The 229,556-nt window shown below is 30.6% G+C and overlaps 29 protein-coding genes and 2 pseudogenes across 52 annotated transcripts; 16 read left to right on the top strand and 15 right to left on the bottom strand.

The window, feature by feature from the left end:
* The first annotated feature begins 1,630 nt into the window (after nt 1–1,630).
* Nucleotides 1,631–6,384, top strand: LOC113850336 (TMV resistance protein N-like). Of its 2 annotated transcripts, XM_027480840.1 has the most exons (6): nt 1,631–2,180; nt 2,497–3,568; nt 3,662–3,958; nt 4,045–5,270; nt 5,352–5,633; nt 5,988–6,364. In XM_027480840.1, the coding sequence occupies exons 1-5, from the start codon at nt 1,699–1,701 to the stop codon at nt 5,509–5,511; spliced, it is 3,237 nt and encodes a 1,078-aa protein (XP_027336641.1). In that variant the 5' UTR covers nt 1,631–1,698; the 3' UTR covers nt 5,512–5,633; nt 5,988–6,364. The 2 variants fall into 2 exon arrangements, with proteins under 2 accessions (XP_027336641.1, XP_027336640.1); XM_027480839.1 differs by having other exon boundaries at nt 1,655–2,180; nt 4,045–5,633; nt 5,988–6,384.
* Nucleotides 6,385–8,625: 2,241 nt separating this feature from the next.
* LOC113850096 (coatomer subunit zeta-2-like) lies at nt 8,626–11,693 on the bottom strand. The gene is made up of 6 exons (XM_027480462.1): nt 11,516–11,693; nt 10,638–10,797; nt 9,594–9,741; nt 9,421–9,498; nt 9,250–9,334; nt 8,626–9,014 (listed from the first exon to the last, which is right to left on the bottom strand). The coding sequence occupies exons 1-6, from the start codon at nt 11,525–11,527 to the stop codon at nt 8,955–8,957; spliced, it is 543 nt and encodes a 180-aa protein (XP_027336263.1). The 5' UTR covers nt 11,528–11,693; the 3' UTR covers nt 8,626–8,954.
* Nucleotides 11,694–14,069: 2,376 nt separating this feature from the next.
* LOC113851524 (EPIDERMAL PATTERNING FACTOR-like protein 3) lies at nt 14,070–15,248 on the bottom strand. The gene is made up of 3 exons (XM_027482033.1): nt 14,881–15,248; nt 14,540–14,592; nt 14,070–14,433 (listed from the first exon to the last, which is right to left on the bottom strand). Exons 1-3 carry the CDS (start codon nt 14,960–14,962, stop codon nt 14,200–14,202), a joined length of 369 nt encoding a protein of 122 aa, XP_027337834.1. The 5' UTR covers nt 14,963–15,248; the 3' UTR covers nt 14,070–14,199.
* Nucleotides 15,249–17,851: 2,603 nt separating this feature from the next.
* On the bottom strand, nt 17,852–19,125 carry LOC113851348. The gene is made up of 2 exons (XM_027481811.1): nt 18,975–19,125; nt 17,852–18,386 (listed from the first exon to the last, which is right to left on the bottom strand). The coding sequence occupies exons 1-2, from the start codon at nt 19,012–19,014 to the stop codon at nt 18,136–18,138; spliced, it is 291 nt and encodes a 96-aa protein (XP_027337612.1). The 5' UTR covers nt 19,015–19,125; the 3' UTR covers nt 17,852–18,135.
* A 1,281-nt stretch (nt 19,126–20,406) lies between these two features.
* LOC113851029 (IQ domain-containing protein IQM1-like) lies at nt 20,407–26,897 on the top strand. The gene is made up of 9 exons (XM_027481519.1): nt 20,407–20,546; nt 24,018–24,437; nt 24,582–24,696; nt 24,939–25,004; nt 25,086–25,174; nt 25,286–25,373; nt 25,785–26,015; nt 26,248–26,349; nt 26,493–26,897. The coding sequence occupies exons 1-9, from the start codon at nt 20,407–20,409 to the stop codon at nt 26,895–26,897; spliced, it is 1,656 nt and encodes a 551-aa protein (XP_027337320.1).
* Nucleotides 26,898–29,287: 2,390 nt separating this feature from the next.
* Nucleotides 29,288–31,620, top strand: LOC113851027 (protein IQ-DOMAIN 1-like). The gene is made up of 5 exons (XM_027481518.1): nt 29,288–29,353; nt 29,438–29,689; nt 30,244–30,462; nt 30,779–30,892; nt 30,988–31,620. Exons 1-5 carry the CDS (start codon nt 29,288–29,290, stop codon nt 31,618–31,620), a joined length of 1,284 nt encoding a protein of 427 aa, XP_027337319.1.
* Nucleotides 31,621–39,309: 7,689 nt separating this feature from the next.
* On the top strand, nt 39,310–40,636 carry LOC113851026 (transcription factor MYB26). The gene is made up of 3 exons (XM_027481517.1): nt 39,310–39,442; nt 39,581–39,710; nt 39,859–40,636. The coding sequence occupies exons 1-3, from the start codon at nt 39,310–39,312 to the stop codon at nt 40,634–40,636; spliced, it is 1,041 nt and encodes a 346-aa protein (XP_027337318.1).
* Nucleotides 40,637–44,708: 4,072 nt separating this feature from the next.
* On the bottom strand, nt 44,709–46,699 carry LOC113850462. 2 transcript variants are annotated; one of them, XM_027481018.1, is made up of 3 exons: nt 46,458–46,699; nt 45,873–45,972; nt 44,709–45,085 (listed from the first exon to the last, which is right to left on the bottom strand). In XM_027481018.1, exons 1-3 carry the CDS (start codon nt 46,672–46,674, stop codon nt 45,013–45,015), a joined length of 390 nt encoding a protein of 129 aa, XP_027336819.1. In that variant the 5' UTR covers nt 46,675–46,699; the 3' UTR covers nt 44,709–45,012. The 2 variants fall into 2 exon arrangements, with proteins under 2 accessions (XP_027336819.1, XP_027336820.1); XM_027481019.1 differs by lacking the exon at nt 44,709–45,085 and adding an exon at nt 45,099–45,280 and having other exon boundaries at nt 46,458–46,680.
* A 1,050-nt stretch (nt 46,700–47,749) lies between these two features.
* LOC113850376 (5'-nucleotidase SurE-like) lies at nt 47,750–52,043 on the bottom strand. 2 transcript variants are annotated; one of them, XM_027480903.1, is made up of 10 exons: nt 51,620–52,043; nt 51,394–51,488; nt 50,908–50,975; nt 50,769–50,812; nt 50,551–50,628; nt 50,318–50,471; nt 49,420–49,569; nt 49,192–49,302; nt 48,443–48,508; nt 47,750–48,252 (listed from the first exon to the last, which is right to left on the bottom strand). In XM_027480903.1, exons 1-10 carry the CDS (start codon nt 51,949–51,951, stop codon nt 48,154–48,156), a joined length of 1,197 nt encoding a protein of 398 aa, XP_027336704.1. In that variant the 5' UTR covers nt 51,952–52,043; the 3' UTR covers nt 47,750–48,153. The 2 variants fall into 2 exon arrangements, with proteins under 2 accessions (XP_027336704.1, XP_027336705.1); XM_027480904.1 differs by having other exon boundaries at nt 47,853–48,252; nt 51,394–51,510; nt 51,620–51,854.
* A 703-nt stretch (nt 52,044–52,746) lies between these two features.
* LOC113848910 (protein MAIN-LIKE 2-like) lies at nt 52,747–56,335 on the top strand. 3 transcript variants are annotated; one of them, XM_027478323.1, is made up of 7 exons: nt 52,747–52,983; nt 53,527–53,712; nt 53,875–53,982; nt 54,091–54,726; nt 54,824–54,988; nt 55,066–55,458; nt 55,540–56,335. In XM_027478323.1, exons 3-7 carry the CDS (start codon nt 53,893–53,895, stop codon nt 55,747–55,749), a joined length of 1,494 nt encoding a protein of 497 aa, XP_027334124.1. In that variant the 5' UTR covers nt 52,747–52,983; nt 53,527–53,712; nt 53,875–53,892; the 3' UTR covers nt 55,750–56,335. The 3 variants fall into 3 exon arrangements, with proteins under 3 accessions (XP_027334124.1, XP_027334126.1, XP_027334125.1); XM_027478324.1 differs by having other exon boundaries at nt 52,778–52,983; nt 53,509–53,712; XM_027478325.1 differs by lacking the exon at nt 53,527–53,712 and having other exon boundaries at nt 52,748–52,983.
* LOC113848909 lies at nt 55,853–61,610 on the bottom strand (annotated as a pseudogene).
* Nucleotides 61,611–64,025: 2,415 nt separating this feature from the next.
* LOC113851025 (beta-fructofuranosidase, cell wall isozyme-like) lies at nt 64,026–67,635 on the bottom strand. Its single transcript, XM_027481516.1, has 7 exons — nt 67,473–67,635; nt 67,269–67,277; nt 65,995–66,857; nt 65,521–65,679; nt 64,786–65,021; nt 64,605–64,695; nt 64,026–64,211 (listed from the first exon to the last, which is right to left on the bottom strand). The coding sequence occupies exons 1-7, from the start codon at nt 67,633–67,635 to the stop codon at nt 64,026–64,028; spliced, it is 1,707 nt and encodes a 568-aa protein (XP_027337317.1).
* A 1,303-nt stretch (nt 67,636–68,938) lies between these two features.
* Nucleotides 68,939–74,404, bottom strand: LOC113849775 (beta-fructofuranosidase, cell wall isozyme-like). Of its 2 annotated transcripts, XM_027479935.1 has the most exons (7): nt 74,242–74,404; nt 74,041–74,049; nt 72,372–73,234; nt 71,953–72,111; nt 70,235–70,470; nt 70,009–70,099; nt 68,939–69,118 (listed from the first exon to the last, which is right to left on the bottom strand). In XM_027479935.1, the coding sequence occupies exons 1-7, from the start codon at nt 74,402–74,404 to the stop codon at nt 68,939–68,941; spliced, it is 1,701 nt and encodes a 566-aa protein (XP_027335736.1). The 2 variants fall into 2 exon arrangements, with proteins under 2 accessions (XP_027335736.1, XP_027335737.1); XM_027479936.1 differs by lacking the exon at nt 74,041–74,049.
* Nucleotides 74,405–82,177: 7,773 nt separating this feature from the next.
* LOC113849937 (putative F-box/FBD/LRR-repeat protein At4g13965) lies at nt 82,178–86,270 on the top strand. 2 transcript variants are annotated; one of them, XM_027480195.1, is made up of 4 exons: nt 82,178–82,400; nt 82,944–84,160; nt 84,342–84,521; nt 86,015–86,270. In XM_027480195.1, the coding sequence occupies exons 2-3, from the start codon at nt 83,012–83,014 to the stop codon at nt 84,516–84,518; spliced, it is 1,326 nt and encodes a 441-aa protein (XP_027335996.1). In that variant the 5' UTR covers nt 82,178–82,400; nt 82,944–83,011; the 3' UTR covers nt 84,519–84,521; nt 86,015–86,270. The 2 variants fall into 2 exon arrangements, with proteins under 2 accessions (XP_027335996.1, XP_027335997.1); XM_027480196.1 differs by lacking the exon at nt 82,178–82,400 and adding an exon at nt 82,456–82,506.
* Nucleotides 86,271–87,834: 1,564 nt separating this feature from the next.
* LOC113849567 (putative hydrolase C777.06c) lies at nt 87,835–92,414 on the top strand. The gene is made up of 12 exons (XM_027479564.1): nt 87,835–88,054; nt 88,263–88,390; nt 88,524–88,636; nt 89,321–89,362; nt 89,868–89,923; nt 90,047–90,123; nt 90,879–90,998; nt 91,178–91,254; nt 91,353–91,416; nt 91,537–91,587; nt 91,661–91,709; nt 92,055–92,414. The coding sequence occupies exons 1-12, from the start codon at nt 87,916–87,918 to the stop codon at nt 92,171–92,173; spliced, it is 1,035 nt and encodes a 344-aa protein (XP_027335365.1). The 5' UTR covers nt 87,835–87,915; the 3' UTR covers nt 92,174–92,414.
* A 7,135-nt stretch (nt 92,415–99,549) lies between these two features.
* Nucleotides 99,550–102,599, top strand: LOC113849566 (protein indeterminate-domain 11-like). 2 transcript variants are annotated; one of them, XM_027479563.1, is made up of 3 exons: nt 99,550–100,388; nt 100,482–100,878; nt 101,385–102,599. In XM_027479563.1, the coding sequence occupies exons 1-3, from the start codon at nt 100,190–100,192 to the stop codon at nt 102,319–102,321; spliced, it is 1,533 nt and encodes a 510-aa protein (XP_027335364.1). In that variant the 5' UTR covers nt 99,550–100,189; the 3' UTR covers nt 102,322–102,599. The 2 variants fall into 2 exon arrangements, with proteins under 2 accessions (XP_027335364.1, XP_027335363.1); XM_027479562.1 differs by having other exon boundaries at nt 99,631–100,878; nt 101,385–102,481.
* A 5,438-nt stretch (nt 102,600–108,037) lies between these two features.
* On the bottom strand, nt 108,038–111,007 carry LOC113850368. 3 transcript variants are annotated; one of them, XM_027480891.1, is made up of 3 exons: nt 110,795–111,007; nt 110,564–110,611; nt 108,038–108,590 (listed from the first exon to the last, which is right to left on the bottom strand). In XM_027480891.1, exon 3 carries the CDS (start codon nt 108,572–108,574, stop codon nt 108,374–108,376), a length of 201 nt encoding a protein of 66 aa, XP_027336692.1. In that variant the 5' UTR covers nt 108,575–108,590; nt 110,564–110,611; nt 110,795–111,007; the 3' UTR covers nt 108,038–108,373. The 3 variants fall into 3 exon arrangements, with proteins under 3 accessions (XP_027336692.1, XP_027336691.1, XP_027336693.1); XM_027480890.1 differs by lacking the exon at nt 110,564–110,611; XM_027480892.1 differs by lacking the exons at nt 110,564–110,611; nt 110,795–111,007 and adding an exon at nt 110,011–110,401.
* A 3,850-nt stretch (nt 111,008–114,857) lies between these two features.
* LOC113850155 (mediator of RNA polymerase II transcription subunit 9) lies at nt 114,858–117,601 on the top strand. Of its 5 annotated transcripts, none has more exons than XM_027480551.1 (6): nt 114,858–115,321; nt 115,406–115,468; nt 115,580–115,660; nt 116,001–116,059; nt 116,143–116,223; nt 117,098–117,601. In XM_027480551.1, the coding sequence occupies exons 1-5, from the start codon at nt 114,998–115,000 to the stop codon at nt 116,198–116,200; spliced, it is 585 nt and encodes a 194-aa protein (XP_027336352.1). In that variant the 5' UTR covers nt 114,858–114,997; the 3' UTR covers nt 116,201–116,223; nt 117,098–117,601. The 5 variants fall into 5 exon arrangements, 4 of the variants coding, with proteins under 4 accessions (XP_027336352.1, XP_027336353.1, XP_027336351.1 ...); XM_027480552.1 differs by having other exon boundaries at nt 114,921–115,321; nt 117,135–117,576; XR_003502172.1 differs by lacking the exon at nt 117,098–117,601 and having other exon boundaries at nt 114,921–115,321; nt 115,580–115,909; nt 116,143–116,367.
* Nucleotides 117,602–119,858: 2,257 nt separating this feature from the next.
* Nucleotides 119,859–121,086, top strand: LOC113851024 (LOB domain-containing protein 22). Its single transcript, XM_027481515.1, is given in 2 exon segments — nt 119,859–120,625; nt 120,957–121,086. Coding segments are annotated over 2 exon segments (897 nt in total).
* Nucleotides 121,087–127,993: 6,907 nt separating this feature from the next.
* Nucleotides 127,994–134,373, bottom strand: LOC113850097 (chaperonin CPN60-like 2, mitochondrial). The gene is made up of 17 exons (XM_027480464.1): nt 134,233–134,373; nt 134,018–134,149; nt 133,605–133,764; nt 132,953–133,128; nt 132,579–132,674; nt 132,394–132,498; nt 131,791–131,877; nt 131,611–131,700; nt 130,708–130,788; nt 130,471–130,539; nt 130,311–130,388; nt 129,652–129,747; nt 129,464–129,563; nt 129,211–129,314; nt 128,985–129,090; nt 128,586–128,664; nt 127,994–128,413 (listed from the first exon to the last, which is right to left on the bottom strand). The coding sequence occupies exons 1-17, from the start codon at nt 134,293–134,295 to the stop codon at nt 128,308–128,310; spliced, it is 1,728 nt and encodes a 575-aa protein (XP_027336265.1). The 5' UTR covers nt 134,296–134,373; the 3' UTR covers nt 127,994–128,307.
* Nucleotides 134,374–135,977: 1,604 nt separating this feature from the next.
* Nucleotides 135,978–140,848, top strand: LOC113851023 (annotated as a pseudogene).
* Nucleotides 140,849–141,785: 937 nt separating this feature from the next.
* LOC113849878 (NDR1/HIN1-like protein 6) lies at nt 141,786–142,737 on the bottom strand. The gene has a single exon (XM_027480096.1). The coding sequence runs from the start codon at nt 142,662–142,664 to the stop codon at nt 141,909–141,911; it is 756 nt and encodes a 251-aa protein (XP_027335897.1). The 5' UTR covers nt 142,665–142,737; the 3' UTR covers nt 141,786–141,908.
* Nucleotides 142,738–147,329: 4,592 nt separating this feature from the next.
* LOC113849163 (receptor-like serine/threonine-protein kinase ALE2) lies at nt 147,330–154,153 on the top strand. 4 transcript variants are annotated; one of them, XM_027478859.1, is made up of 10 exons: nt 147,352–147,877; nt 149,452–149,751; nt 149,859–149,960; nt 150,063–150,170; nt 150,285–150,656; nt 150,777–151,070; nt 151,815–152,207; nt 152,301–152,544; nt 153,023–153,402; nt 153,439–153,995. In XM_027478859.1, the coding sequence occupies exons 1-10, from the start codon at nt 147,802–147,804 to the stop codon at nt 153,696–153,698; spliced, it is 2,529 nt and encodes an 842-aa protein (XP_027334660.1). In that variant the 5' UTR covers nt 147,352–147,801; the 3' UTR covers nt 153,699–153,995. The 4 variants fall into 4 exon arrangements, with proteins under 4 accessions (XP_027334659.1, XP_027334660.1, XP_027334657.1 ...); XM_027478858.1 differs by having other exon boundaries at nt 147,330–147,877; nt 153,023–154,153; XM_027478856.1 differs by having other exon boundaries at nt 150,096–150,170; nt 151,815–152,544; nt 153,023–153,995.
* Nucleotides 154,154–154,289: 136 nt separating this feature from the next.
* On the bottom strand, nt 154,290–160,744 carry LOC113849164 (protein HOTHEAD-like). The gene is made up of 6 exons (XM_027478860.1): nt 160,471–160,744; nt 159,387–159,759; nt 156,256–156,566; nt 155,511–155,896; nt 154,498–155,066; nt 154,290–154,418 (listed from the first exon to the last, which is right to left on the bottom strand). Exons 1-6 carry the CDS (start codon nt 160,544–160,546, stop codon nt 154,364–154,366), a joined length of 1,770 nt encoding a protein of 589 aa, XP_027334661.1. The 5' UTR covers nt 160,547–160,744; the 3' UTR covers nt 154,290–154,363.
* A 6,412-nt stretch (nt 160,745–167,156) lies between these two features.
* LOC113849003 (protein ROOT HAIR DEFECTIVE 3) lies at nt 167,157–175,833 on the bottom strand. 5 transcript variants are annotated; one of them, XR_003502053.1, is made up of 24 exons: nt 175,679–175,833; nt 174,775–174,924; nt 174,219–174,285; nt 174,034–174,136; nt 173,422–173,492; nt 173,201–173,264; nt 173,045–173,110; nt 172,887–172,934; nt 172,734–172,796; nt 172,569–172,625; nt 172,175–172,333; nt 172,023–172,091; nt 171,845–171,936; nt 171,178–171,256; nt 170,768–170,933; nt 170,424–170,548; nt 169,781–170,043; nt 169,595–169,691; nt 169,352–169,516; nt 168,984–169,088; nt 168,470–168,564; nt 168,106–168,202; nt 167,612–168,008; nt 167,157–167,388 (listed from the first exon to the last, which is right to left on the bottom strand). XR_003502053.1 is itself a non-coding variant. In XM_027478514.1 (23 exons), the coding sequence occupies exons 1-23, from the start codon at nt 175,680–175,682 to the stop codon at nt 167,781–167,783; spliced, it is 2,433 nt and encodes an 810-aa protein (XP_027334315.1). In that variant the 5' UTR covers nt 175,683–175,833; the 3' UTR covers nt 167,220–167,780. The 5 variants fall into 5 exon arrangements, 3 of the variants coding, with proteins under 3 accessions (XP_027334315.1, XP_027334316.1, XP_027334317.1); XR_003502054.1 differs by having other exon boundaries at nt 167,321–167,388; nt 167,607–168,008; nt 175,679–175,809; XM_027478514.1 differs by having other exon boundaries at nt 167,220–168,008.
* Nucleotides 175,834–182,636: 6,803 nt separating this feature from the next.
* LOC113849200 (transmembrane 9 superfamily member 7) lies at nt 182,637–186,523 on the top strand. The gene is made up of 7 exons (XM_027478919.1): nt 182,637–182,917; nt 183,541–183,705; nt 183,819–183,928; nt 184,084–184,192; nt 184,277–184,389; nt 184,825–184,975; nt 185,066–186,523. The coding sequence occupies exons 1-7, from the start codon at nt 182,798–182,800 to the stop codon at nt 186,221–186,223; spliced, it is 1,926 nt and encodes a 641-aa protein (XP_027334720.1). The 5' UTR covers nt 182,637–182,797; the 3' UTR covers nt 186,224–186,523.
* A 201-nt stretch (nt 186,524–186,724) lies between these two features.
* Nucleotides 186,725–190,000, bottom strand: LOC113851022. The gene is made up of 6 exons (XM_027481514.1): nt 189,584–190,000; nt 188,405–188,457; nt 187,836–187,911; nt 187,657–187,752; nt 186,907–187,028; nt 186,725–186,764 (listed from the first exon to the last, which is right to left on the bottom strand). The coding sequence occupies exons 1-6, from the start codon at nt 189,998–190,000 to the stop codon at nt 186,725–186,727; spliced, it is 804 nt and encodes a 267-aa protein (XP_027337315.1).
* Nucleotides 190,001–190,708: 708 nt separating this feature from the next.
* On the bottom strand, nt 190,709–197,713 carry LOC113850270 (beta-galactosidase 1-like). 2 transcript variants are annotated; one of them, XM_027480733.1, is made up of 19 exons: nt 197,317–197,713; nt 197,106–197,201; nt 196,876–196,988; nt 196,702–196,768; nt 196,485–196,577; nt 196,175–196,318; nt 195,517–195,605; nt 195,279–195,384; nt 195,110–195,197; nt 194,876–194,994; nt 194,615–194,779; nt 193,984–194,162; nt 193,744–193,853; nt 193,002–193,111; nt 192,739–192,849; nt 192,542–192,652; nt 191,921–192,126; nt 191,495–191,831; nt 190,709–191,299 (listed from the first exon to the last, which is right to left on the bottom strand). In XM_027480733.1, the coding sequence occupies exons 1-19, from the start codon at nt 197,488–197,490 to the stop codon at nt 191,189–191,191; spliced, it is 2,529 nt and encodes an 842-aa protein (XP_027336534.1). In that variant the 5' UTR covers nt 197,491–197,713; the 3' UTR covers nt 190,709–191,188. The 2 variants fall into 2 exon arrangements, with proteins under 2 accessions (XP_027336534.1, XP_027336535.1); XM_027480734.1 differs by having other exon boundaries at nt 190,747–191,299; nt 191,486–191,831; nt 197,317–197,690.
* Nucleotides 197,714–212,480: 14,767 nt separating this feature from the next.
* Nucleotides 212,481–217,666, top strand: LOC113849605 (DEAD-box ATP-dependent RNA helicase 20-like). Of its 2 annotated transcripts, XM_027479618.1 has the most exons (11): nt 212,540–212,595; nt 212,818–212,819; nt 213,600–213,842; nt 214,353–214,532; nt 214,641–214,802; nt 214,933–215,087; nt 215,255–215,347; nt 215,552–215,637; nt 215,726–215,952; nt 216,384–216,617; nt 217,336–217,660. In XM_027479618.1, the coding sequence occupies exons 1-11, from the start codon at nt 212,540–212,542 to the stop codon at nt 217,392–217,394; spliced, it is 1,497 nt and encodes a 498-aa protein (XP_027335419.1). In that variant the 3' UTR covers nt 217,395–217,660. The 2 variants fall into 2 exon arrangements, with proteins under 2 accessions (XP_027335418.1, XP_027335419.1); XM_027479617.1 differs by lacking the exon at nt 212,818–212,819 and having other exon boundaries at nt 212,481–212,595; nt 213,574–213,842; nt 217,336–217,666.
* A 2,334-nt stretch (nt 217,667–220,000) lies between these two features.
* LOC113850537 lies at nt 220,001–222,555 on the top strand. Its single transcript, XM_027481104.1, has 3 exons — nt 220,001–220,110; nt 220,200–220,361; nt 221,991–222,555. The coding sequence occupies exons 1-3, from the start codon at nt 220,056–220,058 to the stop codon at nt 222,290–222,292; spliced, it is 519 nt and encodes a 172-aa protein (XP_027336905.1). The 5' UTR covers nt 220,001–220,055; the 3' UTR covers nt 222,293–222,555.
* A 2,021-nt stretch (nt 222,556–224,576) lies between these two features.
* On the top strand, nt 224,577–228,805 carry LOC113851021 (3-epi-6-deoxocathasterone 23-monooxygenase CYP90D1-like). The gene is made up of 8 exons (XM_027481513.1): nt 224,577–224,788; nt 225,049–225,373; nt 225,875–226,024; nt 226,112–226,357; nt 226,817–226,906; nt 226,991–227,176; nt 227,276–227,397; nt 228,715–228,805. Exons 1-8 carry the CDS (start codon nt 224,577–224,579, stop codon nt 228,803–228,805), a joined length of 1,422 nt encoding a protein of 473 aa, XP_027337314.1.
* Nucleotides 228,806–229,556: the final 751 nt, after the last annotated feature.

Here is a 229,556-nt window from a genome sequence, read left to right as displayed (position 1 = left end):
ATAAGTAATTATATTTAAATATTATATTTAGTAAAAAAAAATATAAATGACATCACAAATATTATATCTCAAAATAATCATATTCAATAACTCCATAAAATATTATATCTTAAATAATCTAAAAAGGTAACATATCCATATTATGTAATATCAAATATCAAACTAATAATTAAGATATTTATTACGAAAAGAAAATAAAAAATAAGACTAGAACATATAACTCAATAAACACTTATCTGAGCCATTGAATAAGATATCAAATCTTTAACGTGATTACTTCAAGTTATGCATCTACCTTAAATACTCTAATAGTATAATTATAATTATTATATTATTAAAATATAAATATTAAACTATATTATATATTATATTATATATATAATTTTTTTAGATAATTATATTTATATTAAATTATTATAAAATAATATAATTATTTAATTAGCCTGGTTTAATAGGTCTGAAAGATTTTTTTAAAAGTTTAAACTTGTCCTTTTTATTTAAATAAACTTTTTAAAAGATTAAGTCTAAGATTTTTAATAAATAAGCTGAACCAAGTAAAGTTAAGCCTAAAATAGACTAAGCCATGAGCCTTTAACAAGCTTGTTCTTATCCCTATTTGTATTCTTCTTCTGAAATGTAAACGCATTTACTTTACTTACAAGAAGATAATTTCATTGATGACATGACCCACTGCAAGGTAGCAATACCACATTTTGATTGAAGATATTAATTATCAGCTGGACTTGTTGAAAATAAATACAACACGGAGCTCCGTCGTGATTAAAATCACCATATTACTTGTCTCAAATCACCAATAAAACAAATAGGAATAATAGTAATTTAATACACTTGAATTGTCATTATACCAACACTAGTAACCTTAGCCTTAATGTGCAGGCAAAATCATCAACAAATCTAGACCAAAATTAAGATGATTCACCCTCATATTTTTGAGGTGATCTCATTTTTTAGCATCATCTCTGTTCATAACTATGAGCAGAACATTTCCTAGTCATTTCTTTCTTTCATCGATTCCGTTCTGGTCGAAGGAACCCAAAGAAAAACAATTATTTCTCCTAATTCAATGTCAATTTTGACAAAGTATATCTCTTCCCAAACTCTACACGCTTGATTCATATCATTTAGAATTTTTTGTACACCTATGCAATTCCCGACTAAAATACTCTTCAAAATTTTATTTATTTAATTTTAAGAGAATAAATATTTATTTTTAATTAATAAAATTTGTTAAATTGAAAAAAAACCATATATATAGTTATTATTAAATTTTCATTTAAAAATTATTTTAATTTAAGAATAGCAATTCGAAGAACGCGTAAGCTTTTGTTCATGTTCCTGGAAATCTCGTGGCACCTTCCTGCAACCTGGGGGCTATTTTTTTGCATGGAAAAAACATTAAAACACTAAATTATGAAATTTTGAAAAAAAAATTATGAAAATGTGAAAACTTTTCAAAATTTGCAACAATTAGTAAAATTATTTGTTATTGACAATTTTTGCTTTTAGCTATTTCACGTCTCTCAATCTCATGTTATTTTTAAATATTATATATATATATATATATATATATATATATATATATATATATATATATATATAAACCAACTTGGAACTGGGGGGGTTTATTATATATACAAAAGAAGTAGTTCGCGTTGTGCTTTTCTTTGTCGGAACGAAATGATGTGTTCCTCTGCAGGTGTTGGAGGATATCATAGAAGGTACGATGTATTCATTAGCTTCAGAGGAGAAGACACAAGGACCAACTTCATTAGCCATCTCCATAGTGCTCTCATAAACAAAAAGATTCGTGTTTACAGAGACTATGATATTAATAGAGGAGATGATGTTTGGCCTTCACTTGCGAAAGCGATATCGGACTCCCATATATCGCTTGTTGTTTTCTCACAAAACTATGCCTCTTCAAAATGGTGCTTGCAAGAACTGGTGAAGATAATGGAATGCAGAAGAGAACATGGACAAGTTGTTATACCAGTGTTCTACCAAATTGATCCATCACACGTGCGGAAGCAGACAGGGAGCTACGAGAAAGCATTCGCACAACACGATCAAGATCGATCCAACCAACTCACAGGGTGCTGTTGGAGAGATGCTCTCACTCAAGCTGCCAGTATTGCTGGATGGGACTCTCGAACCCAAAAGTATTTATATTTTGAGAATTTAGATCCCCACTTTAGACTATATTGACAAATTCTAAAACTTCCATTATAATAAAATTAAGGCACGAGTGTACTTCTTTTAATATTTAGCCAAACAATGAAAACTAACAAAATATGAGGGGGCTTAAACTTATATGATCTTAGCTTAATTGATATTGCTAGATTATATTTTATGAAGATTAACATATGTTTCATCAAGTGTCATAGATATGTGAATATTTAGAAGATTCTTTAATTGGGTCTGTCCATGTGTCATAAAAATATCTCCTTATGAATCGTTTACTTTTTTTTATGCTAGGGACGATTCTGAAGTCATCCAAAACATTGTCAATGATGTTTTGCAGAAGCTATACCCGCAATACACTATTGAATTGAAAGGCATAGTTGGAATCGAGGAAACATGTAAACACCTTGAATCATTACTGAAAAAGGTTCGGGTAATTGGAATTTGGGGTATAGGTGGGGTAGGTAAGACAACTATTGCTAAAGCTTTATTTGCCAAACTCTTTCTCCAGTATGACAATGCTTGTTTCTTGGAAAATGTAAGAGAAGAATCAAAAAGGGTAGGACTAAAATCCTTACATGATAAGCTTGTTTCTGAGCTACTAAAGGGAGAAAATCCCGTATCTAGTGTTGTAGGATCCACTTTCTTGATGAGCATACTCAGTAGTAAACGAGTGTTCATTGTACTGGATGATGTAGATCATTTTGAGCAATTAGAATATTTGTGTGGAGAACATAGTGGTCTTGGAGAAGGTATCAGACTTATTATAACAACAAGAGATAAGCATTTACTTAGTGGAAGAGTTGATAAGATATATGAGATCAAGGAATGGAAGTACAAAGAATCTCTAGAGCTTTTGTGCTTAAATGCCTTCAAGCAAGGGCATCCTCAAATGGGATATGAAGGTCTCTCAGATAGGGCAGTGCATTATGCAGGGGGCATTCCGTTAGCTTTAAAAGTTTTGGGTTTGCATCTCTACTCTAGAAGCCGAGAATTTTGGGAATGTACATTGAGAAAACTCGAAAAGCATCCCAATGAGGATATTTTGAACGTGTTAAAAGTGAGTTATGATGGATTAGATGATCTAGAAAAGAAAATATTTCTAGACATCTCATTCTTTCTCAATATGAGAGGCAAAAATGAAGTCATAAAGATACTTGATGCTTCTGGTTTCTATGCAGCTAGTGGAATACAAGTCCTTGAAGATAAAGCTCTGATAACTGTTGGACTTGGCAATAGAATACTAATGCATGATTTGTTACAAGATATGGGTTTGGAAATAGTTCGTCAAGAATGTAAGGAAAACCCAGAAAGACGTAGCCGGTTGATGGGTAATGAAGCTTATGATGTGCTTAAAAATAAGAAGGTAAGGAAAAGATTCACCAACCAATTTTCAAACAAACTTTGTTATGAAATTGTATTTAATTTGATACTGTTTACTTATTGGCTGTTTTGGCAGGGAACTGCTGCAGTTGAAGGAATAACATTAGATTGGTTTCCAATAGATTTTCAATTTAGAGCTAACACATTCAACGGGATGACTAAATTGAGATTTCTTCAATTATACACTCCCTCTAGTGAGAGATCCCATACTGTGCATCATCATACCGTTCTTGATGCAGTTTCTGATGAATTGAGGTACCTTGAGTGGATTGGATTTCCTTTTAAGTCTCTTCCACAAACTTTTTGTGCTAAGTTTCTTGTTGAGATCTACATGCCTCACAGCAACGTTGAAGAACTTTGGCATGGAGTGCAAGTAAGGATAATATATATATATGTGTGTGTGTGTGTGTGTGTATGAGAATTTTCCATTCTGATGTTGTCCCATTTAAATTGTTACAGGATCTTGTGAATTTAGAGTTAATTGATCTAAGTGAATGCAAACAGCTGATGAAGCTCCCGGATTTGTCTAGAGCTTCAAAACTTACAACGGTGTATCTCTCCGGTTGTGAAAGTTTGTGCGTTGTTCATTCATCCCTTTTATCTTTGGAAACACTTGTTCATTTGAGGCTGAACAGGTGCAAAAAACTCAAGAGTCTTAAAGTTGAAAAACATTTGGGAATTCTGCAGGATCTCTATGTCAATGGTTGTTCGAGCCTCACAGAATTTTCAGTGTCATCTGAGCTAATGAAATGGTTGGATTTAAGCCAGACAGGAATCAAAATATTGCACTCATCAATCGGTCGTCTAAGCAATCTATTGTCACTAAATCTTGAAGGTTTAAGACTTGAGAATCTTCCGAACGAGTTATCTTGCTTGACTTCTCTTAAGAGGCTTAAGATTTCTAAGAACGGACTAGTAATTAACAAAGAGAAGCTACATGTCCTGTGTGATGGCTTGGTATCTTTAAGAAGACTACAATTGAAGGATTGTTATGCGTTATCTGAACTTCCTGATAACATCATCAACTTATCATTGTTACGAGTACTAATTCTCGATGGAAGCAGCATTGAGAGGTTGCCTTCAAACATCAAACATCTTCTAGAACTACGGATTCTGTCCTTAGAGAATTGTAGGAAGCTTCAGTTTCTACCTGAGCTTCCATCATCCATCCTACAGCTTCATGTCAACAACTGTACCTCATTGGCTATGGTATCCAATTTAAGGACATTTTCAACAGATAAGGAAGATAAGCAGTGGAGCATTTCCTTCAAGAATGGAACAAAATTGAATGAATATTCACTCATCTGCATTATGGAAGACATCCATTTCACAATGGCAATGGCTGCATTTAACAATGAATTACAAAGAAGGTTTGGTAACAATCCTGAGGATTATTTTTACAGTAGTGTTGATGTTTGTTTACCAGGAAGTAATGTCCCAAGGATGTTCACTTATCGATCCACAGAGTCTTCACTTGCCATTGAACTTCCTGGTTATGACAAACGTTCCAACTTAATAGGCTTGTTTTACTCTATGGTTCTTTCTCCATCCGATAACATGGTGCTGCAGCATGGAGCTAAAGTCCAAGGTCAATGCTATCAGGCAAATGGTACAGCTGTTGGATACCCAGTTACATGGTCTCTCAAAGCCATTAGTAAATTGAATTCAGATCATGTTTTTGTACGGTATGATCCATTCCAATCTAACTTCATTCGTGACTGTTCTGAACAAAATCTTTATTTTAAGTTCTATGTTACAACTGCTAGTGGAGAATGTGATGATCTGATCAGTGTCAAAGAGTGTGGACTCCACCTACTGTGTTGTTCAGACTCACAGTTTCACAGTTTATTATCAGAATTAGACACAGAGCAAAACCAACTTGGGAACAGAATGAATGGCAGACTGTTAGATGCATTGAAGTTGTAAGAGTTACTGAGATCGGAGGTTGAATCATCACAAAGCCATTTTAACAGCAATTGAAAAGAGACATTGAAAGAAATCTAATGAATTGATATTCCCTCCCCTTCCCAAGATTGCTTAGTTAAAAGGTACCAAATCACCCTCTCTTTTCATATATATCTCTAAGCCTTCTAATTAAAAGTTTATATAATGTAGATCCTATACTAAATTATCATATCTCTAATTGTTTTATCATAGACTTGGCTCCCTTCTCATGCCTAGAATTGCAACTTTTGACATCTTGAAAAACAATAAAGCATGAGAGAAAATTAAGTTTATTGATGAGTTACTAACTTATCTAGAAAATTAATGATTTTTAGCATATTTCATTGAATTTAAATTATAAGTTAATGCAATTAATTGAGAAATTCAATGGAATGTTGTAAGTGCTGAAAAATAGATGAATCAATTATATTCTGATGGCTGACAGTTTAATTTTGAAGGGAGTTAAAAGAAATTGGCACTTTGGACTTGAGGAGCTGAAGTTGTGTGTTCCAGGACACTTTTGTGGGGGAACACAATGCTGACTGAGCATATAAAAGCAAAAAATTTCTGAAAAAGCAGCATCTTGACATTTTTATCTTTCTTTTTTTAGAACATTCTGGAACGCAGAAACTTAAGTTTTTACATACAGTTTACATAGAATATGGTAGTTAGGATATTGTCTTTACATCTTTGCTTGAAAATTCTTATGAGAACTTGAATTTTATCTCATTTTCTCTGGTTTATGTAATAGAACAATAACTTTTTCATTTCATCCACTTGTTGTAAGCTCTTCTGTAAACATGAATTCAGTATTTGTAATATATTTCAGTTTTATATTATCTCCTTACATTATGTCTAGCTAGATATCTTTGGGTTAAGTGAGGACTAACTTATACCTTTGTCTTTTGCAATGAACTAACATTCGATATAGTTCAAGATACATGCTTTATTCTAACATTTTGATTCTGAACATAGTGTCTGTCTGTTCTACGTGAATGAGGTCGATGAAAAAGAGTTTATTGCTGGAAAGTAGTAAGCTTTCTTGAATAAGGATTAATTTGTTCATTATAAATTATCTAGAAATAAAAATTTATGATGATGTAATTAATGGGTTTAATTCTTAATGCTAAATATTTTTAGTTATATCTAAAGAATTAGGACACTAATTTCATTTTAGAATCAATTATCAAAAAATTGGAGTTGGATATTTTAAAAAATTTGATCATTAGACAAGTTGTGTTTTGAGTTATAAATATATTTGTATGCAAAGAAAAAAGAATAAGAGATTATGAACTCAACCTGTCTTTTAATTGTGTTTAGACCCACTAATTAAGACATTTAAATTCTACAATTATTCTAAATTTACTTTCTGCAGTTATTTTATTTATTGTTTCAAGTTTAATTCTATTTTTACAATTCTACACTTATTTAATTTTCATGTTGCTTATATATATATATATATATATATATATATATATATATATATATATATATATATGTGTGTGTGTGTGTATATATATTTGTGTGTTTAACTGAAAAATTAACTATAACATTAAAGGGTAGAAAACGCTTCCCCATCTCCTCACCTGAAGAGGGTAACTTTAAGGTTCCTAGTCCTTAGTTTCCAATATAATTAAGCTATAATATCATAGTTGGCTTATCTTTTTAACCTTTGAAATATTTCTTTGTACTGTCAATTTTCCATTCACATTTTTTCATTTATCATTATAGGGAACCTTCTATCTTAATGATACGCAGCACTTGTCAGATATGCATCATGCTATGTATATATGTGAGTTGAATTCCTTATTGCCGTCTGATCCCAATTGAACTTTCTTACCCTTTCTGCTTGTAAAAGTAACTTGTTCATGTCAAGAATTCCATTATAAAATTCTTTTCGTTTTGCTATGCTTAATAAACAATTTTAGATTTAGAATTCTTACAGACGTTACATATGTAACATATAACTTTGTTCATTCACCGTTTCTTCTTGCCTCTTCTCCAGTTATCCAGTGATTGGGAATCACATTTCTAATTTGTTGCCGAATTCTCTAAGAAAATTCTTTCTAGATAACCAAGAGATAGCAAATCTCGGATTAGCTATTTTTGCTTCACAAGAAGAGAATTTCATTGCTAACTAATGGCCATATTGACCATTGGGAACATGAATTACAGGAATCAAAAGATAAAATTTACTGGTATACATTATTTTAATTGACGAAGTGGGTTTTCAAAACCAAGAGATAGGACTGTTATAGTGAATCTCTCACATTACACGTGACTTGATGAAGGGTTAACGATATATCAGATTGAGATAATTGTGGACTAAATGGTAGTTTTGTATAGTATGCAAATATATAGAGGTTTTGATACTATATTCGATATTAGTGTTGTTATTATTCAAAAGTTGAACAACGTTGGTCTTTTGGTGTATACTTTTAAACTCGGAGATATTTCAAATATATTTCTCTATATTATTAGTGTCCTTAAATTCTTGTAGTTATTTTGGAAAGTAGAAATCATTTAAATTTGTATAAGGCAACTTCTTGCTGTAGCTGATGACATATTGCTAACTTTTAGCAGATGTTGGACTATATTTGGTAGGTTAGTTTAAGTGCAGCAAATTAGTGTGGAACAACTGATCCAATCACATCCGCTTACCTAATTTACTCGTAAATATATCCTTAATTGTTCCCTTGTATAGACAAATTAACTTTATCTTAATTATTTATTTCTTTATTTTGGCAAATCAGTTAATTAAATCTTTAAGTGGCTAACGTGGGTTAATCCTAGTCGGGAATAGGACTAGATCAAACTTAGCGTTGGTAATTATTACTTAATTCAGTTGTTCCCTCATACTCTGCATCAGCATACGTGGAATGAATCAAGTCTGCACAAAAGTCAGAAGTGTGGTTTTTTAAATAGTATATATAGCTTCTAGCCAAGCAATTACTTAGCTAATAGTTAAGTTGAAAAATTCATACACCATCCGTAAGGAAATTAGGGATAAAGCTCTGATAACTATAACGTACGTAGTATACAAATGCATGATTTGTGTAAAAAAAAAGGTTAAGAATAGTTCGTAAAGAATGTATAACAAATATCCTGGAAGACATATAGCCATTTAAGGGGTAATGGGTTATACAAACTTGATCAGTTAATCCTGGAAACCAAATCTTAACCGTGACACGAATATTACATTATAGAGCTTGCTTTGTTTTTTCCCCCATGCTTGTTTATTTTGGATTAATAACTTCTTCCCTGAATTTCACAAATAATAACTGAGATACAGGAGGAAAAATTGTCAGCAAAATGGTATGGTGCTCATGACTCAATAACTCACAAAGTAGGGGATTAAACAACTCTCATTAACAGACAAAATATATACTCAAATATGAGTAGCTAATTTTCTGTGTATGAAAGCATCATTTTAAAAGGGTTCTTGTCAAATGTTCTCTGGCTGTAGCCCAAGCTTGAGTTAGTGTCTGCAATATCAGAAACTCATTGTCAGGTGCCACTGTTATGCTAAAAATTTAATCCATCAAAAAGTCCAAATTGATTCAAAATAGAGCTTCCAAAAATGGCTTATAAAAATTAATGTTAAGGGATATGTAAGTTTGAGGAATAACCAAGCCACATTTGGTCTATTGCAAGTTATGTGCGTTTGAATAGAAAGCATATATTACTAACGGAAACCAAGCTGAAGTAGAGTTGCATTACCTGCTCCGATAAGGGGGCATCAGCATCAAAGCTATGAGAGGTCACTTTTTCAGCAATAAGAGGTCCATTTGTTTCAAGTATCATCCTGTAAGGTAAAAAATAAATAGCATAAAGCAAATGAACTAAACATTTACAAGAAAGAAAAGTTGTGGCTAAGAAATACATGCATACCCTCCATCAACTATTTCATCAAGACATAAGAGAATGAGATCCAAGTTCTCAAGTGCCTCTCTTTTGTCAACGTTGTTCCTGTAAAAGGCACATAAAGGAATAAGCAAAGCAGATCAAGTCGAATAAAGGCACATCTGCTTTTAAATTCAGATAGTAAATACAGCCAAAAACACCTCAACAGAAGGGTGACTGCATCAAAGAAACCTTGAAGAACTGATGCTAAAATGAGCTCATTTTCATCATCACCACCGGTGACAAAGAAATGCAGGTCTTGTACAAATTTGTAAATGATGACATTGTTGTCAAGTAGTGTTACCTCGGCTGCAGATAATTGTAAACAATGTATCAGTTTCAAAAGAAACAAGATAAACATGAATAATACTGACAATAATAACATACTATCATTAGTATGGTAAGATGAAAAGTGCTTTCGTTGAATTGTCAGTTCCATGTTCCCATTATACATTGGAAATCAGTATAATAAACTCCTGTTACTGTTTACTGCCACTAGTGACAGGGTAATCAACTTCTCAATCTTACTGTTTATCAATTAACATCAAAGGGACAAACCAAAATACTACATGTTCAGTAGCATGGATGACCTGCATTAAAAATTTGATACATTAAAAAAATGGCTTTCTGCAAAGCATTGTTTTAATGGCTAAAATAATAGAAAGGATGTCTAAATTTTATACTTAGAGCACTTGAAATTTCAAGCATTGTCAGAGAGGAATGCACAACTGAGTAAAGAATGGCCCAACCTATTTCTGAACTTGACGTGCAGGAGACAGGAATGCCAACTCATAAGAATGTTAGAAAAGAAATAATTCAATTTTTTAGTATACTGAAGCAGACACAGATTGATGTGACTATGCTGAGACACAATATCCACTTTCATCCATGATACAAAAGGTCACAAAAACTCTTCAATTTATTATTTAGTCGAAGGCCTATGCCTAACGTTATGACTTATATTTTAATGAGGTTAAGAAATTAGCTCTAGTGAGAATAAATGGAATTCTTGGCATAAATGCCAGCAAATAGAAGCTCTTAAAGACCAAACCAAAATGCATAATAAAGTAATCAATAAACAAAATTACAAATCCATTACATCAAGAATCATGGTTAGATTGATAAAGCAAGCCACCGATCCCCAGCATCTAATCCAAAATAAGGTAACTTCACAGATGAAATTATTGTCGAACTCTGCTGCTTACCTTCTGTCCGAGCATTAGTCTTAACAGTCTTACTAAATACAAACTTCTCAAAAGCTAACTTTGCATTGTTTGTTGGCCAGTCATCTGAATAATACTTGACTGCCACACGCTTCCCTTCAGAGTCTAAAAGAAGAATATTTTTTATTGAAGGACACAAACCCTACAAATGTGGCGATATTGCAACAAGTCATTAAGGAGCACTGTATGATATTTATCACAAATAGCACAAATATTGGAAACCTCTCCCCAACCGCCCTAAAAAGTTGGCAAAATTGTTGAACATAAAAGCAAATGCAAGCAGAATGCGTGCAACATGGCTCATTGATTTTAACACACCATTCAAAGAAAAACTTGTAATCAGCATTTTTCTTTTTGTTAGTTCCCACTCCCAACTAAGTTGAAATATCAGCAGAACTGCTGATTATGTCATTTGACATTGGAAAACGCACTAAAAATCCCCCAATTCAAATAACAGGTTTTCAATACAGGTAATCACAGCCAACATATAGTAAAAAGAGTATTTCCTTCATACAGTTAGTTCAAATATGTTTTTCAGCACATTCACTAAACCCATCAACAAAATCATACATTTCTGTCGGAAAGTTTATTAGCGTCACGAACATACACACAGAAGGCAAATGATCTAAACAGATCTGAAATGATATAAAACAAGTATCTCAAATTTAGACATCCATTCGCAGGTATATCATTATTCAAACTCCAGATCACTTGATGATCCAACCAGCAGAAACAAAATAAGATTTTATCCATTTCGTATATCTTCCTGAATCTATCGTTTTTAGCTATTAAATTGTGATATGGGTGCACAACAGGTTGATATTTGACATGAAGATTCTTTAGAAGGAAAAGAGACTTACTTGAGAAGCCATGTCTGAAAAGAGAAGAGTGAAGTTTTTGCCAGCGCTCTGAAGTTCTGAAGATCTGCGATGTGAGGGAGGGAACAAGGAATTATCAACTACTGTTACAGGAGAAGGGCAATTTGGTAAATAACAAATGCTTCCCTTTAACGACAATGGCAGCTATAAAAAGTGGATCAAATATTAACACTCAACACTCTCACGGTTCACAAAACCCGAACTAAAACTAAAACTGATATTTTTAAGGTTTGGATATTGTTGTAATTTTGTAAAACTAATATTTACATTGCATAGTTATATTTTAACGGCTTCAAATAAAGTTTTTGACAGTAAAAAATTATTTTATTTTATTTTTTTAACGTGAGTCTAAAGACATATACGTGTTGGATGTTAAAATTTGAATTTCTTTTGTTAAAAACAAATATTTGTTACTTTAAAATTATAAAAAATTAAAGGCATGTTTTTTTATAATAATTTTAAATATTTAATAAGATATATTTAGTTTTTTTTTAATATGTATTTTTAAGAACACGTTAAAAAAATTATTTTTTAACAAAAAAATTGAAATACTATTATTTTTAAGTTTTGTTAGTATTATGTATTAATTAAGATTAATACTTCATTTTAATAAAATATTTATATTTAATTTTATCTCATACTACTGAATAAATTTTTATTTTTATTGACCGGGAACACAAATAACACTTATATCTTAGTTTTTATAAATAAATGCCCAAAAATGTAGGAACAAGTTACAATGCATGAAAATAGACTGCATTATGCATTATAGTAATGATAGCTAGGAGACCGGATTTTGAAAGGGATCTTACACTTATAGTACCTTTTGTTTATATTTGGATCACATTTTAAGGAACTGACTCAAACATATAACATGTAATTTTTATAATTTTTAATTAATAATAAATTATATTATAAAAACGTGTTACTAATATTACACATAAGCACAGATAATACGAATTTATAAGTTTTTTTAAAAGATAATAAATTTGACATATTAATGATATAAAATGTTATATAAAATTTCATTACTTATTATTGATATTTTTAATGTATATTAAGATATATAGTAATAAATAAATAAATAAATTTTATTGAAAAATATAACATTTAATATTATTAATGAATTTAACAACATGATGTGATTTTTAATAAATAAAAAAACATCTATGACACTTTGAAAAATGATTTTATTATTTACCCAAAAAAGTGTTATGTGTAATATCTAGTGATCACTGTATGCAGGTATCAGTATTAATTACTTGTTGATGTGCAGCTTTTGGTATTCACGCTTCATGGGTTGATAGCTTCGTTTGTTGTGCATGGTTAAGGTGGGAATAGTATTGGACTCTTGGCTATAAACTTGTATTCAAAGCAGAAAGGGTGTGTTAGAGAACAAAAACATAATTATTCTAAACGAATGTGAGAGAGTGAATATTAACCTATGACTAATTTGGTGAATGATGACTCACTTGACACTGTGTTATTGGTTGCCACCTCTGGTTTTGCTCTACATTGTCTCTACTTTAACTGGGCTCATTTTTTTCTAACTAAGGAAACCATAGGACTAGGACTAGGTAAAATTCTAGAATGGCCAATTAATTGTGTGCTTTATTGTAAGAAAAATTGTTATTGTTAGTCTTTAAGACCGAATTATTATTATTATTATTATTATTAAATCAATACTAAAAATTAAAATTAACAAACTTTTTAATGTAATTGTATCTTTTTATAATATACAAGAGAATTAATTTCACATAGTTTTCTTACAATAGAATTAATGTATTAAATTTTTTTTAAAAAATACTAACAAAAATTAGTTTGAGTTTTAAGTGACTCAATATCATTTAAGTAAAATTTTGGAATTAAATTTTTGTATATACAAAATATATTCATTGATAAACTCACTCATCACATTAAAGTATGTAGCCTAGATTGGATCTGAATTAAATTAAATAGAAAACAAAAAAGAAAGTTTAAATTATTTTTTTAACATTATGGATGCTTTATAAATAAATACTTCATTTTTAAAAAATAAGTTAACTAATGGATGGATGAAGACTAAAGAGTGCAAAGATTTTTCCTAAAATGTGAACATCACTCTAAAATTTTATTTAATAATGAATAAAAATTATAATAGATGTATGACATTTTATTAATTTATATAAATAAGTCATATTATATATATATATATATATATATATATATATATTATTTTTTTTCATTACGAGTCTCGTACAAAAATTGAGAGGCTTTGCTTTTAATACTTCATATTATAATTGACGTTAACATTTTTAAAAGTTAAAAAAATAAAAATAGTGATGTGTCCATCCACATGGAAATGAACTCATATCGGGTAAACTGATGAATAAATTATTTTTTAATTAGAAACCTAATAATAAATATTTAACATGCAGAAAAGTGTTGAAGTCATGAACATGTTTGATACCACCAACTTCAAACAACTATATTATGTTTAGATGGTTGGAGCACTTTGTTTTCATTAGATTAGCATATGAGATTTATCTGATGGCATTAATGGTCATCATAATGATGACTTACTAAAATTCTTTCAATATGACATTTTTCACAAACTACAAAGAGATACTAAATATGAACTTGAGGTGGATATCAGAACAACAATATTGAATGGATTTAAACAGTGTTCATGGGCTGTAGAAGGAAGGACCACACTTGCATTTCCAGCTCTCAGGCTCATAATTTGCATACTGGATGCTCAAATGGCTGTGCCTGCTGCTTGTATTGGGCACTTGGATGGCTTCACATGGAACACAACCATAGCACTTGTGCTCACAACTTGGTGGACTAGACCCTATTTTGCTCACTCTATCATGTGCCTCCTGCATTGTCTCTGACCCATCTTGTATGCCCATAAAACCCTTTAACATATAGGGAAAATAAACACAGTACAACAACACATTAGTCACTAGGACACCAATGAGACCCTCCTAGCAGCTCCAAACATGCACATGAATAAACACATACCTTTCTTGATTCTATAGTGTATGGTGGTGAAGATTGTAAAGCCTCTTCTTGGGCTGGAAAGAAGGGTGAGAAGAGTTAACATAGGAACAAAAAAAGGAAGCCTAACAATAGTCTAAGAAAAATGTTCACTGAACTCTCAGGGTAGACAAGGACAAGCACTTAAAATCCCATTTTCCTGTTACAAATGTTTGAAAAGTTTTAGAGGAATGTCACTGCCAATTAAGTAAGTTGAAGGTTGAAGCTGAGGCATGATGAGCCCATAATTGCAAGAAAAAATCTAGCTCTAGCAAGTAATAGAAAGAAGCCAAACTTCAAAATAGTCTTTTTATACTGTAACTAACCTGCGAGAAACGGCCTTCTTGCTGCAGAAACAAGACTCGCTATTTGCAAAGCTAGCAGAAGACAAATGTATCTTCCCTTCATTTTTCTTTCTTCAAAAGCTCAAATGATGAATGTGATGATCTTTTTATGCTTATAGCAATGTTTGTGATGAAGTTTGTTGTTGATGGCAATGTTTGTGAGAGAGGTGGCAGATTTGAATCACTCAGAATAAGTGGCTAGGCATGATTGGTGGAATATATGAAGGGACCAAAGGGGCTTGCAAGCTGCAAATCCCAAAAAGCAGGCCAGGACCTCCAAACATTCTAAGGATACTCTTTAAAACCTTTGAATTGGCCGAGAGATTTTGCTTCACAAGCAAGTGATTCAGGTTTCTTGTCACACAGTTAAAAACCTCAGCAATTTTCAACTTCATTTGACAACTCACTAGAAACTTCAAAGACTAGTCTTTTTTCCACTGTCTTTCCGCCTCTAACCTTGGATAACTTACCTTTCAATACAAGCCAAAGCTTTCTCTCTCAAATCAATCTAAATTGGTAGTACTATATATGATGGTCCACAAATTCAGAATAACAGCACCCTTTTTGGGCCTGATTGTCTGAAGCACCTGCAAGACCCTTATAAATATCAGATATTTTATTGACCAAAAATTTATATGTATATCAGATATTTCAGATTTCATCATTTTCTTTAATAAAAAACTTTGACATATATACCACACACTTACACAGGCTTTCCCTTTTTCTGATGCTTTCTTTGCCATATGGGGAAGAAAGAAATCAACAACAGAATGCCAGTTATATGAAGCATCAGCTTCTGAGCATTCAGTTCTGCAGGAAAGAAAATTTAATGAGTTAGTTAAAGAATTAAATAAGGTACTATTCTCAACTTTCTATAGGTTGGTTGTTGGAGAACATACAAGTCTCATCAGTAACATCCAATCTGGGCTATTCCTTTACTGGTTGGCATTGAATTTGGGTGTCCCTCCTCGCCTGCTGGATATTTACCACATTCAATGAAGAGCATATTCCGGTTACATCATTTATTACAGTTCAAAAGGCACCATGGATAAAAGTGCACCAAACAAGTTATGCACAAACACAAAATTTAGGTGCAGTTTCTTAAGTTTAGTGTTGTTCATTAATTAAATATAAATATTTTATTAAAATAAAACATTTTAATCGGTAAACAATACTAATAGCGCCTACACAAATTTTGTCCTATTCGCAATTATATGAGGTTAGAAAACATAAAGCGTTCAGTGAACTAAATAGATGAAGTATTGCTTATATATTACTCTTCCCTTGTTTCTGCTGACCATATCAGACACTATAAAGTTGCCATTGATATATTCTAATTGACAACAGTCAGTGCAGTTTGTGTGATAATAAGTTAGCAAGCGTTTCACAGAGATAAGCAATATAAGAGATAAGATCGGTGATGTTGTATAAACTGTAAAGGAGTTAGAGTTAAAGCCTCAAATTAGTGCCTCAGATTATTTATGCAGATGATTTTAGTCTTCAAAATTTTTAAAATCCTTCATTGGTCCCTAATTTTGCAAAATAACATTTACTTTAATTTTTAGTGCAAAATGATAGTAAAAAATAAAATAAAAAAGGCTAAAATAAATAAACTTTTATAAAGTCACAAATATTATTCATAAACATTCAATTAGTAACAACCCTCATTTAACATTCTTTATCTCTTTCTTTCTCTCCCTTTCTATTATATCGTGTACTTATTACATCTATTACACCTTTATGTAAAACAAATTATAAAGGGTAGTCAAAATGACATGAATAGATCATCAATCAGATTAAAAGGCAATCAGGGAATGGCACGGCTAAACAACAAATGCAACTATATATACACTTCTCTATAAGGTGGTGTACACTATTGTCTGGTAATTATTACTTGCAGTTGTAGGACAGCTGAGTGATTTGAGTAAAAGGATATTTCATATGTTGATGTGCTATAGTCAAGGAAGCTGATGTTATCAACCTACTAACCTACCAGACAGTTGCCAAGAAAGTTAAAGAAAAAGCCCCTCCCTAGTAATAATATAGAGTTTAGGGTTGCTGAAAGGAGATAAGACTCAAGAAAAAAACAACGAGGGATTAAAAAAAGACAAGTGTTACGGGTTGAGTTGGATCCTGTGCACGAATGTTTGCTATGGTAGTGACTTTAACTGGGAAATGAAATCATAAAGGCAACATTTAAATAGGTTTTAAAGTGTTTAATAAAACATAAACTCTGCTTAGATTTGTGTATAAAGTGTAAAGCTTTTTTTTTCTCTTGTGCTCTATTTCTCCAAAAAAATAAAAAACTTAGGATTGCGCGTGGCAAAAGATTTAGGAACTAAACAAATAAAGCAAAGATTGAGCATATATTCACTTTTGCATCATTCAACGTGGAAATTAGTTCTTGTAAGGATTGCCATATATTTACAAATTTTTTTATGTAGCCTATAGGATGAGCAAAATCTTACCAAATAATGAAGGAACAGCAGCAGTCATTGCATTATCAAGGTGGCCAGTAAGAAGTTTAAGACTGCTGTGTATATAATCATTAAAATAAAAACTCATCTTATGTACCACATCCAAGGCAAAGGCATAACATCCGAAAAGTGGAGAGACCAGTCCATATATTCTTGAAGGTCATGCATAAGAAGAAAACCTTCCTAGGATTAATCAATAACTTGAGCCACTGTATCCCCGACTTAAATGGCATCAAAATACCCCTGCTCCATCAACGATACAAAACTTGAATCGAGAACCATAATCAAGATTTAAATTTGGGGTTGTAAGATTTAAATTTGGATCAGCAAAGATGTAGATTGGCAAGAGTTAACATACACAAAAACACATAGAACTAACCATGCGAATTGAATGTAATTAAACACCAATATTAGAATAATTGAATCCCAAATGAAATTCCATTTACAGGTGACATGAAGATAAACGCGTTGTTCGTACAAAATCAGCCGCCAATAAGTAATAGGAAACATAGTGAAGTTATTGATCACAATCTACCGTAGAACTTTCACATTGATAATGAACAAGTCCAGGGATAGTTTTTCTTTTTCGGAACAAAGGATTTACCATTCAAATATACTATTAAAACAGAAGAAAAATTTACTATTCATATCTAAAGGAAACAACAACACAGGAAAAATCAATAGACAAAGCAAACATGGAAGTTTTAACTCTTCGGCTTCACATTCTTTGTTACAAAATAAATTAGGCACATCCTAGCCATCACTTTGATGGCGTGTCACGAGTGTCAGATTCTTTCTTGGGATGAATGGCCTCAACTACAGCTTCAATCTCCTCCTTCACCCGTTCAAACACACCAGGTGCTTTAACTTCATCAGTTGAAGTTTTCTTATCAATGTCATCACTTCTCCCATGAGTTTCTTTGTGATGGCGAGGCGTTTTGTCATGATGAAACACTGCCTCAATCTCCTCTTTAGCTCGCTCAAAAATGTTTGGTGCTTTTACATTTTTTTCTGTCAAGAAGCAGAGATCAAAGGGTTATAATCCCTTTTTTTAGGCAAAAAATTACATCTTGTTCAAGAAACACGTAAGAAAGATTCATAATAACAAGTTTTCTAACGAATTTGCAAAATAAGACTATATATATAAAGTTTTTATGAAAATTAGAGGATCCAATGAACTGAGAATCATACACTAACATTGAATGTCATAACTTTCAACAAAATCATACTATTTATTGATTTCTTATAGCAGGTTCTTGTGTCTATGTTAAGAAAATCGTAAAAGAAAAATTCGAAGAACCTCTAAATCTTCCCCACAACAATAAAGGAAATAACTTTCATCAATGAGGAAGAGAAGAAACATGTGGGTGATATTGGTAAGTTCTCTAATCTCAAATTTCCCTCTTCCCTCTAAATCTTCTAACTCTAAAACTCAAAGGGTATTCCCGTATTGTAATCAACATTAACAAGAACGTCTAATGGATCAGAAGGCACTTTTTTGAAACTAAGGTCGCAAATGAAATCAGAATTGCAACAGATGAAAGATTTCGTTCCATAATAGTAAAGCTGGAAGCATATGAGAGTTTTGGATGATGATACCTGAAAGCGAGTCTTTAGGCTTAGGTTCCATTTCTGACATTCAAGTGTTTTAGGTACGCTTGAGTTTGAGGCTATAATAAAGTACAACGATTTTATACTTTTAGTAGTTAAACCAGTTTCTTCTATTCTTTTGTTTATCAACTTTGTTGGGGAAGGGTGAATAAAGAATGATCATTATTTTGATATTTTTAAATATTTTTATTATTTTGTAAAATGAGTTTAATTTTACATGAAATTTTAAAGTAATTATTGTAAAAGTTTTTGTTTTTATTTTTATGTTAAGATGAATGTTAAGAATATATTTGTATCGTATTTTTTATTATTAGTTAAAAAATTTAAAAAATAAACAAAAAAATAAAATTAAAAGTGAAATGTATATAATTTTTTATTTTTAATGAGTTTTTATCAATAAAAAAAGTGTTATAAATCATTCGTATATAAATTTATAATCAGTAATGATAATATTAAAAGTTATTATATCATTCAAGTATTTTAATTAAAATTGTATTGTGTATACATCACTAAGTAATATGAATGACTAACAGACTAAGGTGTAAATGAAATTTTACCCTAAAAAAATGGAAAACGTGCCTCAGCATTTTCCAATCTTTTTTCTTTGGTGGTGATAGCATTTTTCCTTGTATATATTATCTTATTAGATTATATCGTGCTGGTCCTATATGTTTACGCATAGAAACCCTTCTTCGTTATGCTTTTGGCACATAATACAATAACAATATTTTTTTATTATAAGCATTTCAATAATATCAATCTTTATTTAGCATTTATTAATATCTTTTAATCTTTTTCATCTTATTAGATTATATCAATACTTATATTTATTATTAAATTTTATTAACTTTAACCTTTAAGACTGAATACAAATACCTAAAAATAGGGTTAAATATTAAAAATAGTATTTTTATTAAAAAAAAATACATTATTACATCCTATCATTTATTTTTCGTATGAAAAATCTATAGCATGCAGATTTGAATTTTCTCAACTGTTGAATGTTAACATTCTTTATTAAATCGGAGATTTAATCAAATTATGTAGAAGCTTCTATACTATCATGTATACCATTGCAATCAAATTAATTTTATAGACTTCAGAATTGACCTTTGGACCTACGTATAATTACTACATTTAATGAAGTAATATCATTGCCGCAGCATTCGCAAAGCTAAAAATCAACTGTGTATAAAAAGACTGTTTTCCATTTCTTTAATTCAATATCGGATACTTTAATACACTCATAAAGTATTGAATATGAATTATATTAAAATCATATATGTACTAATTTTTCAATAAGCTTCATTATTCATTTTACCTGTAGATTACATTGACTGAATACTTGTCCTTGTTACACTTATTTGTTTTTGTCAAGAACACATGTTTGTTCTTCCTCTATATAGTGAGGTTGGGAATAATGTTGGTTAATTCTGAACATGGAAGAACACAGCATGGAACACACGAAATTGTGCATGAAAACGAAAGTGATGATTCACGACAAGGGTCTATAAGAAACTGGGACCGCATGGAGCTGAGTCAAGGTCGAAGTAACGTTTTGTGCGAGCAAAAACAATATATATACATTTATGGCGATGAGTTTCAAAACACGAAGAATGGTTCGTGATGACCATCAAGAGGAACCGCGTTGAAAACAATGAAAAATCATCCACTTATTTTATTAGTTTCATGACTTCGACTAATTAAAATCATGTACCAAAATCGACGTTTGAAATTCAATATGAATATGATGCTGCAGTTTGCGTCTGTCCCAGGAAACACTCGTTTGATGTTTCATGCTCTTTGGATTTTATTGTCTGATTTATATTCCTATGTTTGATTTTCTTGTTCATTCTTCGCCTCTAGTATATAAATTATTAAATGTTAATTATTACTATAATTATCTTTGTTTTTTCTTCCACATGCAAACTAATTTATTATATATTTGATTTAAAACTAAGAATAGCACAGCAAAGTAACTTGATTAAACGAAAAAATCAAAGATGATGAAATTTAGAAAAATCTAAAATTGATTTGATCAAATGTAAGTTTAACTTTATTTTTATAAAAACAAAATAGAAAACCATATGACCATTATATCACATCTTATTGTATTCTCTTATAATATAATATAAAAAAATCTGACTTCCTTTCTGGAAACATATAATTTTTCCACCCCTTGAAATCTCTCTTCGCAAAAGAGATAACCATTAACACTGCAAATGTTGTCAAAAAGGAAAACAAAAGTTCACAGATTCATGCTCTCCTACTCTTATGCCATTATCTATCTTTTCTATTTATTTAAATTTATTAAAAATTATAAGTTTCAATTAATAATACAAATTAAATTTTAAATTTATAATAATTTAGTTAATAATAATTTTTAAAAAAAATATTAATTTTTACCATTTTTTATATATCTTTTTTCCATCTTTTTTCGTGTGTGTGAGCACATCTCAGAGTTCAAATATATTTATTAAAAAATGTAAGATTTGGATCAATAAATCAAAAGTCTAAATAAACTTATGCCTTTTTTCAACTCAAATTAAGAAAAACACATACAAATGTGATTAATGTGAACTGACACACATAAGTCTATTACCGATTATATTATTATTATCATGCAAATTGACTCACGTAAATTAAGTTACACTAAAGTTGTGATTTTAAAAGTTTGTAAAACTTTAAATTTCTTAAACTTAACTCACGTAAACTTATTATCTACATTCAAACGGATCATGTAATCTAAATTAATAGCTTTAATTTATTGTTCTTAAATACTAATATATAACTAACAATTAAGAGAGAAAAATACATAACATAAAATTCCAGTCCTGTCTAAATATTCACTTCTAATCGATATTTTGAGTCGTGTTCTCCTCTTCATTCAAGTCATATATAGCACTATGGTTGTATTATCAGCTCTTACATACTAGTCGTTGGGATATATATTAGGGAACCTAAATTTTTGTCACTTATTCAACTTGTCCATTAATTCCTATTTTATAAGAAAAATTTTACTCACACTAAATACTCTAACATTTAACAAGGTGTTTCAATCTCTTCGTTGATGCACAAGAAAGCTTTATATGAATTATTTTAAATTTTTTATTTAAAAAATTCTTATAAAAAGGATTAAAGAGAATAAAATGAAAGTATTAAAGTTATTTTATATAAGTATAAATTGTTTAAAAGGTTAATATATATATATATATATATATATATAAGATAATTTTTAATAAATTAAATGTTATTTAAAGTAACTTAAACAAACTATCTTTTAAAAATTATATATTTTTTTATTCAACAACTCGACTAACTTATAGATAAAAAAAAATGTCATAAACTCATTAAAAAAAATACTCTCTCGTTAGGGCTAGAGGTTTCAAAAACTTTTTATTAATCCATAACTTTATAAAATAATATTTACTTTAATCATTTTTAATGCAAAGCAATATTAAATATATAATAAAAAAATATTTTTTTATAAAATTAAAGATTAAGAGTATGTTTAATTTCATTTTTAAAAATAATTTTGTTTTTAAAAACAAAATGTGGTATAAATTTGTGTTATATTTTATTTTTAAAAATTATAAACTGTTTTTTAAAATGATATCAAACATATTCTAACAAATGATATTTCAAGTTTTAAAGATTATATACACAACTCATTTAAGTTTAGAAACTAATTAGTGCTTATTAAAAACAAAAAAAATAATAAATTAAGTCTACACTATATGAGATCTAATAAAATTTCACGCAAAATTCTTCCTTTGACTTAATTCCCCTATTTATATGTTATTTATTTATATAATAAAAATATACTACATAAATTAAGAGAAATTTATATAAAATTTTATTAAATCTTACACAAAAGAATCCAATCAACATTTTCGTTTATACATCACGCCCAAATTCTGTTTGCAAAACAAATGCCACTAACAACTCATTTTAATTGGATATACAAGCCAAGCAAAGTTATTATACTATCATTTGTATTTCATATGAAAATGTTGCAATTTTTATGCTATCATTTAAAAATTTGATGAAATGATCAGAAATTAATCCCAGATAAATCAACTCTATCTTGTTTGATTTCACATCTCAAAATAAGAAAAAAAAAACCTATAAATAAGATAAAATATTTTATCTTATTTTAAATTATCTAAATAATAAAAAATAATAGTGTTCCACTTTATTAAGTCAACAAAATTCTTTTAATTATTTTAAAAAACTATCTTAATGTTATTAAAAAATGTTTAATGAAAAAAAATTAGTATTCTAAAAACAAAATTCATTTAATATATTTTTGAAGATTTTTCTATCTTGTATTTAGAGATATTAATTAAAATTAACAATTTTTATTAAAAATATGTTGAAAGTACACTATTAAAAATTATAAATATTATTAAATATTAATTAACCAGACATTTTAAAGGGTGACCGTACTTAAATAGCAAGCTTTTGACTGGTTCTGTTTCTTTCACATCACCGCGTGTAAACTTCAATATACTCATACAACACTTTCAACAAGTCACATCATTCATTTTCCAATTTCTCAATTCAAATTAACCCATTTTATGGGATTCGCAGGTCACGCAAATGTTCTTATTTTCTATTCAAACTAAACGAGTTCATAAATCATAGGTAATTAAAATTCCAAAGGGTCATATTTTTCTGCAATCCCTGCCTCTTACGTAATTGAAAGTGCCAACTGAAAAAGCTTGCACCCTTTTCATGTATTCCAAACTTGTGCCTTATAAAAGAGAAGGGAAGTGCCAAAACTCAAGTGCTATCTTAGCATAAAGTGAAGCTGACTTCATATTTTAAGGTGACACCGTCTTTCTGACACTTATGATTATTCAGTTATCAGTTTTCAGTTGAAAATGCTTATAGTGACTTTTATATGTCACCTTGAAAATGAACATATCCTATGTTTTCAAGGTTGTTGTGTGGTAATATAGTATACTACTTCTTAATTGAAAGTTTTAATTACTTGTGAATAACTCAGTTTTTCTTATTTTGTTGCAGAGTGCAAATGGTAATTGTAAGAGCCGTGGACTATGAATCAAAGGAAAGAGAAATCACATTCAGAACAATGAGCTTCAAGAAGGGAAGAAATTATGATGACTTGTATAAACCTGAAGAATTGGATCATGTTATTACTGAAGAATCTACATGTTCCAAGAGAAGAAAGATGGGAAATTTGAAGCTGCAAACCACATTTTCATTCAAATATCTACTTTCTGATAATTCTGGTTCAAAGAATGAAGGTGAAGGCCTGTTCAATGTACAAAGCCCCACAATTGGGTTAGCAAAACCAGAAATTTGGCTTTCACCAAAGTCCATTGGAGAACTTGATGTAGCTGCAATAAAGCTACAAAAAGTTTACAAGAGCTATAGGACTAGAAGAAATCTAGCAGATTGTGCAGTTGTTTGTGAGGAACTATGGTTGGTTCAATAAATATCTTAAGTTTTTATTTATATTTTTTTATGGCTAAGGAATTTTAAGTTTTATTAGGAATAAGTGATTAGTGCTTAATGTATTTTCCCTAGTGATTGTTTTAATTAATTGTTTTCTATGAAATCTTGCAGGTGGAAGGCTTTAGACTTTGCTGCTCTTAGCAGGTGTTCTATATCACATTTTGACTCTGTTAAATCAGAAACAGCTGTTTCAAAATGGGCAAGGGCTAGAACTATGGCTGCTAAGGTACCTTTTTCGTGTCAAAGGCTAGTAATGTCTTTATATATATATATATATATATATATATATATTGTTTTGGTTTCTAAAAACACGTATTATTTGCTTGAAATATAATTGACTTTACATAATTTGGCTTTTCCAATTATATGTTTGACTGGGACCATAGAGAGGAATTCAAAGTTTTCATTCTCTTTCCGACAAATTTTCTTCTTGAGATTTTGTTATTAATATAACTTTTTGTTTTTTAGGTGGGAAAAGGTTTGTGCAAAGATGATAAAGCGCAGAAATTAGCTTTAAGGCACTGGCTTGAAGCTGTATGCTCATCCATCCATACCTTGACTAATTTTTAAATTTTATTTTTCTGGGCCCCTCCTTGACTGCTTTCTAATTTGCAGATTGATCCTCGTCATCGTTATGGGCACAATTTGCATTTATACTATGATGTTTGGTTTCATAGCCAAAGTTCACAACCTTTCTTCTACTGGTAAAATTACTTATAATGCCCTTAATAGAATACTTATTTTGTAAAAATATTTGAGCACATTTCTGATCGCTATAATTGTATATTCTCATAATTGCATGTCGGTGCGTGAAGGTTGGATGTTGGAGATGGAAAAGAAGTAAATCTAGAAGGGTGCCCAAGAAGTGAATTGCATAGACAGTGCATAAAATATCTTGGACCCGTAAGTAGTTTCATCCCATGACATTGACGATGTCACATAACGTATTATGAGACTTAAATGTTTTTCTTTTTATATATATATATTGATGGAAGTAACGAAAGCCATGTGCTATATATATAAATATTGGTCAATTCTTAAGTGCCAATGTTGTATGGACTTGCCTAGCTTTGTTGACTATAAAGTTAAAATTTAGGCACAAAATCCATTGATTAGTAAACTATCAATAGGGCATTTGTATCAATGCATTCAATGCACTTAAGACTACACCCAAAATGCTTGAGTTTTGTTGCGAATATTAGTTTTGGACAAATTATTCGCTATGCTTTTCAATAGTTTTGACTTTCCACAATATTAGCAGCCACCAATATTCTTTATTTTGAGAGGGGTTCATTTTGTTGCTTGCAAATGCAGAAAGAAAGGGAAGCATATGAAGTGATTGTCAAAGGAGGAAGGCTTATATATAGAAAAAGCCAAAACCTTGTGCATACTGTTGAGGGATCCAAGTGGATTTTCGTTCTTAGTTCATCTAGAATATTGTACATTGGGGAGAAAAAGAAAGGCCAATTTCAACACTCAAGTTTTTTAGCTGGGGGTGCTACTATTGCATCTGGAAGATTGGTTGCCCAAGATGGAGTTCTTAATGTATGTCACATTTTTTATACATTCATACCTTTGATAATTTTTTGACACCACAAAATGAAAATGTTTATTTTTACTAGTACAGCGTTGTAATTTTGTGATAAAGGGAAAGCTCGATTGGTTACAGGACTATAGGAATTCCTCAGCACCGAAAGAGAAACTAAGGAAAAAATTTGAACAGCTTGCATTTTAATTTCCTTTATATTCAAATTAATGTTCATCAATTCTTATTCAGGCAATATGGCCCTACAGCGGTCATTACTGTCCTACAAAGAAGAACTTTATGGAATTCATTGGCTTCTTGATGGAACATAACGTGGACTTGACAAATGTAAAGGTAAATGACTCATTTCAAGGCATTCTTTAATTACTGTTGAAGTTGTTTATTTTGAATCATTTAACCTTGAATTGAGATCACTTAAGCATCAACCCGTTGAAAATATGAATGACCATTCGTAATTTCATGATTCCCTTCTGCAGAAGTATGCAATTGATGAAGATGTCCCACCTTCTATTGATGAGGGGCCACAGTTTGAGTCCACAAAGGCTAATAATGCTAGTTCCACTGCCAAATATTGCAATAAAGATAATATGGGTCACTCTGTGACCAATATGGAAGCTTCACAACTTAAAGAGAACAAGGCATTATCAATAAAATGGACCACTGGTGCTGGTCCTAGGATTGGTTGTGTAAGAGAGTACCCTCCAAAACTCCAAGTTAAGGCACTTGAACAGCTGAATCTGTCACCTAGAGTCAACCATGGAAAAGTTGCTACCAAGGCACCCATTCCTTCACCAAGGCCAAGTCCAAAAATCCACCTATCCCCTAGGCTTGTGCACATGGGAATTCCTAGCCCAAGAGTGCATGTTACTCCCGCAAATTAGTGTACCAAAAATCACTTACCTGCTTAGGTTATGTGTTCAATATTTGAGCTATGTTAAGCATAGGAACTGCTTCAAGCTTTTAATTTAAACCATTAGTATGGAATATGTAGGATAAATGTCACATCACACAACACAACACAACATCTAAGTCTAACCCATGGTTTATTTTTTTTCATTTAGTTTTTTCTTGGCCAATTCTTTTGGTCATTTAGATTCTGATGAATCATTTTTTTTCCTTCTCTCATTTGTTTACCCAATTGTATTTTGGGAGTTGGGTCAATCTTTTCCATTCTTGTAAGTCAAATACTATTTTTTTAATGATACTTTTCTAATTTCTAACAATGTGCTGTTACTCCCTCTTTCTTCCTCACCAAGTATTCTCAGCAATTGACCGGTCATTATGGTGTGGATATGGCATTGCGTCAGTGTTGAGCAAAATCGGTATCATATTCCACATACAGATAATATGGACATACTTAAACCAAACCATGCTACGTTGACATGCCAAATCTTTTTTGAACTGTTAAAGGAGATATCTCCCGTGTTACTTTGTAATTTTGATGTACTTTTTATATGTCTGTATGAAAATAATTTAAAAAAGGTGAAAAATAAAATAATGATATAAATATTATGTATAGTGTTAACAAATACTTTTTAACATATTTTTTTAACACACTTTTAGTTAAAGTAAGAATAAAAAAATAGAATCTATCTAATTTTTCAATTTCAATAAATTTCATTTAATATTTAAATTCTTTAAAAAATATATTATTAATATTTTTTTTATTAATTCTTAATGGTTTAAACAACGATGCAGTCCCTAATGTCATGACTGGTGACAGTATTGTTCATATGCACTTAATTCGGTAGGTGTTTCAAAGTCAAGATATGGGTTGTGTTACCAGAAGAAAAAACAAAAAGATGAAAAGGGTCAAGATTTGATGTGGTTCAAAGACATAAATGTTTCCTAGTCATGAGCCAAATTGACCAAATTTCACTGAGTCGACAACGAATCTAGAGAGTATTTTCTACTATAAAGATTGAAAAATCTTCCATGTCGTGTTTAACTGGTCATAAATTTACTTGGTCCCTTTTCTTTCACCCTACTCCAAGTTTAGGGAAATGAAGCCTAATAAATCAACTAAAATTCATTATGACTTTGTTGACAAAAAAAATCATCAAAACTTTCAACTGGTTTTCGCCCACAGAGAAACTAAATAAAATTCATTGTGATTTTCATGAGTCAGTTCTGTATAGTAAACATGCCAAATCAAAGTTGACTTACCATTGTAGTATGTAATATGCTTTACATATGTTTAAATCCCATTCACTTCATTTTATAATATGCATTGTCTAAGTTTTCATATTAAATCAAATTGATTGTTTTTTCTTTTGAAAGACTATCAAACATGCTGAAAACACTTCTCATCTACTGATCCAATGAAACAAAGAAACACAAAAAGGAAACGCTTAAATAAAAAGCATATGAATTGAAAAGCTTGACGAAGAATCTCTAATCCACTGATCCAATGACATTAAAAATGCTAAAAGAAACACACAAGTGAAGAACCTAATCTACTCGGCATTAGAAGTAAAAAGTTCAGAAAGATGAAATGATTAAATTGTAAAATAACGTCTTTGAAGCATCCAATGCAATTCGTTGAAGAGTAATTACCAATTAGTAATAAATTTAAAATTTGAATTAACAACATAAAAAATAATTCCCAACCTTTTTAATTTTGTGTATATAAAAAAAATTGTTTATTATCATTCTTTAAGTGTCACTCCTAATTAAATAATTTTTGTCTAAATTATATTTCTCTCTCTCTTATAATCATATGAATGATAAAGGTATTTTAAATAAAAATTACTTCCATAAGAGTAACAACAGACACTTATATAAATATGTTATATGTGTGTGTATTTTAATTTATATTTTCAAATGTAATTATTATCATTATTTTTTATCTGCAAATCTAATTATACTGCAGCAGTGCATCCCCAAAACAAAATCGACATTTTGGGCTTTATTCCAATGGGCTTAGATGGGCCTGGAAGACTCTCATCTTGAAATGTGAGCGTTTCTGGCTAGTCAATGGTGGCATTGGTGACAAGTCAACTCTGAGTGTGGGACATGGGAAAATCAGAAAAGCAAAAAAGTCTTAGTATCCGTTATGAACTTTTTCTGTTCATTTCGACTTTTTCTTTTCACAAACATTTCAAATTTCAAAACACTTCTTCTTCTACGCATTCTCTCTTAATTAAGCCAACAAACATTAGCTCCAAGCACACGACAAACACTGCATCAACATCTACTTGCTGTTGCAATCTTTCGCATTCTCAGAATCTGACACTGTCCTTTCCTCTGCAAAAACGTGTTCTTTTCCCAAATGGGTGGTTCAGGAAGATGGCTTAAGTCGCTTATTTCTCTCAGAAAGCCATCCGCAAATGATCAAGTTTGAAAAATTTTTCTGGGATTTTTTTTTGTTGCTTTGTTTTGGTCTGGCGATGTTTATTTAGTATGATTGTGCATTTTTCAGGAGAAGGGTGGTGATAAGAGTAAGAGAAAGTGGAAGTTATGGAGGAGTTCTTCAGAAGGCTATGGGATTGGATCCTCAATGAAGAAGGGACAGGGTGGTAGTGGTGGTTTTGACAAGTCTTCTTTTGTGGTGGCTGATGAAGCATTTGCTGCTGCAGTGGCTGCTGTGGTAAGAACTCCACTCAAAGACTTCGTGGTGATCAAGCAGGAATGGGCTGCTATTCGCATCCAGGCTGTGTTTCGAGGCTTCTTGGTAATTGTGAATCTTTGCCTAATTTCAAATCTTGTGTATGATCATGATGCACCTTCTTCTGCTTTTCAAATTGTTTCTCTCTTCAAGTTTTTTTAGTTATTATGGGTTTCTGTTTCTAATCTTGATCCTTGCAATGAGTTATGGAGTTTTCTTTGGTGCCTATTTGCTTTTTGTTTAGTTTAAAGTTGAGTAAAAATGATTTTGATAAAATTAATTTTGAATCTTTGGATATGACTGAGATAAGTGCATATAATCAGAATTATATATTTTTGTTAGAATGTATATTTTTTTTATTGGGAAGTGTGAGACATGATATTCCATATAAAGTAAAGAAATCCTTACTTTAATAGGGTAGCTTAAGGGAATGCTGAACTATGGGAATATAATTTAGCACATGTTTGGGTTAACTTATTTTGGATAAATAATGATTTACTTTTTTGATAGGTTATGCTTAGGATGTTGAATGTATATTTCTTGTGCTTGCATTTGTTTTGTCTAGTTTTTATTTTCTCTCCTTTCGTAGTTTATTTTGAGACGTCTTGTTTGTGTTGCAGGCAAGACGAGCTTTGAGGGCCCTGAGGGCAGTGGTGAGGCTGCAAGCTATATTTCGTGGTCGGCAAGTGAGGAAGCAAGCAGCAGTTACTCTAAGGTGCATGCAAGCTCTCGTGAGAGTTCAAGCACGTGTCAAGGCTAGGAATGTGAGGAAGTCTCCAGAAGGGAAAGCTGTGGAGAAACTATTGAATGATCATGCTGATCCTGCTAAGCAGGCTGAGGTATCATAAGTTTTTCACAATTTGCCTCAAGATTGTGTGACATTCTGTAATGTTGATGCCTTTTCAAGTTGATTGATGTGTGTTTCGAAACACGTTTGCATCGCTAAAATCACGTTGAATGAATGCCCAACATGTTTGGTTGGTCCGAACCGAATTGATTTTTCCTCTAAACTCATTTGAATAGACATAAATCACATCACTTTAAATTGACTTTAAAGCAAAATCAATTCTACAAAACCAAGTTTACAAACATTCACCTAAACACACATACAAAGAGTTGTTAACTAGTAGCAAAATTTTCCATGTCTATTGTCAGCAAGGATGGTGTGACATTCCGGGAACAGTGGAAGAAGTCAAAGCAAAATTACAAATGAGGCAGGAAGGAGCAATCAAGAGGGATAGAACAATGCAATACTCTATCTCCAAGCAGGTAATGAAGCTTAGAAAAGATGTACTGTATTTGTGGTCTTAGTAATGAAATGATTACTAAAACATATGTGCTTTATAAACTTTGCTTGCTTTCAGAAATCAACAATGAGTGCTAGTCCAAACTCAAGAGGTGCTAAGTCAGTGACTGGATGGAGCATGTTAGAACGCTGGATGGCATCTAAGCCATGGGAAAACAGGTTGATGGAAGAGATGTATTTGGACTCACCTGACATGACTATAGTGACCAGTAAAAGTGATGATCTTGTCGTTCCCTTTAGTTCAAATCAACAAAATGGCTCAGTCAAAGCAAGAAGGAATGGTGTGACAACCAGGATTTCAACTAAATCTCTTACAACCAGTCAATCAACTCCATCATCTTCAGCCATAAGCTCTGAATGCATGTATGATGATAGTCCCGTGTCAACTTCATGCACATCAGGATCACCTACTCTACCATCTACCAACAATGTTATGGTGGAAGCAACTGAGGAAAGAAATGTTGGTAAACCAAGCTACATGAATCTGACAGCATCAACCAAAGCTAAACTGAAAGCCTGTAGGTTTTCTTCTCAGAATTCAAAGAGAATCTTTATGGATGATTGTGTGTCACTAAGTGGAGTTACTAGAAGCAGTTCTGGCTCCTATCCTTCAGCTAATATATGGAAGGATCTATATGCAACACCTCTAAGGGCAAGTTATCAAAAACGATATACATTTGAAGATAAGTAGTTGCCATGACAATGGCTCCAATTTTCTATTTCAGTGAGTCCAACAGCTTGTTGTTCATTGTCACCTAAACTTGGTGAGATGAATGTGTGTGTATGAGAACACATATATAAGTTGTAATTCATAGTGTAGATAACACAAGTGGTTTGGTGTGAAGATGAAAGAGCACATTGTTTCAATTTGTAAGGTGTTTTTACACCAATTTTTAATCAGTATCTCTTTGTTTTTGGGATTATTCATGTTAAACTCTTGGGAGAACATTTATAATGAGTATGATGTTACACTATCAAGAAGTTTGAAGTACGAAATATGAGCTTTAGGATGAAGCTGACTCTTCATCTAAGCTTTTGTATGAATGCATAATGCAGGCTTTTATGTTAAACATTATGGTCAAGCGAGTGATTTGTTTCATTCATATGGTGTTTTTTTAACACTCATTTGTATTGCAAGTACTACTACATCCATGTCTTTGCTATCTAAAATATCTAGAACAGCAAGGATGAGAGTTGGGACATGTTCTTACCCCCTTTTTTTTTTCTGAATTGATTATTAATGGTATTGGTGTGTAGAAACCATGAAACCAAAAACAGTTGGCAGAAAATGGTATTAGAGTATAGTTGCTTGGGTTAAACAGAAGTTACCTTGAACTGTTGGGTATCATTTTTTTAAAATAATAATAATAACGAGTTTAAATATGTTGTACTGTTCAATATCAGAAAATAGCGCTCTTAGAATTCAACCACACTAGTCATTCCCTTCATCTCCAATTAATAAAGTATTTGAGTATCAATTCATGCTATTGATTTAAGAATTCACCAATTCTCTCATTCAATAAAAATTAGATTTATAGTTTCATTCTTATTTCCGCCATGCTTTGGACCTTTACTTTTGGGGTAGATCAGCAATATTGAATCTCCTGCCACAACTTTTCAACTCTACATAAATATTAAATAATCAAGATCAACAGCAAGTTTTGGTTCCAGCTCATACTGTACAACATATTAAAATTGTTAATCTCGAGTTCTCAACCATTAATATCTTCACTTTAATCTATAACGAATAATTCCTTTTATTTCTTTCCAACCTTTTTCTTATTTGTTTTGCTGCTTAAATGGCTCAATTTCTCAGGCCCATCAGCCCAAATTTTATTGGAAATTTTCAAGATTCAACCCAAAAACTGCATGTAGTATATAGTAACTAAAAACTATCAAATATCGATACAATTAATGACTCAAAAAGAATGTCAATATAATGAGAAACATTACAAAAAACATCAAATCATGCAAGGTTAGAATGACTAAGCTTTATTAGACAAGTTCTTATCTCCGCTTAAGCAACAGAGAATAATTAATTGGAAAAATCTTGTGGTCCATGATGAAATGATAATATGTAATGATGCAACAGCCACTATGGCCCATTTGGTCCAGCCATTCATGCTCTAAAAGGACCACAGTTATCACGGTCACCAATACTTCAAAGTATATGTGCGTCATTTAACAGTTGAACATCAAAGAAAGAAGGTTGATGGACACAAATAACACTAATAAAATATTTTTCAGTTCAAAATAGACCAAACGGTGAAATAGTTCACAGGTCAATTTCAGTGCTATGGACAAAAACTGGTAAGGCTTTAAAGACAGTATCTCCAATGCGTTAAAGTTTGACTTGTGTCTACTGCATGGCCTACGTGAGGTTGCTATTGGGTTCACAGGTTTCCCACGTGAGAATATGCGCTAACAATGGCAAGAAATCAGGAAGACACCAAAAGTTGTAATTTTTTTTGAAGGGTTTCTTCTTATGTGTGAGAAGCTTTCTTTAATTTGGAGTAAGTATGCAAACTTCCTTTCGTGGGGTGTTGCCATGAATAGAAGGAAGATGAAGTGGGGTCTTATAGGACTATAGGAGTGCTACTTTCTTGGATATCCCTTTCTCTGTGGGGCAATTCTGGTTTTGTTTCTTTGCCTTACAAAGAATATTACCTCTTTTTTCATTTCCTTTACATTATTTGCACCACCAATACTTTTATGGCCAATATGCCCCTCAAGTTACGTATATCAGTATACCAATTCTTTATTGGTATCATGAAAAGTTGAAATATATTCTTGTTCATTTTCTCCTTTCATATTTAATGGAAAAGTGTGAATGACAATGGGAAACCTTGTTTACCATAGTCTTGTTCCCATCCTGTTGTGCATGCATGTGTGTAAGCAAAGCAAGTGTTCATATGTGAAACAATAGTATGTTGAAGTTCCATGTCATATATGTAGTGATTTATATGAAGTTCACTACTATAAAATATAAATCTTATGACTACTCAGCTATCCAATGAAAAATATCATATATGTAGTGATTTATATAAAGTTCAATGTTAAAATATATACACTAAAGTTTAAGAATAATTATAGTAATTCTGCTAACTAAAATATTTAAATCTATATATATCCTCTAGTTATTTACCAAGGTATCATATGTGACTTGAAGATATGTTTAGGTAAGCCAGAAGCTACCTTATTTTCCTGTTTTGGGTCTTCGTTGTATCTCAAGGGACAATGCATGTTGATATTTCTTTCCTTATATTGGGAAAAATTCTCCACCCTCTCAAGTCAAGAGAGGAAAAAATAGAGAAGAAAAAGAAGAGGAGGAAACAAGTTTTATTTGACTGAAAATGACCCATACCAAAACTAATGTGGATCAGGACAGGACAAAGAATCACATAGCATTCTTGCATGTACTTGATATGATTTCTCCATATGCTTGGAAAAAACAAAACTCACAAAAACTATAGTCCCTTGATGGCTCAACAAATAAAGAAAAAGAGCTTTGTTGTATTAAATGTTGCATGTGCAACAATTAATTACGAATCTTGTTTTGGACTAGCTGTTTCTTCTAACATAAGCATTCTAAGCCCACACTTTTTTCTCTCAGAAGCAACACATTACAGTAGTACTCCTAGATGCTTGGCACCCTCCTTTACCCCAAGACCACTTCCTCTTATCTCATTTTACTAGACACATGTTTTAATTAAGAATGATTCTAATGCCAATACATTTATTCTTTCTACTGATGAAAGATCAAAAAGATTAGTTTCTTTTTCATACTTTGGCATTAACGAATTCGATCAACTTTCTCTAAAGTGTGCATTCAAAATAATGAAAAACAGCGCAGGAGCACGACACCAAATGATGGTAATTAGAGTAGTGAGTAAAACAATAGTATCCACACAAACATATATCCAAAGATTAGGTGATCAATAGAAATGTGAATATGTACGGTTTTGAGGACTTTTTTTTTAAATAGAAAAAATAAAACGACACAATCATGATAAAATAATGAAGGTAAAAAATCTAAAATTAAAAAAATAACCACCATTTTGTAGGGACAACTAAAAAAATACTATATAAAAAATTTATATAATTTTCTTTTTACAGTTACAATTCTGATAGACTTATTTTTAAAGTAAATATCTAAACGTCTCACAATAAATAAAAGTACAAACTTAAAGTATTTTTAATCAATGCAATTTAAAATAAAAAATTTTAGAGATCAACTTTTTTCAATACATGAACAATGTAATACTTAAAGATATTTTATTTCAATCAATTTTAATATTACAAATCATAAAGCATCGATATTTTATGTTGCACTACAATAACGACATTATTTTTAACTTCACTAAATTCGAGTCCGAATATCAAGTGCTGTGTCTCATAATGTACGTCTAGCCTATTATTAACATATTTATTATTAAGAATTTACTTAAAATGAAATTTAATATTATTTAAAAAATAGACATAATAATTAAGTTTATTTATGAAAACAATAATAATTTTAATATTATTGCATTAAAATTTTTATTTTAATATTTTACAAAATTATACCACCTATTTAAGATTTAAGCCGGTTGATTTGCACAAATGCTTTTGTTAACCTACATGGATGCAGATATGTTGTCCTATATGAAAAACTTTACTGCAAAATAAACTTCCACAAAGGTTGTAAAATCCATTGGTTGGCTTAGTTTAATTTAATTTTAGGGGAGAAAAAAATATGAATTAATCAAAATAGATTAGTTCAGATTGGTTTATATATATGATTTTTATTTTGGTCAAACTTGAATCAAATCAACTAGATTAATAATGGGTTCGTTTGATTTAGTTTTTTTTTTTTGAAAAGTATATATATTTTTTTTAAAAAGATAAAGTTTAGGATAATTGATTAGGAGAACCATCACTTTTAATCAAAATCAGGTTATATAAATGCATGAATATTGTTTAAAAACTGGGTTAGTTTGAGAAAAAAGAATTTGTTGCCTAACTTTATAACAGTCCAGTGCCTTGTATTATTATCACCCATGTTATGGCAAAGGTATTCAACAATAATAAGTATAAACAGTAAGGTGCAAGACTTACACTGGGATTTGGTAACCCAGAAAACACAAATTAGAGAAGAAACAAAAACTGGGATGCATGAATTGAAAAATGAGAATTGAGAATTGAGAAATGAGATAATTGAATGACAATGATTAGATGACCCAGTTATGCTTAGCAATATGATAGATGGAATCCCTGAACAGGATTCAAAAGCATACTTTTCTCACTTTGCTTTCCGTCTTATCATAATGAGATATTGTACTGCCTATTAGATTCTTCTTCTTGTCCCCGTTAGCCTACCAATGCCATTGCCTATTCCTATTTCAGATTTTCATTGTTTTTAGCCAAGTCTAATTGGAATTCTCCTCACTCTTATTCTGCTATTTTTTTTAATTTCCAATTAGCTTTTACTCGAATTTTATTTTCCTCCTTTGCCTGAATAATTAGAATGAATTATGTACTTTGATCATTTTCAAAAGATATACTTGCATTTTTGTCCTTTTAGTTCACATTATGTGTAAGTTTAATCCTTCAATTTTTTTAATTTTTTAATTTTTGAAAATTTAATAATCTTTCATTATTTTTTTCTACCTTAAATTCTTACATTCTTATTATTTTTATAAATTAAATTATCTTCAACCAAAATATTAAAAAATTGAAAAATTCTCTCTTAAAATTCTAAACTTGTATTGTATAAAATTCTTTAAATTTTATCAATATTTTAATATCTTTTTTTCTTCTCAGACTTTAAAATTAATTTATATTCTAATTCTATTACAAACTCCCAAAAATTAGGTAAGAAAGTACAAAAATGAGAATTTCAAACATAAAAAATTAATAGGAAATCAAATTTAAATAATTTTAAAAATAGAAAGACTTAAGTCTTATGTAAATCAATTTGTAAAGAAATTCTTATCAAAGAAAAAATTAATATAAAAAATAATAATTTTTTTATAAGATAGAAATAACTTATTATAAAAATTAAATATTAAATTTTATAAAAAAATATAGAAGTATAAGTTGTTTTTAACTTTTAAGAAAATATTTATTATTTTTATATTAATTTTTTCTTTTAAAAAAATATTTATAATTTTACTTAAAATGTGTTTTAATTAAGTAGAAAAAGACTTGAGAGACTAAAATGTGAACAAACTCTAGAGAGATTAAGAATAAAATAATTATTTTAAAAATTAATTATCTACTTTAAGTAATACTAATTTATAATTAAAATATATTAACAATATAATTTTTTATATCGTTATCCAATCATAAATAACTGTATCAACAAAAATTATTAATTTATACACCCATGCAATATTAAAAGCTGTTTCTCAAAATTTAAAAAACAGCACAAAAATTTATCCATTTTCATTATATATAAAACATTTCCAGTATGAATTTAAACTTAATCCTGCATTTTCTTTTATTAAAATGATTATGATTGGACAAGAGACCGGAAGAAGCTAAAGAAAAACGAAGTCAAAATTGAACAACGAGAGACACCAATCAAACAATAGCTGCAGAATATTTCTTGCAACGAGAAAAGCTTGTATAAATAAATCTAATGTACTCAATGATGAAATGTGTTTAATGCTGTTTAACTTTATTAAGAAGTAAACCCAATGTTCCCAATTTCAAATCAGTATATTTATGCAATTATTTTCAGTTGAGCAGACATTCATAGTTCAATGTTTTCTTCTGATGGAATATGATTCAAGATGTTTTACCATAATAAATTTTGAACGTTTGTGCATTATCATGTCACTTCTCAACGAAACATCATTACAAAAGCATATATTCACCTAATACAGAGTCAACCACGTTGTTTTTCTGCACTGAGCCATTATATTAGAAAACAAAACCATTTCAAGTGTCATCTTTTTTTGACATGTCTCGAAATTAAGAGTCGTTTCTCAAAGTTCTCAGATAATATTCATTTAGACATAAGGTAAAAATAAGGTTTTTTCTTTTTATCTTGTTTTTCCCTTTTATTTCTTTAACCATTATCACATAGAGCCATTAATTTTTTTTACATGGCAAGGTAAATTTTGTTCTGCAATATATTTTCAATTAGTATTACTCATGCAAATATGAAGATAGATATGAGTGTTTTTTTTTAAATTAAAGTATATATATATATATATATATATATATATATATATATATAAATACTATAATACTCTATTCAAATTTTATTAATTGTTGTCTCTATCAGTGATAATCCTTTAGCATATACGTCAATATTCATTACATAATATGCATAAATGCACATTTGAATTGTATGAAACGTTTTTTAGCATTAAAAAAAAAACGTGCATTTAAAGTAAAGTGACACAGAAGCAAAGACGTCGTTAAACAATATTAATTGGATAAGGTTTTTGTATAATTAAGGCTAAAAAGTGAAGGAAATATTACTTGTTTTTCATTTAACATATAATATTAAGTATTATGTCAACTATTTAATAATTTAATAATAATACTGATTTTTCACAAAGAAAAACTAGCTTTATAATACTTTTAATTTGATGCAGTACAATAGTTGAAAAGGTCATCTATATCAAATTATTTACAACTTTGATTCATAATCAGTTAAAAGTATCATTACTTATTTAATCATTTATTTTTTTATCTTTTTTTTATATCACATAATCTTATTTTTTATTTTTATATCTAGGGGTAGATACCCCAAACATTTTCCAATCATTTACCCTTCCAAAAACAATCTCAGCCGATCAATTCACATACCTTTTTCAAATTATTACCATTCTCAAAAGGACAAAACTGGCAAGGTAAACAATGAGCAAATTACAAATATAAAGTTTAATTCACTGACTTGTTGGAAACTTTGTTCATCTGCACATATATGTCCAAGGTGGGACCTGCCAACACATAGGGTCCCACCACCTGCATGTGTGACACGTGTACAACCCATTAGCCCAATGGGCAAAATGAAGGATCCTTTATAAGTCCTACAACTCTCACAGGGTGACAATGCAGCCTTTAGCTCTTTCCCACAAACCATACTTAACTGGGCCACCATGGTACAGCTTCCACATTAAATTCACCACCTCGGTGTACATTCACTTCTGCTTCTGCATCATACCATCCATTTCTCTGCTAATTCTGTTCACGCCATTCTTTTCATAATTCAATGCAACCTCTTGTAAGTTTGTGCTAAAGCTAGAGATCACTAGAGCATCCTTTGTCCTCCCTTTCACATTTTCTTTAATGATACCAAACCTGACATTGGTGTCCATTTGATGTATGTGTTAGTAGTACTTTGAGAGTTGAAACTGAGATAGGGAGAAAAAGAAAGAAAAACATGGGACATCACTCTTGCTGCAACAAGCAGAAGGTCAAAAGAGGACTATGGTCACCTGAAGAAGATGAAAAGCTCATCAACTACATCACAACTTATGGACATGGTTGTTGGAGTTCTGTCCCTAAGCTTGCAGGTATATATATAATTAACAACTCTATCACATTATTTCAAAGCCCTTTTACTTCAAAGTTTAGTTCTCATTATCTTTATATATATAGTTTCTTGAAATATTTGTGAGTTTCTTATCATATGTTCATTCATGGTGTGCTAGGCCTGCAGAGATGTGGAAAGAGTTGTAGATTAAGATGGATAAATTATCTAAGACCTGATTTAAAACGTGGAAGTTTCTCTCCTCAAGAAGCAGCCCTGATTATCGAACTTCATAGCATTTTAGGCAACAGGTATAAGCATCGGTAGCCACATGCTTCTTTGTTTACACCCTTTTTTCTTTTTCCACACTGTTCTTTTCATGTGCATCATCACCAACATTATTATCAAAAGGTTGCATTATTTACTTTTTCTCAACAATAGTAAACTTTTTGGGTACAGGTGGGCGCAGATAGCTAAGCACCTACCTGGAAGAACAGATAATGAGGTGAAAAACTTTTGGAATTCAAGCATAAAGAAGAAACTCCTCTCTCATGATGCTGTTCCTCCTTTAGCCACATTTTCTGATATTCACAGCCCCTACAATATTGCTTCTATGGAAAGTTTCTTCCCTTTAACTGCAAACCCTAATATGATCCTAAACTTTCATCATCACCCTGCAGACCAACTCTATCTTCCCTCCCCATCTCCAATCCTACAAGGTTTTGATCACAATAATGATATTAAGTTAGACATTAACAATTATAATGCCAATTTCCTTCACATTCAGAATCCAATACCAGAAACATTACCACCACTTTCCAATCCTTCCTCTTATGATGATACATGGTCATTGGGTTGTGTAGCTCTACATCTTAATCCAAATCAAGAAAATCAAATTTCTAAAAGTGATAGCACCCCACATTATGTTGTTGACAAATTCATCAACCCAACTGCATTGCAGCAATATGAATGTCACTTAGTAGAAACCATTGCGCCAAAAGTGAGTGAGAGCATTGAGGATTATGTTTGTAGCATCCCATACTCATCTACCTCCCAGGATCAACATGAGGCTTCAGCAAAATTTCAAAGTAATCAACAAGATCTAACTGTGGTAGCAAATCAATTGGAGTACATCGATGCCCTCATGTCATCGTTGCCATCTTCAACAACCTCGTCATCAGTATCAAGCAGTCAAATAGTGACAAACCCTATTATTCCTTCAGGATGGGAGACTTGAGCATTGGCATATATTGATTGAAATTTGATTTTATCTATTTATAGTATATTTAATTTAATAATTGGGGTGGAGTTGGGGGATCTCTATCATGGTCAATTAGGTCAATTATTTCTATGCATTTAATTATTTCTTGAACTTTTGCACAAGAATGTAGATCATCTCCTGTTGGAAAACCTGAACCATGCCAAGTTCAGGCGCAGTTTCCATTAAATGATATGCTTGCTAAAGTTCCATAAATATGTCTAGGTTCTTTCACATTGTCACATGTTTATCACTTAAACTCATGTATGAATCCAATTTTGTTATTTGAATATTAATTTAATTATATTAGAGTTTAACGTTGGTGCACTGTAAGTGTAAAAATTTCACTCTGCTATAAATATGATAATGTACTATTATGTAGTAGTGTAAAAAAAATTATACTATTAATATATTTAAATTAAATTCTTTATATTATATATAATATTATATATAATATAATGTATACTGTTATAAAAAGAATTCTTCAAAATTAAAGAAAAAAACACAAAAATTCAAAATGCATCTCTCTCTCACTCTCTCTTTCTGACATTACGGATGATGATGTCGAACAAAGACAAAAGACGTACACACATGATGGTCAACTCGAGGCCAAGGTGTCCTTAAATGTGACCTAGCTAAGACGACATCATGCAAATACTTTATGGTGTGATAAGAACCGTTTAGAGCATCACCAATCTTAACTATACATCTTGTAATCGAAAATAAACTTTTCTTGTTTAAGACTCCTCGATGTTGATTGGTAAAATTATACACTTACTAAGAATTACAAACATTGCATGCAAAGGCCCCAAAAGACTTTGGCATCTTCGTTAATATTACTAATATATTAATAAAAAATTTAAATCTTATTCATTTTCTCTTACATTTATTTTTTATTTATTCTTTATTTTTATTTTTCTCTCTTTTTTCACATCATAAATTAAATTTTAGTTTGAATAAACTTCTAATTATGTACTTATAAAAGAATAAAATAAGCATAAAAATATAAATATAACTTTTTTTGTAAATTAAAAGTAACTTATACTCTAGAAAATATGAAAGTTTACCATAGATAATTTTTTAAAATTAAAAGTAGTTAACGTGAACACAATTTTGAAAATATCTCTGAAAATTAAAATATATTTTTCATGGAAAAAAACTCGGAAAATAAAATCTTTTATAGAACTTAATTAAACAGTCTTTTAGTTTAAGACTTTGTTCGAGTTGAATAAAAATATAATAAGATAAGGATATGCTATATATATATATATATATATATATATATATATATATGTTTATCTTATTTTATATTAATATGTATTAGAATAATAAATTAAATATGTTATGTTGTTTTATTTTATCTATTTCAGATTAAAAAATAAAATTTATGTTAGAAATAAAATATAACAAATCTGTAAAAAATTAAACTTTTGTTGGTTAAATAAACATAAAAATGTAATAGAATATAAAAAATGATTCTATTGAAAAAAATATCTTGTTTATCAAATAAACCTGAAAAGAATTAAGTCAAAGCTAACAATGTTAATACCAAACACGACTCAGACATGCTAAATAGATAAGTAGAGAATAAGACATAGGAAATTTATAAAATAGACTTATCATAAAATAAAATAAAAATTATTTAATTTATTAATTTTATCTATCAAATAGACATTAAAAAAGCAGATTTTATTAACGAGAAATTAGTGCGAATGACAAACGGCTTAGTATTTCTTAAATAATAACTCAAATTTATCTCTAATAGTAGATTTTTCACAGCATTCACATTTAGTGCGCAATTTGAGTACATGCACGAGTTTCAATGCTTCGTTTTTGCATGGAATACCAATTTGTTGCTATTCTCCTCTCTCGTATAAAGGTTGAAATTTAGCGTTCATTCAATTGATTTAACGTTAACAGAAAGATAATTACATTAGTTTTTGACAAAATTCATTGAGTTAGTATATATATGAAATATTTTAACTCTTTAATTGTAAGAGTTATAAACATAGCATGCAGACACCAAAACATTGTTGTGATGATCAAGCAATAGCCTTTACATGACAGCTGATAATTACATTAATTCATTGTTCATTCTTCACGGGAGATTCTGATTATAATATTCCCCCCTATATGTGTACCAGAAAGGAAATATTCCCCCTATAATGTTTAATTACTGTCAATATCATATAGTAGAAAGTGATTTAATTAGAGATTCCATGTGTTAACCAAGCAGAAGACAATTTTAACCACGTTATTTTCTGTGCTTCTCTAAGGTGTTCATGTGAGAGAGAGCATGATTCATGAACATTGTCAAACTACGATGATGTCATAAGATATGGACCTTCTGAAAAGAATCTATTTCAGAACCACATTGCCCCTCTCCACAATAATAAGCTCTTTTTTGGATCAGGGGGTGTGATATCATAATCTTATTTTATGCAGATAATTAAAATTCCATGTTCATTAAAAATAAGAGAAATAAAAGGAAATGTGAGAAAGAGATATATACATAGCTCAATTATTTTAGATATTTTGGAGAATTTCTTCAATTAGAAGATCAATGTTCTCCCTATACACAATAGGATTTAAATCTAGCACATTCATAAAAGTCAACAACATTGCTTTATTTTATCTGTGTTGCTAAATATGTGTAGTTTTCTTTGGCTCTTAATTATCTTTCAATCATTCATCTTTTTTAATAAAACAAAGTAGACAGAAAGTTGAAGAAAGTCCTCGTACTGAGTACTGACAGGCAGCACTGCGTTTGCTCCTTAACTTTCCCTGTAGAGACTCGTGGGTTGCTCTTCTTTTTGGGCCGGGTGGGGTGGGGGGACTCAAGTCAATTTCCATTATCAAGAACATTGAACGTTTATCTTTCTTATGGGACACGTTCAGAGTCATTTTATTTTCCTGCACCTTTTCTTCAAATGGAAGTGAATTATAAAGATGATAATCTTTTTATATTTTTTATCTACTTTTTATTATTGGGTAAAATTGACATCAATTCTATTCTTATTTAATTAGTCTGATTACTTTATGCTACCTAATGAAATTCGCGTGAATTAAAGTATATTAAGGATTAATTCCCAACAAAGGTTAGGTTAGTCAAGTCATGTTCCAGAAGATAAAGAAAAATATATATATCTTGTCTTTTTTTCTTCTCACTAAAGGTAGATATTTTGATTGAAGAATTTTAATCGATTTGATTATAATAATTGAGTTAAATTAAGAATTAAAATATTTTAAGTGTAGGAAGAGTAATGAAAAACTAAATTTGTTAAATTTTGAAAATTGAATACTTGATTTACATAAAAAAAAAAACTAAAAGTAAAATTACACATAAATCTAAACTACAAGTACAAAAAATATATAATTAAACCAAAAAAAAAATCCCTTCCACAAAAAAGTGCCTTCAAAAATTGTGCAAAACAAAATTTGGAAGGGTTATCCAAGATAAAAAAAAACACTCATGTTTAGATGCAAGGAAAAATAGAAAAAATAAAAATAAAAATGAGAAATAAAGTAAAAACTATGAGTAAAAATAAGAAAGGAAAAAATATAAAAATTTTCTATTCTTGATGAATAAAAAATTTAAAAAATAATTTATATTAAAGAGTATTTATAATAATCACAAAAATTTTAAATAAATTAAAACAAATTTTTTAATATCATATCTGTTAATTAAAAAATTTAATATTTTTAAACAAAAGGAAAAAGAAAGGTGACCCTTACTCCCTATTTCTCAGTTTGGGGGTTTCTCATTTTATTTTAGTATGCTCTACATCATTTAAATTTCCTCCCCACTTTTTCCCATAATTCTCTCCCTCCTTAATGTCCTTTGTCCTTAATACAGGCAACCAAACACAACCTTAAGGCCAGTTTGTATACTTAGTCAAGTGAAATTATCACACTTGACAATGCACATTCCCTTGCGATTTGTCTCACATCAACTTCGTTCGCTACGTCATTTTCATTTAATCTATAAAATCCTCATACGCCGATAAATTGAAATAAAAGTTTTACAAGCACAACGCAACAAGTATCTTCACACAAGGTAAATTACATTATTCTGCGGTACTCGACATAAAACTAATACCACAATTACAAATTATTGCAACTATTGACGACAATTTCAAACAGACAAAAAAACAGAATGTTAACATATCCATACACGATAGTTGTCTGAAAAATTAATCATTGTAGACTGTACTCAGAACAACTCCACCCCCACCCCCTCCAAAAAAAAGGAGCTCTTAAAGGTAACAATGTTCAAGTTCACCCTGTATTACTGGGACTTAACATGAAGAGCACTAAGTTACTAAATTGAATCTTTAGCTCCAATGTCAATGATACTAAGCTGTAATCCTTGATCGACCCTTGGCTATTCTTCGAGCAATTACTTTTCTGCCACCTCTGGTTGCCTTCCTGCTCAAATAAAAGAAAATCATGTCATCTACACAGCACATTCTGGTTGAGGATGCAAATTTTCACATCAACCACACAAAAATTTCAGCAATTCTGTCCTATTAGTCACAAAGTGAGAATGCCAAACAATTTCATACTGGTCACTGTGGTCAGGAAGCAGGCCAATCATTTACTCGATAAGGGCCACTGACATTTCTGAAAAAATAAAAACCATTAAGAAAAAGAAGCAATGGTCCTGGGTTGGGCCTACAAGCATGCATTTCGTATGCCACTTTGCCTGGTAATAGTGTAAAATGTGACCTATTTATCCACTTTTTTTCATGCTTGATGCCCACATTATCAACTTATCTAATCTATGCCAAAAACAGAACAACCACAGTCTAGAGACATAGGCAACAGAGGAAAAATGGCACTCAAGTGTATTGTCACATTCAATGAAACAATCTGTATATAATTCAGGCATAGTATAGGCTTTACTTTATATTCATCGAAAAGGTTTTCAAATATTCTCGGTGATTTCCAAGTCATAGAAGGTATGATGAAATTGTATGATGCGTCAAGATTAATTTATAGTCTAATTCCTTCAAATCCTCTGCATAAATTAGGTCTCTTTACATAGTCATAGAGCATGCTGAACAACGGTGACGTCCTCCACAAGAATTTAAAAATTTACTGAGTATGATGCTCATATATAGAAGAAAAGGAACATCCAGGGTTAACTAGTCAACTTTTCCAATTTTTTTACTTATAACAAAATAACATCTAACCAGAAAGATGAGTGACTTACCGTGCGAAAAAACCATGGTTCCTCTTTCGTCGGATAAGGCTAGGTTGGAATGTCCTTTTGGGGAATAAGAGCATTGAATCATCTGATGAAGAAACATCCCCTGCAAAACAAAAATGATAAATTCTAATTAAAAAATTGGTAGGAGGAAGTCAATTGCTTAAAATTTGAATAAAACACCATCTCGTGTTAAAGCATGTACGAGATAAAGATTAATAATTGCACCCCTCTTGTGGTAAAACTTTATTTTCAACATAAACATACTTTATCCTCCTATATATCATTATTTACATTACTCAACTAGAATTAAATTAAGGGGATACAGAAGACGAAACAACAGAGAATGATAAATACATTTGAAGAATGGTGAATGAATGTAACTGAAAATGATTGTTAATAGAGAACCATGTATCACAATTAGTCATCAACCGAGCATTCAAGCAATGAAACACAACAAATGAAAACTGCACAAGGAAACCCAGCATTTGTAATTGGTGAATTGAATAAAACGCAGATCATAACACATGTTTTCATGTTTCAATAATCAATTAAAAAAAGGAGAAATTAGGATAGGAAAAGTAAGAGTACCGTCAGGTAAGAAGAACGGTAGCGAGGGTAAGCCACAAGGGTAGAGGAACCATTGGCACTGAGAGGCAACGAGTTTGTTGGGGGATTCGGCGTCGTTTTCGGGAATGGGGAGCCTACGGAGCGAAGGAAGGAGGTTAGAGTTATTGGATTGGAGAAGCGATTTAGAAAGGCGATTGAAGATGGAAGCTCCACTTCGGAGAAGGTTCGTCGACGCCATTGTTTCTTTTACTCACACTCAGAGCAGCAATTCCTAAACCCTAACATTGCCATATGCACAATCCAAGCCTGGTCCGAATTCAAGTTCGGGTTGGTACTACCCGACCCAACACGTTACTTTTTCTGCTGAAATAGTAAATTTTAATACATGAACAATATGATATTGATTACAGTTAAAAGAATTTAATGAAATTTGCCTTTCAGATTATTACTATTCATCATTTTTAATACTGCAAGATGTGTTTGTATATACACAAATTATTTAAGTGTTTATTCAATAGTTTTTTTCAAACAATAATTTATGCTATAAATTTTATATTAAAATAAGATTAAAGTAGTTTTTTGATAAACTATATCAAAATAAATTGAAAACGGTTTATAAGAATTAAAAATTATTTTTTATAAATTATTTGCCCACAAATTAGTCTTAACTTTTATGGACTTTTTTAAAATCATCTTAGTCCTTTTCAGCTTTTGTAGTACCAAGTTAAAACCCGTGAATTTTATTAACCAAGACAAATTCGTACGCCAATAAATTCATAAACTAAATTCCAAATTATGACTATCTATAAATATTCAATTACTTGCTTAATTTTCTTCTAAATGAGTGTAAGAGGTAATTATTCCACCCTGCCTTTTACAAATTATCAATGTAAGCACTTTCTGAATATTATATTTGTATTTGGACAGAATAATTTAAAACTCTTATATGAAATATATTTGAATAGTAAAAAAATATTTTTAAAATACGGAAAGATTTTTAATTAAATAATTTTCATGTTAAATAAAAAAATCAAATAACTTATTTTTGGAGAAAATTAAAAGTCTATGCTGACTCATGTCATACTTAATATATATTTTTGACTCTAATCTTGATCCCCTTTCTTAAAACCAGCTAATTTTCACCGGTCATGCATTCAATCACTTTTGACAGCATGTGGTGCAATTCCAAACTAATATTAAGCAATCTTTTAACCATTTCATTTAATATTTTAGGAGGTTGAGATCCTTAAAAATATTATGCAATGATCGTGGTCAATATGAAATTAGTTTGAAGAACGAATAGTGTACTGCCACATAAATACACTGCTTCTAGACATTCAACCAGAGACTAAAAAACCATCAAGCCAATCTTCAAACAACAACAAATTACAATTACAAATGCACTAGCGTTTTGCTAGTAGTTTAAGTTACAAACAAGGGAAATGACATTTTTTTAAAAATGCCTAGAAGATTACAAGAAGCAATTAAGCATTTGCTTCATATCAAAAGTAACTAGAGACCAAAAGAAATGAAACAATGAAGAGGGGAATAAAAAATATCGTACACGAAAAAGAACAATACAGATTGATATCAACTATAAAATAGTTGTGACTGCTGCTTCTTCCACCTTTGCTTCTAGGCGGAAAATAAAATAGAAATAGAATCATCATAAATCTCAAATGTACACAACCACGCTTAAGCAGAACTCTGTTTGAATTTATTGTTCACTAGGAAGAACTGATGAAATCCAATCAGAAACTGCCATTTGAATATTCTTCTCAGTATGAGGAGAAAGAGAGAGAGCAGTAACTGCAACCTGTAATCCAAATCAGATGCAAGATTCGTTCAGATGAAGTAAATAAACTTGATTGCATATACAGTAACAGCTCAACGAAGATGCTTGCATGCCGCCCTTAAGATTATGGAAAAGTATTAACTGAAAAAATTAATAACACTTTTCCACATTAGATAAGTATGCTCAAAGATAATTTAGTTCTCCAACTTACAAATCCACTTTCAAGTGCCCCGTAATCCAGATTGTCATCTATATCTTCCCGTTGTTTTTCCAAAAACTGCAGATACTAGTATAGCTAAGTTAACTTCTAGAAACAATTTAAAATCATTTAATTGTTATACAAGTTACAACTACAACATAGAAAAGCACTGAAACCACAAATAACTAACTTGTTTTTAACTAAAACTCACTTTGCAGCAATTGAAAATGTTATTAACTGAAAGCTAGTAGGAATAGGGTTTCAAAAACACTGCCAGATTGAGAAATATTGGCCACTTATTCATGGAGGAGATTGCCATTGTTTTGGATGCTAGGTACAAATTAGACGTTAAACTGTTGAAGTACTTCTTTCCCAAGCACTATGGAACTCATTTCTTTGAAGATTATCAGCTCAATCCATGGGCATAATGGAATGTTCCGCCAAAAAATTCAATGATGAGGGGTTGAATTCAGATATCCTTAATTTTAGCAATACTCATTGGTTATGACTCATTTGTTATTGAATCAACGCATGTAATGAAAGTGTGACTTAGATCACTACTTAAAAGAGAATGTCTTGCCAATATCGTTATTTAATATTCTTGGATGGTGGAAAAAAATGGAATCAGGCAGGGTGAATTGTTTGCCTTCCCATTTCCCAATCCAATAATTTCTAAAACAGACCAACCTGCCTTGCACCTTTTTTGGGCACATCCAGGGCAGGGCAGGGTGGGACAGGTTAACCCATAATGACAGGTTTACCTCTAGTCTGAAATACTTCTTTATCCTGTTGGAATCAGGTTTTCCTGCAGCTCCAATTGATTCAACAATCTCCAAATTCTTTCTCTGTGTAGTTAATTTACGAGCTGCACCCTGAAGTACACCAAGATGTGAAAGATTCTACTATCGGCATTGATAGACGAACAGAAATGACCAATTTACACAGAAACAGAATGCACAAGGGATAATAAGATTTTTTAGGACACTCACAGCAGTAGAGGCATCTCGGCCAATCTGTGCAAACTGAAGACCAAGCCCTTGTTTACTGGCCAAGAAATGACCGGGAGGATAGCGGGTAGTTGAAACTGCTTGCCAGTTTGGAGTGGATCTCCACATACTTTGCTTGGTCAATTTGAAGCCCTATCAACAAAACAATACCCATACCACAGCAGCCATTTCAGAATCTACGGACCAAAAATAGTTCACTAAACTAAAACAGTTAACAATGTGAAAGAAAATATAAGAATGGTGGAGCTAAAATGTATTGCCTAATAAGAAAGGGGACAGGGAGGAAATCGAGGTCAATTACAATGACAAACTTTCAAGTTTCAATATCCTCTTTAAGAGGAAATATCGGAACAAATGGTCCATATATTCATATCGTTAAAGTTTTAAAGATTAATGTTGTCTCATGTACAATTCAATTCAATCTTCATTAAAATGTGAGAATAAACATTCCTATCCTACATACCATGTTTTCTATGCAACTCAACTAACTTCCAGGGGAGAAAAAAAAATGAATAAGAAGAATCACACTTAATTGTGTAAAAGCTGCAAATATTTCACCCCCAGCCCAACAATAAAAAAGTTCATTGAAATCAAAGCCTCCTTTCTGAGGGTTTCTCATTAGTCATTATTTTGTATGTACATACAAGGCCCAACAAATGTATTTCAACTTTCATTATAATAAAAGACACCCCTAAAAAGGGCAACAAAAGGTAAAACCTCAAAAGCAGAACCTAAAAGGAAAGCACTTATGCCCAAAGACCTGAGCAGCCAAGAATCTCATCCATATTCGATTTTCTACAATATATAGCCCAAACCTAGAGCACTCTCATAATGCAGTAAAGTGCTTGATAAAATTATCCAAATTATAAAATTTGTCAACCTTGCTGCTTAAAGGCGATGTAGGAATTTCTATGTTCAAAAAGCAGCTTTTGGGGAAAGTTCCCTTTACAATATCCCTGATAGCAGCATTTATTAATGGTAGACAGAGTACTACTGCATCCTTGAAATCAGTCTCTTGACTTTCATCCTTCTTCCTGCAGCCGGATAAGGTACCAATTCATAATCTCCAGCAATACAGTTCAAACTGGAAATAATAAATAATAATCAACATACCAATTTACTGATATAGACAATGAAGGTACACCGCATAACAATGCCTCCCTTGCTCCAGCAACTACACCTGAGTAGAACCTGGTGAATTTTAAAGCATGAAATGAACTTCAGTTCATGTTTAATACAAAACCATGATAGAATATTCTCTGGGGTAGTTGAAGATTGTGTACTAGTATAGATTTACAATTTTAATCCTATGCATAAAGGGAACAACTTACATGAGATGACCACAGCTTGTTCCCCTGTTAATTCCACTAATAACCTAAAATTAACATCATGTCATCCATAAACCATTAGCATCTTGTTAATGAGAACAAACACACAAATAGTTATCAATTGTCTGATATAAATGCTAACCAGGGTAGGTCTTGACCCTGAAAACAAGGCCCCAGATAATGCTAGTGAAACACAATCTACAGGAGATCCTGAATTAAAAATCAGAAAAGAATAAGAAATATATGCAAGTATCAGCAGCCACAACAACAACAAACGCAAACAAGCATTACCCAACTCTGTATGCATTATATCAGTGATATAACAGCCATAATATGAAAATCAATAGCTATATGTCCTGAATTTCTCTATGAAGAGATTTTTTCCCCTCTACACAACTAGAAGCAGACCACTAAATCCACATCATTCACGAACCAAGTTTACATGAACTTTATACACCGGATCTAACAGGAAAGCGGTGAACACAGAACAGTAAGTAAACCATTAAGTTCAACTCCGTAATAAAAAGGCATAAAAATTCCAAACAACTACGAATCCTTATAAATTTCTTGAAGAAAGGGCAAAAACAGAATAGAAGGATTAACAAAGTTAAGAAAATTGAATACATACCCGAAACTTCAAATGCCGCAGCACCACTAATTTCAGCAGAAGACGCTTCCACGGTTTCTCTAAGAGTCACAGAGTGCCCCGAAACCGATTTGTCCCTAAAGCAACCATTTTTACGAACTAACAAATTACAAAGACATTCGACATTCAATAACAACACAAAAAAATAAAAACAAAACAAAGACCAATTAATCATACAATAAAATGGTTATAGAGAATGGTAACCGACGATTGAGGAACGCAGACATGAATATCGTAGAGGCCTTGACGCAGGAGCGCATCAACGAGGTGGGTGAGACCTGAGGAATCAATGCCATCACTGTTGGTGATTAATACAACTGGCTTGGAGCTACCATCAAGAACAGTGTCCTCAGTAGATGAAGAAGAGGAGAATTGTGAGTGGGAATGCGAATGTGAATGTGAGGGTTCAGCATTGTTCTTCGTTTGATGATTACTCTCTTCTTCTTCTTTGGTAGGGTTTCTGTTGAGAAACACTTGGTGGAGATTGGAAACGAGGGTTGGGGGAATCGCGTTTTTCACGGAACCGGACGACGTCGTCATTGACGGAGGCCGAGAGATTCAAAATCAGGAATACTGCTTCACTGGGATACAGAGTTGTTTCGTTTTACTCATCATTACTCTGCATTTAGTTTAATGAAAGCTTAATTACACTTTCGGTATTGTATGTGATTTTTCTAATTTTAATTGTTGTTATTTTTTTATGTTATAATTTTATTTAATAATTAATAGAATGTAAAATTTGAAATTTAAGTTAAATAAAATACTTAAATTGAAAATAAGAAAGAAGATCCTTCTTCATCTAATATATATATATATATATATATATATATATATATAAGAAAAGTATATAAAAGAATTAAATAACACAAAAAAAAAAAAAATTTATTTTAATATTTTATATTTCATTAATTATTAAATAAAACTTTTAATATAAATAACTTTATTTAAATGATTAAAAATTAAAAAATTGAATATAAATAATTAAAAGTAAAAAGATTAAAATTAAACAAATTAAAATATAACGATAAAAGTATAATTAAACTTTAAATAAATATTTTAATTTCCCTTTTAAGAGAAAAAATTAAAATATTATTTAGATATTATAACTAATTATAAGATATTGTGAAATTTAATATATTAAAAATATTAAATTTGTAATTCTTAATAAAATCTATTATTTAATGATTTTTGTTATTATGTATTATTATAAAAATATAAAATATTAATTAAAATCACATGGTGTTGAGTTCAAAAGTCTAAGATTAGAACAACCAAATAACTTAACAGAGCATCCAAAAACTAGTATATATAAGAAGAAGAAGAAGGGAAAAAAATGGGAAAATGAGGCTAAAGTGCATCCTTGTTCATCTACGCCAGCCACCAGTGCCACCGCTACTTCTACCTTGACGCTCCAACTTTTTGGGTGGCAACGGTGGTAGCTGCTGCCAACAACATCAATCCCCAAAATCGAAATCTATTTTATTGTCGAATATGTTGCACCTTTCACTTCCTTTCCTCGCCCTCTTCGAAACTCGGCGTTATTGCGTGGACTAGAGTCCAACTTTCTCTCAGGTTCTCTCTCTCTCTCTCTCTCTCTCTCTTTCGTGATGGGCTTTTTATTTTGCCTTCAATTTGTTATTGACTGCTATGTATCCATTTTAAGGTTCCAATTAATGAGCAATCGGCACTTGTGGCGATTTTCATTCTTTAGTTTTTGGGGGAAGGGGGGGGGGGATGCCGCTGAGCTGTAAGATGGAATTATGTGAGAATGATTTATGGTAGTGAATTTCGTAATAATCATGGAAAAATGGATCGTTGGGGCTACTATATGGTTCCTCTATAGGTGAAAGGAAAACAATAGTGCCAAAAGGAATTGAATTCATTTTCTTTCCTTTGGTTGGTTCGACCATAAAGTTAAAATAGAAAGAGAAAGATAAATAAATAAAATAAACCTACATAAGACTGCTTTAGTTTTAATCCTGCAAGCATCGTGGTGCATATTTCTAAAGTGTAGGTGTACATGTATGTTTGCAAGCAGATTGTGTCTTTCGTTGCTTAAATTTTTAGTGATAATAGACTTATATCATAATTGTGAAGTTTCTCTTTTTCATCAAGGTGGTGCAAAATTGTGGGATAACTTGGAAGAGATGTCTCTGGGCTGTTAGTTTGTAGAAGCAAGTTTAGCAATTTTAATCATGCTTTGGCTCTAGCTTAAACATGGCTCAACAACAGTATAAGCAAGTTAATGTGATCCAATTTTCAGTTGGCAAAACAAACTTCAACCTGAGACTTTATCTGAAGGTCAGCTCTGAAATAATTAATTGTAATATACTAATATTGATATGCCCTTGTCCTGTGTTGTTTTATCTTTGCTTAATGAAGAGTAGAATGCTATTGCATTTGCATCACAAATTGGGGCTCATTCATAGTTATTTCATTTTGTGATTCTTGGATATTGGACAGTTCTCATTTCTTTCCTAAATGGAGTTCAGTGAAGATCCAGGACCAATTGATAATTATGTACTTTATGATCAAGATAATCATGTTTCTTCAGCAGTTTGGGATGGACAGGTGGGTGGATATTCTTTTACTTATAATTTTTGTTACGTCATGAAATTTTTCTCAATATTCATATTATTATTATTGGATATGATCCTATTGTTCACACCAAATTGACAGGAGCGTGGTGTACTTAGATGCCATGAACACACTTCGATGCTTGATCAGTGGAAGCTCACACCTAAACAGATTAAGTTGGTTGAGAAGGCTGGTTTTGGTTACCTACGATTACTTCCTGCTATAAGTCTTGACAATGCACTGATAGCAGCTTTGGTTGAGCGGTGGAGGAGAGAAACAAATACCTTTCACTTAACTGTTGGAGAATTGACAATAACCCTGGAAGATGTAGCACTATTACTTGGATTAGCTATTGATGGAGAACCTGTCATAGGTCCAATAAGTGCACCAAGTTCAGTTTGTGAAAAATTACTAGGGAGAGTACCTGAGGACCTGAATGGTGGAATGGTGAAGCTTACTTGGCTGAAGGAGTTCTTCTCTGAGTGTCCTAAAGATGCGTTGCTGGAAGAAATTGAGCGCTGTACTCGTGCTTACCTTCTATACCTAGTAGGCAGTACCATATTTTCTACAACAACAGGGAACAAAGTCCCTGTTATGTACCTTTCTTTGTTTGAAGACTTTGACAAGGCTGGGAAGTTTGCTTGGGGTGCAGGAGCATTGGCATTTTTATATAGAGCACTTGGCAATGCTTCTCTTAAATCTCAAAGCACTATCAGTGGCTGTTTAACTCTAGTACAGGTTATAACATTACTTCCCTTAACTCTTTCTTCTACTGCTGATAGTTACAGTCTGAATACTGACCAAATAATATTTTACTATTATTATTATTTTTCAGTGCTGGAGTTATTCTCGCCTCAATGTTGGACAGCCAAAATTTAATCAAGAACCAGATAATAATTGCTTTCCCTTTGTGCTTAAATGGAAAGGAAAAAGTGGTTCTAGAACGAAATGTAATGTAGTGTCCTACAGAAAGGCTTTGGATTCTCTTAATCCATGTGATGTAAGTGTTAATAATGCAGCTTATTTGATGAATTAGTTAGAAGAAAATAGTAAATTTGCTTTAGTGTTAATACGCAGGTCCAGTGGCTACCTTACAAGGATATGGACTGTACAGCCATACCAGAAGATATAAAAGCTAGTCTGATTTTACGTGCATCTAGGACTATGCTACTATGTTTTGACAAGGCAGAAAGGCACCTTTCTGATCGATGCTTAAGGCAATTTGGTATGCATCAAACCATCCCAAAAGATGTGGAACGATGGGAGAGGAAGAGTCGGATAGTGGATCATGGGGTAGACTTGATGGGAAAAATGGACTTGGCTCTCAAAGAGTGGTCAGAACGATGGCATCATTTTATTGAAGGTGGTGACATTGCGGATGAGGGTGAGTACATGCTGTGGTACCAAAAGATTACCCGGAAATATATTGGGAGAGTCACATCATCTCTGGAGTCAGAGTATCAAAGAACAGTATGTCTGTGCTTAGTTAATCTTACTTACCTTTCACTTAAATGTACGTTATGAATACTTGACTGCTACATACTTTTACAGGTTACTGCTATGAGGGAAATTGCAAAGCTTGCAGATATTGTCTCAACAGAAGGGTTGGATTCTTATAACAGAGAGTTACTTGATGAAGTGAAAAATATTGTGCACAAATGTTTAACAGAACAGTTTGAAGAAATACCAAATGAGAAAGTGAAAAAGAAAGGTAGTCGAAAACGTAGGCAAAAGGACCACCTGAGTATGGAATATGAATAGCACCTGCCTAGAGCTGTCTGAAGCTAATTCTGACCTTATCCCACCGATATGTATAACCTATGGTTGGTCGGTATATAATCAAACGGTCAACTACAAGAACATATTATATACAAGAGGATGGCTTACTTATTACTGATTTTAAAAAAAATTGAGACATTTGGATGCAGATAGATTGTAAGTATCTACTGTAAAGCTCCATTTGATCTTTTTTAGGCATTTATTGGATTTTTTGCCCCTTGTTCTTGATGTATGGCCTAGTTTTATGACAGTATGGTGCTGCTCAACCTTTTGCATGTCTTGCAGCATGTTACTGATCTACGTTTGATTGACTACCATTTTCTCACTCAACAGAAACATAGATTGGAAAATTCGTCTTAGATGACAAAGAAAAGCTGCATAATTCTTTTGATAATTTGTTGGGGTTTAAAATTTGATAATTTTTTTCATGGGACATTCTAATAGTTGCTTCACGAGCCCCCGTCCCCGTTAAGTTTTGTATTTTAACCATAATCTTCGTTTACTCTGTTGAGTCTGCAGAATCAGAACATTTGAGTAAGAGAAATCTCTTAAATATGCATAATATTTGCCAGATCGTTGAAGTGCAACTAAGGTGGGATACATTGATAGCTCCTAATTGTTACGAATCGGAAAACGTTCTTTACTGAAAATGGGTTTGCAGGGAGTTAGAGAAATTAATGGAAGATGATAAGTCTATATATTTTTTTGGATGAGGTGATTAGATTATATGTATTTGAATAATAAGGAAAGTATTTTTAGAATAATTCAAAATTTTGATTAGATAATTTTTGTATCAAATAAAAAGAATTTCAAATGATATTTTTTAGCTTGTTTAAAAACTCGTGAGGTATTTTTAATTGTTTATAATTATTATTTATAACTCTTCATTCTTCACTATCTCTTAAATTATTCTTCATTATTGATTTTATATTGTTTTAAGAATTGTTAAATTTTCAATCAGAACATAATTTTAGGTTGTCCTGTGTGCACATATAAGCTCGATGAAATTTTGGCGTGAAAATAATTGACATTAAGAAGGGACTATCAATAATTTAAAATATTTATTTCGAGAAAACTTTATTACAATCTGAAATGCAAATGGATCAAAGATAAATCTTTTTTAGTAGATAAAATGGAGAGAACACATTAATTTAAGAACACCTTAATAAGTTTGTCATCATGCACTTTCTCTGTTCCTTTATAATAGTTTCCATTTATTTGAGCTTTCTTCATGCGCCAAGCACTTAATCTTGTGATGATGACATCGGAAGTTCCATTATTGAAAGCATATAATCGTGCTTTATCATTGATTGCCAGCGTGGGATAAACTCTGGCTGTGATGCAAGCCCTTCCTTTTCCTCCAAAACTCTCTACTACTGAGTGATCAATCTATGAAAGGGAGAAACTCATGCATTAGGAGGGAAAAGGGCAAATATGATGAATGGGGAAAAAACTATTAAATTTGATTTTATTTAACTTATTTTTCTTAATTTATATCAATTTAATTACAATTAAACTAATCAACCATCAATCGATTATTTTACAAATGCAAGGATTGGCACAGTTGTTAAAACATAGTGAATTAGAACATATACCAAGGTTCTCAGAGATAACTTTTGAGGGTCCACGTCCAAAAATGTTCCATAAGTTGTCTTATCATTGTCTTTATTCAACAAAGACCTATCGAAGGTACATTTGTATATAATAAGATTTGGAACTTGTATTAATTTGAAGAGAAGTTGAGTAGGTGGGAATAATTAAAGAGGGTACATTCAAACCTGCTTTGGTCACTGCAATAGAGCACCAAATATTTGTGTTGGTATCTGAATATTCTAAAGAACACTGATGTGTACTCTTCCAATCCCTTTGAAGCAAAAACTAGCAAACCAAACGGTCCCAATGCACTTCTAACGGTTGCATCCTTTCGACTACATAGAATTTGTGGGTCTATCCATTTTTTCAATACCTCAGCATCTTCAAACTTATTCACTTCAAATAACTTCCACGTCAGCCTGCAAAGAACAAAATGATCACACTAATTTAGCAATCATACGCATTTTTATTATAGAGAAAAATACATCTATATTCCATCTTAATTTAAATTTTAATATGATTATCTTTTAGATGATGATCAACTAAATTTCGATATCTATAGAATCTGATAATCAACAGCATAAAAAACATCGAATGAACCACAGAAACATTTTATTAAAGCAGTAAAATTTATAACTATCCATTGAAAAAATTAAAAATGCTATTTAAATTACTTTTGTACCAATAATGTGTGTATCGATCGGTTCTATTCAAATTGTGCCCAAATATAAATACAAGAACTTTGCGGATAACATATAGTTGTATACATATGTTGTATTAACATTACTCTTACTAGATTATAAGTTATAATAAGTGAAACTTACCTGTGTTGCAGTGACACCATTAATTTGAAGCAATTGACCTCCCTTGAGTACTTTGGTGGGCCATTTGACTGGATTTTCACGTAGCTTTTCAATTTCTAACTGTTTGCCAGACTTATGCAACCAGATAGCCCTTGGAATTGCCTGCAAATACATCTGCATTATTGATGAAATTTCACGCCCACTCTTAGTAAAGTGTTTTTGGAAGAACCTAATCAAAATTACTAATAAAGAAATTGACACAAAATTTGCAAAGAACCTGTTATGTACGTGGAAGGATTTATTCTATGCTCAAGTTAATTAATTAAATTCATAATCCATTATTATAAACCATGTCCAATGAACTAATCTAAATTATCAAGTCAAGAGTAATTTGTTTTTTATAATTTCATCGAGACTTGTCTTGAATTCAGAAAATGAGCAAATCAATAACCAATTAATAAATTGCAACAAACTTACATGGATTCCAGACCATCCTTTCTTGATATCATCTGCAACACTTGAGGATTCATTGACCCAACCTAGCAAAATCCTTCTGTTCAGGCATAATATTTTCCATAATCATATCTTAAGACAAATTCATTATGCTTAGGTCCTTTATCCGGAATAAAGATATCCTTGGAAACAATATATGTCCCAATCTGGTAGTAATCATGTTCTTGATCACTCAAGCTAACCTTGAGCACATGCCTAACATCATCACCATTCATAGATGTGTTAACACCCAATGAGCCATTATTCAAAAACTGGAAAGAAATCAGGGCACTCCCACATTCCAGTGCCTTTGGCTGAGTGTAATGGATGTTTGACTTGAATCCAATTGACAAAGTCTTAGCTTTTATACAAAAGTGCAATTCCCATAGTGTTTCTTTGACTCCCAAGAATCACCCTCCATTGCCCATCTTTCCCTAACCAAGCAGTAGTAGGGTCTCTAAATGAAGTTACATTAATCTTATTAGCACTAGTTGGTGACATTATAGGATTTTTAGGTGACTTAACCCATTCCCTAAGACATGGGTCTGATAAATTTTTGGGGTAAGCCAAGTTTTGAACTTGGTGATTCAAAGGGTTAACTCCTGTGTATAAAATGACGGGTTTGCCTCCATGAAACAGTGTGGTTGAACCTGACCAACAACCATTAATATCATATGGTTGAGATGGGTGAATGGCAGGATCTAGTGGGATCCAATTCACAAGATCCTTTGACACAGAATGTCCCCATATAATGTGTTTCCCATACTACACCTTTAGGATTGTATTGATAAAATAGATGATAAAATCCTCCATATCTCATTGGTCCTATGTAGAAGTCATATGTAAAAACATTAATTTTTCAGACAAAAATAATAAGAGATAGAAAATGACTACTTGCAATCTAAATTATTAAAATCAAATTTTAAAATAGAAAAAAAAATCAAAAAATTATATCAACTGTGAAACCCTATTTCAAAACTAATTTAAGCTGATCAAAATCGAATTTATAAGCAGAGTAATAACTATCATGTTACTCATATGTGTAAAGATAGATAATCTTGACATTATTATTTTAATTTATTTTTCTATAATCTTATTATATAAGTTTTCTAATTATCTTAATTTATTATCTCTCGTATAATTTTATTATATAACTTTTGTGTTTTGTTTTATATTTCTGTCAAAATTACAAAATAAATTACAGTAAAACAAATGTAAATTTGTTTGTAACCAAGTGTTGGTTGTGATAGTGTGTAAGTTTGCTATCTGTAGTTTGGATTAAAATAAAATATATTGATTTTAGACGTGTTCTAATTGACATATGTGTTAAAATATCTTACATCCATTAAAAATATGATGAAAATATTTTTCATAAAATTTGAAGTTTTTTTAGTTAACTTTTAAGAGTGAATTAGACATAATTTTCTAACATTATGAGATAAAATATTTAATATTTTTAATCATGTTTTGTTATATCTTTTAAATTATTTTTAGTTATATGAAAATAAAAAATGAAAATTTATTTGCATTAGATTACAATTGATTTGAATTTAATAACAAACCAATTAGCTGGTAAAATAAGATAATTAATTAATTTAGATCAAATGTTATATCTCCTTAAAGATGATCTAAATCAGGAATACTTCTAGAAATGATACATACTAACTTGTAAATTCCTTCAATTATTATCAATTTGAAATCACTCGTTTTCTTCGTATTCTTAAATTATTTTGATTAAAAATTATATATAAACAAAATAAATTGTATATCTTTTAAATTCTATTGAACCTAACAGAATACAAAAAATTATCCTCGTGACTTATTTTAAGTTCTTAACATCTTCATTAATTTATTAAGAATAAATGAGAAAAAAGAATAAATACTTAATTAAAATTATGAAATATCTTATATAAAGACTCTTAAATTTTTTTAGAATGTGCCCATAAAAATGTAAAAAAAAGGTATAACTGATTGTGGGTAAAGGTAATTTTGAGTCTTAAGTATTCATTAATTGAACTAATTACATTAATATATATATATATACAACCATAGCTATATAGCAAATAATTAACCGTTCAAAATTGGCGGTGGCACTTAAATTGCATAACAAACTTAATTAATTGACAACTTTGTAACTGTTAGCATTACCATAGAAATATTTCTCTATAGTTATTTATACTTTGATTTCTATGGTTTTAATTAGAATTGCAATTGAACAAACTTTTTAATTAGTAATCGTCTGGTTAAGATTTTTACCATTGTGGCACCAAGTTCGAAGAGAAAACTGATAGGATTTTTTTACTTAAATTCTTATAATATTTTATCCTTATATTACATTATTTATCTTATTACCCATTTTTTTCTCCACTTTGTAAAAATGTTGCGAAAATTTTCAATGAAAATAATAACATTATTTTAATAATATAATGGATCCATACAAGAGAACCGACACTAACCATTAGGATCTGCAAGTCCACGCACACCCATATGTCCATTTTAGCATAACATGTCAAATGACGAAAACAAGAAGCAAAAGAAGAAACTGTTAGATATATATATGAAATATTTGACTTACTAACGTACACTTAAAAGCAAACTATAAAAATATATCTACAGTAAATTACAGGATGTCACATAAATTAATACATCAACAATAATATTAAATATTAAATAAAAATTGTTGTTTATTAATTTTCTTATTTTGAAAAATAAATGCAAAGAAAAGTAAGGGAGTAAAAATGGGTACTAGAGAAAATCTAAGACAAGTTAAAGAACAGTATATTGCATACCATTTATCCAATTCTTGGGAGATTGAAAGTGATAAGCAGCTCTATAAGGTTGATTGGAGGTATCAGAAGACACACTCTGAATATTTCTGTAAACATGATGGGTAGAAGCTCCACCACCACAAATGGCAGAAAAGAGAGCCAAAAGCCAAATAGTTGAAACAGTCATGGTGGCCATGGCAATGTTGAAGGAAGCAATTGCTATGCAATCTATTTATATAGATAACAAGTTTCAGCATACCAATAGAGGGACTTGTTTTATCGATTACATAAATTATTGAGTGAAAATTCAAAAATCATATGAGAGAAGCAACCAAAAAAATAAGCATTATTACAAGTCAAAGTGCAAAAAATAGTATTCAGCGTAGGATTTAGCAGTCAACTATCTAATAATATAAGCCCTATATCTTAAGACACGGAGAAAAATGGATAGATAAATCTGCTATTATTATTTTAAGTATGGAAAATATTTTTTATTCATTCACTAGGTATATAACTTATAGTATGAGTTAGAAATTAAAAAAAATAAGGTAACAAAATGTATAAATATATAAATATTAATTAATATTTTTTTATCACATCGCTCATCTTATGATATTCGTCTCTCTCATCTCTTTCTACATTCTTCTTATTTATAAAAAATATAAATATATAGTATACAAATATAACTTTTTTAACAATAAGATAATTACATGATCTATTTTGTAACAAATAAAAACCATATTATTGATATAATAGATTGATGATATTTTACTTTTTAACACATCAATTATTTTATATTGCACTTTTCTTTATTTTCATATTATTTTCTCTCTGTATAATATAAAAATTATAAATAATAATTGTATTAATGCAAATTTTCAAACAATAACATCAACATCATTGATGGTCTAGATGGCACTTTCGCCAGATAGCAGCACAGACTGAGGTGTATATATATATATATATATATATATATATATATATATAATCACGCCATATGCAATGTCGTTAACACCTTTTAATCCATTTAGCACTCTAGATCTTAGGAATTCAAGATTAATTCTTATTTTTCTTTATGAAGTTAATTTATTTAATAGAAAGTATAATGTTGGAATCTTTAATCTGACATTAGTCACATTAATTAGACTAAAAAAATACATGTATAGAAAATTATAAATTAACACTCTGAATCAGGCGTTACTTAATTTCTTTTTACCTTTTTTAATTAAAGTGTATGTTAAAAAAATTTAACGTGCATTATAACCTTTTAATTAATTTATTATTTAAAATTAACTAAAATTTTAAAACACAAATTAATACCTGAAATTTGATCATGTACAATATTCAAAAGGTTTAGATTAAAGCCTATGTATGCCTTGAAAATTCAGCTATGACATGCCTATGTATACCTTGATAATTAAAGCCAATATATATACAATTGGGTAATGGTAAAAGATTTAGATAGTTTGTCTACTTGGGAAGCTATAATTCAAATTAATTACGTAGTGCAAACTTCAAAGTAAGAGAAATCTATTAGAATTTTATAAGATTAACCATATCATTTTTTTAATAGGAAGTCATATATTATTATTAACGACTGAATTTGAAAATAATTGTTTAAGTGAGTCTGAAAACTACCTCATCTGAAAAAATAAATTAGTATATCTAAGACAATCTTAGATACCAATTCTAAACACATGGTAAATCACTATATCAAAGCATCAGCCCAAAGTTTTGACTTTCTAAACACATGCATGGTAAATACCAATTCACCTCTTGCATAAGAAAGTCTATAGCATAAGATTAACCATCTCATTTTTAAGAAGTCACTATATTGGGAGACACGGTTGCCCACAAATGGAACAAAGAAAAAGACTCTTGAAAAAATGGTTCTTCAGGGAATTAAAGAAATTAAGGGAATGGTGGGTACAACTATTATGATTAGAGAAAAATGAATCAAATTCTCATTGATGAAATAAGTGGTCTTATATATTCAAGTACTATACATTTGTGGAAACCATTAAACCCTTTAAACAGAATAGTTATGCTGATTCAAGAGGTTAATTTAATTGTCTTGGTATTTGCCAGGTTTTTAAAGAGAACATTTGTTACTGCATGCATGATGACGCACAAAATAGTTGATTAAATTTTGGTAGCACCATAATTGACAGAAAGTATGGTCGATCAATTAATAACTTTAAATATTTATTAACAGAAAACTTAATTATTACAATTACAAAATGCATATGGATCAAAAGAAAATCCTTGCTGGTTATCAGAAAATGAAGAAAAAGAAGAAGCAATTAAACATGCCAAGGCATGGATCATTAATGCTCAATGTGCAGTTGAAGTGGAGAGAATAAATGGGGAATTACGTTGATAGACAAACATATAGACAATGTCACATTATACTAGTATATGGAATCATTCTTAAACAATTGATTATTTTGTTCATCTTGTATCAAATAATGTATACGATGAATGGTATTAGTGGCACATTAATGATATTTCGAGGAGGAACTAATAGAAGAATTAAAATAAATTGTGATCATGAACTTTCCCTATTCTAAATCCAGTGTTCCATCTTTCCTCATCTGCTTAATTAACTTCCATTGATTTGTGCTTTCTTCATGCTCCAAGCGCTCAATTCTGTGATGGTAACATCATTAGTTCCATTAATGAAAGCGTACAATTGTGCTTCATCATTGATTGCCAATGTGGGATAAACCCTGGCTGTCATGCAAGCCTTTCCTTTTCCTCCAAAGGACTCTACGACCGAGTGATCAATCTATGAAAGAGACAAACTCACTACTCATGATATATTCTTAAAAAATCCAAACCTCTTACAACGTGAAAAGTATACAAATATAAAAAATAAAAAAACTCTTAAAATGTGACCAAATAACTCAAACAAAAGTTTTTAGCTATTTTATACAATATAAATTATATAAAAGATCAGAAATAAAAATAAAAAAGTGTTGGTAACTAACTTTTAATACATTGAATGTTACTGGTAATAACATTTTATATGCTATAAGGTATTTATTTATTTTTGTTTTTCAAACAATTTTATTAGGTTATAAAAATAATAATAAACTTGTATTATCAAAAACACTTAATATCTTAAGGAAGTTTTTTACTCAATCTTAATGAATATCTCAATGCTTCAAGTGGAACTTACCAAGCTTCTCAACGACAACTTCTCGTGAAGAGGATTCACGTCCACAAAAGTTCCATAAGTGGTCTTATCATTATCTTCATTCAAAGAAGACCTTTCAAATGTGCATTTGTATATCAGAAAGAGTTGAACTCAGGTTTGAGAGAAGTTCAGTAGACGGAAAAATTATGGGTCACATACATACCTGCTTTGGTCACTACAGAAGAGTACCAAATGTTTGTGTTGGTATCTGAATATTCTAAAGAACACTGATGTGTACTCTTCCAATCCCTTTGAAGCGAAAACTAGCAAACCAAACGGTCCCAATCCAATTCTAACGGCTGAACCCTTTGTACTACACAGAATTTGTGGGTCCGTCCAATAGTTCAATACTTCAGCCTCTCCCAACCTATTCACTTCAAATGAAATTTCAACATCAGCCTGCGAAAGGTCAATTTTTATATTAATAAAGCCAAGTACCCATTTTACTATCGGTCTTATATATTAACATCGCATTAGTATTAATTTTAATTAACTAAAAATAAAAGACTTTTATTAAAAAGAATTATTATATTAAAAATATAAAATAGTTTTTCTTATCTGTTTATAAGAAAGAAATAATTAATTTATAAGAATGAATGAAAATAATTGCATGTTATATACTTACATTTTATTTTAAGAATACCTATTATAACAAATGGCTGAATAAAGAAAGTGTCAGTATTTCGTTAATATAAATTTTACTGAGAAAGATGAATTAACAATTGCTTTTACCTGCAGTTGTGCTTGTATATCGATTCTTTTTTAGTTCATGAATTCTAGAACATGCATTTTGTTATTAAAGTTAAATATAAGCACTCTGGGGATCACTGATAAATAATACACGTATATATAACTGTAAATATTAGTACACTTCTAGATTGTGACATCTAAAACTTACCCGTGTTGCTGTGATTCCATTTATTTGAAGCAGCTCACCTCCCTTGAGATTTTTGCTATGCCATTTGATTGGATGAGAACGTAACTGTTCAATTTCCTTCACTGGCCACTGTACTAATTGTTTACCAGTTTTATGCAGCCATATAACCCTTGGGATTGCCTGCAAATACAAGTACATTGTTCATGAAATTTCACACCCACCGTTTAGCTAGGAAATTGTCTTAGGCCAAACTTTATATTTTAAGGGAAAAAAAAAACGTCGTCTCATTTCCCGTTATTGGTCTGAGCTGGCTCATGTTTTTTTATACCATATTTCATGTATCGTAAACCATGCATACCCAATATACTAATTCAAAGTATTAGTCAGGTCAAGTTTTTTTATATGATTCTTATCTCGATTATAGAAAATAAAAACAAACCAATAACAGTTAAGAAATGTTCCTAAAAAATAGTTAAGAAATTTAAATTTACTCACATGAATTCCAGACCATCCTTTCTTGATATCATCCGCAACACTTGAGGATTCATTCACCCAACCTAACAAAATTCTTCTCTTCTTTCCATCGTCAAAGAACGTTTTTGAGGCATAGTATTTTCCATAATCAAATCTTAAAACAAATTCAATATCCTTAAATTCTTTATCTGGGATAAATATATCCTTGGTAGCATTATAAGTCCCAATGAGATAATAGTCATGCTTTTTGTCATCCAAACTAACCTTGAGTACATGCTTAACATCATCACCATTCACCGATGTGTCAAAACCCGATTTGCTCTTATTCAAAACTGGGAAGAAATCAGGACACTCCCACATTCCAGTGCCTAGGGTTGAATATAATGGATGCTCAGCTTCAACCCAATTAACAAAGTCTTTGCTCTTGTACAAAAGTGCCATTCCTATAGTGTTAATTTTGCTCCCAACAAGCATCCTCCAATACCCATCTTTGCCAAGCCAAGCAGTGGTAGGGTCTCTAAATGAACTTGCATTGATCTTGTTAACATCAGTTGGAACTATAAGAGGATTTTTGGGTGACTTAATCCATTCCCTAAGAAATGGGTCGGACAAATTTTTGGGGTAGACCAAATTTTGAACTTGGTGATGCAAGGAGTCAACTCCTGTGTATAAAATGACGGGTTTGCCTCCGTGAAGCAGTGTGGCTGACCCTGACCAACAACCATTGATATCATACGATTGTGTTCGATCGATGGCAGGATCTAGTGGAGTCCAATTCACAAGATCTTTTGATATAGAATGTGCCCAGATTTTATTTCCCGAAATTGCACCTTTAGGATTGTATTGATAGAACAAATGATAAATTCCCCGGTATCTCATTGGTCCTGCGAAATCGCACATACATTACATTTTTAGTTTGTTTAGCCAAAAATGATAAGGGACATATGGTAACAATTATGTAGTTGTTCAGTTTACATGTCTCTTTTATCGTCGTTTTAATTGAAAAATCACACATGAATATAAAGTATATCTTTTTAAATAATAACAGTCATATATATAATTAATGATTTAGCATTAAATTACTTTTTTTTAATATAACTGTCTAATAAAATTTAAATAATTAGTATTAACTATATTTATATAATGTTTAAAAAATCAAATTTTAGTATAATATATATCATAATCTCTAAATGAACATTTTGAATTTCTATGTGAATATATTCTAAAATCATATTGCTATTTTTGAATGGGGAGACATTCATGAAAACAGGGATTATGAAGAGAACTGAACTAACCATTAGGATCTGCAGCCACACATAGACCAATGTATCCATTTCAGCATAACATGTCAAATGATGAAAATAATAAGCAAAGGAAGAGGCTGTTAGAGATATATAAATTAAAATAAAATAGTTCACCAACAAAAGAAAAGTAAGGAAATATGAAAGGTTAAGAGAGAAAATGTAGGACAACTTGAAGAACATATATATATTATGTACCATTTATCCAATTCTTTGGAGGTTGGAAATGATAAGCAGTTCTATAAGGTTGATCGGAGGAATCAGAAGATACACTCTGAAGATTTCTGTAAACATGGGTAGCTCCACCGCCACAAATGACAGAAAAGAGAGTCAACAGCCAAATAGTAGAGATAGTCATCATAGTGGCGCTATGCACTGTGGAGGGAAACAGGTGCTCAGCTATCTGTCTATATAGAATAAGTCACAGCATACCGAGTGTAATGACTTAATCAATGCATATACAAGATTATAGTGAAAATATTAAGTTTTGAATTTATAAATTTTAAAATTTATAAATTAGTTTTTGTTGCTATTTATTTATTGGTATCATGACATGTATCTAATTTTATCATGTTAACAAACGCTTTAAAATAACATGTGATACATCATCATAAGGTAGTAATCGAAATTATTCATAAAAAGTTTAAAGTTTATGAAAAATAAAACTAACAAAAAATCATAAAATTAAAATTACATTACATCATATTTATAAAAATGAAAAGTATATTTATTGCTTCAAAGAAACATGTCAGAGAGAAGCAACCAAAAAATGTATTATTTTTACACGTCAAATTGCAAATAATATATAGTGTAAGAATTTTGAAGTCAACTATACTAGCTACGTATAGGCCTTAAGAGAAGGAAGTAAATACTAAAGAATATACAATATGCTACTATTTTTATTATTATGTTGGGACTTGCTAGCCGTGACGGATCTAGGGGGAGTGGGTATCAGAAAGGTGATCCTTAAAACTAATTACAAATGCTATTTCACTGATCATTAGATTCTACTTTGTTTCTTTCAATAAAATAAAAGTTCGATTTAAATTATTTTTTATAAAATAATTTTATAATTATATTAATAATAAAGATATTTTAAACAAATTCGTTCCTTTACACAGTGAATCACTTCACTCAGCGTAAGTATGAATTAACCGACCAAGTCTTTGAAATTTTAAAGAGAAAATTTTAAAATGAATACAATTTCTATATTTGTGATAGGATAACATGGCACACCATTTATTGTGCAGCAATTTTTCTTACTTTCTTTTTAAATATTCTTTGAAGACAGTGGCTGATTTTCTTAACAAATATTTAGTCACCTTTTATTGATTTTATTAATCTCAACATTTAAAACTAAACGTAAGCATCTAAAAATATTTACAAAGAAAATTTGTTATATTAAAAGTATAATAATATAATAAATATTTTTAATAAAATTTTATTACTATGAATTATTTAAACACAGTTCTGAGAACTGAAATTAACATGTTTCATCAAATAACGTATAAGTATAAGACGAATGACATGCATTATACATATTACTGTCATGTTAATGATACTTCGAGCAGGCACTAATAGAAGAATTCAAAAATTGTCTTCGTAAACTTTCGCGGTTCTGAATCTACTATAGAGTCCTTCTCTTCCTTTCTGATTAGTTTCCATTAATTTATTTGAGCTCTATTCATGCTCCAAGCACTCAATCTTGAGACGATGACATCAGAAGTTCCATTATTGAATGCGTACAATTGTGCTTTATTATTGATTGCCAATGTGGGATAAACTCTGGCTGTGATACAAGCCCTTCCTTCTCCTCCAAAACTCTCTACGACAGAATGATCAATCTGTGAAATGGAGAAATGCATTAGAAGGGAAAAAGGCAATGAAACGTATAGTCACTATTTATGATCCTAAAAGATTCAAACCTAGGCAAAGAATACATGCAAGTATAAAGAAATTGAATCTGTTCAAGTGCGTGATTATGGAGTCTCTTCAATCCCCCAGAAAAATTTAATTAACAGTGAAAAGGAATCTAAAATTGAGCGACTTTAGATTGTTGATACAATAGGCACTTGAAATGGAAATAAATGTAAAAAAGTAAAAAACAGAAACTAGAGATGAAAATCCCTGTAGCATAAATTTTAACTTAGACACATACATTTTTTTTGTCCCTATCGCTCTGTGTGTTATAATTTTTTCATGTTATCTATTTTATAGTCTTCTAAGAAGTTATATTCACTGTTTTTTTTTTCTTTAAATATGATCATGCACTTGTAAGTTTCATGTGAATGCAACCTTTACGAGCAACTACAACCATAAAATTGACTTTGTACATAGTTGAAGAAAGTTTAATTATATCTTATGGCTTCACGACAAAAATTGGAACCCTTTTTTAATTATTATGATCATGTGCTTGTCGTGATTTCATACTATTGCAACTTTTGCAGGCCAGTGTAATCCTTAGAAAATGACTTTTGTACGTTTGAAAAAGCTTGGCACCATATATTCCTTGGACTATGGCTTCATAAATTGGAACCTTTTTTTTTTAATTAATATGATCATGTGCTTGTCAGTTTCATATTTATTCAACTTTTTGGGGGCCACTACAACCCAGAGAAATTGAATTTCAATATTTGGAGAAAGATATATAGTGCATGTGTTCGCGAAAAAAAAGGAGAAAATAATGTGCATAGTAATATCTCATGGGCCATGGCTTCATCAATTTGGAACTTACCAAGGTTCTTAAGGACAAGTTCTCATGAAGAGGATCCACATCCACATAAGATCCATAAGTGGTCAAATCATTGTTTTTATTCAAGGAAGACCTGTCATAGGTGCATTTGTAATTAGAAAAGTTGGAACTCGTGTTTGGAGAGAATTAAATTGAGTTGATGCAAATAAAAAATGTGAAGTAAAAATTAAATTGGATCGATAAAAATAATTGGAGGGTACAAACAAACCTGCTCTGATCACTACACAAGAACACCAAATATTTTTGCTGGTATTTAAATATTCTGAAGAACACTGATGTGTACTCTTGCAATCCCTCAGAAGCAAATACTAGAAGACCAAAAGGTCCCAATCCACTTCTAATGGATGAACCCTTTTTACTACATAGAATTTGGGGGTCCGTCCAATTGTACAATACTTCAGCTTCTTCCAACTTATTCACTTTAAATGAAATTTCAACGTCAGCCTGCAAAGGACAAATGATAGCTCTAATGTTAAGGCAATCATACCAAAAAAAAATTAAAATAAAAGCAATCATACCCATTTTATTATAGGTAAGCTATTATATGGTGTGGATTTCAAACTATTAAAAGTGAGGAAAAAAATGTTAAAATTAATTATATTAATCATATTAAAAACAAGTATATACAATGAATTTTATTTTTAATTAGATGCGTGCATCAATGATGTTTTATAGTTGACAGCTAAAGATACGCACATGAATGCAATAAATATCATATTTTTTATTTAAATACTTAAACTAAATCTAACAAGTTGATGTTATTGTTTTTGGTAACTTTATTGAATAATGACATTTCAATCATAGAATTGCTGAAAGTGTCGTTCTTAGTAAATAAATGTAAAATGTAACCTAAAACAAAACATTCCTAATGAAAGATTGATTATGTTATCAGAATTGTTTTATTATAGTGAATGACTTATCTATATTCCATCTTAATTTGCACTTTTAATATGACCAATTATTAGATGGTGGTTGAGGGAATTTGATATAGAATCAGGTACAGTAATATTAAAAGCATCTAATCTATCATAGAAGTTAGAAATTTTTTAAACACAAAATTGAGATTACAAACATTATCTCTTTTACTTTTATAATGCAATTATGAAACACGTATACATAAAAAATGAAAAATAAAAAATAACCATAAAAAACATTATATACGACATTAAATTGTTTTCATCGAAATAATAAATCTCTAAGACCAGTTCTTCCTATGTTTAACATTTTAATCGCCACGGCACATTGTCCGAATAGAGAAATAAAAGGTGGGCTTTTTGTTTTTTTGGCACAAATTCAAAACGATTTATACGAAGGAGTAAAACATTTCCCATTATCCAAACTCGTATTTGTAGTAAATAGTGAGCAAATTTTATAGCATATTACCTATTAAAAAATATTATTGTGGAGAATATTTGTGGGGAAAAAAAATATTATCTATTGAAAAATAATAATGCTATTTAAATAACAATAATTCTATTTTCCTTTTCAAGCATCTTGGATAAACTTCTTGTTATTAAGCTTAGAGCCGGCTTCAAATTGTGCCCGAATATAAATATAAGGACCTGAGGGATATTTCATACCAGTTAAAAAGAATTAAGATATGATAACTTTTTAATATAAAATTAAGGTTACTTTTTTTTTAAAATGGGAACATTTTATTAAAGCAGAAAAATTAATAGAATATTATCTATTGAGAAAATAACGCTATTTATTACACCTAATTTGATTCTGTATTTATGTATCCGTTCTATTTACTTAGTCCAGAGAACCTTTAATCAAACTTTCTTGTTATTAAACTTATAGCTGGCTTCAAATTGTGTACAAAATATAAAGGCAAGAACTATGTGGATCACAGTATAATAATATGACTACATTGTGTTATATAGTATTAGTGTATTTCTCTTATTAAGTTGTATTAAATCTTACCTGTGCTGCAGAGACACCATTAATTTGAAGTAGCTCACCTCCCCTAAGCTCTTTGGTGGGCCAGTTCACTGGGTTTGCACGTAGTTTTTCAATTTCAACCACTGGCCACTGTTCCAACACTTTACCAGATTCATGCAACCAGATAGCCCTTGGAATTGCCTGCAAATAAATGTGCATTATTGATGAAATGAAACTTCACACCCACTGTTTCATAGGAAACAGTTTCAGGTCAACTCTAATTTTTTGAGGGAAAAAATAAATTGGAGCCTAACTCTGACGTAATTGTCTTAGCTGGCTCATGTTATTTTAAATTATTATAAGTCAAAAATCAAGACTTTGTGATATGATCAAACCTTGTCTTGATTAATTTTAGAAAATAAAGAAACCAATAAAAAAGTCAGAAAATGCAACCAACTCACATGAATTCCTGACCATCCTTTCTTGATATCATCTGCTACACTAGATGATTCATTGACCCATCCCAATAAAATTCTTCTATTTTTTTCACAATCAAAGAACGTTTTTGAGGCATAGTATTTTCCAAAATCATATCTCAAGACAAATTCATTTCCCTCGAATTCTTTATCAGGGATGAAGATATCTTGGGTAGCATTGTAAGTCCCAATCAAATAGTAATCATGTTTTCTATCATCCAAGCTTGCCTTTAGAACGTGCCTAACATCATCACCATTCACGGATGTGTCAACACCAATCGGGCCCTTATTCAAAACTGGGAAGAAATCAGGGCACTCCCACATTCCAGTACCTTGGGCTGAATGTAATGGGTGTTTGGCTTCAACCCAATTAACGAAGTCTTTGCTCTTGTACAAAAGTGCCATTCCAGTGGTGTTTATTTTGCTCCCAACAAGCACCCTCCAATACCCATCTTTGCCAAGCCAAGCAGTGGTAGGGTCTCTAAATGAACTTCCATTGATCTTATTAGCACTAGTTGGTGCCATTAGAGGATTTTTTGGTGACTTAACCCATTCTCTAAGAAATGGGTCAGACAAATTTTTGGGGTAGGCCAAGTTTTGAACTTGATGATTCAAAGGGTCAATTCCAGTGTATAAAATGGCAGGTTTGTTCCCAGGAAGCAGTGTGGCTGAACCTGACCAACAACCATTGATATCAGACGGCTGAGATGGATAAATGGCAATATCTAGTGGGGTCCAATTCACAAGATCCTTTGATACAGAGTGTGCCCACACAATATTTCCCCAAACAGCACCTTTAGGATTGTATTGATAGAATAGATGATAAAATCCTCCATATGTCATTGGTCCTATGTAAAAGTCAAAAAAAGACATTTTTTTAATTTTCAGCACAAAATAATAATTGATAGTCCACACGTATCAGCTTGTAAATTTTTTATGTACTATCATTGGATTCAAATCAGGGTTTTTCTTTTATGTCTCTTTTATTATTTTAATTAAACAACACAACATAAAAAATTATATCTTTTTGCGTGACAACGTTTCCTCTCTTCATTGTTATTCGTTGATAAAATATTATATTTTATTTAAGTAAATGTCATTTAAACTCTTTATTAAAGATATTATTAATATATATTTATTATATACTTTTAACAATTTTTAATATACAATTATTGTAATTTTTAATAAATGTTCTTTTGTTTTTTTTTTATTAACTAGTACCCTTAATTAGAGAACTGTTAGCAAAATATTTTTAAAATTAGATTAAAAATATGTAACTTTGGTTTCGCTACTCAGCATGCGTCATTGGCGTATATAATAATAGAGAAAAGGGGACCAAATGGAAGAAACTTCATAACCAATTAGATGCTCATTTTCTTTTCCTACGGCCCTACTAATATTGATATTGCCTTAATATATTTACGTCGTGTTTTTTATTTCTACGTACGGCCTTGGAAGTGCCGTTAAACAACCTTTGGTAAACTGAATTTCTGTACACTTCCTGGTTTTATTAAATTACACATTTGAACATTTCAACCATTTTGAATTGCTAGGAAATTATGAAATCATATAGTTATTTTCTGAAATGAGTAGATAATAATTAATATAGATGATGGATTGAAGGTACAAAATGAATAAAAAGAACTGAACTAACCATTGGGATCTGCAAGTTCACATACAGCCACATGTCCATTTCAGCATATATCATGTCAAATGACAAAAACAAGAAGCAAAAGAAGAAACTATTAGACATAAAATATTGCACAAAAATAAATGAAAAGAATAGAAAGAAAGAAATAAAGGTATATTATTTACATATATGAGAGAAATAAGTTGAAGAAAATATATTACATACCATTGATCCAATTCTTGGGAGGTTGGAAGTGATAAGCAGTTCTATAAGGTTGATCAGAGGAATCAGAAGACAGACTCTGAAGATTTCTGTAAACATGATGGGTAGCTCCACCGCCATAAATGACAGAAAAGAAAGCCAATATCCAAATAGTTGATATAGTCATGGTGGCTATGTGGTAATGGTTGTGGAGGGAAGCAAGTGTTCTTTGCTATCTATTTATACATAGATTTATACATATATAGAGATAACACTGCTGGCTATGGTGTAAATTTATGAATGGAAAAGGGCATAAAACACGGCACAACAAGTGATTGGTTTTTCATATATAAAATTGTTGAGAGAAAATTCAAAACTTATGACAGAGAAGCAACCAGGAAAGTAAGTATTAACTTTACACGTCAAAGTGTAACTAATCTGTGGTGTCAAAATTTGGAAGTCAACTATCGAAGTGCATCAGCCCCATGACTTCAAGATACGGAGTACACAAATAGTCAAGTATGTTATATGTTACTATTATTTTTGTTATTACATTGGGACTACCATTGTAGTTAAGTAATAAAAATTGTATGATCAATGAGCAACCACTCTTTGAAGTTTGAACAAGGATATTTTAAAATCAATATACAGTAAGGGATCCTTTATTTGCGATAGAAGAACATGGCACCCCATCTCCAAAATTCATGAATTGGGACCGGCCAGTACTACAAATTAATAAACACATATACCCCTTTCATGAATAAAACCATGTAATTTTATCAACCCCTATCAAATATGAGTGTGAGTCTATGTGAAACTTATTCTAAACCCTACGCATGTGTAAATGTGAGGATCATAAATATTATATATGGTCTATTTTGAAATAAGTGTTTCATTTTTAATCCACAAAATGTCTTATAAATTTATAAATAGCTGTAATAACAAAGAAATCTATAATCTGTCCCAAATTCGAATAAAGAAAAAAAAAGTTATGCTATTCTGCAGGCAACATAAAATTTATTGAAATATATAGATAGATCACTAATGACTAATAAAGAAGTCGTATGAGAGTGTTTTTAAAAAGGTTGAATTAATATATACGTGATAAAGTTAATTAAACTGGCTCTGTATCATCAATTGTACGAATATAATTGTAGTTAATGCAATTTTTAGTGCCAGCTTATGCCCCTTTTCTGATCACATGTGTCTGTTTTTCTATTTTTCTTTCTCTACGTGGTTAGGTTAAACCAAATTCGAATTTGAATAAGAGAACTGTGAAAAGGTTGGGGATCATACGTGTACAGTTGGGGATCAAGAATGAAGAAAAGAACTAGTAAATTGGACTTATCCAGAAAATGTGGCTGCAATGGAGCTAGGCATAATAGAATTAATGGAGTATGGATACCAACGAGAAGTTTCAATAAAAAGGTATAAATGATGAATGGTAGGATCATGAATTAATGCCGTAATCCTTTTCAACAACAAATGCTTTTTGCTGAATAACTTTTAGACATTTGTTTAAGAAATTTGTGGTGAAGTCGGCTAGTGCGTGCAACTCATAGTATATATATATATATCTTGTGCTTATCTATAATATATTATCATCACTATAGTCATATACATGCATGCACAGATTCTGCGGGTCATTTCGTCAACATTTGGTTTCGACCATAAACTTGTCAATTATGTTCTTCCACTATCTCACTTCATGTATATCCGTTTAAGCAAAGTCTATAAGTTTCTCGTGACTTCAGCAGCCAAAAGGAGAAAAGGTTTTAATTTCGTGACTTAACTTCAATTTTGTTTCATTGTTTCGGTGAATTTTAATTGATTTACGTGATCAATTTTATATCTACTATTAATTATTTCAAAGTGTAGCTAACTGTTTTGCTCAGGTATTTTAGGAATGCTAATCTGGTGGAATCATTAGAATTTTCAAAGGGCTAGGTTTTACATATATGTTTTCTTATTCACAATATTCGAACTAAAACCCTGTAAAAGGATAATGAAGTTGAGGAGTTTAATGTGCAACAGTGTTTTTTTCCTTTCTTTTTAGATATTTATTGATGGGATTTTATAATGACATGGATCACCTTATGCTGGACTTAGATATCTATCATCACTTGGTAATATTTAACACTAATTGTCATTTATATAAACTTAAGTCATTTATCAAATAATTTAATTTAATAATTGATACAAATGTAATTGGGAACTCCAACAAATAAAGAGATGGTTGTTTTTGCAATGTTTATTAATCTCAATCTTTAAGATTAATTTTAACTATCTAAAAATAATATTTTTTAATAAAAAAAATTATTAGTATTAATCATTTAAGAATAACCTTTAAAATTGTGGTTAACATTTTTTTTATTTTATTCAACCAATGATTAAAAAAAAATTGTACCTGTCCATGTGGTGACTATGCCATAAAGAAAATGAGTACATATATCCATCTTTATTTGTTCCCCTGTATATCCAATGTCTAATTTATGAACTTCTTCTTGGATTTAGACAGATCAATAAAAAAAGTTGTAGTCCAACCCACACCATTTCCAAAAACTTTGTATTGGGCTTGCTTTTAGATCGCCGCGTAGCTTCTCGTGGTCCTATCTATTCGGACTAACCCATTGTTCTCTGGATTATAATTTATATCCCCTAAACTTTGGTCGATCCTTATTTATAATAAGGGCAGGATTTTTTTACAAGTTAAAAAACTTTTATATTTAATTTAAATTTTTTATGTAACTTAAATCTAACATTCAATAAAATAATAAATTATAATATATTAAATTTAAATTAAATAAAAAATTAAAATTGAATATAAGAGTTTTACATTAGTATAAAAAGATTATTTTCTTTTATAATAATATATTTGATAAAATTATAATCAAAATTATTTTTAAACATTATGTTGAATTTTAAAGTACAGTTTTAGTTGTTTTTATAATTAAATATTCAGAAGTCCGGTACTATATTAAAAAATTAAGTCTAAATTATTTTTAAAAGTTAATTCAATAAAGATTGTTTAATTTATGTAAAAGTATTCTTAATAGAGTTTGGTAAAACTTCAAGTAATACATATTAATGTGATTATATATATATAAGTGGAGAAATTGAAAATATTTTATCTTAAATGCAGACATGGCTACAGTATCTAATTTGATGTTATAAACTTTATCTTTAAACATTTATTTTTATCAATTTTTTTATGAAGATCAGCATTATTTATAAATAAACGTGCAATTATTTAACTAATTTGAACCATGATTTACTTTTAAGTCCTTATAGTAAAGATTTTAAGCCTTGTTTAGAAGTTAAGAAGAAAAAAAATTAAAAAAAAAATAAGAGAAAAAAAATGAATACTGATTAATACATAACTCTCTGAATTGAAGATACTTAAAAATATAAAATTAGAAACATTTTTAAGAGTTTATAAATCATCACTTTTTCATTTAAAAACTTTAAAATAAAATAATTATCACATAAATTTATTTTTTTTCAAAATAAACTTCTAAACAAAATTTTAAAATTTATTTAAAATTTTGAGAATGAGTAAAAGAAAGTGTTTAAAAAATAAAGGAGAAAAAATAAAAGTTAATACAAAATTTTTAAAATTAGGGAAATTTAAGAACGTGAGATTACGAAGGATTTAGAGATTTTATAAACTCTAAAAAAATTAGTAAATTGATATATTTAACGTGATTTTGTATCGGGTTTGTTCCTTTATCTCTTTTTTCTCATTTTGGTTGTTAATTTTTAAAAATATTTTAAATAAGTTGTATTTTCATATTTTGTAAAAAAATTGTTAGCTTTAATAAAAATTATTATTTATCTTCTTTATTTTTATAAACTCTAACAAAAAATATTGTGATAATTAACGTGAGCTAGTATATCATATGACTCATAAGTTAGCAAGATAAACTTTTATAACAGATTTTAAAAGTTATAGTATTTATAATTTAATTTTTAATAAATTTTGTAAAGTTAGAATTTTTAAGTATTGTATATTTAAACAAGTCTTTTAAAAGTGTTTTTCCTTTGAAACAAATATTTTTTAAAATATAATTGTAATATATACGAATTTTTTTTATTTATATAAAATTCAACTTTATTCTCTTAAAATCACTCATTTTCATCTTTGTTTATTAAGTTAGTTTAAGTATTTCTTTTGTGTTTCTAATAACTAATTTTTAATGTGGTTGAATTTTAAAAAGTTTGAAAGAGATTTTCAAAACAAAAGATTGAATGAAATCAAGTGATCCTTGTTTGGAACAGTGTTATAAAAATTATGCTCAATTCCTCTTTATCCTACTCTATTTCTTCCTTATTTTCTCCTCCTAAATAACATGCAAAAATATTTCCTAAATTTAATGACTTAAATATTCATATTTTATTTAACTTGTCACACTTTAAATTATGATATTTGTAAATAAAACTAATTAATTTTGTAAATAACATGTACTCATCTCAATATTTGTAGAAATGAACAATTTGATTAGATTATAATAGGGATAATGACTAAAGATGTATGGTTCTAAAAAATATAGAAAAATTTTTGTTGTTGTAATTTTTGCTTAAATTATATCATATTTGCTTAAGCTAATTTTATATAATGATAAATATACAAATTTTATTGATACTCGTTTAAGTCATAATATTTTGGCTTATGCAAAAATATGATACTCAATCTTGATTTAAATCAAACTTTATTTGCTTAAGCAAATATTAAAATATCTTATAAAAAGTAAGAAAAACATGGCTTAAATGAAATTTATAGAAATTATATGAAGTATATACAACCAATGTACAAGGAGAGCATGAAAAGATCTAAAAAGGTATTGAACAATGTATTAATATGAAAATTTATTTTCATGATGAATTAAGAATATAAAAATTGATGTAAAAGTTTTAATTCTAAAAATTATTAACTTCATACATAGTATTTGTAGAGAATCTTAAAAATTTAAAATGATATTCAATATTTTATTTATTCAAAAGTTTTTTTTATTATAAATTAGAATTACATCAATGCATATAAATGTATATCTTTTTAAAATTATCACCTAGATACATGAATTGAAGTCGAAGATATAAAATAACAGATTTTAAAGGTAAAAAAAAAATTGTAATTTTTTATAGAAAATAAAAAATAAAAAATATATAAAAATTAGTATTAGTAAGCTACAAGTTGAAAATATGAATCATTTATATATTTTAAAATATATCTAATAATTTTAAAATAGTAACTCATCCATAAATTACTTACTTTACTAACTCATGTTAGCTTGAATCTAAAAACATAATATATTTTAGAAAAAAATTTACACCTATTTTTATTTTTTATTTTTTCTTCCTCTTATCCTTTCATCTACAACTTTATGAAATAAAAATATTAGCTTTCTCTTTTTTTTTCTTCTTATCATTCTTATTCTTCCTTTTATTTCTCATTCGTGTTTAAACAATTTATTTCTCTCCCTCTCTTTAAACTTCAATAAAATATTTTTTTTTTAAATTTTTTGGTAATGTTAAAATTGTATAAATAAAAAGAACAAAATAGTTGTGACTAACATAAAAGGAAAAAAGTGTATAAAAGATTAAAAAAAAAAAACTAGAAAGATAAGATTTTGATAGGAGTTCACAAAAAAAAATGTCATAGAAATATAGATAAAGAGTAAGAGAAGGAAAAAATATAATAAAAAATACTCAAAATTTTTTAGAAATAATCACGGAAGTGTGAATGAGAAATAAAATAAAAACAAAAAATAAAAAGTTTTTTTTATTAGAATTCAAATGTGAAGCTAAAGGGCCATAAAATGCTATACGAGGGGTTAAAAAAAAAGAAAAGAGAAGAAAATTAGATAATTAAAAAATATAATATTTTTACAATGTTTAAAAAAAAGGGTGATCAATGTTTTTTTTTTTTAACAAAGCTTACACTTCCTGAAGAAAATTTTTATTTGAAACAAATCTTTAAGTTAAAGAATCAATTTATTAATTTTGTTTGAATAAAAAATAAAGAGAAAAGATAAATAGAAGAGATGTATTAAAAAAAAGATAAAGATAAAAAAAAGGAGGAGAGATGAAAAGTTTCAAAAACAGAAAAAAAGAGTAGAAATTATGAAAGTACTAAAAAAAATTTTCATTCTCATGTCAATTATCGTTAATTGAATGATTAAATGTCTTTAATATTATTGAAATTGTAAAGATTTTTTAAATAGTTATATGTTAATTTAAATTTTGTGTAAAAGTAAGTTTATTCATAAAAATAATAAAAATTATAAACTTCATTTCTTTCTAAAATAAAATTATTTGATACATAATGTTGGTATATTTGTATTATAGTGATTTATCGAGTAATTATGTATTAATTTCAATCCTATACAAGAGTGAATTTATATAAAAAAAAATTCCTTTTCATATGAATTAAATATTTTAATTTTTTTAAAATTATTTCATTTTTTATTTATATTTAATAAATTGATTAATCAGAATATAAATGAAATTCAATAATAATAAATATTGATTGTGATGGTTAATTATAATGGTATTAAATGAAGGTAAAATTATATTTAAAAAATATAAGAAAATTAACTAGCTTTATACATATTTTTTTAACTCATGTAATTTAGTTAAAAATACTTTATAAAAAGAATTAGAGGAAGCACATGGTAACATTCAATAAATTATACAAATTAATAAAAATAGTTAAATTAATTTATTTATTTTTAAAATATCATAATATAATAAATTAACTTTAATTAAGCTTATTAAATTTAATTTTACTGTCCATATTTATCTTTGTTAATTTAAATTTAGAATTTCATCAAATTTAAAAATATTATTTTTTTATTACATAGCATTCATTTTTTTCATTAGATATTATTAATTAATATATATATTTATAGCCACAAAATTAAGAGACATGAATCTTAAAAATAAAATTTAAATTAAAAAAATAAAATAATAAGATCATGTATTTAAATATAATAAAATATACATGTGAGTTCGAATCTTTAAATAAATTTTTAAATTTTATAAAATAAAATATTATAAAATTAATAATGTATGATATTTAACAAATCAAAGCTTAATTTGAATGAGCTTGTGAATAAAATTTTAAATGAAAAAATAATATAAAAATAAATAAAATTTCTCTTGTAAGTAAAAAATAATTTATCTCTTCAAATTGTAAAAAATTCAAATAAAATAAAATTTTCAAAAATAAAAAAGTATAAGTCAATTTTAAGTAATAGAAATAATTTTATTTATTTATTTATTTTTATATTTTTATTTATATTTATTCACATGTTCACTCAAACTAAATCTAAATACTGTGAATTTAATAAATATAATCATAAGTTTTTTTTTTAATTTTAAAAGTTTATATAAGACAATAAAAAAAGTTAACAATTTTTATTTTCAAAATTTAGAATAAAATTAATAAAAATAAAAATAAACATAAACTTAATTATAATAAAAAAAAGTAAATTTACACATTATTTTTAAATAAATTTAATACTAAAAATACATGTGATTACTATTATAAAAGGTAATTCTTATTTTTAAGTGGAATATTTTTATTTATAATATAGATATTTATTTTAACACTTTTAACAAAGATATTTTGGTAAAGTTAATTTATTTTATAAAAAAATATAAAATTATTAATTTTCTTAGGATATGTATATTGAATATCTTGTATTATTTTTATTTACTATATTAATTATCTCATTTATTTATTAATTTATTACAATGAATATTTTATTTATTTTTTATCATCTATTAATTAAGCATTAAATATTTAAAAATAGGATTTAAAGAAAACATTAAATATTCACTAACTTTACAATATAATAATAATAAATAAATAATATAAAATAATTAAAATATTAAAAGTAATATTTTTATTCGTTTCCATTTCTTCTTCAATTGTTTATTTATACAAGGAACGAAGAACGCAAAGGCAAAAAACAAAACATTATTTAGAGAGAGAGTATGGTCTTTGGTACCAAAAAGATGCAATGAACTATTGAATTAGAAGCTGGTAGCAAGCGAGACTAATCCATTTCTCCCTTCTCCACGCCTTCATACAAACTCACAAAAAAGCTCTAATTTCTAATTCACTCTCTTCTCAAAGCGCGTGTCTTTCAACATGATCATCTTCTATGGACTTGAGTCAGGTGCAAAACCCCTTCCTTTTTCATCTGCCCATTAATTTCTTTTTTCATTTTTTTAATTAACAATTTGTTGGGTGTGCCTCTGTGTCACCTTTTCAACCATGGATTGGGAAAGTTGCCTCCTTGATTCTTCCTCAACTCCTGAATTTGTTTACCTTGGAAACTTTACTCCTGGGGTTTGTTTGTTTGTTTTTTTGACTTGGATTTGGGAGTCAAGTTTCAAACTTTTTAGTGTGTTTGAGGAGTGGATTTGTAGAAATGATTTTAGCCTGAGAAATTTTGATGTAGAGGAACTGTGGGTGTATGTTAAGGAGATATTTGATGGGTAGGGCAATAATCAATTATTGAAAGAGCCTCAAGTTGTTATTTGTTTTCATGTTTCAATTATCAGAAGCTGTATCAAAGAGATAAACAGAATTTTGTTGATTTCCACTTCCTCTTCAAGGAAGATTTTTTTCCCTGTGTTTGTTGGATGTGAATAACTTCTCTTTTCTTAATAGACTGGTACTTTTTTCCCATTAATTTTCCATTTTCTGGTTTTGTCAGATTCTACATAGAGGAGCACTGCTGCTGGTCACTGTATAAATTCAAAGTTGGAATGATTTGATGGGAATATGGTTGAAAGCTTCAACCGGACTGATTCAATTGAGTTCTGTGAAGCTGAAATGGGGAAAGGTGGTTTTCAGGAATCTGGTCCTGTGTTGAAGAAGTCGAGAAAACAAATTTTGGCTTCTCAAAATGTGGATAATTGTGAAGAGGAAGACAGCCAGGACAGATTTGGTGACATGCCAGACTGTCTTATTCATCATATTTTGTCATTTATGGAGACAAAGGACGCAATTCGAACTTCCGTTTTGTCAAAAAGGTGGAGGTATATTTGGACTTCAGTTCCATGCCTGAACTTCAGCAGCAAATCATTCACGAGGTTGGTTGATTTCAAGAAGTTTGTGCAATGGGTCCTATCCCATCGTGATTCTTCCCATGTCCAATTACTTGTTTACAATCGGTTTGGGGTAGATTATGCAACAGATCAATATCTATTGAATAAGGTTATTGAATATGCAGCATCACATGGTGTTGAGGAAATCAAGATCAATCTTCGGGCAAAGACCTCTGGCAGTCCTCCTGTTGAAATCCCTTTGTCTCTATTTACTTGCCAATCCTTGAAAAAGCTTGAGTTAAAAGATTGTCATCCTACAAATGTGTCATCCCCTTTAGGTTGCAAATCATTGGACGTTTTGCATCTGGAACATTTCTCAATGTATCCTGCTGCAGCTGATTTTTCAAATCCATTTGCAAGTTTATCCGGACTTTTTGGCTTTATGACATTGACAACTTTGCATCTAATTAGCTTCACTCTATGTTATACAGGAACTGACTGTTTGGATCCATTTGGTAATTGTGTCAATTTAAAGAATTTGCACTTAAGTGAAATGTCGTTTAAGTCAGATTTGAACCCTAAGGCTTTTGTGATATCTGGTCCAAAACTCAATAACTTGAGTCTAATGTGCAACCGCTTTAAATGTAAAATTGTAGTTGCTGCACCACAGCTCACCAATTTCAATTACTTGTATTCTACACCTCGTGCCTTCTTTGAGTTTAGTCTTCCTTCTTTGGATGGCTTGATCATTGATATACATGAACCACATCGATTGGAAAAATCTCATCGAAAGAAAAGGGAGGAGACTTTACATGGTTTGATCAACATGTTGCGCGGACATCATAATGCTGAAGCTGTGAAACTATCCTTCTGTACAGTTGAGGTATAGAGAAAATTCTGTGTTTATATGCATTTGCATGTGACTGCACACACAAGTGCGTGTGTGGTTATGTGTGTGTGTGTGTGTGTGTGTGAGGGAGATTGGGTTTCTGCTGATTGTCAAATGAAATTTAGTTTATTTAACCTAAATTAATTTATAAAAGAAAAATCATTTTCATTTTCAGGTTACTTGTGGGACTGCAGCGTTGTTAAAGCCAGAATGTTTGCCTTCTAGTGAATGGAAGTCATTGAACTTCGGAGTGGGATCAACGTATAAAATCTTCATCAACAAGCTTGACGATATAACTGCCTATTACCGCAATTGCTTTCAGGAATCAGACTTTGAGATTTTGACTGTTTAGAAGGTATTCATAAATTCCCTTCATTCTTAAATAATTTATTTTCCCTTCATCACTATAATATTAATGAATTTTAGGATCATATTTATCTCTAATTTATAAATACCATCCATTTGACATCCCTTGTCTCGCTCTTCTTGTGGCATCACATTTATTAGTTCTCTCTCCTTTATTCTCTTTGGGTGTAGACACCCTTTGGGGTGTTTACCAAACATCTTCCTATTTCTAATGCTAATTATATTCTTTACTTTTTGTTCTAGCTGATGATCATATATCACTCAAATAAAAAAAAAATGGTTCAATGATTGGTTGAAGTTTCTAATTAGTGGATAATAGTGAACTCCATTGACTATTTCAACATTAAGTTTCTACCAAGTCTTACATTTACTTTACTCATATAGTCTTTCCATGACTTGAGCAATTTAGACAACGACTATAATCATTGCCTTCTAATTTCTGTATGTAGTTTGGATCTACTGATTTTCACTTTATTTTAATGAGTGTTTACTATGTTTCATTGGTCTCCATTTGCACCATCTCTCTCTTCATAGGACTTGTTTCTTGGCTAAGATAGGGTAGATAGATAGAATAAAATAAGCTATCCTATCCTATTTTAAATCTATTATTTGGTGAGTCAATAGGGTAAAATAGGATTATCCTATTTAGCTCAGCAACAACAACAAAAGCTTTTAGTTCACTGAAGTCTACTACATGGATCATCCAAAGCCACTCAGTTATAAACTAAATTTTTAGAAATATTGTTTACCATGACATAATTTTAATGATTTCCTTAAAATTTCTTGAACTTTCTTTATCCCTTCTCTTTACTATCTTCAGTGACATTCTTTGCATATGTCCAAATCACTTTAATTGATTTTCTATCATTTTTTCCTTAAGGTATTATTCCAATATTTTACTCGTTAGTTCCAAATATGTGGTGTGGCCTAGATTAGACAAAAGTCGAATAGGATGGTAATCTTTTCCCTAAGTTAATGCATAAGTCGAATAGGCTCTCTCTTCCAGGTATTCTTTTGCATGGGCTGAGGGCAGTAATAATGAATGAAGTGTCAGAATACTGCAGAAAATGAACCAAAAACTTCAGTGTTAGATTATAAGATCAATGCTTGGTTTGCCTCATTTAGATGCTAGGACTTGATAATTTCCCTTTTGAATGAAGGTCTGTAGACTTGCCTATTTTCACTTCTGCAGCATACAAAGATAATAACTATTAGGTTTAAGCCTTTGTTTTACATGTCATTAAACCTTTGTTTAGTACGTCTATGCTGTGCCCAGGGCTATACAATTTTTGAATGGCTGTGTGTTATTATGCTTCTATTTATGCTCTCTTGCATGAACAGTCATATATTTTGGTTAGACTATTGATAATGTTTACTTTAGCATACTTTTTGGGGGCTTATACATTTCATCTTTTAAGAGCTTTCTGAATTTGTTTGCCTGACTTAATTTCTTTGTTCTTGCTTTTGTATTGGATTTTGAAGGATACTTTGCACAGGAGGTTTGGCTTAAGCCAAGGTGGAAGTTAACCCAATACATGGATCCTTACGATCCAAACAAGGATTAGTGCTTGGTATAGTTTGAATGGGAAAGGGATTGGGGTATATTTGTATAAGGGGTTGATTTTTGAATAACAGGCTATAGTGAAATAGAAATTTAAAAATATTTTGCAAATTTGTATCTTGACTCTCATTTTGTAGCAATATATCTTAGAAGAGGAAAAAGAAATCATCTATTTTCACCAAAATCGATTTGTGGGAGAAACATAGCAGATTCCTAGATTATTCTTTGTAGCAAGTTGCAATCATATCTTTGAGGTATCAACCTGTGTGTCTGGTGATTCCAGATTTTTGGTTTATAAATATATGTTAAATAATAAAAAATTTTAATGCGATGATCATGATTGAAAAATATAATTAATACGTTAATTTATTAAAAATACGATTATTCCACTTTGGATAATATTCATTTAAGTGGGAACCTTCATCAGAAAATTACTGATGTAGTACAGAACATGGATCATTACTTCTCAGTTTTAATCACCGGCTCCTACACACAAGATGATAATATTTTACTGGCCAATGGAAGATGTATGTTCAAAGGAAGCTGAGCAAATAATATTTATTAAATAAAAAATTAAACCTTTCAAACTATTAATTGTTTTATTCTTTTAGTTTTGTTTCAAAGATTTAAGGGAGAGGATGGTGGACAAGAAAGAAAGGAAGGGAGAAGAGAAATTATTAAAAAAAAGTTTTCAACTTGAAAGAATTTAAAAACAAAAAATTATGAGAAATGTTGGAAGGTTTACAAAAACTTGGCACATTGAAAAACTTCAAAACCAGAATTTATATTGTCCTAGTTTTAATGATGATTTTTAAAGGTTTATAGAAATTCTTTCTAACATTCAATTTTTTTTAAATAAGTATGGATATTTTTTCTAAAACTTAAAATGTAATATTTTTAAAATTTTTTATTTGGGCGATAAAATAATTTAAAGAAATTTTAAAATTTTGTTTAAAAGTTTGGAAGAGAAAAATAAAATAAAATTGGAAGATAAAGAAAGAAAGGAGAAAAGAGAACTAATAATTAATCCTTCGTATTAAGAGAACTTAAATATATAAAATTAGGAAGCTTTATAAAACATTTTCTTCTTATTTAAAAATTTTAAAATAAAAATTATGATAAAATAAATCGTCTTTTTCTCTTAAAAATCAATTTTCAAATAAAACCAAAATGGTATGAGAGGAAAATTACCAGACAGTTATAATCATTGATCCTTTGATTTTTGTTAATTTTTTTTTGTTTAGATCCATTATTTTACTAGTAAGATGAATTTATTCGTCACATTGAATTCGTGCCTAGCTGTTGGTACTATATAAAGGATCTCAACAGTTTAAAGTGAATAATAGATATTTTTTGGTGTATATTAAGAATATTTTCCTGCCATCAAGACTATTCTATTTAAAATATAATGATCATTAAAGCAAATTTTTTTAAAAAATATTTTTCATACACACAACATAAAATTTATTTAAATAATTTTAAATCCTTTTATATTTTATGTCAACAGATCTTCTTAATTATTAAATTAAAAAATATTAAATGTGCATGAACTTTTTTTTTATATAATACTTAATTTATAAAATAAATTAAAAAAAAGATATAATAAAGCTCAATAAAATATTTCTTTAAATAAATGTATTCGTAAAATAATAAATAAATATTGAATTTAATAAATTAGCTTTGTAGCTATGTTTCCCTTTCCCTTGGTAACTAACCGAGACAGCGGAAAGCGGACGAGGAAAGGGGACGAGGAACAAAACACGTTGGTAATTGTTTATGTGACTGACACAACACACTACTCAGAGTCACACACACTGAATCAATGGTTGTTGCCTCCATTCGGCTTCTTTCTCCTTCTTTTCTCTCTTTCGCCCCTTATCGCTCTCCATTTTCATGGCGATCCCGTCCTTCTTCTTCCATCTCACTCCCCTCCACCAGTGCTTTTTCTTCCATCCATTCATGTAAGCACCTCTTCCTTTCTCTCTTTCTTTTTAACAACGTTTCTATATTGCATCCTTAACCTGTGCTTTCTCCATTCGAGGCATACTTGTCCACTGCAAAAATTGTCTGCTCTTGACCAATATATATTGCACACAGTTTTTTTTAGTTTACATTTCTATGTAATTTTATATATAATTAAATTTGTGTTGACTTTTTGATTGACCACAGCTTCTTCCAATGGAGATGGAGGGTTGGAATTGCCTGCTGATCAAGCAGAAGTTGTATTTTTGGGGACTGGAACTAGTGAAGGGGTTCCGCGTGTTAGCTGCTTGACTAATCCTTTAAACAATTGTTCGGTACAATCAAAATAATCATGTTGTTATAATTGATGATTATAATATTATGGAACTGAATGTTTAGGGTTTGTTGAAATTGAAAATTGTTTGTTAAGATTTTATTTATTTACTTTTGGTGGTATTGTTGTTGTAGGTATGTTCAAAAGCTGCTCAACCAGGTAATAAGAATAGGAGACTAAACACAAGCATTCTTATTCGTCATCCTAGCCCCTCAGGAACACACAATATTCTTATAGATGCTGGAAAGTATGTTCTTAATTGCCCTATGTAATATTCATTGCAATTATGTTAAGTTAAGAATTAGGATGAGCTTTATCTTTGTTTTATTTTAATGTTAGTCTAAGTATGTGATTTTGTGATGGTTTTAGGTTTGACTCAGTTTTGAATTTCTTTTCTTTTTTGAACTTGTCAAAACTTTGCTGGAACATGGACAAATTAAGAGCTAGCAACTGTAGCTTGCCTTGAACATGTTGCAAGGATAATTCATATTGCATACTGTAGTAAACCAAGATCAATTTATTAAGAATTGAAAGATTTTCCACCAATTGTGATCAAAGTTAGTAGAAAATCCTTCAATGACTTGAAGTGATGAGCTGGTAGCATGTATAACATGGATGTGTGCAGTATGCATCTTGGTCATGACAGAATTACAATTGTCAACGAGTTTTTTCTTGTTTCTATAAAAGATAGTCTTGCTTGTGTGGACTGGATTCTATTAAAGACTTCGTTGCTCAGTCATGATGTGATATATACTGCCTATTTAGATATACTGATGTCTGAAGACTATGAACCATGGATATATTTAAGTTTTTAAACTGTAAGATGGGATTTAAGGTTATTTGAGTTCAGTTTCAAGTAAAACCCAGATATGATTCTGTCATATGATTTCTTCATTTTGGTGCTGATAACAAGTTAATTTACTTGTCACAGATTTTTCTATCAAAGTGCTCTTCGGTGGTTTCCAGCATTTGGGTTAGTTTTTACCTGTTCAATTCTTCAGTTGTTATTGATGTTGTTACTTGAGATGGCTTCTTCTTCCATATTTTATTTTGATTTTCTTTTCAGGAAAACATATGAAACAATATTGAAAACAATGGTTAGGAACTGGAAGTAGAGTGAAACATTTGACCAGGACATGTGCAAATTAGGAAAAGATACTTGCACATTTTATGTAAGGTATATGCACAATTTGGAACATAAGGTTATCCAATGGCTTGCATGGGAGTATGTAAGGAGTGCAGGAGTGTAAGCTTGTGCAAGTATCAACACCCATGCAAAATGAATTGGTCGATTTTCCACTGCATTTAGATACTCAACAATTTCAGAGACAATAATCTTAAAAGACTTGTACATCAGTAACATTTCTTGGTCACTGTAATGCTTTTTCTTGAGGAGTATAATTTATGAAGTAGAGTGTTCTTACTTGTTTTTTTCTGCTTTTCTTTTATATCTCTTTAACTTCTTGTGTTTCTGTCAGGCTAAGAACCATTGATGCGGTCATTATTACTCATTCACATGCTGATGCAATTGGAGGTCTCTAAGATTAATACTCTTTAGATAATTGATATCAGCATGACATGTATAGTGCTTGGCTGAAATAATAAGAAATCTGACTGGTCATATAAACTAACTCTGCATCCTTCTTCTTCTCCCCAGGTCTTGATGATCTTAGAGATTGGACAAACAATGTTCAACCTCATATTCCAATATATGTAGCCAAGCGTGACTTTGAGGTCATCTACCATGTGCTTTCCTTCTAAAGTTCAAGTTATCAGTTTTATGTTTTGCTTATTGTGATTTAATGGTGAAAGGTCTACATATCTATGCATCACATTAAAGAAATTAATGCATTTAATGAAAAATTCTGAATTTGTGCATGTGGCATTGATGTTCATTCTTTTTCTGGGATTGCCAAAGGAAGGTTTATAACTGATGTTGTTGAAGTATGTAGTTATAGCTACTTAATGCCAATAAATCTCTGCTCCAACATTTACACCACAGAAATTCATTATGCATTTTAAAAAGATTTATATGGCTAATTGTAGTTAAAGTTTGAGGAGGAATGAATGGTTGATTTAATTATACCTCCCTAAACTAACCTACAAAAAAATTGTTTGTGTTGAAACCTAAAACATAATGGCCATCTGAAGAAATCAAATTTTGCTCTTCTGGTATAGCCTGAAGACCAGACAATTGTGTATCAGAAGATCCTGTCAAATAACTCCAAAGCTTCAATCTTTTCTAATTCGCATGATGAAACAATTTTTCACTCTGAGATTCCAAAATCAAACCTGAGAGGGAGGCTGCCTATGCTGCACTATAGTTATGATTGTCTCTTAATAATCTACTGCACTTTAAGATCAGTGCCATTATTTAGACCACTGTAGTAGAAAAGTGAAGAAGTGTTTAGGGGAAATTTCTTTCTACTTCAATAAGCAACTGTTAAGATTTTTTCTAATGATTCAATCATGTATTCTGAAATATGCAGGTGATGAAGAAGACCCATTATTATTTAGTTGATACTAGTGTTATCTTACCTGGTGCCAAAGTCTCTGAGTTGCAATTTAATATCATATCAGAAGAACCATTTTTTGTACATGGATTGAAGGTAAGTATTATTATTAGTTTTAATAGCTTGAAGTGGAATGTTTAATACTTTTCCCTATTCACTCTATCTATTTTCTCACTTATTGCTCAATCAATTAATTTCTGACATGTTTCTCCTTGTGGATGTTGTGGATGGGGCTTTGGCTCTATATTCTTTTTTCTTTTATTATTGTACTTCAGATTACCCCCTTACCAGTGTGGCATGGCAAGGATTATCGGTCCCTTGGTTTTCGTTTTGGTAATATATGTTACATAAGGTAATGTTTCTAAAAGGGGAAAAGTTCTTGGCTTCTTGCTTGTAATTTAGTTAAGCTCTTTTTATCAATATATGCTGATTTTGTGTCCAACCTTGCAGCGATGTCAGTGAAATTCCTGAAGAAACTTATCCTCTTTTAAAGGACTGTGAAATTCTAATCCTGGTGATTCCCCCTTCTATCTTGCCACAGACATGCCTTGTTTTTACATGAAATAACTTGGAGTACAGTGTATGATCTCTCTCTCTCTCCTCTCTCTCGCTCATATGGTGTATTATTCTACAGGATGCTTTGAGGCCTGATCGTTCTACATCCACACATTTTGGACTTCCTAGGGTAATAATAGTCAGTTTCACATTTGTTAAATTTTTCTTGGAGAAATGAAGTTTATTCTGACCTTCCATTTCAGGCCTTAGAGGAAGTGCGAAAAATTCAACCCAAAAGGACACTTTTTACTGGTAAGTTTAGCTCAAGCCTTGTAGTTAGCATAATGCTTCCTCTACTTTCTTGCCTTGATCTACTTCATTGATTAAGCATTTAGGAAGCATTTAGGAAGGGTGATGGAATTTGATAATTGGTAGATATAAAATCAATCTTGTTAAGATTAACCCTTAGGGATAATTTTTAAAAATTACAAATGGAAATTTTTTGTAATAAACAGAATCATTTACTACATCGGAAAAACAAAAACATTCTATTTTTAATTGCTTAAAAAATCTGGGGAATCCAGAATTACTTTTACCATCAATGTACAATGTTTTAGAAAAATAAAATTTGGTTTTCTCCTTATTGGTAATTTGAAGGTATGATGCATCTGATGGATCATGAAGAAGTGAATGATTACCTTACAAAACTTTTAGAGTCTGAGGGCCTTGATGCACAACTGAGCTACGATGGGCTTCGTATACCAGTCAGACTTTAGCTTGCATACAGTCTCATTCATAAGACGACTATTTTTTTCTCAAAGAGATATCATTGATAAACAAATGATATTACAAGTTCATACATTCTTCAGTTTCCTTCCGCTACTCTACCACCTTCCTATCATCATTGATCATTCTTTCTTTTTCTCCTTGTCTGTTAGTGACAAGAAACACCTAGGATGATACCATACATGTAACAAGATTATTTTCTTGCAATGAAGTATTTAATAACTTTTTTACTATGATTGTACTATGTGGTAGCTAATTGGGTAAAATTCAACTAAATCCACATCTAAATACTGGTTAGTTTTTAAGAAAGTTGTGATTGATGACATTAACTCAAAATGGATGGTCTCAAAAATTATAAGTAGAAAACCATTGGGTTAAACTCATTGGTAGAACTCCTCAAATTGATAAGGTTACCCTGCTTGTTATATGTATGATAAATCTGGCCTAATGTCTAACAATGTCGGACGACAGAATTGTCGTGTTTGAATTTTAGTGATTTGGACAATGAAACAGTCAATAGGTTGGAATCAGTACTTTGACGGTGACAAGTACAATCAGACATTTCAAGATATATATAAGGCCTGGGGAGATGGGAGGGAGTTACATATAGGGTACGTTTGGAAGAGTTTGAGAAATTATGAAAAGAATTTATAAATTCTTTTAGACTTATGTTAATAATTTTCATAGTTTAATGTATGATATAAAATTCTTATGTAATAATTTATTAAATTGATATCGAAAACACTCATGAATTGTTATATATATATATAATAATAATAATAATGTGGAGTTGGCGTGCTATATGATAGTTTGGACGTGGATATTCATGTTGGGTTATGGCCTACCATATTTTCTTCGCAACAAGTCAATCAAAGATTAGCAAATAGCAATACGTTGAGAAAAGCTTGTACTTTTGTTTTCTTTTGGTCACAAATTGGATCACGTAATCCCTGCAGTTTTATGAGGGGGCGATAGAGTTTGCAAAGTTTTGAATAGTGTTGCTGACATGTGTCATTTAAAATAACACTTTGGCGTTTGATTCATTTCTATCTTTAAATGATTTAAGAATTATTAGAATAAATATTATAAGTTTATATATAAAATGATACACTATATTGATAGATAATTTCGTTCATATGAAAAATTGATATAAACTGTTAATATATTAAATATTAGTACAATATTGACGAGGACAGCAAACACTCAAGACATACAATTCCCCACTCACAAGAATATGCCATGAGCAATTAACAAAATATATAGAGAAAAAAAGAAAGCATAAAATGACACCAACATTTTAACGTGAAAAATTCTTTTAATATGTTATGGAAAATTCAAATATCCTCAGACCAATAAACCAATTCTTCTGTGATAAATAATAAAAAGGAAAAAAAAAAGGAATGTTATCAACATCCTCTCTATCATACTCTTCATAACACATTTTCTATAATATAGTTTTATTATTGATTAAAATTTATCTTTATCTTCCCTCACCTATTTCATATTTAAAATAGGACGTAAAAAGAAATTTCTAAAAAAGAAACGATTATTCATAGATTCATTTAATCCCTAACTCTATGATATAAAAAAAAAAGGGTGGGGGTGTAGAGTCATTGTGCAGTGGGGACTACAGGGTGAGAGTTTGAGAGCATGTGAGTTGTAATTGAAAAAACAAGAAAAAAGAAAAGAAATAGATTTTGAAAAGTTGGGTATGACTTGCCTCTTCGTTGCGTCATATCACATCCCACAACTCATCTCTTTCCCTATAAATTTTTAAGGCACAATCATTAAGAATGATAATTCAACTATTTGACGACCACTCCCTAAATTATTCATAATCAATAGAATCTTTATCTTCATTCATTAAATAATTTATGTGTCCCAATAAGTTGCTTTAAAACTGTATGGAACACTCTCTCTATGTATGTGTCTATCTATTTATAATAATATAGTTTTTTAGTATTTTATTTTATATTTTTTAATGTACATTCATAGTGTACTTTAGAGTAATAACTTTTTTTAATAATTATTTATACCTTCTTTATTCGCTCATATACCTCTCATCCAAATCATTATTACTACTAGCTTTGAGTGTAAAACATGGAGAACGATAATAAACTACTTGTCGTTTTCAGGCTTCACGGGTGTGGCCTATGTTATGCATATGATGGAGTATAATAGTATATATAATGTAATAGCCATGTGATTCGCAGATAAACATATCAGGTTCGAACACGTGGCCTTGAGACTTTCGAGTCTTCCAAGAATTAACAATGATCAAATATTGGTTCAGTGGTACTATATATAGTAAAATCTGTCATAAATTTTTAACTAAATCGTTCATTAGCATAATTTTTAAAAATATATAAAGTTTAATATATAAAACTCATGAATTAACTCTTTTGAAGTGCTTGGAAACTACTTGTTTTGACAAATCGACAATGGAGTGGAGAGCACCTGAATCCCTTGATGATTTTTGATTGTGGGGGGCCACTGATTTGATGTGTTCATCACCACTTCTGGACTTGGTACTTGCATTTGCATGAGGTGTGTTTCTGTATTCAGAGAACAGAGTTTTGTTTTGGGTTTCACACTAGCACTAGTTTTACTTTACCTTTTGGACAATTATACTCTCATGTAACACATCTTTTCTGCCCATGCTAAGAATGGTTGTTTATGCTTTTTACATACTTAAGTGGATCACATCACCTAATTAAGAATAAAATCAGAGATAAAAATGTGAATAAAAGTAAAAGTTAAGAGAGAGAGAGAGATGAGTTGAGGTTGCAGCCTTTTCAAACCTATAATGAAGAAATATAGATATATGAAAAAAAAAAAAACCTACCCAATGAATCAACTTGTCCCTACCCTGTTAGTGACTTAATTACCTCAACTTAAGGACGGGTTAGATGGATTGGTAATTAATATAAGGTTTAATGTGATTTAGACTTGAGAAGTTAATGAAGTGATAAATTTAATCATGTCATGTACATATGAACTTTTATAATTATTTTGGTTTGAATTTTAATGTGATAGAAAATATGCCATTAATTAGAGATCCTTGCACTATATTTATAAGCAAATTATTCTTAGTCCTAGTACTTAATTTTATTCGTTACTGATTAGAAGAAAGTGGAATTTATTATTGACTGTTTTTAGATTAATTATTACTAATCCTCTATTCTACAATCATTAATGGAAAATTCTTTAGAAGATTTTACTTGCCGGTGTAATATAATAGCATCTTCGGGTGTACGAAAAAAACTTCAAATATGCATGTTTAAAGATATAAATATGATTTGAAATAAAAAAATTATAAATATATTTTTAATTAAATTAATTATACAAAATTAAGTTAATCCAAAATCAATTATAAACATCCAATCAAACAAATGCTATATGTTTGAAACACAAACTAGTAAGCACAAGATATGCTTATGATTAATGATCCTAGAAGCTAGACTGTCACAAAGTTTGATTAATTTGATATTGGAAACGTATGGTTCATGTGAATATCGTAATTACACAACAACATTAAAGTATTAATTAAACGCCATTGTTTCTACCTTTGAGGATGTACAAGTTAAAGATGAAAAATAGCCAATGTTGATAAAACTATATTCTCACAGAAAAACACTTTTAATTGGTGGGTAGTATTAAATTTATCGTGTATCTATGTTTGTTTAGATCCTTAATTATCCTTAATTCTCTTATTATAAAACTAAAGTTAAGTTTTATAATAAAAAAAAGAACAGACATAAGTTAATTAGATTTGTCATACTTAAAGACAGTTTAATAAAATGTATCGTGTATCTATGTTGTTTAGAACAGTATTTATTATAATTTCACTCTATAAAATATAAATAATGGATACACTTAACGTTAAGTACACATTATTATTGGTTCTGAATAATTTTTATTTGAAAAAAAAAAACACTATGCATAACCTTAATATATGGATTTTTTTAGTGTATATGTTTTATACTATTCATGAAGAATATATTTGCAGACGCAGCAACATGCATCACATATCGACCAGAATATCACAACGCGTGCTTTCAAAGAACTTTTTTGCCCACCAACCACTGACCAAAACTATTAATAATTTGGAGTCGCCATTCCATTATTGATATAAATAATATCTATTAAGCCTAAAATATAGAATGTGACTGGTGTTACGTTTTAACCACTGTGATTAATATATGTATATTATTATTAGGTTCACATTTAAATATAGATTATTTAAATACTGTTAATTTTTAAATTTTTAAGTTGAATTTATATTTATTAATTTATTTTCAAACAAACACCTAATTGATTACTCTTCTACTCTACTTTCATATAGACTCTTGTAAATCTAAGTTGCATTGATTGTACTTAGTAAATGAAATGAAGTGTCTGCATTCATTAACAAACAGTGTTTATTTCAAATATACTATTTAAGCAATTCAAATGTCAAACAAAGAGAAAAAAAGGTGGTGCGAACTGGGAAGTACAATTTCAAACAAAGATGCCAGAAGTGGTGAGTTTTTGGATTAAAAAAAGTGAAGGAAAAACTTTGGAGTAAGAGCAAAACCACAAATTAAGAAGACAGATAGTGTAATAAAATAAAATAAAAATTAGAAATTTTATTAAATGAATAGATTTTTTGTTTGTATAATTTTTTCTCTTTAAATAGATAAGTGAAAATGAAGATAACACTAATTAACAAATTTATTTCTATTTGAGCAAAGATAATTCTGACACAAGTTTATAAAGAATGTGAATCTTTCTGTGTAAGAATTGTTGAGGTATGAGATTTTTCAACCTTTACTCAAACAACTCAAAAATCCATTTCCATGTCCAAGTTATAGAAGTATATTATTGAAAATCAAATTCATAACTTAATTTCCTTGACAAATTAACTCTTTTCTTTAAGTTAAAAATCCTAATTCCTTAAAAATCACAATTAAAGCAAATATTAGGTTTTAAAATCCTTAATATCCCTTATCTGTTGATCTTCAATTCTATATCATCCCCAATTATATTGTATTGCTTCATTTTCAATCCCTAATCCAATCTTTCATGATCACTTGCCATTAGAGATCTAATGTCAACTATAAGTTGTCAAACTCATACAAGCTCATTAAAACTAGAACCGAGCAATCAATAAGAGAAGATAAACCTCCATTACAGACAAAAGTTAGATTACACAAGGTTAGTGTGAGATTCCTCATTAATTCCTGAACCATAAAAATCTATTTATTCATGAGTAAGAAAATTGAAAAAGGAAAAAATAAAAAAACAAAAGAACCATAAGAAAACGATAAACTTGTAACTTAATTCCTTAATAAGGAGATGTTTGATTTTAAAAAAAAATTATTTCTAAAAATTTATATAAAAATAGTAAAAATAATAAAAAATTTATTTTCATAATTTCCCATACAACTAAAGTGTATATTTAATACCTGTCAAGCCACAACCCATACATCCACATCCACATATCATCTCACCATAACTTAGAGGCACAATGAATAGTGTAGCCTAAAAGTGAAGCTACTAAAATTAGAGATTTAGGAGTTGTTTGTTTTTGTTCTGTATTTTAATTTTTAAAAATTAAATTTTAAAAAATAATTTTAAGAAGAAAACGAAAATAAAGCTTTTTTTGTTAGTTTAATTTTCAAAATTATTTTTAAGATAAGAAAAAAATTAAAACACCTTAAAGTCAGAAAAATAATTTTAAAAAACTCATCTTAACAAACAAATTTTATTTTGTTTTTACTTTTAAAAAGAAAAAAGTGTCTTTAAAAACAAAAAACTAACACCAATAATTTTCGATATCTTTCTGCTACTTGAAACTGATTTATATTGATATATGAGTGACAATTGTCCATGGTGGCATTAAAATGGAAAACTTTGCATATATTATAATTTAAAAACATTAGAATAGTCTCCCACACTTTTAATAATTATGCTATTGTATTCACTTCCCGGTTAATTCTAAGTTTCTGCTGAGTCAATACTATTGTAATGGCAGAGATGAGCTGGGTGAGCATATTGAGACCTGCAAAAACTTCATGATTGGAAAATAAAACAAGACCAAGACAAAATAAAAATGATTTTCTAATATCAAAATTTTAAACCCCATTCACGATGCAGGGAACACAACCCATCGAAAAGCTGAACAAACAGACAACAATGTAGTTCTACGAGTACCCACACACACATGTAAATGTAATAAAGCTATGCATTTACAAAATTTTATGTTCAATTTTCTTAGAATTAATGCAAAAGGATTCGAGATCATAAAATTCAATATTCAATCATTGAAAATAACTCTTCTGGCTTACCTCAACTTTAATTTTAATTCTTTTGAATGACTGAAAAAAAACACGCCAAATAAGCTTCAGTCATCATCGATTAACATTCGCAACACATATTTGCTTTAAAAAGAGATTATGAATATTTAACAACTCACAACTAAATCACAAATTTTTGCAACTTTTGACTGATAAGTCAACGTTAGTATAAGTGTCAGTGAAGCAACGTTAATCCTCAACAGGAGTCATCAACTTTATGCTCAAAAGTTGAAATTGATATCACATCATAATTTATAGCATCATTAAATTTTCCCTACTGTCTACTGATAATGACAATTTTGAAAAGAAAATGACTAGGGAGACAAAATTTGTGGCTGTTAAAGATATGATGGCAATAAAAAAAAAAAAAGATGGAGAGAGGGTTTGAATGTTAGCTAGGGATGCTGCTTTGCCTTTCTATATCCATAACCTAACAAGATCTATTTTATTTAATTAATACAAAGAGCCATGCAAAAATTGTCAGAAAATTCAGCTTTTCTATAGTCAATAGCTACAATCATAATGAAATGAACAATGATGAAAAAGAACTAAGGATTAAATACTGATTATTCACTAAAAAGAATTAGGGGGAAAGCTTTTAGCCATGCTTGTTAGCATTTAATCAATGAATCAATCATGCCACTGTAAAAAACTGTAGAATTATAGCCATGATGTTAAATAATAGAATTTGAGCTTCTCTCTCTCTCTCTCACACACACACACACTCACTCTATTTAAGCATGTATATATCTACGTGTATATACAAATGATACTCTCTTTTTTGTGGTTGCTTTTTTTGCCCCTTTTTTGTGCTTACTTTATGAGAGAAGGGAAAGGCACGAAGGGTGTATTTGAACAAAAGTTTTTTTAGCCAAAAAACTTGAACTTTATTTTAAAAGCAAAAAAAACATACAATAAAGAAAGAAATGATTTTTCTGGGGTTGAGAAAGAGAACAGAAGAAAAGACAGAAAGCGTAACGTCAGAGTTAGCCGTAAGGTTCCCCTTGTGTTTGTGGCTTTGGACTAGCTGAGGTACACACAGGGAATCCTCTTCTCATCCACACCTCTCTCTCTCTCTCTCTTTCTGATGAGTTTAAAGTTCAAACAACAGGGTCTATATTTTTGTTCATATTTGTGTGGCTATCCTTGGATTATATATTCATATTTTTGGTAATATATATTATCATATTATATCAAGCATGGTTTTTGAACAATGAAGGATAAATGCTGATTGCGGCTACACCACCTTCTGCTTCAGCTCCACTTCTCTTTGTTTCTTCTCTCTTTCAAAAAAACAAAACTTGTCTCTTGGGTCAGTGCCAAACAAGCAACAAGGTTTCTAGTGTTGGATGATATTGCCTTGCTTGCTTCATAGAGATAGAAAATCTACTCTCTCAACTTTCTTTCTCTTTTGTTTATTTATTTTTTTGCTGAACACTCAGAGATATTCCTGAGCTGAATATCAATTTCCTTTGCCTCTTTAATTTGTTTCTGTTTTGTTCTTTCTCTCTCCACTCTAAGCTTTGTAGACTGTTGTCTAGCTTTTTTTCTTCCTTTTTTCTATTTTGGGTAAGGTTTGTCCTTAGATCTTAGAACCCTTCACAGCATAAGAAAAACCAAGATCTATGGTCTATACCACAGCCTTAGGTTGCTAAAACTTGCAAGTGTATGAAGATGAAGGGTTTGATGTTCCAGCAACAAGTAGTGGAGGAGAACATGTCAAATTTGACTTCTGCATCTGGTGAAGCTAGTGCTTCTTCTGGCAACAGAACTGAAATTGGAACCAGTTACCCTCAACAATACTTGGTTCAACCACAAACTCAGACTCCACCAGCAAAGAAAAAGAGAAACCTTCCTGGCAACCCAGGTTTTGTTTCTCATTTTTCAGTTCAAAGTCTAAACTTCATTTGTTTTGTGTGTTTAATTTTCTTTAATTTTTGTTATTTTTTTAAAAATTCAGACCCTGATGCTGAGGTTATAGCCTTGTCCCCCAAGAGTCTTCTGGCCACCAACAGGTTCATTTGTGAGATCTGTAACAAAGGATTTCAAAGGGATCAGAATCTTCAACTTCATAGAAGAGGGCATAATTTGCCATGGAAGTTGAAGCAGAGAACAAGCAAAGAGGTGAGGAAGAAGGTTTATGTGTGTCCAGAACCCAGTTGTGTGCATCATGACCCATCAAGGGCCCTGGGGGACCTAACTGGAATCAAGAAGCACTTCTGCAGAAAGCACGGTGAGAAGAAGTGGAAATGTGATAAGTGCTCTAAGAAATATGCAGTTCAATCAGATTGGAAAGCTCACTCCAAAACCTGTGGCACAAGGGAGTACAGATGTGACTGTGGAACCCTCTTCTCAAGGTAACTAACCTAAATATATGTCGTGTGAATTATGAGTTCAGTTTAGTTAAGGCACCACACTCAAGGCATCATCCATTTATGAAGGATGGGATTTGAATCCGAGGTTGACTAAGATAAATTTATTTACATAGTAATTTTTTATTGGTACAAATATAGTACTCCAATTCCAATAATACTACTTTCACATATTCTTTATCCTTTCTTACATTGGAGAAAATTATACACCAAAGAGACATTCATTACATTGATATAGCAATCCCTCATAATCCTTATTCCCTCCCTAGAGACTGTGGAAATTCCTAGTATGGAAAATTTTTTAATGCACCACCTAATATTCAGTCTTTAAGTAGTCTCTCACAAAGTTATAAAAAATGTTGAAAAGTAAGAAAGAGAGAGAAAAAGAAAGGGAGTCAATAATTATGCACTGTCATAAGTCATAACATAACAGTTTAGTAACATTTGTTGGTTTTGTATTTTTGTGATTGTGGATTGTTTATGACTTTCAGGAGGGACAGTTTCATAACCCACAGAGCTTTCTGTGATGCATTAGCAGAGGAGAGTGCAAGAGCCATCACAGGCACAACCTCACAACCTTCATCCTCTCATCACCATCACATGAATCTCCAAACACAATTCAACCCTCAAGATCTGCATGGCTTCCCATTGAAAATAGAACAACAACAACAAAGTTTCAATCTTAGGCCAGAAATAGTACCTCCTTGGCTTGGCCCACCCACTGTTGATCTCTCCTCATCCTCATCAATCTTCTCCACAAACCAAGAATTTTCACACCAGGAAAACCCTAACCCTAGCCTTGGTCCCACTCTTGCTACCTACCGAGCAGTCCCTAACCCTTCCCCACACATGTCAGCCACAGCATTGTTGCAGAAAGCAGCTCAGATGGGTGCAACCATGAGCAGAACTGGTTCCTCACCAGCAATGATAAGGCCCCACATGCAGACTCACGTGTCTTCTTCTGCTGATTCTGGTAACATTTCCAGTGGTAATTTTGGTTTGAACTTGTCCTCACGTGAAGACACCAGTACTTCAACAACAGCAACAACTACAACTTCTGCAACTACAGTGTTTGGCCATGGCTTATCACCTTTGGGGAATAAAGCTGCTGTGTCTTCTGCTCCAACCCTTCTTCATGATGTTATCAACTCTTTCTCTAACCCTTCTGCTTTTGAAGGAACCCCTTTTGAGGATCCATTTGGTGGCATTCTCAACTCAAAGAAAGATGATAACTTGCATTTGCATGACACCTTTTCTAAAACAAACACCACCACCCATCTTGCTACTGCTGCTGGTGGAAATGAAGGGTTGACCAGGGATTTCTTGGGTCTTAGGCCTCTCTCTCACACTGATATTCTCAGCATTGCTGGCATTGGAAACTGCATCAATGATCAACAAAACCAATCTCAAAAGCAGTGGCAAGGTTAGCTCCATATATGTTATATATGGATATTTTATTTTTCTTTTAATCTCATCTTTATATAACTTTTTTTTTCTTCCTTTTTTTTGGGTTAACTTTTGTATATGATCTTTTCAAAATTCCCAAAGGGAAGGACCTTCTGAATCGAGATCAACATTTTCATTCCTTATGTATACTTATTACGAATCTCAATATTGTGTTCATAGATGAGTTATATAATATATAAAGGTCAGCCAACCAATGTTTTAGAATATTAATTAAAATATTAATAAATACGTTTTTTTATTAACAATAATATTACAGTATATTAGAAATCAAATTAATTTAACTAAAAAAATTAATTACTGCAGTAGAAAAAAAAAAGCTAGGATAATAATTTAGTCTAAATTTTTTTTTGAAAACGTTTCTTTTGAGTAATTAAGATAAAAAGCAAGAGAAATTATTCAATAGTGTCAAGTTCGTGTTTTTTAAGACAAGTTTAGGAAAAATAATATCTGTTCCTGTATATATTATTAAAGAAAAACTATAAATTCATTTTCGTCAAGATAGCAATTTTAATGCTTATTTTCATATTTTGTGAGTTTATTATACTTACACTCGTTGCCTAAACTTTTTTAAAATAGAAAGTTATTTTATATTTTAATGATAAAAAATCAAATTGATAGATAAAATACTATTTTATAATGCATGCATCAGATCATATACGTATAAAGAAAGTAGCTATACAACTAAGTATTTTATAATATAAAGATTTTTTTTAATAAGTTTAATAGGTTCGATCTTTCTCAATTTTTAAAAAAATTTCTCCTTTATTTATTTTGAAAAACTTATTTACTTTCAAACTTTATTATCACCGTGGATCACCTGAAATAGAAGTTATTCCAGAATACTTGAGGCCTAGACTTAAAAAACTATATTACCATCTATACAACAAAAAATAAAAGATTAAAAAGACAAGTCAAGTTATTAAAAGCAATCCCCCTCCCCCAAATGGAGTTATTTAATTAAATATATAATTGATATAATGGATCGAAGATATATCAGTGTCAGAAATCCATTTAGATCAATTCAGCTAGCTATTTATTTATTTTTTTGGTCTGGAGCTAGCTAGTTTATAATGAATGGATTGTGCATGCATGTTTCTGCTTTCAACCAATAGTTAATTTAATATTATTAAAGCTGATAATAAATGATGGATTACAATTTTAGTTATAAACGGCTCTTGAGCGAAAAATTCAAAATAAAATAAAGCAGCATAATGATTGAAATTTTTAATATTGGTGGTTCTCTCATGCAAAAGTAAATACTATCATGTAATTAACTAGTAATCCTAGATAGAAGGGATGAGACTTCTTTAATGGCCTTGAAAATGGAAAGATTAATAAATTCTATCATTAAAAGAAGTCATAGCACTGCTATAAAAAGAAGTTCATATGAAGAGTTGAAATACTTCAAATTAAAGAAATGGAGTTGTCTAAAAGACAAAATAATGTGACAATAAACGATGTGAGAGAGTCTCTTACGAGAGAAGAGTATTATCATTTGTAACTTCAGAATGGGGAACTTAAGTTGGGTAATACATTACTAGGATATGATGTTTAAGAAGTTTGTTCGGATAATTTGTAACCTTTATTTAAGATAATTAATGTTTTGTTGAAGCCTTTTTGTTAAAGGTAAACCATGTAGATGTATGTTTTTTTTAAGAACAATGCTAATAATACACTCTCTAATATACTATAAATTTTAATCAATAATAAAAAATGTGATATTAACATTTTTTTAATGATACGTTTTGTGTATGTTATACTGTTCTTGATCTTTGGCTAGTGCAATTTTTTTTCTTTTTTTAGAGAGATGGAACTTCGTTTACAAATAAATTTGTGTTAATTTTAATCCATCAACTATCGTTTCCAAAATTTTCAGTGTAGTGTCTACCAATTCATCGAGTACATATGCTGTAATTTGACACCATTTCAAACACTACTATTCTCAAGGTGGAATGTTTTCATGTTATTCATGAAGATTATTTAGGCCGTACGACGCATCCACTAAAATAAGGATTTTTTCAAAAAAATTTATAAACAATTTATAAAAATTAGCTTATGAAAGTCATAAACTCTTTTTAACTTATTTTAATAAGTATTTTGATATAGCTTATTAACATAAAATATTTTAAACTTGTTTTAATAATTTTCATCATTAAATTTATGATATAAGTCATCATTTTAAAAAAAAATATTGAACAAGCGTTTAAATAAGCAATTATCAAGATGCATATTAAATTAATGAACTAATTTTTCATAAATTGAACTGAGTCTAAAATGCCAAAATAAATACATTTTTATAAACTAATTGATCTTATGATGTCTTTGACAAATTGAGAAGGTGGAACACTCGAATACAAGATGAAAACAAAAGCATGACGACAAAACGAGACATAACCTGGCCACGACACATGTTCTCAGCAACAATGCATGTTCTCCAAATAAAGTTTGAAGATTTAAGTTCTTGAAAATGTGTAGTTCATTTAAGAGGAAAGATTGATGTGTTACAATTATCATAAAAAGTAAAACAGTAATTTTAAGTAAATTTACCACCAATTATACATGCAAATATTTTTATTATATTTTTTTCTTCTTAATTAAACAAAATTTTCATGTGCTCCCAGTATAGAGTTTCATTCAAGGGATGGGTCTGCATAAAAAAAAACATCGGATTCTTTGTGAATATGATATATAGGCATCAGTGCATGCATTGCATTGTTTAAATAACAAAAAAATTGATTTGTATGCATTTATAGGGTGTATATGCCTAGATATATGAAAAGAAGAAATTTAAAATAAATGAAAGATATGATACTGATATAACGTGAAAAAAAGGGTAAAATATTATATAAATATATGAAAATTAGAATTAATTTAATTATATGTTGTATTTTTGAGAAATTACAACCTAAAAGATGCCCTTTGATACCTGACGTGCGTACTAGTGGGATTCAATCCCGAGGGACGAAACTTTTCATCCACTGGCCAATTTTTTTCGATTTTCTGTGTGGGATTTGTGTTTGTAGACTTTGTTAATTGATATATTTTACTAATTTTGTATAAGAAATATACTATTAATATTTAAATTTATTAAAAATCATATTTTAGCTAACAAAATATACGTGGGATTTATTATTCAAGATATATCAGCATAATGCATGTTTGAGAAGCAACTTTGGAATATGGGAAATGTGATAAAGATGAATGATCCCTACCCTACATTATTTTTCTTTTGTATATGTTAGGTTAATGCAGTAGAGACAGGAATATTTAAAAGGAATCTTTGAAAGTGGCTATGGCGCCTCTAATTTCTTTGGTTTGTAAAGGTATAACATTGAATAATGTTGTGTATGCCATTGGAGAGGACACCCCTAAGTATTTTTTTAATAATATATGTTTGAGATATGCATATAAAAAAGAATACAAAATAAATGAGAGAGAAAGATACTTGTGCAGCAAAAAGTTTCCATTGAATCATTATGAAATCTCCCGATGAAAAGGAGAGAATAAATAAATTACCTATGCATGAATCTCCTCCCTAGACACAGAATAAAAAATTATACTGAATTTTATTATAAAATTACTATTAAAATTTTATTATGAAGTTTAGTTTAAGTGACGAGTAATTTGATATTATTTAAATAAAATTTTAAATTTAAGTTTTTATATATATAAATTTTTTTATGTATAATAAATTTTTTTACCGTATCTAAATGCGTGATTTAGATAAATTTAAATTACACTGAATAAAAAAATATTATTAAGATAAAAGTTTTTAAAAATCAAATTAATTCAGATTCAAATATATTTGATTTTTTTTTTCTGATGAATGAACGTGATTGTACGCTACGCATGTTCAATCAGTTTTGTTAAGGACAGAATGGTTTCAAAATTTGATCGCTTTGGTTTTCTCCTCTGCATGCTCAATTTTTTTGGAATGATTGTCCTGTCCCTGTCAGTCAGTGTCTTATTGAAATCAATGGAGTTTTCCAAGGTGGAAAAAATGGAGATGAAATTAATCTTCCAAATCAAACATAACTTTAGGACTAGTTAAGTCATATAAAAAACAAGGTTTGAAAAATAAAGAAATCATATGAAAAATACTGATGACATGTCATAGAATATAACTTCTAACCTATTTAGATTACGTTTACAAATATACACTTTATGTGTTTATGTTTATAGCTTTGCAGGAAGGAATTTCTTTAGTTTATTTTATTGTAATTAATGACTATGAAGCTAAATGAGATGGTAAATGGATGTTTGTCATTTTGATGCAAGTACTGAGATTTCTGTGTGTTAGAAAAGGAAGGTGCAAAGACAGATAAACAAGGAAAAAGGAAAGGGTGGTGGGCTAGGTAGCAAGCTAGAGCACGAAGAACAAAAAACACACTCTCCCATGGTCACTCACACACACATATATATATTCCTCTACCGTTAGTGTTTGTATTGGTTGTAGATATGCTTTGTTGGGGTGCTTTTTGTCTGGCAGAAGCAGAAGGCAAAGACAACAATATGTAGTGCTACCTCTAAAGCCTGAGAGAGTTGCCAGAATGATTGAAGAGGTTTTGTTTGTGTTTTTGAGTTTTTTAATGATGGACAAATAAGAGCCATAATCCTAGTTGACTTGTCATTGTAAAAAAAGACCAAAAAGATGCTTTCCCTCCCTTTCCTTTGCCCAAAACAATGCTAACTTTTTAGCATGTTTGACTAATCCCTCATCACTTTCTTCTCTCGTCTATCATCTATGCAACTTCTCGGTTTTATCTCCCAATCCATTAGTTCCCTCCTTCAATTGTAATAAAAAAGAGAGAGAGAAAAAGCAGCTATAATTCTCTTGCCAAAGGTTTTGTTAGAAATCGTATAAGTTGATATAGTTATTTACTTAATATATAGTTTACTTTAATATATGTCAAATAAGTCCTTTAATTTTGACTTTGTCAATTCTTTTTCCTAGTTGAACAGTATTAGTCAAAAAGAATGGAGTGACTTCTAATTGCACCTACTGCTTTCTAACAACTTGTAATACTATTTACTCGAGAAATCTTTATCACAAAAGATTTTACAAATTACGGGTAAAAAGGGAAAGGAAAACAAAGGAGGAAAATGAAATTGGAATTAATTCTATAACATTAACCATACCACACAGCAATGTCTCACACCAGTTTATTTAACCAACATCATCTTATATTAGATTACACATATAAAAAAGAGACAAATAAGTATGCTGTTATATTACATACATAATAAAACGTTTCCCTTTTTGCTGCTGTCATCATAATTTTTTTTGCTACTAATAGTGTTTTATTTTAAAATCAATTTTTATATTTTTACCCTTTAAATTTTATACCCATTAGTATCCGTGGCTTCCACCTAGCAAAACCTTTATATATCTCTATTGAACTGGGCCGCAAGCCCAATAACTAAACCTTTTTTTGTTGGGTTTTATATTTTCAAAATCATTTTTACTTTTACAAAAAGAAAATGATATTTCATTATTATCAGAAACTTCGTATTAGTCCCATTAATAGAAGATAGATCCAAATTAATAGAAGATACAAATTAGCATTCCTCTTAGTCAGAATTAAATCGAATAGATGACCGCAATTGACAAGAATGAACTGAGTGAATTCTTATCCACTTCCTCTTAAAAAAAAGCTACAATAAAATTTACATTTTATATTATTTAAAAAAAAGGGTACAGCCTAATACAAAACCCTTTTCTTCAATGTTCATTAAAAATAAACTTATCAACAGTATTCAAAAACTGTAAATTACTTCACAGCAAGCCCACTTCTACATCAGACTTGCAAAATCCAATTCACAGAGTGGTTAGTCTGTCTCTGAAATCCATAATAGCTTCATCTAAAACTTCAGGAACTCTGAATTCTTATTACAATATAATTCCCATGTGGCCTCTTTCTTCCACTTACACTCGGAATATCCAACTAGGCTACATAAACTTACCAACACACAATGTCAAGAGTTGTAAAAAGCAAAAAGAAGATACAAATGATTATTTTTGAGGTTGTTGAGAAGCATCATTTTGCTCTTGTTTTGACCCTGCCACAGCTGCAGTTGCTGCTGCTGTCATGGCAGCTGCAGCCGCACCCAATTTTGCACCACCTGCAGCTTTCATTGCACCTCCTATTTTAGCAAATGCTGCTATGCCTCCAACAAGAATAGCTCTTAATGCAACCGTTGGTTTTACTGCCATATCTCAGTTGGACTAACTGTAAAACGCAAGTCAAACTAATGTCACCTTTGGAACCAAATAAGTTCTCGAATCATGACCGTACGTAAGATGATATTAGCATGCCTCATCACCATGGTTTCAATCAATCCAGCAGCAAAAACAACAGTCTAAATGGACGCCAAGAACTAATTGTGAACATTCATGATTTGAGATGAGTTAAAACCATCATGCAATTAACAGTTATTTTGGTATTACAAAGGACTGTAAACCAGCTCCCAAGGGCAAAAATGATTGATACACATAGATCATACGAAAAACAAATGGCATGAAATAATATATCAAGTCCATAGAGAGAATTATTGAACTTCATTTTCTGAAAGTATGTATTCTAGCCAAACTTTTTAAATTTGCTCAGATTAAGCTTTTATGGAATGATCTGAACTCTGAAGAATGGAATGCCTAAACCAAAAATGAAAATCACAAAAGACTCTTTTAAAGCCTTTCAGATGTCAATGGTCTCAACACAATACTTGAATGAATATAATAATATCATAATTAAAACACATTCCATCCATTCTGATATGTTGTTTTCTTAAAATTTTGGTTATTGAGAGATCTCAGTGGCATTGATTGGTTCATGTATCTCACTCCACCCAGTGGGGTTTGTTGTCGCATCACATACATTCTAATCAGAGTTCAACCACAAGACTAACACATACTTCACATGAGAGAAGCCTCCATAATTTGATATCCGTAAATTATGATCAAAAGCTGGACTAAAACAGAGAGTATTGATGTTGATTTTCTAAATTCTTTATACTTGTTTTGCAAATAGTTGAACTGTCTGGTACAAACATGACTCTTTTACACTTTAATCCTTTCAAACACCAAAACCTTGTTGATTCTGTATGCATGCCTTCATCTCTAAAAGAAATTTCAGAAATAATGTAATTAACTAGAACCTATACAGTTAAAACACCACCTCATGAAGAAGATCCAAAGCTACCAGTTGACAAGAAATGGTGCCCATTAAGAACTGTAAGACAAATAAAAGGGAATAAAACAAAGGCATCGAGAGGAAAATTTAACTCTCTCCATCACCTAATAGGAATTTACTTTCCATGAAACTATCCAATAATAAAATGGTTTACAAAATAGCTTTGTAAGTAATTTTTAAACCTCAAATACATCCAGATTCGATCTATTTGTGTTGAAGGTAGATCAGAATCTATATCAACTAACAACTATGATCCATGGCGACTTTGATTCTTTGGTGGACAGATAGTTGGTATTTCTGTATTCTTAGACTGAACTGACAGAAGGATCACATATCATAAGCAAAATTGGCTTCAATGCAAAAAATATACATTTTCCTTCATCATTTAAATTTTAAAACAGTTCTCAGCAGTCATCAGTCTAATGAGCTACAAATGTAAACAAATCCTGATAATATTGACCTGTGAAACAAACCCTACAATGCTAGGAGAGCAAAACTTCTTTTTTTTCCCCCACTTTTCCCATTGCTTCAATAAGCATTGCAACTAGACTAGAATTTCAGAAATCCTTGTCCTGCAAGGTTTGGACAGGTTTGCATCATCATGGGTAGGCATTAATGGGTGAGAAAACGAACCATGAAGGGCAAGCCAAATTCACGAACATTACAAGGGATAAAAAAAAAATAACATTGTATAAACACCTTACTTTCTAAACTCATTTTTGACATCCAGTTGATAGAAGCATGTGTAGCTAAAACACCTCCTTTAGATCATTAGCAAGCCAAGGAGAAAAATAACCATTTTCGTTCCTCAAATTGTACGCATGGATGATTGTAGTCTTTGACGTCACGAAAATCTCAGTTTAATCCCCAACCACATTCATTTTACTCTTTTTTTATACAAAGGAAATGATGCAACTGTAGCAGAATAAAAATTAAAATGGGTATTTTTTTAAAAAATAAAGAGATACAATTTGGGAGAGTAATAATGGACACTTACTCTTATGGTGTAATAACTTCTGAAATAACTATCTATCATAAGCCCAAACCAAAACATAATTTTCCTTCCTAAATTCGAATCTCGATAAAAAATTTTATAGGAATTAAATAATTATGATTCCAAGCCTAGAACAGAGCCCATTCTCACAGAAATAAATAAATAAAATTGGATGGCATGAAGAGTTAACAGTTAAAGATGAAGTTAAAGTTGCAACGAAAGAGGGGAGCAAAAGGAACAGCAATCGAACCTGAAATTGAAAAGGGAGGATGCACGCCAGAGATGAAAGCTTTAAAATGAATGTGAAGAGGGAAAGAGAGAGGAAGCAATGACCAATGAATCTAAACCTCACCAATGTTTCCCTTTTACCTCGGACCTATAACTAGAAATATAGTCAGTGTGTGCGTCCTGCAAACGACAACGTCGTTTCTTTCTGCGGCTCTGTTTGGTTTCTACAACAAGAAGTTCAAACCCTGGATTATTACACCAACCGGGCCCATCTATTTTTTAGTAAACGACTAACCCCAAGTCATTTTCAAAAATGTATGTTTGTGTATTTTAGTTCTTTTACGTTTTAAAATTTTTTCAACTTACCCATTTTATATTTAAAAGAATAAAATAAATATTTTATAAAATGAAAACAATACAAAATAATTAACATCTCAAAAATTTAAGTACATTATCTTTACAATCTTGAATATAAAGAGAGTGCATTTAAAGTTTTATTTAGTCCTAACTTTATAAAAAGTTGTGCATGTTAATTTTTTGATATTTTTTATTTTTATTTTACATTACAGAATTTGAAGAAATATTTATTTACAAAATCAAGATAGTATATTAATTTACATGTTTTTAAATTTTCCAAAATCAAGTAAGTTATACTTTAGATTTTGAAAATTTAAAAATATATTATCAATATAGGTTAATGGTACTGTAACCAATAACCAGACTTTTTATTTACAGAACCGACATGGGTTACTTTTCACACCCCTTTTATTTTTCTTTCTAATAAAACCACAAAAATAGGGCTTGTATATATGATATTATTCTAATTTTAATTAAAAAAGAATATTTACAACAGTTAAGATATTCAATCTACATATTTTCCTTTGTGAAAATCTATCAACAAATGAAGAAACAAAATTTATGCATAAGAAAATCAAGATTAGAGAATCTATGAAGCAGGTCTTCTACTGAAACAGGATCACCAATCAAAAATAGGGCTTGTCTCTATCAGACTCTGCGACGGAGAAGGGTTGTTTGAGCCACGCCTTGAATTTCAAGCGAAGAAATGAGCACCATGCATGCAGTCTAGTTGTGGAGACTCTTCAGCTGCAGAATGTCACAGTCGAAGGCGTTTAACACTCCTTGGCCCAATAAAGAGAGTGCGTTCATCAAGCTATAAGAATAATCATTTTAACATTGATAATAATAAGGAACTAAGGAGTTCAACATTTTCTACTTTTTGAAAAACTGCACAGTAACAAAAGTAAAAATAGTGTGTGTATAGACCAATTTAGAAATAGAGAGGAGAAAAGACGAAAACAAGAAACGTGCACAGGGTCAAGACCAAGATCAAAAACAAAATATGAACACAAACGAAAGTAAGAACAAGACCAAGAGTAAGAGCAATAACAAGAAAACGAGACCAAAAACAAGATCAAGAGTAAGGAAATGAGACCAGGAACAAGAGCAAAAAAGATCGAGAACAAGAGCAAGAAAACAAGACTCAGAACAAGAACAATAAAACAAGAGCAATGACAAAAACAAAAAATGAACACAAATGAAAGCAAGAACACAACCAAAAGCAAGATCAAGACTAAGAACAGGAAAAAGAAAACGAGACCAAGAACAAGAAAACAAGGCCAAAAGAAGATCAAGATTGAGAACAAGAAGAGAAAGAGACCAAAAACAAGAGCAAGAAAACGAGACAGAGAAAGAACAAGAAGAGGTTCAAGATTGAGCAAGAGAAACGAGATCAAGATCGAGAACAATAACAAGAGAAAGAATAAGACCTAGAAAACTAGACCAACAGCAAGAACAAGAAAACGAGACAAAGAAAGAACAAGAACAAGAAAAAGGATCAAGACATCGAGACCAAGATCAAGAGCAAGAACAAGAAAACAAGACCAAAAACAAGATTAAGATTGAGAACAAGAAGAGAGAGAGACAAAAAACAATAGCAAGAATATGAGACAGAGAAAGAATAAGAACAAGATAAGGATCAAGATTGAGCAAGAGAAACAGGACCAAGAATAAAGATCAAGAACAAGAGAAAGAATAAGACCAAGCAAACGAGACCAAGATCAAGATCAAGTAAACAAGAACAAGATCAAGAACAAGACCAAGATTAGGACAAAATCCTACCAAGAACACGAACAAAACCAAGACCAAGACCAACAAAACAAGAACAAGATCATGCTAAATACGTGAAATTTCATGCAAAATCAGAACACACATGAACCACAATTGAGCATTAAATTAACAAATCCACCAACTTGGGTCTGAACTCCAAACTATTGCGCTGGGTCTGGAATACAGCTACTGTGACGTAACAAAGGAGAAATGACACGAACCAAAGATAATGCAAAACGTAGGATAACGTGGTATCTTCTATCTGCAACAATACCAACCAAAGATTAAAGGAACACAGTGCAGATTCAAGCACCCTCTGGTTAATTGTTTTACAGTTCTTAGTGGGCACCATTTCTTGTCAACGGGTAGCTTTGGAACTTCTTCATGAGGTGGTTTTTTGACTGTATAGGTTCTGGTTAATTACATTATTTCTGAAATTTCTTTAACATTTGAAGGGTTGCATACATAATCAACAAGATTTTGGTGTTTGAAAGGATTAAAGTGTATAAGAGTCTTGTTTGTACCACACAGTTCAACTATTTGAAAAAGAAGTCTAAAGAATAGAGAAAATCAGCATCAATACTCTCTGCTTTACCCAGCTTTTGATCATAATCTCAAACTATGGAGGCTTCTCTCATGTGAAGTAAATGTTAGTCTTGTTGTGTATGTGATGCAACAACAAACACCACTTGGTGGGGTGAGATACATGGACCAACGAATGCCACTGAGATCTCTCAATAACCCAAATTTTAAGAAAACAATAAATCAGAATGGATAGAATGTGTTTTAATTATGATATTATTATATTAATTCAGGTATTGTGTTGAGACCATTGACATCTGTAAGGCTTTAAAAAAGTCTTCTGTGATTTTCATTTTTTGGTTTAGGCATTCCATTCTTCAGAGTTCAGATCATTCCATAAAAGCTTAATCTGAGCAAATTTAAAAAGTTTGGCTAGAATACATACTTTCAGAAAATGAAGTTCAATAATTCTCTCTATGGACTTGATATATTATTTCATGCCATTTGTTTTTCGTATGATCTGTGTATCATTTTTGCCCTTGGGAGCTGTTTTACAGTCCTTTGTAATACCAAAATAACTGTTAATTGCATAATGGTTTTAACTCATCTCTACTTTCTCAAATCATGAATGTTCACAATTACTTAGTTCTTGGCATGCATTTAGACTCTTGTTGTTTCTGGATTGATTGAAACCATGGCGATGAGGCATGCTAATATGATCTTATGTACGGTCATTATTGAAATCAAGTACTATCATAGTATTTTTATTTTATTTTTGAATTACAGTATTTTTAAAATCTCAAAAACTAAAAGTATACCTTTACATCTTCAAAATGTATGGGTTTTATTATACAACCGGGCCCATTTATTTTTGAGCAATTTCTTAAGTTAATTTTTAATATGATATAAATTATAGTTTTAGCTTAAATTTTAAAATTAATTTATTAGTTTTCGTAAGATCCTTCATTTTAATCTTTTGATTTTTCTAATTTATGTTTAAGAATGCATATTAAAAAGATAAAAAAGAATATTTTTTTATTAAAACTTATAATATTTAACATTGTTAATGCATTAATTATTATTTATTATACATGAATTTTTACTGTATGGTAGTATTAAACACATTAAATTTTTAATCTAGTTTTTTTAACTTTTTTGTAATTGAGTTCTTGATAATGTAATTGTGACAAATATTTACATGAAGAACTTCTAGTGATATCGAGTTTAAATAAAATAAATAAATAAACACATTAATTTGGTACTTCAATATTTACTATCATTTTCTATATAAAAAAAAACTAAAATATAAAGTTAAAAAATATTAAAACATATAATTTTTTTTCATCTCAAAACCTAAAATCAAACACCTTTACATTCCTGAAGACTAATTCGAGGCTTTCTGATTTATTTTGTTTAACCGGAAATTGAAAAGAAATGGAGATGGAAAAGCCCAAATTATTAAAATCCAACGCTCTTTCTGACTGCAGCACAGGAACAAGTATTGATTTATGTGTGGATTCAAATGTATATCCCTTAACAGAAGCAGAATAATCGTAGTGAGAGAAAGACAAAGAAGATGGATCATTACGGTTCTTCTGGAGGAAGCTGGACTATGATCCCAACCCACAACTCCAATCTTCAATCCCAATCCCAATCCAACCAAGACCCTAATCTCTTTCTCCAACAACAACAACAACAATTTCTCCAACAACAACAGCAACAACCTTTTCAGCAATCACTACCACCTCAATCTCAATTCCAACAGCAGCAACAACAACACCTTTATCAGCAACAGCGTCTTCTACAGCAACAGCAGCAGCAGCAACCACAGCAGCAACAGCAACCACAGCAGCAACAAAACCTTCACCAGTCCCTCGCCTCTCACTACCATCTCTTACATGTAATCCTTCAAAACCCTATTTTCATCTTCCCTCTTTCTTTTTTCTTTTTTGATAAAGGGAATTGCTTGTTGTGGCATTCACAGTGGGTCGAGAATTTGGCTGAGGTTATTGAACATGGAACCCCCGATCAGCAATCAGATGCATTGGTTTCAATTTTTCCTCTTTTTACTGTTTTCTTTTACCCCTTTTGATTTTTGCTTATAGGGTTATTAAAATTATGTTTTTTTTTTAAATTTTGTTTATTTCGTTGGTTAAAGATCAATGAATTGAGCAACCATTTTGAGAAGTGCCAACAGCTGTTAAACTCAATCTCTGGCTCCATTAGCACCAAGGCTATGGTAATCTGCATTTCTCTAACTTTACCCTTTCTTTTATATATCTTAATTGTTCAATAACATCAAATTATGAGTTTAAAAAATATGCAGGCACTGAATGCCTTTAATTTGGTTTCTGCCTTTAATCAAATACACTATGAACCCTATGCTCCTTAGTTCTAGCAGCATAGATAATCAGGTTTAAGTTTTTACTTATTGTGTGGTCCGTGCATGATAAACAAAATCCATGTTGCTGATGTTGGAAATCTGCTGGTATAGTTCTCAATATGCTTGTGCTCATAAAGTCTTTAACTAGTAGTTTGAAGCTAGCTTTACTTGAGTGCTTTCTGGATGCTGAATGCAGACGGTTGAGGGACAGAAGAAGAGACTAGAGGAAAGTGAGCAATTGCTAAATCAGCGAAGGCATGTACAAATTGAATGTGATATTTCAATTTTATTAAGTTTCTAGATGCTGAATAAATGTGTTTGTTTTTACTGTGTTACAGAGAATTGATTGCCAATTTCAGAAAATCTGTGGAGGAGCTTGTTAGGTCTGACCCATAAGAGCTTGTTGTGTATTCAGATGGGTGAGAAATCTCAAATGGGGTTTTGTCTGTTAATAGACTGTAGCTTCCATGTTTTACTAGGAGTGAATCACCACTTTTTTACCTTGAAATTAAGATTAGCAGAAATGCTAATAATTATTTATACCTGATAAGTGCTTAAAGATGTATATCTCAGTGTGCGTTCTATTATATGCTGATATTAAAGGATGAATGTGTCTAGCTATAGAGGACTTTTATAGAATGCTACTATGCTCATCCAATTTTGAGTCATACTTGCATATGTATGCTCGGGTTGGATTAGTCACAGGAAGTCTCAAGTCAGAGACTTAAAAGCTATTGATGAGATTAATAAAATCAAGTTCATGATTTCTTTGTTTTCATACCGTCTAATTGATTGGACAATTCTCTCTCTTTTAAGTTCTTCCCTCATATACACCGATGTAATGTATCCATTCAAGAGCTAATAGAAAGAAAGGAACAAAGTTGTTAGGGCCTGTATGATAATTTTCATCAAATTCGAACTCAAAAGATGCAGACTTATTGGCATTCTCGTCAAAATTGTGTGCCACCATCTCAAGATATCCTACTTATTGCTTTCTAGTCTCTCTGGCTGAAACTAATCACCAGCTAAATTCTAAAGAGAAAAATAATTTTCGTATCTCCAACAGTTTGTAAAAAATGTAGTTTTATTTCCCTGTTTGAATAATACGGAAATGTAGCTGTGATTGAGGGCTTCAATTCCAAATTAAACTTAATGCAAGAGTGAGAGTGAGCACACTAAAGATTACTTTCTTCCATTTTTAATTTAGATGCTCTTCATTGGTTTTGATTCAATATTCATATGTCAAAAAAGCTTGAAGCTTTTTGGACCTTAAATTTTGATCTTATATTGCAGATCTCACTGAAGATGTGCACGTCTTTAAATTTTTCAGTTCTCAGAGAACATCTTAGGGCTGTTTTTGTTCAACTATCATGGAGATCTAAGCCTATGCCATGATTTAGAATTCAAGAGATATTGTGCAAGTTACTTGTCATGTTTTGGCTCCTGGAGGTCAAGGTAGGTTTAAATCAACAGCAAAATTTTCTGCTGATATGATCTTACCGTGTGCTTCTGTTGCCTGTATTAGGAGGGAGGCAGGGCATTATTTAGTAAGAGAAAACTTTGGTAATTTGGAGGAATATAATGTAACTGATCGATGATATAAAATGGTTTGCCCCTGCATTGTTCTTCGGGCATTTATCTATAATGTTGGATTAAGTGTCTGCTTATTTTTAATTTTGGTTAATTTTACAGTGTTGAAGGTGATTAGGATGTGTGTTTTAATCAATATCATTACATTGTTCGCATTAAAATGTATGTTGTATGAAATTGATTGAATGGATAATGCCATTCAATTGGCTAACCAAAATTGTTTAAAGAACATTTAACACCGTTGCTAGACCGGAAAGGAAAGAAGTGTAAGATAAAAAATGCAGTTTTGGCAACTGTTGATATATGGGAGTTATCTAATTTTATTTTATTGGTAACCTTTGAATGTTGAATTTTTTTGTGGATTGATAACTAGAGATTAATCCAGAAAATGAATTTCTTAATAATCTAATTCAATATTGTCATGAATTTCTTAATCATTGTTTACATGTCTTTAATCTTGGTAAATACATTAAAATATGGTTTTAGCTTCTCTGATGTTTTTTGTTTAATTTTAGTTTATTCTTTTGAAAGAATAATTTCGGCCTCCGTCATGTAATGATCTTAATATTAAGTTGATTAATTATAATTTAATTCATCATTGTCACATGTATTTTAGTGACAACATAATTGAGCTTATTATCATTCATAAATTTTGCTGGGCTTGTAATTAGGAAAGAAGAAACTGGAACAGTAGAGTATGAAAAAGATGAAGTACATAACAGTGACTTGAATTATACCCACTAAACTTTAACATTTAATAGAAGTCATTTAACAACGGAGTCTAGAATATATAGTTTTTAAATATTAAGGATGTAAACAGAGAACTTTTTTTAAAATTCAATAAAAAATTAGCAACTAAAATTAAATTTACAAATAATTTGCAAAACTAAAAATTTTGTTTGTCTTTATATACCATTCTTTTGCTTTCTTATATATATATATATATATATCTTATGATCATACTAAATCTTCCACCCTTTGAACGTGTCTGTTTTTGTTATTTTCAATAATTTGGGGATCAATGTTGAACACACGTTCATTTTTTCTTCTGTTGAATTTCTATTTTTGGCTATGGTCTCAGAACATTATAATTTGTCATTCGGCTAAAAATTTATAAATAAGAAATAAATAATCAATATTATACGTAAAATATTGATTGAAATTATTATTATTATTATTAGTATTTTTATGAATAATCTGAGTCTCCTGATTAACTAGTTGCGAAATTAATAAATATCTTTTAATTAAAAGTTACGTTAAAAATATTAATAAACACAGTAAAAATATATTAAATTATTAACAACATTTATTAATAAAAAAATTATTTTTGATTTACCGGATAGTCCATAATCTGTTATTTAGGATGAGAACGAACAAATACTAATTAGAATTTTGGTTGTTAACTCACAAGTAACAACAATGTGAATCCAAAAATGAAGGTATGAAACAATGCTAACTCCTTATAAAATAAATAAATAATTTTAATTTTTGTGTTAGATAGTTCACAAATTTTTTAACATGTTTTTAAAACAAACAATCTTTCTTATTCAAATGAAACACTGTATTGTGTTTCAAGCATTTTGTTATATAAAAGGTTGTTAAACGGCAGAAAGTTAAGTATAACAAATTTATATTTCAACGAATTTTTAGTTTTATTCTCTCAAAAAAGAGCTTAATAAATTTTTACTTTTAATTTCTAATGTTTATAGTCATACATAAAACTGACTTCTCAACAAATCACATCAGCATTGAGAATTAAAATAATAATTTATAAAAAAACTAGGAACTAATTTTTTTAAATAAAAAAAATTATCCGAATAAAATTTGTATACGTGCTTGGTGTAAACGTAGGCAATTAATTTATATAATGAGATTGATTTAAGTGAATAGTGAGCCATTAATAAATCTGACAACAAACTCTAACCTTTAATCTTGAAGTTTCTCCGAATGAATCGCTCTTTGTTGTTCAAACGGAAGATAAACACACAACAACAATAATAATTAACAAATATCTATAGCTTTTGACTTAGCTTTCAAAACTGAATTACTATGACTGCTTCCTACAAAAAGCAAAGGAAGAAAAGAAAAAACAACATTAACTAAAATAAAATAAACCAAGATAAACTATTTTAAGTTCCAAGTAGTGCTAATTATGCACATAGATAACTCGAATTGGGTACATGCCAAGTTGGAAAAGAAGGTAAAAAAGAATTCCAAAAATAAAGAATTGATAAAAAAGAATAGGTTAAGGTTAAGATAGATTAGTAATGTATATCTATGATCTGTCTCTCCTCTCATTTCTCTCCATCTCCCATTTCTCAATCCTCAGTTTCATCCTTCGAGAAAATAAGGGACCCAGAAAAAGTCCCTTCCCATCAAAAACTGCACCACCTTCCCCGCCGGAGACGCAGCTGAAATCTCACATTCTTACCCCTTTTTTTCTGTTCCACCTTCCCAAAAAACCATGAACAACAACAACAACACAACAAGAAACGGTAACAGCACCACTCAAGCTTGTGCTGCATGCAAACACCAACGTAGAAAGTGTGCACCTGATTGCATTCTTGCACCTTATTTTCCTCACGATCGCCAACCCCAATTCCTTAATGCCCATAAATTATTTGGTGTCAGCAACATCGTCAAAATCATCAAATTCCTTGATCCCCACGATAAGGACCAAGCCATGCGCACCATCATTTACCAATCTGATATGAGAGCCAACGATCCTGTTGGTGGTTGCTATAGGTACATTCAAGATCTTCAAGCCCAGATTGAATACTATAGGGCTGAACTTGAACTTGTTCTTCAACAACTCGCTATTTTTAGAGCCCAGGCTCATCACCAACAACAACATGGTATGTATGCTCCAACAACAAACAATGTTAATGTCTCTGTCAATGGAGATGGTGAAGTTATAAATGGTGATCCATTGAGCTTGTATAACCAGCCACCTGTTGTTTCTAGTAAGCCTCATTATCAGTATCTGCCACAACAGGAGCAGTATGTTATGATGCATGAAATTGATAATAGTAGCCAAAACAGCAACGCCAACCTTTTGCAGGAGCATATTAATACATGGGCCATGCAGAATTCCATGTCCCTTTCATCTTTGTCATTGCAAGGCCAGAGTAGTAATGTTAGTGATGAGTATGATCACAAGCCAGTGCTTGATTTGCATTCTGATGAAAGGAGTGAATTAGGATTCGACTCTGAAGAATTAGTCCATCGCAGGTAATTATATTTATAAGTTATTTCATGAAACTAATTGTTGTAATATTTGCATGCTTATAGAATCTGATTTAATGCTCTTATTATGTAATATGCACTTGTAGCTCATGTCTAGCTTAAGGCATTTTGCATTGGAATTATTTAATTAGAAATTAATGGGATATGTGATGTAGCTAGGATTTATGAAGGGAAAGAAAGACATCATTAATTCCAACAAAGTGATTAATTAAATATTCATTATGATTGGAGTTATGAATTTATATATGATTTACTTTTGTTTCTCATTGATGCATAACATCTAAAATAATCATACTTTTGTTTAAATAACATGCAGTGATGAAGCAGTCTTGTTTAAGATAGATGACGCAGTAATAAAAGCTGAGGCTGATTGCATCCAACAAGCTCAAGACCATGATCTGAAAGGTGCTGCAACTTTGTTTACTCTCACAAATTGAACTAGCTGATGAGGTGCTGATTAGCATAGATTAATGTAGAAGATGCGTCTGCATCATTTTGTTATCATTAGGACATTTCCACTCGGTTTAGAGGTCAAAATTTTGCAACAATATGTGCTTATTTGCGGCTATAGTTATTTATACCATTTCTTTCATAGGATAGTTTTTCTATTACTAATTTTTCCTTCTAATTAATAAACTTAATGAATGCTATTCCCTCTCCTGCATGTCTGAATAATGAAAGGATTGAACAGATAAGGTTTATGTGACTCTTGCGAGCAATGCATTTAATTTTTTAGTAAAGCCCAGGCTTTGGTTTACAGCTAAAGCCACGGGTAGGTATGCAAGAATTACAACATGGACACCACCATGGATTTTTATGGAGAAAAAAAATATGATGAAATACAAGGAAATTATTGGCAATGCCACATAACCATAACTTTAAGAGACACTGAGATGCTTACTTTAATTTATACACTGGCTCTCATAAACGAGTGTTTGTACATACACAGAGCACAAATTAAGGACACAAATACAACATATGGTTTTGATACATTGACATGTAACAGACGAATTCCACATCAAGGTTATGCCTGGTTGTTAAAACAACGCTGGCAGGATACATAGGCTGAATTGAAAGAGACAACAATCATGTCATCTTCACCTTAAAACTGAAGATTTGATTTGCATGGTGTTTCACCACCAACATCCATAACCGTGTCTCTCACATAGCCTCTACTTCTAGACCTCTCTTGGTAAAATCTCTATAGGTCCTTCCTATAATTAAAGTTCTGTCTTCCATTTTCATTAAAATCTCATCTACTGTAGTAGCCGCTGTCACTTTCATAGCCCCTGCCACTTTCAGTGCCTTTTCATTACTAAGGGAAATCACCTAATCTACATTGTTGTGTATAGGCACTTGTAATAATGACGTGCGTTGGTAACTCACTAACTTGTTTTTCTTTTTTTCTTGTGTTTTCAATATATATAAGAACCTTGATGTGTTTGTAGAAGAGGGTAGCAGTGCAATACCAAAATGCTCAGAATTTCCTTGACTTGTTTCTCAATTTCAAAATGAAATATGCTCACTTGAATATCTGATTGTTTAAGTTGCTCCTGCTCTTTGTTGGTTTTCTATGGCGCAAAAAAATAAAGAAAGAAAAAATGTGCAAAATTGTGAGGAGAACGAATAGAAAAAACTCAATTTTATTAAATAGTAATAGCATATTTATAATAATTAAAAAATAGAAACTAATTATGTAACTAAAAGATTGATAATAAATTTAAATAAAAAATTAAATTATTTTTAAAATGTAAAAATTATTATTAACTATAATACTAATATAATAAAATGAAATAACAAAAAATAACTTAAAGTAGATTTATTGTCAACAAAAAAAAATTATTTAAATTTAAACTGTAAATTATATTTATTTTTTTGCTGTTTAAATTTGTTAATAAAAAGTATATTTGTTGTCAACAAAAATTTTGTGTTTTCTTTTTTACTTCAAATTAGAATTAAATAAAATTTTCTTTTAATACGAAATATGATTCATAGATTCTAAGAAAATTTTCATACAATCAACTGAGTCACTCCAATCATTAGAGAAATCAGTCAACTTGAATTTTACTCTACTCTTGAAATTGATACTTGAGTTGTAAGTGTCTTTAAAATATTTAACCACTATTTTTTATGACCTTAAGATATCTTTCATTTGTACTATGCATGAAAATAGAAAATTTAATTTCAGCACTTAAGATATTATGGTGAAATATTATGATATTTTTTTTTGTATGAGATGTTGTTTGCAAACTTTTTTTTTTTTTTTTTTTACATTTTTACTTTAAAAATATCTTGACCTATTTCATCTTTAATTAAACAATATTTGTCTTAAAATATAACTTCAAATCCTCCTTTAATTAGTTAATCAACACTTAACAAATTTTAGTCAATCTAGGAACTAAAAGAATATCACAAATTAATTTCGTGTCTAAATAGCTTGCTATTGCCATTATCTCATTCCCTTGGTAAGATGAAATCACTATTGCCTATTTTGACTTTGGTGATATTAGTCAAAATCAAATCTCTAAAGAGTTTTTTATTATTGGTCACATGGTTAGTGCTATCACTATTAATTAACCAACCTTCATTTGATTCAAAGTCTGAGAAACAAGTAGCAACAAATAAATAATTTTTCTCTTGATCAACAATCTTAATCTCTTTATCTTGATGTTGATTTTTATTTTTATTTTTGCATATAAATTCTTCATGTCCCAGCCCATTTGGTTGCATTTATTGCGTTATGCATTAGGCATCTTCCAACATTTGAAAGGAGGATGACCAATTTTTTTACAATGATGATATGAAAGATAAGATTTTTTTCTTGTTGTATTTTGTACTTTCATGATGTGTGACATGCAAGACTCCCTCAACAACACATTTTTGTCTCATTGCACACCTTTACTCTTATATTTGCAAGACATTTAAGAGTTCCACCAATGTGATTTTGGACAAGTACTTAATATTTTTTAAGGTGGTGATTATAGTCTCAAATCTTTTAGGTACTATCACAAATTTTTTTTCTACAATTCTAGAATAAAAAAATTCAATACCTAATAATCTTATCTTGTTAGTTATGCTAAGTAACCTGTCTGAGTATGTTTTGATTGTCCCAGACTTATTCATTATTTGAAATTCAAATTCTCTCATCAAATTCAACACTTGCATGCCTTGAATTCTTTCATTTTCATCATATTCTTTTTTAAGATAATCTTAAATTGTCTTTATTGTTTTTAAAGTCATAATTTTGTTGAAGATATAGTTGTTGAAACACCAACAAAAAGACATAATTTTGCCTTTATCTTTCGTGTTTTTCTCTCTTTATGACTTTTTATTTGAGCCATGATAAAATTGTGTAGGAGTGAAAAAATTTTGTAATCCTCTTCAATAGTTTTGTAAAGATCTAAAACTTTTAAGTAAGTCTTCATTTTGATATTTCAAAAGATCATAATTTTTTCTGGAGTAACTTATAAGAAATTTGATTTAGTATCTATTTCTACGTATCCGTATGAAGAGTTGACAACTCTTGATACCAGTTGTTAGTTTTTCATGACACACAAAAATTTAAAAAAAAATGTGTAAAATTATGAAAAGAATGAATAGAAAAAACTCAACTTTATTGAATAGTAATAATATATTCATAAAAATAAAATTAGTTTTATAAATGGAAAACTACAGTCTTATTTTAAAATTGAATAATGAGAAGCCTCTCGCCACATTTCTGGCCGTATTAGAATTTCAAGTTTTACAACTTAGCTTACATAATCAGAAGTTTGGCTATTTTTATTTGCGTGAGTAGTTCCCGCGCACCTTAATTATTGAAAATGAATACATTGGTTAAACATGTTTTTATTTGTCAAAATTTTGATTTTAGTCAATGAAAAGTTCTTTTTGGTTTGTCGCTAAGTCTTTAAAAAAATTAATTTATTTCTTTAATTACTATTAAATGATGACGTAATTAATTCAAATGTTATTACTTGTTACTTTTTTTGCGAAACTATATAGAAACATCAAAAGAAGTTAAATTGAATATAACTTAAGAGATAAAAAAAAATTAAATCTTTAACTGCAAAAAACAAAAATTACACGCTCGCAAATGAGTTTATATACGTGCACATATGAAAATTTTAGATAAACAGCATATAATATAAACTTGTCAAACAAATTTTCTTTTATTAAACCTTCTGATTATTAATATTGAAATTTGCAGATCATTCACGCTAAAAAAAATTGAAGTATTTTATTGTAAAAACAGATGGAATAAATTTAAAGTAAAAAAATTGTTGAATTGAAAAAGCAAAAAAGAATATATAGTTTTGTGTGGTGTCAATGTGGCTGATCTCACCAGGGTGACCTCATCAGTTAAGAACATCCAAAGTCAATTTTTCAACCCATTATTATCGCTCAAAGTTACATTGTTTCAGTTGAGTTTGGTGGTTGAATTACTAAAAATTAATATTATCCATAATTATTTTTTATTTTTATATATATATTCTAAAAAACCAACTCAAGATATAAATTAAAGATACATTTTAAATATTTCCTCTAAATATACAAAGATACATGGGGTAAAATATTTTTAAAAATTATTACCTAAAAATGTATAACATATGAGTTAAAATTTAGTGAAAAATTGTTGGGAGACGGGGAGGAGGCATAGCCCACCCTCATATGCACCTATTAAGGAAGATTATATTTGGTAAAATTATTGGAAAGCTTATACTTTTATAACTTAGTTTAAAGTTTACAATTTGTAATTGACTAATTAGTTGATTGAATTATAACTATTTAATAAAATTAATTTTATAACTTGTTAAAATTTGTTAAATGATTAAAAAAATTAATTTTTTTAAAAAAATTAAGCATCAAAATGAATGAAAATATTTTATTGCTGACTTTCAACAAATTGGATGTTACTTAAAGTAGTTTTTTATAAGTTAACTTAATTTTTTTTATTCACCAAACAATTTACATGTTTATTGACTTGAAAAAAATTATAAGCTCCTAAATAAATAATAACTTGTGTTAATTTATTGCATTCAAAAAAATAAAAAACATAATCAATTATATATATATATATATATGAAGCATCAAATAATTTTTATATTTATAAAAGATTTTATTTAATTTGTATGATAGAAAACTTTAAGCCAACTTGCATTTTAAAAAGCTGTAATACAAAGTTGTTAAATGGTGTGAGAATAATTTAAATTTATGTCCACTATAAGCTGATCTCTTTTTATGTGAAGATAATTATTTTGTAAAAAATACTTGAAGTGTAAAATAAATTATAAAATATAACAAAACAAAATATTTGAAGTGTGTCACAATGCCTATATACATCCAGACACGAGATATAACAATAACAAAACTAATATTTAAAGTGCATGGATGTACATGCATTATTACCAATTTGGATCAGATGCTAAGCTAAAGAAAACCACTAGTTAAAGTTTATGTATCATCAAAGTGGAACCAGATGCAAAATGGCCTTTCATCTTCGATATATATATACATACACATATTCAAAACATTTACTAAGGCATTAAAAGAGTGAATTGATATTGAGGGCAACATTTCATAGTGAGTGAAATTAGAGTAGAATTGAAGCGCCATGGATTGCTATTCAAGTAAAAATCTAGGGAAGCAAATGGCCAAGGGTTGTGTTAATACAAGAGGATTCACATGCGGTCAAAAAAATAACTCCATCTTCCTAAATATGGCTAAGATACCTGAAAAAATTATGGTAAAGGTAGCTTGCTTTATTACAAAACAGGCTTGTGGGTGTTGCTTCCCATGCCCTTCCATGCCTCTCCCTCCATTCTGCCATTCCTCCAAAGCTCGTCGTCGTGGTACTTGCTAGCTAAGGTCCAAATATATAAACCCTACACCATGCACCATTGCACTTCCATCTTATAATAAACCAGAAAATCTTTATTTTATTCTTCCAATTGTAAATACTAATCACTTTAGTATTTCATTTTATAAAAAAAATTGTTTTTAAAATAACTTATTTTAGTCTTTTTTAATATTTTGTTTCTCATCATTGTTTTATATTAAAAAGTTGAAATGAATGTTGTTTTATAAAACTTAATATTAAAGTAGAATTTTTAGAAAGTTATAGACTAAAGTGATTAGAATTTACAATTTGAGAGAATAAAGTGAACATTTATTTAATGCTTCTCTTGGAGTGGACCTTGATTTGAGGGATAATAAACTGTTTTTTTATATATGTATATATAATTAATAATGTTGCATTGTGGTGCATGTTACTCTAGGTTTTTTGTTTTTTGTTGTATTTTGGGGGTTAATACTATGTAACCTAGTAGTAGACTCATCATCATTAGGATTATGTTGATTTTGTACGAATTATATGAAATGGTGAAGCATATGATATGGCCTGTAGTGAAAATGGTAAGTCTACTCTATTTTTTTTTTTAATCTTGTGTTTGTTTAAAGAGTTTCAATGATAGAATTTTACCTTTTGTTATCTTACTTTCTGCCTCCTCAATAAAAAGCATTCCACCATGTTAGCAACATAATCTCAAACGTACAGATTTACCTGAGGAATATATTCCCATACGAGTAAAAAGTGTTGGTACCCTCAAACACCAATCATAATAACGATAGTTGAAAGCATAAATCAATGATTGGAAATTATTTTAATTTAATCAATATTTCTAGTTTATGAGTTTTATCATCTTTATAATATTTATAATAAGCTGAAATTGAAATGAGTTGAACCCTTCAATTCAATATTTTATTTAAATATTAACTAGATGTTAAAATAGCATTATTATAAATCTATTTTAACACTAAATTTAGGTGTATATTCAACATCATATGCAAATTAAAAACCAGTTATGTTATAATTGTATAGAATATTTGGTATAAACTTTTAAATTGAGTGATAAAATAATATTACTATCTATTATAATCACTTTGAATTCTTAAAAATTTATGCAATATACACATATTCTTACAACAAAAAGCAAAACACATTTATATTTATTGACTTAAATAATATATTTAATCTCTCAATTTTATTGACTAAATATTCTAAAGATTAATTAAAGAATTGGTTAGTAAAATACAAATAGACCATAAAAATTGTGAATGGCAAAATCCTTTTGTATTTTTAGTCATAGATATATAAATAAATAAATAAAAAAGGCATATAATTATAAGCCAAACTAGACGGGGTGAATTAAAATAATTTTTGTACATTAAAATTTCAAAAGCCATCATTGAGCTGAAAATATTCATGAAGAATAATAGCAACATGTTCTTAATATTGAAGCAGGTAATAATTAATTAGTGGGTAAAACAAGAACAGAATCCAAAATGAAATTTGGCGACCAAAGCAAATTGCATTACCATTCCAAGGCGAGTTGGAAGAGTTCTTAATATTGTTACATTAATTTTCAGTAATAAATTGGATGAATGACACAATATCTATAGAATAAGACCAGTTTTGTTCTCATCTTATCCTATTCATGAGGATAACATGAATGAGACACGATTTCCTAAAACGTAGTGAATAGAAGGTGGCATAATTTAAACCTCACTCCATAAAATACAAAGATTTTGATCTCAACGATTTCCTTAAAAGGAAGGGCAGAATCTGAATATTGATACACAAAATTGTTTTCATGATTTGGTGAAGCAAGTTAGAGGTCCAAATCATCCATATCAGGCACCCGACTTGGAGGTTTATTTTTATCATTTGGATTATCCACCACAGCTGCCTCGGTTGTTGTCAGTAGTAACGATACACTGCATCAAAACAAAATAGTCAAACTAATAAATATACACCCTAAACCCTAAACCCTAAACTTAAGATACACCCTGTTTTTTACTTGTTCACTTTCAAACAAACTCAATTCAGTGATGCTTTTTTTTTTTAACCAATACTTAATGCAAAGAAATAGCAATGAGATGATATTACCTGGCAGCATCTACCAAAGCTGTTCTAACAACTTTAAGAGGATCTATTATTCCGGCCTTTACCATATCAACATAGACACCTGCTTAAGCAGAATAAGCATCATCATCTTTCAAGCACCACCTAAGTATAACAAAAAACTTAAAAAACAGTCTTCTGTATGGTGCATAATAATTATTCAGAATTTTCTTTTTAAATGTCAGGTGTTATACTGCAAAGTAGTAATAAAGGTTGTAGGCTTGTAGCTAGTAACTATAGAACCAAAATAAGCAATCAAACCAACAGGAAGCTTACTCCATTATCTTGACCAGTAGTCAATGAAACCAAAAATAGTAACAGGAGGCAAATAATAATCATAATGGGATTTCAATGTAATTTTATACACGCAAACTGGTTACAAACCTTTAGCTGCATCAAAACCTAAATTATGATCATCTTGCTCCAACAATTTGCTTTGGACCAAAGCACCATGAAAACCAGCATTTGAAGCTATTGTAGACGTAGGTGCCTAAGATATAACATGCATTGTCAGGAAAGATGAAAAATTACCGAGCACGCAAAGAAGTCAAAATAGAGAAGACTGATGCTTTATGCAACAAAATAAAGTAGGTGCAGCAAATGGTATCACCTTGAGTGCATTCTGAATAATCTGTACTCCTCTTTTCTCATCTTCATTTTGAGTTTGAAGGTTCTCCAAGACTTTGGTAGCATACAAAAGAGCAACTCCACCACCTGATTAAAACAATTACATATTGACTTTAATAGATGAAAGTATTCTAAGAATGTAAACAAGAATACAATACCTCTTCCACTTGCCTCCCTCCGTAGACTATTTATCCCAAATCCCATCAGAATTCAGAAAGGAGAATACAATGAGTTACCTGGAACAATTCCCTCTTCCACAGCTGCTCTAGTGGCATTCAAAGCATCTGTTACTCTATCTTTCCTTTCCCCAACTTCAGTCTCACTAGCCCCCCCAACCTGAAGATTTGGTTCCATCTTTCATGTGAGGTAATTAAAAAATAAATTAATCATCACAGACTACTGTTTTTAAGGGTCAGTGACAAACTTTGAAAACAGCCACACCACCAGATAGTTTTGATAGGCGTTCCTGTGCTTTTTCTTTATCAAACGTGGCAGAACTCTTCTCCATAGTTGTCCTCAGCTACAAAAGATATATGCTTATTAAGCATCACAAAATAACCAAAAATGTTTATATTAATTGAATGCCTTTAGACTATAAGTTACATGAAGGCAATCTAAATTCAATAATGACAATTGGCAAATATTGTCACGATATGTCAACCTTTTAAATGAATGCCAGAATTATGTAATTTAAGGTTTACACAAGAGACATTGCTTGTAAGGATTTACATAGCTGCAAAATTAGAAACATTGCAGTACACGCAAAACACTAAGTGGCATGAACCCACTAAGCACATAATAATTCTTTTGTGAGATCAGTATGGAAAAAAATTACAAGACAAAACATTATTGTGATGTAGTGCTGTATGTACACGGGAATAGGATAAAAAATAGAAAAGAAAGTGCTCCAAATGCAGGTTTAGAATAAGGCCTAAGTTAAGAACCTGGTAATTCTGTTCATTAAAATCATTTAGTTAAGCATGAAAAGGATTTACACAAAATCACAGCTAAATCACTAACACATTTTTTTTTAGAAAAGTACAAGTAAAATTATAATACTTCAAAAATAAATAAATAAGATACCTGCTCACATCTTTCTTCAATGAGCTTCTTATCCCCACCACCATGTAGAATAATAGTGTCATCAATGGTGACAGTAACCTGTTTCATATTAAATTAGATTATATAAAAAAGTTTGAAGAACCAAACAGTACTTATGTTGTACTTGGTTCAAGCCACATACCTTCTTAGCAGTGCCAAGCATTTCTGGTTGGACTTTATCTAGAGTAAAACCACGATCTTCTGTGATGACCTGTTTTCAAATTTGTCATAATCTTTTTCATAATATATAACAAGCTGCAGTTCCAATCGCTAGACCTTGAATATTTGAGTCATTATTAAAATCTTGAAAAGAAAGAGTGCACCCTTAACAAGAACCCAAACGCTGTATCTGACAAATAAAATGTAGATGGAAAATCACCTCCCCTCCAGTAAGAATTGCAAGATCATCCAAATTTGCTCTTCTACTATCCCCAAAACCAGGAGCTTTTATTGCACAAACCTAAAATACAAGAAACTTGAAATAAAGAAAATGGAAAAGAAACATTTAAAAAGTAAAATTCCAAATAGCTTGGCATAATAAGGTCAAACACAGAAGACATTTTACAAATCCATAAAAAATACTTACCTTAAAAAAAAACACACACAAGAAAAAGTAAGCATGCTCCAGATACACACTTTAAAATATTACCAGAAAATTCACTTATGGTAACCAAAATCCTTCTACAGGTGTTAAATTTCACTAAATATTCTGAATAAAAAGGACTGGAGTATCTAATAGTATCCACTACATTATGTATGTGTAGTTATAAAAACCATCTGGTCATTTCTAAAGGTTTTGAAGCAAGACTTTTCTCACCTCCAATTAAATAGTATCAACTAAATAGAATTTAGAATGCAGTTGGAATTCAGTATATTTTTCAAGTGTCTTCGGATGCAAAAAGACAATGCACAGTTCAAACTACGTCCTTTATGGTGTTACTTATAGATGGAGAGTATTGCCTTTATTAAGTTTAGATAGGAAAAAACATCTGTTCACTCATCGTCATTTTTTTGTAGTTTATCTATCTAGGGAACACATCCTCATGTAAACTCAACATAAAATGAACGGAAACAAAACAGAAAAAGCTTAACAGGCAGGAAAACAAGACAAGAAAGCAAATCCAGTTGTTGACAGCATTAAAAATCACCAAATATTAGCAAATAGGCTATCAGTTACAACAAAGAAACAAATTTAAAATCAAAGGAGGCAAGAATCCAGCATTAAGTTTGTTGAATAATAATGTAATAGGAAATATAACTATGGTAAAAGATGTGAAATCACCTTAAGCCCAGCATGATGCTTGTTGAGTATGAGCATAGCCAATGCATCACTCTCAACATCTTCAGCAACAACTAGGAGTGGTCTTTTTTCCTGATTAAAATTAAAATAGTAAAGTTAACAATGAGAAAGTTCAATCAGCAAATGAAAATGAGCACAATGAATCAGGATTCGCTTATCCACCGTTACTGCCAGCTCCAATATTTTCAGCAGTGAATTCATGTCTGAAATCTTCTTGTCGTGGATGAGAATAAAGGGATTCTCCAATTCCTAACATAATCAAAATCACCATTATTAATATCACATACATCTGAACCCTCTTTTCCTTGTAACAAAAAAAAAAATCTGAACCCAAATAATGTTAACTAAATTGAATGAAACTTTTTATTTGCATGATTGTGCATCATGTTTGAATAATTGTCAATACTTTTGTCAAATTGATTTTATAGATTAACATCTAGCCATAAATAACAAATATCAACAAAAATTCGTATTGAAAAATGAAAATAGGCTTCGCAGAAAAGAGCTGGAACTCTTTGTCCTTACCAATGACTACATGATAGTAAGTTAGACAACAACTGGGCCTCTTTTATAGAGGAGAGGCATGAACTTAACAGCAGACAAGGGAGACTTTGTAATACATACTAATATAAGAAAAAGTTTGTTCAAAATACACCATCATTAGATGTTAATCGGAGGTAAATCTATTGTAAGACAACATGTTAGTTCATTTTTTGAGAATGTTTGACATATATGTTAGTTACATAAGAATAACTCTGTGCTTACACATTTCTGGCTCTTCTGATCAGTAATAAAATAAGGAGATATGTAGCCTCTGGTTAACTTCATTCCTTCTACCACTTCCAACTCATTATCCAATGTATTCCCATCCTGAAAGCTTTAAAATTATAGATAACCTCAACTGAAACTGTGAGAAGTAATAAGTTCACAAAATGGACAAAATTGCTTACAGCAACAGTAATGACTCCCTGCTTTCCAACTTTCTCCATTGCCCTTGCTATCAATTCTCCAATATCACGCTCCCCATTTGCAGATATAGTTCCAACCTACTAGTCATATAAAAGAAATTAATACCCAATAACCAAAACGTATATACTGGCACTTAACTTATCTATCAGGAAGATAAGTAGCAGTAGTTTTCTATAAAACAATTTATAAATACTTTTCAGAGAATAAATCAATTGTAAGTAGTGGCGAAAAAACTCCAATGTCTATGCTAAAATTAATATTAGGAAACAGGTCAACAAGCATCATATTGTCGATCAATTTTCTCAACCAAAAAGTTCATTAAGCATAGAAAAGTTTTCAAGAGAAGCCCTTGCACCTGGGTTATCTCTTCAGGTGTGCTTATCATTACTGCTCTGCTTTTCAAGTCAGTAATTACAGCGTCAACTGCCTTATTTATTCCATTACGTAAATCCATAACATTTACGCCAGCAGCAATTGATTTGCATCCTTCAGTGAGTATTGCCTGAGTCAAAACAGTTGCACAAGTTGTACCTGAAATCAGAGAAGAAATATTGACTTGTAAGATATGGAGTTGAAATTTTGTTTTTTTAAAAAAAGCTATAGATAAAGGCACACAAAACTAAGATCATCTCTATGTTTTCCTCTCAACATGTATAATAATTAAAAAATATTAATTTAAGAAATCTAATCACAGAGCGATAGTCACCATTGGACATGATCCTGTTCTTTGTTATAGACTTTTCACATCTGTTTGAAAAGCAATTTCAGATCACTTAACCAAGTAATATACCAAACATGTTCTTTTGTAAGACCATCCTCATGGATTATGAGTCGATGACTACTATATAAACAAGTCTTTATTAATTCCCCTGAGATTGAAGCAACTCCCAATTTTTGGATTCATGTATAGCACTAATAATGAATTAAAATTATCAAAGAAAAAAAAAATCCTAGTGAACCCTGATAGGATGCTTTCAACATAAGAGATTTGAGATGAAAGCAATCACCATCCCCAGCAGCATTGTTGGTGGCTTTGGCGACCTCCTTGACGAGATTTGCACCAACATTTTTGGCCTTGTCTTTAAAATTGATACTTTTGGCTACAGTCACACCATCCTTGGTGACCCTGGGATTTCCATGACTTCTCTCAATTATCACATTGCGACCCTAACTCGATCAAATCAAAATAAAGTAAACAAAAACGTTACGCGGGGTAGTGTCAACTTCCCTTGTCAACATTTTTCATCCAGATTCATCACAATCCACATGAACAAAAAACGAATAATTTGGAACAACAAACTATACTAATATCCATTGAGAGATAACATGAAAGAAATTACCAAAAGAAAAGGTTAATTCAACAACAACAAAAAAGTCATAGCATCAGAATCAGGTGCACTAAATGAACAATATAATATACCTTTGGTCCCATGGTAACTTTGACAGCATCAGCAACCTCAGTAACCCCTTGCAATATAGCAGCACGAGCCCCAATCCCAAAGTTTATATCTTTGCTCACATAATTTCTCCTTGACAATACCCCACCATACACCTGTCCCCATAATTCAAATTCAAAAAACGATCCTGTGACTGTGAATCCATGGAATGAAAATAAAAAAATGAAAATGGTCTTACGAGGTTATTTCTGGAAGATGAAGAAGCAATGGAGGAAGCAACTTTAGAAGCTAATCGATACATTGTAATGGCAGCCACAAGCAAATGAAAAATCAAACTCAGTAAGTAGAAGAAGTAGGGCTTTACTCAGGGTTTAAGCTCTGTGCCTTCGCTACTATTTTAATTATTTATTATTATTATCATTATTATTTGGGTTCTAGAAACCTCCTTTTCTGCTGTCTCGGCCCACGGACATCATGGTCCAACCCAATCAGAAAATTCCAAATTCATAATTGAATAAAGGGTACGTTTGGGATGCTAAGGGTATTTAAAAGAGTTTATGAAAATTACTTATGATTGTTGATAAAAAATAAAATTATTTATAATTATTATAATTTTTTATATAAATTATTAAAATTATATATATATTTATTATTAAATTTTTAATTTTAATTTATATTATAAACACTTTATATAAAACAATTAATAAATACAAATTTAGTTAAGTTGTTATCTAAAATTATTTTTTTAAATATAAGAAAATAAAATAATTTTATAGTAGAGGTTTTTTCAAAAATATAATTTTTAAGGTGTTATTTTAGAGGTATTTTTATTAGAGTTTTTTGTGTGTGTTAGAGTTAGTCTATTATAAAGTTTAAAGAGTTTAATTTTGATACATTTTTAAATCAATTTTATTGATATTTTTTGTTATTTTTGAAATATAATTTAATATTTTCTAAATGGATAAATGTTTTCGATTTATTTTATTTTTTCACATCTCAATACTACATTATTTTTATTATTTTGTTATGTATTTAATTTTTAATTAACTTAATCATCATATGCTAGGATTGAATTTGACTTGATTGAAGTACATCATCAAAGAAGTTTTGGAAAAACTAAAGCTCAAAGATACACTTGAACTTAGAGGCCTTTTTATACCCAATCAAAAGTTTTCACATGTTGAATCATTATTAAGAATTGATTCAAGCGAAAAATGGGTCAAGGATCAGATCGAAATATGAGTACGAAGTTGACCAAAAAACTATATGCTACCACTACTTTTGATTTTCATCAAATAGTAACTTTTTTTTTTTTTTAATATAGTACTTAAACCATTTATGATAAAAAGAAAACAGTTTTCATCGAATTTTTACTCAAACTTTTCAACTATTTAGTGTTAACATTGACTAAAGCACAATATGACAAAATAACAATAACTAACTAAATTTGACTAAAGCCGAAGGAGACAAAACAACAATAACAAAATTCACTAAGGTAAGACAACGTATGCTATTGGGAGCCACAATTTCAACTTTATTGACTGCTTGGGGAAGGCTTTCACCAAATAAGACCATTCTCATTTAAAAAATACGGTAATTTTTTTTATAAAACATTTTTAATTAAATTATTCAAATTAATAAAACAATTATAATTAGTTGTTTTTATAATTTAAAAATATTATAATATAATAATTTTACCTTTATTTAACAGAATTAAACATAATTTCTTTATCAACAATATTAACCTCTCTTAATTTTAATTTTAAGTCTCTACTAACTCCATTTATTAAAGGCAAAATAATTATAATAAATACTGCATAAAAATTATAAAATACTTTATAAAAATCATTAAAAACTTTTACAAGATATTTTACAATAAAAAAATAACATTAAAATAAACATAAATCTATTTTTAAGTCAACATGAATCCAAACATTTGTTACTAGTAACGTGTATCACCGTGCACAGCATATCCTATATTCCATGGCTTCTACTTCTGCAGTTGTTGCCAATGCTTCATCCTCTATCAATGTTACAAGAAAATATGATGTTTTTATAAGCTTTAGAGGTGATGATACGCGTGACAACTTCACAAGCCATCTTCATGCAGCTTTGTGCAGAAACAAAATTGAAACCTACATAGACTACAGGGTCGACAAAGGAGAGGAAGTTTGGGTAGAACTTGTGAAAGCAATTAAAGAGTCGAGTGTTTTTTTGGTTATCTTATCGGAAAACTATGCATCTTCAACGTGGTGCTTGAATGAACTCGTTGAAATTATTGAATGCAAGAAAAATGGAGAACCTTATGTTATTCCTGTGTTCTACAGAATAGACCCATCAAAGGTACGAAAGCAAACCGGGTATTACAAGAGAGCTTTTGGAAAAAACAAGCAGAATGGAGAGAAGATGCACAAGTGGAAGAATGTTCTCTATGAGGTCGCCAACTTTTCTGGCTTTGATTCTCGTTTATACAGGTGTGTTCTTAGACTTCTTATAAATTCTAATGTATATGGATTTGTTCTTCTTCTTTTTTTGTCTTTTTAATTTCAAAACAACTTAGTTTTGTTAGATAATAAATTTTTTATGTTAATAGATTAGCAAAGCAAAAGAGAAGTTTTTAGTCTAAATTATCGTTTTTTCTTTTTCTAAGATTAGATCAGATTTACACTCAAACTCTATATCTGAGGCTCATTTTGATAAATTTTTTACAAAAGTATTTATATTAAATAAATAAATAAATTAGCTAAAATATTTTTCATATGTTAAAATCAACTTATGCTCTTTTATTTTAATTTTCTTTTTCAATTAACTTATCTAAAACATAAAGTATATAAGTGAATTTTAATTTATGAAAAAAAATATTTTTTTCTCTAATAAATACTTAGACTAAATTAGAAGTGCTTTTCACACGCCTAAAATAACACAAACTGTTCTTATATGATACGTTGCCCCTATTTCTACTAAGGATTTTTATCACTAGTTACATATTTAGTGAAAGAAAAAAAAAGATAATGAATTTATATATACTTGTTTTGAGAAATTTTTAAGATTTGAATAAATCGAATAAGAGTGAGATATTCTCTAGTAAGGAAGCATACAAGCAAGATTTGTTTGGATTATAATTTGACTTTTCTCAGTTGTGGACGAAATCATGTTGGGTCGAACCATTTGAAGTTGTGTATGTGATTTGTAGCATGTGAAGGAACTTTGATATTTCTAAATGATTAAAATTGTAGAATAGGATATAGTGTTATCAAATAATATAAATTTGTTTGGATTAATTTGACTTTTCTGGATAGGTTTTTTTTTTTTTTACCAAAAGATAATAATAAAAAGAAATAGTCTTACCCATTAAATTTGAAGTGTGATATTTAATAGATTTTTTAATGCTTTTATATATTTATTATCAATCTAGTGCATATTATTATAATCTTGAGCTAAAGTTCTTTTATTGCATGTAAGCAATGAAGTGAAATGTTATTGAATCTATCTGTTATTTCTTCCAATGAAATTTAAGGGCTTTTAAATGATCAATTTTTCTTGAATTATATTTTATCATCTCAGTATTAATTTATATTCATTTATACTTTTATTGTAATTACTAACTGATATATTATGGATTTATTCTCTTTAATTTAATTTTTGTATGCCAGGGCCGAATCTGACCTGATTGAAGATGTCGTTGCAGCAATTTTGCAAAAACTAAATCAGAAGTACACAAATGAACTTAGAGGCCTTTTTATATTAGATGAAAACTACTCTCACATTGAGTCTTTATTAAAAATTGATTCAAGAGAAGTTCGAATCATTGGAATTTGGGGTATGGGAGGCATAGGTAAAACAACCCTTGCTGCTGCTATTTTTCACAAGGTCTCTTCCCAATATGAAGGTAGTTGCTTTCTAGAAAATGTTGCTGAAGAATCAAAAAGGCATGGACTTAATAACATATATAATAGACTTCTTTCTAAGTTACTGAGGAAAGATCTTCATATTGACACTCCCAAAGTGATATCCTCAATTGTTAAGAGACAACTGATGTGTAAGAAAGTTTTCGTTGTACTAGATGATGTGAATACTTCTGAACTTCTAGTTAATTTGATTGGAGTAGAACGTGATTGGTTAGGACCTGGTAGTAGAGTCATTTTGACTACCAGAGATAAGCATTTGCTAATAAGTGGAGGAGTTGATGAAATTCATGAAGTTAAGGAAATGAACTTTCAAAACTCTCTTAAACTTTTCAGCTTAAATGCTTTTAACAAAACTTATCCAGAAAAGGAATATGAGGAGCTATCAGAAAAAGCAATTGTTTATGCCAAGGGCATTCCTTTAGCTTTGAAAGTTTTGGGATCATTTCTTCGTTTCAAAAGTGAAAATGAATGGGATAGTGCACTAACGAAATTGAAGAAGATTCCAAATGCAGAAATTCAAAAGGTGTTGAGATTGAGTTATGATGGATTAGATGATGAAGAGAAAAACATATTGTTAGACGTAGCTTGTTTTTTTAAAGGACAAGAAAGAGACCGCGTAAGAACAATATTAAATGCATGTGGTCTTTCTACAGACATAGGGATAAGAAACCTTTTAGACAAGGCTCTTATAACTATTACATATAATTGCATAACAATGCATGACTTGATCCAAGAAATGGGTAGGGAAATTGTTCGTGAAGAATCTATTAAAAGCCCTGGTCAACGCAGTAGATTGTGGAATCCTGAGGAAATCTACAACGTATTGACAAATGATAGTGTAAGAGAATGTTCTTTGACTGGCCTTTAAAAAATGTGTATCTATATAGACAACGCAATTTTCTACAAAGTACTAACATTAATTCACTTTTTTTTTTATCAGGGAACTACTGCAGTTGAAGGCATACAATTAGATATGTCTCAAATAAAAGATGTAAATTTAAGCTCCAAAGCTTTCAAAAAGATGTCTAACCTAAGGTTACTTGCTTTTGAAGCTCTCAATGGGGACTTTGATAGAATTAATTCTGTGTACCTTCCAAAGGGTCTTCAATTATTGCCTAAAAACTTGAGATATTTTAGGTGGGATGGATATCCATTAAAGTCTTTATCCTCAAATTTTTGTCCTGAGAAACTTGTTGAGCTATCCATGCCATATAGCAATGTGGAAAAACTTTGGAACGGAGTACAGGTATTATGTTTTAGTTTCTCTTTCTTATAAAAGTTAAGTCTATTTCAATTTTATAAGATAATAAGTTATATTAAAAGAAATGTTCTACTTATGTTTGTTTCATTTATTATGTTATAGAATCTGCCGAATTTAGAGATGATTGACCTTAGCGAGTCACGGTTGAAAGAATGTCCAAATTTATCTGGTGCCTCAAATCTTAAATATGTAACACTCAGTGACTGCAAGAGCTTGTCTCATGTGGATCCATCAATTTTTTCTCTATCGAAGCTTGAAAGTTTAGATGTTGGTGGATGTACGTCACTTAAGAGTCTTTGCAGCAACACTTGTTCAACATCTCTTAGAGGATTGTATGCTTCCCGTTGCTACAATCTCCAGGAATTTTCGGTCGCATTATTGCCTAGTGATTCTTCCACGAAACATTTGTATCTGTGTTTAGGAGGATGGGATTTGAATGAACTTCCATCATCACTTCTGCATATTAGAAATCTTGGAAACTTCACTCTTCATATCGGTGATGGTTATATGGATCTTCCTGGAAACTTTTCTTGTCAAGTTACTTTTACTGACTCATGCAAACATGAAAGGGAGACATTGATCCCCTTACATAAAGTTTTGCATAGCTCTACCTTTCAATATGTGAGACATTTAATTTTCATGAATTGTCACAATTTGTTTCAACTTCCAAACAGCATTTCCTTGTTATCATCATTAGAGTGTTTAAGACTAGTTGGTGGTGATGTCACAAGCTTGCCTGAAAACATAAGGCTCCTTCCTCAACTCAAATACCTTGAAGTTCTTGGTTGTAAAAAGCTTCAATATATACCGGCGATTCCACAGTCCATTGAATGCTTTCATGTCTGGAGTTGTGAATCTCTTAAGCTAATGTTAAGTTCAACTAGTGAACCGTCCAAAAAACCCAAGTGCACTTTTATGTTCCCTAATTGCATGAATTTGGATCATCATTCATATGATGCCATTTTGAAATATGCTATTGTTAGTATTGATCTTGGAGCACATGAAGAAGATAAATCATCAGATCATGATGATAATGATGTTTTTACGGTTAAAAAAGTAAAAAGCGGTAAATTTTCCTACTTTTTTCCTTCCAGAAGCAGCAAAATTCGAGAATGGTTCCATTACCCTTCTACACAAGCATTGGTCAGTGTTGAAGTTCCCCCTAATGTGTTAGGTTTTGTTTTCTACTTGGTTCTTTCTCAAGACCATTCATGCTACTTTGGAAGCCATGGAAGTTTTGGATGTGAATGTCTCTTGGAAACTAGTTGGGGTGAATGATCAATGTAACAAGTTTCTTTGTAGATGAAATCACCTTACTCAATCCTGATCATTTATTTGAAATGATGTCAGATCATGTGTTTTTATGGTATGATGCACAATGTTGTAAGCAAATAATGGAAACATTTAGAGAAAGAAAAGTGATTAATGATCCAAAGCTTACATTGAAATTCTTCGCTCAAACTCTAGATGATGGTGAAATAGTGATAAAAGAGTGTGGGCTTCGTTGGATATACCTTTATCCCTCTGCAGATCAAATTGTGGACGAAGGAGGAGGGAGTAAATGCAAGAGAAGTAGGGAAATTCATGAATCAGAAGCTAATGCAATCAGAAATTTTGAAGGGTCTGAGTCAGATCAGTATGAAGAAACTGTTCCTCCAACAAAGAAATTCAAGCATGTCATTTGAACTCCTTTCAAGACTTGAGGAATCTCGCAAGCACTCGTTACACTGATGGGTATAAAATTTTTACACCTTGTTTATTATTTTATAGCAAAATATGTTGATAAATTTTCTTGAAAATAGTACCGTTTTTGAGCAGGCACTTGTTTGACGAAGTCTTGCATATTAAATTTGGTGGAGACCGCATATAATGAGGTGATCAAATTACGGTACGTACTCATGTTATAGTATTCCTTTGCCTTTGATACACAAGCGTTAAATTTGGTACTGTATATATGATTTTTTGTCATATCAAGCATTAAGTCGGTTTTGCATTGAAGTTGAATGGACTTACATTGAAAATTACTTTTGCTTTGGTCATTGAGATATTGGAGATGATCTTCTTCCACTAGCCTTGAAGTTCGTCTAATATCTTCGCTGTTTATTTATTTCTCATGTAGAAAAAAAATATAAATTTAAGCCCTTTTTCTATTAACAAATTATTGACTTTATTTCTTATTTTCAAATATATTTATATGAAAACTAGTGACAAAGAAACGATATTTTTTAATCTTTTTTTTGCTTCCGAAATTAATTTATCATTTAACTATGATTGAATTTTATATATAAAATTAGTTTAACTTATATGTTAATAAAAATTAATTTAATATATATAAATATTAAGTATCATTACATAAAGTTAAACTTTTAATTTTAAAGTTCTCAAAACTAAGAATAAGTATAATTTGAAAAAAAAAGTAAAAAGAAAAACCTCTTAAAGTATTAAAATAAATCAAATTTAAAACATAACACACATTGCTACTTGCTTGTGAAAAAAACTGCATGCGCGCAAATATAATTATATATCACTGATCAGTGTCTCCTGCTAAAACCCGATTCATGTTTCTTGCCTCGGATCGAGTAGCATTTACAAATTATAAGCATTCAATTAATTACAAACAAATTTCCGAAAATTATAGCCAATGAAAATCAGAATTACAAGAATAAAGTGAAAAATGGAAACACAATTAAGAAGAACAACAACGTACATAACGTGACATGCACACCTTTTATCTCTATTTTATGATCATCCAAGAGTCCATTTCCAGAGCTTGAACCTAACATCAACTTTGCACTGCGTGTTCGCGGTGGACGCCATCGCCGGCTTCTCGCCGGCGGGAAGCGTGACGTCGATGCCATCACACAAAACTCTGAGTCCGACACGTGGCGTCTTGAGGACACCCATCTTGGCCTCAACCTTTGTCTCCAACTCCACCTTCAGCGCCAACCCATTCTTGCTCTTCAGGCTCTGTTTCAGCTCCATCGCCACGTCACTCTCAACCGCTTCATCGATGCTCGCAACAGAAGCTTGAAGCAGCGTGGTGTTCTTCTCGCGGTGCTGAAAGGAGGGGATGGTGCCTTGGGCAACGGCGAGGTCGCCGGAGAGGATGGAAACGGTGGTGGGGTGGTAGAAAAAGATGATTTTGTTGTTGGGGTTGGTGGTGGAGAGAGTGAGGTTGAAGTTGGAGGTGAGGGTGGAGGAAGAGGTGAGGTTGAGAGAGGAGAGGTTGAGGGAGGTGAGGGAGAAGGAAGGTGGGTGGGGGCGGTAGAGGAAGTAGAGGAGAGTGGCGGCGCCGCCGAGGAGCAGGAGGAGGGAGAGGAGGGTGAGGAAGAGGCATAAGCAGAGGCTGCAGCAGAATCCGCGGCTACTGCGGCGGTGGTGCGGTGGGGGGCGGTAGGTGGGGCGGGTGGCGCCGTAAAGTTGGGATTTTGTGGGTGGGTTGGTGGTGGCTCCGCCGCCGTTGGCGGTGGGCTTGGCGGAGGGGTGGACTCTGTCGGTCATGGGGACTGGGTGTAATGAAGAGAGAGAGAGAGAGAGAGAGAGAGAGAGGTTTAAGAGATTTTGTGTTATGGCGTTTGGATTAAAGTTAAAGATGGATGGAATGCAGTTATAGTGAATTTTGGTGAAGAGAGGTGAGATACGAATGCAAAGTGGAAATAGATAGTAACGTTTCAACCTCATGTCTCTACCTCGTCGCCTTCTGTTAACTATACATGTTTAAGGTTGTTGTTAACTAGTAATCACATGCTTTTTAATAAGTTCTTTAATATGGATTACATGAATTTTATTAATAATAGAAAATGTATTAATTAAAAGAATGTTTGATAGAAGCTAGAGGTGTGTTCTTACACGCTTTTAAGGACGTAATGAACCTCTATCATTTTATGAAGATTGTTCTCTAAATGTAAATACGTAGAAGTTATGAATTGTATTCCTAAATATTGTGAATGATAATCCAATTAACATTCTTTTAATCATCTTCTTCTCTCTTTATAAATCCATCACTATTTATAACTTTCTCATTATATTATCATGTCATTCAATTACGACAATGATAATTGCTTGTTAGCCAGCATTCCCCAAAGATTATATACATACTACCTAACTGGAGTAGTGTCTTCACCGAAGGTGATTTTATATGCATGAAATTTCCACTTCAAGACTTGTTTTCTCATCACAATATCGTCATTGGCCAGCCAAGATTCATCACACTTCATTAGAACAGTGGTGTATGATACTTGGTGTCTTCAAAGTTCATTTTGTAGACATGGTAAGAGAATTAAACACAAAAAAAAATAAATCAATTTTATTATTTTTAGTGTTTATTTGATAATAGAATATGATAAATTTGTCTTATAAGTTTATCATATCTTACTCTCAAATATAAATTTAAAATCATGTGAAAGAATTTGAGTAAGAAATACACAAATAGGGTGATTTAATGTATTTTTATTTTTTATAAGCATCAAATGTAAAATAAAATGAGAGATTATGTTGCTATTATCCTATTTTATTCTTATCCAATACTCATTCCTTATTTATCTACTAAATAGAACTTTAATGTATTATCAAATGCTCCCCTCCCTCCTCGAAACAAGGTAAGAAGTCCCACTGAAAAAGAAATTGCACGTTGAAGAGTTGCAACAACTACTTCTTAATATCATATTAATTGAATAACGATGATGAACACACTGAAAGTCAGGTGACAAGTAATGAACCAGCTAATGGCAAAGTGATTCATTACCTTCTAATATATATATATTTTCACTGAAATTGATTTCATACCTTCCATTGCTTATTTTAATTTACCTCTTTACCCATGTTTGTGACATTTTTTCACAATTATAGTTTTTTACCAACACAATTGTTTTGCTACATCTTTTCTTTGAATAAAATGTGTTTTGTAGTTTTGTTCACAACTCAATTTTATGAACGGTATAGATGATCTTTTAAGTTTTCAATCAGCCAGTCAAAATCATCAACTTACAAAATCATTGGGATTTTAGAATCAGCAAACATTATTGGCCTTTCAATCAAATTAAAAACAAAATTTACTCAAAATAGCATTACTTTGTATCAAGTGGATCGATGCGACAGAAATTGGTTAATAACAACAATAAAGAAGGAAGTTCTTGAGTCCATTTCAATTGTTCCATATGAATCAATTGACATTTGTGCTGGATCAAAACTTTCACTTCCATGCTTTGTAGGAGTTGCAAATGTTTCAATTCACAACACTAGTTTGCTGATGAAAAAGTGAAAATATTCTGAACCAAGACTCTTATATTGAGCAATGGTATTAGATTGAGAAAATAAAATAAAATAAAATAAAATAATATTTGATTGCAATTTCCAATATATTTGAGAGAAATTTTTTTATTTTGGGCAGGGAAAGGGAAGAGGGGCATAATTTTTTTTAATTTTAAATTAAAAATTTATATATCATTTATATTGATCAATGCATGATTAATACATTAATTTTATATTAACATGTTAATTTATATTTTTTATTTTAAAAATATATAAATGTTAAATATATTTACTTAAAATAAAAAATTATCCTCATCTTTAAAATCCTTTTTCTCAAATAATCGCTAAAATTTTGCTTGTAATAAAAAAATATCACTCTTTTCATATTTTAAAAATTTTGCCAAACATTGATAATTTGAAAGTTTTTTTTATAAAATAAATTTTATCCTTTCCTTTTTCTAGTCCAAATATGTTTGATTATCGTAATTTGGGCTATATTTAGTAAACGTATCTTGTAGCTTATTTAAGAATTTTTAGTTTATTAACTTGATCAATAAATTTGTAGAGTTATTTGGTAAATACAAGATGAAAGGTATTTGTAATATTTGAAAGCTTTCTTTTTAAAATTATTTAAAGTTAAAAACTAAATATTATTAATATTTTTATTACATTTTTACCTTTTATTTTAAAAAAATAACGTATCCATTGTAAAATTAAAATTTGATGTATAAATGTTAATCTTATTGTCTTTTATTCATTTTACATTTACAATATTATCATTTATTTTTTATTTACTCTCCTATTTCTTCCATCGAAATATATTTTATATTAAAAAAATATGACTTAAAATATTTTATATTCGAATATAACTGAAGAGAAGTTTTTTTATATAATTATTTAATCAATTGATTGTAAATAAATAAAAAAACTGATAATTAATTTTAATATTACATTAACATAATATTTCATATCATTTTAAGCCATTTAATACAAAAAAATATAGCTATGTAGTTAGTTTGTGATATAATTTCAATTCTATAAGCTATTTATATAATTATAAATTCAAAATTTTCAATTAACTTTACTGTTTAAACTTCATATCTTTCAGTTCATTTTATGAGCTCAAAAACATACAATCAACGCACAAATGTCAATTCTTAGCTTTACATTCAAAGATTGAAGGATTAAAATAACAAATCTAATAATATCTTTATTTCTATTAAATTTTTTCCTATTTTATTTATTCATTTCCTCCGAAAAGGAGCCAATTCGGTTCAAGGAAGTGCTCATTAACTTTTTAAAAAAAGGGCTTTTTTTCAACAAATATAAGGGCTTGTTTGGAGCACCTCAGAGGGTCCAAGCCCAAATTTGTATACGGCCCATATTGGCCATTAGGAACGGACCAGCCTCCGCTGCATCATGGGCTGATACATAGTACTCACATATTTGATATATAACGGAATTTTATCACTTGTTCGTATACCCTATTTTATTTTATTTTATTTTAATCCTCACGTTCTTGATTTTATTGTATGCAAAAAAAAAATAAAAAAATCAACACACTTTTTGTAACATATCTCTCCCTATTGATTAAAATTTATTGAAAACTATAAAAATTGTGTTCACTATTTTTCATTTTTAAATTAATGATTTCTTATATACTTCATATATTAAACTAGATTAACTCTATAAGACTATAACCAAAAAAAATAATTAGAGTTAGTTTAGGCATGTCTAAAAATAATAATAATTGAGTTGAAATGATATGTTGTTTACATAGTCTAATGTATTTGGAAAATGATGGGGTGGGTGTGAAGGTTATTTTGAATTATTTAACCCAACATTGAGGCTTTGTCATTTTCCAACTTGGTAGCAAAAATGAATTTTGAACAAATCACCGACAGTTGCGAATTGTGTGTGGCCTTAATGCTTATAGGGTCACAGTCAACAACGTTGTTCACTTCTCTCTCATGGTTATGGAAGTTGATAAAGCAAAAGGTAGACTCCGACATTGCATTCTAAAACATTTAACCAAAACTCCCAGTTGTGTCTCTGGTGGGGACACCATCAAATCCATCATCACCATCTCTTACATTCCTCCATTTTCTTTTGCCTAACTTTCTCAATTCTTTTTGTTGCCCAAATTGCTAAATTGATTATCAGTATTATTTGAAAAGTTATATTCATATCTTTTAGTTATTTTGTTTATTTTTTTACAGAAATTATGTGCTAATAAAACAAAATTAACAAATGTAAAAAAGGTTACATCTTAAACAAATAAGACTGACCATTAACTACCATTCCTCCAACTGGCATTCCTCCAGCTATTTCATATTTACACAGCAAAAACTTACAGCATACTTTATAACAAAGGAGAAAAATAAAAGAAATTGAGATCAAATAAATAACGTAATAAAAAATCATAAAAAATTAAAAACATTATAAGAAATTGTTATTAAAATAACATCATTCGTAAAATAAGTTTTTATTTTTGTCAAAAGATAACAGAAAAAAAGTTATATAAACATTTTAATTCAGTGTGAACCGACTTTTAATCAAAGATTCACTAACTGGTGACACCATGAAATAGCTATGTATCTTATTTTAATATTATTCGGTTTAATTATTGTCAACCATGAATATATGTAATAAAAAACAATACCAAAACATACCTATCCAATTTCTAATTTGATTTTAAAAATATTCCAATAAATTTGTCAAAATGACACTGTAAAACTATAATATACAAAAATATTAAGATTATATCTAATCCCAAAATCTCATCATGTTGTAGGTGAATCATTGCCTAGATAAACTGAAAAGGTCAAGCATTAAGTTATTAACAATTAATTAATTCATTAAGTCTTTTACTTTATAGCCAATATTTATGACTCTCGCTCAATCTCTCTCTCTCTCAATCATACACACACATGTCCAACTTGATCAAACACACACACACATGTCCAACCCCACAAACTCTTATGCAAGAGTTACTGTGCTTTTCCTGCTTAAAGTGTACTGAGGTTGTGCTTTTTGGTTTCATCTGTTGTTAGATTTTTCTGAACAACAATGAAAACAGTGTTGTGTCACAACTCTCATGTCTCAAAACCTTAGCTTTAGTTCTGAAAAAAAATAAAATAAAGGTGGGAACACAAAAACCATTCTTGCGCCATTACAGGGCTCTCTTAATGCTTTGCTTCACATTATTGAGGGTCTGCTTTAATTGCAGACTTTCTCATGTTTGTCCTTTGATGTGACAAGCTAGTTTTGCTTCAGCATGTGCTGTTGCTTCCACCGATTTCTCTTCAATTTTATTATCCATGGATTGTTGGTGAAAGCTGAGAGAGATCTTCAAAATTGATCTAGTTTTCTTTCCTTGAGGAGAAAAATGGGACTGCAGCTGATTTTCCTGTTAATTAAGCTACATTTAGTTGTCAGCACTCAACAACTTCATGAATATGCAGGTATGGGCATAATTCGGGTGTTCTGAGTTAGTTTTTGAACATTGGATGAAAATGAACAGATGAGAAACAGGTCCCAAATTTACTATTTGAGTGTTGTATATGCTTATGCATATAGTTCAAAGGCTGTTACAGTGGACATATTCTATGAATTTGGATGTCTATAATCTTTGCTGGTATGAGTTTCTTTGATGATTCTCTTCTTAAGATTATTAATTGAAGGAAATAAGCTTGAGTTAAATTCCTACCTATGCGGTTCATAAAATTCAAAATTTACCTACCTGTAGCTTACCCATATGCTAGGTTCTCATTAGTTCTCATTCTCAGCTCACTAGTTGAATTGGCAAATGTTTTTAGTGTTAAAATGACGACCAAACCTCTATTTTGTCATCGAGCGACTTAAATAAAATAGCAAGTCAGATACCATCTTTATGTTTTGTTCAGTTTGGCATAAAGCAATGCTATAGCTTTGGACAATCATACTGAATTTATTAAAAGTTTTCATTTACGGTGAAGAAATAATGTTTGAAATGAACTTATCACATGGGATGAAGATCAATATAGTTTATGGGTTTGATCTTTGATGACTATAGATCATTTACCTAATAATAACAGGGATTCAATAATGGTATTTAGTGGTAATAGCCTTTATATTTTATAGTGTTAACGTATTTATCATTTTAGGTACAGACCATCTTTTTTGGTTAGTGTATTTGGTGGTGAGTGAGCAACCATTAGTTGGACAGCAAGCTTCGGATTGCACAAGCACTGGATTGCTCACTTTTGGCAGAGAGAGTGTCAATAATTTAGCAACTTGATGATCAGTGCAAGTAATATGTACAGAAATCAGCAAAGAAATTTGATTTTTTATTCCTTTGAATGTTTTACCTTGGCATAGATCTGTGCCAGTTGCCATATGGGCAAGGCATTGATTGCCATTACAAACAAGATCTCGTCAACAATTTACTTCTACATCAATTTTTGTGTCTTGCTATCTCAAAGATATATGTTGGATTTCCTTATGCTAACCCAAATAATGATTCAAATTTCATGAATTTGATAAATATTATAGAGTAGAAATTAATGCATACAATAGATGTTGCTTCTTACTGCTTTGATTTTGGATACCTGCTGACGTGACATCCAACTTGAACCATAGACTGGAAAACTCAAGTGATAGTATCAACTTAAAAATCAGTGTTTGGTTTTTCTCTAACAAGGTTGATATGAAATCCCAATCAGCCATGGCTGTAACAAAATGCATGAGGAAAAAGAAAGTTTCAGTTAAATTTACCTGTGCAGTTACTCTAAGGAATTTAACTTTCTAAGTAGCTAGCTACACCCTCAGAACAGGTCAAAGATCAGAAATAAGGTATGGACAATTAATGAAATAGATTTTATGGATCTTTTGGAACAAGAAGCACAGGCCCCCACCTCCCCAAAAATCTATAAATCTATCTACAATTAGATCCAGCTATCAAATTTTATATTAACTTATTTTATAGTTGTTAACCTTCTCTATAGGAAAGTTGATGCTCATAATCATCCTAAATTTAAGTTTATCATTGCATTTGTAGCTGCCACGCTGCTCCATTCCAGTGCCAGAAGCCATTTTGGCATTGCAATCCCACCATCAAAGTCATCTTCTGAAATTCCTAGTATTGCACACCCACCTTCAGAGTCAACTTCTGATGTACCTGAAAGTATTGCACTTCCACCTTCCAAGTCAATTTCCAAAGCTCCTACAAAGATAAGGACACATGGTTCTGTTGATTCTCCAATATCACATCATAAACACCACTATTCCAGAAGAAAGTCGCACAACCAAACTCCAGCACCAGCATACCCAATCCAGGCTCCTAGTTACAGTCATCAAGGTTTGATTCTCTGATTGAAAGAGGTTAAGATTTGTACACAGTTTTTTACATTTGTTGACATTAAAATGTCATAACTAATTTCGTTTCTGTAAACTTCTCTTGAATAGGTCCCTCAGTCTTAAAGTCAGATCCTCCTTTCTCTTCACCAAAGAGTGGGGATATTCTTGCACCTGCACCACCACCAGCAATTTGGTTAGGTCCCATGGATGGTACAAATCTTTTCATTTTTCATTGCCTTTACTTGAGTTCATATATTTATCTACCTGATTGTTGATTTTCACCTGACTATTTTTATATCCTTTGTTCATCAGCACCCTCTCCTTCACCTAGAATTTCACCTATAGGTTCATCGTTGAAGAAGATAAAGACTCCACCACCAGCATATGAATTGGTTCTGCCACCTCCACTTCCTAATAAGAGTAATCTAAACTTATCTTGAAACTATATTTAGCTTTGAGGATTGTTTAAATTACACTTGTCTCTTCCCTTTCAATCATCTCAAGAAAGCTATTTGATATTGATCCTACTTGTAGATTGCTTGTCGATAACTTGCTCAGATCCCTTGACATATACACCTCCGGGATCACCTTGTGGTTGTGTATGGCCCCTTCAAGTTAAACTCAGTATCAACGTTCCAATATACAATTTTTTCCCTTTGTTTTCAAAGCTAGCTGAGGAAATTGCAGCAAGTGTTCTGCTGAATCATAGCCAAGTTCGCATTGTGGGAGCTGATGCAGCTAGTCAGCAACTAGAGAAAACCACTGTTCTCATAAACTTGGTACCCAAAGGAGTAAAATTTGATGATACCATGTCATTTTTAATGTATAAGAAATTCTGGAACAAGGAGATTCTAATAGATGCTTCAGTCTTTGGTGCTTATGAAGTACTCTATGTTCATTATCCAGGTTATACATTGATTGCAAATTTTTTAATCTGTTTTTATTGTAAAGTGAATTTCTATAGTATTTTTGGTTTCATTAGTTGATATCTCCCTCTAGATTCATACTTTTGGATAACAAACACAGGTCTTCCACCCTCTCCACCTTCAGCTCCCTCAGATGCTTCTAGTATAGATGATGGGCCAAATCCAGGTTATGACAACAGTGGAACGGCAATAAAACCTTTAGGAGTAGACGTCTCAAAGAACAAAAAAGAAGGGAGTAATGGAAGAATGATTGTTATAATTGTGCTGTCATCAGTTACTGCTTTCGTAGTATTCATCAGTCTTGCTTGGCTTTGTCTCTTGAAATATCATTCTTGTGCCAATGAACGTAAAGAAATTCCAGATGGCTTAATTCGATCCTACTCCAAACAATCAAGTAAGTCAATTACCAACCGTCAAAATTTTGTTGGCAGTTTAAATGCCACACTAAGAAAATTCTTGATTTTCTGTAATTACAACTATAAGTATAATAAAACTGTTCGTCTGTTGGACAACTTGATAGCATACATATTTCCCTTGATTTAAAATACTTTTACCCAGAACTTTCATTTATAGATGAATTCTTTTATGTCCTTGAAATCACAATCACCGTTCATTTTAGTCCCAGAAATCATAAAACAGAAACTTCAGTCTTTAACATTGTTAATTGTTGGTCATTTCAGTCCCTAATGTTGCCACACATCAATTTGATCCCACGCTTTGGGAACAATAAGTCAATTCGGTCCCTAATGTTAGGGACTGAATTCGCGGATGGTTGTCAAAGCCAAGTAATTGACTAATTTGGTAATCATAGGGACCAAATTGACTAATGTTGCCAATTTCAAGGACCAAATTAGTTTATGGTTGTCAAAGACAGGATTGAATTTTCATTTTTGTAATAGCAAGGACCAAATTGACCCATGGTTCCAATTTTCAGGGACTAATGCTTTAATCATGTGACAAACATTGGGTAATAATGCTATTTCAGTCTTTGTTCCAATCTATGACTTTTCTTCTTGATATTTTGCTTTGGAAGTTCTTAGCTATTTATTTTGGAGCCCCCATCCATCAATTTGATTTTCCCTCTTTGGTTGTATGGTGGAGTTCACTATAAATGAATAACTAAGTTTATGCTTTGCAGAGACTGCTAGATCAATTACTCATGGGATCACACCGGGTTCTGGATCACAGTCCTTCAATTCTGGTACAATAACATATACAGGGTCTGCTAAGATTTTTACTTTGAATGACTTGGAGAAAGCAACAAATAATTTCGATTCTTCAAGAATATTAGGAGAAGGTGGCTTTGGCCTAGTTTACAAAGGTATTCTAAATGATGGAAGGGATGTAGCAGTGAAGATTCTCAAAAGAGAGGATCGGCGTGGTGGCCGTGAATTCTTGGCAGAAGTTGAGATGCTTAGCCGCTTACACCATAGAAATTTAGTTAAATTGATAGGTATATGCATAGAAAAACAGACTCGGTGCTTAGTCTATGAGCTTGTCCCTAATGGAAGTGTGGAATCCCACTTACATGGTAAAGCAAAAACACAGTTCATCAATATTTTTGGAAGTCAAAAAGTCACCATTGCTTTTCAGAGACTGCCTTTTGAATACTCTATTTTCACAGGAGCTGACAAGGAAACTGATTCATTGGATTGGAATGCCCGGATGAAGATTGCTCTTGGTGCAGCTCGGGGATTGGCCTATCTGCATGAAGATTCAAATCCATGTGTCATACATCGGGACTTCAAGGCCAGCAACATCTTGTTGGAGTGTGACTTTACACCTAAGGTTTCAGATTTTGGATTGGCTAGAACTGCACTTGATGAGGGAAACAAACACATCTCCACACATGTCATGGGAACATTTGGGTAATAATCCCTTTCTATCCCTTTCATGTTGATGCTTTGATAAATATGATAGCTAAACATGCTTGCAATGTTTTGGCAGACTACTGATTTTTTGTTGTGTATGTACTTTACCTTTTCTATGCTTTGCTCTCATAAACCAAATCTCCCAAAGACTTAAGTTATTGGGTGAAGAAACATAAATAGTTTTATCATAACTCTTCACACACCCTCTTGCAAAAGGCCATTCGCTTGGAGCATGGACGATGCACAGCCCACCCTATCTTTGGTGAAAATTCAATTTTTATTTAGAACAAAGGCAACAAGCATTAAACTCTAGATCACTTGGTCATAAAATATTGATCACAATGTCATAACTCATGAATCAACTCTTGCCAAAGCTTAAATTATTAAGTGAAGGAAGAAGAATGGTTTTGCTACAGCTCTTAACAATTCCTCGAGATGAAAACTGAATTCCTTTCATTGACATGTTATCTCACAGCTACTTAGCTCCTGAATATGCTATGACCGGTCATCTTCTGGTCAAAAGTGATGTTTACAGTTATGGAGTTGTACTACTTGAGCTCCTAACAGGAAGAAAGCCTGTGGATTTTTCACAACCACCAGGTCAAGAAAATCTTGTGACATGGGTTCGTCCACTTCTCACAAGTAAGGAGGGTTTGCAGATGATCATAGACCCATTTGTAAAGCCAAACATTTCTGTTGATACTGTGGTAAAAGTTGCAGCCATTGCATCCATGTGTGTGCAACCAGAAGTCTCACAACGTCCTTTCATGGGTGAAGTTGTTCAGGCCTTGAAGCTGGTATGTAGTGAGTTTGAGGAAACAGACTATGTAAGATCGAGGAGTTTTCAAGAAGAGGGTATTCTAACTGGTATGAAAGGAAAGTTATCTGAAGTTTCAGGTGAAAGAGTGGAATTTTCAAAGTATCAAAACACTCTCTCTGGGTATCAATCTGGTAAAGAAAATGTAGCATTATCAGCATCAGAGTTGCTCAGAACTTCAGGTCAGGAATTTGATTCATTCAGAAGGTATTCTACATCAGGGCCTCTTACTACAGGGAAGAAAAGGCAGTTTTGGCAGAAGCTGAGAAGTTTGTCCAGAGGTAGCACCAGTGAACATGGATTTTCAACTAAACTATGGCCTGGATCCCATTAAACTTTCAATAATCTTGCATTTTGAATACCAAATTTATTGTTCCACGAATTGCATGCCGGATTGACTTGAAAGAAAATCTTGTGATAATGATGTAAAAAGTAACAACCTACAACTATTATCAATATAAACTATGTACCCCTGTTGTTTTCTTGGTAACTTTGTATGAACAATAGGTACTATAGAGAATAATAACATTATAACCTTTAAATCGATAGTTTTGTTGAAAGGAGTTAAGTCACATATAAGCAAATAGATAAAATAGGGAGGGAAAGCAACAACTTCTACACAGATTGTGTTAATTGGACACCATGTTTCTTTCCATCTCTACATTCTTAAAAAAATATTCAAGTTTTTATGCCTATTCTACAATTCAATATCTTCCATATTTTAAAATCCCAAAACGACTTTCTATTTTTCCCTGCATATAGAAAAGGTTAAAACAGGTCACTACAGTAACTTTTTCTTCCCAAAAAGCCATGACTTTCTTGACTAGTAATAATCACTGTTTACTAGAAATTACAACAAGTAAACTACATTCATTTCCAATCCTACCACTACCACTTTTTTTACAGATGTGCAACAGTTCTTTTCTTATCTTCATATTACACATCTTTTTATTTTCTTTTTCTTGGATTTCATATGATCTTCACACAAGACATTCCTCCTTATATACCAGCCAATTTCCCCAACCTATCTTTCAAAATCTTCAGTCCCATGTATCTGTCACAAACATAAATAGATTATTGACGTGCAAATCCAAGCATATGTTTACATAGTGTTATGATCCAAGTGTACATACCTGCCCATCATCATCACAGTGGCTTGAGGATTTGTTCCTGGTGATTCATTAAATGTTGAGCCATCTACCACACGAAGTCTATCAACACCAAGAACCTTATAATCAGGGCTAACCACCTTCCCCACATGGCACCCTCCATGATAGTGCCAAATTGTGATCACAGTGTCTTTGCAGAACTGCTCTATTGACTTTGTGTCATTAGGATGCTTTGGTATGAAGTTGACATTAGCCTTGACAGTGAGGTTAAGCAGTTTCTCGTTGGTTTTCCTGCTACACAAAGTGTAGTTTGTGAAGTGTTCCGATTGGACAACCTTAATTGCTAAACGAATCCCCTTAACACAGCGTTGAAGATCATATGGATGACTGAAGTAGTTGAAGGTAATAGCAGGGTTGTCATCCACATTGGTGTTGATCAATTTGAGCTCACCTACTGACCAAGGATTGGCAACTTTTGACAGAATAAAGCCTCCCCTGAATGCTTCAACGGGTATGTCTCGCTTGTTCTTGATAAAAGCTTGAACAGCTTCTGGTGATCTTTGTTTGGGAGGGATTGTGGACAGTTGCCCAATCTGGTGTATCATGTCAAATATGAAAAATTTCTTCTTATAGTTAGTTGCTAATCTACGACGAAGACCTTATTATATGTCATGTCTAATATGCTAAATGCTATGTGAAACTTGGACACCAATAATATGAGTTGACATATAGCAAAACTCCATCCATTCTGAAATAAGTATCATTTAAGAGTGTTACACAAGGATCAAAGAAATCATAAGACTTTCAGTTTTACCCTTATTTTGGGAATTATGTTATTAATATTTTATTTCAAAAGAAAATTTGTGATTAAGCATTAGGTTAAAGGACAAAGTTGGAAAAAATAACAGATAATTGGAAAAAGAGAAGAAAAAAGAAACTTGATTTCAAAATGAAATGAGGGAGTTATTGTTAGGCATTCCAATGTGTTCCACAGTATTTATTCCAACATTTTGTAAATGTAGAGAAACATTGCATACCTCAGCTGACAAGATACCATGGTGACAGTGAATGCTATCATTAGACTGACTGAACCCGCTGCTAGCCTCAATGTAGACACCCATCTTGGTGATACCCACAGTTTCTATGAGTGATTGATGAATTGGTCTATTAGAAGGAACAAAAATTGTGTTCATTGGATTGTCCACCATTCCCTTCCCAACAAATGGGTTGTCAAGGACCACTGGGATGTTCAATTTTTGGAGTTCTGATTTGGGCCCAATTCCACTAAGCATTAACATGTGAGGAGTCCCAATTGCCCCACTAGACATTATCACTTCACTGTGCCTATCATTTGCCAAAATGGCCTTATGCTGCCTCCCATTTTCATCCTTGAATATAACCCCCACAGCTTTTGGTCTTTTTCCTGCAACAGAAGCATTATCTATTTTAGACATTTAAGTTACTTCCAAAGCCAATAACTTTCATATACAGGAAATTTTCTACATGCACTTCATGAAATAACTAGATAAAATGAATTCAAGTTTTTATAAGTTAAAATTAAGTTATGCAATTTAATTTCTAGAAAAGTTAGAAGATAAATAAAGCTTTTCCGTCTCGATTACAGGTATTTTCCACAGAAAGAGATTATGTTCAAGCCAATATATAAGTTGATTTTAACCTATGAATAAAATTTGATACATTTTACTTCTCTGTTTTCTTCTTCTATAAGTACGGATTAAAAAGTTTATCTAAACTACGCTTAATATGTTATGTTATATGTACCTCTTGTATCAAAAACAATCTTTTGGACAGTAGCATAGATCAAAACAGTGAGTTTGTCACGGTTCCCTGAAGCAAGCAGTTCAGCAGCCGTGTGGCGGCGGCCAAATCTGTCAAAGATGGTTCCACCAACCTTGGTTCCATAGATATGGTCATATGTGAAACCATTAAAAGGTGACACACCAGAATCTAGAAGACTGTCCCTCACTGCTCTTTGATAAGCTGAAAATGTTGGACGGTGAACAATTTGCTTCTCAATCCAAGGGTATGACTCATTTACTAGCTTAGTATCCCACCCCACCTTCTTTATAAATCTGCATTCAATACAAAACTTTGGACAGTGAACATTTTTTGCATGGTTTGAAATAATGAACTCTCAACTAACTACATTCTCTAATCTTTTGCATTTTGTGATCAAGTTCACGTTTTTGACCATTCTCTAATAAATAAGTCAAGCGCTTGAAATGCTGAAGTTCACAATGGTAAGATATATCTTCCTGCAATATTTTCTTCATGGTCCTTTTATTACTTTATATTAAAAAATATTGTATAATAAAATTTTCAATGTAAAAGTAATTGCATTAAATTTCTTAAGAACATAAAATAAATTCAATATATTTTTTCTAAAATAAGTATGAGAATTAGGTGCAGGATGCTTCAGAAAATTTTCGAAGTTTTTATATATTAAAGGATATTTCTTGTGTGCCACACGTGATAAGATAAGAGGATTAAAGAATTAATAAATATAAAGTATTTTTCTTAATAGGTAAGTGTAAGTAATTGAGTAATATTAAATGTTATATCTTTCCAACAAAATATTTCACTTTTAATTATGTAAATAATACTTTAAACAGCATTTCTTTATTTAGAAAATAAGAACATTATTAAATCTAATGATTGAATCTAAATCCCACTAAGCATTAGAAAAATCTAACCATTGCCTATGTTACCAATTAAAGCTAAATCCAATCAAATTAAATAAATGATTAGGTTTAATCAGATTTTTCTTTTTGTATAACCGATCAAATTTAATTCATAAACGATCATAAATTTATCTAATATGTTTTATCCAAATTTGTATAAAATATAATTTTCATATATTTTTTTACACGAAAACATAAATAGTAAACTGAAGATAGAACTTCTATGTAAGAAAGTGAAGATTAGATGCAATGCAACAAATAACCTAAGGGGATTTGGTTGTTGTTCTTCCTAAGATGGACCAGACATCTAAAGAGCACCTTAATGACTTTCACCTAATGGAGGTTTCCTTGTAACTATGAATGTCTTATTTTCTTCCCTCTCATCTGACACTTCTACCTAATCGATTCCATGGCATAAAATAGGGTACAAAGGACCACAAGCAGCATTTAATTGTTGAAAAGAGAATTACATATAAAAAAGATGTGACCATAAATGTTGTGAATATTAGAGGAGGAGGAGGAGGGGGGGTCATGGTCAACTATTTCAAACTTCATAGCCTTAACCAATCATTCCCTTCTGTTAGAATAAAAAATCAAATTCCAATATAAGGATTGTAACATTTCCTTCTTTATGGCAATTTTCTATGAACTTTTTTCTTGGTCTTCTTTCCTACTTTGTGCGTGCTTCTTAATTTGGCACATAACTACTTTGTTAGTCTATGATATTAATTATGTAATATCAACATCTTAATCTCTCATCGAAAGCTATGCATATCTGTTTTGAAGACTAAATAGTAGTAACATCCAACTTATTTTCTTTTTAAAGAAAAATGTATGGATAATAATTTAACAGCAAAAGGCCATTCATGGAGGACAATGGAACAAAGCAAACAAATAGATATTAAAACGTTAGCACTTCATTTTATGGATACAATTGCACGTGATACACACGTGATGGTGTAGCAAGGGGATGTTATAATAACTTTAACCCACCAAACTATTTATTAGGTTGTTATATATTAAAATTGAGAATAAATAATAAAACTATTAGTTTTGTATAAAATTTTTATGTATTACTATATCAATAATTATTCACTACATTATTAATATGATAAAAAAATCAATCATTGTTCTGTATTTCCTACTCTCTCTCGTTTTTCCCGAATATGACATGCAGTGGTGGATTAGTTTAACATATAAGGCATTTAATCGATTTAATGGATGTCGTCAAACAGAGTAAATATTTCTATTTTTTTTTTTTTTACAAATCATTAAAAATATAAACAAAATAAAGAAGTTTCATTTTTATAATTATTTATGAAAATTGAAAATAGAAATAAAACATTTTTAAAATCAAACAAAACCCTAATTACACAAATTAAAAGTCTTTAAAGTGAAGTATAATGACAACATCAAAAGGTAAAATTATACCGAAATCTTCTAATTTTTACACTTTTTTCCTGTGGTCTTTTAATTTAAAAGTTTTAATTTGATTTTTAAAAGTGTTTTAAACAGGTCATTTTTTCATTAAAAAAGTTAACTCTGCTTAAATTTTTTTTTACCACACTTATTTTATTTATCTTCTTTAAAAACAGAGGCGACAACCGAAGAAAAAATAGTTATAATATTAATGGAGCCTAAATAAAAGTATTTTAAAGTTGAAACACGTTTTCATGGATCGTCTCAAAAAACATATCTTTCAGAATAAAAAATATATGTAACAGACATTTTTAGCTAAAATACAAAGTTTAAGCATATACCAACAGAGCAACATTTTTATTTTCTTCTCGCGAAAATTAATTTCTTTTTATTTAACAGACATCCAAGAAGTTGTTGAACTTTATTAACACCCTTCACCTGCAAATTAATTAGTAGTGTACCCACAGGTCCACTTTGATAAATTAAATAATAACAGAGAGTGAAAAGCTTTTAGAAAAATGAAAATATAGTTCATATTTAATAATTAATAAAAATGCAAATTTTGTGTGCGGTGTACTTCTTTATTAAACTTTGAAAAAAAAGACAAATAGTTAATGCATCCAGATCATATCTTATATACCTCAACTATATATGCCATGTATTCCATAAAATAATAATAATAATAATAATAATAATAATAAAATAACAACATATTCTAGAAGAAAGGGAGATTTGAATCCAAACTAAGTTTGCATCATTGAGAAAAAATGATGAATGAAAAATAAAAGTTACCTTGGGTTTGCTCTAGTGTAGAAGCCAGCATTGATAGAACTGCCACCTCCCAAGACTCTTGCCCTTGCATTGTAGACTCCATCAGTTGAAATGAAATATTGAGAAGCTGAAGTTGGTGAAATATCTGCTAAGGTAATGTGGAAATTCTCTAGAAATGAAACATTGGGATTGGTGAAAGGTGCACCCCCTCTTTCAAGCACCAGAACACTGAAGTTCTGTGAAAGGGTTGCAGCCAAAGGACACCCTGCAGTGCCACCTCCCACTATTATGTAGTCATAGGTATTACTAGTGGTGGTAGTTGAAATTGATGGTGATGAGAATGAGCTTGCATTTCTGATAAAAGGGTATCTATTTTCATGCCATTTTTCCTCACCTGCAATGAAATTTGCTGGTCAAATTCTAGTCTCATCTTGACTAGTTCAATTATATTTTTAATTTCAATGTTTTCTCAATGCTATATCCAAAGAGATAAGCCCCTTTTCTACAAAAGATTAAATAAAAGTTGAACAATAAATAGTAGTATTATAGACACAGTTTTTTGGTGAATCAAGTTGACCAATGTTCAGAAAGTCCTTAATTGAAGTAAACACACACACACACACACACACACGAATATTTGTGATCATGATCAACAAAACACATTAAACAGTTCACAATCAAGAACCAGCATACTAAACACTTGTTGGTGATCTAGCCATATATATGCTCTTGAAGTGAAACTTCAAATGAAGGTAGAAGAAATCAGAACCACTGGCAACATATTTCACAAGATTTTTTGACAGGGATAGTTGCCACAAACTAAATTCACAAATTCCCGTCTATGTGGCAACTTGCCAGAAACTTAGATGCCGTGAGCTAATAAAAAATTGAGATGCTAAAGGACATGAAAGAGAGAGAATTTCGCCTGTATTTTAGCCTTGAAAAACTGAAAACTCCTCGAATATATCTTGAAAAGAAAACTTTTCCAGAGAAAGTGATCTTGAAAATACAAGCTGAAGAGGAAGAAAGGAACAAAGATGGAACTGAACAATGTAAGAAAGCATAAAGGCTGAATGAAGATGCAAATTGTGGAAAGATAATAAACCTTGACAAGGAGGTAGAAAGTTCCAGAGCCATAGAGCTAAGCACAAGAAGAATTTGACTGCACCAACTGAAGCCATGGAATCTCCCAGGCCAGAAAAAGCACTCACTCAACTTTGCTTCTTCCCAACCTATAAGTGGCTGCCTCTGGTTGGCCTTGTTTTGTGTGTACATCATATAAATATGTAAAATACAACCTTACCGTGTCAAGATTACCGTGAAATAATCTAATAATTAATATGAGAATTGAAGAACTAAATTTACATTAAAAACATATAATACTGCTAACCACATTACTTTCAGAAACACTTGAACGTATAGCATTTAATGTGGAAATGAATGCCGCGGTTAGAGTCAAGAGTTTCTGGCCGTTGGATTAGACATTGTTTTTTCTTATCACGTTCATGAGTTTATACAAGGACAGCTCACTCACCAGCCTACACAATGAGTAGTAAATTTGCATATTAATTATGCCACCAAAAATTTGTAAATTCTTTTCATTTTTTTCACTTTTTGCTGTATGATTAGATTAGAGCACTGCCTGGATTTTGTCTCTTCAACCAACCCTGGTACTTGACTTGGAAGTCATTAATACTAACATTCATTCTCAGCACCTACAAAAGTACAAAAAAGAAAACAAAATTAAAATAAAAATGTATTTTGAGCAATTAATGGCATAACAAGTAAAAGGAGAAAACCAAGAAATTTTTCTGCCTTGTAATTTTTATTTATTTTCTGAATTGACTAGAACATGATATTCTAAGCATCATTGCTGGTGGTGTTTGATGAATCTATTTATCACATTGATGGGAGAATAAAAGGGACAATGAATGACCCATTAGTTTGGTTTCTCTAATAAGATTATGCATATGAAAATACTAACCTCTTTGATTAGATGTTTAATTTTGATGCCAATGGACCAACCCGAACTTCTACTTATACTGCTACTGCTTCTGCAGAGTGTGGGACAAAAGCATTATTTTTTAAGCAGTGAAGGGGTCCATCCTAACATAGAGGCAGGTCGATAACGGTTTTTTAATGTGTGTCTAAGAGAGCATATTAAAAAATTAAAAGTAGAAATTTTTAACTAAAAATAGAATATTTATTATTTTAAAATTATAAAAAGTATTTAGTATATACTTTTGTTGATAATTTAGAACATTTAATAAAGTATATTTAATATTTCTTAACATATACTTTTAGACACGCATTAGAAAAACCTTATTATTGAGAAAGCCACAATTTCAATATGAAATGTCACACACAACATCAGAGGGAGTATGCAACTCACATCTTAATAAATGTAAGATATAATCATTGTTATGTTATTTTCTTTGCTTCTTTATGACTAAGGTTGTCAACTCTAGGCATGAGTTCAAAATTAACCTCTAAAATATTCAAGACTTCTGATGTTGTCTGATTTATCTATAAATTCGGTGGTGAACAGAAGAATCCAAATATTCATTCATCTGAAGACTCGGGATCTGTTGGCATTATGTCAGCTTCTGAAACAGAACCCGAGTCTTATTTCCCAGCCCACATTAGAAAGTTGAAAAAATATAAAATTAATATGAACAAAATGATGAGGAAAATATGAGATCATAACATAACAGTAGTACACAATGAAAGAATAGGCAATATGTGGCTGAACCCATTTTATATTTAATATTCCAAGCAATAGCTCACTTTGATCTCTTTGACAACTGAGAATCATTAATTTGCACATACAAGCATGTCATGAAATACAGCATATCTTTGTTCTTTGTTTAATTGAAATGTATCAATGATATAAATTATTTTTATATTATCAATTAATCACAAATTATTATATTATTCAAATTCTTTCATTTTTATAATAATTATTTTTAAAAATATACAAATAAAAATTTTGTATATATCAAAATTGAGTCATGGCTAGGCTAAAAATAGAAGTGGAAAAGTAGGCCCCATTGTTACTCTCCTATAAATGACACCTAGGTGACCTGGATTTAGTGCAATTTACACGGAAACTGAACCGTGCATTTAAATAAAATTTTATATTTTTGCTTAAGCAAAAATATGTTGGCTTTAGCAAAAATACAAAATAATATAACTGTATGGCACAGGTATTGCACTAAGTCTAAATCCACACCTAGGTTGAGTGTTCCAGGTCTCCCATGCTAAGTTGTAGTACTGTTTATGCCAGTTTTCCTACTGTAGTATTAATATTATATACTTCTGTTTCAAGCTATCTTGGTAAGTTAGTCAAAAAAATTATTATGAAGCTTTAAATCCCAATGGCAATTGAAATGGTGGGTAAGTACTAGGTAAATGGATAACAATTTTCCCTTTTCTGTAAAAGAATTTCCTTAACTCTTCTTGAAGGTTTATTTATGAATTTAGTTCAACTTTCACATTCATCTATTGAATTTGATTTACTAATAATAATTAATAATATTACAAATTTATTTTATTTTCCTTTTTATTGAACATTATCAATTAAGCTTTATTTTATTAAATAAGATTAATTATTATCAAGCATATAAATCAATTAATTAGCAACAGATTATTTTACCTTAATATGTTGTCTCAAATTTGAGTTTCAATAAATATAGTTCTATTAAACTAATGAAACTTAAAATTTCTAAGATATGATGTAATTGAATGGCACTGGAAATTTTTGAAATTGTTGAAATTATATGTGTGTGTTGGTTGTTTTGTCAAGATTTAAAGCTACTGGGGACCTATCCTGTGGCAAATTGCAAAGGACTTCACCATGTCACAGTTATTATGCATCACAACTTATGTTAGGCAGGTATTCGCCGATTTATGGTAGTTACGATTCGTCCTTGACCGAAGTCAATAACATGTATAAATGTCCATCAAAGGTTCATGAAGTTCAGTAACATTAGATCATACAGATAAGACGTGCATGTCTCCAATACGTTATCAAAACTATGCACTTTTGTTAGAAAGTGATCACACAAGAAAAGTTTATGGCAAAATATGTGTCTATTTGGTTGGATTTATTTTATATTAAAAATTGCTTATAATATCAAAATCATGTTAAAAGGGCTTCTGAAAAATAAATGTGTTAGTGTGCATGTAATTTTTACCTTAAATTTGATCTAAGCCACACACATGAAAGCAAGGTAATATTTCCCTTTAAATTTATCCTAATCCAATTAAATATACTATAAATCTTGCCAAGAGCTTCAGCAAAAATCTGGCACTAGCGTATATATCAAATGCTAATGGTAATCAAATGGATTTTTAATGAAATCAATTGTTCTACTTTAATATTATTAGAATTAATGGTACTCATTTACTGCATAGATCAATTAGTACAGGCTTATGTAAAGTTAGTTAATGATCTTGAATTTGAATTGCTATAGAAAAAATATGTGATTAAGACCCAAAATAAATGCCAGTAGACAATTAGGCATCAAATGAGGCTTATGTCTACTTTTGGGAAGATAAAAACTTGGCCACCTAATTTTCATATTCATATTTTAACTATGCAAACAGTCACTTAGACTTCGTGTGGGAGAAAACTGAGAACTAAAAATGCTAAAAGCGAAAGTGGGAAGAATGAATATGTAATTATTTATTATGAAAAATTGTAGAATGTAAATAAATAAATCCAAGAGCAATATGAAGATTAGATTTTAAGTTCTTTTGAATTTTTTTAAATGTGTTTTAATTAAACTGATTAAATAAATATTGTAAAGTATAAATTTAAGCAAGAATAGTATAACGAAATAAAAATAACATCAATTAAACATAAAAGTTTACAGAAATGTATTAAATAAAGACGTAATTGCAAAAATAAAAAGCATAAAATAACTAGAAACTGAAAATAAATTATAGAAAAGATAAACGTCGATTTTAACAATAAACAATAATAATCGTATGCTTCCTGGTAGCTGGTGTATGACTTGGTATATAATTTCACCCTTTTTTCTTTTACTGCGGGCGCTACCTATAACTGCCTTCTGTGTACTTCTTCTCAACTGCTATCGCTCATTATCCATAATCGTGCATTCTCAAAAACCGTTGTTACCCATAATCGTTTCTTCGTGCCCACGATCTTATGGTTTTTTGTCATGTTTCCTCACTTCTTGAACTCCATCTTGCATTTTAGCCTTAAAATAAATTTCTTGTTATATTTTGACAATTTCAAAGAAACTTAGACTTAGAATAATTTTTCTGTCATCCTATGTTTTCAACCAATTTTTAAAAACAAATTGTAAGCTTATTTAGTTTCATAGACTTAGAATAATTTTATTGTTAGTCCCTATTTTTTTTACCAGTTTTAGCTATTTTCAGACCAAGAGCTTGAAAATCTTCAAAAACTCCTCAAAACTATCCTCTTTTCAACAATGAATAAGCCTTCTCATAACCCTTTAAAAATATTCAAAATATGATCTTCTCGACAAAGGATGAGGTTCTCTTCATGATTCTCCAAAACTTATTAAGATGTAGTCTTTTCAGCATAGAAAAACTCTTTTTTAAATCCTCCAAAATTCTTCGAAAGATAGTTCATCTAACAGAATTTTAAGACTTTGATATTTTTACGAGTCTATGGTTTATCGAAGCATAAAAACCTAGAGTTCTTTGATTTTAATAGGGACCTTTATAACTTCAAAAATTTTCCTTTCTCCAAACAATAACACTTCCTTTTTATTTTACAAAATTCAATTAAAAATCTATTTTTTAATGAAAGATGCATTTAAAGAATAAATTAAAAAATTATAATCATTAATTAAAAACTCGTCCATTAAATTTGTAAAAATTATATATAGCCATGTATAATAAAATATATAGTTGTTAAATTTTGACGTCAAACTTTTCAAACAAAAATTATAACTGTGTCTTATGCTTTAAAGAAGCCAAATTCTTAAATTGAATGCGCTGTAAACAAAAATATAATTTTTCATTGTTTGGGATTAATAAAAATATAATTTTAGTTTCGTTTCTATCAGAGAAAATGACTTCAACTCCTGCAACTAATAAAATCTTTGTACTATTATAGTATTATTCATGTATTTTGTATCCAAATAAGGAAATATTAGAATCCTACATAATCAATAAATCTAAAGAGGCCTCTGTTGTCATGACCAAACTCATCATTTAATGCCAAAGTCTTGCATATTTTCCCTCCCTGCTGTTAATCGTAAAACTCTAATAAAACCCATAACCATGGACCCAAACTCTGCTATAGTTAAATGAGATGGAGATTTTGTGTAATTAAATTGAGAGAGAAAAAGGAGGGTAACACGGGTCGAAGTGTCATAAATCAAAGTGGCCTTGTACAAATTCTGGACCACGAATTTATTCTACTAGTATTTAGCTACATACGTATAAAAATTAAATTTTTCGAAAATCATAAACTATCATAACTATTGAATTATTGCTATCCGTAACCAAACCCCCACCCCCACCAAACAATAAAATTACGCAATATTTTGTGTATTTATCGATTTTAGGTTTTGAATTTTAAAATTAGAATAATTTTTTCATTTAATAAGTTATGGCTTCAAATTTTGCAATTTTTAATTTTTAAATCATAATACCAAATCTTAAATTTAAACTACATAAATCACATCATTCATGTATATGACATGTTTAATAATAGAATAACAATAGACAAGAAAATGATAATAACAACTAGCGGTAATAATACTCACAACGGTGAAAATAATAATAATAATAAAGATGATGATAATGTGGTGATATCAAGATGTCAATGACAATTATTATCAAGGTTGTTATGGGTCTTTTAAAAAATGAAAAATTTAATTTTAAACTTAAAAACCAAAACTTAAGTTATTTTTTTTATTTTTAAAACTAAGATAGAAGTGTTTTATAATTGAATTAAAAAAGAATTCAACTTTTTAAAAGACCCATAAATTAAGAAAAATGAATTTTTTTTATTTCTAAAACTAAGAGAAGTGTTTTATAATTGAATTAAAAAAGAATTCAACTTTATTTTAATCTAACGTGTTTTATTTTAAAATTATATTTAAAAACCAAAAAGTGAAAATTAGGTACCACCCTAAAGCGGTCTTAAGTATAATACAGTAATGAAACCTCTGTTGATTTTTTATAGAAAAAACTATATTTTTTTGACAAATAAATGCATTGAACTTAAATTATATAAATTATTCTAATTAGAAATAAACTTCTTCAACTTTAATTTTGTCTCAATTAATTCTTATGTTTTACTCTCTTTATAAAGCCTCTTCTATTAAGCTGGGTTAAATTATTAACAAAGAAGAAATCATCAACCATTTGTTTACCTTAAATTTCAATTATTCATTAATTCCATTTTATAAATCATTTTACAAACATAAAACATAAAAAAAAATTAGATTTAAAATATTTTTATTTTTATTATTTTTCTTAATTTATTATTTTTATTTTTTATTGCAAAGACTTCTTAATTTAATTTTATTATTTTTCTTAATTTATTTTTTAAAATATTTTTACTATGATTTAATGTTTTAAAAATGAATTATAACATAGAAAAACAAATGAATAATTGAGCTTTAAAATAGATATAGATTAAAACTTCTTTAAGATCAAATAAAATATAATTAAATTTAAAAAACTTGTAACATTAAAATATAATTAGAACACTAATGATCATTGTTCATGCATCAAAACAAACGAGATAATGATTAAGGAATTTTTATTTTTTTTTACTTTCAAATAAAAACGTTTTATTTTTTATTATTTAAGTAGTATAATTGGGGTAATAGTACAAAACTGAAACAAATAATACTGAAATTTCAATTGATTCAACCCATGCATGGCCAAACATTCAAGAACGAGAAACGATCTCCTGTCTTTCAACACCGTGTACCCGTGAATCAATAGTTTCGTTACAAGCAACAAGCACGATCTTACATGAAACTTCCAGAAGCCTTTTTTAGTATATCTTCAAAAAAAAAAAAAATCTAATATAAGAATACATGAGTCCATTTAACAAATTCTCAAAAAAAAGAAAAAAGAACACTCAGAACACCGATAAATTATACAAACAAAATTGATTGCAAAACCAGCATAACCACCAAAGACCATGTAAAATAAACTAACTTTTCCAACTAACTTGAAGCACCTAAACAATAAAAGACAACTATTTTAAGGGGGGACTACCTCACCACAGAACATTGCCCCCTGTATACGGCACTTGCACAATAACCAATGCCTTTGAATGTCTTGAATGCACACAAGTCATGAATTTCATGGACAAGCAAAAAGCCACCATGCGCCAGCAGACACCTTCTTCCAACATAACAAATTGTTCTTCAGTGAGATGAGTTTCATCACCTACTCATCTTTTAATGGACTGGCATATTCAGTTCCATTGTCTAATGAAGTTACGTTAGATGAAGAACTAGATGACACAGAATTAGTAGTAACAGCATTGTAATTGTCTTTTGATGTGCTTCTCTGATGATTGTTAGTTGCTGGGTTCTGTCCCTCCTCTGCTAGTTTTTTTATAAGGTTCATGATAGTTGGAATAAACTTGCTAGACAAGGATATGATTCCCGGAAGCTGAAAGAAAAAAAGGTAAGAAATAAGGCTATGAATAGTAATACAGGGAATCAACAACAAATTATAAAGATCACAAAAGCTAAAAGCTAATACTCACGGCTCCATTGCGAAATTCACCCGAAATGTCAAGCTGCACCCATAGGGCTTTAACGAGAAGAAAACCAACAAAGATGACGCCTAAATACAAGGGATTTCTGTCACAGAAAACTAACTTCGATGAGATCAATGAAATATTACTACAACACTGAGGAGTGTACTTTATACGTTTAACAGTCCTAGGTTATCAAAATGCCCATCAAAAACTAAAATAGTTTATCTCCTACACAAAATATATTCATAATTTACAATTACTATCTTTACACTGTGCAGCTGTTAGAGGAGTGAGATGCAAGTTGAGAGCAAGTGAAAACCAAAAAAGGAAAGCAAGAAATATACAGCAGAGGAGTACAGTTGACATGCACCTTAGAAGAGTCATAAATTCATTAAATCCCAGGATAACCAAAGCAACTATTGCCCATGGGGGTGGTAACCAGTTGTTGTTGCGCTTGTTGGCCTCCTGAAAATAACAAGAATATTACATGAATAACTAAAAACTAGTTTTTCCACCAGAACAAAATTCAAATATCTTGATAACATGCATCCATGATGTTTATCAAACCAACTAAATCAGCTAGTTAGCAAATCATAACGCATTTTTTACACATGGAAGCTAAACATACGGCAAAAGATTGAAATCCTTATGATCATGCCAACAACATTGTAAATACAGGCAACATACGTGAAAACATTTAAGTATAACCATTCTTCAATACAATTAAACTAGATAGCCTTGCAAGTTTAAAATAGATAATATCCAAAGGAAAGGCATAGGATTTGCAATACAATAATATTAACTTGTTCATAATCATAATAGATTTTTCATTTTCCCTATACAAAGAGGAACTTTAAACTCTTAAAAAATGTGAAACATCATGCCTGTGCAGAAATGGCCTGAGAGACACTGTACTCTGTCTCTGTCTTGAATTGCCTCCACAAAGACTTGCACTGGACAGGTGTAATCAATGTTTTAGAGGATGAAACCTGCATAGAAATTTCACACACAACAGATTAGCACCCAAGATACAAAATTTTTCAAAAAATATAAAAGGAACCAAAATATAGCGTTTCGAGCGAAAATATATATCATTCAATTGACAAATCAACACAGCTAGAGATATATTCCTATTCAGTCTAGGGCAATCAGATCATTAATTGATGCCAATCAGACCTTTCATTCATCTACCAAAAAATGAGTACACAATTCAATACTTTATCATATAGAACTAGCAACAATTAAAATGCACCTGTTCCCAGCTGCTAGAAGCTAGTGGATCAACCACTGTGATGCTCCTATTTGTAACGGAACTGGCTGATGAATCCACCAATGCAACTGCTAATATTTTCTCAATATTGTCTGAGTCATCATCATCCAAACGAATTGCAGCCATTACAGATAGCAACTTCAAAGACTGCAAAGGGTTTAATATGGTTAAAAGAATGACAAAATGCAATACAAACTAAAAATGAAATACATAATCATGACATACAGCAGTCCGAGCAGTCTTGGTGATGGCTCGTATATCTTCTTTACCAGTCCAAACACGAGGCATTGAATCAGAATCATGGCTAAACAACATTGTAAACCTGCTTTAAAAGTTAAGGTAAGTGCATCAAAAGAAAAAATATGAAGGAAAAAGTACAAAGTTAACTTTGAAATTGTAGAAGGTTCATACCTGTCCTTCATGCGGATTAGAACTCTTCCAGCTTCTTCCCTAGCCTTGTCTTCTACCAGACCCCTTGCATAATCCTCTAAACTCAAAATCATTTTCTCTCTTGTTTCTTCATCCATATCAAACCCAGTAAGTGCGGCAGAGAACTCTGAAACAGCTGATTTAGTCTCACGGTTAAGAAGGTTCCTTATTGATGGCCATGTATCACAATTAGCTCCATCCAAAAGAGCTTCGACAGGTCCAGACAAAGCTTGTTTAAGTTTTTCCTGCAATGGTACTACTATCAGAAAACTTCCATAGAAGTTAGCTCTACAACTTTAAAAGCAAACCAACTGGCACAACCAAACATAATCTCATGACTACTTGCCTAAACTGCAGTCACTATGCATGATAAGTATCTTATACTTGTGACTTGTCATTATTATTAGAAAAAGTATTGACTAGACACATAGTATCTATCCCTTTCTCTTGGATGACTGTGTTTCTAACTCTTGCATTGTGCTAATCTTATATTACCACTCTAAAAACTTCAAAATTGATTTTTTGGCATAACTATATATATTCTGAAATATTAGTGCCAGTACTTAGCTTGAAAACAATCACTTAAGAGTCATAAGACATGAATGATCAATGCTTAGAGACATACCTCAAATGATGAAGTAAGTTCAGAAATCTTAGTCGCACGTACAGTTGCAACATGTGCATCAATATCACGCCGCAGTTTCTCTCGTACCTTAGATGTATCCCAGTTTGTTTGTTCAATAACAACATCTGCATGATGATATATCAGTTTTGTTTTGTTATTCAGTTAAGTTGCCTCCTTTCAACAAATATTATCAAGTTTACTTATACAACAGTAGACCTGTACATGATCTACTTCCAATTTATCCATATTCTCATTTTTCCCCTTCCAAATGTTCACTATATGCTTTGGCCTTCAACTTCAATTTATTGTTCACTAACAAACAGAACAAAGAAATTTTCTGTTACCTGCACATGCTTCATCAAATTGAGCCATACAAGACTCAATACAATTATTAGCAGCTGCAGAAAACCCCTCCCCTCCATTCAAAGCCTTGTCAAATGCGTCCTTGAATTTATCCAAAATTCCAGATCTTACATGTCCCAGCGCAGAGTGGAATGCTGGTTGGACAAGCTAACCAATTGAAAAGGTGTTAAGCACCATTATAAACCTCACAAATCATCATCACAATTCCACATAAGCTTCTAAAGATAAAAAAGCAAAGGCCAACAATCCAGTATCTAAAATAGTCATTCTTGATTCAAAAGTCATCAATTATTCATTTCTCTTTCAATAATTATCAATTCATTTATATTTACAAAGAAAGAAAAAGGTTGAACAACCATGATTGCACAAGGGCCAAGTTGAGAAGGATTACTTGGAACAATTTTTCTTGAAGTTGCTTTTGTTTGGAAGATCTCACACCTTCATCAAAATAGGTCGCTTCAGCATCATACCTAAATATTGAAGAAAAATGCAATACCTCAATATACCATTACTCCACATCAACTCTCTTGCAGCATGTAAAATTAAGACAGCAAACTTCTAAGACTCAATTTCAAGCTACAATTTAAATGAAGATTACACAACAAATCACTGCAACAAAACTGGCCTTTAATATACAAAATAACATGGTGATATTGGAAGAGAAACCTGAAAAGATTAGATGATATTACAGTGCTGTAATGCATGATGAAACAACCAAAATTGTAGACTATAGTATAAAATAAATAAGAAAAAACTAAGCATGCCATTCCTGTAAAAATTCCATCTAATAAATGAATGCCCATCTTTTTCCTACCACCTTGAACAATCAAAACAGATCACTACACTCATGGCACCTAGTTAAGTAAAACTTCGACATCAAAAAATATTAAAAATCAGGGGGCAGGTGAGTGGGGAATCCTGCTGCTCTACTCAACAGGAAAAATATTGTCAAAAGCTAACAGAGTTAGACAAAAGCTTATAACATAGCATAAGGTAATGTGGCATTCAATAACTAAGCCACTGAAAATCTAGATGTCATATAATTGAACTATACTGACTCTGATAAAGAAGTATTAAGGAGTGAATTGAGCTTTTTCCCAAATCCAGGAATAGGGCCAGATTGCACAGCCTCTTCCAATTGACACCATTCCTGAAAGGTAATAGAATGCAATTTCCAAAGCATAATTAGGAATGTCAAAATATTTTGGAGAATTGTACCAAAATAAATGCCAATACCTCATTTGCAACAAAAGAGGCATATTTCTCATTGGCAATTTCTTCGCACCGTACAGTTGCAACCATAACCTACAAGTGGGTTGTCCCTTTAATGGTTAATAAAATCAATATGTATGAAAATAAAAGCGGCAGCCACATAGTATGTATATTACCTTGTGTGCAGGAAGGTCCAGGTCTTTGTTCTCCTTAATGATTTTCCATATTTGCTGAGAACTAAAAGAAAATCCAGAAGCAGGAACTACTCCACGCCGATCCCCTGCAAGCCCACCAGGAGCAATAGATTGATGGAATCGTTGCCGCAAGCTGGCAACCTACATTCAAAATAAACCAGAATAGAATATATATATGCAAATTAGATGATCAGAGATATTCAATAAACCAAAAAAAAAATGTTTTCCAATACAATAATTATACACATGGATCAAGACACAAGGGCACACAACCACATATGCAGATAAGGAGATGCAAACAACCACAGAAGTCTGATGAATGCTCATTTGATACCATCAGCAAATAAACCTTAGGAAACTGGTGCACAATTCATACCTGCTCCTTAAATTGCTCTTCCTTTTCTTCATAACTAGAAAGAGCAACAACTTCAACCTGGTCATTTGTTGCCAAGTGCAAACAATTACTATAACCTTCCAATAAAATTTTGCTACACACAAAAACTTAGTCTGATTAGCAACATCAATGGAATGAAAAACTTACGTTGAAAAATTCACTTAATGGGGTTTCCTTGTGGGCCTGTGGTTTAGGAACAGAGTCCCATATCTGCAGAGGGAAAAAGTAAAGCAAGAAAGGTTAGTAAAAAGTATACACAAAATTCAATAACATCATATGGAGATGAAAGCACTGCATTACCTTCTGAATATCTTCTCGCAAGACAGGTTCTAAATTTTCAAGTGGTGTCTATAAAAGGAAAAGGTTGATCACATCATCAACAACAAATATAAAAATTAGAATTAAAAATATATAACAAATAATATAAAATAATAATAAACATCTATGTGCTTACACACCCTTGTCTTATCACGTATGACAAACAACAACGTTGTTTTTCGTGGACTAAACAATCTCATCATGACCTGAAAGCAAAATCAAGCATGCAATTAGATAGATTACTAGTTTTGAGATTCAAGATAACTGCTTGTAGTCAATAGGCCAATCACACATACCTGAAAGACAGTTTTCAAAAGTGGCTTATTTGCAGCTTGCTCACGACCAATGTCATGGCACCACCTTTACAAGCATTACAGAGGAGGGAAAAATTAGTTGCACAAAGAAAGAATATTCAACTGGAAAAATATTAGAAAAAGAAACGCAAGCAGCTAGACAAACTTTCTGAAATTAGTCAACATTAAAGATGTCTCAAGAACAAAAAGAAGAAAAAACTCACATGTTTATTAGCACTATATCTGAAACAGCAAGAGCAAATAGAGCACTCTGCTTTTCGAAAGCAGTGTCATCCTGACAGAAAGACAATTTCAGTATCCAAGGAGACAACCAAAAGCAGAACTATCCATTTCTCATTACTTCTTCTAATTTTTGCCAATGGAAGAGATATCATGTTTAAATAATCAAAAGTTCTAATTAAGATTAACTATTCCTAAACCATCATAGTGCTAATACAGATTAAAAATTGTTATGGAACTCTTTCTTCTTGTTGCAATTTAATAACACAAATAAAATTCAAAGAGATTGAGAGGAGAGGGAGAGAAGCTGACAGAGATAACTGAACCTCTCATTTACCACTTTCCATAAAAATTGAACAAGATTAAAAGAACATTATTTTGCAAGTAAAGAAAAAAGAACAAACAGATGTTAAAAGTAAATCCTGAACAACAGGAATTTAGAAACTCCACAAATATTTATAATAAATATCATATGTTCCACAGGGGCTAGAGACACACTGGCATATTGGCAATAGACTCTGAAGCATGATCTCTATTATTATCAAAGTAAACTAATGTATAACAATTTTAAAATGAATTTTAAAAAAAAAAAACACCTCTCCGCGTTCTCTTCCATCTGTACCCTCCAAATCCATTACAAGTGTACAAGGCTCTATGCCACTACATCTAGCCATCCAGATTCCTTTGGTTGTTTGAGACCTGAAAACAAGCACGGACATCAGGCCACCACCCTGTTAGTTGAGCAGGGTTTGTGTGACATGTAAGAATGGCAACAACATACCTTCCCTTAAATGCATCCATCTCTCTAAAATTGGTACCAAACAAATTATTTAACAGTGTGCTCTTGCCTGCACAGAGCAAAGAAAAAAAAAAAACTAGATAATGTAAAGACCTCTTAATTGAGAATAGCACTAATCTTGTTATACTAAGAAATTAAAACAAATGCAAAAGAAAAAAGTAAAATCAAACAGGAGAAATAAATTACAAAAAAAAAAAAGATAAAATTCTCATAATTGGGCTAGTGGTGAGTAATTTGGGTAGTTTGCATAGGGTCATAGGTTCAAACCTTATTGCCACTCATGTACCAACAAAATTTCATAAATTTAAATTAAATTCAACTAGATGGAAGCATTTGTTCTTTACTTCATATGCACAAACTTTGATTTAACCTTTCCCTGAATCTTAAACAACAATCATCTCCACCATTAAGTGTCAAGTAAAATATCTTAATTACACAAAGATCCTCAAGTGCAAAGACTGGTTAAAGCAATCATAAAATCCAATAAGCTTAAGAAGGAAAGGGAAAACAATAAGGTTATGGAGGCAAGAAAGCATACCACTACTTTGTGGACCCATTATAGAAACTACAGCATATGAAAGTCCACATTCAGCCAATTTCACCTCCTTCATGAAGGTTTCAATCCCAGAAACATTGAATGTACCATCTCCATCAATAAGCTGAGTTGAACAACAAGTCTCACTATTTGCTGGAAAAGCAGATAATCAATGTTAGTTGGGGGAAAAAATTGCAGCAAAACACTTGTACAAATCTAAGTATAACATTAATTAAGATCTACAAGCAAAACAGGAATCTTAGGTTTGATAGCATTGTGCCGAGACATCCGAACAGTGAGAAAAACACACTTAATCAGGAAAAAAAAATCTACTAGATCATCCAGGCTCCAGCCGGATGACAACATTGCTTTTCATTCTCAGGACCAAAACAAAAAGCTCTACACTGGTTTGCTGGTACCACACTCCATTCATCAATTTAAACCCAATATTTCCACCTGAGCAAGGATGCTAATCTCCATACCATAGAACAATTAAATTAACCAACCTTCTAATCGGCATTCCCTTATTAACTTTTCTTCTTCCCTTCAACAACAAAACACAAAGCAAAAACCTAAACCTTTTCCGGGATCTAACAATTTAACAATACAAAACACAAATTATGGATCAAATTGTCAAAATCAATCACATCAGAAATCCACATCACTTCGAAACCGATATTCACTGGAAACTGAACACAAAATAAAACGACAATAAATGGAAACAAAACGCATGCAAGTGTAACTGCCAGTTTCCATTAATACCGAGCAACCGAATTCTATAAAAGATTGAAACAATGACGTGAGTTAGAATACGGAAATCAAAAAGTGAAGGAAAAAAGCTTCGATCAGAACGAAACGAAAAGCAAAAAAATCAGATCGATGAATAGAGAAAAGGGAAAAAGCGTACCCATTAGCGTTGGATTGGAAACGATGATTGAGAAATGCTGTAAGGAAGCTGGAGAGAGAGAAACGAAAGAGGCGATCTCAGACTCACAGGAGCATTACCATTGCCATGCCAACACCATAACAACACACACATATACTTGATTCCAAATTATGCTTCCTCTGTTTTTCTTTTTTACTTTTCTCTTATGGGTCGGCACCCTCAATATTGAAATTTTAGAAATTACATTTTTTAATATTAATTTTTTTTATTTTTGCTTTTTAATGGTTTTAATTTAAAAAAATAGATCAGATTGATGGTATGTTTGATTTTGTTTTGAAAAAAGTTTTTTATTTTTAAAAATAATTTTGAATATAAATTTGTATTAAAATTTATTTTTAAAAACAAAAAACTATTTTAAAACAGAAATTAAACATACTCTGAATTTTTCTTTTCCAATTAAGCTATGTTGGCAATTTCTTTCGACAATCGTTTTCGCATTTTCAACTAAAAATATAATCATGTTCTTTTACTTATGAAAGATATTGGAGTTAATGAAAATCAAAGCGTAGGAGGAAAATATTCTAAGTATCTGACCAATCGGTGTGCTTTGCTTGTGTCTCTATTCATGTACAAATTAGCCACAATAATAACATAGTCGTAAAATGTTATTTTTTTAGTTACTTTTAATATTTCTTTAACAAGTCAAATATCATGTTCATTTTTAAAAAACAAATAACTATTTCTAATAGTAAAATTAACATCGGATTTTATACTTTTATTCAAAGAACATTGTCATATTACAAAGATAAATGATTGAAAATTTAGTAAATAATTTTAAAATTCTTATATGAGTGATGAGTTTACACAAGTAAAAATTTAATGTAGGCTTCAATAAACACATATATGATATACTAAATCTGATGATAGTTGATTAAGCCAGAATTTGAAACTTTTGAAAAAATTTAAAATTTAATATTCAAATTCAAATAAATTTATTAACAAAAATAAATTAAGAAATTTTATTTAAAAATATTGTTGAAATTATAAAGTTACATGAAAACAGCCTATATTTGAGCAAAAAATAAAAATAAAAAACAAGCATAGAAAATTATTAGTTGAAAAACGTCTAAATGGCGGTGAAGAATGGGACCCAAGTGCCGCCCATGACTCATTTGTTCTTGCTTTCGGCAAACGTGGAAATGCAACTTTTATATTAGAGCGCGTGTGACTCAACTTCTCATCATTCATCAAATACAATACGTGCGTTGTTCATACACTCGCGCTTGCTGCGTCTGGTCCTCACTCCTCGTATTCTTTGTGGATCCCGCAGATGCTCTGCGCCTATTCACAATTCGAAAATCGAAACTTTCGTTCCTTTCTTTGGTTATTTTATTATTATTCAAAAATCAGAAAAATTTACTAAATAATAATTTATTAAGCTAACCATTAAAAAAAAACAGTTTTTTCATAATTTTATTAAGGATCGATATACTTTGTCACGTTGCTTTATTCTTTGTATATGCTTTGTCAAATTGTTAAAAAGTGGAGAGTTTTAATTTTCACTCTTCATAGTTATTAACACTCATTTTTAACAATTTTTATTTTACTATGTAACACTGTTAAAATATATGAGTTATAATTTGTTAGGATTTGAATTTTTTAATATTATTGAATAATATAATATTATCATGTTAAAAACAAAGAAAAATGCAATTTATTAAATTTAATTAGCTATTCCTATAATCAATTGTGATGAATATTTATATATATATATATATATATATGCTTTTATGTTTTGTTTAAATAAAATAAAATAGAAAGTATATATAAATTATGATGTATTTTTTATTAATTAAAGAGTAAAGCAAAAAGGAGAAAATTACTTCTAAAAATAAAAAATCAAAATTTTTCTTCATTTTTTTTTTCATTTTCTTTCTTCTCAATTAAACAAAGGATTAAGTTATATGGATTTAGAAACAACGGGACTAACAGATTCATTAACTTAACTTGATGATTAAACTAAGTTTAATAACATTAATTATATAATATTACCTTATATCCTCTTAAAGTATGCCAAAGGTTTGTGAAGCGTGTTTAAATCATGTTTCAAATTATAGAATTAATCTTATAGTTGAAAATATATATATTATTGTAAAATAAGAGAAAAGAATGACATTATAACGGGTAAGAGGCTCCAATGGTCCTCAAACATAGTGGAAGTTGGTGGTGATGAATGATGGTTTGATATTGGGACCAAAAGAAATTATGGTACAAAGTTATTCCCAGTAATAATCTCTCCAATCTATGACTGCATACCTTCATCACCATTTGGAGTTAGATCTAATCAATAATTCTGGCAATGCTCTTGTTCCATTTATCATAAATTCTTATTATATGTCTTTACAAGACTATACATGAATCTCTTCAAAGCTGTTAAATAATAGAAGTCTTTAATTAATGTCATAACCATTTATCTATCTGAGTTAACATTATATCTTAAATGAATATATTAATATTTTTATTTTAAAATGTAAAAAATGTAGCTTTACACGCATAATACAACTTTGGCATGAAAAGAAATTGCGACAAGAGTTTCAACTTTATTGTTATATTGGAGGTGGATGTTGTGTAGGGAAAACATATGAACATGGAGCATTGGAAATGGGACTGGTTCCTCCACAAAGTGACAAACGGGAGAGTTAAGGAATATGAGGCATAAGCACGAATTTTTTTAATTTTTAATAAATTTTAATTAAGAATTAAGAGTGTGTTAGAATATGTTCTTAGCATTCTCTTATCCATATGTTTTCAATAGTTGTGATATGCTCTAAACCGAATTTTAAAGTATTTACCCATCCTATGTCTCTTGAGTCGTTTCTCGAGAAAAATACTTATACATGCAAGGGAAGTGATAAAGAAGAAAGGAGAAAGACGTTGGTTGTGCATCTAAGAGGAGTTCCTTTAAAGGAGGTTCTTGCAAACATTGTCAATGAACTTGTCTTGCTTGCTGCTTGTAGAGATACAATCAACTCACAAGTTTATGTTTATTTCACTGTAAAATTTTTACTTATGGTTAATTTTATATTTTCAATGAAGCTTTATATTTATATTGCAAGAGAAGTCTTTTGAATATTTTACTGAGAATAAAGTTAGTTTCGTATAGTTTATTTTCCTTTTAATTTTATATATTTATTGTATTTCACTGACGTTATTTATGATTAATTAGGTCGTGGTGAGAACTAGAATGTTGGGCTTTAACAAGATTTTAACATTTACCTTTATAATTTGTTTTATACTCATCAAATTTGTGTAAATTTTTTTAACTTTTTAATATTATCCTTTATTATTTATCAAGAAGATACAAAAATGATTGAAATTTGATTAAGCTTTAAATATGTTTAAATTGGAGAAAAAGAGTTTGGAGGTTTCTTCTTCTTCTTCTTTTTTTTTTTTTTTGGAGCTTATTGCATATAAGAAGTATGTTGTGTTATTTTTTTTTTCACATTAATTTTTGGAATTAGCCTATCCTACTATTGTTTAAGTTTATTTTCTTTACTATTGCGTCTAGCATGACTTTTTATTTTTTTAATTACTTAAATTAGGAATAATTTTTTTGCAGAGAACTAAGTAAAAATTGAATATTGCGTCACTGATTATTAGGTATAAATATAACATGAATTTATTGAATTTGATCCTTTTTAAAAATTATTTTTTTCTCATGTTTTATTCTTTCTACCTATTAAATATTAAACGTGATTTGTATTTCAAAAATATACACGAGGAACCAATGAGTAATATACTATGTTTTATCGTTGAGCTATAAATGTTTGATCCCAAGTCCAAATTAGTTGACAAAGAGAAAATAGCAAAGAAATCAATAATAATAAAAAAAACATGTGTGACTCATTGAAACCTTTTTTGCTTGGATTGTGTCAAAAACTTTATAGAGACAGAAATTTTCTAGTTTGATATTTTGGAAACCGAACCAACTTTTCTCAATACTATGATTATCATCATTTAATCAACCAAACCAATAAATCAGAGGTTTAAAAGTAACAAAAGGTGTAACATTCAATTTTAAAAATGTAACTTTGACAAATAAAATGCATATAAAAATCATAAAGTGAACAAGTAAAAAAAATGCAGGGAAAGGAAGATGACCTTGATAAAATAAGCTCGGTGGTTTGCATTCTTAGGAAAGTTTCCAAGGCATGATTAAGTTTTTCAAAAAGTAGTTTAATGGATAAATAAACACAAACATTGAGCAAAAAATTGCTTTGATTTATAGCAAAAACATATCATTAAGTCACATGTTGCATGATATGATTAACGGATCATGTAGGAGAATTTTTCAGTAGTAATGAATCAAAATTTTGTCCCCAATATAACATATCAATGTGAAGTGAATTTTAAGAAACTAAAATAGTATTTAAACTTTACTTCTAATATTATCCTGTACAAATTATAAATTAACATTCGGAATCCAGTAACTCTCTAAATTCCTAAATGGGAATTTCGTAAATTACCAAGATCTGAACCGTGGCAAGATAAGCAAAATATTTGCAACAGGGTCTAACCCCATCATGATTCATTGTAGAAGAAGAAGAATGAATGTTTAACTCATAGTGACATATAAGGAAGAAAATTGTGTTTCGTAGTTTGTACTTTATAATCCGCAATTACAACTTGATGAAGACTTTCCTCTTAATCTCTGCTTTCTTAAGCTCGTAACTTGATGAAGACATTGCATCTACTGAACATCTTTTTAGGTCATTTATTATGGTACTCTCTCTAAAAACTAATAGAAATTTCGTTAGAAAATAATGTTAAATAGCATTCATATACTTTCACACACCAGCTTGAACGTTGTGAATAGTTAGATTATGACATAATATTAGAACCTTTAAGATTAAGTAGTTTAGAATTCAATTATTGTTTGGTGCAATTTCCATATTAGAAAAATGAAAAGTAATCTCTTAATGACAGCCATAAAAATAAAAAATATAAGCAATTAAAATTTAATATATATATTATAATGTTCTCTTTTTCATTACATAAAGTGAAAGTAATATTTTTTTAACAAGAAAAGTGAAATTAGAGTGAGCCGTTGATATTTATAGATTTAAATCAGTATTTAATTAGTAAAAAAGTAAAAAAAATATTAGTATTCACAAACTCAAATAAAAAAAATAAAATTGTAAAATTAATGTTACTAACTCAAATAATTATTTTAAATTTTATTATTAGACATTAAAAAATAATATTTTAAATAATAATATGTTAATGAAGAATAAACAGATAAATTTAAAATATTAATTTATGATAGATAGCAACGGTTTATTTTTAAAAAAATGTTACTTAGTTAAGAACTGATGAAGAAAAAACTATGTTAAAAAAGCTACTTTTTATGTTAATTTTTTTATTGAACTAAAAGTAGAAAATATTTTTTATTTTATATATCAATGTAAACTATCATGATGTTTACATTGATATATAAAATAATGCAGTTGTGTCTAACAGGACGTGAAGCGAGATCTAATTTGTATAGGAATGCGTATCTCCATCTTCTTAAATCAAATTTAATTGTTATTTCGATAAGTTTTTGTCCTTAGGCTCTAATGAATAGTTTATGCTGTAAATAAAATTTATTAGAGTAAAAAAATAAATTATTTTCATAAGTTATATAAATAAAGTTATTAAAATAAACTTAAAATAACTTATAAGATAATAAATTATTTTTTATAATTTCTATTTAGCAAGCATTAAATTTATGTCACTTCATTCTTTTTTTTTTATACAATAAAAACTGTTGAAAAGACATTTTTATGAAATCTGTGAAAATAATTTATAATTTTATAAGTTCTTTTAACTTATTTTAAGAATGTTTGGTTTGTATAAGTTTTTAAAAGTTGTAATAAGAGAAATTAATTTTAATTTATAAGAGAAATTTGATTAAGTTATTACCTAATATTTAACTTATATAAACACTTATTTATAAGTTTTTTAAAATTGAAATTAATTTTCTTAACAATAGTTATTGAAATATTTTTAAATTTATTCTATTAATTTTTAATTAAATAAACTTATGATATAAATTATTATTTAAAAATAATTTATTAAATAAATGCTTAAATAAATTATATCTAAACTTTATAATAAAAGTTCATGGGCGAAAAAAAGAAAACTTCAATAATATAAAATCATAAGTTTATTAAAACAATTTTTTATGCATATTTAAAAATATATTAAAAATAAAAAATTAATTTTTTATAAAAAATAAAAATATTATTATTTTAAAATTACTTAAAAAGTTAATATATAATCTTTATTGTAATTAAAAACTTTTAATAAGATATATTAATGTTATTTTAGCAAATATCTTTAAGCACATATTAAAAAAATAATTTCAATATTTTAACATTAAAAAGGTTTTAACATATGTCACTGTACATATTAGTAAAAGGATAAAATTTAAATATAAAATTTTAGATATTATTATTACTTTTTATTAATTAAAATTACATTTTTATATGAATCATATATAATAATATGAAATAAATTTTTTTATCAAAATAAAATTAAAATTTTATTTAATAGAAACTATTAACAACACCTAAAAAATAAGCAAATTTTAACTTCATTAAAATTGTTATTAAATAAAAAAATTATTATCTTAAAATCATAAAAAAATCATCACATACTTTTATAGTAATTTTAAAATAATATTTGATATAGTATATTCAGTTTTGTTGAACATATATTTTTAAAAAAAACTATTAATTTTAACTTATTAAGCTAAATTTAAGCATTTATAAATTAAAAATTTATAAAATAATACATATTTATTATATTAAAATCATAAAGCAAATATTTTTTAGATAAAATTTTTATTTATTATTTGTATTTATATTTTTTAAAAATAAAAAATTTGAAACTTAATAAACGAATAATAAACATGGAGAGGAAAGTTTACTTAACTATTAATGAATACAATTTATTACAGTATCTGGGGCAGTGAGTTGAGTAACAGTAGCACCTCATTTCATTTTGGTTTTATTTATATTTATTTATCCGTCTTTGAGTTCACTCTCTCCCTTTTTCTTCTCTCTCTCACTCTTACCCCGAACAACACTGAGAAGAATGAAGAAGAAGACGATGATTGCTAACACCGCCATCTCCCTCCTCTTCCTCCCTCTCTTCCTCTTCTCCTCCGTTCACTCCTTCTACCTTCCCGGCGTCGCTCCTCGCGATTTCCAAATCGTAAGTCTTCCACTTCTATTCTCTCTCTGTGTGTATTTTCCATTCTTCTTCGAATTTTCATGCGATATGCTGCTTTTGTTTCTCGGCCACCTTTAATTTCTCGTGAAACTGCTCGGATCTAGGGTTTTAGCTTTGATCTGTGTGGTATCACTCTTAATTCGCTTTGCGCTGTGGTTTTGGATAATCGATTTTGTTTTCCTGAAAGAACTGAGTTCCTTTTGGATGATTCCGCGGTTCTGATGTTGTTTGAATTTAGAATGTTATGTTATATAATCGTTAGTTCCGGTGAAGGATAATTGTGTCGCCAGTTCGGAAATGGAATCTCACGAGATCTTCATTTTCAGCTTCGAGTTCTTTCATCAGTGTTTGAATCCCAATCTACACTGATTTAAGGCTCTGCGTCACATGTGATGATTTATGAAACTTGATTATTGTTTGATAGGTGCACGTGGAAACTGTTGTTAGGTTGTGACTTGTGTAGTGTGTCGTTTGCAAATTGGTAACTGTTGGTTTGAGAAATTTGGTTGATATTGAAAAAGCTTTATTTCGATTTGTTGTTTATGCTTAAAGATATTGAGGGTTTTTTTTTTTTTTTTTCTGTGTGTGTGTGTGTGTGGGACCAGGGTCATCCCCTCTCCGTCAAAGTGAACAAATTATCGTCTACAAAGACTCAACTTCCATATGACTACTACTACTTGAACTATTGCAAACCCAAAGATATAGTGAATAATGCAGAAAATTTGGGAGAAGTTCTTCGAGGTGATCGCATCGAGAACTCTGTGTATACGGTGAGCATTTGTGACCTCATTCTTTAACATTTAACGTAATGATGAAATTCAGTAACCATCGATTCGGTGTTTTGTTGCATTAACCTGAGGAATTTGTGTTTTGTTCTTTTCAGTTTCATATGAGGAAGGAACAATCTTGTACTGTTGTTTGTCATGTAACTTTGGATGCTGAATCGGCAAAGAATTTTAAAGAAAAAATTGACGATGAATATCGAGTGAACATGTAAGTGATAAATGTATTGAAGGCAGTGCTTAGTTGTGTAGTATGAGCCGTTAATCACTTCTCTATGATTTATTGGCTTTTTGGGTGCTTGTCAAGAGGCTTCTGATTTGTATTCCCTTGACCTTGACCCTTGATGCTTTGAATTGAACATGCAGGATTTTGGATAATCTTCCAGTTGCTGTTCTTAGACAAAGGAGGGATGGAAGTCAATCAACAACATATGAACATGGTTTTCGTGTTGGGTTCAAAGGAAACTATCAAGGGGTATAACTCAGCTTGAATTTCATTTAAATTTTCAAGTATCATTTTTGTTGCTCCATATCCTTACAAATTGACAATTTCCTACAGAGCAAGGAGGAGAAATATTTTATCAATAATCACTTGAGTTTTAGAGTTATGTTTCACAAGGACCCTGAAACTGGTTCTGCTCGTATTGTTGGTTTTGAGGTCACACCAAACAGGTCTTGTGCTTTTTCTCTCCCATCTCTCTCTCTCACACACACACACACAGAGTTAAGGGGGCATTGCATTCTTATGTTGGCATAACATGGTTGAACTTTACCTGGTTTTATATTTTATATCTGTAATAGGATGCTGTTCATAAGAATGAAAAATGAAACAGATTAGTTGGATAATTATCTAATAGATCTTACCTTCTTCGTGATGTTACTTTTGTTTAAAGACAAATAATCTCTTGTCATAGATATTGTATAAGTGGGCTCTTAGATACTCCCGTCCTCTTTCATGGTTACTGCATGCATTTCTGCTTGTACATGTGTTTAATGTATTTCTCAAAAATAAAGTGCTTCTATGGTTTGATTGCATTCTTCTTAGGTTTCAATTGACTGCTTAATGTGTCTTCTTCTTTCTTATATGAATTCTATAACTGTAAACAGTATAAATCACGAATACAAGGAGTGGAATGACAAGAATCCACAGGTAACAACATGCAATAAAGATACCAAGAATTTAATGCAAGGTAGTACTGTCCCACAGGAAGTTGATACAAACAAGGATATTGTATTCACATATGATGTTTCCTTTAAGGTATTGCTGATTAAAAATCTAGGCTACTCATCAACTTTCATGTCATTCATTATTTGATTCAATAAGCTAAGTTTGCTGGGATTTTTTCAGGAAAGTGAGATCAAATGGGCATCACGGTGGGACACATATCTTCTAATGAATGATGATCAGATCCACTGGTTCTCCATCATTAACTCTCTGATGATTGTACTTTTCCTGTCCGGAATGGTGGCAATGATCATGATGAGAACTCTCTACAGAGACATTGCCAATTATAACCAGCTTGAAACCCAAGATGAAGCTCAAGAAGAAACAGGGTGGAAACTTGTTCATGGAGATGTTTTCAGGCCACCAATCAATTCAAACTTGCTTTGTGTTTATGTTGGTACAGGTGTTCAGATCTTTGGAATGACACTTGTGACAATGATATTTGCTTTGCTAGGGTTCTTGTCTCCATCTAATCGGGGAGGTCTCATGACTGCAATGGTTCTATTGTGGGTTTTCATGGGTTTATTTGCTGGTTACTCTTCAGCACGATTGTACAAGATGTTCAAGGGCACAGAATGGAAGAGGAATACCTTAAAAACTGCATTTATGTTTCCTGGCATTCTTTTTGCCGTCTTCTTTGTGCTTAATGCTTTAATCTGGGGGGAGCAGTCATCCGGGGCAGTCCCTTTTGGAACAATGTTTGCTCTAGTCTGCTTATGGTTTGGCATATCAGTACCCTTGGTCTTTGTGGGAAGTTACTTGGGTTTCAAAAAACCAGCAATTGAAGACCCGGTGAAGACTAATAAAATTCCTAGGCAGGTACCTGAGCAGGCATGGTACATGAAACCTGTCTTCTCAATTCTTATTGGAGGCATTCTTCCATTTGGTGCAGTGTTTATCGAGCTCTTCTTTATCCTGACATCAATATGGCTAAACCAGTTCTATTACATCTTTGGCTTCCTTTTCATAGTGTTTGTTATCCTATTAATCACTTGTGCGGAGATTACGATTGTGCTTTGCTACTTCCAATTGTGCAGTGAGGATTACAATTGGTGGTGGAGATCTTACCTTACTGCTGGGTCCTCAGCTCTGTACCTTTTCCTCTACTCAATTTTCTACTTCTTTACCAAGTTGGAGATTACAAAGCTGGTCTCGGGCATCCTTTACTTTGGATATATGATAATTGTTTCATATGCCTTCTTTGTATTGACGGGAACTATTGGCTTTTATGCTTGCTTCTGGTTTGTCCGCAAGATCTACTCTTCGGTGAAGATTGACTGATTTCAGGCGCCGTATAGTGGATGATTACGACAAGAACCTGAAACCTGAGTGACCGTAGGAATGAGAGGACTCGAGCAAATACTGCTGGGAAGTTACCTTCCCCTCACCCTTGAAAACCCTTTTTGTTTATTTTTAGAGTAGCAGATGGACTGTTAATTTGTTACACTGTTTTCAAATATTATTGTGGTAGTTTCTGAAGTAATGATATATGTCTGCATATTTTCACATGACACAACGAAGTGATGAGATATTCAATCAGCAATGTGGGAATGTTTTCATATTCAATCAGCACTAATTGATACAATTGAAGCTGGGTACTTGTATTACGGAACCTCATATTCGTTTTAACTCAAACAAAACCTCAGAAGTTTTCATATTATATCTAATGTCACATCCATCTATTGTCAATTCACTGACTTCAACCAAAAAAAAAAAAAAATCCTGAAAGAAACTCCAAGGTGTGTCATCTATTCCATAAAACCACCAAAAAAATGGCACGTGTCATTGGCTTGACCCCAGTTTCAATTTCCCTCTTTTCTGCCTGTGCAAGCAAGTACACAAAATATGGTTATTGGTGTGAGCGGTAACCCAACACTCCTCTTTAGTAGAAATGAAAAAACGAGAAAAGGCTGTCATGAACTTAAATTAAAAATAATAATAAGAAGAAACGAAACGTAACTAACCAAAATAAATCCTTCTTTTCTCGTTCTAAAAGTTCTTGAAAAGAAATTTCAGCGGGTTCATCTACTATGTCTTTCAACTCAAATGATTTTGCATTCTCAACGTAAGCTCCAATTTCAAGCATCTTTATGTACAGAGCTTTGAGCAATTAGTATATATTATATCATAGCAAAATGTCGGTTAACAAGTAAGCATTAGTAATCTTTAATAAACAGAGACCAGGTAGCGTACAATACCATCTACAAACCCTTAGTGCCAAACTAGAACAACAAGAAGTGCATGGTTTATATGCATAAATTATAAAAAATTTAAACACCCAAGAATTTGTCAGATATGAATTATATTAAAATTGAGAATTGTATTCAATTATTTCTATTTGTTTTTCTTAATAATTTAAAATAAATAAATAAATAAAATCTGTTACAAAGTTTGTACGAGTTTTCTGCAAGTAACTCTTTTAATCAAACAGTAAACTGATTGATATCATAAAAAAAATTACTCTATTTCTTATTTGCCAAGTGTTAATTATTAGGATTAGAATCATAACATTAGCCAATAAAAGAATTAGAAGTAGGCTCCACAAGCCATAAAATGAACAACTTAACACACTAATCATATGCAAAGCTTTGGTATATATAACATTGCCACTTTCCAAGTATGGAAAAAAGAAAAATGGGAGAGGGAAGAAAATAAAGAGAAACAAGCAAGGAATAAAACATTTGAGAGGGGGCGAATTCAGCAGAGTCGTGTACCTTCTTGAATGCTGGTAATTCTTTAAGCTGCTGTTGAAGCCAGTTATAAACAGAAACATCCTCTTCTAATTGTTTTTGCTCCAATTCAAGCTTGCTCTTCCGAAATGTTGAAAAAACTATTACTCAATGAAAGTATGACACATAATGTTTCCCTTGATACATATTGCAATCAAACTAACCTGACGCAGTTCATAACCTCTGCCTGATGGGAACATTGCCTTTGTTACTGAAAAGGACCCTTCTAGCTCTTCAGCCCTTTTACAATAACAGGGCGTGAAAGCAATCAGAATAGCATTGAACATATTGAAGTACTCAACTTGAGAAGAGTATCAAAATAATTTAGTTCATAAAACAAAAAAATCTGAATTTGCATGTACAAGTCAAGTGAGTTAAATTTTTAAATAATTGGTCAAGTTATAATCACACTCCCTGAAGTTAAATGAAAATTCTCTCAACACCCCTACCTTTTCTACATAACTTGGACCTTTCTTCGTTTTCATTAATGCGTAAAGGAAATTAAAGAAAGATTGTGATGTGGAGAAAAGTATACAATATTATGTTATTATATAAATTAATAAAAGTTTATGTATGATAAACAAAAAAAAAAGGGACATTGTGTGTAATTTTATTAAGCTTCAAGTGATATGGAGAAAAGTAATTTTCTTCATCTACATTTGAAAACAAATGTCAAGAGTACAAAGGAATAAACAAAAAGAAAAAACTATATGAAGATGCTTTTTGGACATACTTGTTCTGTAGCTTATTCCTAACATCAACCAAACAGTCAGCAAACGGTAGAACCTGCATTATGAAATTAAAGAGTGCTTAATTAAATCTGATGCCACTATCTCATTTGAAAAGAGAATAACATTTTATGAAGTTGCAAGTAATAAAAAAAAGAAGAGAAGAACATCTACAATGTTTTTTAAAGCCAAAACCACCTATGATTATGAAGAACATAAAATTAAAAAAAAAGAAACACGATAAAAGCTCCTTGACCTAAGCTTTTCTTAAAGTAAATTATTTCAACCCCTTTTTATTTAACCTTTTTATATAAAATATCTTTTATTTCTAAAACATGCATAAAATTCCTTAAATTTTATAAATATGTTATACTTAAACTCAATCTTTATTTTTGTATAAAATTGATAAAAATGTGTTTAGTATAAATTTTGTCTCATTCATAAACTCTCTATTTATTAAATATTAGACAAAGTTCCTTCTATTTTATAAATACTTTTCAATCAAAATTTCTTTATCATAGTAAAATTTTGAAATTATTAAAGTGGCCAATCCATGACTCTCATAGAGAAAGACAAAGTTATCAACCATATATATATTTTGACCATGTATTCCCCCAAAACACTCGTTCCTATTACATGTACCTTCAAAAAGGCACTGAATTGAAATACCCAGATTTATCTCCCATATACAAATATTTATCATCTATTTTAATTCTTTTTGGTGGTTATAATTATTTTAATTCAAATAAACATTGTATACACACGTCCCATATTACAAAATCATCGTTTTAAAAAGAGTAAAATTCAACAACACCAAAACACCATTAACAGTACCACGTTCTTTATCTTAAAATTATAAAATACAGTAAATGTATATTAAGAAACTTTACATTTCAATTTGTTTGTCCCAGCAACTAAAGTATACAAGTTTTTTCCAAACTCTTAATAAAGCAACCCACATTGAAACTGCCATAAAGATGATCATAGTCTTTTAAAGATTAATACATGTCACATATGCAATTTTCTTTTAAAGATTACAGGAAAAACACATATACTTGTACGTACCCAAAAAAAATTGAATAACAAAAATACCATATAGATGGAAGCTTATCAAAATCATGAAATGATTGGAAATAAATTAAAAATATTAAAAAAGAAAAGAAGAGATATGAAGAAAGAATAACCTGGTCGAGTTTCAAGTCCTTGGACTCGTTGCAATTCACGAGCTTTTCATATTGCTCTTTAATCTTTACAAGACTCATTGAAGAGTTAAACGGGTACAAAGAACCCGGTTCGGATCCAATACCCAAATCCGAATTCTCTATTTCCACGTCATCCTCACGCTTATCACGTGCATCATCTTCCCCCGCTGAGTTCATTTTCTTCTTCTTCTTTTTCTTCTTCTTCTCACTCGGACCCGGCCGGTTTGGATCGGGATTCGGGTCGTCTCCTTTGTCACTAGAAAATGTGACCCATTTGGCGGAATTGGAGGACGAAGGCTCGGTGGTATGTGAATGGGTTGGGCCTTTGCCGGGAGAGAAGAAATGAAATATGAGACAGAATGGTAGGATGAAGAAGAAGATGATGAAAAAAGAGAACATTTTTGTAATTTGTGGGTGAAAAATGATAGTTACAGTGAGGTAAGACTGGTTATTTATAATTGATGCAGTTAGTGTTCTCTGTTTTTTTTTTCTTTTTACCTTTTTGATCTTTTGTTGGCGCCATTTTCTTTATGAGAAGATAAAAGTATTACAATTTTGTTATGTAAATATTAAAGAATGATTGACACCATAATTAGTATTATATAAATTATTATTTTTAAAAAATTTCTTTTTTTTATCTTTATGTATGTCTAAATCTCAAAAATGTTTTCTTGAAATTTAAAAATAATGATAAGAGTTATTTTTTAATTATATATTGAAAAACGGTTTCCTAAATATTAGGGTAGGCTTGTTTCTTCAAAGATATTATAATTTATATTATAATTCTTTATTCAACTCCAAAACAAGTTGTCATTTTTCTTAAAATTACTGTTTAACATCTTGATCAAGTAGTATGGTTAACCCAAGGAACACTAATATGAAAATCAAGCCTACATCAGCAAATTATAATGAAATGGATATTGGCTTAAACCCTTGATCTTAGTTGTAATTACTTTTAAGGGTAATCATATAATAAAACAAATCTTTTGATCTTCTATCCGAAATTTTAAGGGTATAATGATACCATTATATAAGAAAGGGTCTAATGCAAGAACTCAATAGTAACATCATGTGACAATCGAGGCACAAAATCAAGAAACAAGAAAGAAATTAAAATCAAAACATAACTGAATTTAACATGCCTGAACATTATTACATTGGGAAGTTTTCTTACAAGAAAGCATTAAATTGCTCTCTCCATGCTGCTTACAAGGGAAAATTATAATATTAGAGGAAGCAAGAGACTTCCACACAAGATAAAAACCAATTTGCACATGGATTCAATCTATGTCATCTCAATGTGCACCAAGTAACTTTTTCACCTTCTTTCACCTCAGTATAACAAGCTTAACACCAATATATATATATTTATATACACAAATCCACAATCATCCCAGCAATCTCTACAGGCTTTCAACCACATGGTGTGTTGTGTTCATCTGCAACTTCACCTTGGTAAAAGCCAAATAAATGCTTGTGGTGATCTTGAACTGTAAACTTAGCTGACTCAAAAACCCTGTAGTATTCAATTGCAGAAAAATTCAACATGGAACCTTTATTCCATTTATTTTCAGAGGTTGAAAATGATCAGGTGCAAATGGCTTCCACTGAGAGTTTCTTCATTACATTAGGACATGGATCACCTCCAAAAATTTCAGGTGACACTGTCACTGTGCACCAGCTCTGGCCAACACAATTCTGCAACAATATAGTCATTATTAAATTATGTATACAGCTAAAGGGACCTTAAACTTGAATTGATCATTTAGCCTACAGAATATAAGTTTTAAAATTGAAAAAAAAAATGTTTCTTACATGTCAACATTGTTATAACACCCTACCCTACCCACTATATGAAAGATACCATCATAGAAAACATAGAACAAGTAATACCGTTTGGAAAGCATCATATGACTTGTGAGCATGACAACTTCCTTCATGGTAGTTTCCACAAGATCCTACTGGAGTGCCAAAGCTAGCAAATTTAATTGATGAGATTTTTTGTCCAGGACCACATGACAAATGTGCTTTTGCTCTCACTGGTCCATGGACTTTGCCAGAAGCTTGCATCTCATAACTTACAAGATTTGGCTGCCACTCATAGATATCAGCACATACACTATCAATATCCCTTCTAACCAAAAAGATCCCATTTGGATCCCCGCCCAATTCCTCAAACACAACCAATAAATTCCCAGTTGGCTTCAGCCATGAACGAGGAACATGATACCTGAAATTATCAGCCAGTAATTAAATAGTTTGTCAAGTGTGCCTCAAAAGCATTAAACAAAACTACAGAACAAGGGAGATATTTCTCACCATCGTTGAGAAGCCTCGCCACAGTTAATTCCACATTTCTTCTCATTATAAGTTCCTGCATAGTTACAGTAGTCGCACGAACCAGATGCTTTGTAAGCAGGCCAGTAGCGACCAACACTCTGTCCATTTATCCACACTTGACCTTTGCCCATGCTGTCCATGTCTAAAGCTAATGGTGCAACTCCAGCTGGGGCATCAAAAGTAGTCTGTAATAACATAAAACAGATGTTATTTTAAGGCCAGCCATTGAACAAGTGCAGCACAAAAGGGTCTCTTTTCTTGCATTTATACCAGCTTATATATATGTGGTAACCACTTTTCAGTACATTCTCATCAGTTATTTTTCATTTTACCTCAGTTTTGTCAGATAGCACAAATATATTTTATGAAGTCTGCAGCCATCCAACATTCAATGGAAAGAAGAATATGTGTTTTTAAGGATGAAGCCAAGACGTAATTCATATGAGGGTAGGGTGTGGTTAGGAAGGGTTGAAGAATGAAAAGAAAATAAAATAGTAATTTAAGAGTACAATAGAATATAAACAAACTTTAAACCAAGCATAAATACATGCCTTTTGTAACTGTAACTTTTGAAGGTTATAGAGGCGTTATGATACTTACTTTGTACCAAGTCAACGGTTGCCTTCGGGAAACTAAGTAGCCCTGAAGCCACTCAACAGAGGAACTTCCACTGATAGAATGAAGATTCAAGGCTTCACCTTTAAGACCAACCTAAATGAAAAAAACGTTCAGATGAATCTCAAGCAAACTGAAGCAATGATGAGACAGAGAAAGCACAGCGAATCCTTGAAAAGAACCTTGTATGACCACTTCTGCCATGTTAAGTCCCTTCTACCCTCATTAAGACCAGTTAATGTAATTGGGCCAAGAACACCAGCATTCCATCTTTCAAAATGTGGACCAACATTCTGTATGTCAAAAAACAGGCAACAAATGAGTACATATCATAATGTTCATAAGCCAGAGTTCATCTGAAAAAATCAGATTTGCGTGGAAGCACAGGGGTGCATCTGCATGTGCAAGAAAATGTATGCGTCTGCGTAAGAAACAGAGGACAAACCGGAAGCCCAACTGCAACACTCAGAAGGGAGATTTTGTTAACACCAGCTCTGAGTCCCACACTTTCACTAAAGGTTAGTCTTGGAGCATCTAAGCTTCCATATACAGTTCCTGCCACAAGTATATAAATAGTAGGTTAACTAGGTTCCATGTATCTAAGATTATGCTGAAGCTATTTGACAACTACTAGCTTCGTAAGTAAAAAATGTATGCTTGATAGGACCCATGACAGAATAAAAACAAAGACAAAGCAGTTAGAGTTCATTAAGTGTAGTTAGTTACAGAATCATTTAGATGGACAGCTTAAATAGTAGAATAGAATATTATTCTGTTTTATTATCATTTGAGCATAAAGCAATAGCTTTATTGTAGAATGGAGAGACCTCTTGGAAGGCAAATTTTCTCCTTGGGTTCTGTTTGTAAATTGTAATTCAGTAAACACTATCAAATCATTATTTTTCCTTCCGTTCTTTGTTTTTCTCATCTCTTCTTAACCCGTTTCTAGGTTCCTCACAGTACTAGGGCAGTTTTAAAATGAATGGTAAAGGAAAAATGGCAACATGGGTTATGGTATTTGACACCAACTATTTGTAAGGATTCCACCTTATTTTTGGACTTGGACTATTTAAAATAAATACAATGACAGAAATTGTATATTTGTAATATTACTTAAGAAAATGGTTATTTGAATTTGAAATAACTAGTATTATTAAATTTGCATGAACCAATAGCATGCTACTCACCTGACAGCTGATTGTTGATAAAAACATGCAAAGCATGCCCAGCAGATAACACTGTAAGAACAGGATTCTTTCCATTCCATAAAAATGCTTCATTGGAATTGATCACAACACTGATAAGAAAAGGAACAATTATTTAAATCATGGAGAAACAAAAATGTGCAAATATATTAATAATGTTATAACCAGGATTGAAAGAGAGAGAAAACAAGGAGGCAAACTGCAGAGCTATAGGTCACTCACTCTGTGGAGTACCACAAGTAGTCAGATAAATCTCTGGTTGTATTTATCTGCTCCAACAGGCCAGTCACAGTGAAGGAACTATCATCAGTAGTGGTTGTCTCTTCATTAAATGCTTTCCAAAAGAGTCCTCCGTGAATAGGAACACGAGTCATCTTCATCTGTTGGCTCTGGGAACCAACCTGTAAAGAGATTTGAAATTATCATTGTTGCTGAAAACTTTTGGAAAGAAGAATATTCTCTTCAGTGCAAATGAAACTCTAACCAAACAAATGCAAGTGAAGTTACATAAGACTCCAAAAAATATCATTATCTCCTTTTACTATATGTCTGCTTTCATGAAACACAAGAATATTCTCTTCAGTGCAAATGAAACTCTAACCAAACAAATGCAAGTGAAGTTACATAAGACTCCAAAAAATATCATTATCTCCCTTTACTGTATGTCTGCTTTCATGAAACAGAAGAGTTACAAACTACAACTGCATGAAATTAATTATTATAAAGAAATTACTCAATTCAACTAAATAGCATATACTTGACCAAACTTTTATGGTAATAAAATTTCATTGCAAGATATAACTAACATAGCTCTAGTCCTTTGAAATAAGAGTTCGGTTGGCATTTGTCTCACCCTTGCAGTGTTATAAACAGTGTGCTTGCAGTTAGGAAGAATGCTAATAGACCAAGGGGGCAAGTTGTAATGCTGATTTCCAAATGCCACTGTTGCATAAGATTGTGGGTTATAGTTCGCAAGGAATGCCGCACAAGCTCCAGAGTTAGATTTAAAGACATGAGCCTGTACATTTGTATTAAAGTTAAAAAGTTTAGTTAGTTCAGTTACAGAAATTTCAGGTAGCATTGATAATTCTAAGATAACTGAATCAAGTTATACCTCTTGATAGTTTCCAATTCGTGTTACAGTAGGATCTCCAGATACTAAAGCAGGTTCACAGAGTTTTATTGCTCTATGTAAATCCTTCAGATGACCCCACTTTGGCTGCTTAGGAAGTCCTGCATAGAGGAACAAATAATGTATAACTCAAGATCATGCAAGAAAAAAGAAAAGAAAAATGTTATTCACACACACATATACAGGTCATTACGTATTGAAGTGCTTTGTGCATACCATATTCATCAATAGGCGCATCATAATCATAGCTCGTAGCTATAAAGGGACCACCAGCAGTTCGACCAAAATTTGTTCCCCCATGATACTGCGATGAACCAAACAAAAGGGCTTAATTGACTATAAAAGGGCAAATCAAATCCACAAAATGAAATTATATTGAAGTTACCATGTAATAATTGACAAATGATCCTCCTTTCTGTATAAACCTTGCAATCGAAAATGCCAAGTCCTCAGCAGGTCTTTGAGGAACTGGACCTCCAAACTGAGTAAACCTACCAGTTGAAAAACAGGAACACAGGCAATGATCAGCCCGACAAAACCTCTAGCTTGCAGTGTTCTCATTCTTAACGAAACATTAGTAATAAGTTACAAGGCACCAAATACAAGCTACACAACTATTATACCAGCCAGTCCAAGCTTCTGTCCACATCTTTGGTTTGTATGCCTTATTTGGAGAGAAATAATCACAATAGAAGCCATTACATGTGTTAATCTGCAAAATTATATATAGGAATTAGAAGCTGGAATATGACCCTGACTGAAAGACGAACACAATATTATCTGGAACAATTGGACTTGCATGCAAATATAATATTACTTGAGAATATAAAACAATATTTCGTTATCACTAATGAGATGCCAACCAAAAAAAAATAACATTTTGACACGAAGGTAAGAGAAAACGATAGATGTGAACGAAAAGGAAGACAAAGATATGAGGTGAGTGTAAAAATTGAGGCACAAAAAATTCAGCGTTGAATAACTTAAATTTTTACAAGATAGTCAAATATTGAATTTTTGCCACATGAAATGAAAATAATTATTTCTGCAGTTATTATGCTCAATAGCAAGACATGATTATGAGAATTGTAAAGACTAAACAAAGACAGATCTCGACCGTGCATAACGAGGAATAATTATTCATTTCCTCCACTAGCATTCTAGCAATATGGACACAAACTGTCTAGTATCCCCACCGAGGACAAAACTATGAAGATTAGAGAACATGACTGTAAAAGGTAAAAGAAAATTCTTAAAAAGTCACAAATCAGCTAAACTTACAATAGGATCAGGAGCATCATCTTGCTTGCACATGACCCATGGAACCCCGGTACCAAGTCCTACAGCCATTTGTGCTGCCCACTGAGTATAGACTTTACCAGGTTCACCAATTTCGTACTCCATAGGTCCATATTCATTTTCAATCTGCGCAGAATAATGGCACAAAAAGGCAATACTTTCATTATACATCTCCATTTCTACTCAACGTGTAACAAAGTTAAAAAAAAATTTCCAAATTAAAAAAAATACAAGAAATTACAAAAGAAGTGATTGAATTAAGCAGAATGGTAGCTGGATGTGTGTAATCTACCTGTGATAGAATTATTGGACCACCCTGAGACTCATACAACCTTTCTGCTTTCATCATATCCACAATCTTCGTGGTGAATTTTTGCATTTGAAACTTCATCACGATAACATTTAAAAGGAAAAAAGATTATTAGAAGGTAAATTAACGACATAAAAGAAATATGAAAAATAAGAGATTTTAATGATTCTTTAAGATAAAAGAATGACTGTTATCTCACCTTAAACGGTTCATTGTCTGTTCTGAAGCTGATACCTGGAATGTACTTGAGCCAAACAGGGAAACCGCTGAAAAAAAAAATCGTGTAACACTGTTAAGACTTTTCATCATTTCAAATTCACACATGAACAAAGATTTTTGCCTATGTAAATAGAAAATTCAACTCTTTTATTACCCGAAGTTCCACTCAGCACAGACATAAGGACCAATTCTGAGGTGAACATAGAGGCCTGCTTGCTGCACCAGCTTTATGAACCTAACCAAATCATAGTTCCCCCCAAAATAGTACTACAGAAACCAATAAAAAGAAAAAACACTGATTATTTCCATTAGTTAAACTCATACAAAAAAAACAAAAATTTGCATTTTTCAAACACTGCAAGGAAAACCAGTGTTCCTTACTACCTTGCCAGGTGAAGGTTCATGTCCATTCCAAAAAACATAAGTCTGAATCACATCCAAACCTCCTTCCTTGGCCTTCTGAATAAGATCTGGCCACATCTGAAACAACAACCAAGGAAACCACATGCAAAAAAAAAAGGTTCAAACTTTAAAGAACCCCATTTGACAAAAGAGAAAAATGGAAAGAGCCCTGAAGCACATTTCATGAAAATACCTCTGGAGTGCTTCTGGGGTAATGAATGGATCCAGAAAGCAGTATCCTTCTTTGTCCATTGAGGGTGATAGCCTTATAGTCATAGGACACAGAAGCTTCAGCATGACAAAACAATGAACATGCAAACACCACCACCATCAGTGGCACATTCCACAGTTTGAGCTTGAAGCTCATGGTAACAACAAATGATAAAAAAAAAACTTAGTTTGTGTTCCCTCAGGTTGGTAAAGCAGAGTTTTTATTCTATGCTTCAAACAAACGTATGGAGAGAGAAACTAAAGTGTTTTCCTTTTTGGCAGAATGATGGAAGAGAAACTGTGATATTTTTATGTTTTCTCCCTTTTGGAGATTAAGAATTGAGAAAGTTTATGTGAATGAAGGTTCTTTGTTGGAGGAAAATGGAAGTGCTTAGCAGCTGCTTTTATAAACACTCAACAGTGAGGAGTGGATGGTCTTAGGAAAAGAGTGGGACCTACTTCTAAGGAAACTTTGGGACCCATACCTTGTCCTTACTCCATCCACTAAAATTCTTTTTTTTTTTTAGTTAATTTTTAATTGTTTTGTTTATATCTATATTATTGTTATTATTTTGATTAAAGGTTGGATACATTAGATTAAGATAAGATTTTACATTTAATAAGTTTTAAGTTTGAGTTCTTATTATTTTTTATAAATAAATAAATAAATACAAGTGTTTTAATCTGACAACTTTTTTACCTTAAAATGGGATATTCTTTTTTTTCTTTAAAATTATTTCTTAATTATTTAAAAAACATGAATATGAATTTTTTGAGTATTTTAAGAAACTATTAAAATTACTTAATGTATTGAATAAATATTTTTAATAAAAAATATTATTTGTAATATTTTTGAAAAGTTGTAATAATAAATATTAACAAAATAAAATAATTATTTTAAATTGAATCATGTTTATTTTATTGAAAACTATTAATAAAATAGTTAATTTTTATTTGATTAAAAAGGGTTACTTTTATATGATAAATTATGTTAAGTACTGATTATTATATGAACACCATTAAAAATACTCGTATTTATAGTAATTATTCATGTCTATAAGTTTTTAGGAGTATAATAATATAGTGAGTTTTAGATTTTATTCCATTCTTGAATAATAGAACACATTTTATCAAAGACGAAAAGGTTGAATTTTATTACTAAAGAACCCATCTTTTTGAGAAATTTATTAAAAAAAAAAATGTATTTCTTTTGAAAAAAATTATATCCCGGTAAGCAGCCATGGAAACTCAATTTTGTTGAAGGAGTGTTTGGCTGATAGCTGAAAACGCGTTTTTTGTGATATTTTAAACGAAGCAAGCAACGACAAAACGATTATCCGCCTAATTTCTCCCATACGGCGTTAAATGATACTCTTTACAAAATTTCAATTATATTTCCATTTTTCACGCGCATAGCACAACCGACCAACTTATTTTTGTTCTTTTTTCTATTATTGTTTGCAGAATCCATTCATTCAAGAAAAAGCTAACAAGTAACTGCTGAAGAAAAGTACCAAAATTCACCCAAAATTGTGTCTGTTTTTATATTAGCCAATTTCATGAAAAAGGGTTTTTTCAGGTTTTTTTATTAAACAATTTTATATAGTAAATTTTATTTAAAAAACAATTTATAGTATTAATATATGAAAATTTAAAATTTTCATAAAAAATATTATATGTAAATTTTTATCTTATAAAATATTTTATGAACTAAAAAATTATGAAAGTAGTGAAAATAAAATGCTAAAAATTTGTTGTTTGTTTGGTATATAAAAACTTGACAGAGGCACAGCGTGATTGAGAACAGAGGAGTATCATAGATTGGTGATTCACTGCACTTCTGACTACGACTAAACTTGAATATTTATGAGATTTCAAATTTGCAACACCTGTTTGGTTGGGAGTTAGCATGTGCATATTCATATATTAATGTTTCTTTTATTCAAATTTGAACTTTATTAATGAATGTGTTATGGATACTTATTAGTTATTGTTGTTTAAATTTTACATTGTATAGTTAATTCAAATTAAACTCAATTAGCCGAGTTAATCCAAGTACGAGATAAAACATTTTCGGCGTCTGTTTTTTGTTTTCATTGTCGAAGGTTGAATTAAAATTTGTTCTCAAAAGATATTAATTTGTTTTCTTACAAACAATAGTAATTTTCCTCTATGTTATTTATCAAGTCTTCACTTTTCAATAATAATAAGTTTTTTTTTTTTAAAAATACTATTATCTTTATTGAATGATATGACTTTTCTGATCATATTGAGTATTTTATTTTATTTTATTTTATTTATTTCCATTTTAATTTCGTTTTATTTTTAAATGAAAATTATTTTTCCTTTTAATTTTAAATTGCATCCCTTTAATTTATATTTACCTATTAAAATAACACTTATTATTAGTATAAAAATATACATTGTTTTTAACATCTATTTTTATTCATAATCTTGTTTTAATTTAAAAATACTTATGCAACATAAAGAAAAGTAATACTATTTTTTTAACCCTTAATAAAGCATTTTGGACTATCTTTAACAAAAGTATATTAAAATAGTGTAAAAGCTTTTTTTTTTTATCATAAATAGTATTATCCCATTATAATTCCACCTAAAATTTATTAATATGTCAATAACACGCCTAATCACAGTTCAAGTGTAGGTATATGCCACCATTTTTAAAATTTCCTAAAACGAAGAAAAATTGAAGTGTTTACATGTGACTATATTTTATCAAATGCAACAACCTAATTCTTACAAGAAAGAGCAAGAAGCAATCTTTCACTTTCAGAAATCAAAAAGGGATTGATGGGTTTACTTGGCGGAAGGAGAAAGTGAAAGAAAAAAGCAGCAGTAGTGAGGCGCTTTATGAACTATAAGCATCATATGATTGGATTTTCGTTATAACTTCCAATTCCACAAACAAAGCAAAGAAACCCTTAAGATTATGCCATGCACTTCTCTTCCACTCACCCATGCATGATTGCCAACACCAACCTGGCAAGTGCCTTCCCTTCATTTTCATGTTCCTCAACAACTATTTAAATTAAGGTATCAAATAAATTCCCTATATCATTAAATTCATCCAATTCTATTTGAATTTGATGTATGTGTTTCGATGTAGACATCAAAGGGTGTCTTTGTTTAATTTGACTTCTCACCCTCCATCAATTGAGTTTCCTTTCTTTATGTAAATTGTCTTTCAGACACAAAAATAGTTGTTAGTGTGAATATTAGTCTTATAATCATAAGGGTAGCTCTATAATCGAAAAGTAGTTCTATATATGTTCAATGATTGAGAGATACTTTTAATCACAATGTCTTACATTTAAATGTATAAAAAAAATGTACAAGGAAGAGACAATCACAATGCTCTAAATGAATATTAGTTTTATACCTTGAACCAAAAAAGTGCAAAAAGTTTTTTTCCAAAAAACAATTGAGATCAAAATGCTAAGAATATAATGTTGGTTGTTCATGATAAAACAATTTAGCCAAATAAGTGTGGATGAGATTTGCTTCCTTTGAAGGAATACAAACCCTTTGTAGTCTAAATCCAAAAAAGTTGAATCTTGGAAATTATCGAAATATTTCTAAATTATGTGGGAAACTTCCTACTATAACTGTTCTCAAGCAAATCAATATGATATTAGCCTTGAGAAGAATAAATAAAAAAAAATAGTGTAGGTTGTGGAAAAACATTATAAAAGAAGATCATGACCAAAGGAATGGAATTTGTATTATAGATAGAGTACCTACAAAAGATGAGTAAAGCGTGTACAAACAACTCGTTAAAGTGATAAGATCCAAGGATACATATCTTGCAAGGAATTGCTTCGTTTAGTGCCCAATAACTCATCATAGCTTTTAAATGCACCTAACCAAAGGCTTTCCTATTTAGTTAGAGGGACTTGTAATACTCACTCAACACAGTCTAATGTGTCAACAAGATTCAAAAATACTCTTAATTTCTTAAACTGTGTAATAAAAATATCGTTTAAAAAGTTGTCATTTTTTTAAATGTATTTTTAAAATAATAGTTAAAATTTTGAAAAAATATATATAAAAATAACATTTAATATTACCATGACAAGTTCGTAGAACCCAAATTCATGAATGTTTCAAAAATCAAGCGTAGGGAGCTTCCCGCCATAACGTCAACAGGGACAGGTATTGCAGATAAAGCATTCAACGCATTCATAGAGCTACGTGAAGCACACCCACATTCCTTACACTGACACCAGATTTTGAAATTCGCACACTTTAACTTTTCTAAGAACAATTTTCATTTTTTATAAATATTATATATAAAATAAGTCAACATTTAAATACTATTTTTTGAGTGATAATATTTTTAGAGTATTTTTAAATAAAAGTATTTTTAGATATTAATTAATTTATTTTTTAATTTCTTTAATATAATTTAATATTTACTATTGATAATTATTTTTTAAATTAATTTGAAAATAATCATATAATATATTTTAATTATTTATTAAAAAGTTTAATTAATATGAAAATCATAGTTTTGATTTAAAATTATCTGTTTTTAGAATATTTTTATTTTAAAAATTAAATGATCATAAAGAGTATGTAAATAAAAAAAAATTATAAAGATAATAAATGATATACATGCTTGATTGATGGCAATTAATCCAATCTTAAAAAACTAATCAATCATATATATATATATATATATATAGCCACCATTGCCCATGATAGAAACCACCCATGGTCATCAAGCACCATGATTTACCTTGATCTTACTCACCAAAAGAAGGAAGAGAAGTTGTAACATCAGAGATAAAACAAAAGTTACTCACCAATTATTATTAATATTTTCAATTTTGTAATAAAATATAATGTTTAATTATATACTTTTTTACTGCATGTATCTTAAAACATGCATTAAAAAAACTGTAAATTATATTAATTCAAAGTTATCTTCTAGAAAATATAAAAATGCAGATATGACCGGGGCACCATTTATGTGCAAGTTGGATACGAGAGTAATAAATTGGAACAGATGGTTTGGGTACTTTAAGTTTGAGAAACCAAAGAATCAATGTCTGCTGAAATTTCTTAAGGAGTTTTGAGTAATTTAGAAATAACGATTATAGTGCATTTTATGATCCACACTCACACTGAAGCTCCTGTTCATGGAAGATTGCTACAGAAAGTTATTAATTAAATATTCAAAAGTAAAAAATTATTAAAAAATTTAATATAATCCTAAAAAGAATCAAAGTGACGAAGACGTAATTTGAAGAGCATTAATCATTGTCACGTCGTAGATTAAGTGAAAATGATGGAATCAGAGCCATCCAATAAGGAAATTGTGAAAATAAGGGCTCGTGAATTGGGTGGCTTTATTGCATATACAGCATATTACCCTCATAAGAAGGCAATTTCACACCGAAAAATTTAACTACGTTGGTTAGGTAGTTTGGCATAGTAACTATTCTACGGCGTTTATCCCTTTCACGTGTATTGAAAAAGTAGATTTTTTTTTAATTATATTTGATATTTACAAACTTGAAAGAAACAGAAAATTAAAATAAAAATATTAAATTTCAATTTCATCGAGAAAAAAAAAATGTAATTAGGTTTTAAAAATTAGTAACCTGGCACGCACGTTAACTAACTGACTATTAATAAATTTAAAATATGTAGCTGCATCAGAACAGCTCTGACTATAATATTTATCATAATATGATTGTAATCCAACTTTCATTTTAAATTAAATTATTTATCTATACGTAATATTCAATTTTACACATGGAAGAGACAGCGATTTATAATAATTCATAATTTATAGTTTTATTTTATAGCTGTACAAATGATCTTATTAATTAGTAGTATAAAGATATTAGTACAAAATTAATAAATATTTTTATTAAAGTTATATTAAAATACATTAATAATTAAAAAATGAGGGTATTGTTATGTTTTTTAAAATTTTTATTTTTAATTGCATTAGTTAGCATTTTTCTTATACAAATAATTATAAATTATTGAAGAATGTAAAACAACTGTTTTGACATAATAAAAAAGAGACTACACACAGAAAAAAGGTTAACACACACGTACACTAACTAATAACTCATACCATCCTTAATTATTTTATTTTAAATGTATAAATATTTAATTATTTAATATATAATAAAAATATTTAAAACATTAAACTTTTAATTATTTTAACTTAATTTTACAATCAATATACATTAAAATAATAAATATTTAATAAGATTACGATAATCTTAATATATACCTTATTTTAAAATAATAGAAATAATATATTAAGTATTATAAATTTTAAAATTCATATAAAATAAAGTTAAGTAAAATTATTATAATTAGAGAGATTGTAATTATATATTGTTTTCAGAAAAGATATACGTAACAAACTGTAAAAAAAGACCTTAATTTTTTAGAGTATTTTTATCTATAATGTAAAAAATTGATTATTATAATTTTAATGATTAAGATTTCACACTTAGTGATTTAAAATATTTAAGTTTGCTTATTTAACCGAGTGAAATAATGTAACTATATATGTCAAAATATAAATAAAATTAATTTTCATCAGGGATGTTGATCTTGACTCTTATGCAACTGCAAAACTTGACTGAGTCGTACATGAGAATTTGCATGAAATGTAATACTTGATTAGTGCCAAACATTTCATGGTTTTTGCTTGAATTTAAAATCATGATAGAGAAGAAGCAGTGGTAAATATTAGATTGCTAGATTTTCTTGTAAAAAGAAGAGAAAAACCCTATCCAGTTTCTCACATGGGATCATGCAGATGGATCAAAAGTCAAAGCTATTGGGAGGAAAAAGTATCAGATTAGATGCTGTCTTCCACCAATCCTTATTCTTTGTTGGTGCATCCCTTTCAATTGCATGGTGCCACCACAATCGTTATACCATTTACTCTTCTAGTTTCGATCATTAATTCATCATCATAACTTGTTCTTCAACCTTTTCATTTTCACCTCAATCTAACTCAAAGTTAAACAACTCTTAGGTTTGTGCTTTGTTTGGTGACAAGTTAACTAATTACTCACTAATAAGTCTTAAGAGTAGAACAACCCTTACCCTAGTCCATCACCATCAACATTTAGTTGCTCATTAGCTGTGACTCAGTAAGCTTCTAAACAAACGTGGACCCTAACATTGCCTTTTGCTTCCACATTTTCTCACACTCAATAACATTGAAATTTGATATTAATTTAAGTTTTTGATCTCTATATGAATAATATTAACAAATAATGTAAGTTTTTTGTTTTTTTAAACTATTTTAATAAATTTTGTAATTAAATATAATATAATAATTTAAATTATTAAATAAACATTTAATTAAATAATACATCTAAACACATCCTCGATATAGAACAAAAAAGCTATAAATTAATTGAATTAATTAACACATGTATGTGCCATGTCCATTGCTGGTAACCTAATTATTTGATTTTGATAGCATATCCAGGGCACGTTGTGCACGATTTATATTATATGATGGCCATTTAACTTTGTTAGCTACAATCCCTAAAAAATAGGAGCTTAGTACATGGGGGTGTTTGTAATGCCAACATTTTTGTAAGATGAATGTGTGTGTGTTTTATATTTTGTATTTTGTTATTTTGAAAATTATTAAGCAATTAACTATTAGTCTAATAAACACTGTATATATATTTTTTATAATTAACTTAAAAACTGTTAAGCTCGCAATTGTTTTCCAAATTGGTAATTGGGCGTGATTATAAATTTTAAAATTAAAGTTGAAAAAATATGATTGACCGAGCTTTAGAAAATATTTTCTTTGAAAAAATTTTGAAATAAAAAAGCGAAAGTATGGTGATAAACACGTTTTTCTTGATTTTAGATAATGTAAAAATGAAAACAAGTTTTCTATTAAATAAAAAACAATTCTTGAATCGATTATAGTACTTTAGAGTCTATTATGAAATAACTTTTATTTGTGAGGATAGTCCAACAAAAAATAATATTTAGCTGAATATATTTTAAAAGATAAAACTTACATATAGTTAATTAAAATTCTAATATCATAATTGATTATAATTTTAATGCTTATTGAAATACTCATAAATTTTAAAAGATATTCTATATTCTTTCTAAATTAATGGTTGTAATTCTTCTAATATTTTAAAGATTATAGGGTATTAATATCTTTTTCTAACTAAATTACTAATTATATTATCTATTAGTATAAGACTTTAATATGTTTACTACAGTATTCCTAATTTTGAAAGTGTATTCTATATTTTTTTTAAAATTAACTTTTATAGTTTTTTTATCTTAAAAATTAAAAAATATTAATGTTTTCTTAAATTAAACTACTAAATTTACTATATTTATTAATATAAAATATGATTATTTCATATATAAAAAATGCTAACAAACTCTCTCAATTAAAAATGATATAATAGATTTTACTTAAAATTAATAGTGATAATTATTTTGTGTAAAAGAAAGTATCAAAATCTATCAATTATAAAGAGTAGTACATAGATTTTACCTATAATTTTAATTATTAACTTAATAATTATAACTACGTTTTATTTTTTAAAATGCGGACCGTCGTTTAAAGGAATCAAATCTTAAAAATATTGTGCATGCCACGGATGGGCCCTTAATTCATTGTCGTTTATTTATTTTGGTTGAACTTAGTACGTAGGCCTCATTAATTACCCTCTATCTGTTTAAAATTTTAGACCTATAAATTATATTTGAACTAAAAGTGTTAGTACTTAGTTTCTCTTTTTAAAAATATTTTTTTAAGTTAAAAAATAAAATTTATTTATTAAAATGACTTCTTAAAAATTACTTTTAAATTTTTTTAATTTTTAAAAATAAAAAATGGAAATTTTTTTAAGGTCTTTATTTTTTAAAATTTTTTCTCTTAGAAACATTTTTAAAAATAAAAATTAAAAAAAAGTTTTATTTTTATTTTCTTCTTAAAAAAATTTTTAAAAATTATTTTTAAAAGTATTTTGAAATTAAAAAAGCAAAGCAGAAACAAAATAGTCCTAGTATGTTGCATTTCGTCTTATGCCTAAATTTGGAATTTTTTGTACATGAAAAAAAAAGTGTGAAAGAAAGCCTAAATAAAATAATCTATATCAAAGAATCAAACATTAAACAACTTAACCCTTTCTTCGTTTCCTTTGATTTTCGAATCTTTCCCTTAAATATATTACGTACAAGCAATCATTTAAGTATTAGGGTAGGTTAGAGAAAAGAGTGCAAAGGTAAGTGCAACGTTGACATTTTTTTTGTGTGTGGATAATTTGGAAATGAATAATTAAGAGATTATTTTACAATATTTTGTTAGAAAAATAATTAACGAATTTTTTTATCATATTTAGATGAATTTTTTAATTTGTATTTTTTTGTGACCCAATGGTTTGGTGCTGCCTTAGCTTTATTAATTTTTGGGTACACAGAGGCTTAGCTTTAGAACGAAGCGAAGAATATTTTCCCGAACGAAATATAATATTTAATTTCTTGAACATAAAAAGATAAGAGGTAGCCAAGAAAAGGATGATGAGAATGCAAGTACCTGACTGTACTTATCAAAAATCAGAAAAGAGGGCTAACACATCAGCACTACTAGCTGACCCAAAAGCCAACATGGACACCATTCATGTAAGACTTTATATGAAATTAAGTTCCCATATAAAAATAAAACTTAAATTTTTAATTATATATGAGGTGTGTGATACAGTATTTGGTCAATAAATAAACAATTAGACTGTATTTGTACAAGATATTTCAAAAGAGAAGTGATTTCATTTGATAAATGAGAATTGGCAAAGGAAACTAGCTTGCAAAAGGATGAGTTTGCCACACAAACTTCGTATGGGTGTAGCTTAGCCATGGTGGTTCCCTCAGTCACCATCACTGGTCATTGGATTTGGTAGGGCCTAATATTTCATCCAACACAACAGTGGTACAAAAATGTGTGGGTACCAAAGTTCATGGTTGGGACACATGAAGAAGGACCAATAGCAATACTTATCCTTCATTAACTCAATTATTGCCCATCTAATGCGCATTACAAACCAAATTTAGTGTTAAGTATATGAGTTTGATTAGGATTGAAGTTATAATTACCACATCATTTAATCCAATTCCTTAACTTATGGGTTTGAGTTATTTTTATCAATTAATGAATCAGTTTTCATTCTATGTGATTTGAAAACATTCATCCAATTTAAAGATGCTTCTTTCTGTTATTCTCTGTGTAGAAAAATAAAATCCATTTAGTGTCACTTCTTGATTTGCAATAATAGTAGTTTTTGTTAGAGATTATTGAAGTATGAACTGTACTTATGTGACTTATTTTAAAATGATAAAAGTGCTAATCATAGAGATTTATCATCAAAGTACTTGAGGTGTGTTATTAAGTATTATTCTAATAACATGGGAGATTGAGTTGTACACGGCAATCATATATGGTCAATAAACCATAAACATGATGATGTTTGTTACTTTATTATTTAGAAGCATGGAAGACTCATGGTGTCATACATACTAATTGATGACAATTCTTATTAACCGGCATTGTTGTTTAAAGGGGTAGGGGGGTCAACAGGGATCTCCTTTTGTTAAAATGTGCCTATCATGTCTTTCTCTTTCTCTCTAAGTTTTCTTTAAAATATGTGCATGCATGGGTTTTTTTTAATCTTTTTAAATATATGGTGGAGCTTTGAAAGTGTCATCATTCACTTGATTCACATTAATTCAATGAAAAGAACTGAACAACCCCCAACCCCCTTTTTTTTTTTTTCCTTTTAGTTTTCTCTAAAGAGTGTAGAGTAGTTGTGATAAGTTTAGTTAATGCAAGACTATTTAGATTTTCGATGTGTAGTTCATTAAATTAATAAATTGGAATTTATATTGAATTTCGTTTCATAAAGAGGAGAAGGTTTACTTTTAGCAGTGTAGCATCCCATCATACATTTTTCCTAATTGAAAACAAAATATGGGTCATGGTTTTGATTAACTAGTATTGTAGCCACAAACTTTTAACATAATCATCAATTTTGGTTTGGTTATAACGAACATCAAGGGTCCAAGTTTCATAATGTGATGTCTCACCAGTCACTATCTTGTTACCCCCCCTCTTTAAGCACTTGGATATTTGCAACAATCTTCTTCATAAAAAATACCACTAAGAAACAGTTTCCATCCATATTCTTGTGATCATGTATTGGTTATACCATTAATTTATTACAAGGATGCATCTGTCATTACACTATGCATATATGACCTTTAGCTTATCTCTATTATTTTTATAAAATTTTCTAATCATTGGACTAATCTGAGGTCATTAATTGAGCAATACCTAACTTTATTGTCATTTGCGGCAGAAAACATAAGCAGTAAAGAATAATGATTTTTCCTAACTCTTATTCATCATTGAAAGTTGTTTTTCCATAACAACTCTTTTTTTTTTTCTCTATAGTCAGCAAACATAAGATGTACTTGGCTAGAATCCGCAGGTCCACTTTTGGTTAAGCTTGTTGGAGACCAGAAAAAATCTGAAAGTGGTTAGAACAAGTTGGTGTGATGCATAACTTTTGGTTCAACAACCATTGCCTTGAAAAATTAAGTTTTGAAGCTCATAGGGCAAATTATTTGCTTAAACATAACTCAAGGGGATCTATTTATTCCCTGCGACCATTGTTTTGCCATGTATTTTGGAAGTTGTGATGGGGCCAATCCCATGTTCTAAAGTCCAAAAAAAGTTTTGCATTATTTTGTTAAATGTCATTTCACATTGACTCACAAGACAATGCCACTAAGGATCATGTGTCCAATGAACCAAACTAACCGAACATAAAATATAATCTTGCTTTAATCAGAGTTAAGAGTAGTGTGCTTTGTTGTTTACTGCAACAGAATTTATGCTTGTTTTGGTGGGAAAGAGGGCCTGACCATGTTACCATAAGTTCATGGACCACCATCCAATTCCAAATGGCACTAAACACTTTCTTTCACTTTTTTACGAAAAGGTAAAGAGCATGCATTTTGTAGGGGATACTAGAAATATATAGTCTTGGCTTCTTTCATTTCTCTTTGCACAAAATGCATAAATTAACTTAATTAAGCTAATGACTGATTTTAAACAAATATTGGAGGATGAGGATAGAAGACTCTCAATCTTATCTATATTTGGACAAGTCCTACTCCCATCACTATAACTACACAAGGCAACGATTTTCCTTTTATCCATTACAGTCAGCAGCTATCTTAAAAGTAATAAGTATCAAGATAGCTGTTTATACTATTTTGTGATGTATGATAGGCCTATCACCCTATGTGCACAAAATAATTCCACTTTAGATTTGCTTTTCTAACTAAAACTAAATCTTTGATTTCTAAATATGTTACTCTGATGTAGCACAAAGATTGACCGAGTCATCGTATATACACAAAATAATTCCACTTTATAATTTTCTTTTAGCTAAATATGTTACTAAATTTTTAGTGACATGATATAATCTAAATACAGTTCAATTCATTTTTCCCCCCGATTCTATAAACTTGGAATACGCATAAGATGGGAAACATTTCCCAACACTCTCCCTTCCCTAGCATGATTCAAGCTTAATTAGCAATACTGCAAGAAACTTCACTAGCCCAACTGGTTCTTTAATTTTTAGCAGCATACTACTGCTACTTCGTTGAACTTGAAGTTAATTCAATTTAAGGTGGCAAGTGGATTATTGGTCCATTTTTAAGGCTTAACACTGTAAAGAAGTGATTTCTACGTACATTGGATATATATAAATAAGCACTTAACGTTTTTTCAAGAACACAGATTAAGAAACATTAAATATACTTTATTAAATACTTTAAATTACTATAAAAAGTGTGTATTAAATTTATTTTTTTATAAATTTGAGATAATAACAATTTTATTTTTAATAACGGATTTTTATTTTTAACATGTTTTTGGTGACACACGTTAGAAGAAAAAAAGAAGAAGCTTGTGTTAGATATGTACACTTCATGTAATATGTAAGAGTTATCTTATCCCCAGTGTATCCAAGAATCTTTGAATAAGAGGAAACAAACAGATTATCTGCCAATGCCTTATGAGATGGGAATGCCACTCTATTTTTTTGCGAATGAAAGGAATGTCACATATTTGGTAAGGCCCTGAATTGTAACATATCCAAAAAGCTTTGGCAGGTTCATTGTGCTCCCATACCTGATCCAAATGAGCATCCATGCATTTACAACTTCAGCAGATAGCATTGAGGGCTTCTTTTTGGGTCATTATCCAATTGCTTTAGCTTTATCCATGATGTTACAATCACAAATTCTCTTCATAGAACTTTGTGGATAAAACTTAAGAAATCAGATGCATCACGCATGTCATATTGAAATAAAGATAATTTATTTTATTAGCTGTGTCCCTTTAAGTGACTAATTAAGTACACTTTAATTTGCAATACTTTGGTGAGGAGGGGTTATTATTCTGAACTTGTGTTTAAGCTTCTCCCATTATAAATGAAAGCTTTAATTTGGCATGTAGAAGCACTTTTGACCCAGGCAAAAACGAGATAAGAAAAACTAACAAAAAATAAGTTAACTAAAACTAGATGTAGTTTTCCATGTAAATATGAGTTATCACACATTAAATTCGGATTTAACTTTTTGGGAGGAGGGGTTATATTTAAAAAATAAAGTGTAATTATAACGTATAATTTGTTATATACGTGCATGAATTTATTCACTTGATTCAACCTCTCATTTTAAAATGAGTATCTAATTAATTTACATTATTCACCTCATAATTAGAATTAAATGACTTTTTTTCGCAACTTTCTTCAATGACTCGTTCTTATAATCTAATTTTTGGTCAAGATAATAGTTTATAGGTAGTATAGAAACGATATGGAACATGAATACGATACAACAAATTTAAAAAATTATAAGAAATGACATGACTATGGTATATCATATAAAATCGATAAAATAATAATATAAGAACACAAATCTTAAAACAAAAGAGAATTTTATGTTACTTTAGACATGATAAAATGATATTATTTATATGATTATTAATTATTATAGTATTTCATCTCTATTGATATAGATGTTCATATTTTTAAAATATAAATAGAAGTGTATGATATAAATGTATGTTCAACGTAATACAATCACGGATACCGCTATTGTGAAGCATCTGTGTTTTCTAGATTAGTTTTTATTTGTGCATTGGTTTTCTCTAAGATATTTTTCATCACTAAAGGGTTGTTTGAAAATGAGGGTTTTGGAGGGGAGAAAAGAGAAAAAGAGGATATAAATTTATATTTTAAATAAATATATTTAAAATTAATGTTTTTTAAAAATAAAAGATATAAATTAATATATTAACAAAAATTTAATGTATTAATAATATATTTGACATCATAAATAATATATAATTCTTTTAATTTAAAATTAAAAAATATGTTTCCCTCTCTTTCTCTCCAAAAACCTCCTCTCAAATACACCCTAAAGAAAAGATAATAGAGACATTTAATGAATAATAATGAAAATACTTGTGGTGAGGTATGATTGAAAGTGACAAATAAAAAACATATATAACAAAACAAATTAATGCATAACATATAATCTTAAAATTAAACACGTGAATTTATCTAAAATAAAAGAGAAAAAACTAATTAGGAGAGAGCTAATGATGAGTTTATGTCTGCATATTCAATAATATGTTTATAATTATAGTTTATTAAACATCATTAAGTTTATAATGAACTAATTATCAACTTGACCAAATTCGTACATAATGTGATTAGGTGTACATGTGCCATAGAAGAGGAACCTTTACACATGTATGGGCATTACGGGTAACAGCCAAAGTTTTGTTGCATTAAGCTTCTTTTTTGGGTCATTTCGGTCAAGGGGTCATTAAAGTTGGGTTACAATAAAGAAGCCCCAATAAAAAAAGGCCCATAATTTAACATGACAAAAAGGTCGAGACACCAACTCTGTACATTAGCCCAGGCCACTTTGCAATGTAACATGGGCCATATGACCTAACAATTAAAGATGGGCCAGGAAAGAAAAGCCCAATTCATTGCCAGAGAGAGAAACTGAAAACGCTTTGTTCCTCTTTGTGAAAATGCAGCGTTGAGCAAAGTGTGTTTGTGAGAAGCATCATGAGCCGCTACGACAGCCGCTCCGGCGACCCCACTTCGTACCGTGACCGGAGGAGGTAACCACCTGCACCGTTTTATTGTCAATATTAATTTTCTGCACTTTTTCTGGAAATAATTGCAATTATTATTATTTTTAATGCTTAATATTTTTCTACGATGGCTATTTTGCATACCCATTAAGTGAAATTATGAGAAATTCATACCCTTAGCTCTAGTTGACATTGACAACATTACTAATCCCCAAGTATTTTAACCTCCGAGTCAATCTTCTTTTATAGTTGTAATGAAGTGTACATTTTTAGGCTTTATTCATGGGAGAAACATTTACAACTTCTAGTTTCGTTCACCTTAGGTCCAAATCCAATGGTATATTAACTGAATGTTCCAGTGTCACTGTCAACAAACCCATTCCATCAATCATTTGTATTTTAATTTCATTTTCATGGTTGTTTTTAAAGGTTTTTTTTTTTTTTTTCCCTGGATCCAAGTAGAGGCTTGTAGTAGGGCTTGCAAGGGGGAGGGAAAGAGGGGATAAGGGAAAGAGAAAGGGGTGGAGCACATTGCAGGAGATTGAACCTGCACACACAATTCATGCCCTGCTGCTTAATCAATTGAGCTAACTCGAGAGGACCGGGGTTTAATTTAATTTGTTTTGTTCAATGTGGTCATAGCCTGCTATGGGTTTTTGTAAAAAATTTAAAGTTCAGTAAGCATTCGGGAAGAGGTATTAGACTATGTAGAAAATATCTCATCATATCATTGTTGTATACTGAAATATTTTAAAGTATCTTAGATGATTTTTAAGGATTGCATATTTCACTATATTTAATAATTCTTTACTTATTTAATTATGGTTAAGAGTCTAGTATTAGTATAATTGAGGGTTAGTGCATTGTATTTTGTAATGCATTATTGCACGCCATATATTAACAATACATTGTATTATTCAACCAGATATTGATGTTATATTAATATTGTCAACAGTGGTAGTCTTATCTATGTGTGATTAACCATTTTACTGTTTGTTTTGTTAGTGATTCTGGGCTAGGTGCACCTACAGGGTCTGGTGGTTCGGTACAGCATTCTTCATCAGACAGGAGGGATTATGATGATGGTGGGTCACCGAGGAACCTCAATTTGGATGGTTTACCTCATTTTGAGAAAAACTTCTACACTGAGTCACCGGCAGTAAGGGCAATGACAGAGGTTGAGGTTAATGAGTACCGGCAGCAGAGGGAAATAACTGTTGAAGGTCGAGATGTCCCCAAACCTGTTAAGACCTTTCACGATGCCAGTTTTCCAGGTATTTTTGTTCCTTTCATGTTTTTATCTTTTCACTTTTTCTTTTCTCCTTCAGCTCAAAGAACGTGACCCCTCTTCCTTTATTGCTTGCACAAAACTATGTCCAGAGCTGGTTATTTGGAGGGATTGTTGATTATAATAATTCTGATTTCTTGTAGAAGTGGGGTTTCAGATTTAGCTATATTACTTTTATAGTTTTATGGTGAAGTGCGCCTGGGATTCTGTAGGAGTTCAAGGATTAGTTCTATGGGTAAGATTGCCAAGCAAAATAATGTGCTAAAAGTATTTTCTAATGGTTGAGGAATTGCTTGGCTGATCTTATTCAGAAGACTACATGTGATTCATTAAATTGAAGTGGTCTAAACTTCCACTTTGCAGAATATACAGCAAAAGAAAGGAAATAATTTTTTTTGTAATTGATTATGTATGATTTTCTTGCAAATCTTTTTATCAGATTATGCTATGACATGTTTCAAACAGCTACTGATTTTACAGCCTTGATTTATTCCAGAATATGTAATGCAAGAAATTACAAAAGCTGGCTTTTCTGAACCTACACCCATTCAGTCTCAAGGTTGGCCAATGGCTTTGAAGGGGCGTGATCTGATAGGAATTGCAGAAACAGGATCAGGGAAGACTCTTGCTTACTTGTTGCCTGCCATTGTGCATGTCAATGCTCAGCCAATTCTAGGTAAGGAAATAAAGAAAACTGAGACAATTGCATCCATATTTGATGTAAATGTGCCATTTTTTGTCTTTTTACTTTGTTTTGCTGTTCATTCATTACCAATATTTTCAGATCCTGGAGATGGACCAATTGTGTTAGTTTTGGCTCCGACTCGTGAACTTGCTGTCCAAATACAACAAGAGGCGACTAAATTTGGTGCATCATCAAGGATTAAGAGTACATGCATATATGGTGGGGTTCCAAAAGGACCTCAGGTGCGTGATCTCCAGAAAGGTATGTGTTGAAGCAAGTATACAAGCCATGAGCTTGCTTAAATAACTTACTAATTAATTGTTAGCCCTTTGTTTAATTTTTATTTTTCATAATTATTAATTTTATTTTGGCTGTTAATTTTTGCAATTAGGTGTTGAAATTGTAATTGCCACTCCGGGAAGGTTAATTGATATGCTTGAGTCAAATCATACTAACTTGCGGAGGGTCACATACCTTGTACTGGATGAAGCTGATAGGATGTTGGATATGGGGTTTGATCCTCAAATACGGAAAATTGTCTCTCAGGTTTGCTTTATTTTATTCTGTGGCCAACATTTTGAAATAATAAAATTTCAAGAAATGGTGTAACATTGTATTGTGTTTTGTTAGAGAGAACAGATTGCTTAAGCACTTGCAGATTAAAATTTCTTTATTCTCCTACTATCTGATTATTGATTGGTTGTCTACCATAGATTCGTCCGGATCGTCAAACATTGTACTGGAGTGCTACCTGGCCAAAGGAGGTTGAACAGTTGGCAAGGAAGTTCCTTTATAACCCATACAAAGTAAGATATTTTCATATTGCAATATGAATTGTATTTTTTTAAAAAATTTCATTCCAATATGTTGAAATGGTTTTTGATCGGAAATGAATTGTCTTTTAAAAAATATGTATGATTTTGTATGTGTATAGTATTGTATTCTTTGAGTACTTTATATATATATATATATATAGTACAGAATTAACAATTTCTGTAACCATTATGCAGGTAATTATAGGCTCACCAGATTTAAAAGCTAACCATGCAATACGGCAATATGTTGACATTGTTTCGGAAAAGCAGAAATATGATAAGTAGGATGTGTTCTACCTTATGTTCATTCTTGTTGCATTTAACAACTTATTGCCTAGAGCCACTTAGTGGAGTCTTCCTATTTGTCAGATTGGTGAAGTTGCTAGAGGACATCATGGATGGCAGCCGAATACTGATATTCATGGATACCAAGAAAGGATGTGATCAGATTACTAGGCAGCTCCGCATGGATGGCTGGCCTGCACTTTCAATTCATGGAGATAAAAGTCAAGCAGAAAGAGATTGGGTGCTCTCAGAATTTAAATCTGGAAAAAGTCCTATTATGACTGCAACAGATGTTGCAGCCCGTGGTTTAGGTACCGAAGCTTCTGTGTTAATTATTTGGCAGATATTCTTATTTAGTGTATGAAAATGTAGTGTTAAATGTTACTTATGGAAATATTCATTACTTTTATTTATTATGGAAATATTAATATTAAATTACTGTTATCCTAGCTTCCTTTGATCTTTTATATTAAATACTTCTTTACTTATTTTTTCTTTCATCTATTTTTACAGCCTTTGATTACTTGTTAGATTGTTCTTGAATTGTTTGCCTTTTTGAGTTCGAATTGCTCATCTGCTAGCAGTTGATCTCATTATTAGTCAGTCTTAGCTTTGTGTTTTGACAATTAGCAAATGGCTGCCACTTTGACTGATGACTTCCAGTTTAATTTGTCCGCTTTTAAATTTAACCATTAGTTTTGCTTACTTATCTTAATCCTTTCTACTATTTGATTCCTGTCAGATGTGAAGGATGTGAAGTATGTGATAAATTATGACTTCCCAGGATCACTGGAGGACTATGTTCATCGCATTGGGCGGACTGGGAGAGCTGGTGCAAAAGGAACTGCATACACATTCTTCACAGCTGCTAATGCCAGATTTGCAAAGGAACTTATAACCATACTTCATGAAGCTGGACAGAAAGTGAGTCCTGAATTAGCAGCAATGGGGCGTGGTGCACCACCTCTGCCGTCAGGTTAGTTAACTGGACCCAAGTATAACCTGGGCTTACAATGTTCATTTAATTTTTTGGTTCCCTACTTCTCTTAATTTTAGCTATATCTGTGAAAGGTATGCTTTGGTCATACTTGGCTGGCATCACACTTATGCATATAATCTGATACACTCTCCTAGAAGAAACAATGATTACTACTATAAGAATAATGTTCACATACAGTTGTGTTTGATCATTTTGTGAGTGGGGTTTGATTCGTTACTGTTTAGTGTATTTGGTTGGAAAGAAATGCTAGAATTTCCTCTAGGCGGCAATCTTGAGCTCATCTGGGATCCAGTAGCTTTTCTAGCTTCTTTTTTAATGTTCTGCTTATGGCCTTTTTAGGGGAGTGTCATCGATAGATCTTCAGAGAGATTGGCATGCTGTGTTACATGGTTTTTTTCCCGTTTAGTCTTTCTTTTGATGTCTTTTTTTCCCTTGAGGATTTCTTATCCTCTACTCTTGTATCTTTCTCTTATGAAAGAAGAGAAGTTTTTTCCTTACAATAAATTGATTAATCATTCATGTAAAACTATGGCCAATGTTTATCTTGTCATTTTTATCCAAAGGGATTATTGTGTCCTTGGCCTCTGGGACCTGTTCAAAATTACAACATGCTGCAATTATACTAGTTTGCTACGTTTATTGCACACTTTTGGTTTCTGAAGTTTTCATTCATTCTTGTACAACAATCAATCAGGTTCCCGAGGTTTCCAAGACCGTGGGAGGGGTTATGGCGGTTCTCGTCCTTGGAGCTGATTGATGAAGGTGTAGACCAACTTGATTGACAAAGGAAACTATCATGTCATTCGTGTTTGCTCTTAACGTGTTATGCTGTCCTAATTGCTAATGAATGTAAACTTGTAAGAGTAGCATAGGAATTCAGTATTCTTGTTCCACAATTAACTTCGTACAAATGTCCATAGAACATGTACCATCAAACAATTGTTTATAAGTCATAGTTCATAGCATAACAAATCATTTTGCAGGAAACAAGGATCACATTTATTAGTTCACCTTATTGTTTATCCTTCTCATGTTTCACGGTTGATTTGCTGACCAAAATCTACTAATTTTTCCTTCTCTTTTTGGATTACTGCATTGCAAGTGAAGAGAATTACCCAAAATTTACGATCAAATTTTTTTGAAAAAGCATTTTCTATTTTCGTTCTTTAATTGAAAAAATAACTATCATTAAAGTATTTGAAAAGAAAAAAAAAAGAAATATCATTTTCAAACTAATCATGCTTTATCGAAGGAAATAGAAATGCATAACATGCCACCTCAGATGCATATAAGTTTTACATGTGGCTTTGTGTACGCATGAGCATTCTTCTATTGGTTATGTAGCGAACCTCAAATTCAAATAGATACTTGTGTTCATAGTTGGCTGGTCCTGTAGCAACCGGTTTTTCAGTCATAATGACCAAAGCTAGAAAACCAATCCAAGATTGATCATCATGAATGAGTTGCCTGAAAAATGATTTTTAACATTGTTAAAAGAATCTCATTTTATTAGTTCTCTACCTTCCTTACTAGTTACCACTTAGAGCTTGTTTTGTTTCGTCCGTCCTAAATCAATTTTAAATAAACGTTTAAGATTTTACAAACATAAATTTTAAGAAAAGTTTAATAATAACGATAAATTTTCGATTTACCAAAATCGATTTCGGTTATCTTCTAATCAACTTGTCCGTGATATAGAATCAATAGGCAAAAGAAACTATTAATCATAATGTGTATAGGGAAATCATCAACATTTTCAGGCAATGTTAATATCTCTTTGACTTTTTTATGTATGATAATCTTTGTCAAATCTCTCCTTAAAGCATGCGTTGTAGTTAGCCCCTCTAAAATTCGTGACACAGAGCATATGGATGTTTATGATTAAACTCTGTAATTTAGAAATTAATCTAAAAATAACATCTGATATATAAGTAATTAGTCCCTCATATTCTTGACACTACCCATGCCTGTTTGTTATTAAATTTAATAATTTTAAAAATTAATCTAAAAGTAACATTTCATTGGTCAATAACAGTAGAGAGTGTGAGATTGGTGGCAGGGCATATGTATGATAGGGGTGGCCATAGATTAGATTTTCAAAAAATCAATTTAGATCCATTTAAAATTCAATTATATAGATTGAATTATAAACTAATTTATTTTAATTTTTTTAAAACCAGTTTAAATTTAGTTTTAAAATTTGGATTTAGTTTAAAATTAGTTTTAAATCGTTTTTACATATGATAAAAATATACTATAATTTTTTTAATTATTATTAAATTATTCTATTAAAAAATATTTAAATTTTATGATAGATAATATAAAATTATATATATTTATTTATTTTTTAAACATTAACATTAATTAAACATAAAATATGAATACAATGAGTACTCTAATCTATTACATTTGCAATACATGTTTAAAGAATATTTAAGTATATTTTAATTTATTAATAATATTTTTTATTTTTATATTTTATTAAAGTAATAAATATTTAGATATATTCTACTTTTTATCATCAATCCATCATACAAATTAATTATATGAGTTGAATTTTAAACTATTTTATTTATTTTTTTAATCAGTTCAAAAATAATTTTAAAATTTAAATTTAGTTTAAAATTAATTTTAAATTTAATTTTTATTGAAACTAATTTTAAATTTAGTTTGACGTTGAATTAGTTTTAAATTTAATTTTAAATTTAATTTTTAATATATTTTTGAATTATATTTTTAAGGTAAAACTAATTTATTATACAAAATATTACATTAAATTAATGCATTTCATAAAAATTTTAACAATATTTATTAATATATTATATTTTATAGAAGTATATAAAATATTTATTATTATTTTTAACTTATTTTTAATAAACAGAGTTTATAGTAAAAATTTAAATTAAAATATATAAAAATAAAAAATTAATAATATAAATAATAATAAAATTTTTGTTATAATATTTTAAAAATAAAAAATATATAAATATAAAAACAACAGTAATAATTAATTAAAAAATATTTTTTTATATTTTAATATATTTAATTATTTTAAATATTTAATTTTAATTATAAAAATTAAGATTAATAAAAAATATTAATTAAAATATAGTTATAATAAAATTTTGTAAATTAATATAATGTTAAATTTTAATAAATAAAAATATAAAGTTATTTTATATATATAAATTTAAATAACTAAAAAAAAATTAGTTTTAGAAAATAGATTTAAATATTAAACTGATTACTCAAACAAGTATAGTTAATAAAAAAATTAGTAGTTTAACGTGAAAGTAGATTGAGTTTATAAACCGTTAGTAGATTGAGTTTATAAAATTGAATTTTTTGAATACTCCTGATGCATGAGAATCCTAGAGAGAGTGTGTGATCGAGTGAGTGAGAGAGAAGAAAAGAATGAGTGAAGGTGAACAAGCTCCTCCAAAGCTCTATGCTAACAAGCCCCGAAAAGGTTTTATTCTCTCTTTTTCGTTAAGTAAAATTGGGGAAAATCATATTAAATCTCTTGTTTTGATTCAAAGTTTGTGTATTTGGTAACAGCGCAATTGAAGCAGTTTCGGGGGCAACATAAATCTAACGAGTTCTCCTCGCCGGCGGCGATGGGACACACCACTACTCCGCCGCCGCCCCCCAAGGAACCCTTTGTTCGGCGCTACAAATTCCTTTGGCCTATGCTTTTGGCCGTGAATCTAGGTGTTGGAGGTGACTTTTCTTCATCCCAACAACAAAAAGTTCGTTTTTTTTAATGTTTAATGTTTAATGTTTTGTCCCTTGTTGATGATGTGGGAATTTATGAAATGTGATTTTGGAATGGATATGTGTTTTCTGGGTTGATCTTCTTTGGTAGTGTGTATATGTTGCTAAGAAGACTAGATTGTTGAAGTTGAGGATGAAACAAAGTTTGCTTTTTCTTCCTCTGAATAATGATGGCTTCTTTTTTGTTTTGCTTATTAGATGGGGTAGGAGGAAAACATAATTTTTGTTTTGGGTTTGAAATTTACTGGGTTGGCATCTATGGAATATTTGATTTCATTTATGGACAAATGGAGGAGGCTAAATTGACAGTGAGTTTTGTTTTATTTGGTTTGGACTATCATTGTTTATTTTGACAAGTTGATTCATGAGGATGATGAGTGAGATATAAGTTCATGACGGTGGTGGTTTCTCGGGGATGCCAGGTTTAATGATCTTCAGGTTTTGCAGCACAATGTTCACTTCTGATGATGAGGATGGGGAGTGAGTAGTTCAAAAGCATTAGACTGGTTATGACTAACAAATGAAAAAGAAAAAAGAAAAAAGAAAAAAGAAAAAAAGAATCACATGTTTAAAATGTAAAGCTTTGACTTTATATCTAAGGATGGTACTTTTTGTGAAAGGCCAAAATAGAGGCTAGCCTTTATTGCTATGCTGCATGCTTGATTATTATTTTCTTAATATGATGGCTGAGGTTGTTAGTAGCATCATTTCTAAGATCAGTGTGCTAGTTTCCTATAATTGTAACTTTTAGGTTGCTTTTGGAACTGAAGGTTTTGTGGTTTTGGCAAGAATTTTTAATATGTATCATTTCTTTACATTTGATTCATTGAATCAAGGTTTGACCAACAATGATAATCAAGCTCATACCCTAATCATTTTTGGGACTGTATAGTATGGACTACAACATGCCGTAATCATTCTAATTTCATTCTTTATCAATACATCATCCTATGTACATGTTTGCATCCATGTACTTTTTTATATTTTGCTAAAGTAATGTATTCAAATGAACCTTACAGTAATTGCCACTGATCTTGTGGAGGATGATTGATTGGCTCATGTATGTTTCTAATCTAAGCTCAGAGTGAAACAGGATGTGAAAGCAATTTATCCTATACATGATTTAGTTAATAGGATAGAACAGAAAAGCTCTAAAGATCAAAGGCATACAAAATACACATTTCTGGTATTATCTTAAACTTAAATATATACTGGTTAGTCAATGTCCTAGTATTTGCTGCAAAGCATAGCTGCAGTACTGTTGTGAATATGGAAATTGAATTTAGTTTTATAAATTTGTAGCAAAAGGTGTTGATGGTTCTCTAAGCTTGTTTGATGATAACTTAGCAAAAATTAGCCTCTCAATTAAGAATTCATACATCTGTAAAATATATTTTGAAACTTGTAACTATTCTGCTCTGCTAGCATATCATATTTTTCAGTCTATTAAATCTTGCTCATGTTGTTTTTCTGATATCAACTCTCGTATGCTTGAATGTATTTCTATTGTTAAAACATATCTTGTTCTTGTTGCTAGATATTGGACTGATGAATGTATGAACTGTGTATCTGTAGCTTATTTGTTTATGAGGACAAACAAGAAAGATACTGGTGAGAAGGAGCAAGATTCAAGTCCCGTCTCAACTAAAGATGTTACTGCTCATGTTGCTGAGACGTCTGTGTCCTCACCATCCATTACAAATCCTGTGATCAAACGAGAACCAATTCCAGAGGGCCAACAACGGGAACTCTTGAAGTGGATATTGGAAGAGAAGAGGAAGGTCAAACCAAGAGATGCAGAGGAGAAACAAAAAATTGATGAAGAGAAAGCTCTGCTTAAAAAGATTATTCGGTCAAAATCAATTCCAAGTATCTGATGATGTTCCTCTTTATCAGCTGGAGCAAAAAAGAAAAAGAAAAGAAACAAAGATCTTGAGTTCTAATGTACTTGAATTGATTCATCCAATGTTTTTCTTTTGTTTATTTGGTTTGTTCATGAATTTTAGATTGTACATTTGTTGAGATTTTAGAGTTGAGGGTCCCCTGATATCCTAATTTATCATTTGCAAAATTTGAGCTATGGCTCACTGGTTCTTTTTGGTCTGACTATATATAGTACGAGAAGTTGATGGCACTTGATGTACAATGCTCATGTTCTTTTACTTATAGATGTCATTTGTATTGTCAAAATATTTATTGATTTTTGTGAATAAAGCCAGATTTGAGTTAGAGCCTCAGCACATGGCAAGTGCAGAGGCTGGTGAACAGATTTGCTTAAGGCAATTTAAAGCACAAAGATGAGGGTACGAATTAACTTGTGCAACCACAATGAATTTTGATTGAATCTCAGTATTTACTCCAAGTTTCTTTCATATCAAACGCTTTGCTAGGATCTGCACTTCATAAATAGAAAGGGTGGAAGGTTTTCTGAAAAATACTCTCTTGTAGTGCTTGTCAACAATTTCATGAATAAAATGCAACTGGTTATTTTTCAATTTCCAAGCCATGCATATTCTCCATGTCTTTTTGGGGTGCTGAATTGCATATTCACCTTGTTTGAGGGATTAGAGTAATGACTAGAGTTTCACATGGGCCTAATGTGAGCATGCACAATTCCCCAAAAGGATGTGGACACTGCATTGTGCAGACTGGCAGGGTTCCCACAACATGCATGCAAACCAGCCTCCATCTCAAAGCCAACCACGAATATACTATTAAGTTATTATTATTATAATTTTTTTTTTATCAATTAACTAGTCTATTTTCTGTTTAATCTTTTGAGTAAGAGAAAAAAAATAATTTTCTTGTACTCGATGGTCCAAGTTCCTCAAACTCCAAGAGAGAGAGAGTGTGTGTGTGTATATATATATATATATATATATATATATATATATATATATATTTATTTATTTCTGGGATTCTCACTTATGTAGTTTAATAACTAAATAAAATTCAGAACAGCGCCGAATAATCCCTGCTGTCAAAATGATATTAAAGTATGAATGCTGAATTGGTTACCTATATCACTTTAAACTAAGACAAAAAAGCTGAAAATCTACAAAATCAAGAAGTTGGCCATTGTGATAATGATATAAAAATAGACAACAAAAACAAAATTGTTGACTACAGTCAAAGAAGCTTTATAAAAGCTTAATCAAAGTTGGGTAGGCACATGAAATCATCTACTTAGAGAAGATATTTATGGTTTATCTTCAAATACCTGCTTTCATGCAAATTTGACACACTTATTCTTGCTTGGTCCATTAAAAGAATGTACTGCCACTGCCCCAATACATTTTAAAGTCATTCAAATGACGGTACAAAATAAGTAATTTTATATAGTAGAGAGAAAAAAGGGTATGTGACCTTTAGCATATAATATGAGAAAGGATGGAAATGATGATAACGTGAGAGGTTGTGGAAGATTGGATTGAACAAAATGTTGAAGAGAGAGAGGAGTTTTGAGGGGGGGAGATGATGATGATGGATGAATGTGGTTGGACTTATTGAGTTTCACATGAAGGCACGAGGTCACCCAACTGCTACTACCGAAGGAAAAGGAGGGGGGGACGCCATAATCCAATGTGCTACAACAACAATCATGCCCTTTTGTGGGGACTTCTTTTACTCTATAATATGAAACAAAATCATAAACTAAGCAAAACCAAACAAGCATTATTAGTTAATATTTCACAATATCAAGATATAAAAAGCTTATTCTCTCACTTCACTTTACTATATTTGATAATTTTTTTGAGATTAAATTTGATATTTTATCAAAGATAGTGTATATTTCTTGGAATTTGAGATATAGATAATAAGCTACTGATCTTAGGCCGACATTCCCAACCCGAAATTAAAACTGTTGACCCAGTTAAGTCCAATGGACAAAGTTAGCACTAAAATTCTCTGTGCCTTGTGAATAAAATAATTGAATAGTGAAAACTATGCTTTTCTTAATGTATACATAAATATTCTCCCTAATGCAAAAAAGTAGTATAAATCACACCACAAAATCTCTCTCCTCCCTCTTCTTGCACGCGTACACACACATGCACACTGAAATCTTTCATAAAGAAAAACGTTTTGGCTGTGGCCACCATATGTGATTACACATATTTAAGCCAAAACTTACTGTATTAGAGAGTGTGTGAGAAAATAATGGACAATATTTGGATTGTGTTTGTGACAGTATTTCTCTTATGCACTGTGATACTCTATAGGAACAGGCTTAGCCTTATGCTCAAATCAAAACATAGAAACAAGCTTCCATTAGGCACTCTTGGATGGCCATTTATAGGTGAAACCATTGAGTTTGTTTCATGTGCTTACTCTGATCGCCCCGAGAGCTTCATGGACAAGCGACGCAGCACGTAAGTTCATATCTTAAATCATTTTTCATGCACCATTGATCAAAGCATGCACTTCATTTTACTCTCTATGCGGCTTCATTACAAGTTAGCTTAAGGTTCTTACATGCTATCACATATCAAAGTTGAACTTATGGTGTTATGCTGTGAGTATGTATCTAAAGAAAAACCGTATAGCCTGTGAAAAGTCTCATCATGTATTGGTTTCTAGAATTGTATCTGCAAATTTTATGTTAAGGATTTGAGTGTGTTGAAACTTGTAGGTATGGCAAGGTGTTTAAGTCACACATATTTGGAAGCCCTACAATTGTGTCCACGGATGCAGATGTGAATAAATTCATACTGCAAAGTGATGCAAAGGTTTTTGTTCCTTCTTATCCTAAGTCTCTTACTGAGTTGATGGGAGAGTCTTCTATTTTGCTCATCAATGGAAGCCTTCAGAGGAAAATACATGGACTCATTGGAGCTTTCTTCAAGTCTCAACAGCTAAAGGCTCAGATTACCAGAGATATGGAGAAATATGTCAAAGAATCAATGGCAAGCTGGAGGGAGGACTACCCCATATACATACAAGATGAAACAAAAAAGGTTAACTCTGTTTCCTTCTATTTTATCTGACTCTGAAGGGGTATGTGAGTGTTTGTACTTGTGTGTTTAAGCCTATCTTTGTCTGCCTCTCTCTACCATGTGGTGTAGGGGTCAGAATCTAACTTATGTCACGGTTAATTCTTGAGAATAGTTCCATCCAAAAGACACGAGATAAAACAATAGATGCTCCTTCTCTTAAATCTATACATGGGATCTTGTTCTGTGTTCAAGTTGTTTATATTAAATCAACCCCTCCAAAGTTGTGTGACAAAGTGATCTCATGTTTTTGTATGAGATGCAAAAGTAATAATTGGTGATTATCTTTCTGGCAGCCTGGCTCCTACTTATGTTTCTAAATAACATAATGATAAGTAAAAATCCTAGTTATCTTTTTGGGGTTCATAATCATTTTGTAGTAATCATGCTGCATTGAAATTGAGATTAGCAATTACAATTTACTCTTTTCTAAGATTCCAACAGTTACTTCTTTTTTGTCCCCAGATTGCTTTTCATGTACTAGTCAAGGCATTGATTAGTTTGGATCCGGGTGAAGAAATGGAGCTTCTAAAGAAACATTTTCAGGAATTCATCTCTGGCCTCATGTCTTTACCTATAAACCTACCAGGAACTAAACTTTATCATTCCTTACAGGTAAGTCAATTAATTTGAGATTGCTTTCTCTTATCGTATATACGATGTTGAGTTTGGTAGTAATGATGACTTCACTTTTGGCTTCAGGCAAAAAAGAAAATGGTGAAATTAGTGAGAAGAATTATCCTTGCTAAAAGAAATAGTGGCATCTCCACAGTTCCAAAAGATGTGGTGGATGTGCTTCTCCATGATGCAAGTGAAAAATTGACTGATGATTTAATAGCTGATAATATTATTGATATGATGATTCCAGGGGAGGACTCAGTGCCAGTTCTTATGACTCTAGCTACAAAGTATTTATCAGAATGTCCTCAAGCTTTGCAACAATTGACTGTATGTTATATCTTATCAAGCAATGAGAATCAAATTTACTTTACTACAAACCATAAGCATTGCTCAATTCAAAGTAATCTCATTTTATTTTGGTTAATTAGTAGTTATGCACTGGGCTCATAGTGGCCTAGTCTAAAAGTAGAATAACGTTTTGTTGTTACCATTGTGCTTCTTTTCCGCTATGCTATCAAAGATTTTGATTTTTCCTTAGGCACAATTGGCTAGTAGTGATAGGCTTATGTCCTTTCTATACTAGCAATATGACTGTAAACCTCAAAAGAGGAGCCAACATCAAACTCATGTAAATGCGTATTGATTTTGTCCTCCCATTTGTCAAAGCTTTTGAAAAATCTCAGTGGTTGTGGAATCATCATATGAGATTGCTACATGCACCATTAAGAAAATCTTTGAACTAATATTCTGATTGGCTTTTGACAAACTACTTTTAATGATTCCCAGGAGGAAAATATGGAGCTTAAGAAACTTAAAGATCAGGTTGGGGAGCCCTTGTGTTGGAGTGATTATTTATCATTGCCATTTACTCAAACAGTAAGGAAACCATGCTCCTTATCAAAGACAAATAAAAATAATCCATTATTTTCAACTAACTTATTGCGTGCTCCACTTCTACAGGTCATCACTGAAACTTTGAGAATGGGAAATGTTATTATTGGTGTCATGAGAAAGGCCATAAAAGATGTAGAAATAAAAGGCTACTTAATACCAAGAGGGTGGTGTGTGTTTGCAAATTTTAGATCAGTTCATCTAGATGACAAAAACTATGAGTGGCCATATCAATTCAATCCATGGAGGTGGCAAGTAAGAGAAATATGTTATTCTAAAGTTATTAGTTAATTTCTTCATGTTTCATTAGTATGTTTGTTTGTTTAGCTTAAATGATGAATTGGGTGGTTTCAGGACAAAGACATGAGCAATTGCAATTTCACTCCTTTTGGAGGGGGACAAAGGTTGTGCCCGGGCCTTGACTTGGCCAGGCTGGAAGCTTCCATCTTCCTACACCACTTTGTCACTCAATTCAAGTAATCATTCTACACTTCCTTTCTAATTAGTGAAGACAGTGAATAATTATTAAATGTTATCATGCCCAAATATTTGACCTCCCATTCATTAATATCTCCTTATGACATAGGAGCAAAAGCAAAATCATAACAGCAAACATGAAAAATTCTGTCAATCTGAGAACCGAGAGGCTTTACATGGGCCTTTTTCTTTACTTTTACATTTTCACTCATGAACTCTTTTCAAACTAAATTGATAGCAGAAAATAATATATTCCATACATCTATCTGGGTGGGTCAATGGCATAAATATCTCTTTCTTGCATATGAACAAAGGGGGAATCCAAGTTGTAAAGTTTATGGGGCCTGAAAGCCTTACACGATGCATCAGGATTCAGAAAAGTCACTTGATCCTAATCTTTGGTGTATCATAATAAGTGCTATATTATTCATAGATAAACTTTTCACAACACTTTTTTTTTCTATTCATTTTATTTTCTCTCTCTATATCACATCACACATTTTATTCCACACTTCTCATTCAATCTCTCCTTAGTTATGAAAAATTTGTTGTAAAAAGAAGTGGTAGGAGTAGAATTTCTGATAATATTTTATCAGACTTCTTATGAATCGATCCTAACTGTGAGAAAGCCAAGATGCTTCTTGATTCTTGAATGTATCTACACTGTTAGCACACGTGACATGAGTCATGACTTGCCAGGCTAGTGGATTTTAGTCATAGTCATCATCCTTCAATTTCACACTTGCTTTCATGACATATAAAATAGAAACGAGTTGATTGGTGACAATAGCTCACAATCTCCAAGAAACCATTACTAAAGGGGAAGTGAGGGGAGAGATACAGAAATGTACCGTCATAGACGCAAAGAATGTTATTTCATTAGAGTACATTCTACTACTCTCATTTGCGCTGTTTATTTATTTATTTTCTGGTTGTTGGGAACCAAATTTTGTGGCATTTATATTATATTATTCCTTAGGAATATAGGTTTTGAATTCTAATTGCACATGCTTCTATGAAGATATACACACTCACACACTAAAAAATGAAAGATACTATAATAAGAAGCTATGTTGGTCAAATAAGGTTAGGTAGACAAAGCTTTTGATCGTATCATTAAGTCAAGCACCCTAAAAATTGAGGTATTGCTAGGTGTGCATAATATGCAATCCTATTAATTTTTTATGCTTTTCTTTTCTATCACCTTTGAACTCTGAAGGATCCTTTGCTTTGCTTAGCTTGTTTCAAACTTTTAATTAAAGAAAAAAAAGATTAAGTGCCACGCAACATCTTAAATTTCAATGTTTCACATGCAGATGGCATGCCGAAGAAGATACAATAGTGAACTTCCCTACTGTAAGAATGAAAAGGAGGATGCCTGTGTTGGTAAGGAGAGTGGAATCTTAAAATGACTTGGCCACAAAAAATGTGAAGCCACTAGACATAAGGGTACAGTACAATCAGCATATGATAAAAACTACAAAATGTGAAAGAAGAGAACAAATGGGGGGCCAGAAACATTGGCTATTGTGGACACACGTGTTGATAGCTTCATAAGCTTTTTCTGTCCCCTAGTATTTATTAGTCTTTGCACATAAGGACAATAAAAAGTTTAATCTTTTGAGGGACCCTTGAATTAGGTGTTTACTTTTCACTAATTCTTCTTTCCCATTTTACCTAGTGTGCTTGGAAAATAAAGGTTGATTGTAAGGAGAGCACTTTTATCTTGTTTTTAAGTCAGTGTTCTTTTTATTTTTATTTTCTCCTTTCTCTTCACCCCTTGTTTGTTCTCTTTCCTTTTTCTCCTTTGTTTGGAAGAGGAGGAGGAAAGGGAAGATAAGGTGAATAAGTGGACAGGGACAATAATAGTTTGAGTTTAAGGGTCCCATAAAATAATGATATTCATAGGACAACTTGCTGAAGGTTCCATTTTTATATACATTTATTCATACTTTAGGTCGGGATAATTGAAGACGGAAAGGAAAGTAAGTAATGCATACAAGGGCCACCACCCTTCAGTTTAATCAATGAAGTGCAGCAGCTAAACTAGAAAAAGGCACTAGGATCATTTTGAGATTCTTATCTAAGATTCTTGGTCTTCCATGGACTCCAATTCGTTTTTGTACAAATTGTACTTTAAAACCTAACCCTTGTTTAG

This window comes from Abrus precatorius, unplaced genomic scaffold (assembly GCF_003935025.1).
Source record: "Abrus precatorius isolate BTA unplaced genomic scaffold, Abrus_2018 Scaffold9, whole genome shotgun sequence".
NCBI classification, from domain to species: Eukaryota; Viridiplantae; Streptophyta; class Magnoliopsida; order Fabales; family Fabaceae; genus Abrus; species Abrus precatorius.
Note: the sequence above shows the minus strand (reverse complement) of the source record. Positions and strands in the feature narration are given on the sequence as shown.

Excerpts from the sequence above, each read along its gene's own strand:
- LOC113850336 (XM_027480839.1), top strand. The coding sequence starts at position 1,699 with ATGATGTGTTCCTCTGCAGGTGTTGGAGGATATCATAGAAGGTACGAT. Across the intron at positions 2,181-2,496 it reads TGGGACTCTCGAACCCAAAA|GGACGATTCTGAAGTCATCC; the intron begins GTATTTATATTT and ends TTTTTATGCTAG. Across the intron at positions 3,959-4,044 it reads AACTTTGGCATGGAGTGCAA|GATCTTGTGAATTTAGAGTT; the intron begins GTAAGGATAATA and ends AAATTGTTACAG.
- LOC113850096 (XM_027480462.1), bottom strand. Across the intron at positions 9,742-10,637 it reads GACTAATGCTCGGACAGAAG|CCGAGGTAACACTACTTGAC; the intron begins GTAAGCAGCAGA and ends AATTATCTGCAG. Across the intron at positions 9,335-9,420 it reads GATGAAATAGTTGATGGAGG|GATGATACTTGAAACAAATG; the intron begins GTATGCATGTAT and ends TTTACCTTACAG.
- LOC113851524 (XM_027482033.1), bottom strand. The coding sequence starts at position 14,962 with ATGAAGGGAAGATACATTTGTCTTCTGCTAGCTTTGCAAATAGCGAGT. Across the intron at positions 14,593-14,880 it reads AAGAAGGCCGTTTCTCGCAG|CCCAAGAAGAGGCTTTACAA; the intron begins GTTAGTTACAGT and ends CCTTCTTTCCAG. Across the intron at positions 14,434-14,539 it reads ACACTATAGAATCAAGAAAG|GGTTTTATGGGCATACAAGA; the intron begins GTATGTGTTTAT and ends TATATGTTAAAG.
- LOC113851348 (XM_027481811.1), bottom strand. The coding sequence starts at position 19,014 with ATGTCAGAAATGGAACCTAAGCCTAAAGACTCGCTTTCAG. Across the intron at positions 18,387-18,974 it reads GCCTAAAGACTCGCTTTCAG|AAAAAAATGTAAAAGCACCA; the intron begins GTATCATCATCC and ends GCTTCTTGACAG.
- LOC113851029 (XM_027481519.1), top strand. The coding sequence starts at position 20,407 with ATGTTGGTTAATTCTGAACATGGAAGAACACAGCATGGAACACACGAA. Across the intron at positions 25,005-25,085 it reads TAAGGCACTGGCTTGAAGCT|ATTGATCCTCGTCATCGTTA; the intron begins GTATGCTCATCC and ends TCTAATTTGCAG. Across the intron at positions 26,350-26,492 it reads TGGACTTGACAAATGTAAAG|AAGTATGCAATTGATGAAGA; the intron begins GTAAATGACTCA and ends TCCCTTCTGCAG.
- LOC113851027 (XM_027481518.1), top strand. The coding sequence starts at position 29,288 with ATGGGTGGTTCAGGAAGATGGCTTAAGTCGCTTATTTCTCTCAGAAAG. Across the intron at positions 29,690-30,243 it reads CTGTGTTTCGAGGCTTCTTG|GCAAGACGAGCTTTGAGGGC; the intron begins GTAATTGTGAAT and ends TTTGTGTTGCAG. Across the intron at positions 30,463-30,778 it reads ATCCTGCTAAGCAGGCTGAG|CAAGGATGGTGTGACATTCC; the intron begins GTATCATAAGTT and ends GTCTATTGTCAG.
- LOC113851026 (XM_027481517.1), top strand. The coding sequence starts at position 39,310 with ATGGGACATCACTCTTGCTGCAACAAGCAGAAGGTCAAAAGAGGACTA. Across the intron at positions 39,443-39,580 it reads TTCTGTCCCTAAGCTTGCAG|GCCTGCAGAGATGTGGAAAG; the intron begins GTATATATATAA and ends ATGGTGTGCTAG. Across the intron at positions 39,711-39,858 it reads CATAGCATTTTAGGCAACAG|GTGGGCGCAGATAGCTAAGC; the intron begins GTATAAGCATCG and ends TTTTGGGTACAG.
- LOC113850462 (XM_027481018.1), bottom strand. The coding sequence starts at position 46,674 with ATGGCGTCGACGAACCTTCTCCGAAGTGGAGCTTCCATCTTCAATCGC. Across the intron at positions 45,973-46,457 it reads ACCGTTCTTCTTACCTGACG|GGGATGTTTCTTCATCAGAT; the intron begins GTACTCTTACTT and ends TTTGTTTTGCAG. Across the intron at positions 45,086-45,872 it reads AACCATGGTTTTTTCGCACG|GAAGGCAACCAGAGGTGGCA; the intron begins GTAAGTCACTCA and ends TTATTTGAGCAG.
- LOC113850376 (XM_027480903.1), bottom strand. The coding sequence starts at position 51,951 with ATGACGACGTCGTCCGGTTCCGTGAAAAACGCGATTCCCCCAACCCTC. Across the intron at positions 51,489-51,619 it reads CATGTCTGCGTTCCTCAATC|GGACAAATCGGTTTCGGGGC; the intron begins GTCGGTTACCAT and ends TGGTTGCTTTAG. Across the intron at positions 49,570-50,317 it reads CATCGCCTTTAAGCAGCAAG|GGCTTCAAATTGACCAAGCA; the intron begins GTTGACAAATTT and ends TTTTGTTGATAG.
- LOC113848910 (XM_027478323.1), top strand. The coding sequence starts at position 53,893 with ATGGAGTTCAGTGAAGATCCAGGACCAATTGATAATTATGTACTTTAT. Across the intron at positions 53,983-54,090 it reads CAGCAGTTTGGGATGGACAG|GAGCGTGGTGTACTTAGATG; the intron begins GTGGGTGGATAT and ends CCAAATTGACAG. Across the intron at positions 54,989-55,065 it reads ATTCTCTTAATCCATGTGAT|GTCCAGTGGCTACCTTACAA; the intron begins GTAAGTGTTAAT and ends GTTAATACGCAG.
- LOC113851025 (XM_027481516.1), bottom strand. The coding sequence starts at position 67,635 with ATGATGACTATCTCTACTATTTGGCTGTTGACTCTCTTTTCTGTCATT. Across the intron at positions 65,022-65,520 it reads ATGGAATCACAGCAACACGG|GCTGATGTTGAAATTTCATT; the intron begins GTAAGTTTTAGA and ends GACCTTTCGCAG. Across the intron at positions 64,696-64,785 it reads TTCTGTAGTGACCAAAGCAG|GTCTTCTTTGAATGAAGATA; the intron begins GTATGTATGTGA and ends CACATTTGAAAG.
- LOC113849775 (XM_027479935.1), bottom strand. The coding sequence starts at position 74,404 with ATGACTATATCAACTATTTGGATATTGGCTTTCTTTTCTGTCATTTAT. Across the intron at positions 70,471-71,952 it reads ATGGTGTCTCTGCAGCACAG|GCTGACGTTGAAATTTCATT; the intron begins GTAAGATTTAAT and ends TGTCCTTTGCAG. Across the intron at positions 69,119-70,008 it reads ACTTGTCCTTAAGAACCTTG|ATTGATCATTCTGTCGTAGA; the intron begins GTAAGTTCCAAA and ends TCCATTTCACAG.
- LOC113849937 (XM_027480195.1), top strand. The coding sequence starts at position 83,012 with ATGGTTGAAAGCTTCAACCGGACTGATTCAATTGAGTTCTGTGAAGCT. Across the intron at positions 84,161-84,341 it reads TATCCTTCTGTACAGTTGAG|GTTACTTGTGGGACTGCAGC; the intron begins GTATAGAGAAAA and ends TTTCATTTTCAG.
- LOC113849567 (XM_027479564.1), top strand. The coding sequence starts at position 87,916 with ATGGTTGTTGCCTCCATTCGGCTTCTTTCTCCTTCTTTTCTCTCTTTC. Across the intron at positions 89,363-89,867 it reads CGGTGGTTTCCAGCATTTGG|GCTAAGAACCATTGATGCGG; the intron begins GTTAGTTTTTAC and ends TGTTTCTGTCAG. Across the intron at positions 90,124-90,878 it reads TAGCCAAGCGTGACTTTGAG|GTGATGAAGAAGACCCATTA; the intron begins GTCATCTACCAT and ends TGAAATATGCAG.
- LOC113849566 (XM_027479562.1), top strand. The coding sequence starts at position 100,190 with ATGAAGATGAAGGGTTTGATGTTCCAGCAACAAGTAGTGGAGGAGAAC. Across the intron at positions 100,879-101,384 it reads TGTGGAACCCTCTTCTCAAG|GAGGGACAGTTTCATAACCC; the intron begins GTAACTAACCTA and ends TATGACTTTCAG.
- LOC113850368 (XM_027480891.1), bottom strand. The coding sequence starts at position 108,574 with ATGGCAGTAAAACCAACGGTTGCATTAAGAGCTATTCTTGTTGGAGGC.
- LOC113850155 (XM_027480551.1), top strand. The coding sequence starts at position 114,998 with ATGGATCATTACGGTTCTTCTGGAGGAAGCTGGACTATGATCCCAACC. Across the intron at positions 115,661-116,000 it reads CCATTAGCACCAAGGCTATG|ACGGTTGAGGGACAGAAGAA; the intron begins GTAATCTGCATT and ends TGCTGAATGCAG. Across the intron at positions 116,060-116,142 it reads CAATTGCTAAATCAGCGAAG|AGAATTGATTGCCAATTTCA; the intron begins GCATGTACAAAT and ends ACTGTGTTACAG.
- LOC113850097 (XM_027480464.1), bottom strand. The coding sequence starts at position 134,295 with ATGTATCGATTAGCTTCTAAAGTTGCTTCCTCCATTGCTTCTTCATCT. Across the intron at positions 133,129-133,604 it reads CAACAATGCTGCTGGGGATG|GTACAACTTGTGCAACTGTT; the intron begins GTGATTGCTTTC and ends CTCTGATTTCAG. Across the intron at positions 130,540-130,707 it reads CAATTCTTACTGGAGGGGAG|GTCATCACAGAAGATCGTGG; the intron begins GTGATTTTCCAT and ends ATTTGAAAACAG.
- LOC113849878 (XM_027480096.1), bottom strand. The coding sequence starts at position 142,664 with ATGACCGACAGAGTCCACCCCTCCGCCAAGCCCACCGCCAACGGCGGC.
- LOC113849163 (XM_027478855.1), top strand. The coding sequence starts at position 147,802 with ATGGGACTGCAGCTGATTTTCCTGTTAATTAAGCTACATTTAGTTGTC. Across the intron at positions 147,878-149,451 it reads ACAACTTCATGAATATGCAG|CTGCCACGCTGCTCCATTCC; the intron begins GTATGGGCATAA and ends TTGCATTTGTAG. Across the intron at positions 149,961-150,062 it reads TTGGTTAGGTCCCATGGATG|CACCCTCTCCTTCACCTAGA; the intron begins GTACAAATCTTT and ends TTTGTTCATCAG.
- LOC113849164 (XM_027478860.1), bottom strand. The coding sequence starts at position 160,546 with ATGGCTTCAGTTGGTGCAGTCAAATTCTTCTTGTGCTTAGCTCTATGG. Across the intron at positions 159,760-160,470 it reads CTTTCTACCTCCTTGTCAAG|GTGAGGAAAAATGGCATGAA; the intron begins GTTTATTATCTT and ends ATTTCATTGCAG. Across the intron at positions 156,567-159,386 it reads TACACTAGAGCAAACCCAAG|ATTTATAAAGAAGGTGGGGT; the intron begins GTAACTTTTATT and ends TATTGAATGCAG.
- LOC113849003 (XM_027478514.1), bottom strand. Across the intron at positions 172,935-173,044 it reads TCATACGTGATAAGACAAGG|ACACCACTTGAAAATTTAGA; the intron begins GTGTGTAAGCAC and ends TTCCTTTTATAG. Across the intron at positions 171,257-171,844 it reads CTTAATACTTCTTTATCAGA|GTATGATGCTGAAGCGACCT; the intron begins GTCAGTATAGTT and ends TTCAATATTTAG.
- LOC113849200 (XM_027478919.1), top strand. The coding sequence starts at position 182,798 with ATGAAGAAGAAGACGATGATTGCTAACACCGCCATCTCCCTCCTCTTC. Across the intron at positions 182,918-183,540 it reads CTCCTCGCGATTTCCAAATC|GGTCATCCCCTCTCCGTCAA; the intron begins GTAAGTCTTCCA and ends GTGTGGGACCAG. Across the intron at positions 183,929-184,083 it reads GATGAATATCGAGTGAACAT|GATTTTGGATAATCTTCCAG; the intron begins GTAAGTGATAAA and ends TTGAACATGCAG.
- LOC113851022 (XM_027481514.1), bottom strand. The coding sequence starts at position 190,000 with ATGTTCTCTTTTTTCATCATCTTCTTCTTCATCCTACCATTCTGTCTC. Across the intron at positions 187,912-188,404 it reads AGGAATAAGCTACAGAACAA|GGCTGAAGAGCTAGAAGGGT; the intron begins GTATGTCCAAAA and ends TTATTGTAAAAG. Across the intron at positions 187,753-187,835 it reads GAGGTTATGAACTGCGTCAG|AGCAAGCTTGAATTGGAGCA; the intron begins GTTAGTTTGATT and ends ACATTTCGGAAG.
- LOC113850270 (XM_027480734.1), bottom strand. The coding sequence starts at position 197,490 with ATGAGCTTCAAGCTCAAACTGTGGAATGTGCCACTGATGGTGGTGGTG. Across the intron at positions 197,202-197,316 it reads ACCCCAGAAGCACTCCAGAG|ATGTGGCCAGATCTTATTCA; the intron begins GTATTTTCATGA and ends TTGTTGTTTCAG. Across the intron at positions 195,606-196,174 it reads ATGATGCTCCTGATCCTATT|ATTAACACATGTAATGGCTT; the intron begins GTAAGTTTAGCT and ends ATAATTTTGCAG.
- LOC113849605 (XM_027479617.1), top strand. The coding sequence starts at position 212,540 with ATGAGCCGCTACGACAGCCGCTCCGGCGACCCCACTTCGTACCGTGAC. Across the intron at positions 214,533-214,640 it reads CAATGCTCAGCCAATTCTAG|ATCCTGGAGATGGACCAATT; the intron begins GTAAGGAAATAA and ends CAATATTTTCAG. Across the intron at positions 215,348-215,551 it reads TCCTTTATAACCCATACAAA|GTAATTATAGGCTCACCAGA; the intron begins GTAAGATATTTT and ends ACCATTATGCAG.
- LOC113850537 (XM_027481104.1), top strand. The coding sequence starts at position 220,056 with ATGAGTGAAGGTGAACAAGCTCCTCCAAAGCTCTATGCTAACAAGCCC. Across the intron at positions 220,111-220,199 it reads TGCTAACAAGCCCCGAAAAG|CGCAATTGAAGCAGTTTCGG; the intron begins GTTTTATTCTCT and ends ATTTGGTAACAG. Across the intron at positions 220,362-221,990 it reads CGTGAATCTAGGTGTTGGAG|CTTATTTGTTTATGAGGACA; the intron begins GTGACTTTTCTT and ends GTGTATCTGTAG.
- LOC113851021 (XM_027481513.1), top strand. The coding sequence starts at position 224,577 with ATGGACAATATTTGGATTGTGTTTGTGACAGTATTTCTCTTATGCACT. Across the intron at positions 225,374-225,874 it reads TACAAGATGAAACAAAAAAG|ATTGCTTTTCATGTACTAGT; the intron begins GTTAACTCTGTT and ends TTTTGTCCCCAG. Across the intron at positions 226,907-226,990 it reads CATTGCCATTTACTCAAACA|GTCATCACTGAAACTTTGAG; the intron begins GTAAGGAAACCA and ends CCACTTCTACAG.